Source organism: Barbus barbus (genome assembly GCF_936440315.1).
Source record: "Barbus barbus genome assembly, chromosome: 38".
NCBI classification, from domain to species: Eukaryota; Metazoa; Chordata; class Actinopteri; order Cypriniformes; family Cyprinidae; genus Barbus; species Barbus barbus.
Window position 1 is genome coordinate 3,441,291 of NC_136716.1, and position 241,591 is coordinate 3,682,881.

Genomic DNA, 241,591 nt, shown 5'->3' on the forward strand with positions numbered 1-241,591 from the left:
ACATATGCAGGAGACAGCTGTGCCCGCATTGCGATCGAATCCTGTACAAACCCTAAATGCATTGTCCCCTGGGCAAAAGATAAAACGTTTTCCTTGGCGTTGGGTCTCAACCCCAGAGACTTTAGATGAGCAAGTCCAACATCCCAATGTTGAAGCGCAAGCTCTTAAGACTGGGCTAAATCAGCCAGTCGCTGATGCAAATGCTGCATCCATTTATTTTGTTTATGTGTGGAAAAGGGCATACTATCACAACAAAATTAACAATTCGCCTAACTCTCGCATGCACTTTAAAAGTCCCATGGCATGAAAATTTCACTTTATGAGGTTTTTTAACATTAATATGAGTTCCCCTAGCCTGCATATGGTCCCCCAGTGGCTAGAAATGGCGATAGGTGTAAACCGAGCCCTGGGTATCCTGCTTCGCCTTTGAGAAAATGAAAGCTTAGATGGCCCAATCTGGAATCTTCCCCTTATGTCGTCATACGGGGAAAGGTTACCTCCCCATTCTCTGCTTTGCCCACCCATGAGAAAATGAGCTACAACCGTGAGAGGCGAGCGAGAGACATCATGGCTTGCAAAAGAGCGAAGCATTGTTTTTTGGCACTTCAGATCTGATCGACTCTATGAACTGTCACATACTGTAATACAACTGAATGCCCAAAAAAGCTGTTCACATTTACATATTTTCTGTTGTCATACATAAAACAAGTATAAATACTAAACACGATCCATTAATAATGCGTTAACCCTGAATCACTCTCACTATACTCCTTAAATCCTGATTTATAATCGCAACATCGTCTGATAAAATCAATATACATTTAACTTACACTAAAAGGCTACTATATGCAGTGGTTTGGGCTATATTACTGTTTTGCGTCTGAGTAATAAACTGCGTATATTAACAGACAAATTATGTTCATATTTAAAAGTCCAAACAGTCAGTAAGTGACAAGTGCTTGGAAACGTTGTTTTGTAAATGATTTATTGATGAGTCAAAACTGTAAACTGAAAGCGCAGCTTCTCTGCCGCTCGCTGCTCAGAAAAGATGCCGAGAGAGGCGACACTGCGCCGGGAAGAGTCAGATCTCTCGCTCACGGGGCAGTACTGGAGACATCTTACAACTGAATGATAGGTTTTTTTGTTTTTTTTTAAAGTCGCTAGGTTTATTAGTATGTACCCAATATGGGAAAAAGGCCACCAAAAGGGTCTGAAAGTTACTAAATATTGTTCTAAAGTCGCGCTCGTGTGTTTGAGACATGGGAGCTGATGGCAGCGGGCGGTGGATATTGTTGCGGCCCGCCCAGGTAAAGCCTATGTGTGGGAAAAACTGACTGTATCCAGACACAATATTTTAAACTAACCATTCGGAGACGTCCTGCTGTAACCTCTGAGTTGCAACTTCTTCATCCGGTGCTTCTCCATCAGGATCAGATTCTGGGTCAAACTGAAAAGCTTGAAGGACTGCGTATCTACGAGCCATTGCGATACATCCACTGTCAACATTAGCGCATGGTACCGTGGCCGCAAGCTGCAGGCCACACTCACACTCACCCTCCACCTTGCCCCGCCTCTCTCCTCCTCATTAGCATTTAAAGCTACAGACACAGAAACGGCACGTCCTAAAGAAAGCTCATTTTGGGCTGGCTCGTAGTGGCTGAAATTCTGCACCAAGGCTGAATTTCGGGAAAGAGACTTCAGATACAGTACTAGGGACCCCTTAGGCTTATATAAAAGCATCCAAAAAACAGCATGTCATGGGACCTTTAAAACATTTTCCTCCCTCCTTTGTCTTCCTCCTCCCCCTCCTTCATCAAATCTAACAGCTGACAATTTTGCCACATTCTTCATTAATAAAATTACAAACCTCACTGCACAATTCTCCACACCACAAACTGTCAAACACATCTTACCAGCAAACATACACTCGTTCACATCCTTCTTTCCACTCTCTGAGGCAGAAGTCTCTAAACTCATCCTTTCCAGTCATCCTACTACTTGTCCGCTTGATCCTATTCCATCTCATCTGCTTCAAGCCATTTCTCCTACAATTGTACCTGCAATTACTCACAATCCCTTCACACTGGAATTTTTCCCTTAGCATTTAAACAGGCTCATATAACCCCACTCTTAACACAACACAAGAAACCAGCTCTTAACACAACTCTTTTATCAGAATCAGAATCAGAATTAGCTTTATTGCCAGGTATGTTTGCACATACGAGGAATGTGTTTTATTGACAGTAGCTCCACAGTGCGACAGAATGACAGCAACACGACACGGATAGTAAAAATAAAAAAAATAAAAAATAAAATAATGTACAAATATACAAAAATGGACAATGTGCCAAATAGCACAAACACAATATACAAAATAAACAATTCAGTATGTACAGGTATATTAGGAGCAAATTTGAAATGTAATAAGTATGTGTGTGAAATAAAAATAAAAAGTATGATATTGTTGTGTGTTCCATATTTATTGTTAAGAGTTCAAGTGTTCATGAGATGGATTGCCTGAGGGAAGAAATGTCTGGTCCTATGTCCGGTTCCTATGTCTGGTCGTTCTGGTGCTCAGAGCTCTGTAGCGTCGACCAGACAGCAACAGTTCAAAGAGGGAGTGTGCTGGATGTCCAGAGTGATTTTACCAGACCTTTTGCTCACTCTGGATAAGTACAGTTCTTGAAGAGTGGGAAGGGTTGTACTAATGATTCGCTCAACATTCTGGACTACTCTCTGTAGTCTTCTGAGGTCAGATTTGGCAGCTGAGCTGAACCAGACAGTTATTGAAGTGCAGAGGATGGATACAATGATGGCAGAGTAGAACTGTTTCGGCAAGTCTTGTGGCAGGTTGAACTTCCTCAGCTGGCGAAAGAAGTACAACCTCTGCTGGGCCTTTTTCACAATAGAGTCAATGTGAATGTCCCACTTCAGGTCCTGAGAAATTGTGGTGCCCAGGAACCTGAATGTCTCCACTGCAGTCACAGTGCTGTTCATGATGGTGAGTGGGGGGAGAGCAGGGGAGTTTCTCCTGAAGTCCAAGATGATCTCCACAGTTTTGAGCATGTTGAGCTCCTCCTTGAATTACTGTTGTTCTATTGGTTGCCATCTGCTAGATTACAACCCACTAATAGAATGCATCAAATACCAGTAGACACCATTATAGTTTACATTAAAACCAATAAAATTCCCATTATAACCCTTAAATCCATGACGTTTTGGATTAGTCTTTGTCTTGCCCTCAATATACCGGTTTGCCATTGTCAGAACCTTGCCTGTTTTACGACCACACCTTTGACTAAAGCTTCACATATGGATCTGCACGTTTCACGTCTCGTTCTCCCCGTTACAGCAAGATTGTTTGCTTTTGCCGCTGAGCCGGAGCATTAGCTTTTTAAGTATTTAATAATTTTTTTTTTTTTTAAGTATTTTGTTAAAAAATTCTGCTGAGGTGAAATGATTATGTTCCTTTTCCACAAGCAGAGAGATAATCATACTGAGCATTTGCAGGGTAAGTGTCATCACTCTAGTTTGATTCTTGAAAACTATTGCTTTGTCTGTTATTACAGATTGTTTGATATGTACTGAGTATGCATTTTTAACCAAAATCACAACAGCGTCCATCTATGAAGGATGTAGACTGTAAAACACACACAACTGTTAGCCAGTCATAGCAGTGGGCATTTACTTACAAGTCTACAATGCGCCATGCCTGTTCAAACAGAGAGTGATGAGGGGTGTCAAAACAGGACAGAAAATAGACTACTTAAAAATAGATTATAGAAAAATAGAAAATAGATTACTTCTAAGTTATAATGTTTTTGGATGTAAAAATCTTGATAACATTATAAATGGACCTCAGAGAACAGTACAAAATAATAAAAAATAAGGCAATTCATGACCCTCTTTTAAAACAAACGCCTTTATTTAAAGTATTGTCCATACATTGTCCATGGTCATTGCCAGTTCCTTTTGTTTTTCACATCATGGCAACTGTGTTGAGGCAACTGCATTAAGGCTAACATCAGCTGCTTAGAAACAGGTGCTCCTTACAGTTCCCTGAGAGGACCATATCAAAGAGGCAAATGAACAGAAGAAGTCCAAGTATTGGAAGTTGGTGGAGGAGGGCAGGCTGGAAGGCATGCTGTGAACGCATAGATTCTGGGCCTTCAGATGGCTGTGGCTTAAGAGGATTGATCTATGGGCCAGGGCTTCTGTGACACAAGGGTCTGATCAAGCCTGGCTGGGTCACCTGGGTGAGGGTGTATGATGTTGAAAGACCCAAACACCCGATGACTGCAGGACCATCATTGAATATGTGTCCCACCACAAAGGTGTATATTCAACATATTAAATCTGATAAAAAGTAGGGGCAACGATAGATCCTTGAGGCACACCGCAAGTACAATTTGATAATCAAGAGGAACCAATGTTCACTACTACGTCTATCAGTCAATTAAGACTTCAACCATTTCTGGGCCTACCCCTGGTTGCCAGCAAATGGTCCATTGTCACGAAAACCTTTTTTAAATATCAGCTGATACATGTTGCACAAGATGGAAACAATGACTGCATTATTTTATTTTATTTTTATCTAGGGATGTTTTGCATAATTTTCTTTTCCTGGGGTGGAAATAAATAATGAGAGGACATCACTGGATACAATGTAGGATAGCTAATATTTTATTACCAGTAGTTGTAATTTTAAACACAAATTAATTATGATTAGGTGTGTTTCTTTTGTCAGTGCAAATGGTGGTAAATTTGCATGATATGAGAGTACATACAAAATTCTAAAATTTGGTTTACTTAAAGCTTTTTGTAGCCAAGTAAACTTAATCATTTCAAATTGATTAAAAAAAACCTGCAAAAGCTGGAAAAGATGGCCTGAAGGCTCAGAAGTAGGTTGTGAAATATTCACTCTAATGGCCTCAACCTTACTAACAATGTAATTAAGAAAGTTTTAACACAAAGTTGGAGACAACACTAATCATTTTTAAATGTAGTTTTACATTTTAAATATGTTCATTTTATGTTAACGCAGAAAAACAAGGTGCTTACACTGGGCCATGTGGCTAGGGGGCAATTGTAACACAGTGTTACAATTGCCCCCGATGTTGCAGCCATGATAAAACCTCATATGTTAGCTCGCCACACCTATATTAGCATAGGTTATTCATGTTAATTTTCTGTCAATAACCTAGAGATAAAATGTTTGTAGTTTAAATTTGCAGTCATCTACAATGCAGAAGAAATATACTGTACATTCAAAACATTCACTTTTATACCACAAAATCAGTATTTTGTTAAAAATTCTGCTGAGGTGAAATGATTGTGCTCCTTTTCCACAGGCAGATAAATATTCTTACTGAGCATTTGCAGAGTAAGTGTCATCACTCTAGTTTGATTCTTGAAAACTATTGCTTTGTCTGTTATTACAGATTGTTTGATATGTACTGAGTATGCATTTTTAACCGAAATCACAACAGCGTCCATCTATGAAGGATGTAGACTGTCAAACACACACAACTGTTAGCCAGTCATAGCAGTGGGCGTTTACTTACGAGTCTACAATCCGCCATGCCTATTCAAACAGAGAGTGATGAGGGGTGTCAAAACAGGACAGAAAATAGACTATTACTTCTAAGTTATAATGTGTTTGATGTAAAAATCTTGATAACATTATAAATGGACCTCAGAGAACAGTACAAAATAATAAAAAATTTGGCGTGACCCTTTTTTAAAATAAACGCCTTTATTTAAAGTATCGTACATACATTGTCCATGGTCATTGCCAGTTTTATTTTGGTCGTTCCCTTTGTTTTTCACATCATGACGACAGCGTTGAGGCAACTGCATTAAGGCTAACATCAGCTGCTTAGAAACAGGTGCTCCTTACAGTTCCCTGAGAGGACCATATCAAAGAGGCAAATGAACAGAAGAAGTCCAAGTATTGGAAGTTGGTGGAGGAGGGCAGGCTGGAAGGCATGCTGTGAACGCATAGATTCTGGGCCCTCCAGATGGCTGTGAGAGGATTGATCTATGGGCCAGGGCTTCTGTGACACAAGGGTCTGATCAAGCCTGGCTGGGTCACCTGGGTGAGGGTGTATGATGTTGAAAGACCCAAACACCCGATGACTGCAGGACCATCATTGAATATGTGTCCCACCACAAAGGTGTATATTCAACATATTAAATCTGATAAAAAGTAGGGGCAAAGATAGATCCTTGAGGCACACCGCAAGTACAATTTGATAATCAAGAGGAACCAATGTTCACTACTACTTCTATCAGTCAATTAAGACTTCAACCATTTCTGGGCCTACCCCTGGTTGCCAGCAAATGGTCCATTGTCACGAAAACCTTTTTTAAATATCAGCTGATACTTGTTGCACAAGATGGAAACAATGACTGCATTATTTTATTTTATTTTTATCTAGGGATGTTTTGCATAATTTTCTTTTCCTGGGGTGGAAATAAATAATGAGAGGACATCACTGGATACAATGTAGGATAGCTAATATTTTATTACTAGTAGTTGTAACTTTAAATACAAATTAATGATGATTAGGTGTGTTTCTTTTGTCAGTGCAAATGGTGGTAAATTTGTATGATATGAGAATGCATACAAAATTCAAAAATTTGGTTTACTTATAGCTTTTATAGCCAAGTAAACTTAATCATTTCAAATTGATTAAAAAAAACCTGCAAAAGCTGGAAAAGATGGCCTGAAGGCTCAGAAGTAGGTTGTGAAATATTCACTCTAATGGCCTCAACCTTACTAACAATGTAATTAAGAAAGTTTTAACACAAAGTTGGAGACAACACTAATCATTTTTAAATGTAGTTTTACATTTTAAATATGTTCATTTTATTTTAACACAGAAAAACAAGGTGCTTACACTGGGCCATGTGGCTAGGGGGCAATTGTAACACAGTGTTACAATTGCCCCCGATGTTGCAGCCATGATAAAACCTCATATGTTAGCTCGCCACACCTATATTAGCATAGGTTATTCATGTTAATTTTCTGTCAATAACCTAGAGATAAAATGTTTGTAGTTTAAATTTGCAGTCATCTACACTGCAGAAGAAATATACTGTACATTCAAAACATTCACTTTTATACCACAAAATCAGTATTTTGTTAAAAAATTCTGCTGAGGTGAAATGATTGTGCTCCTTTTCCACAGGCAGATAAATATTCTTACTGAGCATTTGCAGAGTAAGTGTCATCACTCTAGTTTGATTCTTGAAAACTATTGCTTTGTCTGTTATTACAGATTGTTTGATATGTACTGAGTATGCATTTTTAACCGAAATCACAACAGCGTCCATCTATGAAGGATGTAGACTGTCAAACACACACAACTGTTAGCCAGTCATAGCAGTGGGCATTTACTTACGAGTCTACAATCCGCCATGCCTATTCAAACAGAGAGTGATGAGGGGTGTCAAAACAGGACAGAAAATAGACTATTACTTCTAAGTTATAATGTTTTTGGATGTAAAAATCTTGATAACATTATAAGTGGACCTCAGAGAACAGTACAAAATAATAAAAAATAGGGCAATTCATGACCCTTTTTTTTAAATAAACGCTTTTATTTAAAGTATTGTACATACATTGTCCATGGTCATTGCCAGTTTTATTTTGGTCGTTCCCTTTGTTTTTCACATCATGACGAAGGCGTTGAGGCAACTGCATTAAGGCTAACATCAGCAGCTTAGAAACAGGTGCTCCTTACAGTTCCCTGAGAGGTCCATATCAAAGAGGCAAATGAACGGAAGAAGTCCAAGTATTGGAAGTTGGTGGATGAGGGCAGGCTGGAAGGCATGCTGTGAACGCATAGATTCTGGGCCTCCAGATGGCTGTGGCTTAAGAGGATTGATCTATGGGCCAGGGCTTCTGGGACACAAGGGTCTGATCAACCCTGGTTGGGTCACCTGGGTGAGGGTGTATGATGTTGAAAGACCCAAACACCCAATGACCGCAGGAATATCATTGAATATGTGTCCCACCGCAAAGGTGTATATTCAACATATTAAATCTGATACAAAGTAGGGGCAAAGATAGAGCCTTGAGGCACACCGCAAGTACAATTTGATAATCAAGAGGAACCCATGTTCACTACTACTGCTATCAGTCAATTAAGACTTCAACCATTTCTGGGCCTACCCCTGGTTGCCAGCAAATGGCCCGTTATCACAAAAACCTTTTTTAAATATCAGCTGATACATCTTGCACAAGATGGAAACAATGACTGCATTTTTTATTTATTTTTTTTATCTAGGAATGCTTTGCATAATTTTCTTTTCCTGGGGTGGAAATAAATAATGAGAGGACATCACTGGATACAATGTAGGATATCTAATATTGTATTACCAGTAGTTGTAATTTTAAACACAAATTAATGATGATTAGGTGTGTTTCTTTTGTCAGTGCAAATGGTAGTAAATTTGCATGATATGAGAGTACATACAAAATTCTAAAATTGTGGTTTACTTATAGCTTTTTGTAGCCAAGTAAACTTAATCATTTCAAATTGATAAAAAACTGCAAAAGCTGGAAAAGATGGTCTGAAGGCTCAGAAGTAGGTTGTGAAATATTCGCTTTAATGGCCTCAACCTTACTAACAATGTAATTAAGAAACTTTTAACACAAAGTTGGAGACAACACTAATCATTTTTAAATGTAGTTTTACATTTTAAATATGTTCATTTTCTTACAGAAATGTACCAATATCAACGCAGAAAAACAAGGTGCTTACACTGGGCCATGTGGCTAGGGGGCAATTGCAACACAGTGTTACAATTGCCCCCGATGTTGCAGCCATGATAAAACCTCATATGTTAGCTCGCCACACCTATATTAGCATAGGTTGTTCATGTTAATTTTCTGTCAATAACCTAGAGATAAAATGTTTGTAGTTTATCTACACTGTAGAAGAAATATACTGTACATTCAAAACATACACTTTTATACCACAAAATCAGTATTTTGTTAAAAAATTCTGCTGAGGTGAAATGATTGTGCTCCTTTTCCACAGGCAGAGAGATAATCTTACTGAGCATTTGCAGAGTAAGTGTCATCACTCTAGTTTGATTCTTGAAAACTATTGCTTTGTCTGTTATTACAGATTGTTTGATATGTACTAAGTATGCATTTTTTACCGAAATCACAACAGCGTCCATCTATGATGGATGTAGACTGTCAAACACACACAACTGTTAGCCAGTCATAGCAGTGGGCGTTTACTTACGAGTCTACAATCCGCCATGCCTATTCAAACAGAGAGTGATGAGGGGTGTCAAAACAGGACAGAAAATAGACTATTACTTCTAAGTTATAATGTGTTTGATTGTAAAAATCTTGATAACATTATAAATGGACCTCAGAGAACAGTACAAAATAATAAAAAATTTGGCGTGACCCTTTTTTAAAATAAACGCCTTTATTTACAGTATCGTACATACATTGTCCATGGTCATTGCCAGTTTTATTTTGGTCGTTCCCTTTGTTTTTCACATCATGACGACAGCGTTGAGGCAACTGCATTAAGGCTAACATCAGCTGCTTAGAAACAGGTGCTCCTTACAGTTCCCTGAGAGGACCATATCAAAGAGGCAAATGAACAGAAGAGGTCCAAGTATTGGAAGTTGGTGGAGGAGGGCAGGCTAGAAGGCATGCTGTGAACGCATAGATTCTGGGCCCTCCAGATGGCTGTGAGAGGATTGATCTATGGGCCAGGGCTTCTGTGACACAAGGGTCTGATCAAGCCTGGCTGGGTCACCTGGGTGAGGGTGTATGATGTTGAAAGACCCAAACACCCGATGACTGCAGGACCATCATTGAATATGTGTCCCACCACAAAGGTGTATATTCAACATATTAAATCTGATAAAAAGTAGGGGCAAAGATAGATCCTTGAGGCACACCGCAAGTACAATTTGATAATCAAGAGGAACCAATGTTCACTACTACTTCTATCAGTCAATTAAGACTTCAACCATTTCTGGGCCTACCCCTGGTTGCCAGCAAATGGTCCATTGTCACGAAAACCTTTTTTAAATATCAGCTGATACTTGTTGCACAAGATGGAAACAATGACTGCATTATTTTATTTTATTTTTATCTAGGGATGTTTTGCATAATTTTCTTTTCCTGGGGTGGAAATAAATAATGAGAGGACATCACTGGATACAATGTAGGATAGCTAATATTTTATTACTAGTAGTTGTAACTTTAAATACAAATTAATGATGATTAGGTGTGTTTCTTTTGTCAGTGCAAATGGTGGTAAATTTGTATGATATGAGAATGCATACAAAATTCAAAAATTTGGTTTACTTATAGCTTTTATAGCCAAGTAAACTTAATCATTTCAAATTGATTAAAAAAAACCTGCAAAAGCTGGAAAAGATGGCCTGAAGGCTCAGAAGTAGGTTGTGAAATATTCACTCTAATGGCCTCAACCTTACTAACAATGTAATTAAGAAAGTTTTAACACAAAGTTGGAGACAACACTAATCATTTTTAAATGTAGTTTTACATTTTAAATATGTTCATTTTATTTTAACACAGAAAAACAAGGTGCTTACACTGGGCCATGTGGCTAGGGGGCAATTGTAACACAGTGTTACAATTGCCCCCGATGTTGCAGCCATGATAAAACCTCATATGTTAGCTCGCCACACCTATATTAGCATAGGTTATTCATGTTAATTTTCTGTCAATAACCTAGAGATAAAATGTTTGTAGTTTAAATTTGCAGTCATCTACACTGCAGAAGAAATATACTGTACATTCAAAACATTCACTTTTATACCACAAAATCAGTATTTTGTTAAAAAATTCTGCTGAGGTGAAATGATTGTGCTCCTTTTCCACAGGCAGATAAATATTCTTACTGAGCATTTGCAGAGTAAGTGTCATCACTCTAGTTTGATTCTTGAAAACTATTGCTTTGTCTGTTATTACAGATTGTTTGATATGTACTGAGTATGCATTTTTAACCGAAATCACAACAGCGTCCATCTATGAAGGATGTAGACTGTCAAACACACACAACTGTTAGCCAGTCATAGCAGTGGGCATTTACTTACGAGTCTACAATCCGCCATGCCTATTCAAACAGAGAGTGATGAGGGGTGTCAAAACAGGACAGAAAATAGACTATTACTTCTAAGTTATAATGTTTTTGGATGTAAAAATCTTGATAACATTATAAGTGGACCTCAGAGAACAGTACAAAATAATAAAAAATAGGGCAATTCATGACCCTTTTTTTTAAATAAACGCTTTTATTTAAAGTATTGTACATACATTGTCCATGGTCATTGCCAGTTTTATTTTGGTCGTTCCCTTTGTTTTTCACATCATGACGAAGGCGTTGAGGCAACTGCATTAAGGCTAACATCAGCAGCTTAGAAACAGGTGCTCCTTACAGTTCCCTGAGAGGTCCATATCAAAGAGGCAAATGAACGGAAGAAGTCCAAGTATTGGAAGTTGGTGGATGAGGGCAGGCTGGAAGGCATGCTGTGAACGCATAGATTCTGGGCCTCCAGATGGCTGTGGCTTAAGAGGATTGATCTATGGGCCAGGGCTTCTGGGACACAAGGGTCTGATCAACCCTGGTTGGGTCACCTGGGTGAGGGTGTATGATGTTGAAAGACCCAAACACCCAATGACCGCAGGAATATCATTGAATATGTGTCCCACCGCAAAGGTGTATATTCAACATATTAAATCTGATACAAAGTAGGGGCAAAGATAGAGCCTTGAGGCACACCGCAAGTACAATTTGATAATCAAGAGGAACCCATGTTCACTACTACTGCTATCAGTCAATTAAGACTTCAACCATTTCTGGGCCTACCCCTGGTTGCCAGCAAATGGCCCGTTATCACAAAAACCTTTTTTAAATATCAGCTGATACATCTTGCACAAGATGGAAACAATGACTGCATTTTTTATTTATTTTTTTTATCTAGGAATGCTTTGCATAATTTTCTTTTCCTGGGGTGGAAATAAATAATGAGAGGACATCACTGGATACAATGTAGGATATCTAATATTGTATTACCAGTAGTTGTAATTTTAAACACAAATTAATGATGATTAGGTGTGTTTCTTTTGTCAGTGCAAATGGTAGTAAATTTGCATGATATGAGAGTACATACAAAATTCTAAAATTGTGGTTTACTTATAGCTTTTTGTAGCCAAGTAAACTTAATCATTTCAAATTGATAAAAAACTGCAAAAGCTGGAAAAGATGGTCTGAAGGCTCAGAAGTAGGTTGTGAAATATTCGCTTTAATGGCCTCAACCTTACTAACAATGTAATTAAGAAACTTTTAACACAAAGTTGGAGACAACACTAATCATTTTTAAATGTAGTTTTACATTTTAAATATGTTCATTTTCTTACAGAAATGTACCAATATCAACGCAGAAAAACAAGGTGCTTACACTGGGCCATGTGGCTAGGGGGCAATTGCAACACAGTGTTACAATTGCCCCCGATGTTGCAGCCATGATAAAACCTCATATGTTAGCTCGCCACACCTATATTAGCATAGGTTGTTCATGTTAATTTTCTGTCAATAACCTAGAGATAAAATGTTTGTAGTTTATCTACACTGTAGAAGAAATATACTGTACATTCAAAACATACACTTTTATACCACAAAATCAGTATTTTGTTAAAAAATTCTGCTGAGGTGAAATGATTGTGCTCCTTTTCCACAGGCAGAGAGATAATCTTACTGAGCATTTGCAGAGTAAGTGTCATCACTCTAGTTTGATTCTTGAAAACTATTGCTTTGTCTGTTATTACAGATTGTTTGATATGTACTAAGTATGCATTTTTTACCGAAATCACAACAGCGTCCATCTATGATGGATGTAGACTGTCAAACACACACAACTGTTAGCCAGTCATAGCAGTGGGCGTTTACTTACGAGTCTACAATCCGCCATGCCTATTCAAACAGAGAGTGATGAGGGGTGTCAAAACAGGACAGAAAATAGACTATTACTTCTAAGTTATAATGTGTTTGATTGTAAAAATCTTGATAACATTATAAATGGACCTCAGAGAACAGTACAAAATAATAAAAAATTTGGCGTGACCCTTTTTTAAAATAAACGCCTTTATTTACAGTATCGTACATACATTGTCCATGGTCATTGCCAGTTTTATTTTGGTCGTTCCCTTTGTTTTTCACATCATGACGACAGCGTTGAGGCAACTGCATTAAGGCTAACATCAGCTGCTTAGAAACAGGTGCTCCTTACAGTTCCCTGAGAGGACCATATCAAAGAGGCAAATGAACAGAAGAGGTCCAAGTATTGGAAGTTGGTGGAGGAGGGCAGGCTAGAAGGCATGCTGTGAACGCATAGATTCTGGGCCCTCCAGATGGCTGTGAGAGGATTGATCTATGGGCCAGGGCTTCTGTGACACAAGGGTCTGATCAACCCTGCCTGGGTCATCTGGGTGAGGGTGTATGATGTTGAAAGACCCAAACACCCGATGACCACAGGAACACCATTGAATATGTGTCCCACTGCAAAGGTGTATATTCAACATATTAAATCTGATACAAAGTAGGGGCAAAGATAGAGCCTTGAGGCACACCGCAAGTAAGATTTGTTGATCAAGAGGAACCAATGTTCACTACTACTTCTATCAGTCAATTAAGACTTCAACCATTTCTGGGCCTACCCCTGGTTGCCAGCAAATGGTCCATTGTCATAAAAACCTTTTTTAAATATCAGCTGATACATGCTGCACAAGATGGAAACAATGATTGCATTATTTATTTTTTTTATCTAGGGATGTTTTGCATAATTTTATTTAAATGTATTTCCCATTAAAAAGTTCCCCGGAAAATTCCCAGTGGTTTTATAAAAGCATTTATGGCATGAACTTTTGAAAATCTAGTGCCTATTTATTCCTCTGAAACCCACATTGTGGTTTTCTGTTGGACATTTGCAAATTTCAGATATGAAAGATATAGGCACCATTTTTAAGAATGCTATTGAATTTCAGTTAAATTCCTGAATTTTCTATGTACTTTTGCATCATGAAAATTCAACTCCATTTGCACTGACAGTAGAAACACACCTAATCATGATTAATGGGGATGTGTTTAATATAGTTACAACTATTGGTAACACTTTAGAGGGGACATATTCAGTATTAACTTTTTTCCTGAACAAACTCCTAATTTGCTGATTATTAATAATAGTTAATAGTAGTATAATATAGTAGTTCTTAAGTTTAGGGATGGGGTTGGACTAAGGGACCTAGAATATAGTGATTCAGAATAAGGCATTAATAAGTACTAATAAACAGCCAATATGCCAGTAAAATTTATTTTAATAAGCAACTAGTTAATAGGGAGAACTGGCCCTTAAAATAAAGTGTTACCCAACTACTAATAAGAATAAAATAATAAAATCAGATACCCTTCATCATATCCAGTGATGCTCTCTCATTATTTATTTCCACTACAGGAAAAAATAATAATAATAATAATGAAGTCATTGTTTCCATCTGCATACATGCATCAGCTGATGTTTCAAAAAGGACACAGATGTGAAGTTTGTTTAGCTATTGATCCAGTGCTAATTCTGAATAATAAATGTAATAATTTAAATGTATTTATTTAGCTAATTATTTTCTCTCTCCATTGTGACTTAAAATAGCAAATATTTCATTTAATATAAATACCGTAATGTCAAATATCATTCTTAAAGGTTTCAAGGGCCTTTGTGTCATTCTATATTTGACAACTGACTAAATTAATAAAGATTGAAATCTTTAACAATAAACACCTTTATTTACATTATTGTACATACATTGTCCATAGTGAGTGATAGAAAACTAGGCGAGGGTCGAATACAAAAACAGCTGATGGACAAAGGAAATATCAGGGGAATATCATAAAAGGAAATTATGAAGGGGAATTATCTGAAGTTCCAGGAAATAAAAGATGAGAAAGGATTACGGAACAAGTACTACCTTCATATGAAAATAACCTCATTACTGGTTGCACGATAACTTTCCTAAGACTAAGAATATATTGCAATATTACATGTATAAAAGAATAGAAAATATTGGTATCACTGGAAAAAATCAGATCCCATTATTTTTTGCATTAACTAACAATAAACAGTGCATTTGGTAAATTAATTATTAGTTCATGTTAGCTCAAATTCTTTAAATAACATTATACAACTTTGGAATTTAAAATCATGTATTAGCAAATGTTGAAATTAACATGAACTGAGATTAATAAAAGTATTTTTCATTGTTAGTTAATGGTAAATAATGTGGTTAACTAATGTTAACAAATGAAACCTTATTGTAAGTGTTACCAAAATACTTTTAAATAAGTATAATCAAGAGTTAAAAACACTGACCAACACTGCATTTATAGTATTTATTTAGTTAATTTATATTCAATAACATAACATGAATGTTGGCAAATATTGATCGACAGAGCAACACCCTTTTTGTTGTGTCACATTTTTAAATAAGGGTATAATTAATTACCTCAGAGCAGCCATAATATATATATATATATATATATATATACATATATAAATATTATGGGTAGCATGGTACATGTATTCGTACCGAACCGTCACGGTACGGACATCTCGTTTCGGTGCATGAGGCCTTACGACGAATACAGGCAATTCATCCCCAATCCAGCCGGGGCGCCTGCAGTAATGCAATGCTGTTTGATAACCGCCAGCAGAAGAACAACGAATGCCATGAGTTGCGCACTTGAAAACAAAGCCCACTAGACAGTGACCATGTGCTGATTCTGAATGTGTCTCTCACATAGACTGATAAAGGAGTATATTTTAAAGGCTTGCGCACTCAACTGTTTGTGAAATGGGGCTTTGTGCTTGTGTATCCTACCTCTCTCATTTGTCAGAAATCCAAATATTACATAATATTTCCATATTTGCGATGTAACGTATCTGAATGCTAAACTGTTATTTATTATGTAAATTATAGCATTTGTACTTCAGTCACGTTCCAAAGGTGACACAGAGGCGGGCGCGCTGATGTTTGGCTTGCTGTATTTTATTTTGATAAAGTACCAACTGCGCTGTCAAGTTAGCAATGCTGGAACAGATGTGTGTTTTTGTGTGTGTGTGTGTGTATGTGTGTGTGTGCGCGCCCTCCGGCGTGATCACTTCAACTATTTCCTTATACCAGCAGAATCAACTTTAAACACTTATTGTCTTATTAATAATCACTGTATAAAGGTATGCTTTTATTTGTGTACACTCACAATGAAAACAAAACAGATTTTATATATATATAACATGTAATAATATTAAGTATCTTCACATCTAGATGGATTTTTTTTTAATTTGCACTACTGTCTGTTCAAAATAAAAGAACCATAGTAGACCATAGTAGATTTCTTTTTTTTCCCTGTTGTACTGAAATTGTATCGAACCGTGACCCCCGAGCGGAGGTACGTACCGAACCGTGACATCTGTGTACCGTGCCACCCCTAATATATATATATATATATATAGTGGTGGGAGGAGCAAACGACAGACACAGTGGGTGTGGCTTTTATTAAACAAAATAATAAAATAACGTTTCCAATGGGGGATAAAAGTGTCCAAAAATAAACAGGGGGGTCTGGTGACCTCGTTGTGCTGCGGGGTTTGTGAAGGAGGGCAGTGTTCTGGAAGGAAGGGTCCAGGTAAGGGGCGGAGTCCGGCGGCCGCACGCACTCCCCTCTCAGGACCGGGGCGTGAGGGGTGGCGGCTTCTTCTAGCGGCTTCGTCCTTCTTCGGCCTGCGACACTTCCGGGGGATAGTACGGCCCGGCATCCTGGCCCATCAGCCGTCGTACTGGAGCGGAACTCGGCCCATTCTCGATGCTCCCTTCCTGGCCCCACGAGGACACCAGCGTGCATACACGGGGAAGAGACCGGTCTCCCGAGGAGAGGCGCGCTCTGCATTTAAACAGCGGCGGTGATGAGGCTCGATTCAGATCAGGTGCGCCTCATCACATGCCGCCTCCTCTGGAGGTGGTGTCATGGCATGGGCATGCATTGCTGCCTCTGGAACAGGCCCTCTCAACTTTACTGATGACTTAATGTATGATGACAGTAGCAGAATGAATTTGGAAGGGTACACAACCATCTTGCCTACCAATATTCAAGAAAATGCCACCAGATTCATTGGGAAGTGCTTCATATTGCATCAGGACAATGACCCAAAACACCCTGCCAGTTCAGTCAATGAATTTATAAGGGCAAAGAAATGGAAAGTCTTAGATTGCCGAAGTCAATCTCCAGATTTAAATCCGATTGAACATGAATTTCACCAGCTGGAGAGGAGAGTAAAGGCAGAAACTCCCCAAAACAAGCAACAATTGGAATTGGCTGCATTAAAGGCTGGGAAAAGAGTCTGGTGATGTTTATGGGTCACAGACTCACTGCTGTGATTGTGTGCAAGGGATCTGCAACTAAATAATAGCTTTTAATATTTTATATCTGCCTTATGTTCAACTGTCCCAATACGTATGCTCACATCAATGAGTGGGATGAACTCTAAAAGTGCTGTTCTTTTTATTTGGTAAAACATGTATGAGTTGAAACGGCTAATAATAAAAAGTGACATTCTGTAGTTTTGTCTCATATTCATCTTTTAATCATATTTGTAAATGTCTTGACTCCACAGCCAATAGAGCAATTTTGTCTTTACTGTTCCAATACTTTTGGAGGGCACTGTATATACAGTATATAAATACAGCTCTGTCAGGACCACTTTCGTCAAAATGATAGATACGTAGCATAAAGTTTGGTTTGGCGGTATGGTTCTGTTCTGGGCAAAAACTCCCTACCCATCCATGCAGCCTGTCATGAATGAGTAGGGAGAGCTCCAGTAATAATAACCCCCCAAGGGTTAACAGAACAGAACAATGTACTTAATGATATTTAAGTGTAAATTATTCAAGAAAGAAGTCTGATTCAGCAAGGAATATCAGAAAGCTAAGTCCTGACTGTGCGAAAGGAGGAGTTGGGGATGGAGGAGGGTAATTTGCTCCTGAGCAAGCGGAAAAAGCTGCTGATTAATACTGAATAGATCTTATATAGGAATGCCACGATAGGTGTCGTATTCCTATAGGTAGATGCGATCAGCTGAGAATCAGCTGATGCAAGCTTGACTCACGTGACCTGCCAGAACTAACGCTAACACTCAATTTCTGTCTGGACAAAAACTCCCTGCCCATCCATGCAGCAGGGAGAGCAGCAATAATAATACCCCCCCCCCCCCCCCCCCCCCAACACAAACGATAGGCCAGAACCACCCAAACCACAATTGATGGCATTCTGAAAGAAGCATATCCTTCTGAAATAGCAGAGACTCGGACGGCAGCCCCTTACAGGAGAAGGCAGCGAAGGGGTGCTCTTCTTTATAAGTAGCTAAGAAGAGCAGCAAGCCCCTTACCGGAGGAGAGTAGCAGCAAAGGGGTGCTCTTCTTTATAAGTAGCTAAGAAGAGCAGCAAGCGCCTTTAATGCAACCTGAAAAAGATGCAGGAAACCCGCTAAAATTGGCAGCCTAATCTGCAGCAAACACAGTGTACTGCAGCCATATGAGCGAGCAATGAACTGTAATAATTTTAGAATTATTATTTTGTATGATTAATTGATATTAATCAAAACATCAAACTTATACCTTATTAACGATACCTCATTAACGACTTGTCCAGCAAGCATTAAAACCAGTAATAAGCAATAACAATTCAGTTTATTCCCATGGCCACAGTAATACAGAATTGATTAGATAATTTTTAGCATAGGTAACACGATCACGAGTTTCAGACTTGAAAAATAAAAAGTAAAAAAAAGTACATACCTTAATTTTATATACTACATGGGTTAATGCATCGATTAACATCCTACCTTCTAAATAATCACACCAAGCATATGAAAGACATAAAATAACATACAACCTTAATGTAAATTCCTAGAGGTCTAGTTTCAAAGAAAGTGTACACATCGTTTAAGAAGAGGGTCATAATGCATACAGAATACAGAAAACCTCCTCTCGATCTACTGTGACTGTCATTTTACTTAGGGTTAGTGTTAGGAATGACGCTGTTCACAATTAAGAACCACAACATTAAACTACATGCCCATGAAAAGGTCACAGATGTAGTCTTTTATACAGGAAATATGTTTGCACAACAGAAATATGTATTGGTATAACAAATACCTAATACTGAAATACTCTCTTCTAAATATATTTAATGTTTTTAGTGTTGATTTTGACGGCCTACCCTAATAGTTAATACCACTCTATACTTTTTTCATTGTTTTTGTACAATTTTTTAGTTGAAGACCATCTTCAGAGTTTGGTCAATCATGCAGCAAATTAAAATGAGAACAAATGCAGTATAAGACAATTAAAGGAAAGTCAAGAGAGTGTTTAAACTGAGATTGTGGTGTACAGATTACTGTTCTGTCTACAAAGAGGCCACGCGACACCTCGATCTTACTATTTCGCTGTTACATGTACATCTATTTCATTTAGAGCGCATAAAGTTGCACATTACAAGTTGAAGATGGTGTGGAAACACAATTTTCTTTGTACGCATCTCTAAACGTGACTTTAATAAATAACTGTTGTTTTAAGCAAAAGCGATGATTCAGTCCGTTTTATTCAGTCGTTGTGTTTTAGGCTTTCACCTTTTTAGTTTTGTTCCAGGAAACAGGTACAGCTGTAACTGTCTGTTCTTTAAGTAAACATGTGGCCGGCAGTTTAACACGTCTTAATGCTCTTAATTTTTCACAATTGCAAATGTTTGTTTAGCTTAAATATTAGTTTTTTAGCCCGTTACAACAGCGTCAGGCATGATGCTTATATGTATTTTTAAATAATTACGACAAAGTTACAGGTTTCTTGGATGAATGCTTGACAGAGTGTTACTCAATCAGTCCTGTCTTTTAATAAAATATTCAATTGAATGTCACTAAGACAAATTCTGTAACAGCGTTCATAAAAGCACAAATCTTTATAGAGACAATAAGAACAATACGGTCTAACATCACAAACACAAATGCTTGTTCTAACTCTTTTGCACACCAGACTGATCCCTGGTAAGTACGCCTAAAACTGAGAGATATCTTGACTTTATCCGTGTGTTTACCGGCGCTAGTCCTCGTCATACTGTTGTGAGATATAAATCGCATTCTTTATGTTTGAATTTGTTTACCGCTCTTGTTGTATTTTCCCCATCTAACGGTAATTGTTAGGCCTTATGCTTTGCTTCCTAGTTTTTTGCTGTCATGTTAGCAGGCTCTTTGTACATATTTCTGCTAATTTGCTTGATTTAATAAAACATGGCTTCAACCCGTCGTCATCATTCAAGACATTTACGTTATATTATTAACACTATCCTAGGTTAGATATCAGATACGAGACCTATTTACGTTTACACTCGTATTCCGTCTGTTTTCTTTTTAGAAAATTGAAGTAAAAAATATTCAAAACTATCAGAGGTTTTCACAAACTTCTATTATTATAAATTATCTAATAATTTAAGAGATAATATCATGCGATAAAGCCCACGCCGTTGAAGGCGTTACTTTCCTCGGTTGTTTGACACACCTACATTCAGAATTCGGTATTTAAATAAGGTTTCTACGTCGTTACAACAGCCTCCGCCACTCCTGAAACAAGAGCTATGTCTGTAACACCGCCAAGAAGTTCTGTTGAAACGGACGAAGACGCGTTCCGTTTGACGAAGATTGTCCGTGAAGATTTTGTGAAAGTGTCTTATGATCGTGCGCGTAGACTTTGTGTTTGACACGTCATTGCAGACTGTGAAACTCTACGTTTTGGATTCTTACGAGGACTATACATCCGAATGCGCCTACCTGCTTTTGACCGACATAGACTGGACATACTTCTACAATCAAGTTTGGAGAGAATTTAATTTTGGCGATAAAATCAGGTACATTTTCCAGTGGGATGCTGTTACGCAGGGGATGAGGTATCGGGTGACAACGTGGACGGCCTACATGTGCATTACATCCTGTTGGAACAAAACGCATCATGACCAAAATGATCTCATGATGGGAAATAAACGTCGGGAGGAATCGGAAAAAAAACTTCTTGTCTCTAAGCAGCGACGAGTCAGACTCTGATGCAACTAACTCTGACTCTGAGTATGATCGTGACTTTCCTATTCCTGAAGACAACCCTTTCGGGTGCTGCAAAACGAATCTATATTTCGATCGGAGCGACGTGCCTCTGTTAAACAGCTTTTTTTCAACGATAGACGAGCTGTTCCAGTCAAGCAAAACCAAATGATCAGTCTGTGTTTTCCCGATCCGTGATATGTTACTCGAAACAATTTGCCAATGTCTTAACAAAAATCCTAATAAACGACCTCGTAATCGTTAACCAAAATATATTTCTGTGAGTACTATTTCGCTTTGACCAAAACACGACCCCTCAGGTCCACCGCCTCCGGCAACACCCCCCATCACAACAACCAGCCAACAGCCGACACGTGGAAACAAGACATCAACCATTTATTTTCACTCAAATGTACAAAAGACCCGTCACTACTTGCATACGGCTATGCTATATCGTCTGTGAACAAAGAGCGGCTGTTCCGGATAAACTCTAGATCTGCGAATACTGGGTTTGACAGCGCAGAACTATTACAACCTCTTGTCGATCAAAACATGGATCCGACAAACTCAATCTCAACCATCCAGTTTGTCTGAGCACTCTGCAATTTTTCAATTAATATCGCTTCGGAGGATCTTAAACCCACCGTGGATTAAAAACAGACAAAAGAAAGAATCGATTTCTGAAAAGGATGCAAAAGCCGATGGAGAGCGACGCTGCAGATGCTCAACCGGAGTGCGACTGCTCCGCGGGAAAAACGTGCCCTGTAAAAGGCGTCATAGACTCTACGTTCTCTGAGTGGTCTGAAGCATTCAACTCACAATGGTGTTTAACCCTGGGAGGGTTTTTGTTATATTTCATCTTAAACGTTTTTATTTTATTTTAGAAATCTTTAATTCACAGAATGGACATCATTGTTCACAGAAAAAATTTAAGATATTTTTATTGTCACCTAGCCTGACTATTGTAAAATGTTTATTTTTATATAGTATGTTACATATACTCTCATTTAATTTATTAACATCTTTAATGGAAGATAATTGTGTTTTATAAGTTTGAATAAACTTAAATGCTGAATATGTGTTTAAAATGTATGATGAATGAATTGCTTTAGTAGGATGTTTTATAATGTTAATAAGCTTAATAAATATATAAAATAAATGCTAAATACATTTCAAATGTATGATGAATGATTTGCTTTTGTAACACGCTGTCATATATAATTATATATTTATTACCACCTTCTGAGTCTGAGGGGTTTTGCGGTCCCTAGTAGAAATTGCGTCATGTCCCTGACATTGGTGTTTTTCAGAATCTTGTGCTACAATAATATGTGAGCAGCATGAATGTGTATGTATGTGTGTTTATGTGATTTATCAGTACACAAATTTAAATAATGATGTGGGTATTACTCTGATATAACAACGTAAATGTGTCTTATGATTAAATTTAATAAGAGTCCTCATAATTAAAATAGCTTGCAAACAATATTTTATGTAAGAATTTTGGTAGGTGTACAGTACAAAATACGACTATATATGGAACGCCCCCAGAAAACATAAAAACCAACGTGTGTGTGTGTCCACTCGCCGAACTCAGACTGACATTTTGCTCTTGTGAGTTAGAAGATCTCAAAGCAGGACTTAATTTCCCTACTTAGGTACATTTTGTAAGCATTTCATTCGAGATATGGACATCACTGCCCCCAGAAAAATGTATGTTATATATAATCACAGTTTTTTACCACCTTCTTTAAAATAAGATAATTATGTGTTTTATAAGTTCAATAAACTTAAATGTTGAATACTTGTTTAAAAATGTATGATCAATGTTTTGCTTTAGTAACGTTTGTTACTATGACATATATAATTATATATTTTGTTTATTACCATATTCTTTAAATGAAGAGAATAATGTGTTAAATGTTGAATACATGATTAAATGTACGATAAAAGATTTGCTTTACTTTAGTAACGTGTTTGTTACTACGTGTTTTATAAGATCAATAAACTTAATTGTTGAATACTTGTTTAAAATTAATGATGAATGATTTGCTTTAGTAACATAGTCGTTGTAACGGAGCAGACGAGACGTGAGACATGAGGATCCATTTGCAGACTTTATTAGAAACGGTGTAAAACACAGGCAGGGTCAAACATCAGTAGACAAACATGTTGAGGGCAAGACACTAGAGTATACCAAAAGCATGCGTGGGTCGTCGATCGGTGAACAATATCCAAAGGGGCTAGGCAGAGAGATACTGCACGGATAAACAGGATAACACGGATAAACAGGCTAGCCAAGACTAAGACTACGAAACTATGAAAGGCTCTGTAAGGCAGCTATCAGCAATGACAGTGATAAGTGCTAGACAAAACTCGGCGATCTGTGCAAGGAAGTCCATGGTTTAAGTAGGGTGTGTGATTGTTTGAGTGTGTGATTGGAATCAGCTGTGTGTGTCATCAGTGCAATGGATGATGGGTGTTTCACTCTTATTCTTCTCCAGAGCAAATAAATAAATAACTCTCAGACAACTACTTTGTATCCGTGACTCTGTATTTACTGAACAGCTTAACTCAGCCACATCGCTCAGTGTTACACTTAAAAGGGTCCGTGATACAACATGAGTCAAATAACAATCACATTGTTACATCCTTCCTTTTTTAATTTTTATATAACCTAGCATATTTGTCTTTATATATGAACACAGTGAAATGAACTTTTCAAAACATCTTTTCGTTTTCCCCTTCTCTCTCTCTCTCTTTTTTTTTATTTATTTTTTTTTTTTTTATAACATAGGCATCTGACTTAAAACACAGTCTATCAAAACATTGGCTCTTCTATCAAGAACACAGGGTGGGAAAAGAAAGAGAAAAAAAGCAGTCTATGTTTAACTAAGTTACATAGTCCTTCAAATACTGAGGTCTAACACTAATCAGACCTGCTCTGGTAGTGACAATTGGTTTTGTGTCCTAATTTGACTGAACACATTGCTCCCTTGGTTTGATGTTATTAGCTGGCGGTCCCGCCTTGGTGGCCTGTTCTTGACAATCAGTGTGTCTGAGGTGCCTTCTGTTCCTCCTTAGAACACCACCATTGTCCAGTTCAGCCTTGTATGAACGGTTATTGACAGATTCCAATACCATTGCTTTCTGACAAATCTTTTGTGACATTGCTGGTTGCACTCTCAGTTGGTCCCCTGGTTTCAAGATGTTCATGTCTTTTGCGTGTCTGTTGTAGTACATTTCCTGTCGTCTTTGATTAAGCCTCAGTCCTTGTCTCATGTCTACTACCTTTGGTTTCAACAGATTGCTGTGAGTTGGGAGGAGTGTGCGTGTCCTTCTACTTAACAGTCTCTGAGCTGGGCTTGAATTCAGACCCTGTGACGGAGTGTTTCTGTGATCTAAGATCACCAGGTATGGATCTCGACCTGAAATCTTGAATTTCTGCATGAGGCGTTTTGCTGTCTTGACAACAGACTCCGCTTTTCCCATTACTTTGTGGATGGACCGGAGATGATGTTTTATGCTGAAACTCCCAGAGTCTGCTGAACTGTTGGAATTATTTTGACGTATATTGTGGCCCATTATCTGAGAACACAATGTCTGGTATGCCTTGCCTGGCAAAATGGGCTTTAAGCTTGTTAATCACTGTGGAAGACTTTGTCTCTGGTAAATAATCGATCTCCCAGAAATTTGAAAAATAATCCACGGTGATCAGATAGTCACGATTGTTGAATACAAACAAATCTGTGCCCACCTTAGACCACAGTCGGTCCGGCAGTTCGTGGGGGCAGAGTGATTCTCTCTGTTGTTTCATCTCCAGTGCTCTACACTGGTCGCACTTCTCAATGAATCTCTTTATCTGGGCATTCATACCTGGCCAGTAGAGGCAGTCCCTTGCTCTTCTCAAACATCCTTCAACGCCAAGGTGTGCAGAGTGAACTCGGTGTATCATGTCACTTCTGAGTGCATCAGGTATCACAACTCTTTCGCCTTTGAAAACAATACCATCCTGCACAGTTAATTGATGCTGGAATGAGTAGTAGTGACCTATATCATTTGGCACATTCCTTTAGTTTTTTGGCCATCCTTCTCTTATTGTCTTTATCAGTGTCTGCAGAGTGTTATCTTTTTCTGTCTCTCCACTGATTGTCTTTAGTCCCTCCTCCAATATTGGGAGGTACTGAATCATGTTGACACTCTCTATCTCTTTCTCAACCGATCCTTCCTGTGCATTGTCCTCCAAATACACAGCATCTCCTTTCCTGGAACATACGCAATGTCAAAGTCATATTTTTGGAGTCTCATTAACATTCTTTGAAGTCTTTTGGGTGCATGCAGCAATGGTTTCCTCACAAAACTCTCAAGAGGCTTATGGTCTGACTATACGTACGATCACTTTACGTCCATAAGTGTATTGATGAAATTTCTCCATACCATACACTATGGCTAGGCACTCTTTTTCAATTTGGGCATAACCCTGTTCAGTCAGTGATAAAAAAACTGTTAAGGCATGCTATAAATCAATATGTTTTGAATCAATGCAGCAACACAACAATAATTCAGTTCTGTCTGTTTATTATGTCATTGAATATTCATACGCGCTTTGTAAACTAGTGAAATGTTTTACAATGTTATGGCATAATTTTTTATTTTGTACAGTAGGCTATATGACGTGTTTCATTTTAAATCCACTCATATGGCATAAATATGGTTTATAGCAAGTGTAAATAGTGATTAACAACCATTAATCTGAAAAGCAGATGCCGGGTGGGGTGCTATAAACTATTAAAGCTCATTTGGTTAGAGAGAATAATAAACCCGACCTCCTGCTGTCAATCACTGTGTCACAACCCCCACCACACCCACCATCTACGGCGCCATAGCGCCCCCTGCGCCCGCCAACCACAGCCCTGCAGGGTGCACTACTTCACGACAGGTGCTGCTGCTGAATATCTTAGAGTGAGAGAGAGAGCGTGTTTTCAGCAAAAAAAACGTCTAATTTATTTACCCTGTAAAGCCAGACATATGAAATACTAGTCAGAAAAGTCTATTTTTAAATGAAAAGTTTAAAACTTTAGATAAAAAATATTTGTAAATAATCTAAGCAACAATTTGCATATGTGTTTTGTATCATATTTAATACACCAAGTAATGGAACTCATACCTGAGCAAAAACTGTTGACAAATGGTGCAGATGTCAAATATTATATGGCCAAAAAGTAAGGTGAAATTCTGATAGCTTGTGTAAACCAATGAGATTGTAATAACAGAATATCAAACTAAACTAATTACATTTCATATAAATAAATCAGTTGTCACTCTATATCTTCCTATAATGTCTTAGTGAGATTATATTTAAATGCTTAGGTTTATTATCAAAACTATGTTTCAAAACATAATGCAATGCAATACAATTATAACTGAAAAATGAACAAGTAAATATTTTAAATATTTTACTAAACAGCACCATAGCCAAAATCATCCTGTAAGCGCGTGACATATTCTGTCCAGAAGATGTCGCCATTTGGACAGCAAATACTAAACACACTATTATAGATTGAATAGCCAGGTATCAGATCAATGTGCATGTACTATTTAAGTACTAAAATTTTTAAGAGTATCTTAGAATATTTAGGATAATCTTACAATAATTTAGTTACCCCTTAAGCGGTTTAAACAAAAATAATAAAAAGTAAGGTGTATTGTGTTTCTTGCGTGGCGGTTCCATTATCTTCAGAAATCGATATGAGAGAGAGAGGTATTATGTATAAATTATACACAAATTCACGTGTAGGGTACATCTCAAATCAAATTATATACTACAAAACAAAAAAGGAACATAAACAATTTATATATTTATTATAATTTTGCATTTTAATAAAATTATATATTTTTTATTATATTACTTTTATTAGTACTTTTGTTTTGTTCTGTATTTATTACTTTTATTTCATAATAAATTTTTGGGGGGTCACAAAGTTGACCTGATGTTGAAAATTATATATACACACATACAGTGCCCTCCAAAAGTATTGGAACAGTAAAGACAAAATTGCTCTGTCAAAGAAATTTACAAATATGAGATGAATATGAGACAAGACTACAGAATGTCACATTTTATTATTATTACCAGCTAAGAAGTTCAGCACTTTTGGAGTTTCATCCCTCTATTGTTACGGAGCTCCAAGGAGGAAGATGAGATCAGGCAAAGATAATCCAAAATAACAGTCTTTAATAACAATCCACTCAAAAACATGTAACATAGACAATAACTGGTTACTGAAATGGGGAAAACTCAGGACTTATAAATCCAGGGGCTAATGGAGTAATTAATGAAACAACAGGTGGTGACGATGAACTTAACAAGACAGGCAAAAACTAGGTCAAAAACAGAAACTAAACACAGACATGTGACATCTATCTGATGTGAGCATAAGTATAACAGTTGCCTCAGAGGTCTTTCTAAGTGATCAGCTTTGTCTTGTTGCAATGATTCTTCAGACATTAAAAGCAGGGAATGTGTCGTATCAGTTATATCCATTACTTCTGCATTCTGAATCTTACATTCGATGATGACACACACAAACCAGGATGAAGACGAGGGAGCTGACTTTGAGAGAAAAGCAAGCAATTTGGATGCTAAAAGAAAAGAGGAAGTCAATTAGAGCTCTAGCAAAAATAAAGGGCACGGAGAAACACCAGCAACCAACCACGACCTGATCGGCTGATAAAACAATAGTAGTTGATGACAGACAAATCATAAAAGCTGTGAAAGTGAACCCTAAAAGACATGTCTGTAAAATCGCCAACAAAGCTGGGGTGATGCTCTGACAATCTACTGTCCTCAGGAGACTTTGACACAGAATTACAGATGCTACACAGCAAGATGCAAACCTCTGACCAGCACCAAAAATAGAAAGGCAAGATTAGAGTTTGCAAAAAAGCACAAAGGTGAGCCAGAAGAGTTTTGGAACTGTGTTTATGGACCGATGAGACAAAGATGAACCTTTATCTAAGTGATGGGAAAGCAAAAATGTGGAGGAAAAAAGGGAACTGCAATGATCGCAAGCATACAGCCTCATCTGTAAAGCATGGTGGAGGTGGTGTCATGGCATGGGCATGCATGACTGTCTCTGGAACAGGCCCTCTTAACTTTACTGATGACTTAATGTATGATGACAGTAGCAGAATGAATTTGGAAGGGTACAAAACCATCTTGCCTACCAATATTCAAGAAAATGCCACCAGATTCATTGGGAAGTGCTTCATATTGCATCAGGACAATGACCCAAAACACCCTGCCAGTTCAGTCAAGGAATTTATAAGAGCAAAGAAATGGAAAGTCTTAGATTGCCCAAGTCAATCTCCAGATTTAAATCCAATTGAACATGAATTTCAGCAGCTGAAGAGGAGAGTAAAGGCAGAAACTCCCCAAAACAAGCAACAATTGGGATTGGCTGCATTAAAGGCTGGGGAAAGTATTTCAAAGGATGAGACCAAGAGTCTGGTGATGTCTATGGGTCACAGACTCACTGCTGTGATTGTGTGCAAGAGATCTGCAACTAAATAATAGCTTTTAATCTTTTATATCTGCCTTATGTTCAACTGTCCCAATACTTATGCTCACATCAATGAGTGGGATGAACTCTAAAAGTGCTGTTCTTTTTATTTGGTAAAACATGTATGTGTTGAATCACCCAATAATAAAAAGTGACATTCTGTAGTTTTGTCTCATATTCATTTTTTAATCATATTTGCAAATGTCTTGACTCCACAGCCAACAGAGCAATTTTGTCTTTACTGTTCCAATACCACCCCCCCCCCCCATTTATTAATTTATTTATATTAAATAAGTACTTTTTGATAATTCACAATGTATGTATAGTGCCACAGTCAATCAATAATTAAATAAAAAAAAATAATACAAATTAGCACAAGTCAAGGTGCAATACCAAACAGGACCACAGGGAGACGCCAAAGACCACTAAATCACCTGCCTTTAATATAGGGATCCATTCAGAATCGCTAAATCTGTAACCACCGCATAATCAGCATTCATTATAAAACACTCTGGCTTTTAAGCCAAATACAGCTGAAAATAATCATTTTACTGACATCTGGACGTAAGTCACTATACTCTCCGTAATCGCTGATGAAATTGGCCGCGTTTTCTCTGCATTAGCACCAGGGGCGTCATGTACTCATTATTTTTGAGGGGGGCACGAGTGTGGGAGGGGTCGTCATGTGACACACAGCAGCACTTATGTTTTGTTTTATGTTTTTCCCTTTTTATGAAACATTCCCAAACACATTAACTATATCTTGATTCTCACCCTATAGTGGGCGATGGTCAAAGTAACCCAATAATGTAGTCTATTAACTATGCATAACCTGTCTGTTTACTTAAGTAACAGATATGGGCGTCATGCCATAACATATTTTTAATACGACTGACTTTATATTTAATGTGAATTTAACATTGAAAGTTAATATGAATAAAACATTGTAAGTTAGATTCGGCTAATTATCATAACACTTTCATTGTACAGAAGAGCAAAGAACATGGTAACGTAATCATTAGCTAATGATTTGCATAGGTATCATTATGGTGTGACTTTACTTGTTGAGGCACATGACTAACTAACTAATTCAAAATCTATAACCACAATGACATATTACTTAACAATTAGTTAATAGTTCTGTGCCTCAACAAGTAAAGTCATAACATAATGATACCAGCATATCATTAGCTAATGATTAATTAAAGCAGACAACTGGAAGTTTAAAGGCTGAAGGCATGGCTTCAACTCAGTGTGGTAATTAACATTACGTTAATTCATTACCCAGATAGCAAAATTTGTCTGGCCCACCTCTGGGCCACAACCTTGCTTTACTTCTGGCCCAGTTCTGGCTTGGCCCCCGGCCCAAAACTGGCCCACACACTGAAAACCAGCTCAAACTATTTCCTCTGGCCCAGATCCGGCCCACACCCTGTAAAATGACTCTTATTTACTGACGTAGCCCAGATCTGGCCCACATACTGTAGACTAGCGTGACTTCTATTATTTTATGTGGCCCAGACACTTCAAGCCAGATCCGGCTGAGACTCGGCTTGGTCCCCGGGCCAAATGTGGCCCAGAAACTGCTAAATGTAATTCAGCAGTGAAACACAAATACAATTATTTAAAAACATTAAGAAGGCTTTAATTATAAAGTCACCAAATACTTTAATACAAATATATATTACAATTAACAAATGCACTACAGTATAAACATTAACACACGTTTTAAACCACAAAGTAACAAGTTATATTTACTGTATATTATGAAGACTTAATTTGCAAAAACAGATAACTCTGTTTTTAACCATTTTTAAAAATCATGATTTTTCATGGTGCATTCCAATTAATCTCAATCAAACTGCAGTCAGGTTATTTGGATTAGGTAAAAAAAAATAACTAATAAATACTAGCTAACTAATAAAAACATAACAAAAAACATGATTTTTAAAAAAAAAAAAATTAAAATGGAGTTATCTGTTTTTGCAAATAAACTCTTCATATATAAAACATTATGTGTCAGTTCAGTTCAGATCAAATGGTGTCAGTGCAGTCAAGTCAATAATATTGCTGAATATTAGGTGTCTTTAACTAAGCAAGACAAAAGCTAACAGTGACAAGGAACCCAAACCCAAACGAGACCAGGCTCAGTCAGGAAACCAGTTCTCCTCTGACCAAATGAATGAATATTGTGTGATTATTCCAGGCTGCATCACAAGTCAGATTGTGGATTGATATCATACAGAATATTTCATAAAAACATCTTCTGCTTGAAGAAACATCATGTCAGCAGGTGAAGCTGGTAAAAAGGGTCTGTCCAGAGGGTTTGTCTGCATGGTTCTCGTAGTCTTTGCTGAGGGTCTGTGCTGGGGCCATCAATGAGGTCTTCACAGGGATCTGTTATCTAGCTGACATGGTCTCCGGTGACATTCAGGGATCTCAGAGGCCTCAGAGGCAGCTTAAAAAAATAAAAGTGTCATTCACTCTTCCCTCTCTTCAGACGTCCCTCCAGTCCGGTCCTTCTCTTTAGGTTTGTGTAGAGAAGAGCAAAGTTTATGATGTAGGTTGAGACGCAGACCACGCAGAAATCACCCAAGACGAATGCCAGAATAAAACACAGATCCAGCCACTGACACCCAGGAGAACATGACAAGGAGAAACGCTGCTCTGCTGGACACCACCTGACCTGTTGATTAAAATGTATTTGCAGATGACATTGGTTTGATATTATTGGTGAAATAGCTTTTGGGGTCCCAGAACGAACCATTAGTGGCCACACAGCACTTACCTAAACCCAGCTGTAACATATAGAAAATTATTCCCAATACACTGTTTGGCTGGTTTCTTTGGAAGTAAAGATCTGGACGAGCCCAAATCCACGTCCCCATCTGAGAAAGAGCAAAGTTCCACCAATCCATCAGTTGATAATGAATATTTTTTGCATGCACATATTCACTATTTGCAGGTTGCATAAGACAAAACTTATTGGCAAAGACTATGGCACAACACTACGTTTTTTCATGCACTAGTCAATTTTGACATTTAGGTTTTGCTTTTCATAACACGGTTTTTCTCAGACTAATGGAACTAATGCAACATTCATGTTTAAGTGTTTATTTTATTGCACCTTATCTATCTTCAGCTATAGATTTGAATTACAAGAGACTTATTATCTTTAAAGACTGTTTTCCTAAAATGACTTTTCAGCCAGAAACCTCCTTCAGTAGCAAACTTGACAGTTTTATTCATCTATATTCTTAAGGTTTGTACAGAGGATTTTGATCATATATCATTTGCCTAATTTTATACTACATTTTATTCCTTTAAAAAAAAAAAAAAATCTGATTCACAAATTCTGAACCTGGATTTACGCAATATTCAGAATTCTGTTCTTGAAATGTACACTGAAAAAAAATTATACTAAATTTTTTAAGGTAAGTGGTTGCAAACTATTTATTTTAGCTACATTTAAAAAAAAAAAGTTGTTAAAAGTTAGTTAACTAAATGTATTTAAATGTAGCTAAAATAAATTGATTGCAACCACTTACCTTTAAAAACTTTAGTAAATTCAATGAATCGTTTTTGTTCCAGTGTATGCAAATAAGTGCATATTTAATAAGGTAATTATTTGCATATTTAAACAATTCAGAAAATATTTGTAATATAAAAAAGGCTTACTATTCGTAATGTAATCAATGAGCTGGGGAAGGAAGTTAGTTACATCAGTAGTTAGTTACATCATATCGGTTACATTTTTACCCTATTTATGGGGTGTTTTGCCTTAAAATACTGTGTATGTGGACCCCTCAGAGGACCCCCTCTGTCAAGCTCCTGAAGTTTGCAGACAACACTACAGTCATCGGTCTCATCAAGGACAGAGACCAGTCTGCTTACAGACTGTCTGGTGCAGTCTTAACAACCTGGAGCTTAACCCGCTCAAAACTGTGGAGATGATTGTGGACTTCAGGAGAAACCCCCCTGCTCTCCCCCCACTCACCATCATGAACAGCACTGTGACTGCAGTGGAGTCATTCAGATTCCACCACAATTTCTCAGGACCTGAAGTGGGACACTCACATTTACTCCATTGTTAAAAAGGCCCTGCAGAGTTGTACTTCCTTCTCCAGCTGAGGAAGTTCAACCTGCCACAGGAGCTGCTGAAATAGTTCTACTCTGCTATCACTGAGTCTGTCCTGTGTTCATCCATAACTGTCTGGTTTGGTTCAACTACCAAATCAGACATCAAGAGACTACAGCTGACAGTCAGGGCTGCTGAGAGGACTATTGGTGCCACTCTGCCCAGCCTCCAAGATCTTTACAGCTCCAGAGTGAGGAATTTATTTATTATTACATTGTTTATTTATACACAGAATCCAACATTTGTACACTTGTAAACTGCACACTTTGTAAATAACATATCTGCACACTTAACATATCTGTACATTTATTTAAACAATACTTTTTTTTTTCAACTGATTAACTCTTGGAGAGGTGTAAAATGAGCCTATTTCCAAAAAAGTGCAGTTTTGCCCTTGTTCATATGCTCATCTGTTTGCATCATCAGTAAGATCTGAGTTTGGTCTTTTAATAGGCTTGTTTGAGATGTGATTGGGTCAGCCCAATGTCAATTAAGAAAATAACCAATGGGCTGCTGATTAAATGTCTCATGGGCCGGTCTGTCTGGGGGGAAAAAATCCTAAGCCTCCTTTTTTTGACAAATGCATTAAACAGCGGCAAAGACCACAGCGCCCTAAACTATTTAGGCAGAAAAAAAGTCCGCCCCTGGCCTCAGGTAGGGAGCTGCTCTGGGGTCCAGTGGTGATGCAAGGGCTGGGGTCTGTTTGCACCTGATCTGCCTGTTTGTGCTTCTTTAAAAAGAACTCTGATATCTCTCCCTTTCTTTTCATAATTGACCCTGTTCAAAAATATGACAAATTGAAAACATGATTCCAATCATATTCATATTCTAATCATCATCCAATTACCAACATTTTTATCTTAACTCTTTCTCACCAGCATAAAAAAATAAAATAATAATTGTCAGCCATCATTAGCGTTTTTGGTAATTTTCACAATTTCATGGCACCCCAGAATATTTTGTTGTATGAATATCTGAACATATCAAAAGAAAGAACAGACCCTGTGCTTTTAAACAAAACAAAACAAAAACAAAATCTGTTTTATTCTAGCTTCGTGCATCCTGTTTTATCAACACTTTTGATATAAAAAGCAACATGAGAGAAAAGCTGAGAAAATCGCATTTTTATCAAAGACTATCTAGATCAGATCCAGAATGATGATCAAAACACAGTAGATCGAGTCCATCAACACCCTACACCCATAAAGCTTCACAATCCTATAGTGATCGCATTATGATATCGCTTGTTTCTGCTCTTCTTTGCCTGAGTTTTGATCTGGGGCCTACTCATTCAGGAGATGCGTAATAGCGCCCTATACCGTAAACTCCTCAATAGCAGGGAGAGAGTAATTAGGGCCCAAGCCAGTAAGGTGCAGGGCCCTATTGTTCCCCTAAGGATCTATTCTATTCTATTCTGTTCTATTCTATTCTATTCTATTCTATTCTATTCTATTCTATTCTATTCTATTCTATCAGTTTAAATAGTTTGTTTTGATATATGTTAGGCCTATATTATAGACTCAAAAACAAGGTCAATTATTTATCAGGTGTTTGACTTTGAGTCTCTTGCTCATCAAAGCTGTATTCATTTAAAAAATACAGAAAAAACAGTGATATAGTGAAATAGTATTGTAATTTCTAATATTGGTTTCCTATTTTAATATCTATACTTTAAAACAGCATTTATTCCTGTGATCAAAGCTGTATTTTCAGCATCATTCCTCCAGTCTTCAGTGTCCCATGATCCTTCAGAATCATTATAATATGCTGATTTATTATCAGTGTTGAAACTGTTGTGCTGCTTCATATTGTTTTTTAAACCTGTGTTACTTTTTCCTTTGATTCTTTGATTAATAAAAAGTTTAAAAGAACAGCATTTATTCAAAATAGAAATAGAAGTCTTTACTATCAATTTTATCCATTTAACACATCCTTGCTGAATTAAGTTTATTGAACTTTCTTTAAACTTTTTTAAAGTATCTTTAAAAAAGAAAGAAACAAAAATCTGACCCCATAATTTTGAATAGTTTATATTGTAAAACAAAATCTCTATTTTGACTAAACACTGTTCTTTTTAACTTTTTATTTTTTAAAAATATCACAGGTCCCAAAAAATACAGTATAAAAAAATAAAAATAAAAAAAGCAGTACAACTGTTTCCAACATTGATTAAAAATCAGCGTATTAGAATGATTTCTAAAGGATCACGTGACACTGAAAATACTGCTTTGCTTCACAGGAATTAATTACATTTTAAAGTATATTAAAATAGAAAACAATTATTTTAAATTGCAATATTTCACAATATTATTTTGTGAAATAATATTCAGTATTTTTTATCAAATAGATACAGCCTTGATGAGTATAAGAAACGTCTTTAAAAAACTTTATTGATCCAAACTTTTGAACTGCAGTGTATTGCCCAATAGAGAAAAGTTTTGCTCAGCAAGAAAAAAAAAATAGAGTGAACACTGCTCCCACGGGTCCTTAAATTTGACTAAACTGAAGAGTTTTTAAGGCCTTAGGTAGTTTTTAATACGTTAAATGGTATAAGAAATAATTTTTCAAATTGCCTTAAATAGATTTTTAACAATTCTGCAGATACCTTGTAAAAAGTAAAATAAAACTCTTTCCTTTATTCGTTGATATTTGTGTATTGAAAATATTTTTGATTGACATTTATGGTCTTTATTTTATTTGGGCTAGTTCAATTAATTTTCAGGCTGACAAAATGCCGAAGGGATAGCAGGGATTTTGAAATTTTGCGAGCCCTGATACGCCTTTCGTATGGGATTAAATAGCGAGCACTTTGAGTGTCTTGTTCATCATATTTATTTTCACATAACTATTGTCATTATTCTGCTTCCATAAAAGTAATAGGCCTAATAAATCCAGCACCAAATGTAGTCCTTTATTTATTTTCCTATTATTATAATTATTATTTTCTTATTGTTATTATTATTATTCCTATGTCGAGCATGTGCGCGTTTTACACTCGACGCCGCCCAAATAATGACCCTATTTTACACTTAAAATAAGCCCGCCCCTCGAGCAATGCTGTCGAATCTCATTGGTTAATCCTGTTGCGAGCAAACAGTTGATTGGTTGCTTTGCTGCCGTTCGAACACAATACGGAAGAACACAAGGAAGTAAAACGGTGCTTCGTGATAGCAAAGAATAGACATGCTTTGAAAGAACCGCTCAGTATTTCTACTGCTTCCATATATTAACAGGTAATTACGACCGCTTACATTACACAAAATTTGCTTTTATTGGTCTGGTCTAATATGAAAAGAGAGAAAGAGTGAAGATATTGTTGTCAAAGCACTCTCACGCCCCTGCGGCATGTAACGTTAAGCCCTGCTGGATGTAGTATGTTGTCCCATTACAAGCAATTACAGAGAAGTGATGTCTGCTTCTGTACTTTTATGGTTTCAGTTATAAGCTACTCACCACCCCTGCATAATTATATTTCTTAAAACGATATTTGTATTACTATTTCAAACAAACTGTATACGTGTGTGTGTGTGTGTGTGCGCGCGCGTATGTTACATGAAAATGGTGCTGTTTTTGAAATTCTGTAAATTATTGTCTTTTCTGTTACTGATTAATAGGAAAAAAAATTGTTAGACTGTCTGGCATGTCCAAGAGAAGTTTAGAGTCCATTATAATAAGCTGAACAGAAAGTAAAATGTATAATATTTAACCATTTTCTGAATATTTTGTTTCAGAATGTCAACCAATGAGAGAGACGAGACAAATGACACCCAAGCAGTGCCGGCCCGAAAAGCCTCCGAGGGCAACGCTGACAAGAACCATCACAGAGGCGTTACAGAAGCTCCCTCTCAGCCTAATGAGGACACAGCCATTGTAACAGATGCAAATACTGTGGCAGATAAGAACTTGGCTCTGCTTAAAGCCCACTCCCTGGATGTGAAGTTTGAAGTTGGGGAAGAATATGACATTATTGAGACCATTGGTACAGGTGCTTATGGTGTGGTCTCATCGGCCCGAAGACGAGACAATGGTGAGGGTGCCAAGATGCATTTCAATGACTTAAAATAATTAGACTAAATCTTTGATGTCAGAATTAATTATTATTATTATTACATAATTAATATATTATTATTATAGCATTAATATAATATTATAATATAATAATTATTATTATTATAAAAAATATATAATATTAAAATAAATAATTATTAATTGTAAATATCAAATTAAATGTATTTTAAAAATGTCTTCTTGTTCATTATTTTTAATGACTAGAACATCATTTGCTGTTTGTTTAATAATTTGCAATATGTATTTTGTATACTGATTTTATGTGCAATTAGTATATTTTTAAGATAATGTATTGTAATTGTGGCTATGAATTTAGCCTGTTAATTTAAGGGGATTAAAAAATTATTAAGAAAATGAACACAATCATGTTCCCTGACTTGCATGTAAATTTGTAAGGGGTTTTCTTACCATTGCAACACAGTATAAGTATATTCAGCGTAGAAAAAAATGCATATCATGTAATTATTTTGATTCAAAATGTAAATAATCAATTAATGTTCCTATTCACCTTATTTTTCCCGTAAAAATGAGCCAGGCCATTTGTACATTTTATGGGTCTTGCTTCTGGTCTCATTGGCTTCCAGCTATTTTTAGCTGTACAAAACTGCTCAAAATTGCACATTGCATATTATTTTAATGTATTATCTTAATTATGAACACACTGTTAATTTCATTTCTTTTAATTAAGTTTTTCTATTATTAAATGTATTTATGTATTAATAATTACATATTAGAAATATTATTAAATGTAAATTTTATGTATCCACTTTTTTATGTAACAGTGGACACTGCATTTTTTTTTAACTTGGCTTCTAGAGTCACTTCCAGTTATTTTAGCTGTAGAAAAATTGCTGTTATGTTGCTTGATTTTGCAAACTGGTATTAGTTTTCATATAATTTTAATTTATTATTGCAATCATAAATGCACTAGTTTGTAGCACAAATAGTTTTACTGTTTACACTTATTCTTCTAGTCATTTACCTATAGCAGCTATTCAATTGTAAAATAGCTTACTCTGTGTTGAAAAATAAGATGTATATCTAGGTGTTTATTAGGTGTATATCTGTTAATTATGAATTTATGAATCTGTTTGAATAGATATTTGATCTTTTGTCTAATATCTGAACTTATTTATGCGTTCAGGCCAGCAGGTGGCAATAAAGAAGATCCCTAATGCTTTTGAGGTTGTGACGAATGCCAAACGCACACTGCGAGAGCTGAAGATTCTCAAGCACTTCAAACACGACAACATCATCGCCATTAAAGACATTCTCCAGCCTGTGGTCCCTCACTCGGCTTTCAAATCTGTGTAAGCTTGAGTTCAAAGCAGCAAGCATATTCTCTCCTCATATTTAATGTGCTAAAAGTGACTTTCATTCTTTAGGTACGTGGTTCTTGACCTCATGGAGAGTGACCTGCATCAGATTATTCACTCCCACCAACCTCTGACCCCAGAACACACACGCTACTTCCTGTATCAGCTGTTAAGAGGCCTGAAATACATTCACTCGGCCAACGTCATTCACCGTGATCTCAAGCCGTCCAACCTGCTGGTGAATGAAAACTGCGAGCTGAAGATAGGAGACTTCGGCATGGCGCGCGGATTAAGTGTGGCCCACTCCGAAGAGTCACGTTCATTTATGACCGAATACGTGGCCACACGTTGGTACCGCGCTCCTGAGCTCATGTTGTCGCTTTACCACTACAGCTTGGCCATCGACCTCTGGTCTGTTGGCTGCATCTTTGGTGAGATGCTTGGCAGGAGGCAGATGTTTCCAGGGAAAAACTATGTGCATCAGCTTCAGCTGATTCTTTCGGTTTTGGGAACGCCACCCGAAAGCATCGTCAGCTCGATAGGTTCGGACCGGGTGCGTTCTTACGTGCGAAGCCTCCCTTCAAAAGCAGCAGAGCCGCTTGCAGCACTGTATCCGCAAGCTGAGCCCAGTGCATTGGACTTGTTGGGCGCAATGCTCCGATTTGACCCTCGTGAGCGGATCAGTGGATGTCAAGCCCTCGAACACCCTTACCTCGCGAAGTACCATGACGCAGACGACGAGCCAGTGTGCGTTCCTGCCTTTAATTTTGAGTTTGATCGGCAACCAATGGGCAAAGAACAAATCAAAGAAGCTATACTAGTGGAAATCCAGGACTTCCATAAGAAGAAGCAGGGCATCAGGAAGAAGATCCAGTTTAGGCCTCTCCATTCTAGTTCGGCTGGGGTGTCTGGTAGCACCCTTTGCGCGGCTCCACAGTCTCAAAACATGACAGAAACAGCACAAACTCGCACAAATTTAAACTTCAAACCTACAGACACTACACAAACTCAAACGAATGCAAACTCGTTTCAAGCTCCACATCACCTTACTCAGATTCTGCCACATTTGGCTCAGGTAAGCTGCCAGGATGTGGACATGCCCAGCGCGAACTCCGACGGCCAGCCTGAAACCATCGATCTGACCACTCCCACGGAACCGGTGATGAACTGCACAAAGGAGGAGCTTGTCTCGTCCAATCAAATGCTTCCATCCCACTCCGTCTCTCAGACTCCGCCCACTTCAAGTCTTCCTCAGTCGATCCCTTCACTCTCTCTCACACAGTCCCAGGCTCAGTCGCTTTCTCAAAATCTCACTCGTTCCCTGGGCAAAGGAGGGAAAGTGACAACCGGGGAAGGTACAAAAAAAGAGGGAGCAATTTCAGAAGACACAAAAGCAGCTCTCAAAGCTGCCTTGCTTAAATCAGCACTAAGGCAGAAGGCACGAGGTGAGAGAATTTGCAGTGTGGCCATAGATTGCTTAACATTGAGTGTTTTCTCAAATTTGCTCCCACAGAACCCGAGATTTGATGATCCCCATGTGAGGAACTATATAAAAACCAATTCCCAATGTTGACACATTTTCTACTGTTAAAATTTTTTTTTATCTTATAAATACACACTAACATTCATACGTATAGGGTCTGTAAGATTCACTTTTTTTTTTGAAAGTAATTAATTTTTTTATTCAGCAAGGATGTGTTATATTATTCAAATGTGACAGTAAAGACATTTACAATATTACCAAAAAAAAATATTTCAAATAAATGCTTTATTTGTAATAATATTTTACAATATTATGCTTTTTTTATTATTGTTTTTGATTAAATTAATGCAGTCTGGTGAGCAAAACGGACCTTCAAAAACAGTTAAAAATCTTACAGACCCCAGACATTTTAACATTAGTGTTTTTATTTTTTTAATATTACATATTTAGTTTTATATTTTGTTGACACTTCCACTTTTTTTCTACCCACTAATACTGTTATAAACCTGAATAGAAAATTAAGAACTTTTTGTTGTCTTATTTTTTTGTTGTTGTCTTTACTTTTTTTTTTCTTTGTTTATCCAGTACATTATTGTCGTGTCAATAATGTACTGATTCTCTCTTCCCCAGATGGAGGGTCTGCAGCTCTTGCTTTCGAATTACTCAGAGGATCTGCTGGAGGTTTATCATCATCCCTCTCCTCCTCCAACTCTGGACCAGAGCAGAAGAAGCCAATCACGGCCCAGGAGAGACAACGAGAGAGGGAAGAGAAGCGGAGGAAGAGACAGGAGCGTTCGATGGAGAAAAAGAGGAAGCTGAAAGAGAAGGAGAAAAAGGAGGGAAAACAAGGCGAATCTTTGGGTGGCGTGTTACTCAGCGACAACGACAAGAAGCTGTTGGAGCGCTGGGGACGAATGATGGATAAACGGGTGGACAAATCGCAGACCACGGAAACTAATAGTGCCAAGACCGGTGAGGGTAAAACGGTCCAAATCCAGCCAGCAAAAGGAAGCAATGTCATAAAGACAAACTCAGACAGGAGAGAATCAATGGCGCCAAAGCAACCCAGCGAAGTGCAGGCTTTCAAACTGCCACAAATACTACCACAAATGGGACAGTGTTTGGCAGCAGGAATGTTCCATCCAACTCCGACTCATGATGCACAGCCCGTCTCTTTAGGTCCCGCTCAGAATGGAGACGTTGGGTTGGTTGCTGTAGGAGGAGGTGGAAGTGTTGGTGTGGTAACCGCCCCATGTGCCTTTGCCAAAAACAACATATTAAAACCTCAGTTTCTGACTGTTGGAACAATGTTCACTGGTCTTGAGAACTGGACAGGAACAACTCCACACCAACCCCAGAAAACCCACCAACCGCCACCTGAACTGAATAACCCCGCTCACACGGGCTTTGCACACATGCAAACGCAGCCGAAGCCCGTCACGCATGCGCAGTCGCAGTCCAACACTCACATCCAGCTGCTGCCGCTGGAATCCTTTATGACCAAACCATCAGCTCTGAACCCCAGCATCGGCGTCTCGGACACCAGCACGTCTCTTTCCAATCCAGGCAATGGTCCTCAAGCCCTGGACAAACTTTGCGTTTTAGAAGAGCAACAAAATGGCTCTCATGCGCAGGGCCCTTCAAAACAGCCTCCAGGAGCTGCAGCTCAACCCTGCCTTGGTCTTACTGACACGGGACAGCCGGCAAACAGCATCCCTGACATCCACACAGTCACACAGCAGCTCTCAAAGTCACAGGTGAACGTTTTATTTATAATACATGATCATGGGCATCCTTCCAATATTGAGCATATGGCATTTTTTTTATTATTATGTATTTTTATTTTCTTCCAGGTGAAAGTTTGTTTGCTTAGAAAAGTGAAACCTTGAGGAAAAGATGGAACAATTAGGGAATTTTAAAATTAATATTTGCAGACTCGGGTTAACTGAAAATAAAACTAGATTTTTTTTTTTTTTTACTTGAAACAAAATATATACGCTAACTGAAAGAAAATAAAATCTAGAAAATATTTCGGCTAGTTACCAAGGCAACATTTCTCAGATTCCTTTAGTTTAATTTGAAAAACTAAAAAAACTCAAACTAATCAATAAGAATTAAAGGACAAAAAAAATCACAGTTACTGAAACTGTAACTAAAAATTAAAACAGAAAATATTAAAATACATTTTAAAAAGTCTTGGAAATTTCTGTAGTAAAGGTTTTTTTTTAACTCGTGCTGTGCTCCAAAATGTTGCATAAACTAGAAATAAAGTAAACATTGACTGCAAGCCAGAACTGAGGGTCCAATTATGTTTAAATAATTATAATGGAAATATTCATTTAAATCATATGACATAAAAATGGAAATCAACTCCAGTGACCTCTAAAATTAAAGTAAGCATGAACATTTTATTAGAGTTATTTTATAGTTTGTGTAGCACCAACGTTGGCTGGATGAGAAATGCATTTAATACTTTTTAAAATTATTTTTTTTAAATAATTATGATTAGTAGTATTGTTTTAATATTATTGTTATATATTATTTTTATGTAATAATATAACTCCCCGAGGTCATGCAAGGCATTACTTTTTCTGTTTTATTATTATGTATTCTTTTTAGTGATTGATTAATTTATTGTTAGATTAATTGAAAATAAACCTGTGGCCCCCTAGAGGTCATACCAGGCATAATTATTATCTTTCTGTTTTATATTCTGACACGCATTTGTTATGCATGGAGGCCTGTTTCTAAAGGGTTATTATGAAAATAAAGTAGTCTAAAGTCCAAATTGGGAGAAATAAAATGCAATTACCTTTTTTTTATTCATGATTCAAACAAGCTTCCATAAGTATGGGCTCTGTGAATTGCATTTGGAAAACATGTTTCTGTATTTTTATTAGATCAATTGCTTCATTCTTCTCTCAATCGTTTTTCCGGCCAGGTTGAAGACATTTTGCCGCCGGTTTTCTCAGTGACTCCTAAAGGCAGTGGAGCGGGATACGGCGTCGGCTTCGACCTCGATGACCTCCTCACTCAGTCTCTCACCGAACTCCAGCACTCCGACCTCAGGGAAAGGTCAGTTCAGATCCTGGTGACTGCAAAGTGCACGCTCTATTTTTAAACTGTACGTCACTGATGATTACAGTACTCGCCTGTAACGTATGTTTCAGTGGTCTCAATTCTCTCTTTCATTAGTCACAATGACTTGGCCCCCCTGTCTGCATCCCTGCTCTCTGATTGGCTCGAGGTACACCGCATGACCCCGGCTGACATGGAGTCACTTCAGCAGGAGCTCCAGCTGGGATCTCCCATGATCCTCTCCGACAGCTCAACGCTTCCTGATACCTGATCAGTCCACGCATTTCTCTATGCCCTTGTAGAACCGGTTGAGAGCCGTGAACAGGAACTTGATAGCTGTATTGTGCACCGGTGTACAGTAGAGAGAATATGTTTGAGGCTCCAAATTATTAAGGCCTTTACCTAGAATCTTACCCAGAAAAGTGCCTTTATCTTTAATGGGTTCGTATGCATTATTTATTTGTGCCAACATTAAAGTATGATGCTCTGTTCGGTTCTTAAGGGGTTTCCATTCTCAGAATTTCAGTGCCATTACCAAGCAATGCAGATCCAGGGAGAAAGAGTTCAGTTCAGCGGTGCTAGTGCCATTCATTCACCCTGGAATATCACTCCATTCAGATGAGTTTAGAGAATAATTCACTTGAAATAGTGACTTGTTAGCAGACCAGTGTTTAAAGCTATTTTCTAGTACACTACAGTAGGAGCCACCAGCAGGGCAGCAGTATTACAGTAGATGAAACACAGCAGAGCACAATGACATCATGACTGTAGAAAGTAGAAAAACATTTCATTCGATGTTGCATGAATGCCTTGTAGAAAATAGTGAAACTTGCTGCACCACATGCAGATTTGCTCCATTTTACACCAGCAACAAAGAGTATTGTCTTGAATAAAGATATCAAAGGGATTAGTGTGTTGTTTTTTAATAATGGTATTCTTTTGCATTGTTTTGTTTTTCTACAGTCAAACCAAAAATTATTCAGACACCAGATTTGAATTCCGAAACTGAATTTTTGATATATTGTTTAACTAGTTGGTGCAGGATACTATAGTTCATTTATGTAAGCGAGGATAGCAAAATAAACTGACATATTATACCCAAAAATTATTCATACAATGGACCACCAGTAAAACTTTGGGACCAAAAATGATTCAGACACTCTGACCTGAGCATGTTTTGCTTAAGTATTTTTCTTTAATTGCTAATGCGACCTTTTTACACCACAAACTGAACAAAATTAAGCATTATTTGGTAATTGGTTGACCTAAATTGGTATTATCTAATTGTGTGCTTAAATTTAACAGCTGACAGCTATTCAAACTAATGCATTACTTATCTGACATTATAATTGTGATAATGTGAGAAATGTTGAAGGTGTCTGAATACATTTTGGTTTGACTGTATATACAGTGTCAGGCAAAATCAGCATTTAAGACAGGACCTTTTAAAGCTCAAACCCAATCCGATGGGGATTCAGATGCATGTTCACTGTATGAGGCAGAAGTATATTATTTATGGATTTATATGCAATGCTAAAGGCCAAGTATGATCACCATTGCCATAAATGCACATTATTCTTATGAAAATAGTAGAGACCACTTAAACACCCTTGACAAATCATCATTTGAATGTAATCGGAAATAAATATGACTTCATAAATAGAAGGCACTTCATGGTAATATGCAAATTGAGCTTGAATAAGCCCCGCCTGCATGTATCTTTTTTCCATCAGGGAACAGTTAAATCATGCAGTATGATTAAAAACTGCAGAGTCTACAAATCTAATCAAAAGCTTCTCAAAGTATCTCTCTCACTCTATATATATATATATATATATATTTAAAAGTGATTACACTAATTACCTCTAGAACCTGAATCAGTATCTGTAAATGAAATGTTACTTTCCCTGGGGAAAAAATTAAAAATAAATACTGATGCTGAATGCACATTCACAATATTTAAATTTTTGGATTTGTATATAAAATTATGATTAAACAAACACAAATCTTCTATAGACTTGTATTAAAACAGCAGAAGCTTATCCGAGAACATGCCAGACAGTAATAGTTGCTAGGATTAGTAATGTTAATGTTTAAAGACAGGTCAACTCCCTAGTGTTTACCCCTACCATAAATAAACATGCAAAGTATATCAATAAAAAAAAAAAAAAAATCACAAGTTTATTTACAGCATTTTAAGAGAAACAGTCAGCAAAAGATACAAATATACAACTGACTCTAGAAAAGCATGAAATCTTTCACATCATAAACATCTAATTGCACAGGTGATCTTAAAACTTTTACATGTCCTGATACAAAGGTAAAAAAAACACATTTATAATTGCTGTGCAAAAGGCAGGATCAAATAAGGGTCCATGAATATTTTAGTATGCATCATGATTGTCAAATCTCACATTTAAGCTGCCCATGAGAACCATTTGAGTGCTGCGGTTTAAAAAATGGCATTATTTGCACAGTTTAATTACATGGTTTAATCATCTCAATGTTAATCAGTCCAGTTTCAAATAGTTAAAAGAATATATTAAAAAAGTGGTAAAAGACATACTTTTATTTCATTTCAAATCATTCAGTGTGTTTTTGGTACAAACCAAATTGGAAACTACACAATATAAAGTTGTTTAAAAACTGATTAAAAAGCTACTTATGGCATTAAAATCTCTTTTTATGTAGCACGGTGTTTTGGGGCGGGAGCTTTTTGGCTTGTGCGAGGATCAGGGTGTGTTTATCTCAGCAGCTGCACCAATACCAGTAGCACCAGAGTCCTGATGAGCACCATGACCCGGTCAGCCCAGAAGTGACTCGATGCGCTCTTGAGCTGGACTCCTCCAACGTGGTTCTGGATGAAGTTAGAGAAGCTGGATACTTTGCCATAGACTCCTGGTCGGTTAGGTTTAGCACAGCCGAGACCGAAGCTCACAATTCCAGCTTGCACCCAACTTCCGTCACTGATCTGACACACCAGAGGGCCGCCGGAGTCGCCCTGATAAGGGAACATGCAGAAATATATATGAGAACAGATGATTTAGAAAAAATAAGGTTCATTCATAGTTTTGTTTTTTTAAATCGTGTGTTTTCCTCAAGCAATGCTCTCCTCACCTGGCAGGAGTCTTTGCCTCCTTGTTGGAATCCAGCGCACATCATGTCATGGCGGATGTCAATGTTCTCTGTGGGGTTTATCAGAAACATATCCTGACAAGTATTTGAGTTAATGACTGGCACTTGGACTTCCTGCAACGCCCCAACGCCCTGCAGAGCAACTGAACAAGACATGAGAAACAACATGAGTGCTTTTGTGTCTTTGTACACACTGAGGGAACAAGAATGTATTTATACACTGCATGTAGCAATTGCCAATATTTCAAACAATATACATACACTACCAATCAAAAGTTTTCAATAATTAGGGTTTTTATTTTTTAAGAAATCACCAATACTGCATTATTTGATCTAAATTACAGTAAAAACAGTAATATTGTGAAATAGGCTATTATTACTATTTAAAATGACTATTTACTAATATGATATATTTTAAAGTGTAATTTATTCCTGGGAAGGAAATGTAGAATTTTCAGGATCATTAATTCAGTCTTCAGTGTCACATGATCCTACAGAAATCATTATAGATTGCTATTGGTGCTTAACTTAAATTAACTGTTTTGCTTCTTACAATTTTAAAATGTTGAAAATTGTTATTGTTTAAAAATAATAATAATAATAATAATAATAATAAAAAATTCTGGATTCTTTGATGAACAGAAAGTTCAAAAGAACAGCATTTCTTTGTAAAGGAAATCTTTTATAACAAATATCTTCACTGTCAGTTTTGATCAATTTAATGCATCCTTGCAGAATAAAGGTATTTGAATCCATTTGTTTTAAATCTTACTTGGCCCACACTTTTGGTTTCCATATATATATATAAACTGAAAACTTTTAGGAAAGGTGGAGTAAAAATAAAAAACTAAAATAATGTGGTTGCATAAGTGCACACACCCTCTTATAACTAAGGATGTGGCTGTGTTCAGAATTAAGCAATCACAGTCAAACTCATGTTAAATAGGAGTCAGTACACACCTGTCATCATTTAAATTGCCTCTGATTAAACCCAAATAAAGTTTAGCTGTTCTAGTAGGCTTTTCCTGACATTTTCTTAGTCTCATCTTACTGCAAAAGCCATGGTCCGCAGAGAGCTTCCAAAGCATCAGAAGGATCTCATTGTTAAAAGGGATCAATCAGGAGAATACAAAAGAATTTCCAAGGCATTAAATATACCATGGAACACAGTGAAGACAGTCATCAGCAAGTGAAGAAAATATGGAGCAACAGTGATATTACCAAGCACTGGATGTCCTTCCAAAATGTATGAAAAGATAAGAAGAAAACTGGTCAGGGAGGCTGCCAAGAGGCCAACATTAAAGGAGCTGCAGGAATTTCTGGCGAGTACTGGCTGTGTTATAAATATGACAACAATCTCCCATATTCTTCATGTGTCTGGTATATGGGGTAGGGTGGCAAGAAAAACATTCAAGCCCAGCTAGATTTAGCAAAAACACATTATAAGTCTCCCAAAAGCATGTGGTTGAACTTTTTGGTCATAATTCTAAAAGGTATGTTTGGCAAAAAAACAACACTTCACATCAACAAAGGAACACCATGCCCACAGTGAAGCATGGTGGTGGCAGCATCACGCTTTGGGGCTGTTTTTCTTCAGCTGGAACTGGGGACTTAGTCAAGGTGGAGGGAATTATGCACAGTTCCAAATACCAGTCAATATTGGTATGAAGATGAAGAGGAAATTCATCGTTCAGCACAACAACAACCCAAAACGTACATCCAAATCAACAAAAGACTGGTTTCACCAGAAGATGATAAAGTTTTGGAATGGCCCAGCCAGAGCCCAGACCTGAATCCCATTGAAAATCTGTGGGGTGATCTGAAGAGGGCTGTGCACAGGAGATGCCCTCGCAATCTGACAGATTTGGAGCGTTTTTGCAAAGAAGAGCGGGCAAATATTGTGAAGTCAAGATGTGCCATTCTGATATACTCGTACCCAAAAAGACCGAGTGGTGTAATAAAATCAAAAGGTGCTTCAACAAAGTATTAGTTTAAGGGTGTACACACTTATGCAACCACATTATTCTAGTTTTACTCCACCTTTCCTAAAAGATTTCAGTTTGTTTTTTAATTTAGTTGATCATTTACATTAAAGGTGGAAAAAGTTCTGAAATTATATATTTTGGTCATTTTTTTTTACATCACAGAAACCTGGCATTTTAACAGGGGTGTGTAGACTTTTTATATTCATTGTATTTGTGTGTGTATATGACATTTGACAATCATTTTCAACATTGATAAATGTTTCCCCCGAGTAGCAAATTAGCATATTAGAATGATTTCTGAAGGATCATGTGGCACTGGAGACTGGAGAAATTATGCTGAAAATTCAGCTTTGATCACAGGAATAAATTACATTTTCAAATATGAAACTCTTTTTTGGAAATGTAATTTCACATTACTGCTTTTTTGTAAATTTGAGCAAATAAATGCAGCCTTGGTGAGCATTAGAGACTAACAGTCTTTACAAACTGCATCCAAAACTTTTATCCGTCATAAAAAAAAATTCAGATCAGGTTCAATTTTCTGCTTTTCGCATCTGTAGCAAGCATTTTGACTCAAGCAAGGTTTGTGTGCGTGACAATGACAAATACGAAAAAACGCATACAAAAATGTCAGACTCAATGAAATTTTTGCAAAGACTTTATGCTCACCAGGGACTTAAAACATTTAAATGACTCCATACATTTGAATGTACTGAACTTAAATGACCTTAAGAAGACAAACATTTTCAGTGAAAATGTGCACCATAAATTTGCATTAAGATATTAAACAGCAGGAATGAACAATATATCGGAACCTCATCAGTTATCAGTGAATTGGATATTGAGTTATAGAGTTCTCTCTATGTTTACATTTAGACCCCATTTGAAATCATCTAACAAGTCTGTTTTCAAGCAATCAAATATAATTCAGCCACACCATTTCCCTCTTGTTTCACAATAAATAAAGTAGCAGTTCATTAACATCTTTAATTTTACATGTTTAGATATCTTTGCTGTCATCTAACACACTTAATCTCTATAATAACACTAATACATGTAATCTTTAGCAAATCTCATAATGAATATCCATTCACATTGTTCATGTTAAAATAATGTCTTGAGGCCTATTTCACTTGAAGCACTTACAACAGGGTTTTAGGATTTTTTTTTGTATTTATCAACTTATGCACACTACTACTACTGAATGTAATGTCACTGTAATTTCAAAGGTAAATATATTTAACATTACAACTTGCAAATGGATGAAATTTCAGACGCCTGTAGCGTGGGTTTCTCACTCACCTCCATCTCTGATGGCACCCCATCCAGTGATCATGCACTTCATGTCGCTGCTGAACTCCACATTGGCATATGGCAAGCAGATAGGCTGAATGCGGTCGGACCACCTGACAGCTGTGGCCAGCTCCACTAGAGCAATATCCTGACCCAGCTGAGGGTGTGTGTAACCCAGAGGAACCACCACACGGTTGATCCTATGGCTGGTCTCGTCCGAGTTCCAGCCGTTCAGCTGCTGCCGGCCAGCGTAAACCATGTAAGAGGAGATGTCACTAGGGCTGGACAAGGAAGAGAAATGTATATATATAAAGCCGAAAAATAAGCAAACAAGGATTATATGGGTGTTAAAAAAAAGGTGTGAAACTTACTTGGGAAAGCAATGTGCAGCAGACAGCACCCAGTTCTCTGAGATGATAGTTCCTCCACACACATGTCCTTTATCGTCAGTCTAAACGCACACATCAACATCAGGAGGATATCGAAAAGAAACCACATTTGACAGACAATTCAGAATGCATCCTAAACCTTGACAATAAAATAATTAAAGCTTTCACTGATATCCAGCTAAGATTTAAATGTTCTTTTTCATTTAAAAAAAAGGGAAAGGAGAAATCTAAAACAAATAGATGTATATATTGTGGGAAATCTGCAATAAGGAATTAAAAATGTGTAGTTCACCTTGCAAATTTAAAAAGGTGATAAATATATAGCTCATAAATAACTTGTACATAAAATACTTGAAACAGTTGAATGAATATAAAAGGTTAATTTTCTGTTATCTACAAACGTCTCAATAAATTGTCATTTTTTTAATAGCTCACCCAAAAATACGCTGAAAATGTATTGACCTTTAGGCCATTCGAGATGTAGATGAGTTTGTTTGTTCATCAGAACAGATTTGGAGAATTTTAGCATTACAACTCTTGCAGTGAATGGGTGCCGTCAGAATCAGAGTCCAATCACAACAATAGTCCACAAGTAACCCACATGATGCAACTTTTTTTTGTAAACCATTGCTTCTGGCCATAATTCATAATAATGCTTTCTCCAGTCAAAAGCCACCAATGTATTTGTTTAGAACTGTTCTAAACTTATTTTCAGCTTGTAAATGGCGCTTGATGTGTGTCTATTTCTCTCCTGATTCAGACGAGACAACTTTCACTAGAGAAAAAGTATTATGCATAGAGGACTTTAGAAAACATCTTCATAATGGATTTCTTACAAACACAGCTTTTCACTTCACAAGTCATTAATTGATGGACTAGAGTTGTATGGATTATTTGTAACAGTAATATAGATTTTAACAGTAATATAGTCACAGTAATATAGATTTTAATGCCATGTCAGCATCAGGCTATGTTCAAAAACTGATAAATACAATATATATAAAAAAGAAAAAGAAAAATACAACAACTAAGATTATACACAATGTTTTATATTTACATATGATAAAAATTGTAAAACCTTTCCTGGAAAAATCAAACTTAAGTCCTTAAGTATTGCTTGTGGATTATTGTGATGTTTTTTATCAGCGGCTTAGACTCTCATTCTGACGGCACCCATTCACTGCAGAGATCCATTGATGAGCAAGTGATAAAATGCTAAATTTCTCCAAATCTGATGAAGATACAAACTCACCTACATCTTGGATGGGCTGAAATTTTCAGTTTTGAGTGAACTACTCCTTTAAGCAACTGTTTTTTGTATCTTTTTGTATAGATTAAATGCAACACACTTATTTAAAAAGGGTAGGTAAAATAAGCTAAGGCTTCAGCCTACACCTTGTGTAAAATTATGAATAATTATTATAGAATTGTACATGAGACCTGAACAACAAATCTTGATGATGATGATTTTTCATTCAGGGCATACATTTGATCAGGTTATGCATTAAACTATGATCTCTGTGTTGTTCGACTGAGCTAAAGGAAAGTAATCTATGTAAGTAATTTCTGTGAACTCTGCCTCAGTTTTTCAAAACTTCAGTTTCACAATAGCTGCCATTCTTACCTGAATATCCACCTGCCAAGGCCAAGCGCCTTCTGACGCAGCGGTGCCTCCTACTATCCTGCTCACCAGCTGCGGCCGACCGCATTCTGAGCCAAACACATGGATTCTGGTGACTTGTTTGCTTTAATCTCATTAAACATTCACATTTTAAGAATATAAACGGATATAGTAATGTTTTAAGTGTTGACACAACCAGTGCAAATTAGGTCAATTTCTTACCTTGAGCCTCGCCCATACACAACCCTGAACACAACATAAAACAAACAAAACAATGAAGTTACAATCCTACATTAATTGTTCAAAAACTGTAATTATTATTTATTTATTTTTTAGAGAGAAAAAAAACTAAGTTATGCACCTACCAATCAGTATGACGAAGGCAGTCTGAATACATGAGGTGTATCGCATCCTATCAAAATAAGGTTATTTTTGTTCCTTCGGAAAACTTCAACTTTGTTTAGAATTAAGAGATGGACGCAAATCTTTAAAACGAATATGCTTCTAGAAATAAGCACTTCCTTGTTCGACGAAGTCAGGTGAAATAAACATTAGCTCCAGAGATCTTTTTTTTTTCCCAAACAACCTGCCTACCTTTCCAACAACGACCAATCAGGAGCGTTCGCCCCGCCCTCACTGAGCACAAACCCCGCCCACTCGTTCACATCTACCAGTTTTGGTTTCAGAGTTTTGTTTCGGGGAATTTATCCGAGAATGTGGCAGGGCGAGATGTTTGCAGTGGACTAATGACTGCAAAATATTCAAAATATAGGCTTTAAATCAATCATTTGTGTAATCTGTACAATTTAAGGCTTCAAGGTGTCTACTGTTCTGCGGCTTTGTTGAAAAATAGCTGATTTCCCATTAAAAAGCTGCTAAATTACTTCAGTTTTAAATTGTGTAGCATATGTCATCTAATACTACTGTGTGGGTTGTAGGGACTTTTGTAAACAGGTTTTAACACTCATGCATGCACATGACTGAGAAACAGGCATTACAGGTTCAGTGGCCTTATAATGCCGGGGATGTTATCAATAAAGAATAAGTGTGTTTATATTGTGATCATGAATTTGTGATTTTGTGGCAGTCACATGTTGAAGTGTTAAATCAGTTAGGATTTACACTACAATAACCAGTGTATCTTATCTTAAATCTAAAAAAAAAAAAAAAAGTTGAACTCAAAACTTCCTTTCTAGCTTTAAAACAGCTTTTACTGAAACCAAGCTGCCAAAATGACCCATTTTCTTCCTACATTAGCCTATAGAGATGAATAAATCAGTACAAGACTTCCTGCTGCACCTCTAGTCAACTCTAGCAATAGAACAACTGTATTCATAAGTGCTTCACAAGTATAATATGCAAAGTTATTACCTAGTGGGCTTTCACACTGACATCTTAAAGAAGAAAAGCAGAGTATTTTAACCAGAGGGCCAAAAACAGTGTAGAAAACATATCTAGTAAATATTATGACTGCTTTTGATTTTTTTTTTTTAAAACAACATTAGATGTGAACATCAGGAAATTTAAATTAAATATTTAAAAATATTTGACTGCATTCTAGGTTGACAAATCAGAATAAAGTATTCCTGAAATAAAATAATAATAATAATAAATGGCATTGAAATGTTGCAGTCAAATTAGCAGTTAACACAAAAAGTTGAATTGTTAAAGGCACGGTTCACTCGAGAATAAAAATTCTGTCATCCTTTACTCACCCTCATGTCTTTCCAAACTTGCATGCATTTCTTTCTGTTGAACACAAAAGAAGATATTCTGAAGAATGTGTATAACCATGACCATAGTATTTTTTTCTATACTATAGAATTATGTATAGAAATGTATAGTCATGGCTACCAATGGCTACAACTGTTTGGTTACCCAGATCTTTTTTTATGTTCAACAGAAGAAAGAAATTCATACAGGTTTGGAACAAACTGAGGGTTTCATTTCTGTTAACTATCCCTTTAAATCAGGTTACAGCGTGATCTGTCAATAACACTTGCTTTAAAGCAGATGGGTTATCTCGGGTTATCTATCGTGGATGTTTCTGTGGAAATTTGTAGAACACTGGACACAATTATAGCAAACTTTGTTTGGAATTCGAAAACTCACTTAATAAAAATAAAAAGCATTAGCTGATCGAGTTATGGGGGGTTTCGAGTTAGTGGATTTTTCCACTATTAATAATTACTTTAAACATTTTTAAAGGAATGTTTCCTTTAAGACATTTTAGAATGTGTCATCTAAAATGTGTCCTTTTCAATTACAGTATGATCAATTTATACAAGAATTCTCTTTTCCAGTCCACCAAGAGAATATGCCATTGTTTTTGGTGCAATTGTTGATTGTATTGTACCTTTAGTCAAGTCTGGCCCTAAACGTTCTTTAGACTCTCCTATTTTTGACAACATTAATTTATATGTTGACCAAATTCTTTTCAATTGCCTATACCATGTCAAACAAAGACATTCTTTCAGTTATTAATAGATCTCAGATTTCTTTACCTGCTTGTGTGAGTTTTTGAAATACCATATTTATATCTAATAAAGTTGTTGAAGTCTCTATTAAAATCCATATATCCATAATTGCTACCCGGTAAATTATAAACTTGCTCAATTTAATAATAGGATTTCCCCTAATTGCTCCTTTTGTCTTCTGTCTGAAGAAACAATCAATCATTAATTTTGCGATTGTGCTTACTGTAAAGTGTTCTGGGTTGACTTTTCCAATTTTGTTAATAAAATATCTACGTCCAAACTTCTGTATTACCCCCCCCCCTTTTTTTTTTTTTTTGGCTACTCCTTGAATCTAGACCCTTCTCACTTTAAATGTATTATTAATGTCTATCTATTGCCAAATTTTACATTTGCAAATTTTCAAAGAAAACTCCTTCTTTTTTGTTTTCAATAAATATTTTGATGTGTATGTAAACTCTTTAAGAAATTATTAATTCTATTGCATGTAAGACTCTTTCATGGTGAGATTCTTATAAACATAGTAGGCTATGCTTTGGATTAATGTGTGTAACCCTCATTGTCTTTGTTTTGTTTTTTATTCTGTCTTTGTATTAGTTATTTTGCTGCATATATATATATATATAGGTAGTTGTCAAATAAAAATTGGACTGTGTCCTATGGTGTGACAGCAAAAATGTAGAAAAAAAAAAAACTTAACATACAAATAACATGAGAAAAATGTATCTTAATTCTTAGAGTTACAAATAGCATGAGAGAGGATTATCTTCAATGTTAGAGTATTTTTTTTTTTTTTTTTGGTAGATTTTTTCGTCACACCATAGGACACATTAATACATCAACTACCCACATAAATAAAAAATCCCTTTAAATCGTTTAATTTCTATTGTTTGATTTGGGAACTGGCACAAGGGGGTGCTAACGCTTATTAATAATAGCTTGACAGATGCCGATGATAGGCCTAATAATCACTACATGACTCCGTGTTCACCTTCCTCTTCTGTTGAGATGCTGCTGTGGCTCTGTCTCGGTTGTGTTCCTCTCTCTCTGTCCTCGGGCTCCGTGTCTGTTTTTACAGCACGATTGAAGGTGACAGGGACAGAGAGGAGGGGCGGGAGAGAGGATGCAGCACGGTGTCGCCAGGGGCAGCACAACACGACGAAAAAACAATGGAGAAACCGCAGAACTGAACCACAGAGACCGGAAGAAAGTGTTGAAGGAAGTCACCGTTCCACTAAAGTAGCACGACCACCTGTCATAAGCAAACAAGACGGAAAGTTTATTTTTGATTACCTGAGGAAGAAAGCTATTCATTCTCCTCAGTAAAGTGTTGTAGTTCTTCTCTCCGACTGTCCCAGGATGAACTGCGCGAGTTATTTGATAAAGCTGCTCCGCTCGGCTTTGTTTTAAGGACTTGATTAATATTTTTCTTGGCATTGTTGCTATGGTGACCATCTCTTCTCCCTCCACAGCCCCCTCCCGTCCCACTTTTAACCCCCAGCGCTGAAAAAGAAGAGAGGTAGAGAGGGATTGAGAGAGTGGGGGGTTAGTTAAAAAATATGCATGTCCTAAAACTATGTAACACACACCCATAAGTAAATACACGCATGCACGAGTAGTGACACATGCACACATAGGCTAGTGAAAATGCACATCTTTACACAACCCAAAATTCTGGATAATATGTTATTATAATATGTATGATATAGTGCACATATATAATGACATTAACATACACAGGCAAAAGGTTGGACACACTTGGCTACGTTTCTTATGATTGAGAAAACATTCTGATATAAAGATTATGCTTTAATAAAGATGATGATGATGATATGCCCCATTATAAATATCAAATAAATAAATATGCTTTAATAATAATAGTTATTATTAAGATGCCTCCTCAGATATAATTAAATAAAGACATCAATGTGTCTTAATACTACTGTCTTAATACTACTACACTTTATTATTATTATTGTTGTTATAAGATGTGACTCTATTAGTAATACTAATAACAATTACTTGATATTGTACAACATATTTAATGTTATTTTACATATTTAATTTCCCTGTAACTGCTTGGTAAAGCAGTATATGTGCAGTTTATGAGAGAGACAGAGGTAGGGGATGTAAAGTCTTGTCAACTGGAAATAAAGTAATGTGGCATCCCCCTGTTACACACACACACACACACACACACACCACACACACACACACACACACACACACACACACACACACACACACACACACACACTGGTTTATTTATACCCTCATCCAACTCTCATTGCTCTCTCATTATTCTATCCTCAACATATAATTTATTGTGTTTATCACATTAAATATATATCAGTAATTCTGGGAAATCTTTGTGCTTAATTCAAATAAGCTATTATGTATTTCAAAACGTTCAATTATGATCTAATGTGTTCAATGAGAAAGGTCACATCAAATATAATTTAATCTTAATTGAACTGAATTAACCCATAAAATTCCCAGTTTTCCCAGATGAGGCATGTATTTTATTCTGTAGATAAACAAAAGGGATGTATAAAAAAGGGTTATTGACAGCATGCTTTATTTTCAATCACAATGAACATGGAGAGACAAAAATTGCTCAATTCGTTTTGCTTTTGTTTCATTTAATGAAACAAGTCTTTGAAATCTACAATTTTATCATTTCAATCAACATTTTCCTATTCAAAATGACTCTTCCCAGCATTTTCCAAAAGTTCGAAATTGTAACAATGGATATATTGCGTCTTGAGCAATGTCTATGCATCTATTTATCTATCTAGCTATAAACTCAAAACTGTAGATTATGGCATGCTGAAACAAACAGACTAAAATGAATGTGTTTTTAAATTGTGAGAAGAAATGCAAAAATTCCCACTTCAGGAATGTCCAACGATCTCTCATTTTCCTCCCAAATCCCACTTTTCTTTTAACATGTGCAGGTTAATTAATATTAAACTCTGCTCTTTTCTGCAATTCCCCTCTTCTTCTTTTTCATTACTCCATTATCTGTAGTGTTTTTTTTCTTTTTGCTGCTCTCACTGGTATTAAGTTCAAATTTGACACTGATGTTGACTCACTGTGTCACTCCTCTCCTCTCCTCTCCCCCCTCTCTCTCTCTCTCTCTCTCTCTCTCTCTCTCTCTCTCTCTCTGTCTCTCTCTCTCTCTCTCTCTCTGTCTCTCTCTCTCTCTCTCTCTCTCTCTCTCTGTCTCTGTCTCTCTCTCTCTCTCTCTCTCTCTCTCTCTCTCTCTCTCTCTCTCTCTCTCTTTAAGGGCAGAAGTGCCTGCAGATGCATTTCTATTTATCTGTCACTCCACACACACAGTTCATTGTTAACAAAACAAGTAGTCAGGAAACACTTAATAATATTTCAAAAAGATGGATAGCATTGCTGTGCTGCCGTGGATGTGCTGCTCGTAATGTAACAGCTGGTGAGTTGGATTTGTATTAGTTTTCTTTGCTCTTTCTTATAATTTTGTTAGAAACTGCTATATTGAGTCCACAAACGTTTGTAAAAGCAACACTCAAAATATTTGAGTAACAAAATAAAATTTTTAGACATGGTCTAGTCTGTCTTTTTCAAAAGTGTAAAATCTTGTAATAATAAAAAAAAAACACTAGAATGGCTTACAATAAACTTACAATAAAAATTCTTACAATATAAAAAAATATTGCAATATATTGTGAAAATTTGTAAGGGTTATCATATTATATGTAAGTTTACTGTGAAATACTGTAAAAAGTTTTTTTTGTTTTACTGAGTTACTGTTTATTTTTATGGTGAAAAACAGTAAAGGGGTGTTCATAGAAGTCCCTGCGTAACGTCACATATTGTTATATTTTATATAAATATTTTTTGTTGTCAGGAACATAATAGGGTGTGTAATGTTATTTAGTTGGTGTTTATTGCATTATTTGAATGTCTTTTGTGTCTGGTGCTCTTTGTGTGAATGACCATGCACTGTCTGTAGTATCGGCCATGTGTTATGGACAGGCCACTTACGATGCATCATATGGCTTTCTGATGTATTATGGTGATTATTAATAAATCTTTAGCAGGTTTTGGTACTTTTAATAGTTTGGTATATTAATATGACATCATTAACAAAATGCTTATAAGTTTTAAAATATACAGTACAGGCACCAATATGCTGTTCCCTAATACCTGAAATATCGTCACAGCATTTTTTTTTTACAGTGAATTTCTGGCAACCACAGCTGCTAGATATTACCGTAAATTTAAGGGCATTTTAGTTTTTTATCTCTTTCTGTATATCTTGGCTACAAAAATGCTATTGAACATTTCCTCTGTTATTGCCTATGGAACAACAAATACAGTTATACACATAATGAGCTTGTTTCATTAAGGTTAGTTTTCTAGAAAAACCTTCTATTAAAAGCCCATTACAGATTTTCTTAGCTAATTAAAACTAAATATAAATAATAATTTTACAGCAATTTATGCACAAAAAAACTATGTGAAATGTAAATGGAAATACAGTATATTAAAATATCAAACAACTGATCTGGCCAACAGAAATGATAATGTGGACAGGTAAAAGCGTTTTTTTTTTCTTCAAAGTCACTGACAAAGAACGTCATGTAATGTTGTACACTCTAAAAAAAATGGTGCTATATAGCACTAAAAGTGGTTATTTGGCTCGTAATCATAGGGGAACCACTTTTGGTGTATAGCACCAAATCTGGGTGCTTCAGTGGTTCTTCAGCGGTTCTCTGAGGGGCTATATAGCACCGCTACATATACAGAACCTGTTAAGCTCCTGTATGGTTCTTCAGCGGTTCTTTGGGGTGATTAAGGTGCTATATAGCACCACTGCCATATAAAGAACCTGTAATTTGTTCCTTTTAAATTTTATGTATAAAAACACATGAGGGTTAAAGGTCATACTGCATCTTATGGAATCTAATTTAAATGAGTTCTTGTGTCTCCTTCCATTCTGAGGCTGTAGTGGTCAGGTACATGATGTTTGAGAGGTTGACCATGCTGAACATCCAGAGCACCTCAAACTGGAGCGGAGCAAATGACTGGTACCATCACCAGAACGCAGTTCCCAGCCAGCACAGCACTGGTGAGACGCTTGACGCCGTATAGAAAACACAGATATATGTCTGACCTCTTCTGGCTCTATTTACAATAATAAGGCACTAAAATGTGTGTGCACTTTTTTTTTTTTTTTTTTTTTTTTTAGCTACAACCAGTATTTTAACATTTCTACCAGTCAACAGCTTTGACAAACTGGACTGAATTTCTGTTTCTAACATTTTGAAGAACAGGCTTATACTTAAAGGGACAGTTCACTCAAAAATGACAAATCTGTCATCATTTGCCCCCCCACGTGTCGTTCTAAGCCTGTATGAATTTCTTCTGTGGAACACAAAAGAAGATATTTTGAAGAATGTTGGTAACCAAACAGTTTCGGGCCCCATTGACTTCCAACAATATTTCTTAAAAATATGACTATTTTGGGTATATTTTTGTGTTTCACAGAAAGAAATGCATACAAGTTTGGAATGATTTTGCTGGGTGGACTATTCCTTTAAATGCTTGAAATTAATTTTGAAATTAAACCTGCTTATAAATTAATTCGCTTAAAATTGTAAGTTCATTTGTTTGTTTGTTTATTTCAGAATGGTGATTTTTAAGAAGCTACAATTTAAGACTTTTTTAATTTGTTTAGCAATTTTGGCTACTTACTACCACTTGTGTTTTGGTTTCGATGATTTATTATAATTGTAAAACAGTAAAATACTTCTATGAACTAATCCTGAAGAATTCATAATTCCCAGCTTCCACACATTCATTCTACAGATTTTGTATTTTTTGTTTTAGTTTCAGGTGGCTGCCTGGTGGAGACGGATGGGAGGATGGCAAGTGAAGGAGGGCATGTGGAAAGAGATGAAAGAGAAGAGTCTCAACTGAGGCTCCAGCTGAAGAGGAAACTTCAGCGCAACAGAACCAGCTTCACAACAGAGCAGATCGAGGCCTTGGAGAAGGGTATGAAAACTTCAAAAATATGAATTATTTTGCAACAAATAAAACCAAGCATTTAACTACTAAACTTCACTTAGAGTTTGAGAGAACACATTATCCAGATGTTTTCGCACGGGAGCGACTCGCAAACAAAATCGACCTTCCAGAGGCAAGGATACAAGTATGTAACTGTCCTTATCTTCATGTTGACTTCACAAAAGCAGCAAAATAAACATGATAGATAATTCCATATATATTGGACTTTGATTGACAGGTGTGGTTTTCCAATCGAAGAGCCAAATGGAGGCGAGAGGAGAAGCTTCGAAACCAGAGGAGGTCTGGAGGTGGGACTTCCTGTGCTCAAACACACGCTCCACTAAACACATCCTTTAACTCAGCTGTCTGTCATCATCCGCATGGCAACAGTGCAGGTGGGAATGGAGATTTACATAATTGAGAAATTTGAATACTGTACTGGCCACTTTTGCCCTTTCTTATGTTTTTTGTATGTGAATGAGTTCTTGTGAACTTAAAAACATTTTTAAACACTTTGTAAATTGTATGAATAACTGTAATCATTTATTTACCCCCAGCTAACTAACAGAATAAAACGCACTATAAAAACATAATAACATAATAAAAAACATGATTTTTGAACAAAACGGAGTTATCTGTTTTTGCAAGTAAACTCTTCAATTATTCTTAAGAATTCACATATACTCTTAATGGTTAAGCTGTAACTCATATGTTTTATTTATTTTTGTGTGTGTTTAGCATCCATGCTCAGTCAGAGTGACACAGCTCTCCCCAGTTACAACACTCTATCAGTCTACTCTGGGCTTCAGGTGAGACACTACTGCTCACTTTAGGAGATTCACATTTCTGTATAGCAAAACATTGCACTGCCAATTCATCAGGGCTATGTGCATCTGTACTATTATATATTATATTAGCGCCCTCTTGTGGTGACAATAAAACTGTCATCAGCAATCACCAGAAAATCTGCTTGTCTTAGAGTAGAATAGCCTACTAGCTGACTACTTACTGAATGTGTAGTAGTGTCTACACAGAGCAACATGATTGTGGCATTAAAATGGAATTATTTAATGATCAACGAGTCAAACAGTAGTATCACATGATAACACATGAAAAAAAATCATGTTTAATTCAATGTTATTTGTAATATGATTTGATATTAACAATTTCTGAATGAAAATGGTTTCAAAGTATATTCCACATCATTTTTAGAGCAGTGCAGCTTACATGCAATGCTTTTTGTAGTACATTTTGGCAAATATAGTAATGTTTCTAATACTGTGTAAAGTGATATAGTATAAAATGCATTCTGTGCACAATGGTATGTTGGTATATGATTCTGTTCTTCACTGCATTTCAATAAATTATTCTGTCTTTTTCACTCTTCTGGACTTTTCTTTGCAGTCGGCTCCTTCTCCATCTGCCTCCTCATACTCATGCATGCTGCCTCAGTCCCCGTCTGCATCTCGCTCGTTTGAGACGTCGTACTCCTCTCCACATCTACCACCTCCTCCTTCAGCTAACACCAGCACAGGTGAGTCTACCAGCTCTTCATTTACTGTCTGTATGACAGCTACAGCCCTGTGTTATTCATCTCAAGATCCTGACAGTTATTGTTTGAAACACTTTCAATAGCCCCTATCGATTTATTGATTTAGTTATTTGTTTGTTGGTTGTTTTAAAGAAATAATTTGCCAAAAAAAATATATTTGCTGAAAATGTACTTCCCTTCAGGCCATCCAAGATGTAGATGAGTTTGCTTCTTCATCTGAAGAGATTTGGAGAAATGTAGCATTACCATTCACCAATGGATCCTCTGCAGTGAATGGGTGCCGTCAGAATGAGAGTCCAAACAGCTGATTAAACCATCACAATAATCCACACCACTCCAGTCCATCAATTTGAAAAGTGAAAAGCTGCGTGTCTGAAAGAAACAAATAATAGTAATTGATGGACTGGGGATTATTGTGATGTTTTTATCAGTTGTTTGAACTCTGATTCTGACGGCACCCATTCACTGCAGAGCATATATTGGTGAGCAAGTGATGGAATGCTACATTTCTCCAAATCGGTTCCGATGAAGACACAAAATCACTAACATCTTGGTGAGTGTGAGTAAATCTTCAGCTAATTTTAATTTTAGTTCGAATTATTATTTTAATAGATAATATTGCATAATTTTTTCTGTCTTTTTCTGCTTTAGGCTTGATTTCTCCAGGCGTTTCTGTACCTGTCCAGGTTCCAGGAAATGATCAAATTATGGGGCAGTATTGGGCCAGACTGCAGTGAAAAGAAAAGGGGAGGTCGATTTTGTATTAGAATACTAAACATGTATGCTTACAAAAGGCCAAAAAAAAAAAAAAACTCGGAGGAAAATAATCATCTGATGGTTAAACCTAAATAACAAAATTCCTTAATTTGACATTCACATTTATTTTAGCCATATTTTTAGATCTGAAGACAGTGTGCTATATTTGCTTCCATTCGATTGCAGACAAACAGGAATGTATATGATTTATATGATGAAGCATTGTGCAGTGACATCCGTGCTGTTTTTTAGCAAATGTCTCTCCAGAATCATTGCCGTAAGTTCCTGGAAGCAACTTAGCACAATTGGGAATCATACTGTATTATGATGTTTTAATAACATAATTGAGGTTTCAACTTCTTTTATGATAATTCCTCAGTTCTCCACAGTAATTATTTATTTGTTGTGATCATTTTCATAATCAGATATGTGATATCACTTTTCATGACATGTTTATGACCTTACCCTTTCACAAACCTCAGTAAGCTTGTGACAATCAAGGCAAATGTCGAGTTCAATCAGAGCAGGGACTAAAAGCCAGTCATATTTGTACTTAAAGGGTTACTCCACCCCAAAATGAAAATTTTGTCATTGTTCACTTACCCCCATGTCGTTCCAAACCTGTAAAAGCTTAGTTAGTCTTCGGAACACAATTTAAAGGGGTCATCGGATGCAAAATTCACTTTTCAAGTTTGAACATAAATGTTTGTTGGAAGTGTGTGTACACATCCATCCTATAATGATAAAAATCCACCCAGTGTTTTTTTTTTTTTTAAATCCCTATTTTAAAAATCCCCTTTCTCAAATCAGGCTGTTCCAAGGGCCCTGTCAGAACAACATAGTTCTGTACAGACCTCTCCCACGAGAGTTGATTGACAAGGCCGTCTTACCTTAGACCCGCCCTGAGTGAGCTGAGAGCTGTCTGCCTCCGGTGCAGGGGAAGACAAGATGTCTCTGATTAAGCGATAGAAGTGTTTAGTTGTTGGATGTAATAATGAATATAGCAGTCATCATTTACTCCGGACAACTGAGCCGCTGAAGATGCAGAGGATTAACGTTACTTTCGTTTTGAAATGAATGCGCCGATCCTCAATCTACATAAATGCATCCATGTTCGCCCGAATCATTCGTGATCCAGCTTTATCTTCAGAAGAAGTGAGTATAAGGGTTTTTTATGAATCTTTGCAAATCGCCTTTCCTAATAATGTGCTAGTTAGCCAGTTTCGCGGCTGAAGTTTAGTATGCTCCATAGAAATAAATACCTAGATGCCTCATTATCGACTGTTTCTATGGGCCGCGATACGTAAGCCATTCGCCATTTTTGGAACGGTCTGCAAATCTTTAAGTGCATTGACTGAGTGCGTCTACAACAGCAAGTTATACGCTTGTATATCTTTGAATATTCAATGTTTATTCTGGTGAATGCGAGATGGCTGATGCGTCAACGTATCTGGAGCAGTCGAATAGGAATCTACACATATCTATGGTCTGCTCGTCACTCCACAGAAGAGAGGGGCGGAGTCAGCAGAGCTTACTAGGATTTAAAGAAACATGGATCAGCGTGCTGAAAATAGAGATGATTTTGACAGGGTAAAGGTGTTTTTTACACTACCATTGAGACATTTTAACCAAAGTATGTTATAGACTTTTCATTAAGACCCTAAAGAATCATATCAACTTGTGGAAAATGGGCATCCGATGACCCCTTTAAGATATTTTGGATGAAAATTGGGAGGCTTGTGACTGTTCCACTGACTACCATGCAAACAACACTGTCAAGGCCCAGAAAAGTATGAAAGACAAAATAGTCCATCTGTTGAATAAAGTCATTATTTTTGTTTTCTTTGCGTACAAGAAGTATTGTCGTCGCTTCATAACATTCAGATTGAACCACTGATGGACTATTTTGGCTGTCTTTCATACTTTTCTGGGCCTTGACAGTGGTATTTACTTGGCAGTCAATGGGACAGTCACAAGCCTCCCGGTTTTCATCCAAAATATCTTAAATTGTTTGTCCGAAGATGAACAAAGCGGGTTTGTAACGACATGGGGGTAAGGGATTAATGACTAAATCTGGGGTGGAGTAACCCTTTAATCAATGACCAGTAAACAGCTATTTGATTTAAAAAGCAGAAAGCAGTGACAATCACATCAATGAATACTACAGTATATGCAAAATTTATCGCCAAAAAATCTCCAGCATATCTCATCTGGCAAGCCAAAGTATTTATATTGAACATAGTGTCATACAGTATATATTTATGATATTTATGAGAAAAATAATTTTAGGAAACTATTTCTGTTCTTAAACTACAGTTTATGGATTATGTATGAATGCAAAGACTCTCTCTCTCTCTTTGTGTGTGTGTGTGTGTGAAGGAGAGAGATGTGGTCTGAAAGCACTAGTGAAATTGCTTCTTTTTTAATTCTTTTTAAATTAACAACACACTTTGTTGGTTCAAATTTCATCAGCACAACATGAAAAGTTTCGCTTTTTATTTAATGACAGCCACGCTTAAAAGAATAGTTCACCCAAAAATGAAAATTTGCTCCTCCTCAGGTCACTTAAGATGTAGATGAGTTTGTTTCTTTACTGGAATATATTTGGAGAATTTTACCAACATCACTTACTCACCAATGAATCCTCTGCAGAGAATGGGTGCCGTCAGAATGAGAGTCCAAACAGCTGATAAAACTTCACAATAATCCACAAGTAATCCACACCACTCGTCCAACAATTAATGAATTGTGTATTGAAAAGCTGTGTTTTAGCTTTAAACTGTTTCTTTTGGACAGAATTCGAGTCCATAATTGATGGATTGGAGTCGTGTGGATTACCTGTGGATTCCTGTAATGTTTTTATGCTAAATTTCTCCAAATCTGACGATTCCTTTAAACTGGTATTTTAAAGTATTTTTATATACTAAAATCCAAGGTCGTCAATGTCAATTTTGACCCTACTGTACTATATGTGGATGTTGTGCTCACTCAAGATAGTCAATGTATGCATTAAACCCTTTAATAAAATATATATCTTACAATCACGAACTGTATGTTGTAATTTGTCTTAAATACAGCATCGCCAATTGATCATAATCATTTTAATCCATTTAACCAAATAAGCATGTGAACATTTTTCACTGTACATAGACACATGTAAATGGTTTCACTTCCATAAGGGATATTCCGATTGCATATATATATATATATATATCCTGTTTTCTAGTTTTATATATATGAATCTACAACAAATCAACTTGATGAGTCATTATACTAGCTTTAAATAGTTTTAGTGAAGCAGGAATTAATCCAGACTGTCTAGCCATTAATATATCACTGTGTATCTCTCTTCCTCTTACTTTGTCTCTCTCTCTCAAGGCATTAGCGATACAGTGCCATGTACCACTAATAGTGCTTTCAGATACATTCTCTGGCAGTTGGGGGTTGGGGAAAGATGAGAGAGAAGTAGCACTGATGGTTTGCCGGCACTTTTAGACAGCAGCAGGAAATGGACATCCTGGAGCTCACAGATAATGACCATGCGTGTTTTATGTTGTCTGTCGTGTTAATATCTTTGTATAACTTTGTCATTAAAAGTAAAAGTGAAAACAAATGATGTCTGACAACACAAAGAGAAAGAGGAAGACTGATCTGTGAAGTCCAAATGAAGACTCTACTCACATATATTTGGGCAGTTTTAGAGTTAAAGTCCCCCAAAAGTGTACTTTTTTTTGTACTGTTGTGTGTGTGAGTGTGTGTGTGTGTACTTGTTTATGCTACATTGTTTATGCTACCAAATGTCCCCACAAGGATAGTAAAACCGGAAATTTTTGACATTGTGTGGACTGGCCTGCGATCCCCACGAGGGAAAAAATATAATATTAAAAATAGTAAATGATGTTTCTCTGAAACAATGCAAACAGGTTTTCTGTAAGGGGTAGGGTTAGGGTTAGGAGACAGAAAATATTGTTTGATCAGTATAAAAACAATAGAAGTCTATGGAAAGTCCCCACAATTTACAGAAACAAACGTGTGTGTGTGGGTGTAATATATATATATATATATATATATATATATATATATAGGCTTTGCGATAGCCTATTCACAAGCTGCATACACAAAATAAAAACTCCATCACTAACAAACATTCAGTCCTGTCATTGATCGCTAGCTCTTTTTGTTTTCTGTCTTAAGAATGTCATTACAATGTGAGAAACCGAGGCAGTGCACAAGTTAACTGTCCAAATAAATCAAACTATTTCTATCCACAGGTTAGTTAATGGTGACAAGTATGGAACTGCAACTTTTTAGTTCAAGTTTATTTTTATTATTCTGACTTTGTTTCTATAAACTCACAATTCTGTGAAAAAGTTGTGTAAAAAGTTGTGAAAAACACAGTCCAAGATTTAAACAAAAAATTGCAAGAAGTCTAAATTGTGATATTTAAAATCTCAAAATTGATATATGTACTCAGAAACAATGTGAAATAAAAAGTCACAAATGGTGCAAACAAGCTTCCATAAAGTGAGTCAGAGTATCATTCACTCAACTAAATTATTGATTTTGCTTTGAATTTGTTTGGAAAAATTTCTACGCCAATATTGTGTGCAAATTGTAAGTTGGTCAATATTAATTTATGGCTTATTGAACTGTTGTATAAAATCAATATCAAGGAGTGTTCACATTTCACAAAACAAGTCAGTTATCAACAGCTCACACAGAAGTCAATTTCAAACCAAGCAGCTTCTCTCGGCCTGCGCAGTGAATTTGAGTGACCAGCTTTAATATGAGCTAAATTTGTGTGGGGACCTTTTCCCCCTCACGCGAAACTCATGAACGTGGGGATTCCTAGTGAAATGACTGGATTACACTCACCAGCCTTCGCCAAGCAATGATAATGTGACCACACATCAATATCAGCACATTTTATGATAGCTGTCTTGGTGTGATATAGCTAATCAAAGTCCTGTTTTTCATCACTTACCACATGTTTATGTGTCTGACATACCTTGAGAAATATGTTGAAATTTGTCCTATGACAAGAAGAGTGTTACAAAACTGCATGACTTTGCATCATCATCAGATGTTTGAACTTCTGTTAAATACACCGGGGCCTTAAACTTCAAAGTAAAGACAGTCTCCTAACTTGTTTCTTAAAACACGCACACACACACACACACACATCTGTACATTTCCTGGTCCCCTGTGATCTTTTCTTCCTGCCACTACTTCCTGTCACACTATCCTATTTTAGGTATTATTATTTTAAAGTTTCATTTGAGTCAGTGATTTCTCAATTATAAAAAATAAAAAAAAAACATCTTAGTGATAATGTATTTTCCATATTGATTTTTAGTCAAGTCAAGAGTCAAGTCCGCTTTATTGTCAATTCTTCCACATGTACATACAGAGAATTGAAATTGCGTTACTCTCAGACCCTTGGTGCATACAGTTAATATTGAAGACACTGACAGTAGACGTTCAGATACGGATAAATACAGTTTAAACATATGTACATACAACTATACAGATATACAAATGAGGACATTTGTAGAAAAATAAAGAAAGAGATAAGGCACATGGCAGATAGAGTGCAAACCAGTTAAATAAAACAAAACTGTGCAGATATATGTGTATATGTATAGAGTGAATATATATAGTGCAAGAGGAGCTTATCAGTCTGAGGAAATATTGCAGATGAAAGAAAAAATACAGTTTTCGGTTTGAAAGAATCGCAGTGTTTGTTTTACAGAGGGTGACGACTCTTAGGAAATATAGCAATATGAGTGTTGTAACAGTTTGAAACATCCGTTTCTTTCAGTTATGGGTGTGACTGCACCTTTACCTCATTTGTGCTCTGTGGGTTTTGGTGTTTTTTTGACTGATTTATGTCGTGCAAAATTTGAGAATGGCAAATGTTTTACTTGTTTTGAATCAAAGCATAATTTAATAATTAATGTTAAGTATATTTAATTCAGTTAAAAGTAATGGTAAGTAATGGTTGCTTGATTAAGCTGGAAGTGAGAGATTCTAGAGATTTTTCAGAATACAGAGAGAGAGAGAGAGAGAGAGAGAGAGAGAGAGAGAGAGAGAGAGAGAGAGCTCCTCATCGATTGGTCTCGGCCCTGCCTAGTCCTTAGAGGGATAAACTGAAGTAGCAAGAGAGACGCATATAACGGTATGAGAAAATAAGTTACATTACCCTTAGAATAAAAGCAGATCCTTTTAATTATCTGCAGCTGTTTATTTATTTTTTTATTCCGTCCAGGCAGATGACTTTCTCAGGATATCTTTGGTTGGTTTACCTGACCTGCACTGTGCTTGTGTTTATCTCTCCGGTTCATTTGGCTCCGATGCCGGACCAGTACTCTCGGGGTGTGGTAAGATACTCTGCAATACTATAAGTTAAATATTTTAATAAATAGGAAACCAAACACTGTGCCATGTCATATGTGGGTTTGGTTTGTATTGTTTTTGATGTGCATATGTGAGCATACTTTCATGTGTGTAAAATCCCTGTGTGCCAGATTTAAGTTACATTAGTCAGTGGAATTTCCAAGAGGTTTTTTTTGAAGAGAAGAGGGACGCGCAGGGGTCAAAATGTGTTACATAACATAAATATGAACTTAAATTTTGGATTCAGATTGGTAAAAATCTATAGTCAAAAGCTATAGTCAACAATTCAATTCTCTTCATTAGTCAATTAACTGAGGCGTGGAATAAACAAAAGACCCATTAAATGACCTTAAAACAGTTTACACTTTATATAAAAAGGAGAAAATAAAATTCAACAAGTCTGTTAACCCTCTTAACGCTAAAAGTGTGTTTAGATCTTTTACACACCACATTAATCACACAATTTGTATATAAAAAAAGCAGTTTGACCCAATATTATTTGTAATAATATAATTCTTATTGGATAAATCGCTGCACCACATCTTGTAATGTATCTATGTAAACTACAGTTGAACAAATAAAGAATAGAGAAGCTTTTAGGGACCTTCCGGTGGCCATGAAGGAATTGAGAATATTTCTAGCGGCATCGAGAGATAAAGAGACCATTTCTAACGGTGTCAATGACTCACAGTTTACGGGCGACACTTTATGCCACGCTGAAACTCTTATAGAGCAAAAACACTCACTCAATGTGCGATTCGTGAGCGCGTCTCTAACTTTGCAGTAAATTACTGCAAGAAATCTCAGTTTGAAGCATCTCTCGTAGGAAATACACGTGTGGTCATGAATAATTTAACAGATATGTCTTCTCATAGGATAAGGACACGCATGCTCATGAATGATTATAAGACACTGACAATAGGCTATTATTCAATAGGCTGTGGTACTATTTCTTACTTCACAACCCGTGACGTCGACACGATGTAGATTTTTAAGTCAGGATGACGAAAATAAAGCAAAAACTAAAATAAAATAAATAACCATTTTTTTTGCTACAACTAAAAGCAGCTACAACTAGCGGGGCATTCGTGGCCTAATGGATAGAGAGATGGACTTGTAACCTGAAGGTCGTGGGTTCGAGTCTCAGGTCCGGCAGGGATTGTAGGTGGGGAAGCGAATAACCAACACCCTCTCCACCCTCAATACCACGACTGAGGTGAGACCCTTGAGCAAGGCACCGAACCCCCAACTGCTCCCTGGGCGCCGCAGCATTGGCTGCCCACTGCTCCGGGTGTGTGTTCACTACTGTGTGCACACTTGAATGGGTTAAATGCAGAGCACAAATTCCGAGTATGGGTCACCACTTCCCTTCCCCTTAAGACCGCCTCTCCAAAATAGTCTATGCATCAGACTGAGATACGAATGCTAGCAATTTGCCACTTTCTGCATAACTGTGTAAAATGCACCATCTACGAACTATCAAAAACTTGGCAAAATACATTTTGAAAGTTTCTAGTATCAAATAATATCACCTGAATTTGTTGGACATGCTGTTTTTTTTAAATAATTATAATATTATATAATATTACATATTATAAAATAAATGCATAATATGTAATATAAAAAATTACAATTTTTAGCATGTGATTTTTCTTAGGATTGGTTAAGCAGGTATGGATATCTGCCCCCTCCGGACCCCCGCACAGGAAAGCTGCAGACTAAAGAAGGCATTGAGAGAGCCATCAAAGAAATGCAGCGTTTCGCTGGCCTCAAAGACACAGGCAAAATTGGTAAATGCAACGCATGCAGGAAATGGTCTAACGGCATTGTTTCACAAGTCTATTTCTGTGTTTTTTTTTCTCCAGTTTTTTCCCCGTTTCTTTCTGCGGTGTATTTCCCTGTTGGTTTTTCCAAATCAAATGAAATCAAAACACTATGTTTTCAATTCTTAATAAATAAAAGGGACTTTTTCCTCAGTTGGTGGCTTGTCAATGGTTTGGTTAATATATATCTAGAGAAAGAATTATTCATAGTCTTTCCTCTCCACGTGGGTTTTTATTTCATGTGTAATGGGCTCAGTCTCTCTAAAGTCTATATATTGATCTGGGACCTTCTGTCCTGTGCTTCTCTAGACAGTGACACCCTGAAACTGATGAACACGCCACGGTGTTCACTGCCAGACATTATAGGGTCCGAGGACATGCTGAAAAAGCGGAGGAGGAAAAGAAGATATGCGACCACTGGGCTTCGCTGGAAAAAGTCTGACCTCACATGGAGGTCTGCATTGTTACACAAACATGGTCCCACGCTAGTATACAATAACCACAGCCTCTGACTTATCTTTGTTCCTCTTTGTCCTACTAGCATCCAGAATTACCCATCTCTCCATCCGTTCCTCAAACCCAATGATGTGGCGACTATAATGACCTATGCCTTCAAAGCCTGGAGCGATGTGACCAACCTCAAGTTTCACGCTACATCCTCGAGTGAGCAGGACAGAGCTGATATCAAGATCTCTTTCGCTCGCTCGCTCCATGATGACGGGTATCCGTTTGACGGGAAGGGAGGGACACTTGCTCATGCCTTCTTCCCAGGAGAGGCTGATGTTTCTGGGGATACACATTTTGATGACGAGGAGAACTGGACCTACTTAGGCAAGAGACTTCATTAACTATTCAGTCAGTGATTAATAGATGAATGACAGTGGTTACAGAATATTTATGAATTAATCACATTTTGCATTTAGAAATTTTTCTGTCTGATTATTCCACAGAAGAAAAATGCTTGTACAACACAGATTGTTTCAAAGCAGCTTCACATTAATAAACAGGAAACTAACAGTGTTTATGCTGTAAAGTTCACCGATTAGTAAACCAATTCAGTTATAGGCGTAAAGTAGTATCTTTATCCAGCTCAGTTTAGTTTAGATTTTGCTCTCTTCCAATAGTCAGTCAAATCGCTATATTTCTGAAAATTAATTGTCTTTTAAACCCCAGTATATTATAATAACTTTTTTCAATAAACTATAAAATAATTTTCTCTTAATTTTTAAGCGTTCCAACATGAAATTCTCCCCAAGTTTTAACTTTATGCATACAGTGACAGTTTTTCATAACAAATAAGTATTGCTGTCATTTCCATCTTGCCATTAATTTGAGAAAATTTGAGTTTGTATTTGGTTATGATGGAAAATGAGAAGTGAAACACATTTCATCCAGATACACATAATGTATAGTGAAGATCATAAATGTAATTTCTTTTAGGATTTTTTCTCTCAGATTTTCTTGATCTGAGAGCAGCTTTCTAATATGTTGTTACCAAACCAGTTAATATGTGAGAATTTATTTTTATTGCTATACAGAAAGAAATTTAATGTAGAAACAATACTCACTTTGAAATTGCTAGTTAATTTCACAATTAATTACAAAGAAACACATTGAATTAAATGGTAACACAGCTCTCATTCACTTTTAACCATGATTTTTCCCTCAATAAACTCCTAATTTGGGTGGTGATGGCGCAGTGGATAAGACACATGCCTTTGGTGTGAGAGACCCGGGTTCGAATCCACTGTGAGACACCAATGTGTCCCTGAGCAAGACACTTAACCCCTAGTTGCTCCAGAGGCGTGCGACCTCTGACATATATAGCAATTGTAAGTCGCTTTGGATAAAAGCGTCAGCTAAATAAATAAATGTAAATGTAATTTGCTGCTTATTAAGTGTTAATAAGGTAGTTGTTAAGTTTAGGTATGGGGTCGGTTTAAGGGATCTAAAATAAAGTCATGCAGAATAAGGCATTAATATATGCTTTATAAGTACTAATAAACAGCCAATAATTTAGTGAAAGCATGCTAATAAGCAAGTTAATTGTGAGTATAGGCCCTTAAAATAAAGTGTTAAACATTAAACATGAAACAGTCAAATAGTATTTTCTTGTAAAACATTTTCCAATGATCTATATTTGATTTACAACTTCAAAAAATCAGCTGTAAAGTGTATAAGTTTAGTATCAGTGTACTGCTGGCTAACCAAAAAACTCTCAAAATACTCATTATAGTGCGAGTTACTCATTGCATGGCATCTTTTCTTTTAGGACATTTGATTAATCGTTGACTGTTACATATATGAAATGTAGTTTGAAGTTGCTTATCTTGCTTTTAAGTAGCCAAAAGTGGCCTCAGTTGATGAATCACCCACTTACAAATGTTATTATGAATAAATGAAGACCTCCTCTTTTTATCCTTCCTATCTGTTTAGATGACAGTGGCACTGATTTGTTCGCGGTGGCTGTGCATGAATTTGGTCATGCCCTGGGTCTCTCTCATTCCTCCTCTAATCCGTCCATCATGCGGCCTTACTACCAGGGTCCTGTTGGAGATATCGCATCCTACATTCTTCCAGAAGATGATCGCTATGGCATTCAGTCAATCTACGGTAGGAGCATGTTCAGAAGCTTTAGTTACCTGATCTGGTATTTGTAATTTCTTAATGCCTTATTCTACATCCCTAATGCTACCCAATACCTAAACTTAACAACTTCCTAACTAACTATTAATAAGCAGCAAATTAGGAATTTATTGAGGGAAAAGTCGTAATTAATAGCGAATAAGCGTTCCCTATTCTAAAGTGTTACCGTAATTTCTAGTAGATCACCCAGGAATAAATATTGTGTTCACTATCATGAAAACCCGGAAGATCAATGAAAGATTTCAAGTCTTCTGAAATCATTTAATAGCTTTATGTAAAAAACAAAAACTCCCTTTTAATAAGAACATACAGCAAGAATGTAAAATTAAATTAAATGTAATTGTAACTCTTTTTTCATTTATTAGATTTATGTATTAAAAGCTATTGTTTCAGTTTATCACAATACACTGCTGACCACATCTAAATCTGTCAGTGTGGTTTTGGTTTGTGTCTTGACAGGAAGGAAGAGCAGCTTGTCAACACCATCCCCAAATCATCCTACATCACACCTACCCAAACCACCAAGCCCACCTCGACCCAAAGTACCATCACAGTAAGTCATGTTTACTAAGACACATACACTACCATACAACTGTTTGAGAAAAGTACACATTTATTCAACAAGACTGCATTTAACTGAACAAAATGGACAGTAAAGACCTTTACGTTCCAAAAGATATTTTTTAAAGCTGTTTGTTTGTTTTTGCAGCGCAAAAACAGTGCATTTGACTGGAGTAATGATGCTGAAAATTCAGCTTTGCATCACAGGAATTAATTACATTTGACAATATATTACAATAGAACACAGTTATTTTACATTGTAATAATATTCCACAATATTAGTAGTTTTGCTGTATTAAATAAACATAGCCTTGGTGAGCAGAAGAGACATAGAGATACACACTTCTCCAGTACTCAATAATATCAAATTAAAGGTGTTAACGAACTCTGTGACCTCTCTGTTTGTCTAGACCTGATCCGTCAGTCCAGAATCGCTGTGAAGGAGGTTTTGATGCTGTGGCAAACATCAGAGGAGATGTTTTCTTTTTTAAAGGTATCCAATGACTATTCTTACAAATGCAAAGGCAAATCCAGTTAAAAACCCTCTTAAAAGCCACTTGCTCAAGATTTAAGCCTGCTGTTTTTTTAAATAATTTGAAATAAAAGATGTCACCATACATTCTCCAGCTGATTATTCACAGGATTATTACAAGTTTTCAGAAATGTAATGATTACATATGCAAATGATGCATTATCTAAATATGCACTAATTTGTGCAAATTTCCAGAACAGAAAAGTTAAGATGGAAATAGATGTGCAATATAATAAACACGTTTGTATAACGGATGTTTTCTTTCCATTAATCTGAAAGAAGACAGATTGGGGGACCCAAAATTATGAGAAAAAATGGATTTACCTGTTGTGTCTTGCATTAAACTGATTTGTCACAAATGTAGAAGAACATTTAACTTTGCTTTTGATATTGTCTAGGTCCATATTTCTGGCGAATCCAGCGGTCTGGTTCTCTTGTGTCCTTCCACCCTGCTCTCATAAAAAACTTCTGGATTGGTCTTCCTCCCGGCACTACCAAGATAGATGCAGTTTATGAAAGAAAAACAGATAGCAGGATCATCTTCTTCATTGGTTAGTTTGTTTTGTGGTACAATGGAAAGACTAATTATTTTGAAAAAGCACATTTCTGTAAGTGAATACAAAACTTATTTCCACACAGGCTCACAGTACTGGGTATTTAAAGACACCAAGGTGGTTGCTGGCTACCCACGTCCGCTGTCAGACTGGGGGCTGATCTCTCAGGACGGAAGCGAGGTGAAGAGGGTGGACGCGGCCTTTATTTGGGCTCATAATGGAAAAACCTACATCTTCAGCGGTGGAGAGTTCTGGAGGTTCTCTGAAGGCCTGGAGTCTGGGAGGCGCCATCCAGACGCAGGTTATCCCAGAAACCCCTCCCTCTGGAAGGGCGCGCCCAGTAACCCCGATGACATCATCACCTGGGGAGACGGTAATGTAGAGAAAGTCTGTTTACCTCGAGTGCACTTTCAGCTAGTCTGCTACATTATCAGCTTACTGTTGCTGAGAAGCTTTGGCTTCAGTTGTTATTACTCATATCAATCTGTTCAGAATAGAGCATGTCAGTAATGATGTAGGCCAATCTAAAAGTTCGCATCACCACATGATTCATCACAAAAACCCAGTAGAATTTTTCCATTGGCTTCCGTGTAAGTAAGCTCCGTGACCAACAAAAGTTTATGATTCTTACACATTTTATTCATTAGGGTAATCTTCTGAAATGAACACAACTTTGAATTTTAAAGCCTAAATACAATAGAATTTAAAAAAGTAAAATGTAGAATATGAACAAACTATATCACAAATGTCACAATTTAAACTCTTTAAAAGACATTTTCCCTGAAAGTTTGAGTTAGAATAGTAGACTATAATCAGTTATATAATCAGCTATAATCAGCGTGGTTATTTGAGTTACTGTTGCCTTTCTATCATCTCTAACCAGTCTGCCCATTCTCTTCTGACCTCTGACATCAACAAGGCATTTTCGTCCACACACCTGCCGCTTACTGGATATTTTCTCTTTTCCGGTCCATTTTCTGTAAACCCTAGAGATGGTTCTGTGTGAAAATCCCAGTAGATCAGCAGTTTTTGAAAAACTCAGACCAGAACGTCTGGCACCAACAACCATTCCACGATCAAAGTCACTTAAATCCCCTTTCCTCCCCATTCTGATGCTCGGTTTGAACTTCAGCAAGTCGTCTTCACCACAGATGCCTAAATGCATTGAGTTGCTGCCATGCGATTGGCTGATTAGCAATTTGTGTGACCTAGCAATTGAACAGGTGTACCTAATAAAGTGGAGGGTGAGTGTATATATATATATATATACACAGTATATATATATATATATATATATATATATATATATATATAATACTTTGTATTGTAATTCAGGGTTAATATTCAGTAAGTATTATTCAATGTACATTTCAGACATCAAAATGAATTAAAACCTTTAAGCTAAGTTATAAATGAGCCTTTCAGCTGAATATCTTTTACTGGGATTCTTTTGGTTATGCAATTATTCAACTAAATTGTTCAAACATAATTATAAATCGAAAAGTTTATTTGTTATTTTACATTAATGACACTTATAAACATACAACGAAATGCTCCATGGCCAGCATAACAAACTACGCAGAATTAATATCAACCACAATTTTTTACGTTATTTTCTTCACTCATTCTTTGATCGGCTATGCAGAAGACACCAGAAAAGGAAATGTAAACATTCAATAGCATTAGTGTATCTTTAAAATATTTAATGCAGAATGACTCACATGTTGCATACAAATATTGGGTGAAATATATTTTGATCTAACTATTTCAATCATAATTTCTCCACCTTTTTGTATGCAATCTTAGATGCTTTTTATTCACGGCTTATTTCTTAACCTTTAAGGAGACGCCTATTTCTTCAAGGACAACTCATATTGGATTCTGAAGAGCGGAGGACTGGACCAAGACAACGTCAGTCACAAATCAACCGCAGTCGATTGGATGATGTGTCCAGAACCGACTCCAACCACACTTCCTGCCAATCCACGTCACAGAGGAGACTGTAACTGTGACCTGAACGGAGCCTTACAGATGAGTGCTTCATCCTGGTTACTGTTCATCATATTACTGCTTTACCCAGGCGTCCTTATATAGGGCCTCTTGCAATAAGAAAACTGCCTTATTTTTTACAGACTGTCTCAAAGCACTTAAAGTGATATCTAAAATCCAAATATTACTTAAGAGCTGCTTTTTGTTTCATGTTTTGGTCAATGCAAGTTTAATGTATAAATATATGAGATATTTTAGGATAAAGTTTGAGGTTGAAATGAAATAAATTTAATTATATGAATTAATTATTTATTGTTTTAGCTGTCAGGCTATTGCATTGTTCAGAATATTTAATTGTAATCCATTTGACTTTGTGCCTATATTTCATCTGTGGCTATGACAAGTAGGGTCCACATGGGGGCATAACCACACAGCAGGGCAGAGGTGTAATACTTCAGCACATTTTCAAGGGTCATCACATAAGTTCACGAGGCCTGGAAGTAATTTTGCTGGGGCATTTTGATGAAGATGTGGGTCCTACCTTGATGTTTTTCTTGTCTGGGTCTAAAATTTCTTAAATTCACAAATGCAATTCAAACAAGTGATGCAATCCTCATGACATCATAATAATGAAAAAGCCTCATTAAAAGAACAAAATTCATGAGATGAAAGCATTATTGTATTAATATTTCTTTGAAAAACAAAAACAAAACATATTTATTTGTAAACCTTTTTTCTGCAATTCAAAATCATGTGACGCAACCAACGTGCAGAAACACAGACAATGTGTTAAGGTCAATACAGTTCTTAAAATATCAGATAATTTGAGCATTTTTGGAGTCAGTGCAAGTGTGTATTTTAACCGATTTGTAAAAGATTTGTCTTTTTTGTCACGACCAATGTGCTTATCTGCAGCCTGGTCTCATGTTTAAACGAGCTGGCAGCAGAAATCACACAACAAAACGAGTAAACTATTTAATGATGCAACTGGAAACAATTGATATGACAACTAATAATAAAATAATGCCACGATTTCAATATTCATAAGGATTCATTTTTAGATGTCGTCAGTTTTGTACGTTTAAATGCTGAAATTACGTCAGTATTGTACTTTTAGTGCCTGTAAAAATGTAAATGTACGTCTTACAGAACCACATTTTACGTAAAATACATACGAATTATCATGAGATCACGTTGTTATCTGACAACACAGCTCATCTCAACATTTTTAGCAAACATTACATGATACGTGAGCCCTGTCCAGATTTAATCACTGCTAATGACACAAATTTTCCAAATGTTTGTACCTTATAAAAGGATTTCATCAACATTTCTCATTCCAGACTTAGAAGACCTCAGGACTCAGTGTTGTTTTTCACTGAAATACTGTGTGTGTATTTTTAAGTGTTTTTCTTTTTTATGTTTTTGGTTTTAGTTTTAGTTGACAATAATACGCCTGCTCAGACTTTGTTCTAATATTTCGGTGTCACATGTGAGTGACTGGCTTCTGTCACCGCATTAGGACTGGAATGTTCAGACTTCACCTACACACACCTTGAATGGACTTATAGCTTCAGGAACATTTTGTCATCTGGAAAGGCTAGTTATGGTGTCACCTTGAGGCAAAATTTAATTGGAAAGATCACATTATGCATCAATCATTTGTTTATGCGCACAAAACAATTTTAAAAGAAACCAGCTTGAAAACAATCCAGGATGTGTCCCATGGGCAGAGTTCAGAAGAAAGAACTGAGATGAGGAGATAAAAAAAGGCTGTTTAGCATTCTAGACATTGCACATCAGAAATACCAGCTGACTGAGAGGCACCTGTCTCTATCTCTCTCTGTGTGTGTGTGTGTGTGTGTGTGTGTGTGTGTGTGTGTGTGTCCTTTTTTTTTCAGTCCCGGTGGGGACTTAATCCTGAATGAACATCAACTCATGGGGACTCGTGTCACCGTGAGGACCTAAATTGAGGTCCTCATGGGGAAGCAAGCTTATAAATCATACATAATGTGTATTTTGAGAACATAAAAATGCAGAAAGTATTCTGTGAGGAGTACGTTTAAATACAGGTTTGGTGTAGGACGATAAAAACCATTACGCCTATGGAGAGTCCCCACATTGATAGTAAACCACACACGAGTGTGAACCACCTAAACTAAGAAAATGAATGTCACATCACGTCAGTAAAAGTATTTGAGCATTTGACCTAATTATAATATATGCATATTAATTAATATATGTATGCAGTTTAAACAGTAAGATTACACGTCTGTAAGATGAATTCCTAGGTTTCTTAGAATTTTTTATATAAAGGAGGACTACTCAAAATCAGCAAAGTCAGAAATCAGAACGAAGACAGGACAGTGGAAGGAGAGTTTTGATGCACTAGTTTCCCACCAAGGGCACTGAAACATACTGTATGTTCTCTTGAAGGGGATTTCATTCAAATTGTATCCTTTATGTCATACCAAAACTGTTTTTGTTCTCCTAAACACACAGTTTTTGACCATACAATGAAAGTCAGTGGGGTAAAAACAACATTGCCTTCATAGTATGTTAAAAAAAAAAGTTTTTAAGATTTAAAAAAAAAAAAAAAAAGCCTTCTTTTGTATTTCATGAAGAAAGTAAGTCATGCAGGTAGGAATGACATAGGGGTAAGTGATGACATCCCTTTAACAAACAAATAGTTACATAAATATTATAATTACTTATGTAATTCTAAGCATTTTGTATTTTTTTGTTATAGTTTTCATATGGTCTAGTGTTATTTTAGTACAACATTTTTGTTAATATTTTGAATTAGATTTTTAATTTTTTTTAAAGCTTTAGTAATTTTGCTGTGCATTTTTGAAATTTTTGTGTCTACATAGCTGTCAATCATTTTTATGAATTGAATTGAATTTAGTTTAGTTACTTTAGTTGTTCAGTTAAAAATTTTAAATAAGAAATGTTACCTTGGCAACTTATTTTATTTCAGTTAACGTTTAAATTTCAAGTAACAAAGTTGTTTATGGTTTAAATTAATTAATGAAAATAGGTCATTATAATAAACATAATTGTCTTTAAAAGGTTTGATGTTGTTGCTGTTATTAATATTATGCTCTTTTTTATTTTAAAATATTGTAACATGCATTTTTAATGTTACACAACAGTGCTGTAATAAGATCGTTTTTCATTTGAAGATAAGTGGAATTGTTTGTGCTAATATCATATTACAGAAATTGCACGTTCTCCATACAATGAAAGAACAATCTGCTTAATCATTTTGAACAATGAACATGATCCATTTAACAATAAAGAAAGTAGGACAAAATACCAAGTGTAATAGTAGTTTACGCCCACATTTATGTCACCTGAAAGCAGGTAATACAACAGTTTGTCCTTTTCTCCCCTTTGAAATGGAACCTGATCCAGTCTGTGTAGAAGCATTCAACAGTCAGCAGACTCTCTGGATTTCTCACTCCCTTGATTATATTTCATATAGGCCTACCTTTGAGATAAGGAAATGTGTCACACTACAATTTCATGTCGGAAATACTCACTTCAGTGTTTGATGAACTGATTATCTCATAGATATGGTGGCCGAGAGAGCTCAACTCGCTGCAAATAGAAAAAACACCTGCAAATTAAGAAAACATAAATGCTCAAAACACAACCAAATAAAGAAACGTACTTCAAATACTCACAACACAACCAAAAAAAGAAACGCGCTGCAAATAAAATTCTTTATTTGTTTGTGTTGTGAGCATTTGCAGCACCTGCTGTCAAACTGATGAAGATGTTTTCTTGATTTGTGTGTGTGTGTGTGTTTTTTTTATTTGCATGTGTTTTCTGAAGTTGCAGCGCGTTGAGCTCTCTCGGCCACCATACATAAATACTGGCAGCAAATCCCATCTTTGTTCTTAAATTAAGATGTTTATGGTTTATTTAAAAGGCTTGAATTTCAAATAAGGACACACACTTCACACAAATAAATCTGTGGAATCTTGTATACAAGCTGTGTTGTAATGTAGCAGCATTGTACTGCACCTGTAAAACCATTTCAAGACACAGATGGCAGTATCAACATTTGTGGACATGTTTTACTTTATATTGTTCTGCTTATAAAAACTGAATTGGGTTCTGTTCCAGTGGGGCTTTTAAGCTTGGAGAGTAACATTCTGCTGTCTGGCACGTGCCACATGAATACTTCACCCAAAAATGAAAATTTGCTGAAAATTTATTCAGACATCTTAGACAACCCAAGATGTAGCTTGTTTTTTCACTAAATTGGAGATTTGGAAAAATTTTGCATGAGTATTTTTAGCATTTAATAGTCTGCAGTGAATGGGTGCCGTCACAATGAGAGTCCAAACAGCTGATGAAAACATCTACAGCACTCCAGTCTATCAATTAACAACCTGGGCCTCAATTATAAAATATTACGCAGAAGAAACCGTTCTAAAATTGATCTTGCGATCATTTCTGAAATATGCGTATGTGTGATTCATAAAATGAACGTACGTACAGAAAACACACGTATGCGTCTCTTTCAGATGTGAAATCTAGGAACCACAAATGATCTTGAACTTGTGGGCAAATGAATGGTTTCAGCTCTCTGCCTTGTAAACGACTCCTAATTAATGTCATTAACATGTAAAGATCACCAGTCATCATCCAAATTCTTTCATTTACAAAAACGAGCTGCAAGAAAAAGCCTGCAGTACTCGAAAAAAAAAAGTGCATACATCTGCTCAGACCCTGACGTGATGCTAAGCACTTTTCCACAGCGCTGGCGTGGATTTAAGCGTACACACACACTCTAAGATCAAATCTGAGCATACACATGCTTTATAAATGAGGCCCCCTGTTATGTGAAAAGCTGTGTATAAGAGAAAAAAAACATTAAGATGTTTTTTTTTACTTCTAACTGTTGCTTATGACCAAAATATGTGTCAATAATCCATAACAACACTTCCTGCAGTGAAAAAGTCCATCTCCTGTTGTCCTCTCACATCAAAATCACCAACATGTTTGTGTTGAACTGCATTTGCTTGTAAACAGTGCTTGATCTGTGCATATTTCTCTCCTGATTCAGAAAAGATGTCGTTTTCACTGGAGAAAGCAATATAGACACAGGACTCTTGTTTTAGCTGGAAGCAACGGTTTGAAGTTAAAAAAAAGTTGTTTCTTACAAGTACACAGTTTTGGCTTTTGGCTTGGATTATTGTGATGTTTTTATTAGCTGTTTGGACACTCATTCTGACGGCACCCATTCACTGCAGAGGATCCAATGGTGAGCAAGTGATGTAATGCTTAATTCCTCAAAATCTGTTCCAATGAAGAAAAACTCATCTGCATCTTGGATGGCACGAGAGTGAGTACATTTTCTGCAAATATTCATTTTTGTCTGAACTATTCCTTGAGCAGTTTCCAATTTTAGATTATATTGAATTGGTTTGCTTTCATTTGGCCATACCAGATCAACCGAATTACTGAAAAGGTCAGACTCGTAAGAATGATTTGCTGATGAGTTGGACATCACTCTCATGATGCATCAAGAGCTTCATTTGATGTCAGTTAATAATAAATGAATGAATGAGGCATTTATATAGCGCTTTGTGTATTGTTGTACACCCAAAGCACTTTACAATCATATAGGGGGTCTCTCCTCAACCACCAGTGTGCAGCATCCACCTGGATAATGCGACGGCAGCCACAGCGCTCACCACACACCAGCTACAGGTGGAGAGGAGAGAGAGTCATAGAGCCAATCAAGTGGATGGGGATTATTGGGAGGTCTTGATTGATAAGGACCAGTGGAGGGAGTTTGGCCAGGACACCGGGGTTACACCCCTACTCTTTACTATGAGTGTCATGGGATTTTTAATGACCACAGAGAGTCGGGATCTTGTCTCATCCGAAAGATGGTGCTCTTTTTGACAGTATAGTGTCCCTGTCACTATACTGGGGCATTAGGAGCCACACAGACCACAGGGTGAGCACCCCCTGCTGGCCTACCTAACACCTCTACCAACAGCGACCTAGTTTTCACCAGAGGTCTTCCTTCCAGGTACTGACCAGGCTCAGCCCTGTTTAGCTTCCGTGGGCAACCGGTCTTGGGCTGCAGCGTGATATGGCTGTGGCATCCTTAATTTTTACCTTAATAATGACCATCCTGGTCATCCTGAATAATGACCTTAATTTTATTCTGTCACTCACAAAATGGATTCGGAAGACTTGGAATATAGTGAAGGAAGTTTTTGCATCTATTTTGAAGCTTAAAAGCTTCAATGTCTGTTGGCTTTAGTGAACGTAGGCTTTCAAGACCTGTTACAGAACAAAGTCATGAAATTAAGTTGCTTCCAGCATTTTTTTTTGGGCTGGTCAAGATCTTTTAACGCAACTGAACATCATGCTACGATACCCTGAACAAACGTGATCAGTTAACTCAGTTTTGTTGGTTGCTACATATTAATTCATGAGAACATCAGAATCAATATGAACCTCTTGGTAATGTGGACACACGATCTTATGTTGCGGGAACAAAATCATCTTAAGTGAATGATTCATTTTTTGTTTCAGTTGTGAGCAGTTTTTAATGAATCAGTGGAGTCTTTGATTTATTGACTTGCTAATTACTTTATTAGCATGAAAAGATAGTACAAAAAGTTAAGTCTAAAAAGATATCTGAAATGTAGAAAATAAAATTAATATTTAACAATGTAAAAATATTAACACAGAAATGATCAGTGAATGGATTTAAGAGACTATCTGGTGGTATGAATAAAAATGGCCAATATTATCATTTATATTCTTTTAATATAGCAGATATCAAATTAACAATCTCATGAAAATATCACTTGCTTTAATATTTATGTGGAAGCGGGAAGACGAACTGCATCTCCAAGCAACCTTTACATCACACAAAAGATGGTTAAATAAATTAGCATATAATCCCAATTGACCATCTACTAGTTGCACATTCAGGGTTTTGTTGACAGATATCGGTCGATATTTTGTGTAATACAATCAGGTTGCAATACTGTATTAATGCAAAAGCACTCAAAAGACATCACTGTGGACAGCCCTCATGTTAGTGTGGTAAAACCATATGCCTCTTGGAGCCAGCTTTTGTACTGAGATTTGACCCGCAATGATCGAGTGCGCATAGGGAACATCAGCTGGCAAAGAAAGTTCCCATCAAGCCGTCCCATTTGCAGCCAAAAAGAGGGAAATTTAATAGTGAGCTCTATTCAACACCCACACTTTTGTCATCCTAAATGTTTTTGTCCTACACAAAGTAAAACCCATTCAAATCGTAGTTTCAGAAATATTGCATCCATTATTTTCCAGTTTCTATGCATAGTCTTTATTACATTCATTTAACATGCTTCTGCAATAATTAAATTTGACAGTACAAAAGAGATTTTAAAACGGAAGACATTTGATACTTTTTACTAGACTTTAAGCACTAAAATTTCTCAGAGGATCACCGTGTCCTTAACCAGAAAATTAAACAATTAACCTTTATATAAAAAAATAAAAATTCCCCAAAACCATTAGACAAGGAAAAATCTAAAAAGGCCACTACACTTGCACAAAATAAACTTAAATATATTTTTAGTGGTCATGTTTCAGTTTAAATTTTTAATTAGCTTTTTGAATAAATTCCAAAACCCACTGCAGTTTAACGTTAAGCATGGGAAACCCTGGTTTAAGTGTAATGGTAACATGTTTAATTGTACGTTTAAGACAAGTTAGAACTCTTATGACTAACCTAGATTACATTAGCAACTATATAATCGACAACAATTTGTAGTCTGATAAGGGCAATGTTTATTGGTATCAGTGTAGAAGTGCAAGTTCTCATCTTTTACATATTTAAAATACAAATATGAGAGGAATCATTTGCCTCACCTGATGTGAAATGATCAACAAGGACAATTTTATACAATAAGTTGTTTTATTATTCTTAAACTTAACACGTACACAAAAAGTGACGGTTGAATACTTGTCAAAATGCTTCAGTAATCAAAACAAACAAGGACACAAACCTTGTGCAGTCATTAAAACCAACCCCACCTTTACAGTGACAAAGGCAAAATCCGAGTGAGAAAAACAAGTCACAAGCACTAGATACAGTTTCACTTTTTTCGAGAGAAAATGGATTATTTTCTAAAACCAAATAGCTGAATGATCGGTGACATGTCCTCCGCCCTCAGAATGTTGCCTACACTCATTCAAAAGAAACATTCCAGTTCATTACAAGCTGACAATGTCTCTTTACAAAAACCACAAGCAGCTCAAATGTCACTCAAAACTGTGCAAATCAAACAGCTAACACCTATAAAATGTACCCAGCACTACAACCAAATAAAGCCTTTAGTACACAACCTGGAAGGCAGTTTCGTATTAAACAGATGCATCGGAGAATGAGGAAACTAGCCGAAAAAAAACCTTAACATTAAACCAGTTTAAAACAGATAGAAATTGCATTGCTGATGCTTTTTTTTTAAATAGCATTAAAGGGAATATTTTGAGTCACAAAGCCATCTTAATCAGCATTTTGTGAACCAGTTTACAAACGGTAGGATGCAGTACAAGAGTACGACACTCAGAAGAGGATAACTAGGAGCCAGGGATGGGTTTGTTGCGGTTGATGTTGGCTTCATAAGACTAGTAGTTTTGGTACCTGATGTTGGCTTTATGAGGCCAGTAGTTTTGGAACCTGCTACCTGTGACATTACAATCCTGCCATTGATGGGCTGAATGCGCCTGAATGTGTTGGTCATTAGGGGAGAGTTGGTGGTCTGGTTGATGTAGACAGTCGTAGTGAAGAGGTCGATCTATTTGGAGAAATCAAAATAATCTGAACCAAAGAGACACTTTGATCCTTTCCTCCCAATGGATAGGGAAGAGGGAGAAAAAAAAAAAAAAAAAAAAAAAAAAACACTTGGAACTATTTACTTCAATTCTCCTTTTCAAGATCAAGTTGTTCAAATGGCTTACAATCAGCATAAGTCTTAATTGTGAATTTACAAAAAGCTGTAGTTCAAGCAATATTCGCTTTAAATGATATCGAAAACCTGGTTATTGTCGATGCATCAGATTTTAGGTTGTGCACTTAAAAATCAGTTTTAATCAATCTTAAGTTTTAGCCTATTAAAAAGTAATGCAATTTATGTGCAACCCCAAATACAGAAACTTGAATTTAGGCCTATACACAAATTTGGAGTCTAGACTTACCAAGTCTTGGCTGACTTTAATGGGGTCTTTAAAGATGGTCCAAATCACGCCTTCATCGCAGTTTGGTGTAGTCAAAGATCCAAGATAACGGTAATACTTAGTCCTGTCCACTCCAGGAAGCAGATCATCCATGGTGAGCTCGTCAGAGATGTACGTTTTATCACCTGAAATGATTAAAACATGAACTTGTACATTACCAGCATACAGATCCACTTCTTTCCTAATACTATAGGAAAGGGTCCAAACCTGCACTCGCAATTTTTGCAAGATAAGATGTTAAGGTCTTCCAGCTCTCTGGTTTCCCAGTGTCATTAGAGGCCTGTGGGCGATTACAATTAACGGTCAATTGAACAATTTCTCCAACCATCAGAGATGAAAAGGCGACATACCTCAATGAAGATACCAAGAACTGCGAATACTGAATCACTGACATTACTTTCAGCCTTATTCACGATATGCAGCTGAGACACACAAAACCCTTTTAGAAGACCAGTATAAAACAAGAGCTTTAAATTTGTTCTATTATTTTCAAACCTCCATCGGGTATCGTTTGCCATTCACACTATGTTCAGATCCAGGTGTGGTGCTGCCATTACCCCAGTTAAGATGAAACTCCATGCTGGCAAACAAACCTGGCAGATCACCTCCTTCCACATGCATTTTCTCGTGATCAAGTGTAACTTTAACTGAAGAGTGAAACAACACATTAAACCGATTCTGTTCCCAGTCAGTAATTTACACAAAAGCTGAAATAGAAACATTAAGCTACTCACTTGTCCTGCCAGTGTTTTTAATCTCAGTTAAGGTAGCAGTGTCACCGTAGCCAGTGAAGGTGAAAGCAGTCAGATTAGTATTAGCCTGCACATTGGCAGTTACAACGTCTATTGGAGACTGTTCAGTGCCATTACAGTATTTTTCTGCGATTATGGGCCAAACGACATCACCTGAGATGCAAAAAAAAAAAAGAACCCACCTGGTAATTACCATCAAATCATGTATAAGCTCTGATACATTATTTGTATTTTATTTCTTTAAATGGAAAGTTCAGAAATAAAAGGAAAAAAATACTTACTACATGAAGGGCTATGATAGCACCAAGCTAAGAAGCAGCACATGAAAAGGGAGAGTAACGTTTGAAATGTCACATAATACACAATGCAACATTAGTCATAGAAATTACAAAGCAATCAAACGATAAACAAACACTTACACACAGATGTTGGTGTACTGCACACCTCATGCAACAGACAAGCAGCAAGGCAGGTGATGAAAGCATTCATCTAAAAAAAAAAAAAAAAAAAAAAAAAAAGAAATAGCAGAAGTAATGCAAATACTCTGCCTAGTTATGTAATTATCTGGCATATCAATTAAAAAAGATTTAAAAATGCATAGCTCCTTCCAAGAACAAAGTAACGTTTAAATATAACTTTAAAAAGCAGATCAAAATCATTTTTGTGATTCACTTCTCAGGTTTTAGTGCAAAGACAAACTGCTATCTTACCATTTTGGACAACTAAATGTTTAAACTCTTCCAGTCCTTAACTACTACACTTAACTTTGTCTTTTTTTTTATTTTATTTTTTTATTGCAAGTCACACCTGGCTCCTGTACTAAATCTACAAAACCCGATTTAAAAACCACTGTGTATGAAGGCTTTATACTCAAAAGGTTTCAAAGTCCTGAAATGTGCAAAGACATGATTAATCAGGTATCAAAATAAGATCATTGAGACAGGTGGCACCTAAAGTTTGTTAAGTGATTAGGCCAATTTGGTTCAGGTGTTTGATGAAAATTTAGGTTGACAGCAATCAAACTCTATCCCCAAACAGGTAGTTTGATGGCCAGTTCATAACCCAAAATGACCCAGGTTTGTTCATATTTTCCCATCAGTGGGTTGTTAAACAACCCAAATTGGGTTACCTTCAACCAAGCGACTTTGATATGCGTGTATGACATGGCATTAGCAGTTGAGCGGAAATAATGTAAGATCATACAAAAGACAGGCGTTCTCACATCAGAATAGATTTATTAGTCAAAAACGGAACCCTGCAAAAAGTTAGCAATCCAAGTTGTTTGTACACTGATTTGCAGTGAAGAAAAAAAAAAAAAGAAAAATAAGGAGAAACAATTGCTTGCAGCAGCCATGTGTGCTGATGTTTCATTTCAGATCTGTGACACCTCCTAAACTTTACCTTGCTCTGTAACATGCTCTCTCATTGGCTGTAGGTCGTTGCCGAAAGCACATTTCACACTGTAGGACTGTGAGTGACAGACAGGTCAAGATATTGAGAATGCTAAATATCCCACAGGCATCAGCAATGCTTTGGGGCTTCTCTTTGATCACGTCTTTGATAATGCACACTACACAATTGTCACTCACGTGAACGAGCACAGATTTGCCTCAGATTTCGGGCATTTGTCTGCGATTTCCACAAAATTATCTGTGATTGAAAATCAAGTCTAAAATCATGAGTGTCGGACCAGCATTGCTCTCCCAGAAGTTGTTCCAAACCTGAATCATGTTTTCCTTCTGCTGAACACAAAACAAGATATTTTGAAGAATGAGGGTAATCAACTAGTTTCTACTCCCTATTGACTTCCACAGTATGAAAACACTATACTACTCTAATACTAAGACAATGAGGACCAGAAACTATCCCTTTAAGGTAGGATATTGTTGATTTATTTAGCACTATGGCAGTTTTGAAGCATGCTAGGACCAAAGACTGTGTTAGTAATGTCTGTTAAAAATGTCTGTAAGGACGTCAGTCAGCTGTGTTAAGCATTCTTTCAGCACCCAGCTGGGGATACCATCAGCCATGTGTGGGTTATGCCTCTGCAGAGTCCTTTTTACTTCAGCACTTAGTGGTCTGCTGTTGGGGTGATTTTCTTGGCTGGGGTGCTGTTAGATTTTCAAAATATGCAAATAATACAAAATAATAAAACTAAAATAATTAATAAAATTGCGTAGAGCTCTCATGGAGAGCCACTGCCCTACAGAGTTCAGCTCCAACCCCTATTAAACACACCATAACAAGCTAATCAAGGTCTTACCAGGCATAAGCTGTCCCAATTCAAAGACTGCGTCCTTTGAAGGGCGCATTTGAAGGCCAATTGCATCACGGTGGTATGTCGAAGACTGCCCCAATTCACGATGCACCCTCCGAAGGCCGCTTTCAAAGGCCGATTCCTTCACCGCGGTGCAACGAAGGCTACTGCAGTTCGAAAACGACTTCAAATGCGCCCTTCGTTTCACAGGCGAATGGAGAATACAACAGATGGTTCCTTTGCGGCCTACCCTATCCCAGAATTCATATAGCGCTGTACTGACGATGGGATATTTATTCAAAGAAAATAGCAGGTGATAGTTCTGTGGTGGCCGACGAATACACTTATAAGTTTAATTATTGTGTTTTACTTTGCTCAAATAGCTAGCAGAACAAATGTTAAAGGTCAGGGGTCTGAAAATTTGAACTTTAGCAATGTTACACAGATTCTGCACAGATTCATTCACCCTTTGTTACCCTAACTATAATAACTTCACCCTAACAATAGAGTTTAATGCTAGGTTGCATCCGAAGGACTCGGTCTGGTCTAGCCTATAGGGAGGACTGTTCTTGTTGCCTAGCAACTGTGACAGCAGCCATGTTTGTAAGTGAACTTTTTATATTCAGCTGCATAAAACTAAACAGGGTTGTGTAATTCAGTAATTAAAAGACAAAAACTAACAATTCAAGCTCCATAGTTATTTTCTTAACAAATAACATCTATGGAAGCTCTCTTCACGCACTGTTGCTATGCGACAGGAGTGGCAATCGGGAACACCTGGTGGCGCAATTAAGAAATCCTGTGAAGGCTAAAATCGAAGCATTCTTTGAAGTGCGCAGCCTTTGAATTGGGATGCAGCTATAATAGAAGCTTCCAGACAGGTGTGCTGAGGCACGTTGGAGCTAAATTCTGCAGGACAGTTGCCCTCCAGGACCGAGTTTGGACACACCTGGACACGTTCCTGGATCCTTCGGATGTATGTGACCTTGGCTCTTCTTACGCCAGCAGTGAGGTTGTTCCTGGCTTCCCTCAATGCTGTTTTGTCACCTAAACTTGTTTGGGGGTACTGTTCTTTTTCTGAAGGCTGCAACATTGTCTACACCACGGGTCTCCAACCCTGGTCCTGGATAGTTCCCGGCACTCCAAACCCACTCAAACACACCAAAACCAGTCTGACAGAAGGTAACTCTCCAGGAGTAGGATTGGAAACCTCTGTTCTAGATCTAAATGGCCCTAAGATGTGGCAGCAATTTTGAACATATCTGATCATTGTGATCAAAAACGTCCTCCCTCTAGCCTCCTTCTGATAACTCTCATTTCTGAAGTGGTGGTATAAAAGCAATAACATAACAGCAGAGTTATCAGAACTGTTGAGGTGGGGGAAGGCTCTGTGAGCATCCCATTTTTATATACACAAATATACTACACCTTTTTTGCCACAGTGTAGAGCAGACCAAAATAAATATAACAAAATCTTTCTCTTGCCAGACAAGCAAAGTTGGCAACTAGAGTCCACTCTCTGGTCTCAACCACGGAAGTCGTTACTTTCACCATCTTGCTATAGGAGCACTTGTTGGGTATTGGGCCCTAGCTCTCTCTGCTAATGACCTGGACAGCTGACTAGAGGAAACAGCCGACTGGATAAAATGGGCTGCATGGGTTGCCTGTCTCACTCTTGTCTATGAGTGTGTGAAATAGTGCTAGTTTATTGCTAAATTCACTTTCCCTTAAACATAAATTCTGCTAATTCAGTGCGTACGGCTCTACACACCCCTGTTCAAAGTTTGTGAACAGGGGTGCTGTTTGAGATATAAAAAATAATCCAAAATAATACGTTGTCTATTTACACTTAACTTAATGCTAAAACCAACGAAATCATAAAATTGTTTTTTTTTTAAGGAAAAATAATTAAAAAAAATAGTTTAAATAACTTTGTTAACATTGTCACATAGTCGGCTTAATACAGCAGCCAGTATTTTTGAATAAGTGTCAACTTCTTGATTTGTCCATTTGTCCCACTCTTCTTTGCAAAGGAGTTCCAGATTGATCATATAGGTGATCTCCTATGTTCAGCCCTCTTCATTCTGCTAGTTTTTTTTTCCAATTGGATTTGGATCTGGGATGTAACTGGGGGGCAGGTTTTGTGCTAAAAATGATCACATTTATTGCAATATCCATGATCTTGACTACTGTCCCAGATAATCAGAAGTTACATGCTTCATTGTGGTGTTTGAGTGATGAGTAGTTGTTTTGTGCCAAACAAATGGTCCAAAATGTCAGTTTGGTTTTGACCATAACATGATTTTGGTTTATCTTTTATTTTTTTTTTGGTAATGGCTTCTCACTAGCCATCCTACCCCATAGCCCAGAAATGTAAAGGATTCATATATTGCTATCTCATGCAGCTTCTCTATTATTACTGTAAGTTTCTATTGACAGGTGCCTTGTTTTATTGTAATGTCATTGTTGTGCCCACACCACAGTGTTTTTCCTTGGACTGTCTACTCTTGTTGATGACAAAGTAATTTTAATTAGTTTTAATTAGTTAATCAGCATTACTTAAATTATGGGTTCAAGAAGAGTTTGAATGTACTTTGTTAATTCCAAATATCATGCCTTATTATAGAATGACATTTGAAAAAAAAATTACATTTCAGCACTGCCATTTTAACAGGGCTGTGTAGATTTATTTTTTTTAAACGCCCCTAATCCTCCTTCAAGAACTAAAGCTGTTCATGAGAGTCAGAGGTTATTGTTTGACTTTCAGGAAGGGTTCAAGATGTGTAAACCCTTCCAAAAACACTTCAAATATGGGAGGAAAATATGTGCTGGAGCAAGTATTTGCAGTGGTTATGGCAGCTTGTGTACAGTGTCTTTTCCGCCATCTGTATTTTGGTTGTACTGCCGTTCCCTGTTTTTGTTTATTGGAGCGCATCAGAACCTCAACAATGACAGAAAACTGGTTGTAGGTTTTTCCAAAAAGGTTAAATATTTTCTTCCTCAAACAATAGGTCCTTGGGTTTCCACCACATAATGTTTCAAATGTCTAATCAGGGTATTTAGTGTAAATAAACTCTTACTCTTTGGGATATTTTCCACACAAACCTGTCCCATGATTTTACAACCCAAAATGCATTGTTCAAAGAAAGTGAATGGTTATGTATTTGGTTTCAAACACACAGGGGCAGGTTGGGGTATTTAAAAGTAAATGACGTTTACCTGAAAGTGTAACAATTCAAACTGTTTTTTTATATATAAGGGGTAGGTTTAGGGTTAGAAAATATTGTTTGGTCAGTATAAAAATAATAGAAGTCTATGAAAACATTTCACAGAAACGTACGTGCATGCATATAGAAGATGCAATATCAATTTTCACTTTAAAATTTCAAGTATTTATCATTTATAAACAAACATGATTTTTAACAAATATTTATACTAAAGTATAATGTATTCAAGTTTCTCAAGTACAAAGAAGTGTTCTTGGATACAAAACACCTCTAGAAGCGGTTTATAAATACCAGTTTTACTGGAAGCATGAAAAGCTCAGTCATTTAAAACTTGTTTTGCTACACTGAAAGTAGACCTTGAGCACAAAATTAATGCTGCAAATTTCACACACACACAAAAAAAAGAAATAAAAAGCCCCAGAACTTGAAAACTGGAAGTTAAAGTTCAAAAGCACAAACCCTCGAGCATTCAAACGCTATTTCACAGCATGAAGAGATATTAACTTGAGATGAATAAAACACTTGCTACTTTGACTAAGAATATGGTAGGCCTTTTTTTATTTTGTGTAACATTTAAAATAATGGCCAAAACATCAAATGTTTATGGATTAGTTGAATCAAGTATGAACCAAAGCACAAGTGTTTTGACCAAACAAATAGTTACACTTTGGTGAAAAGACAAAGTAACACTACCACAAAGAAAACCAAACCCCTTGTGCATATACTTTAAATATTAACACTAAACCAAAGTGACACTCCAGAGCTGTGAATCTAAAAGCTGTGTTTTGTTTTGAAGTGCAAATCTTATAACGGTCTTAAAGATGCCAAATGTGGAGTAAAATTTAGACTTTCCAAAAAAAAACAAAAAACCTGCATAAACATGGGTTTCAAAAACACCCCACCAACAAAATTAGTTTATACATACTCATGAAACGGTAACTACAGAGCTTAAGGTCTATACCAGGGTTCCTCAAATCTTTCCCCTGGAGGTCCAATCTGCAGAGTTTAGCTCCATCCCTTATCAAACTCACCTACCTGTGATTTTCTAATGATCTTGAAGACTCTGATTAGCAGCTCGGGTGTGTTTGATTAGGGTTAGAGCTAAAATCTGCAGGAATGGTCCAGATTTGAGGATCCCTGGTCTATACAGTAGTAACTTATAGTTTGAATGCAATTAAGATTAATGCATACATGAACTAGCAGGATAACATTAAAAATACACTTTTCATTAAAGATCTGCATGGCAAATATCTGGAACAAGTATAATTGTTAAAGCTACTTCTCACAATCTGTTATATATACTCACAATTTTTTTTAAAAAAACTAACTCATTTCATAACATCATCAGTCCTCCCACTCGAATTCTACAGTATGCAGTTTCTAAATCAAAGTTGGTGTAAGGGTCAGGGTTTGACAATCAGAAGAGAGGTCTAGAGCATCCACATTTCATGCTGTTTGGGAAACAGGACCAGTAGCTCTGGAACCAGCCACCTGTGACGTCACGATCTTGCTATTGACCGGATGAACACCCCTTAACGTGTCCACCATTAGGCGAGAGCTGGTTATCTTGTTGACGTAAACACTTGTACTGAACAGGTCAATCTAATAGAAATTAAAAAAGGGTTTGAAACTATTAAACTAAAGATACTGGAATTCCTACTTTAAAAACTAAAAGTAAAGAAATGTACTTCAGCAGTTACAGACTCTGCAAAATCAGCCTTTTGACTCAACTTACCAAATCCCAAATGACTTTGATAGGGTCTTAAAGATGGCCCAATCACACCTTCATTGCAGTTTGGTGAGGTCAAAGAACCTAGATAACAGTAATATTTGGTCTGGTCCACTCCAGGAAGCAGATCATCCATAGAGATATATTCAGCGATGCTTTATCACCTGAGAAGCAGAAAGGGCATTAGCAAAGAAGTCGGTTTTATTGTACTTATACAGCTCTTCTCACAGAAGCAATTAAGAGACTTAAATACTGGTTAGTTTTGTTCAAAGCAAGCTCATGCAATTCTTAAAGTAATAATGAAGATCAGGTTGTTTGGGTACATGCCTGAAGAACGCAAATAAGGGATTTAGTGGTCAGTTTTGTCAGAGTAAGTAATTCTCTGAAAGCATCAGTGAAGATAACACTATTTGAATAGTCTGTAGGAGTCTGGTGAGTGTTTAACATTTTCTAAATGTAATAAGTCATTTAAGCAACAATATTGAAATACAGGGTAGGCTTACAATTTTGTTGCATCTCTGCTTTCAGGCAGAATTGGCAATTGAAATAATTGCTTTAGTGGATTAGATTTGACATCTTTCCCACCTGCAAGTAACTTAAACCAGGAACTGCTAGAAAGTTATGACTCGATTTAACCACTTTAGTCTTTCAGGAGGAAAAAAAAAAAGACAGCAGGGCAAAATTCCTAAAGATAAATGTTATGCAGTTATACAAAATGTGGCAAGTACTGCCACTTTTGGTGCCGGAAACTTGCCTGCATTGGCGATTTCTGACAGGTAAGATGTTAAGGTCTTACAGCTCTCTAATTTAACAGTGACATGGCCTGAGACTTAAAATAAATTAATCTTATGACTAATAAAATTCAGTCTCAATTTATTGGCAAAACATTTGAAAAATAAGAGGTCCTTTATTGGAATCAGTGGCTCCATGACTTTAACATCCATGGAAACTTTCCACTGCATAAAAGGCTTTTTAGAAATGGAAAGTGTTCTAATAAAAGCATTGTTATTCACTAAAAGATTATTTTTTGGCACTCCAAATACCCTTTTAAAACCTTTACTTAAAAAGTGTTGCAAACATACCTCAATAGCAGCCAATATAGTTGAACCATTGTGTACGACCTCATTCACTACACAGACAGGACAAGTCAGTAACAATAAAGCACTACATTTGTACTAGTCTGTGCAAATATCATACCTCCATAGGGTATTGTTTTCCATCCACAGTGTGTTCAGATCCAAGCATTACCCCAGTGAAGATGAAACCGTGTACTGGCAAACAAGCCTGGCAAATCACCTCCTTCCACATGCATTTTCTTGTGATCTAGTGCAACTTTAACTGAAGATTAAAGTCAAACTATGCTAGAAAACACTATTAGAAGAGATAACTCCATGAAGAAGATGCAGCTGCAAAAAGCTAACAAAACCAGACATGAAACATGCAGAGTCTTGTCTTGTGTAAACGCACATATGATAACACAAAGAGCTACATTAACTCACTTGTCGTGCCAGTGTTTTTAAATCTGAGTCAATGTTGTGTTGTTATCATAGTGAAGGTGAAAGAGGTCAGATTAGTATTAGCCTGGGCATTGGTGGTTATGATGTCTATTGGAGACTGTTGAGTGCCATTAGTGTCTTTTTCTGCAATTATGGGCCAAACAACATCACCCGAGATGCAGAAAGCACTTAAAAGCAAAGCTCACTAACTTTGTGATATTTGAGACTTGTTTTTTCAGGGCCATGAAAGGAATTATGAAGTAGAAAAGAAAGATTTACTACACGATGGCATGTGATAACACCAAGCTGCGAAAAGCCTAAAATACAGCAAGATTGACACACTAAGGTAACAACTCAATGACATTAGTTTGGGGAAGTCAAACGATCATATTTTACCCACATATATCAGTGCGCCGTGCACAGGCAACAGAAAAGCTACAAAGCAGGAAGCAAGCATTCATCTTGGAGGGGGAAAAGAAAATGCATGGGTGTGTTAAACACTCAAAAATCTCCTATTCGACTATAATTTATAGTAATAGTCTTCTCTTCTGATTAGTAGCCAAAGCCAAGCCAAAATACAGTTTGACCTGTAAAACCCTCTAAACAATTACTCCAAAAGCTTTACACTAAAAAGCTTTAAAAGAACAAACAAGCTTAAGGTGACCACCGAAAACAAATAGTAACAGGAGTTACCCTTTAAGCTAATTAGGGCCAGTTTGGATTAGGTGAAGCAGGTGTAGCAGGTCTCCACCCCCAGAAGACACGCGGAAACACTAGTTCCAAAAGCAATTTATGTCAATTGCATGAATTTTTGATGATTCGTATACTATATTAAGTGGCTAAAACTGTTTTCAACATTGATAATAATGTTTTTGAGCAGCAAATCCACATATTGGAATGATTTCTGAAGGATCATGTGACACTGAAGACTGGAGTAATGATGTTGAAAACAGGAATTACATTTTAAAATATATTCAAATAGAAAACATATTTCACAATATTACTGTGTTTGCTGTAATTGTATTTAAATGTCGCCACATTTATATATGGTTAAGCATAAACAGAACTCAACATTTTGTTATTAAACAACAAACATTTATTATTTCAGTTTTAATAGCTGTCATCCCTTAAATACTACAGAATCACCTACTGTTGAGTAAAATTGCAGATAACAGAAGGTTCATATAAAATATATGGAGTCTTTACGATTTCAGCTGTTTTAAACTAAGAGTTTGAATATATATAATAATTGATATCCTAAGAACTCATGTTATGCTCACAGATGATAAAATGTGCGTCAAAAATACATTTGGTACAAATAGAAATACAACTGGTAAATACAGGAAAAGCTTCACGTCATTAACTCCTACCTTATGTAAGAAGATTCACTAATGACAAAATCAACATAGAAACCACCATGATCAAGTGCCATCAACAAAGTGCACATAATTCACAAGAGCAATAAATGAAATCAGCTCATAAAATGTGTGTGCAAAGCATTTTTACAGCCAATACAAACCGGACAAGAGAAGTACTGTGATAACAGATAAAGTGGATGATGAAGGTGCTGCAGATGCCACTGTGACCTGTGATGTCACGACTCTGCCATTCGGGGGCTGAACTCCTCTGAAGCTGTTGGTGTTTAGAACTGAAGCCCTTGTGTCGTTGAAAAGGACAGTTGTGGTGAAGCGTTTGATCTGTTTGGAGGAATAAAGTAAATAGAGTGACTTTTTAAAACTCAGAATATGTAGAAGTTGTCATCCAGTAACAGATGATTGGAATTTGTATGAATTACTGTACCACAGGGTTGCCGTTATTTACAAAGTCGTGGCTGACTTTGACGGGCTCTTTAAACACAGTCCAAATTTAATCACAGCTTCATTGCAGCTGGGTGTAGTCAGAGAGCCTTGGTAGCGGTAATATTTAGTCCTGTCCACACCTTCAATCAGACTGTTCAGTGTGATTTGATTCATGATGTCCGAGGTTTGACTACCTAAATATACAAAATATACAGAGGGTGTAATGAAACTACTTGGCTGTCTTAAGTTTTGTGCCAATTTGTTGTTAAGTCATACTGGTGAAGAGAGATTAACCAAACATACCAGCGTTTAAAGGTTCACCCCAAAATGAAAAACTCATTGTTCCATCTTTGCTTTTGCTCACACAGTGAAAGCCAGTGTAGTCCAGTGTTGTTTTGAACCCCACTGACTTTTACTGTATGGACAAAAACAGTTGAAACATTCTTCAAAATGTCTTTGGAATGACGCAAGGGTGAATAAATGATCACAAGAAGTAGATTTTTTTACGGTGAACTATCCCTCACAAAACTGTCAATTTAAGATTCTTAAACTATTTATTTACCTGAATTGCGTACACTGTAAAAAAATAATCGTAAAAAAACGGTCAAATGACTGGCAGCTACGGCTGCCAAACAAAAACCGTAAAATTAAGGTAAAATATCTTAATTCAAACAAGGAAAAACCTGTAAAATAACAGTGTTTCTCTGTAGAACTTTTAGTGCTGTCACTTTATTGAAGGTGTTTGATCATTATAATCTAGGAAAAATCCATAAAATAACAGTTTTACGCTGTAAAAAAATAATCGTAAAAAAACGGTCAAATGACTGGCAGCTACGGCTGCCAAAACAAAAACCGTAAAATTAAGGTAAAATATCTTAATTCAAACAAGGAAAAACCTGTAAAATAACAGGGTTTTTTTCTAAAACTTTTAATGAAAAGATCTGTAAAATGATAGTTTTTGCACTTTATTGGAATTAAGATATTTTTCATTTATTTTACGGTTTTTGTTTGGCAGCCGTAGCTGCCAGTCATTTGACCGTTTTTTTTACGATTATTTTTTTTACAGTGTATTTTTGTCAAACAGGATGTTAGGATATCCCAGCTTTTTGTTTTGTTTGCTTCATTGTTTCCCTGTTGGTTAAAAAAAAAAACAGAATACATGCCCATGTGCACACAACCAAGCCATTTATGTTTGTGTTTTCCTCCGGATATAATAAATGTCATGCTCACCTCAATGAAGAAACCAAGAACAGCCAATGCTGTGCTGTCTTTGGCAGCAAGAGCAGCTGACACATTCCCGTTGTATTTTGAATGGACACTTACAATGTGCAGCTATGAGACGATATAAGAACCCACACAATGAATGATCACATAAACCCTTAAAAATAAAGGTTCTTCCATTGCATCACAGTGAAAACCCCCTTTTTAAAAGAGTTTATTCATACTCAGGCTGCTTTGAGGGGAAACATTTGAAACAATGCAGTCCATTTTCAAAATTGAATCATACCTCCATTGGGTATTGTTTGCCATCCACGGTGTGTTCAGAGCCAGGCGAGGAGCTGCCGTTACCCCAGTGGAGATGGAATTGTTTGGTGTTGTATACACCCGGAAGAGCACCTCCTTGCACTTTAATTTTCTCATCATCCAGGTTGACCACCACTGTGAAGACAATCGACATATTACGCTAAACTTACACTGCAAAGCAGTCAAAGAAGCACTTTCTCAGCCTCTTTGCATCGACTGTTTATTGCTGCTCAGAAGTAGCATTTGCTCTGCAATTACAACGGTATACTTTAATAGAGGAGGTGGGTTAGCAGGCTTAATTTAGTCTGGCTTTTATGCAATATTGCATCTTCACATTGAATTTTTAGCAGGCACAGAGCAGCCCTAACTCGGCTGTTTAAACATGCCTTGAGATACAATGTCCACGATATACTGAGCATCAAAGATGATTGATCTGCGCTCTACTGTTGCCAGTCTAAGGCCACATCCACACGGAGCCAGAGCTTTCCCTATCCAAAAAATGTTTTCATCGTTCTTCCATAAACACGGCGTCATCTCAAGAAATATCAAAGTACACATGAAACCACTTGTGAAACCACACGAGTTTCCATTGTGTAGTCAGCGAGTCTCATGGAACACAAAGAGGCATCAAATAACTTTTATCCTGCTGTTGTCGAACAGTAGATCGCCTACATCTATTTGCTGGCTCGCACTTTTGTACTTCTCTGTGCAACCTTTTTAATGTGATGCTTCTCATGTTACAGTTTCCTAAGAATGTTTTGTTAGTATCCTCATTTTGAAGTGACTGAATAATAAGGTGACCATATGTGCCATTTTGGAGAGAAAATATCCCAGAATGTAATCAACGTTATTTGCGTTCAGCATGTGTGTGCTTTCTGCTGATCATAACAACGCTGATTACGATGATAACGTACTCTCCAAAATGGCGGAAGACGGCAACTCAGGGAGAAGAATTGTTGAATAAATTATGTTATTATTGTTTTCTTTGTGCACAAAAAGTATTCTCGTAGCTTCGTAAAATTACAGTTGAACCCCTGATGTCACATGGACTATTTTACCGATGTCCTTACTACGTTCCTGTGCCTCAATCGTGATATCATCCTTACGGTCTGGAGGATGAGAGTGCTCTCAGATTTCATCAAAAATATCTTAATTTGTGTTCCTGAAGATGAACAAAGGTCTTTACGGGTTTGGAACGGCATGAGGGTGAGTACTTAATGGCAGAATTTTCATTTTTGGGTGAATTAACCCTTTAATGTCATACAGAGATCGATTCTGTAAAATGTGTATTGAAATAAATGCAAGTAATATCAAGAAATTAAGGTTCCCAGTGTGCAGTGACCCTTACCGGAGTCGCCAGAGTTTACGATTGACATGAAGGTGGAGTTGTCATCAAAACCAGTGAAGTTAAAGGAGGTCAGGTTAGGATTTCCCTGAACACTTGCAGTCACGATATTAATGGGAGATTGCTTGGATCCATTGCAATATTGTGGAGCAATCTTGGGCCATGTGGTAAAATCTATTACAAATCAGGAGTCAAAAAAAAAAGTATTAATAAAAATCACTATAGAACAAGTATATTGAAATCTAAAACTGTATAATAACAGTTATAGTCTTATGTCTATGTGGAATATTTTAGGATGCCAAAAAAAAAAAAAAGGATAAATCACACTTACTGCATGCTGACTTGTGATAGCACCATTCTGTTTAGGGTGAAATTACAACATTAATTAAAGCTGCAAGCAGCGATGACGGGCCCAAGCCATCAGCGCAACCGCCACCCCTCGTGGCATCAGGAAAACGGTGCCCAGCGAGCACACACATTACAGTAACTCTCTAGCAGTTTGGTTTTAAGGGATACGGCAATTAAAGGGTTAATCCAAACCATCAACTTGGTGAAACACACACACAGAGAACAACATATAAAACATAACATATACATTTTAATTGACATAACTTGCTGTAGTTTTCTAAATGTTTGACCAATTAAAACAATTTAGTTGAATGGACTATAAAACTAGCTCCCTAAAGGTTGAGCCAACTAAAAAATAACAATTCAGATAACACTTTTAAGTCAGAAATTGACTGAACATAAAATTTCTGTGGAACTAGTTACTAAATAATAATTAAAATTTTTTACAGTGAACAGCAAATCGTCATAGTAGAATGATTTCTGAAGAATCGTGTGACACTGAAGACTGGAGTGATGCTAAATATTCAGTTCGGCATAACAGGAATAAATTACATTTCAAAATATATTTGAATAAACAATAGTCAGTTACTATAAATTGTAATAATATTTCACAATATTACTGTTTTTACTGTATTTTTTAAATGTAGCCTTGATTACTTATGTGTGTGTGTGTGTACATATATACACTCATATATGGGTCCAATGACGTATACACACACAAACATCTTGATTGGTCTTTGGACCCTCATATGGTACATAAACAGAAATCAATTGGAGACATTTTGTTATTAACAGCAAAAATGTATTATGTCAGTTTTAATAGATTTGAGCATAAATCATCATGTTTTAACATTTAAAACATAAATCATCTTAAATACTACTGAATCATCAAATGTGGAATAATTACAGATCACAAGCTTCAAATAAAGCATCAGCAGTCTGTATGATTTTAAGCATTTTAGCCAAGACTTTGGGATAAAAAATAATGTTAATAATTGATATCCTAAGGACTTATATTATACTCAAAGATAGCAAATTGTGCGTTTAAAAATACTCTTGGTAGGACTAGATATACAATTGGTAGAAAAAGGAACAGCTACGTGTCATCAACTCCTAACTTGCATCTTTTTTCCATGTAACAAGACTCACAAGTGATAAAATCAATATATACAGAAATCATCAATCACAATCAAGTGCAATCAATTAAAGCACACATCATTTGCAATTGCAATAAATTAAATCAGCTCATATGTGCACAAAGCATATTTCTACAGCCAACACAAACTGGACAAGAGAAGAACTGTGATAAAAGATAAAGTGGATGTGGCGGCTGATGAAGTTGTTGTAGTTGTTGATGTTGAAGCTGTGACAGTTGTTGCTATTTGTCCCATCTGTGACATCACAACTCTGCCATTCAAGGGCTGAACTCCTCTGAAGTTGTTGGTGTTCAGAACTGAAGCGTTTGCGTCTTTAAAAAAGACAGTTGTGCTGAAGCGTTTGATCTGTTTGGAGGAATAATGTAAACAATTTTAACTCAGAATATGTAGTTGTCATCCAGTGCACTGAAAAAAAAAATATACTTTTTTTTTGTTTTTAAGGTATGTGGTTGCAAACAATTTTTTTTAGCTACATTTAAAAAATAAATAAAAAAAAAAGTTGAAAGTTAGTCGACTAAATTTGTTTCTAAATGTAGCTAAAATAAATTGATTGCAACCACTTACCTTAAAAAAAAATTTTAGTAAATCCAATGAATCATGTTTTCAGTGTAACAGATGATTGGGGTTTTTATGAATGTACCAAATAGTTGCCTTTACTTACAAAATCATGGTTGACTTTGACAGGCTCTTTAAACACAGTCCAGATCACAGCTTCATTACAGCTGGGTGTAGTCAGAGAGCCTTGGTAGCGGTAATATTTAGTCAGGTCCACACCTTCAATCAGACTGTTCAGTGTGATTTGATTCATGATGTCCGAGGTTTGATCACCTAAATATATAAAAAAGTCAAAAAGGTGCAATGAAACTACTTGGCTGTTCTCAGTTTTGCGCTGATTTGTTGTTAAATCATATTGGTGCAGACTAGAGAGATTAACCAAATATGCCAATATTAAAAGGTTCACTCAAATTAAAAACTCCATATAAATGAAAGTCAGTGTGGACCAGTGTTGTTTTGGACCCCACTGACTTCCACTGTATGGACAAAATTAAGAAACGACAAAAAGTTGATTTTGGGGTGAACTATCCATTTAAGCAATTGCTCACAAAACTGCTGACTCAAGACGCTTACAAGCTATTTGTTTACCTGAATTGGAGATGTTTTTCAAATAGGATGTTAAAATATCCCAGCTTTTTGTTTTGTTAGCATCACTGGTTCCCTGTTGGTTAAATAAAAAAATAAAGCATAATGCATGTGCACACAACCAAGCCATTTATGTTTGTGTTTTCCTCCGGATATAATAAATGTCATGCTCACCTCAATGAAGAAACCAAGAACAGCCAATGCTGTGCTGTCTTTGGCAGCAAGAGCAGCTGACACATTCCCGTTGTATTTTGAATGGACACTTACAATGTGCAGCTATGAGACAACATAAGAACCCACACAATGAATGATCACATAAACCCTTAAAAATAGGTTTGGCAGTGGCTATTTGCACTAAGTGTAAATTAAAACAAGTACTACACACGTATTACCATCTGCGCCACTAGAGCAGTTTCATCAGTTTTAAAAGTTTATTTTAAAAACTATTCAGGTTCTTCATTGAATCAAAAATAGTTATTCTATTGCATCACTGTGAAAACCCCCTTTTGGAGCCTTTTTTAAAGCGTTTACTCATACTCAGGCTGCTTTGAGGGGAAACATTTGAATTAATGCAGTGCATTTTCAGAGAAAATTCAATCAATCATACCTCCATTGGGTATTGTTTGCCATCCACGGTGTGTTCGGAGCCAGGCGAGGAGCTGCCGTTACCCCAGTGGAGATGGAATTGTTTGGAGTTGTATACACCTGGAAGAGCACCTCCTTGCACTTTAATTATCTCATCATCCAGGTTGACCACCACTGTGAAGACAATTGGATATATTACACCAAATTTACACTGCAAAGTTTGCACAGAAGCGCTTTCTCTGTCTCTTTACATCGACTGTTTAATGCTGCTCAGAAGTAGCATTAATACTGGGTGCAGAGTTGGGTTAGAGCAGGCTTAAATTTAATCTGGCTCTTATGCAACACTGCATCTTTACGTTGCCTTGTATCTACATGTGCAATGACAATAAATTGAATCCAATCCAATCCAATCTTTACATTGAATTTTAAGCAGGCACAGAGCAGCCCTAACTCAGCTAGGTCCGGGATTGAACATCACCGATGATTGATCTGCACTCTACACCTGTACCTCTACTTACTTTTGGCAGACTAAGGCCCGGTTTCACAGACAGGGCTTAGACTAAACCAGGATTAGGCCATAGTCCAATTAGGACATTTAAGTCATTTTTATAAACATGCCTTAGAAAAAAACATTACTGGTGTACATTTTGAGACAAAACAAAGGCACTGATATATTTTAAGATCAGTCAGTGCAAGTTTATTTCAGTTGAAACAGCTCAGACTTACATTTTAGTCTAGGCTTAAACCTTGTCTGTGAAACTGGGGGTAAATTACCAAAATGTAGTAGTCAGTGAGTCTCATGGAACACAAAGAGGCATCAAATAACTTTTATCTTGCAGTTTTATACTACTCTGTGCAACCTTTTTAATGTGATGCTTCTCATGTTACCGCCTAAGGATTGGTTTTGTTTGTTGGTATTCCTTATTTGGAAGTCACTGAATAAGTGATTGCGGAATAATTTTAGCAGGATGAAAGATGAACAAATCCTAGGAATGTCCAGGTTATTCTGAAAAATGTGCACATTGTAATATCAGCAAATTAAGGTTCTCAGTGTGCAGTGACCCTTACCGGAGTCGCCAGAGTTTACGATTGACATGAAGGTGGAGTTGTCATCAAAACCAGTGAAGTTAAAGGAGGTCAGGTTAGGATTTCCCTGAACACTTGCAGTCACGATATTAATGGGAGATTGCTTGGATCCATTGCAATATTGTGGAGCAATCTTGGACCAGGTGGTAAAATCTATTACAAATCAGGAGTCCAAAATCATTTAAGAACAAGCATATCAATATTTAACATTTATAATAAATTTATATTAAGTTTTATGTCAATTTGGAATATTTTAGGATGCAAAAAATAAAGAATAAATCAAACTTACTGCATGCTGGCTTGTGATAGCACCATTCTGTTTAGGGTGAAATTACAACATTAATAAATATAACCAATGCAACTTCCTATCAAAGCTTTTCAAGAGCCTTTAGTGCCTACTTTAAGAGAGTCATACAAAATAAAATTATATATTCAGTTAACGAAGCTGAACTTCAGTTACACTCACCCACTGACGCGTCCGCACTGTAGACGGTGGGACACAGAAGAGCAGCGAGGCAAGGTACCAGCAACACAATCATCTGCATCAAAAGAAACACATTAAAAACTGAAACAATGCTGTTAACAGAATTCAATTGGATTGTAATTTTAAATGAGAAATAAAATCAATTAGATAATGTAGACTAACTCTGGTCTTACCTCTCTGACTTGATTCACCTGTCCGTATGCAGTAATATGATGAGTTGGCTTCATTCCCGCCTTTAGTACTCTTCACAGCTCACCTGTAGTGGGTGGGTCACTTTCATCTGTTCATCTGCTGACGGAAAAACTGCATTCCTATCTAAAGCTCACATGTCACATTGCTAGGCGTCGGTTATCTTCGGAGATGTCTTACGAATTCCTATTAGTCACTTTAAATTAATCTTATCTTATAGTTTTTACATCTCAGCATCACCGGTCATGCTTTCCAACGCTCTCGTGATGAAGGGTGAAAACGAAGTTCACTACCACGCGCTTTCGCTTACCAGCCTTTAAAATGAGTCAAAGTACTTTCTTTGTTAGCTGTCGACTTTGAAATGTTTAAAAAAATAATAATTCAAATAAACGGTTATAAATAGCACCAGTGTCTGTTAATTTGGTTATGTAAAAAGCAAGGTAAACTGTTCTGGAGTTTCTTAAAAACAACATTAAACCCAAGAACCAGCCATTTAGTGATTAATTAGACAGAATTCTAAATTTAACTCGTTATGAAAATCGTATCATCGTTTGATTATGTCATTCCAAACATAACCATTCTACCGTAGCATGCAAAGGCCGAATAATATAAACAGAAACCATTAGCCTGTATTGTTACTGTCAATCATCCTTGTTCTTCTGTTGAGGTTATTGTAAAGGGCATTTACAATATCACGCATGTTCAGATGAATGACATCAGTTGATTTATAAGCTATCCCACTTGATTTTTATTTCTCTTTTTTTTTGGACCATCAAAGAAGTGAATATTCAACCCGATTGCAATTAGAAAACATCATTATTTTGATGTGATGATATGTATATATATAGTATGAAAACACAAATTCATACGAATTCGCTACCATTCTGTAAAAAAAATAAAAATAAAAAAAATAATAAAGTTGCTATGTTCTATAAGATTCTATATTCATCTATGATGACCACTTATGGCTTTTGTATGAGATACATCAGATATAAAAATAGAATAGTATAGCTATTACATAAGAAAGAATTCCTTTAACAGTAAGTTGCTGCTTTTAAGGATAGGCACAAGCATGTGTCCCACCTCAGCTAAATTAGATGCACGTTAATATGCTTTAGTTTCATGGAACATCCCAGTATTAGCCTGAATAGAATTTAATCTTCTGGAATTAATCATGAAACCAGAAATACCATAATCTCAGGCTCACCCATGTCATCATGCGTCTGCTTGCACATGCATTAAGGCACTATCTGATTCTAAGACAGACTATTGACAGCCATTAAAAAGTAGCTGTGTATTCTAATTTTTTTTTCTCCAGTCAACAAACCACAAAGGCATAAATAAATTCCAGTGAACATTTTATTAATGCTTGGGTCGTTTTAAAAGGTTCCTTAAAATAAAAATAGAATAAACTCTTCAACCAAATTCGAATGCATTTCTGTAATTTTGCCCGTTTTAGTCATAAAGTCACAGAACAGAAAATGACAGGATGAAGAGGAGATAAAAGTTTCTTTCCATATGTATTATATAATACATGATTTCAGCTGCATACCTCTCTGAATCTATCAGTTTGATCTCTTTCAGTCTTTTGACTTATTATCAGATTTGTCTGACGACTGAAAACTATTTAAAGATTTCCATCTTAAGCTGTCTGCAGGGGTGTAGAATTAGGCTGGCGTGTCCCTACCAATATCCAGCCACTAGCAAACTGTCCCAAGCAATAATTTTGATCAAATAATTAAATATATGTCATTTCAGACGCATCTTAAACGTCAAATCATTGATATTACCTAACAAGTTAAATACTCTCAAGGACGCGCATTTAATACATGCGTGGAATATTGGCCTACACACCGGACGAGAAGCACACCTCACAGGTATTATTGTACCCAATTCAAGACAGCAGTCCAAAACAGTTCATATAAAAGCCCACATTCAGGAATGAACAAAGTTGCATCGATGAGTTTGACGTGGTGTTTGTTTGATCTATGCCTATTATTAGCTCCCTCTATAAAGCATACGGACAGAAAGACAAACGTTGTGCGGAAAGATACACATCTTTCAGCCTAGGATAAAGTCATGAACATCAACAATAATTTGGGACAAATATAATGTGATTTTGTTGTTTTGGTAAACTATGTAAGTGGCAGCAGTAAGTAAGTGTGGTGCAGCAGGATTTGGAACAGCATCCCGAGTCGCCGCGGACAGTCTTTAACTTTAATGTTGTTCAACTGAAGGTACAAATCAAACTGTTAGCTGAAATATCCAGCACAAAATAAAAAACACTGATATAAGAGCATGAGTTTGGGTTTATGTCCCCACCAATGTCGAAAGCAAACCTACGCCCTTGCTGCTGCATCGCCTCCTCTTCCCTGACTTTGACCTGAAATTAGATGCATTTTATTGTTACCATAAGGATTGTCTTGATAGCATGATTCCATGAGCTCTGCTGGAAGATGCTGTGACTCCCACCATTTGATTCTAAAAGCATCACTGACAACCATTGAAATGTATGTGTATTCTGACTATTTATTTATTTCAAGCTACAAATAAATTCCATAATGCTATACAGATATTTTAAATGTGAATTGGACTTATATTTTCCTTGTCTGTTGCCTTTCACATCTCAGCTCAAAATAGGGTTTGTGGTGTTTGTCAGAGTCACCGCAGTCTCCACCAATGACATGCACCAGATCCCAATCCCCTGATTTCTGATCACCGCCGCCTGTCAGCACTAAACAGCAGCACTATATCCCTGCACTTCTCCCGTTCACTCTCCGTCTGGTCTCAAACTTTCTATGTTAACTAACCTGACCCACTTACCTTTTGTCTACCTACCAGTTGCTCCTATCCCTGTTCTCCACCATCTCCATGCTCCACTGTTACAGCCGGATCCTCTGGAAAAGGACATTCACACTCAAATAAGCCCCTAGAGACATTCCCATTCCCCGCCTACTTACCTGGACATTCTGCTCATTTCATTCCCATCTTCTACTATTCAATAAACATGTTGATTGTATTGCACTTACCTCTGTGTCCTGTGTCTATCTGCTGACAGTTTGGTTTGGATTTTTATTTTTCCCTATGTCCATGTGCAAAGATGGCAAATTTGAAATGGCATAAAAAGGGATCTTTAGCCCAATGAGTAATTGCTTCAAGATTTACTGTATATGCACAATAAATGACCTCCTCACAATCACATCAAACTCAAGGGAGACCAAATAGATGCTTCCCTTAAACAATAGGCTACTTGCAGTGAGTAGTGACAGCATTTTACACGCTATGTGATATAAATACTTTTTTACTCAATTTAATGTGATTTTTGAATAGAATTCATTTTATTCTTTTATTATAATAAAAGTATATTTTGTTCCTATAGGTGCATTTCAATCTTCAGGTATTCCTAGGACAAAAATGATTGGTTTGTGTGGAATATACGCACCGACTGCTATCCGCTCTTTTTTTTTTATTTTGTGACCGATTATGACTGATACTGAAGTTTGGGTTTATATTTTGTATGAAATGCAACTGCTTTCATGAAGGTGCACTGTTTTCTTCAATTAAATCCTTCACTTTGGTCCTCACAGTCGTCCTTCAGAAGATATTTTAAGACATTTTCCTTTATATAATTTATCTTTTTTTTTTTTAAAGAGTTAATTATCTGTATTCTTCCGTGATTTCAAGTGTCTAAGAAAATGTTTAAAAATCATTCTCAGTCTTACTCAAGAACATTGTAAATAGGAAAGTGATTTATATTATAGGCCTAATAAAACCATAATTTGTGTATTAATTCACATGCATTAGCCTGTTTTATATACACACTGGTGTTTAAAAGTTAAACAATTAAGGCTTTTTATTTATTTGAAAGAAGATTGAATTTATTTGACCAAAAATAAAGTAAAACAATAATATTATAAAATATTATTACACTTAAAATAGTGGTTTTCTGGATTACTCCAGTCTTCAGTGTCCCTTCAGAAATCATTCTAATGCTGCTTAATTATTATCAGTTAATATTTGTGATCAATTATTAATAATGGTTTTATTATTGATATAATGGTTCTCAGTTAAAGAACAGCATTTATTTGAAATATAGGTACTTCGTAATAAGTGTAAATATACTGTTACTTAAATCAAAGTCTCTTTTTGTATTCTATAATCTTTGATTTAATGCAACATTGAAGAAATTTTACTTCAAATTTGGGCATCTGGCTGTAAATTAAGTAAATTTACAGACATTAATTTGTTGATTGAGGTAATAGCAACGTGTCCCTGGAAGAACAGGAATGAAAAACCCTGTTCTTTAACAAAGTTACCTAACAAAACAAGACACACCTGGAAACAATGCGCATGCACGCTTCAAAATACCAAACAAATGGTTATAAAACGAAAGCACTGCATAGGCAAAACTAAAACCAAATAAAAAAATAATTCCTCCCAGTCTCGCATGATGCACCAGCTCTCTCATGTCACACGATTCTGTGCATATTTGTAGGGCTGTGGCTTTTAATGAGCTGTGCCGACATTATAAGGGTTGCTTGTGTAGAATCCCCTGAGCAAGGTTCGTCATGGGGTCATGTTACATTTATAGGTTTCACGTTATATTGATGGTCCCTATAATGCATTCTGTTGACTAGATCTACAAACTCTCACTAGTGTGTTGGTAAAGTATTAATATAGTGGTAGGGTTAGGGTTAGATTAAGATGACATGTACTTGCAAAGTTACTTATAGTTACTAGAATGTCTTGGGAGACTGACAATAAAGAGTTAGCAGATAGTCTTCTAAAACTCTAATGAGAGAGTTGACCTTGATGTGCAACGTTTCTAATTGTCAACTGAATGTTCAAAATGGACCCTCAAAATAAAGGGTTACCCATTTATATTTTATTAAAGCAAGAAGTTTGAAGAATGGAAGATATTTAAATAATACTGATTATATTAATGACATTTACACCAAATTTGCATGAGCTGTCATTTATTTTTAAACATTTGTAGTTAATCATTAAGTCTCTGTTACTCTGTTGTCAAAAAGCTTAGTTTTTTAATTATTTATTCATTTCAGCTGCTCTAGCTATTTTCATCACAGCCACAGCGCTTTAAATCAACAAACGGTTTTGTAAGATGAAGTTATGTAAGATGGCATCAAACTCAGCTTTGCATGGACTTTTTTTTTATTTTTCTCTTTGTTTCCTCTCTCATTCTTTTCATTTCGTGTGCAAATGGGCATACAAAAGGAATAAGGTCATGTGGTTTCATGGTCATTGTTTTGCACAGCGGATCGCAGGTTTTGAGTGACACATAAATACGTTTGTGGGTTTGTAACCTGTCATTAAACCGTTGCTTATTCAACTGGTCTCGATTAAACATGCAGCGTCCTCCTATATTGGCACCCTTGGTAAATAACCAGCGTGTGAAAAACATGTCTGTCAAGAAAATTAACTGAAAAAAAAATTGCTCACCTTCAGGACACCCAAGATGTTGATGAGTTATCGCTTTAGATTAATTTATTCATTGGAACAGATTTAGAATTCCATCACTTGTTCAACAGTGGATCCTCTGCAGTGAATGGGTGCCGTCAGAATGAAAATCCAAACAGCTGATAAAAAACACCCACAAGCTGCATGTTTGTAATAAATAAAATCACCATTAATACATTAAAGATCATGTTTCTTTCCGCTAAAATTCAAGTCCTCTATCAAGTCCTCTATCCATTGAGAACATTTATTATAAGCGCTGTCTGGGCAGGGCAAGAAACATCATCAAGGATGCCTCTCACCCTAACCATGGACTTTTCACCCTCCTTCCATCCGGCAGGCGTTACAGGTGCCTACGCTCTCGCACCAGTAGGCTCAGGAAGAGCTTCTTCCCCGAGGCTGTGACACTTCTGAACGCCACACCACCAATCTAACCTGCACCTGCTTATTACTGCACTGGTCACAGTACTTTAAACACATGCATTTGCACTACTCATATTTTGCACAGACTGCACATCGTTCAAGTCATTACACTATAAACTGTTTAAAGTTGTTACTGTACAAGCACAGTAAACTATTTCTATAAAATATTGCACTACTGCTATTTTGCATAGAATACATTGTTCTATCAATACTTTGCACACTCATCCAGCTGTATTTATTTATTACCACTGTTCTCACGTTCCTGCTGTTCATAATGTGTATATATAATCTGTAATCTATATAATCTACATTGCTCTGTTCATAATGTACATACAATCCCTACATTGCATTCCTATTTTATATTCTGTATATACTCTGCTCAATACTGTATATAGCAATTCCACTGTATATTCTGTAAATCATATCTTCACTTACTCTGCACTTATATGTATATAAAACACTATATTCTTGCACTTCTGGTTAGATGCTAACTGCATTTCATTAGCTCTGTACTTGTACTCTGCATAAATGACAATAAAGTTGAATCTAATCTAATCTAATCTAATCTATATTATTGCTTTCTCCAGTGAAAAGTCATCTCATCTGAATCAGGAGAGAAATAAGCAGATCAAGCACGTTACAAGCAAAGAATTTAAAACGGTTGTAACCAGATTGCTGGATTTTGATGTGAGAGGACAACTTAACTGGAAGGAATTTTTAATACATATTGCAAATTAAGCAAATTTAAATTTTTAGGTTACCTGTTCCTTTAAATGTATGCATGAACAGGTTTTTTAAAAAAAAGATATGCAAAACAAATAAATAAAAATAAACAAATTGTATGTTCTCTAAAATGCAGTAAGTGTTCAGTTAGTCTCTCAGTCTGGCTGAGCTGGTGGTTGTTTGATTAGTTGGTCAACTATCTGAAAATCCCTCTAAAACATGCAAAACGCACCAGCATAGCTGACTTAGTCAGACCATCTAACCAACCTTTAAGAATTGTAGACATGTTGAATGCAATATCCATATAATTACAGTACACAGTCCATCCTGTTCCTACATTTAATCTTTATGTCCTCAAATATAACAATGTATCCAAATTTACCTATATTTTTTATTATTAAATTGCCTAAAATTCCATTGCTTTTTCCTACTGCAAGGAGTAAAATAAGAGCTTTGGCAATTAAACTAAGCACAGAATTTTCAGATTAGGACCCCTGGATGGTCTGTGGCTGCAGGATGTGGTCAGCTGCTCCTGCGGGACCTGAGGTAAATATGGAAAAAAAGACATTTATAGCCGTTCAATTCCTCTTATTTATGGCTCACACTATGCTATATACATTTCAAATGAACAATCACCTGTGGTGGGAGCAGCGGAAGAATAGACCATGCGATTGTTCAGAGGCTCCTGCGGCCGGAACACGTTGTCAAAATAAATTTTTGTTGGGAATCTGAGCAGCTACAGAGGGAAGAAAAAAAAAAAAAAAAAGCCACAATGAGATGAGCTGAACTGGAAACCATATGGCTTCATTCATAATACCGATAGCACTGATTTAGCAGAGGCACGTGTGTACATGGTCACATACTCGGGTCACAAGGCCGCTGCACCTGCTGCCAAAGGAATTTGGTTAAAATGTGTAGCATGCAGTAAAAGATGAGTGTGATAAAAGATGACAGTAAAGATACAAGAGGAGACAGAGGCTGAAAAAAAGGGAGGGATATAGAGACGGAGGCTAGACAACATGACAGTAAGATAGAACAAATGATATACACGTCACATGAGCAGAATGTGCATACGGGCTTGTCAAACAAACCAGAGTTATGCATGTAAATAGGAGATTATGAAACAAACATTTCCTACGTAGGGTTGGAACAGCGATGCATTTACTGCAAGTCTTGACAGTTTTTTGTGTGTTATTTTAATTCACAAGTATATTTATAATACCTTGGAACGGAAATGACAAAACCGGTTTTTTTTGTTTGAGTGTGATGGCAAATTTGACACCTTTCTCTCTTCTGACCACTGTAATAATCACATTTACGTTTTATTCTCATACATAAATAATATTTGTTGTAGTTCCTGTTCACCGCTCCCCAATGACTTCTGCGTCTGAGAACCCTGGAGATGTGAAAAGGGTCCATGGCAACTAAAACAAAATAATGTTTTTAAAAAAAAAAAATAAATAATAGATTTTTCCTTTTCCAAAGGAAGTTGTGGAATTATTTGGAATGGGAAATGAATTTGCCTGTACCAGATCTCTGCGGATCCTAATTGGGTCCTTGAAGATGGTCCAAACCACAGCTTCGTCACAGGGAGGGGTGGTCAGAGAGCCATTGTAGCGGTAGTACTTGCTGAGATCAACCCCCTTTAAGAGCTGATGCAAAGAAAAGGGCTCCATGATTCTGACTTCGTCTCCTTGCAGTAAAATCAAAATGAGACAAAATATGCATAATCTCAACAATACAGTGACAAAGGTGCAGTCTCAGTGATATTTCAGAGACATTTTGTCTATTATATTACTTTACAAGTTATTTAGACTGATGTGTGGCTAAAATGATTATTTTACCCTTTCTTGGTATTTTTTGTAGATAGTTGGTGAAGCTTTTCCAGACTTGTGATGTATTTTCCTTGCCCTCCTGAAGGAAAAGATTTGAGTGGAATTTATCATTTAACTCATTTGCAATTTCTTTTCAGATTTTTTACTAACAGTTAAGTTAGGTATCTACCACTAGAAAATCACATTAGAATTTATATAAGACCTGTTTTTCAAAATGAACAGACAGAGGGAGAGGATGAGCACGAGCTACATTTAGTTGTGTCACTGTACTGCCAATATCCATTTTACCACAATCATAAGCAATACAGGTAGTTAATGAATATCAAAGCCATAATATTACTATACTTGAAATAAAATAAACAGGCTACCTGAATTAAAATCAATATATAAATTTAGCTAGTCGCCAAAGCTTTAATAACCAAAACAAATTTAAACTAGTAAAAAAAAAAAAAAAAAAACCTATAGTACAATCTCTGTTTTATAGCCTACTAAAATGACACTAGTCATCAGCAAACTAAAGAGGCCCATTAAGATCCTTAGGGTCAGTCTGTTTCTCACACAGTGTTTGTATGATTTCAGGAAAGAAAAAACAAGACACACCATATGCAGAAAACTTTGAATACTCATGTTAATACTGCCTTCTAGTGCATGTACATTGCAAATGCAACTCACAATGAAAAAGCCCATTACAGCAAAGCCGTCTTGAACTTTTGCTGCGGTGCTGTCATTAAGATCATTTCTCCGGCTTACAATGTGCATCTACATAGGAAAATACGACACGTGAGTCTAAATACAAGCGACATTTAACTCGATAGTTCCCACTGTCTTTATCTCTCGCAGGCCTCATCTCTCACCTCCAGAGGCGATCTGTGTCCGTTCAGAGAGTGCTCGGATCCCGGATGATGCATCAGGTCCTTTCCACCCCAGTGGAAGTGAAACTGCAGGACAGTGTATTTGTGCTTCAGACCTCCTCCTCAAACTCCCACTGCTCCTGCCTTCAGCTCACATTCAACTGCAGGAAAACATGGAGGACCCAAGTGTGTTGATGTGCATACAGTAGGCTACATAGGCTATACTCCTGATTCCTCACCTGTGTGTCCGTTATTCTTCAGCATCTTCATGGTGTGTGGAAGACGGAAGTTAACCAGCTCAAACAATGCCAGCTCTTGGTTATTAATGACTTTCTGGGTATCGATGTTGATTGGAGACTGTTTACGACCATTACATTTGGGATAGCGTTTACCCCAATGTGGGAGAGAGTTTTCTAAAATAGTAATATTCGTTAATAATAATAATAATAGTAATAAGTACTAAATCAGGAGAAGATAATTTGTGTAAACTACACATTTCAGATTAACTATATAGACATTAATAAATAAAATGTAATAAAATGACTAAACCTTTAACTAAATAAAAAATAAATGTGTGTGTAAACTAATCCAAAATATTAATAAAAAAAAAAAATTGTATCTCAGTGATACTAATATAACAATGGCAAAATAACAGTCAGGGTCACTTTTCTTGTATGGAAAACAAATCTGATTAAAAGTTTAAAATTCTTTGTGTTCTGCTGAAAATATAAAATAGCAGCGCAACATAAGGTTTTACCTGGGGGGGGGGTATTATTTATATATATATATATATATATATATATATATATAAAATAAATAAGTGAATAACTTTATATATTAGACAAAAAAAATATCCAGAAAATGTATTTCAAAAAAGTTATAGATTGATTTGCATTTTAATGAGTCAAATAAGTATTTGACCCCTTCAAAAAACATGACTTAGTACTTGGTGGCAAAACCCTTGTTGGTAATCACAGAGGTCTGACGTTTCTAGTAGTTGGCCACCAGGGGCCTGTTCCATAAAACAAGTTTACCAAATAAACCAGGCTTATTTCAGTAATTCTGACTTATTTTCACTTGATTTGGTTTCTGAAAGCAAAATTACCATAGCTCAAGCTCAGTCACTGTGGTAACTTATGCTGGCAAACTAACCTGGTCCGGAGCAGGCTAACTGTCCGGCTAAGCTGAGCTGAGCTCCTCTAACTCTGACCAATAGGAACGCATCATATTACCACTGACTCTCTCACATACAGTCAGTTTAATTTATTATCGGTCCAAAAATAAAAGTATACAGAAAATACACCTTAAATAATCAAATAAATAAAAAATAGGCTACAACCAACTGTATTTAATGTATTGTGCATTAGTACATTTTAACTGATAAGAGGAACACACATTTAACTCATTTGAGCTAGTGATTAACAGTTGCTGCTATCATAAAAATACACTTATATGTAGGAAATTAAAATTCTATGTGTCACATTTAATGTCCAACAACAAATATTTTAGCAGAATGTATATTTTATTCAGAATTCTTGCGCTAGTATTCTATTCTGCTCTGTCTGTGTAGCGTGCATGCGCGCCGCAGCGCTCGTTCTCTCGCATAAGCCTCGCCCACTCCTGACAGCTAAATGGATATATTTGCATGGCGTTCTGACATTTACAGATGTAAAAAATATACCTGTGACGTATCAGTTATGCACTGAGGAAAACACAATGTGTCAAATGCGTTAAACAGCACAAATATTCGCTGTTTGCTATGGTGGATCGATTTGATCCATGATCGACATTAAGGGCTGCTTCAGAATAAGCGTGTATGTCACATTATCCTGACTCACTGAACCTGGATAGCATTAGATTGCGTGAACTTGAATTGTCGTTTATGAAACCGCTTTAGTCCCGATTGATTTGTTAGGTTATTTCAAGTCAGGTTTTGGACTTTAATCCCCGCTTTTCTTAGCGTCTTTTATGGAACAGGCCCCAGGTTTGCACACATCTCAGGAGGGATTTTGTCCAACTCCTTTGCAGATCCTCTCCAAGTCATTAAGGTTTCAAGGCTGACGTTTTACAACTCGAACCTTCAGCTCCCTCCACAGATTTGCTATGGCATTAAGGTTTGGAAACTGGTTAGGCCACTCCACGACCTTAATGTGCTTCTTCTTGAGCCACTCCTTTGTTGCCTTGGATGTGTGTTTTGGGTCATTGTCGTGCTGGAATACCCATCCACGACCCAATGCCCTGGCCCTGATGCTACATGGCTCCGTCCATCGTCCCTTTGATGTGGTGCAGTTGTCCTGTCCCCTTAGCAGAAAAACACCCCCAAAGCATAATGTTTCCACCTCCATGTTTGACGGTGGGGATGGTGTTCTTGGGGTCATAGGCAGCATTCCTCCAAACATGGCGAGTTGAGTTGATGCCAAGGAGCTCGATTTTGATCTCATCTGACCACAACGCTTTCACCCAGTTCTCCTCCGAATCATTGGCAGACTTCAGATGGGCCTGTGCATGTGCTTTCTTGAGCAGGGGGACCTTGTGGGTGCTGCAGGATTTCAGTCCTTCACAGCGTAGTGCGTTACCAGTGGTTTTCTTGGTGACTATGGTCCCAGTTGCCTTGATCCTCCCATGTAGTTCTGGGCTGATTCCTCACCACTCTCATGATCATTGAAACCCCACGAGGTGAGATCTTGCATGGAGCCCCAGTCCGAGGGAGATTGACAGTTATTTTGTGTTTCTTCCATTCGCATATAAATCGCACCAACTGATGTCACCTTCTCACCAAGCTGCTTGGCGATAGTCTTGTAGCTCATTCCATCCTTGTGTAGGTCTACAATCTTGTCCCTGACATCATTGGACAGCTTTTAGGTCTTGGCCATGGTGGAGAGATTGGAATTTGATTGATTGCTTCTGTGGACAGGCTGTCTTTTATACAGGTAACAAACTGAGATTAGGAGTACTCCCTTTAAGAGAGTGCTCCTAATCTCAACTCCTTACCTTTATAGACACCTGGGAGCCAGAAATCTTGCTAATTGATAGGGGGTCAAATACTTAATTGACTCATTAAAATGCAAATCAATTTACAACTTTTTTTAAATGCATTTTTCAGATTCTTTTTGTTATTGTCTCTCGCCATATATATATATATATATATATATATATATATACACACACACACACACACATATATACACACACATACACTTTTTTTTTTTTATATTTAGAAACATATTTGATTTAGGGGCAATGAAAATGTAATGTTGCTCACCACAGCCAAAGTAACACCAATCTAAAGTAAATATGAAAGAAAAAGAAAACGAGGTCAGTTCTATAAACTGCTTTAGACTCTTCACGCGGAGTTGAGTTGAAAATGAGAGACTGTTAAAATAACTGTTAGTTCAACTAGTGTGTAGATTTTGCCTGACGCTTATATAATCCTATGTTCTTGGATGTGTTGTTCTTGGAATAAAAATATGCATGGAGATATAGTTCTATTTAGTGACAACCTAAATAAAGCCGTTTCAACCAACACAAGAAGAAAGTGACAAAATACTCACCTTTTGCAATACTGAAGTCAGACAATAAAACAGCAACCACACATTTCATGAGAAGCATCTGCTTATTAGAAATAAGCAGTTTTATTAAGCATATCTCCATATTAAATCAGAAGAACTGTCTGAGTCACATTACATTTAATTCTTAAAACATTTTAGCTACTGAAAAGTGTTCAAAACATTATTTTTAGTGTGCCAACTTACCATTTCACAAGCTACAATTTTGAACAGACCACACAGTACAGCAGGGGTTTGATTAGAGTTGGAGATAAACTTTGCAGGACAGTCGATCGCCAGGAACAGAGTTGGGCACCCCTGCAGTACAGCAACAGGTGAGGCTACTCAGGCTGTCATTGCCTCTCAATGTTTTGTATGTACTCACTAGACCACATAGTGAAAAAAATTATTTCCTGTAAAGGAAATGGGTTTAGATTTGCGCATTCTCACATACATTCATATGAATGAAAGGGGGAAAGGGGGAAGTGGTGTGTGGCCAAGTATGGTGACCCATACTCGGAATTTGTGCTCTGCATTTAACCCATCCAAATGTACACACAGTAGTGAACATACACCCGGAGCAGTGGGCAGCCAATGCTGCGGCGCCCGGGGAGCAGTTGGGGGTTCGGTGCCTTGCTCAAGGGTCTCACCTCAGTCGTGGTATTGAGGGTGGAGAGAGTGTTGGTTATTCACTTCCCCACCTACAATCCCTGCCGGACCTGAGACTCGAACCCACGACCTTCAGGTTACAAATCCAACTCTCTATCCATTAGGCCACGACTGCCCCCAGGAATATATATCATTTTACATTTAATTCAGTGTTACTTGCCTTTTCATTGTAATTGTTTGTGCAATTTATTAGCAATTTATGAGTGAAACTTTTTGCAAACCAATTTTTTTCTACACATGCTCTGTCATAACAGCAAACTTATTTCAATATTTCAATAGTCTTCATACCATTTCATGACTTTTAGAGGAGGCAAGAAAGCAGTAGAAGTTTGCACACTCTAACCAAGTTTTCACACCTTAAGGAGGTGGTTTCCGTGGTATGAGCAGAGCATGTCAAAGTGCAGTTGTTTAGTTTCATTAATCTGTATGAATAGTGTGCTGAATAGACACAATTGCAGTGGAAGCTAAGAACAAACTGTGTAAAGATAAAGAATATTTATTAATCTAATATGCATATGTTGAAGTTATATCTTTACTTTCCTCCATTCACAATCAATAGATCTCCAGTCGTTCTACCAGGATTTGACAACAGTGCCTGTTTCAAGTGTACCGAATAAACACTACTTTCTTTGTTTGTTTGTTTTGTGTCTCATCAGGATGTGCAGGTCTGTCATTTCTTGCATTTGTTCAATTACCCAACATGAATTATGTCCTAAATTAAAGTGATAGTTCACCCAAAAATTAAAATTCTGTCATCATTTACCCTCAAGTTGTTCCAAACCTGTATGAGACTATGGGTAGCCAAACAGTTGCTGGTTCCCATAGTATTGACTTCCATAGTATGGAAAAAAAAAAAACTATGGAAGTCAGTGGAGACCAGAAACTGGTTAGCTATATTCTTCAAAATATCTTTGGGTTCGTCCGAAATCGCATACGTCCCTACTATATGTGTTCAGCAGAAGAAATAAATACAAACATGTCTGGAACAACTTGAAGGTGAGTAAAATCATATTGTGTATAGTGTATATGTTTATTGACACACTCATAAATTATACTTATTTAAATTGACACGATTAATCTGAAACCAGAATTACATTATGATTTTAGGTGTGCAGACAGAATTGACACATTCATGTTGACCTGAACTTTTGTTATTACTGTTTTATCCAATGTAAGTTACCCCATACATTCAAAAGCCTGGGGTCAATAAGATTTTATATTTTTGAAAGAAGAGTCTTATGTTCACCAAGACTGCATTTATTTGATCAAAAATACAGTCAAAACCAGTAATATTGTGAAATATTATATGAGTAGGCCTACTACTTCATTTAATCCAGCTTGTAAAGTCACCTTTAAAGTGCAATTAAATGGTAAGCATTAGGTTTCAGGCAGTTCCTCGGTTATATTTAAGATGGGTTGTCCACTCATCGCTGGCCTCAGAGTGAAAATCCTCAGATCTTGGTAGTCAAATAGACAGGCCTGCAGGTGAATGATTTGAACACTAGTCTGTAGTTCCTCTGTTCATCAAGAGATGGCATTGTAAAGAATGCTGAAGGTATTCAGAGCAACGTGTTTACTGTCCTGTAGGTGAAGTGGAGGCAAAACAACACACAAATAAGGCTCAACATAAACTATGCTTATAACAGGTATGAATACATTCATAATGGGATTATTCTACAAATAACAGGTATGAATACATGCATAATGTGATTATTCTGCAAGTATTGTTTTGAACAGATGTTGCATCCTTACTGGTAGAGAGAACCACTCAGTACATCCAGAATTCCACCTAAAAACAAACAAAAAAATATTATCCAAAATAGACTGAAAGTAATTACATAACATTTAAATTGCTAACAGATAATAGTGTTTGGTTCAGCGTAAGCCAAGTGAACTTTGATACTCTAGAACTAATGAAGAGTGTGCATCCTAATAGCAGCATCATACCTGGCTGGCAGACTGTTTCACAGATCACAGGACAAACGTAACAGTAGGAACAATCCTGTGGAGGAAGACGATAAGAGGGTAGGTAATGCATAACATGTTCATAGATATTTATTTTGATAAAATTCTCGATTTTTAGTTAACTTAGGTATATAGTGTTGAGATGTCCACATACTTTTGGCCTTTATTAATATGAATTTTGATATATTAAGAAAGAAAACCTACTTCACAGTGATTGCAGTGTGCTGACGCGTCCCCTTCCTCACAGGGACATTTGACACAGATACCACAGTGCTGAGAGGAAAGAGAGAGGTGGACAGAGATATAGTAGTAAGCAACACCTCTGCTCTTTACTGGATCTCACCAAATATATACTTTAAGTTCATCTATTATACTAAAGTTCAGTGAGTTTGGCATGCGCTAAAAAACGGTGGAATTACCTAAAAGTTAAAAAAATATTTGAAATACCTCATGCACTGATTATTGTCGTGATGATGTCATCATGTTTACAAATTGATTGATTTCCAGTGACATTAACTATAACCAATTACTTAAATCAATCAAAATACTACAGACTATTAAAAATTATTTTATCAACATCAACAAAAGTCGTCTTTTCACTGCAAAGCTGCATCTGACATGGCATGTTTATTTAATGCTGTTTAAAGGTGGCATGCATGTATTTACACAGCAGTCGCATAATGTTGCATAACGTAAATGGCCTACATAAAGTATGTAAATTATAGAATTAAAGGAATTCATTACAGAGCAGAACTGCAATATGACTACAGATTCAGGCTGTCTACACAAAATTAATATCTTGTTTAGCATACATACTGAACAAATTAATTTTCAATGGATTTCTTCATTGCTACTTCCTAATATAAATAGCTTTAGTAAATGACAATTGCCCCCTTATTTTATTTAGTTTCTTTCCAGAATAAGACTTTCTAACATGTCTACATAATCATGGTGGATTTTCAATCTCTGTCACAACCATTGCAAGAAGAGCATTTGTGGTTAAAAAGTATGCATATATATACACTTTTTTTTTTTTAAGAAAACAAAAGGTTTTGCAAGATAAGACACTTATTCGGCTGGGATCGTGTAGAGCCCTTTTAAGCTTCATTGAAACCGTAATTTGGACCTTCGACGCATTACTCCCTGTTGAAGTCCACTGTATAGAGAAAAACCATAATTTCTTTTTGATTGAAGAAAGAAAGACATGAACATCTTGGATGACATGTGGGTGAGTACATTATCAGGAAATTTTTATTCTGGAAGTGAACTAATCCTTTAAATTTGGGGGCATTTTTGCCCCAGGCCCAATTAAAAACATTCTTAAAAGAGACTGGGGCATGTGTAAGTCAGTAATGTAAGTGCAGTGTGGTAGAAGCATGGTTACCTCACAGACTGAGCAAATGGCACAGAAAGAGCCTGAGCTATACTTTACATCCTTCAGGGAGACCAACTCTTCTGCTTCTTCATTTACCTCATTGACAGTTTCTACAGAGAGAGAAAGATTAGGTTTAACAAAGATCTTAATATTACTGTCAAAAACAGTAGCCCCCAAAAAGCATGCAATTGTATGCTGATTTGCAGTGAACAATTAACAAAAAATAAATTAAAAAGAAGAATATGAAAGAGAGAACGGTTGCTTTTTGATGTTCTGTTGGAGGACTATTATGACTCCTCCCTATGAACTTTCAGTTGCCCTATATCGTGCTCTCTCATTTGCTGTAGGTCATCGTCGATGTCATTTCCAGTCAAAAGAAACTTTACACAGCAGGATTGTAAGTCGCCGACAAATATCTCATGGGCATCAATGACGCATCAGCGCTTCTCTCGGATCGCATCGCGTGATAACACACAATTCGATTGTCACTCACATGAACGAGTACTGATTTGCCTCAGATTTCTGGCATTTGACAGCAATTTCCACAAAATTGTTGACGATTGAAAATTGGGGCTAAAATCATGCAGTGTACCCAGCATTCGGCCTTGTTGCAGCTGGTTAAGCTGCAACATAAAGCAATCAGTGGACAAGTACTTAACTGACCCTTCACAGGGAGTTTGATTGACAGGCGATCTGACCAATCATAATACCAAATCAGCTATTTTTGTCCAACAAACAGGAGAGTAGATTAACGTTGGTGGACTTGAACTTGAAAAATAGTGTATTGACATCTTTTGATTGAAACAAGATACCTTCTGATGTTCATTTATATTTATTTTGAGCTAGAACTAGTATAGGTACTTGTATGAGATGATGCCGCTTGAACTGAGGTGTTACAGTGATCTATCACAAAATATTAAAGAGCCACAAAATGGTATAAATAGTTTGAATTTCCTAAAAAATGTCAAAATTTAAAAGCTGAGTCTTTGCCCAGATAGCAAAACTCCTGAGGCCCAGATAAAGCCCACACCGGACACTTTCATCTGGCCCACATACCATGTGGAATGATGGCACTTGGGCAGTCCGCTCCTGTTTTCCAAATTTGGGCCACAAGCAAGCCATAGGAACGCTGCATGTCAGTGAAAATAAATAAATTAAACCAGAACTGGCCCAATCTGGGTCACATTTATTTTAATTCTGACTCAGATACAACACCTTGCTCCAGCCCACATAAACACGTGGAATAATGGCATTTGGGCAGTCTGGTCCTGTTTGCCAGATTTGGGCCTCGGGTAAGCCTTAGCATTGCTGCATGTAAGCCAAACAAATAAACCAAAACTGGCCCTAATGTGGGCCGCAGTTAATTTTTATTCTAACCCTGGTCTTCCCCACATTCCTCATGTGGCCAACATGCTGCATGGAATGGTAGCATTTTGGCAGTGGTCCACAAGCAGGCCACTGCACAGCCACATTTTAGCTCATAATGAACCAAATAAACCATAAATATACATTATTTAGGCCACACTAAGCCTTAAGTGAGTTATGCATCATCTTTAAAGGACTTATGCATTATTTCTCTGCATAGAAATAACCTATATTATGTTTGTAACCCACACATTAGATTATCATGTTTTAATCAAATATTATGTATGTCTTTTTAATCATTATTGAATAGCTGAAGGATTCATATTCGTGTTTGGTATGTATGAGTTTGTCAATTCTAGCTTGCAACGTTTCTTCCAATTGATTCTGTGTTAAATGTATCATAATCTGGTTATAGAAATCACATCCAAAATTATACTTTGCAAGAGTGTGTAAAATTCGGACCATGTGACTGATAACATGCTGATTTATGATGGAAGGAACAACCCTAGCTAAGATAATAGCCTATCGAATTGGTCAAGACACCAGAGGGGATGTGTCCAGAAGCCGAGTTTAAAAACTCAGGACACCATCAAACTCTCTCTTGGTCCTCTTCGCTCTTCTCTCTCCTCTTCTCTTTTGCCACTGCGTTTTGACGCTGCTCTTTAAGCGTGCTCTGGCCCACGTGCCAGCTGCTACCACAATGAGAATAAAAACCTCCTAGTCTCGTTACATCCTTTTATTCTTATTCTTTTACTTTAGTTTCATTTCTTTCTGTGAAGTTTCGTGTTCTCAGTTTAAGTTTTGCCGCCACGCCTCGTCTCCGAGTTCAACTCGAGTCTGTGACCGCCTCAAAACTTCTACCAGCCACAACTCTGCATCCTCAGCCAACCCCAACCATTAGCTTCCCAAGACGTCACTTCAATGACTACTGAACTCTCAGCCAATCAGCAACTTCGGGGAACCCCCTTTCCTGCAAGGACGACACAAAAAGGATTCCCTTAGCAACAAGCAAGTAACCTCCAGGTTCTAACTGAATCGGTGCAGTTAATATAAATTTTAGCCTCATTGAGAAACTCAAAGCAAGGGTTAAATAAGTGATTGATGGTTGTTCAGGTCTATGCAATAGCACATATTGCTGCAATCTTGGAACTTCACATTTTCATTCTCTTAAACTCATCCTTTCCTCACTCTTAGATGACCCCACAACACTTAACCCTACAACAGATGAAAGCTACGGACTAGTCCTGTCAACTTTTTCAACTTTTTGCAAGTTCTTAAAATATTTGTTCAGTCAGCTCTAAGGTTTCCTGGGGAGAAAGTCACATCAGCTAATCATTGGGGTGCAGGGTTCGGTGCTTGGTCCTTTCTTTTTCTTAATGTATACTTTCTGTTCTATTCCGTTTCTGCTCTTGACTTACCATTTTTGGACTCTGCAGGTAGACACATTAACTAATTCATCTACTATTAAACACTCTAATTGCTTATGAAACTTCATATAAAATGTATGCTGAAAATTTGTGTTAATACAACAAAACAAGACAACTTGAATTTTTATTTTTACATTAACTCAGTCTCCCACCATTTAGCATTAAAATGAATCACAAGGACTTGCCACCCTCGGTCACATGACCATAAACAATACAATTACTTCTTCAAAGTGTTCCTTCTCTAAAGGACTTGTGGAAGGGCCCATTGTGAAGCCATTTAATTGTTCACTTTCATTTGGGAAGCCTCTACAAATGGTGTCCCTTTCTAGGGGTGCAAAAATGGAATTTGTTTACTCATCTGACAGCAGTTAGCTAGTTGACATTTGCCACTGAGATAGATACGGTTGCTTTGTTCCAGGTCAAATGGCAGCTTAAACTCAAATATACTTTAGAGCTTGTGAACTTTACCTTAATAACAGACCATAGGTTTCAGTGGTGGCCATATAGTCGAATAATACCATGTAACGCATACAACGTGTGTTAGGTTCATGTCAACAACATTCAGCCAGAAAGGACTTGAAGTGGTTGGAATATTTCAGCTGCTGTAGCTGTTCTGATTTAGTGAGCTATTTTAGGGCCAATGTGTGACTTCATAGACTCACTGAGGCATTCACAGGACTTTGCGCAGCCAACAATTGCTCTGTTCCAAAACCTAGTGAGATGCCAACGTAGACAGCATTTTAACACTGTAAACCTACTGTATCATATTTGATACGCAAATTTCTAAGACCTCTAAATTATCAACATAATCAAAACTTGTAAGCTGAAAAACCTGTTATACACAATCTACTGCATGCCTTTTCTTGTCTGATATATAGTTTATACTACTTTAGCAAATAAAAGGCTTTTTAGTATAATTGTAAAACTGTCCACCTTCAGGTTTTGGAATGTGTCATTTAATGATTTTTATAAAGTACATTATCAGTATTAATGATTGACGAATTGCAGTAGTATTAAATATGTTAAATTAAACATTACTCAGGAATTTTAATAAGGCTTGTATTACCATTTTTATTATTTTTACAATCATTCTTAAGAAAACTTCACAATGTGTCAGTAAAATTTACTTGAGAATTTCTACTAGAAGTTTCTGAGTTAAAATAGTTTCCTAGCTTTTTTTCATGTAAATATACTCTAAAAAAAACATCTGTTTTCATTGTAAGTAAAAACATTTAACATTGATTGTGAAGGCTATTTAATGATTAATTCAGTAGTTACCTTCAACAGTATCTTCAACTATGGTCTCTTCATCTTCACCTTCATCTCCAGCCTCCTCATTATCTTCATCAGCAGTTACTTTTTCCTCATCTTCCTCTTCCTCTTCCTCACTTGGTGCTCCCTCATCCTCTGCTGCTGTTTCTTCTTCCTCTTTTGTCTGTTGTGCTGAATCCTTTTCTACTGCTAATCCTTCCTCTACTTCGACCTCCTCTTCCTCTGTCTCCTCCTCTTCCTCTGCTACTTCTACTTCTTCCTCTGTGTATTCCTCTTCTTCCTCTGCTGCTTCCTCTTCATCTTCAACTCCTTCTGCCTCATCATCTTCCTCTGCTACTTCCTTTTCATCTGCATCCTCCTCTTCATCCTCAGCTTCTGCTTCTTCGACCTCAGCAGCTTCTGCCTCCTTAGTTATCTCCTCTTTTGGGGTCACCTCTTCCTCAGAAGTTTCCTCTCCATCTTCAGCTCCCTCTCCTTCCCAATCTCCTCCCACATTTGTATCTTCTTCAGATACATCTCCACCCTCCTCCTCATCAGCCACCTCCTCTTTCTCACCTCCAGTATGGTCCAGACCCCTCATCACCTCGGCTTCCTCACTTTGCAGCCTTTCTTCAGCCTGCACAGAATCCCTGAACGGTCCAGTGCAAAGCAGAGCTACGATAAGCCCCAACAGCCAGCTACGTGAAGCTACCATCTTGCAGTTGCTCCTTCACACAAGTACACGAAAACAGTTTATAAAAAATGTGTCGTATCCACCCAAGAGGAGCAGTTTCTTCTGGGGTTCAAAGATCCAAGATCTCTGGATCTTCTGGATCTGGATCTTTGGGACAAGTACTTGGAAATGCAGTCACTGGATCCACTGGAGGGAAATAGACAGATAGTTGAGTGACCGAGAGTGGGATGGTCTCTGTTGTACAGTCACATGTACACTCGCACCATTCAGAGAATGGTGTAGAACAGAGGAACATACTGGGATGATTGACAGGGCCACATGCACAAGACACATTTCTAATGACCTTTATTATTACTTCTTTGTCTATGTGAGAGAAGATGAGATAAACAGAAGTGCTCACTAGTAATGGAAGATTATAGGAAGGCACAAATCAACTTTAGGACCAATATTGCACAAACATTGACCCACCCGAGTGAAGCCCCTTTGACCCTCCTTAGGCCTGGTTGGGTCTGGTGGGTGGGAAGCTATATAAAGAGGCTCTCAATAGTAGCAGTACACTGCATGATCTGACCTTCAATAGATCACTCAGCTGCTGAAACTCCATCCCTCACTAGCTTGCTCTTGCTTTTCCTATATCGGGTCCTTTTCTAAAGGTCACCTCTATACATCTTATTCAGTGCATACCCTTTTATCTGCTGCTGTCTGCACCTGCTACAATTTACGTCACTGGACTGTGAAAATGAAATGGATTTGTATTCACTTTCTGGAAGAGTTTAATATCTAAACACTCTCCACAGGTTCTGCTAGAAGTTTTTTTTTTTTTTTAAAGACAGAATTCTTTCCTGACTCATACTGGAAAACTAGGGCATTTTGTTGTCCATAAAGCGATACGAACAATTACAGTATATACCTTCTTTGGGGAATATTTCATCTTAAGCATTGCAAGCCATGCTTGTTTTCTCTCACCAGTCTTTGCAATGGAATGTAATACATACTGGACAAAAACATACATTTTTGGGTTTGCTGGTGCTCAAAACAAGTCATTTTCAGAAATTCCTTTATTGCTGTTGTTGTGGCAGCCAACAACAGCGCTTGACCCTGAGCTTATTTTTCAGTAGTATTCCAAAAAGTTTTTAATTAATTTGCTTTACCAGGATTGACAGGTTCCTGTGGAGACTGGAAAAGGACAACAGTTCATTGGAAGTTCAAATCCGCCAATGGAGCTGCTTATTGGTTGCTCAGGGAAAAGTATACTTGAAAACCCTATGAAATCAAGATCGGACCTCAGTGACCCATGAACCACTGTCTATATGGTTTATAATGTAGATATTAGTAATTACACTTCTCTGTATCTTGATGTTTTTAAGCATTGTGTGTATACATATACATATAGTCATAAAGGGAAAAGTATACTTGAAAACCCTATGAAATCAAGATCGGACCTCAGTGACCCATGAACCACTGTCTATATGGTTTATAATGTAGATATTAGTAATTACACTTCTCTGTATCTTGATGTTTTTAAGTATTGTGTGTATACATATACATATAGTCATAAAGGGATAGACATGGTCAGCAACAATACTCAGGTAGGCTGTGGCGTTTAAACGATGCTCAATTGGTACTAAGGGGCCCCAAGTGTGCCAAGAAAATATCCCCCACACCATTACACCACCACCAGCAGCCTGAACTGTTGAGACAAGGCTTGAGAGCTACACTTAGTCTTTACTCGACTCAATTAAAACCAAAAAACAATTAGTTATTGTTGTTCGGGCTCCAGACAAGTATATTATACCTGCCACATTTTATATTAATTTCATCCCGGATAGCAACAGACAAACAAAACCATCCTCTACATACAAACAAGATGAAGACAAAACAAATGCAAACTACAGGAAGAGTTATGTAACTTTCTTTGTTTTAATGAGGTAACGTTATTATATTCTAGACAAGTTTTTTAATTTACAAGCACTACAATTCCACTTAAAAAAGAAAAAGCAAAATAAACCAAAACAAAACGACACCTTTCAAATATGCAGAAATGAGTGCAATGTGTATGTGTGACTGTAATGAGTGGGAACACTGACCAAGCTGGCAGCACGGGTGGCTAAAAGTGACTCGGAAACATCAGCGGCGGCAGCCTGTCTTGGCTCCTTCCTTTTTTATAGCTCCAAATTACCGATTTTTGGAGTATGGAGTATTTTAGGAGTTCAATCACAGAATTTACAAAGAGGCATTGACTGGCCAAGAGAAATGCCCGTTAGCAACAGGCTAAACGGGTAGCACCACCTCCTCTCGACGATCCGCACACTCCAAAAAAAAAAAAAAAAATTCACCCGCAAGGACTGCCTCCAAAAAGGTACGCAACTGCTCAGACAATCTTCCCTCCAGTCTCTGAACTTCGCACTGTATTCACATTGATTTCTCCTCTTAATTAGTGCTCCTTCCAATCCAAAAACATTTCATTTGGAAGGCGGTGATAGAAAAAATTAAAATAAACAAAGGGGCAGTACAGAAAATATCTGTTATTACTCTATATACTGTTATTACTCAAAATACTAGTTCTTTCGGCTCCCCTAAACCAGCTGGCTCGGCAAGGTCACTGCTGGTGTAAACAACCCCGGAAGAGCACTGCAGAGAGAGTGACGCTCTCTTGCGTTCCTCCCCCCTTCCAGACACCTGATGTTGTTGACTCTGTCGGGGTCCTGACCAATGCTGTTTCCGTGGCAACTTGCCGTGTCGCTATCACAATCTGTGGACTGAGGCAACTTGATTTGTATTCCAGCGTGACGACTCACCAGGCCAACGAACACACGAACTCCACTCATATACCGATATGCATTCACCTCCCACCCCCATCCAACGCCTTCGCACCGCCAATCTGATAAGCGGGTCTGTGACCGGCGCCTTGGGCTGCAGGACCAGATGGCTGCTTGCCAGAGCTGGATCAACTCCCCCCCCCCCGTTGCTAGTCATGTGTCTATGTTATGATTATGTGCTTCTGTTGCTGAGGTGTTTTTTTCCTGTTCTCACACTGTACTCCCACAGGAGCATAGTCTGGGGGTTATATTTTTTTTCTCCTCTCCCTTCCTCATGTTTATGCTGTATTATCTTCCAAAATTCCCTGTCTTCCTGTCCTGTCTACCCCCTTGTCATATTGTATGTATGGACAGGTTGATGGCTAATTTTGCTGGTACTTGTGACTAGTGACAATAAAGGGCTACTACTACTAATGCCACACTGTCGTATACGCGGATCCAGAGCATCCAAACATGCTCAATGGGTGACATGTCTGGTGAGTATGCTGGCCATGCAAAGAACTGGGATGTTTTCAGCTTCCAGGAATTGTGTACAGATCCTTGGAACACGGGGCGGTGCATTATCATGCTGCAACATGAGGTGATGGTCGTGGATGAATGGCACAACAATGGGCCTCAGGATCTCATCACGATATCTCTGTGTATTCAAAATGCCATCAATAAAATGCACCTGTGTTTGTTGTCCATAACATACGCCTGCCCATACCATAAGCCACCACCACCATGGGCCACTCGATCCACAACGTTGACATCAGCAAATCGCTCACCCACACAACGCTATACACGCTGTCTGCCATCTGCCCTGTACAGTGAAAACCGGGATTCATCCGTGAAGAGAACACCTCTCCAAAGTGCCAGATGCCATCGAATGTGAGCATTTGCCCACTCAAGTTGGTTACGATGACGAACTGCAGTCAGGTCGAGAGCCCGATGAGGACGACAAGCATGCAGATGAGCTTCCCTGAGACTGTTTCTGACAGTTTGTGCAGAAATTCTTTGGTTATGCAAATCGATTGTTGCAGCAGCTGTCCGGGTGGCTGGTCTCAGACGATCTTGGAGGTGAAGATGCTGGATGTGGAGGTCCTGGGCTGGTGTGGTTACTGAAGGATTTCCTGCCATAACCGATACGCGATCTCCTGATCAATCCCCAGCCGGGAGCAGTAAAAAAAAATGGTCAGATAAGATAGAAGTTGATTTTAATGAACTTTTAGCACAGGGACTTCAACGTCTCCAGGATAAGAAGGTCAAGAGACAGAAGGAGGAGGAACGAACATCCCTACAGTATAAATCCCTGGTATCTCGTTCTCTGAAACCACAATAATGGGGAAGACTGCTGACAATGGTCCAGAAGACAATCATTGACACCCTCCACAAAAAGGGTAAGCCCCAGAAGATCATTACCGAAAGGGGTGGCTGTCCACAGATTGCAGTATCAAAGCATATTAAATGCAAACTAACTGGAAGGAGGAAATTGGATAGGAAAGGTGCAGAATTGCAAGCTTCAAAGCAGATTCAAACACTTGTGAGAGCTTCACAAGGAGTGGACTGAAGCTGGAGTCAAGAGTCACCACGCTCATACGTCTTCAGGAAAAGGGCTACCAAGCCACTTCTGAAACGGTTAACAACATCAGAAGCATGTTAGCTGGGCTAAGGAGAAAAAGAATTGGACTGTTGCTCAGTGGTCCAAAGTCCTCTTTTCAGATAAAAGTAAATTTTGCATTTCATTTGGAAATCAAGGTCTGGAGGAAGACTGGAGAGGCACAGAATCCAAGCTGCTTGAAGCCCAGTGTGAAGTTTCCAAAGTCAGTCATGATTTTATCAAGTCCAAAGTCAATGCAGCCATCTACCAGGAGATTTTGGAAATATTCTAATATTTTGAGATACTGGATTTTTGGATTTTAATCCTCAAAATTAAAACAAAACAAAAAAATGTTTTAAAATGTTTTACTTTACATGTAATGAATCTAGAATATGAAAGTAACTTTTTGAAAAGAAATAAAAAACTTTTCACGATATTCACATTTTTTGAGATGCACATGTATATTGAAGAAATTGAGAAACTCTATATAAAAGAGTGATAGTTAATTGTCTCTTATTGGCCCGATTAGCCAAACCCACAAAACTAGCCCCACTAATAAAAGAACACATATACAGACACTTCATATGTGATGGAGTTAGGATGATTATTATAGGGTTAATAGAATACATTTTCAAGAAAAAACATTCCCATTACATTTACAGCATTTTGACCATCCGGTGTATCGCCTGCGTGTGCCTTTGGAGTGTTTTAAAATAGTGAGCAATCGGTTCAACTGATTTGGAGTTGAAAATCTCAGTTTCTACCATAGCTGTCACATAACTATAACCTATAGCAACTTTTTTTTTTTTTTTAAGTGACAAACTGTCCGGCCCAAACTTCCTGTTTCAATGGATAATACATTAACACAGGACTTAGTGGGGTCTACAAGTCCAGAGAGTCCATTGGGATAGATTTAGTTTTGGAAGGGTGGGGGTTGGGGAAATGAGAACATGCTGAAGGATCTTTGTTGCCCCTGAAATCCGAGAGGCTAACTTGGACAAGCAATCTATTTATCGCCTCTCTGTCTGATGATTCTGTTCTGCTGAGGTTGCCAAAACATTACAATCCTATAAATAGTTACATCAGATGTTATGGTTTCAAAATGTATATTAAAAGTCTAATACAAAAATAATAATAATACAATATCACAAATAAGATAATGAAGAACAATAAAAATGGCATCACAAAATTAAACATAAATATCCAAAAACAGAATAAAGACCCAAACAAAATCAGAGAACATTGTTACAGAATTACAGTACATCTTATGAAAAATCTTACTATTTTTGTAAATGTAAACAATGATTTCAGCATTCCAGTTCCATATTTGAGTGCAAAAGGCATTTATATATAAAAAAGATGATTTGTTTGGTTTGTCAAATAATAAAGTTACTGTAGATATTAAAACATCCCTATTGAACATTAGGCTAATTTCATGTACTGTAACGTGTGTCAAGATATGTTCCAAGACTAATGTGAATTGTTCATAGGTTTTGTTCCTACTGCTGCTTTTAAAGGAATAGTTCACCCCAAAAATCATAATTTACTCACCCTCAAGTTGTTCCAAACAAACAGTTGCTGGTCCTCATGGACTTCCATAGCAATTTTTTTTTCCCATACTATGGAAGTCAATGTGCACCACCAACTGCTTGGTTACTAACTTTATTCAAAATATATTATGTTCAACAGAAGAAATAAATTCATACAGGTTTGGAACAGCTTGAGCATGAGTAAATGACAGAATTTTCATTTGTTTAGTCAACTATCCTTTTAAGCCTCAATTTAAAAACATTTCTTTATTCTTCTAAACAATGTTATAGCTCTATAAAATCAGATTCTATGAAGACAGTTTCCCTGACCTTATAATAAACCCCAACAATAAAAGTAATGAATGTAACATGACATACTTGGCCTTTCAGTGTACAGTAAGTTCAAGGACATTCTGTGCCCTGTTCCCTTCCCACAATCACATGCACAATGAGGACAGGTCATTTGGGAGCACTAAACTTGTAAGAGCAGGATGAACCGTGAAAAGGCCAGGATGACCAGAACAAAACGTTTTTTTGACAAGTCATCGCCCCTTCTTTCACTGATTCTCTGCAGCTTCTTGCTTCATGTGTCCGTGAGAGTGAGCGACAGAAGACGAACACAGGAAAGAAGGCTCTTTTTCATTTCTCAATGGAAGCTGAAATGCCTAAGGCTGATGACAAAAAGATAAACCATGAATCAGTTTAGGCTGGAAATGAAAATATCTTCTAATTGTCAGGCAACAGCAAATACATCCATTAAAGCGGTGGTCCTGGTTTGTTTGGACACACAATCTCAGACATAAAAAAAAAGTAAACATTTTTTTCTATCCTAACTATACATAATTATACAGTCAGATGAGTTTTACACACTGCACAATTTCCAGATAGAAGTTTACAGCATTAAACTGATATCACCTGATATTGTCATCTAAACAAGTAACAAGTCTGCCTGGTTTGTTCTGACCAACTGAGGAAAAAAGCATTACAATAAATCTACCAATGGTGATTAAATCTAACGATCAGTTAGCTCATATCACATCAAACCATGCAAATTACTATTACTGTAATACTTTCTCAAATTATTAATGTTAACAACATCAGCATTGCGTGACTGGGTATAGTGTGTAGAGTTCAGTCTCTAATTGTCATACCATTTGAAGTCATTAAAATTATTCTTCCTGCAAACTGGTTCTCATTAAAATACAAATCTTGTGTGATCCCAGGCTATCTGTAATAAGATGCACTTTTACAACTGGAATATAATTTAATTTCGGTCACATGCGTTTCATAAACACATAATCCTTTCTGGATTACAATCCGCCATCAAAATTATACATTTAATTATTCCAGCTGCTGTGCGAAAAGGCTATAACGTTAAACGATCCGCCACCTGCAGCATCCTCGCACGTGATATAGCCTACTAGCCGGGACAACTACTTTATGTTTACAATCGTGACATAATGACGCTGCGGCATGCTTCAATTTTCTACGAATCCCTACCAGTAAATTAGAAAACATTATTATAAGCTAAACGTTGTGGATCGGGCTAAAGTAAGGAAATAGTTTTGAACACTGGTTTGATATGTACTTGCGCAAACATTGATTTTGGATCATTTTTAACAAAAAAATAAATAAAAATAAAAAAGTTACAGACTGCAGCTTTAAGTTTGTTTAAAATAAAATATTAAATCACATATCCTTTTTTACAATACAATTGTAATCGACAGAAATATAACTTGTAATTCTTTTTTTTTCCAATTAGAGTTTAAACTAATTATAATAATTTTTTTATAAACAAAAAATAAATAAAAAACACTTGACCCTTTAAGACTAGCACTCGATTTGCTTTCTAACTGCTTTTCTTAAAAAAGGCCTTTAACACTACCTTTCTATTCGATCTACTTTTTCTTTTTTTATATAATTAACAACAACAAAAAAACCTTGCTACATGTACTGTGATGGGCTAATAGACTTGTCATAGCACTTGTTGATTTTGATTGCTTCCATTGTCGTCATTTGTAAGTTGCTTTGGATAAATGTTTTAAGTACATTTGTCAACATTTTATTTCTTTATTTTTAAGTTTGGTAACCCGTTTTTATTCTTATTATTTTTACATGCTTTCCTTCACTTATTTGTCACCCATCAGTTGAAAAGTCACTGTGTTAAAATATATAGAAGTATTGTGACACAAGTAAGTGTACCTTTGCGAGTCGGGTGTGCTTTAGTGCTCTTCACTGTACTGCTTTGAGACAGAGCTTCCATAATCCACTGAAGAGATGATGTACAGAACTCCATCTGCATTCAGATGAGCACTCATCAGTGAACAACATCTCAATATAGTGTAATGCAGATATCACATAATGTGCCCTTACATCTGATTCTAGTGCTTGCAGTCTGCGGTCAACATCTCTGATCTCACCAACCTGTTTGATGAGACCGTCCACTCTGAAACACACATCACATCAACATTCTGCTTTAATCTGAGGAACAAGATTTTGATCACATTTTGATTTGAATCTGTTCAAATACGATGAATAGTTTTTAGCTAGTAAAAAGCTTATAATTGCAAAAACGTCCACCTTCAGGCCTTCTTTTTACTTTGAAATCTTTTTTTTTTATTTTTAGAAAGGAAACAGACATTTATTTTGTTATGAGCAAACTTTATTCTCCATACCTTTTTTAAAAAAAGAAAAATCTAATTAAAATTGATCAAATATGACACATCAGGTTAATCTCTTGATCATTGTATTTGAAACTGCAGAGTTTTGATCATAAAACTAAGCATTTAAATACCATCTTACTGGGAGATGTTGATATTAATAGAATTTTATGTTAGTCTGCTGAACCGTTATAAAGAGCTCAATGATTACATTTCAAGCTATCAGAATTTCATCTTATTTTTGGCCATATAAATATTAGCATCTGAACAAAATTTTTTCTTTTTTTTTTTCTTTCATAAAATTGTGGTGTTTTCTCCTCAACTATGAGCATCATACTCTATATTATACTATACGAGGCATAAAAGCCTAATAATTGATCAAATATGATATATATACAGTGGTGCTTGAAAGTTTTGAATTTTCTACATTTATCAAATATAACCCAAAACATCATCAGATTTTCATTGACATAGACTCCAGTCAAACAAATGAGACAAAATATGTACTGTCTGTGGCAAAAAATCTGTGAGTGGCAAAAATGATGTGAATTTTTGCTTTCAATATCTGGTCTGACCCCCTTTTTGCAGCAGTTAGGTAAAGTTTCTCGTAACTGCTGATCAGTCCTGCATAACCGCTTGTAGGAGTTTTAGCCCATTGCTCAGTACAAAACTGTTTCAACTCCGTGATGTCGGTTTCTTCCTATGAACTGCTTACTTCAGGTCCTTCCACAACATTTTAATTTGATTAACAACTCTTCTTCTGAGGTCCTCAGAGATCTCCTTCTTTCAGGCCATGATTCACTTCCATAAACATGATCAGACTTTGATAGATCCCTGTTCTTTAAATAAAACGGGCACGTAGTGACACCTGGTAGTCATCCCATTGATTAAAAACACTTCTAAACAGATGGACTCTAATTTCACCTTGAAATTAACTGCTAATTCTAGAGATTCACATTTTTTTGTCACTCACATATGTAATATTGGATCATTTTCCAGAACAAATAAATGACAAAGAACATTGTTTTATCTCATTTGTTTGAATGGATTGTATTTGTCAACTTTCAGGAGTTGTGTGAAAATCTTGTGATCTTTTGGGTCATATTTATGCAGAATTTCTATATTTCATCATTTTAAAGGGTTCACAAACTTTCCAGCACCACCGTATATACAGGGGTGCACCGTGCACATAAGTGTTGCACAGGTGCACATGCGGGATCAAAATAAAAAATGCGCTTATTTCAGAAGGAAAATTTGATTTGTAATGAAAGTTTGACTCACTTAGCAGTCATGCGTTTTAGCCTCTCAGAGTCTGTCCCTCTTTGTTTTTTGCTCTCGACAACCAGAAAGTTCTCCTTCTGAAAAGTCTCCCATTTCACCAGCTTGTTAGCCTCTCTACCCGTCAAATGCACCGCTATTATAAAAGGGAAATACACACAATTTTTTACTTTACATCACATTTCATCTTCAACAAATCAGCTTGTTGAACTGTAATCGTTTACTATCTTTACCAAATCGATGGATTTTGGTGGATGCCACTTTGCGTAAGTTTCTTTTGATTAAGAGGTTGATGTGGGATAGGATGATGAAGGGTGGAGCGAGAGTTGGACGTGAATGATACTCCACTATCAGATTATACCGCTGAAACTTCCAGTATGTGTCGCTGTGCTCCTGAACCTTAGAGAAGGTGTAGCTACAGAAACAGACACAAAGAGAAGAAAAATGCATGGATGGATGCATCATTTGATGAATATATACAGCAGATGGATGAATAGACAAGCAAATACCTGAATGTGGCGATGAGCAGGTTGACTAGTAGGATGTTGGTGACTAGTAGGAATATGACCAGCAAAATGACCACAAGCCAGTTGTGGCTGGTGTCTCTACATGGCTCTTTCCCTTCATCAATCAGTGTTATATTATCTGTGCAATCTCTATCCCAATACTTCCCAGCTTAACACACACAGAGACAAAATATAGTTAGTGCACGATAACAAAGTTGTAAAATATTATTAGTTTAAGTTAAATGACTTGTTCACCCAAAAATTTTAATTCTCTCAAAATGCACTCACCTCAGGCCATCCAAGATGTAGATGAGTTTATTTCATCTTTAGAACAGATTTGGAGAAATGTAGCATTCCATCACTTGCTCACCAATGGATCCTCTGCAGTGAATGGGTGCCGTCAGAATGAGAGTTCAAACATCAGATAAAAACATCACAATAATCCATAAGTAACCCACTCCAGTCCACCATTTAACATATTGTGACGTGAAAAGCTGTGTTAATTATAAATGAATCCATCATTAAGATGTTTTAACTTCAAACCGTTGCTCCTGGTCAAAATAATCTAGAATATTGCTTTCTCCAGTAAAAAAGTTCTCATCCAAATCAGGAAAAGAAATATGCACAGAAGCATAATTTACAAGTGTAAACAGTCTAACAAACAAACATGTCGGTGATTTTGATGTGAGAGGACATAAAGAGGACTTGAATCACTGGAGAAAGCGTTATTATGGACTATGGTTTAAAGGTAGAACACCCTAATGATAGATTTGTTTATTTTAAATATGCTGCTTTTCACTTCACAAGACATTAATCGATTAACTGTTTGGTCTCTCATTCTGACGGCACCCATTCACGACAGAGGATCCATTGGTGAGCAATTGATGGAATTCTAAATTTCTCCAAATCTATTCTGATAAAAAACAATCTAAAAACTCAATCATCTTTGAAGGCCTGAAAGTAGGAGAATTTTTAGCAAATTTTCTTTTTTCTGTTTAACTATTTCTTTAAGTGTAAATCAGAAGTGAACATACTGTCTATTTCTTCTACAGGAATCTGTCCAAATATATGCAAATATGGTCTGTACAAGACTCGTCGAAATGCTCGTCTAGGGCTTGGGTCATATTGGTATAGTAGAGCTTGATTGGCCACTCCATACGCACTCAGCCACACCGCCAGGAAGAATAAGAAGAAGAACGCATCCTTTATCTGAGGTTCATTCATATGAAATAGAAAGAGGAGTGAGATGTCAAATATTGTGTTTGTGAAATATTGATGAAATCCTAAAATGTTGTGAATTTCATGGACTGCTGGTGTAACTGCTACTTGAACTTGTCGGTTTAGCAAATCCTTTTTTTGATTGATCTTTGGAAATATTCTAATATTTTGAGATACTGGATTTTTGACTTTCATGAGTTGTGAGCTCTAATCTTCAAAATTAAAACAAAAACTTTTGAAATGTTTTACTTTACCTGTAATGAATCTAAAATATATGAAAGTTTCACTTTTTGAAATAAGTTACAAGAAAAAATTAACTTTTTACTGATAATCTAATTTTTTAGATGCATACACACACACACAGTCATGGCCAAAAATATTGGCACCCTTGGTAAATATGATCAAAGGCGGCTGTGAAAATTAATCTGCATTGTTAATCCTTTTGATCTTTTATTTAAAAAATTGACAAAAATCTAACCTTTCATTGGATAATAAGAATTTCAAATGGGGGGAAATATCATTATGAAATAAATATTAAAAAATTATACTCTCCTACAGGTATAGAGCTTAAAAGTTAAGCTCTATACCTGTAGATGGCATCCAGCAAAAATCATTATGCATGCAATACCATAAAACTAAGACCTTTCCGTGCAAACGTCCTGGATAATATAGATTCATCTCATGCTTTTCAAAGCAATTAAAGACTTGTAATCCACTCATATCCCATTGTGCGTCAACATAAAACGTAAAATTACTATATATAGTAATTACAGGTATAGATCTTAATTTGCACTCAACCTAGAACTTTGATCACCCCTCTGATTGTCTCACCATTTTGCCAAGTATGATGATTTTTGGACCCAGCTGTCTGTGAATGGCGAAAATGTGAATGAGTCGCAGCGTGAAGACCATGTAGTCCAAACATAGTATACCACGTCCCATGCTGAATGACCAATTGAACATCCTGAGACAGACACAAAGGTACACAAACAGATGATTAAACAAAAATATAGTAGAATGCACAGCACTAAGGTATGATGAATATTTTGTAAATGCTAACTACCAAGCTGTGATACCTCAGCCTGTAACTAGAACCAGTTCTTATTTTATTTTTTTAAAGAAGTCTCTAACGCTCAACAAGGCTACATTTTTTTTGATGAAAAATACAGTAAAAACAGTAATATTTTATATATTACCTTATTTAACCAGGAACAATCTCTTTTACATTGGTGTCCTGGCCAAGATAGGCAGCCAAGGTTACATATAGGCTACTATTACAACATACAACAATAAAACCAACATACCGACATATAACCAATAAAAAAAAAAATTAAACCATTAAATCGCTCACTAGATTACGTAGTAAAAAGACAAAGTCCTTTAAATGAAACAACAGAGATAAAATGGCAAATAACCCAATTTGGCTTTATATATCAACAGATACCAATGCATTTTTCTCCGATTACTCAAAGAAAGCCATGCAACTCTTTTGCATAGTTCCCAATGATGAGCTGAAAATTTACAATCAGTTATAAATCTCAGAGCACCATGGCCATGGTACAAAGCATCCAAGGAGACGAGAAGGTAAGAGGGGGCATGCTGATGGACTACATCCCCATAAACGAGAAGGTAGGTAGGTTAAATTATTGCACGTATTAAGTGGCAGCATACAAGTACAATTATTGCACATCATAAGGGAACCGGTAGGAGGATAGTGGACACTAGTTTCTTCCTCATATTGAATGAAAAACACGACTTTCTAAAGTAAATTTCTCTTAAATTTTTTCCTCAAATACTTATTATACTTATAATACTTATTAATATCGATAATAACACCCAAGTATTTGTACTCTGACACTTAAGTAATATGGCTCCCCTGAGAAGTCAGAAGAACAATAGAGGTTTCTGAAGAAGTTTCAGAATTTGAAAATAACATTCATTTTATTTTTTCAACATTTAAAATCAGCTTCAAAGCACAGAACCTATTTTGGATAATATCAAAAGCAGACTGTAAAGAAGCCACAGATTGTTGCTTAGAGGGGGGCTGAGCAATAAACAATAGTATCATCTGCATAAAAATGGAACCTTGCGTTATCAATATTAAAATCAAGGTAGTTTATATATATATATATATATATATACTGAATAATAACGGCCCCAACACAGATCCCTGTGGTAAACCCTTACTCTCCAAAGGATCCAACTGAACACCTTCCATTTGTACACATTGGGTTCTACGCTTTAAATAAGCAATGCACCATAAAATAGCATTTTCTGATAGTCTAAGACTATTTAATAATATCTCATGGTCTACAGTATCAAAGGCCTTTGATAAGTCAATAAAAAGACAAGCACAATGTTGTTTATTATCTAAGGATCCACAGCGTTATTTACTGTGCCCTTTGCGGAACCCAGATTGGTTAATAGACAAAATATTAATGACAGTTTAAATACTGTCAACTGTTTACTAACTAGGTTTTCCAAAAGTTTCAAGAGAATACAGAGCTTAGATATAGGTCTATAGTTATCCATTAAAGAAGGACGACCCCATTTTGACAGGGGAACAACAAATGTTGATTTCCAAATCTTAGGGTCTCTTATTGTATTAGCTAATAATGAAAGATTGAATAGATACATCAGCGGAGGAGAAATAAAACCAGCCGCTAGTTTAAAAAACAACGGGGGTAATATGATAAGGACCTGGTGATTTATTCACATCTAATTCTGTTGAAGCAGAACAAACATCAGAGAGAGAAATGTGTTGAAAAGCGAACTCTCTTGTCCATCAATTACGATCAGCTTTAACGAATTCTAAATCTGAATTTGTATCATTATTTGTTAGAAATAAAGACCCTGATTCAATACAATGAAGTATTTGCTTTGTCTACAATTTTGATAGAATCTGTCATTATACAATGTTACCAGTTAAAGACTTAGGGCCAGATTTACTAAACAGGACAAATTAGCATTAGAGTGCAAATCCATAAAAGTGCATATGGGAGGGGAAAATTCTGTGTGTTCTCCTTAATATTTTGAAATAATATTAGAATTTAAAGTATCTTTTTTTATTTGAATATATTTTAAAATGTTGTACAATTTTAACTGAATATATTGTCAATGTCACACGATTCTTCAGAAATCATTCGAATGTGCTGATTCGCTGCTCAAGAAACATTTCGGATTATTATCAATGTTGAAAACCGTTCCTAAATATTGTTGTGGAAACGTACAGGGCTGTCAAGCATTACCTGCAGCACGATCCAGTGATGAAGAGGGAGATGGCAAGAACATCAAACTTATTCCACACATCTTGAGCATACAGCATCAACCTCTGACCAAATGTCTTCTTGCCCACAATGAATGTCTGGGAGTGAAAGAAAGACACCAAAAAGTGGAATAAATGGATGGATTAATCATCATACTTGACTGAAAAATAATTTATTTGTATCACTTGATTTATTGCACAAGGAAAGACCAGGATGTGATTTGAGAAATGCAGCACCTACCTCTCGAATCTCCTCGCACACGATCGTGAATACCCAGAAATACAGCACATACTCAGAAATGGCAGGGCCTTTGGGTGGAGGTGGTTTGAAGTCAACCAATAGCACGTAGGCGTACAGAAACAGGAAGAGGAAGTACATCACAACATTGCCGATGAATGAAGTAACAGGGGCGTACCAGAACTGCTTCCAGCGGGAAAGCCAAATGAGACGCTTCTTAGGTTGGGAACTCATAACAGTACCTGCTTACCGAAAGGAATAAACAGGGCAAGACAATAACGAGGAAAAATTATGGTCAACTTGATCAAGGTAAAGTACCAAAAAAAGATCATTAGTGAAATTCATTCATTGTGGGGTGGGGGGGTTGAAATCAACAGTCAAACCTTTTGTTGGTCGTCTGATGTTATTTGAGTCCTCCTGGTCGCCTTCACTGCTAAGTATCATAAAAAGATAATAGATAAATACATATTTGTCTACAGAGATCTTATATTTATGCATGATGCATCAAATAAAACCTAATTTACTGGTGTTTGATGTCAGCGAAGGAGAAGACAGTATCTCCGTAATTACAGTCTGTTGCTGAAGGTGACGATACCATCACTGATTTATCCTCTTCTGCTTTCCTGTGAGGAAGATTGCTTAATCATTCTCACTATGCAGTACATTTTCAACTTGTTGCATATTGTATGAAATGTTGAACTCACAATCACATCTGATGCATTAACTTTTACTGGTAATTGAAGACATTTTCATTGGTAAATTTAAGCCTTACTGTATTGCTAGACCCGGATGAAATAATTGTACTTATTATTATTATTATTATTATTAATACACACACACACACAGACCAAAATTATAAGCGCAACACTTTTGTGTTTGCCCCCATTTTTCATGAGCTGAACTCAAAGATCTAAGACTTGTGTGTACACAAAAGGCCTATTTCTCTCAAATATTGCTCACAAATCTGTCTAAATCTGTGTTAGTGAGCACTTCTCCTTTGCCTTGATAATCCATCCACCTCACAGGTGTGGCATATCAAGATGCTGATTCGACAGCATCTTCGAGATGACATCATTGGTTCATCTCGAAGACGAGTTCGTTCAGAATCAGCTACATATAGCAGGTGACTCGATTTCCTTCTCATATATTCCCGTAGCGTCACAGTGCATTTCCCTGTTGAAGCCCAGCGTCCGTTGACTTCAATGGGGCTGCTTTGAACAGTTTTTTTCAGTGCTTCGAAACTAGACGGTCATTGGATAAATGCTGCGATTATGTCCCGCCCCCGGACGCTCAGCGTCTCTGGAGGTGAGTGGAGGAGTGGGCGGGGCTGGACTCCGGGCTTCTGCGTGATGATTGGAGGGTCTGTCGAAAGACTGCATCTCCTTTTGATTGACAGCGATTGTGTCCTATAAGAAGTCGCTGATGCTGAAGCTATTCAAGCTCAGTCCCATAGCGGATTGACAAACTGCTGCAACCTATTTCTTGGTATTTGCTTGGTGAAGTTGCTGGCCAATTTTCATCATAACAGGAGAAAGCTGTGATTACTTGGTGTTCCTTAACCCACCGGTGCGGGCTGTCTCGTTTTTCTTTATGAAGCGAAACAAACTAAAAATACTCTAGATAAGAGCAAGGTATCATTTGAAACTGCACATAAATAATATACACTATGAAAATGCCAGGTGCAAAAGCTTGGAGACAGCATATATAGAAATTAAAACTTATTTAGCACACAAGTGATGATAAAGACATGTATCATGTTACAAACGATGCTGTTCTTCTGAACTTTCTATTCATCAAAAAAATAAAAAATTCTTCTTAGCTCTTTTCAACATAATAATAAATGTTTTTTTAGCAGCAAATCACAATATTAGAATGATTTATGAAGGATCATGTGACTGGAGTAATGATGCTAAAAAGTCAGCTTTGATTGTTCCTAATAAAATGTTTAACTACACTCACAAGTGAATCTCAAGTTATTTTGTGTGATAGCTAAATATATACTTAATAAACTACAAACAAAAATAATATTTAAATTTATTTTGTCCTCATATTCTTTCTTGTAACGGAGTATTCACTTTCTATTTCCTTAAACTCTAAAGAGAGAACTCTTTAATTAAAAAAAAAAAACAGGTCGAAAAAGAAAGGTAGTGAAGCATAGTGATAATGTGAGGAAAGATGTTAGGAAACTGTGAGGAAATTTCCATCGCTGATGTACTTACTTGAAATCGATTAATTTGGTGTAGACGAGAGGAGGAATGATCATTGCCAGCACAAGTTTCCACAGCTTAGTTCCTCTGTCTATGTCACCCCACCAGATCTGAGACAGCAGGGACTAAAATAAAAGAGAGTGTTAAAGAAAAACACTCATCTTATTTCAAAAGAAACAGTGACTGCATGCCGACAGACCTGTACTCCATCATGGCTGAAGAAATAACGGGCGTCAGCAGCTAAGGCCATCTTCAGACAGGTGGCATCACCCCACAGATAAGACTTGCGGATCAGCAGCTTATTGGAATAACTTGCTTTGGTTTGGTAGCATGTGCTAAACACATCTGTCAAAACAATTACAATGGAAAGAAGCTTAAACTTTCTTTTAGCACTGGTTTTATAAGAAATCAAAAGCAAAGACTTTCACACATCCTACCATGAGCCATACACTCAAACTTTGTGGCCAACTCCTTCATGGACAGCTTAACTTCTGTCTCAATCTCCAGTTTAGACAGCTCCCTCAATAGTTTACATCCTCCCAGAGCAGTCAGGACCGACTCACCGCACTGAGAGAGAGAGGAGCGGCACAGGTGAGCTGTAAGAACATTTCCATCCGAAAACAAATGATCTAATATATCACAATCAACTGAAAATAATAAAGGTTTCAAAAGGGCTGCTGCAATAGAAGAACCTTTTTTTTTTTTTATGTGAAAAACATTTAAAAAAATCTAAAGACCCGTTTGCACAGTGGAAAGGTTCCACGTATGTTCGAGGTTCTTCATGAAACCGAAGACAACAATAAAGAGTCTTTAAGTGAGTATATGAAGGGATATTACAATCCATAACTTTTTATAAATGGCTGAAACTCTCTCTATCGATACACATATATATTCTTTACTATTTCGTATAAGTTGAAAATAAAACACTAAAAACTAAAATCGATCATTTTAATTTTAAACGCTAAAAGTAAATTTATGCATCATCTTAGCATCGTCAAATTTATGTATAATGCTTTTCATAATACACATTGTTTCAAAGCAGCTTTACAGAAAATCATATGATGTTAATGTTTATAATATCTTAAAGGGATAGTTCACCCAAAAATGAAAATTCTGTCATTAATTACTCACCCTCGTGTCGTTTTAAACACGCAAGACCTTCGTTCATCTTTGGAACACAAATTAAGATATTTTTGATGTAATCTGAGAGCTCTCTGACCCTCCCATAGACAGCAAGGATCCTTACATGATCAAGGTCCAGAAACATAGCAAGGAGATCGGTAAAATAGTCCATGTGACATCAGGGGTTCAACTGTAATTTTACGAAGTTATGAGAATACGTTTTGTGCGCAAAAGAAAAAAAAAAGTAACGACTTTATTCAACAATTCGTCTCCTCCGCCTCACCCTGGCGCCATAAACAGCGTATGCTGTTCTGTGTCAGCTGCGTCACGCGGATATGTTTTCTACATCGTTTGCGCTTTGATCTGAACGTAAACAACGTATCCGTGTGACGCAGCTCACACAGAACAGCATACGCTGTTTACATTTAGTGGATACTCTCCAAAATGGCGCCAGGGTGATGCGGAGGAGACAAATTGTTGAATAAAGTCTGTTCTGATCTCTGTTTGTTTTGTTATTGGCGTCCCCTAGTGGCGATTTGTTTTATTCAAGTAAAAAACATGTACTGTTCAGCCATTTTATTATATAGCGTTTGAGAGAGCACACGAATGACATTCATCTCCAACCAAGCTTCATTTTGCTCTTGAAAAGGCATTGTCTGTAAGTTTTCTTAATAACAGTAATGTTATAAATGTTAGTTAATTCAGGTCAAGGCATATGGTTATATATATATATATATATATACAATCGTAATGTTGTTAAATATGTAGAAGTTTACGCATTTGTACTGTTGTTTTTGCAGTTTTACACCGCTTCCATTAAATATGCCTGAAGACAACTCTGTTTTTTGAGTACTTTTTGGAGGAGTGTTTAGCTTACTGCATAGCTACTGTATGTACCTGTACACATAGCGAGGGCAGATGTGTTTCTTTTGCACACAAAATGTATTCTCATAGCTTCGTAAAATTACGGTTGAACCCCTGATGTCACATGGATTATTTTACAGATGTCCTTGCTACGCTTCTGGATCTCGAGCGTGATAATTACATTGCTGTCTATGGGTGGCTCATGGGATACATCAAAAATATCTTAATTTGCATTCCGAAGATGAACGGAGGACTTACGGGTTTGGAACGACATGAGGGCGAGTAATTAAAGACTGAATTTTCATTTTTGGGTGAACTAACCCTTTAATGCTTTATAGTTATATTTATTAGATTAGAGCTGGGTGATTATATAGTTACTTGATATTTAATGCATGAATTCAGATTAAGGTGTTACTTTATAGAACATTGCATTTTAAAAAATCAAGCTGTTACATAGCATATATGGACTTTACGTGAATAAACTGCATGTATGCAGATTACATTGGATATATTCAACTTTATATATAGAGCTATACAGTTTACATTTAGTGACGATATAGACTAATCACACAGCCGCAATGTATGGAAAATTTAGATTTATTTGTGTCTTATAATTATTAAATTATTTTTATTTATTTGAAGATTAACTTTAAGTGTTCAAATGTAATCTAAATATAAAAACAGGGGAAATGAGTATGATTAATTAAATATCCAATATCAACCAATAATGATGCAATAAAAAAAACCTCAAATCTGTCCATAACCGATATATTGCGCATCCCTAACAATATGACAATAACTACAGCAACTCATCAGAAGCATAATACCATTTCCCAGCAGAAGATCGCCATTTCAGCCCTGTTCTGCAGCACCGCCCAGAGGAAGAGACAAAACCATGGGTGCTGACATATGCTTTGTTGATAATAGCTCTGGTCCTTCAGGACCTTGCATGCTTTCTGAAGGGTGGTATCCAAAGACAACAACATTTCATTTTTAGGTACTGAGCGGACAATGCAATAATGCAATTATACAGAACTAAAGTAGGTCTGGTACCTTCAAAGCTTTTCTTTTGGTAGATGCCATGTCCACATTGATTACAGACCTGTAGAAGGGCTGGCACACCTCTCCCAAAAGATCCTCCAGCAGCAGACTCACCTACAGTAGGATGAGAAATCAGTGACTTTTTCAACAGCACATATTCATTCACTGTTTTCACTCACACGACTGGTGCACAAAAATTTATCTTTAATCAGGCCCTTATTGAATTAACATTTTACTTCAATTAAAATTAATTAGAGCTAAACATCTAAAAAGAAAGAAGTTCTTGCTTAGAATCCAGAGTTTAGCAGACTAGTATTAGTAGGATGGTGGTCACAAGAAGTAAAACCATGGTCCTCATTACCATGCTTTTATGGTTTTAAAATAAATAAGTAGGCTAATAATAAACTATAAAAAATTTGTAGTTAAACCAAACATGAAGAACAAAACACCTTCTATAAAATTAAAATATTCCCCAGTATATGACAGTAACATTTATAATGTATTTTTTTCATTTGTATTATTGTAAACATATCTTCAAGTTAAATTATTATGGTGCTGAATTGACGAGCCATTTTCCAATATACCTCATTGTCATGGCTGTTTTCAGCCAGCATCACTACAGAACCTTTAATGTTCTCATATCACACGGCTGTATAAGAATTCTGCATCACATCTGAATGGATCAAGCGACTTGCGCTGTTTATCTCTTATAAATTGTGGCCGAAGCGCACTGTGGGAGACTGATCCCGCTCTTGCTTTGGCACGTGGCTGGCGGCGGATGCATCGGGGAGCACTACTTTGAGGTTTCGCATGCGCTGTCATTTAAAAACAGCGCCTAATATTGGGGAGGTCTCCCTCGTTTCGGCGATCGGCCCACTACTCGAATAGAATGTGTTCCCGATGGCCAGTAGGCGATCACGGGTCCCCCAGACCTCTGGGCCCTATGCACTCTGTCACCCTTTTCCCCCCACTAGCGACGCCCCTGGGTCTAATTAAAATTCAGGACACACCTTATTGATGACATTTTATACAGGCAAGCAGATAAGCCCAGAATATGTATATTACAGATCGTTGGCTCTGTGACAGATTATGTTCCTATATTCTTCCAGTTGGAGGGGACCTCTTGTCGAAGAACATCTGCAAGGCACTATGAACCATCTGACTAGTAAGTAAAACCTCAAACATTCAAAAGTTTATCAGATATTAAAAAAAGTCCTGTATGTCTACAAGGCCATCCTGTTTAACACTGCATTGAGGACACTGCAACCTACAGAGGGGTACAACATAATTCAAAACGAGACACAGATGATAAAAAAGTGCTTTGAAATGAAAATGAATAATGGTAAGAGAGAACTGAGTACCATGACTGTGCCTCACTTCAAAGTGAAACAGTCTGTAATGGTCATCTGCCATACCAGATGGACGGTGAAGGTGGGAATTAGAAGTAAGTGTAGTAAAGCGTTTGTTCAAGTAGACTTTGTTGCTTGTGGAAACCTCACACAAGCCTGAAAGGTGCTTAAAACTTAAAATCTTAATTGCACTCTTGAAAACTGTTCACCAAAGACTAAATTTCAGTCCGGCAGAATTTTCTGCACAATTCACCACCAAGATCAAAATGAGCATTGTGAATGTAAAAGCTTCACATTACATTTATAACAATCATTGCTAATATTTGAATTGTATTTCAGGGCTGTTCATGAAGACCGATAAATCAAGAGATGTTGTGACAACCTGGACAGAATTCAGCTCCAGATCCACCTTCCACACCATACTTCTCACTCACAAGGATTGCTTTCTAATAGCAAATTATTAGTTCTCTTCAGGGTTAGGTGCATGCAGATGTTACTTGATTTTAGATAGAATGAAAACTATATATATACACTTCCCCCAAAGCACCTAAAAGCTATTTCACACTTGCTATACTCCAACAGAGTGAACACACTGACCAAACAAAACAAAATCAGCATTTTTGTTTTAAAGAAAATAGTTTTTGTGGCAGTGTGGAATGACCATAATGCTGTATGTTAGGTGTGAGATTCATTAAACTTGGTTTGCTATAATACATCTATTCAGAAGTGCATCAGTGTGAATCATAATTCCCCCCACATTTGCTGTATATCCATAAAGTGATATATTTGTCATAGTATTCTTTCATTGGTTAACAAGCTCATTAAGACAGTCTCTTGCTCCCACCTACTGGCATAACAATGTAACCTGCAATGTTTTTTGTTGTTTTTTTTTTAAAAGAAAGAAAAAAAAAATTGTTGCATGATTTCCAATTAATTATTGGAAGTGGGTTGGCTAAGCTGATTAGCTGATGTATTACAATGCTTGATTCAGGTTCAATAGAGGAGCATGTGATTAGTTGAGAAATTGTGCATAGTTAATGATGGCTCTTAAATATTGAAATACAGTGTGTTGAATGTCTACTAATACTTGCATAATGTTTTGACCCTGGATGCTTACAGAAGGATAATCTTTCATTTATGTGCCAGAAACATCATAAGCATTTATAATTTTGTAGGTTCATGCTTAACTGGTGTTGATAAATGTACTCTTTATATTAATAAGTCAATTTATATCGTCACTGTTTTTAAGTTACACTGTCTGGAGAGTTTTCCAGTACCCAAATTTAGTTTGTATTCTATTTATTATGAAGGGGCAAATTATAATCTCGATAATGAAAACATTCACATGTGTGGAGATTTTATTTATTTGCATAAAGTTTGAGTAAAAGGGAACATATTCTATGAAACATGTTTAAGTTAATTTAATATTTTAATGTTTTAAAATATTTTGGCATTTATAGAAATCTAATATATTTACATGTACAGAAATGTAATATGTTAACAAATATTAGAAATTAATATATGGACATATATTGCAAATTAATATATTTGCATAGTCTGATATCTAAATGTATTTACATATAAAAGGAAATAAATATATGTAAATATTTCCGATAAAAATATATTTACATATATTTAATATATGTGAGAAATATCCAAAAGTGGCCAAAATCAAATATTTAAATATATTTTTAGTATATATATTTCTAAATATATTTACATATATTGTATATATTTTCTCCTATTTGAATTTAAGATATTTAAATATATCAAAATATTTTTTTTTTAAATATATTTCAATCTATGCGACTTCTGTATGGGCCAACCTGACAAATAAGGGTCTTCTCTACCAAAGCGATCTGTCCCGGCAAGAACCGCCTGGTTGTTCACAAGAGGAATGTGCAAATTCTACATATTAGGCGCCCTACACACTGCAAAACAGTCCAAACCAACTATGTGGGATGATTTTAAAGAGAAGACCCTTATTATATTATTTGTCAGCTGGGGTCATGTGGATTACTTTGAAGCTGGACCATCAAAAATGATCTACATTGAGCCCCTTTCACTTGCAGAAAAGTCCTGGAATTTTTTCTTCTAAAACCTCGATTTCTCTTCAGCTGAAAAAAAGTCATCTACATCTTAGATGGCCTGGGAGTGTAAATAATCAGGAAATTGCCTGCAGGTGGGTGTTACTATTTCCCTATTTAGATATTTGTCCATTTCCAGATCTTACCTCATAAAGGCTGACTTTGCACTTGACATCATTGGACTCTTTTCTGCGCTCTTCCAGGAGATGCTGCAGCAGCATGCCAGCCTGGGAGGTTTTAGAGATGGAGTCGTAAAGACCCTCCAGTCTGCCGTAAGTCAGGTAGTTCAAAATGTTCAGACCGTTGTCAATGAAGAGACGCACAAACTGGGGTTTATCGTTCATCAGGGCATCAGTCATGGATTCTTGTAGATCTTCGTACTGTTAAAGCCAAAATATAACAACTTTAATCATTCACATTACATAACACATAACAGATTTGTAGTTCTTGTACATTTTTAATATGAATACAAGGAATGGTTTTGTTATTGGTCATAAAATCCTGTCTGAAATTTGGAGAAATATGGGATGAGTTGGTGAGTCAGTTAAAGTATATTTAATAGTACCATAGCCTCTCAAAAGATACACTACCATTCAAGTTTAGGGTTGTACGATTTTTTGAAAGAAGTCTCTTCTGCTCACCAAGGCTGTATTTATTTTTTTAATCAGAAATACAGCAAAAACAGTAATACTGTAAAATAGTACTACAATTTAAAATAACGGATTTCTATTTGAATATAATTTAAAGTAAATTAGGAATGCAAAGTCGGCAACACCAAAGCTCATTTGTCTGATGAAGAAACGTCACACGCTATGTGATAGTTTTTTTTAATAATAAACATATGATATGATCGTTTCCTGAATCTCTCCGATAAGATTTGCATTGCAAATGCATCATTTCTCCAGTCTTCAGTGTCACACGATCCTTCAGAAATCATTCTAATATGCTGATTTGATGCTCAAGAAACATTATAAATTGTTGAAAACTACTGCTAATTAATACTGTTGTGCTGCTTAATATTTTTGTGGAAATGGTGATGTTTTCACGATTCTTTGATAAATGGAAAGTTCAAAAGAACAGCATTTAATTTAAATCAAAATGTTTTACAACAAATGTCTTTACTTGATTACTTTTGATCAAGTTAATGCATCCTTGCTGAATAAAATTATTCATTTCTTTCTTATTGACCCCAACTTTTGAACAGTAGCGTACATAATGTAAAAAAATTAAAAAAAATAAAGAGTAAAGTAAATGAAATCCTTCATTTATGTGAATGACATTCAGTTTTGCCACTTACATTTATGAATTTGGCAGACACTTTTATCCAAAGCCACTCTTCATTCAATGTGCACATTTAATCAGTTCATCCTGGGAATCAAACCCAAAACCTTGGCCATTTTAGTGCCATGCTGTGCTGTTTGAACTACAGTAACACTCAACAACTCACCCTAGTTCAGAAGCTAATTAATATTTCTCACAATTCTCTACTGTACCTTCCAGTCGATGTTTCCACTGAAGAGTTCACTCTTGGCAATGTCCACTCTGTTCCAGGTTACAGCCAGCTTCAACTCATCAACATAGGGATTAGTAGACCCCGAAACCCGCTGTTTACTCGCTAAGACATACACAGCAAAATGATGCAGATTAAAAGATATGAAATGTAGAAACACCAAAGTACACTGTAGACAGAAGAGGTTAGAAGTTAAAGTGACAAATACTGCAACCAGTTTAAATGTACCTTGAACAAGCACTTTAAGCATCACAGTGTCAAAATCATCCGCTCCTTCTGCGTGATAAATGGAGATGAGATCTTTGTTCTGGTAGATGCTTAAAACCTTTCAGGAACCAGCCAAGCAGCAAAAAATAAAAATCAGTGCTTAAATAAAGTGCCTGTGACATGTCAATTTAACCAGAGGTCCAACTACAAATTAAGACTATGGTGAATTAAACCCATAAATTAATGAGAAAGACAAAATATTAAATATCATGGCTTAAAATGTACTGAGTAATCCACTATTTTGTAGATAGGGGTCAATTTTCAAAATTTTCACCTGACATTTGGAGCCAAATTACAGGGGATGACTTTAGAAAGATGACAGCATGCTTATTTTATTTGTATACAGAGATTGGCTCTGAAAATTAAAACCAATTTGTCGTTCATCGTCATTTATGTTTGATTAAGTACAGAGTGAGACATTCACCTTATCAACAAGCTTGTCCATGTCTTTCTCTGAAGGAAAGTGTTTCTTTACTTTCGTGGTTATTCGCTCTCTAAGCTCCACGTTGGGAGACCCTTCTTCCTCCTTCTCTGCTCCTCCAAACGCAGACATCGGAGCAGACTGCACGTTCTCCACAATGTCGCTCACAAGATTAGCAAGCCCACCCGAACTAGCCAGGACCAACCAGGGCATTGAATTCTTCAGAGAGATGTCTAATGCCTGAGATGAAACATGGTAAGAGAAAAATTAAAGGGATTGTTTGCTCAAAAATGAAAAATGGCTGTCCATTTACTCACCCTCAGTCCAAAATATAGGTGAGTTTTTTTTTCTTCTTCTTCAATAGAACAGTAAAGAACATTCTTAGCTTAAACTATGGTCCTTTGTGATTCATAAAAGGCAAGTTAGAGGCTACCGGTATTTGAGTGTCAAAAAAGCATATCCAAAAGTGACTTTTGATTGAGTACCTTGTAGATCTGTGCTGTTTCAGATGATTTAGTCTGATTTGATTAACTGGTTCATCCAGGTCATTAAAAAGAACCAGTTCAAAAGAATGATTTGTTCATGAACCAGACATCACTCCTGACTATTTGCCTAAGGCTATGGATTCTAGGCAATAATGCTTTAAATGATGTTCAGTTTCTAGCACAGACCAATCGTTTCACTTTAAAAGACCTCAATAAATCAGGAGCCACTAGGATTTATTGTGTCTTTTTTTTTTTTTTTTACTCAAGTGCTGGTAGCCACTGACTTGCATTATATGAATCACCAAGGGCCGTGGTTTCAGCTCAATCTTCTTTACTGTTCTACTGAAGAAAAATCCACCTACATCTTGGATTGCCTAGAGGTAGTAAATTAATAGCAAATTTTAATTTTTGGGGTGAATTATCCCTTTCAAATGTGGGACAGAGGATGCATACATACATACACACACTCACTGGCCTTTTCATTAGGTACACCTGTTCAATTGCTTGGTAAAAAATTGCTAATCAGCCAATCACTTGGCAGCAACTCAATGCATTTAGGCATCTAGATGTGGTGAAGACGAGTTCAAACCGAGCATCAGAATGGGGAAGAAAGGGGATTTAAGTGACTTTGAACATGGAATGGTTGTTGGTGCCAAACGGGCTGGTCTGAGTATTTCAAAAACTGCTGATCTACTGGGATTTTCACGCACAACCATCTCTAGGGTTTACAGAGAATGGTCTGAAAAAGAGAAAATATCCAGTGAGCGGCAGTTGTGTGGATGAAAATGTCTTGTTGATGTCAGAGGTCAGAGGAGAATGGACAGACTGGGTAGAGATGACTGAAAGGCAACAGTAACTCAAATAAACACTCGTTACAACCAAGGTATGCAGAATACATCTCTGAACGCACAACACGTCGAACCCTGAAGCAGATGGGCTACAGCAGCAGAAGACCACACCGGGTGCCGCTCCTGTCAGCTAAGAACAGGAAACAGAGGCTACAATTCTCACCAAAATTGGACAATAGAAGATTGGAAAAACGTTGCCTGGTCTGATGAGTCTCGATTTCTGCTGCGACGTTCAGATGGTAGGGTCAGAATTTAGTGTAAAGAACATGAAAGCATGGATCCTTCCTGCCTTGTCTGAACGGTTCAGGCTGGTGGTGGTGGTGTAATGGTGTGGGGGATATTTTCTTGGCACACTTTAGGCCCCTTAGTACCAACTGAGCATTGTTTAAATGCCACAGCCTACCTGAGTATTGTTGCTGACCATGTCCATCCCTTTATCATGACTACAGTGTACCCATCTTCTGATGGCTACTTCCAGCAGGATAATGCACCATGTCACAAAGCTCAAATCATCTCAGACTGGTTTCTTGAACATGACAATGAGTTCACTTTACTCAAATGGCCTCCACAGTCACCAGATCTCAATCCAATAGAGCACCTTTGGGATGTGGTGGAACGGGAGATTCGTATCATGGATGTGCAGCCGAGAAATCTGTAGCAACTGCGTGATGCTATCATGTCGATATGGACCAAAATCTCTGAGGAATGTTTCCAACACCTTGTTGAATCTATGCCACAAAGAATTAAGGCAGTTCTGAAGGCAAAAGGGGGTCCAACCCGGTACTAGCAAGGTGTACCTAATAAAGTGGCCAGTGAGTATATGAGTATATATATAAAACTGTAATCTGCTCACCTCCACCATGGAAACTTCTCCAGATATCAGCATATTCAGAACAGGAATGTCAATGCTTACACTGCCTGCTGAGATGAGATAAGCAACCGCAGTCAGTATGAAATCCTTGTTGTTTTCATTAAAGGGATCTTACCATATAATACATAAAACACTATGTTTATACATATTAAACAATTAATAAATTAATTTTTATTGACTATGGTTAATAATTCATTAGATAAGCTTTGGTGCCTTTATACTAAAAGCTTTGTCTTCTCTTGCAATAGCTCCAAATGACCTTTAGGTGGCCAAAACCTCTCCCTTGTTAAACCAAGGTTTTGCTGGTTAACCCGTTACAAGTGAAATAACTGCAATGAAACCAAGTAATGTAAAGTCAACTCTACAGCAGTAATATTCTATTAAACAAGTGTATCATGAAGATTTCTAAATCCTTCCTAAGAAGTGCAGAAGTGCAAAGTTTATTTTGTACCTGGGCGCTGACGTGAAATGTAGTCCTCCAGGCGGCCTCTGAAACCGACCTCCCCACCTTTACGTCCTTCAGTCCCATCATCCACTAGAAGGAAAGCCTTGTAGTTATTATCCAGAGAGCAGGTGCCACGCGGAGCATTTTGGACAAAGTACTTTGCGGGGAAACATCCCTAAGAGAAAGAGAGAGACACTTTTTCTGAGAGACTGTGAACCATGTGCAAAATGCAGTGTGCAATGCTAGTTTATCTACAAATTGGGGTATGATTTTTGCTCTATTTTAATTATTATTTTGGAATTGCATACTAACAAACTCCTTTTACTATTTCTGAAGTGCATGGCATATCTGCTCTAAAAAGTATGGAATACTATGGAAGCTTGTTTTAACCACACTTCTGACTTTTCCATTCACAATTATAAGTTTATATTTCACAATTCAGACTTTTTCTGAGAAAAAAAAAAGAATTGTGAGATATAACTATAGAATATCAGCAAGTCTGAATTGTGAAATAAAAAGGTGCAAATACCTTTAATTTTTTATTCCATATATTTACAAAACAAATGGAAGTAGAAATGGAGGTGATTTAAAAAATAGAATTGTGAGAATTACAGAATTACAAGTTTATGTTATGAAAATAATTACGGGTGCACAATTTTTTCAGCCTGGTTCAGCACCTGGAGATTTGGTTTGGTCCTCGCACTGCACATAGATCTCATTATGAAATAAAGGTTCTCAAATACATGTCGACCACAATTACTAACACCCTTTTATTCAATACTTTCTGAAACCTCCATTTGCCAAAATAACAGCTCTGAGTTTTCTCCTATAATGCCTGATGAGTTTGAAGATCCTGTTAGAAGATCCAAACATGGCCCATGATAAGATTTCTAGCAGAGTCAGTCAGGTTTTGATTTTTTTTATCTGTTGTTTTTTGATAGAATCCATGATGCCATGTATTTAAACAAGATGTCCAGGACCTCTGTCAGTGAAATAAGCCCAAAACATTAAAGATACAGCAGTATATTTCATTGTACACATGGGGTAGTTTTTCTCCCTGTGTTCACCAAACCCATCTTGAGTGTTTGCAACTAAAAAGCTCTAAAAAGCAGCTAAAAAGCTGACCGCAGAACCCCATCCTGTCTGGCAAACTAGTATGGAGTTGTTTTACAATTTGTGAAACAATTATCTTTTGCTACACATCACAACTATATTCTTTGGTTTTACTCATTGTGATGGATAATTAAGGGAATTAGGGCTTTGTTTTACCTCATATTTATATTTATGTGAAACAAGAAGCCATGGCTGGATAATTTCATGTTCATAATCACACTGGTGTGCTCAAAATTATAAATATGAATGAGAACATGTTTTAGAGATATGTTACTCATATTTTCTAGGGGTGTCAATAATTGTGTCCAATGTGTATTTGAGAAAAAAAGTTTATAAATGAGATTTCTCCCATTTTCATTTGTTTTAGTTTACTGAAAGGATATGTATATATATGTATGTATGTATATATATATATATATATATATATATATATATATATATATATATATATATATATATATATATATATATATATATATATATATATATATATGGTCATATCAAATAACCTCTTCATTTATTCAAAAAGAACATCACAAAATATTTTTCAGTTAATAAAATTTAACTTATAAAAATATGTACTTGTAGATATTTTATACAACAAATTTGGTTCTCAACTTTGACAAGTTCAAATAGTGATGGTCTAGAAGAACGTTTACCTTCAATATGTTCATTTGTATCAAGGGTACAATATTTAGTGTTGAGCATGCTAGTGCTGCACCATAAGCTGTGTTACCTCAGGGTCGACGAGCTGCTGGTGATTATGTACCATTCCCCAAGGAGCAATGCCTATAGGAACCACTTTATTGAAAGTGACAGAAGACACTGCGTTGGCATGATCTCTCACCGCCTCTCCTACACACTTGCCGATGCCTTCCCTCAGCCCTGAGGTTATGATCCACGCTCCTAAACATCCAAAATCCAAAATTTACTTTTTTAATTGCCAAATAAGTTCAGCCAAAGAGAAAGGACATCACACCCCTCCTGATCTCACTCCACTGGATCCCAGTTGTGGTCAATGAAATTTAAAGACCCCTGTAGTGAAAAGCAATGTTCTTTACATGTCTATTTGGTGTTTCTAATATGAGAAACACCAAATAGACATGTCAGATGACATGTCAGTTCATCGCAATCTCACAAATCACTATTAAAACACAATGAATTTATGCATAATGAATCTTTGTTTACAATTCGTGTGTTATAATGAGAGGATTCGTAAGCACACAAATCTTCACTGCACTCCTGACTGACCACTGCGTTCCAGAAATCAACATTGCTCAATGCTGCAAACATGTGTTATAGCCTAAATAGAAACTCTGTCAATGCTTTTGCCTGTTAATCGCTTTTATTTTATATTAGTTCTTGTTGCTTTTGTGCAATAGATGAATAATTTATTTGTTTTAGGTATTTTATGGTTAGATATTCCTATTTTGCGGGAGTCCCATGAATCATTATATTCTCCCGCATCCTGCACACACACACACACACACGACTGTCTACCCGCCCGCACCAGCACTCGCTCATCTTGTCCCGCACACACACTCTGTGGCGTTGGGTCTCGTGGGAGTCGACAGGGCTTGTGCTACATGCTTTTTACAATCTAGATGATAAAACACAGCATTCTGTCCGCAGTGATGTAACGTGGCAGTAACGTATAGAGACCTCGGCTTGTAACTATACGCTGATTATTATTTTGAGTTGAATTACTCCGTTACTAAAAAAAGTAATCAAATTACAGTAACACGTTACTAAGTAATGTGTTACTGCCCAAAACTGGTTGTGAAAGAAGCATAAATAAATGTGAAAATGAATGAAGAATGAATTAATAATTTTAAGAAGAGACTACGACACCTGTACTTTGTGCCGCTTTAACCAGCCCCTGCCTCAAGACATCTCGAACCCAGCTCTTGACCTTTGACCTTCCTTCACCGCCAACCACTGACACCACCAGGTTTGGCTGCTTCAGTTTCCAGTGCTGTCTCATGATATTAAAAACCGCAGAAGGATCTGTGGTGCTGGAGAGACGCAAGAACTGCAATAAAAATGAGGATTGAGATTAAAACAGGAATCAAAGAGTAAATACAACTAAGTTTTGTACCGTAAAATTTCTTCAACTACAGACAATGTTTTAGGGGTTGATTTTTTTATTGTTATATAGCAGCCAAATGAAAAAAGTGCACTTTTTACCATGACAATTTTTTTTTGCTGCTTTTTATGGTCAAGATTTAGATGAACTAGTTCATTAGTAAAAAAAAAAAAAAAAAAGATTAATAATAATAAATCTAAAAAAAAACATTAAGAATTATAAAGCGAAGGGGAGTAAAATCAAAATGAAAGAAGTAAAGGTGAAAGCAACTGTAAATTACGAAAACAAACATATGGTATACACAACATATGGTTTCTTCAATTATTGGCAAATTTTCTGTCAAATTAAAACTGAACACTGTTTACAATCACAATTATTTTTGCTGCTTATCAAATGCTTCTAATGTGAAGATTTTTATTTTTTTTTGCCCTCGTCACAGGCCCCAAAATAAAAAAAAAAAAATATTAATTATCATTTGATTATTGAACATGAATTAATCTAAACAACAAGTGAAAATATAACCATTTTGTAATTATAAAGGATTTAGTCTGTCTCAGTTTCAGCTTGTTCTGTTTCTTTGTGTCATTCCAGACAGGCTGGATGATGATGATGAGATCAGATCTCTGTGTGGAGAACTGGCTGTTGACTCCTTTTGCAAACAAATCTCACTGGATTATTACAATTAATGGCTAAATTAATGTTTGGAATTGTAAACTGATATTTCCTACTGACACACTACAGCAAAAGACAGAAATAACTGAATTAAAACCATTTTTTAGCAGGTAAAAATACTAGTGTTCTAATAATTTTGGACACCACTGTATGCGTTTATGTATGTAGCATGTATGTATGTACAGTCGTGGTCAGAATTATTGGCACCCTTGGTAAATATGATCAAAGCTCTGGAAAATAAACCTGCATTATTAATCCTTTTGATCTTTTATTTAAAAAAAAAAAAAGAAATAAAAAAAAATCTAACCTTTCATTGAACTAAAACAACTGAAAATGGGGGAAAATTTCATTATAAAATGTTTTTTCTCAAATACACACTGGACACAATAATTGGTACCCCTAGAAATTCTTATGAGTAAAATATCTCTGAAGTATATTCCCATTCATATTCACAATTCTGAGCACTCCAGGGTGATTATGAACATGAAATTATCCAGCCATGACTTCCTGTTTCACAGAAATATAAATAGGAGGGAAAACAAAGCCCAGATTCCCTTAATCATCATCACAATGAGAAAAACCAAAGAATATTTTTCTGATGTGCAGCAAAAGATAATGGAGCTTCACAAATTAGTGAAATGGCTTTAAAAAAAAGAGCTAGAGCAGTGAAAATTCCCATTTCCACCATCAGGGCAATAATTAAGAATTTCCAATCAACATAAAATGTTACGAAACTGCCTGGAAGTGAACATGTGTCTATATTGTCCTAATGCACGGTGAGGAGGAGAGTTTGAGTGGCTAAAGACTCTCCAAGGACCACAGCTGGAGAATTGTAGAAAATAGTTGAGTCTCGGGATCAGAAAACCTTTAAAAAAAAATTGTCAAACAGCCCCTACATCACCACATGTTGTTAGGGAGGATTTCCAGAAAAATTCTCCTAGCTCATGGGTTTGGTGAACTCGGGGATGAAAAGTACCCCATGTGTTCAATGAAATAAACTGTTGTATTTTTGATGTTGTGGGTCTATATTTCTGCTGGAGGTCCTGGACATCTTGTTTAGACACATGGCATCATGGATTCTTTCAAATACCAACAATTAAAAAAAAATCACTAAGTGACTGACTCTGTTAGAAATCTTATAATGGGCCATGTTTGGATCTTCCAAATGAACAATAATCCAAACACAAACCTCAAAAACAACACAAAAATGGGTCACTGAGCACAAAACCAAGCTTCTGCTGGCCATTCCAGTCCTCTGACCTGAACCCTGAAAATGAGTGGGGTGAACTGAAGAGAAGCACCACCGTCATGGAGCTGAGAATCTAAAGGATCTGGAGATATTCTGGAGATCTGGAGATGAAGGAATGGTCTCTGATCTCTTGTCAGGTGTTCTCTAACCTCATCAGGCATTATAGGAGAACATTTAGAGCTGTAAAACTGGAAAATCGAGGTTTAAAAAAAGTATGGAATAAAAGGGTGCCGTTAATTGTGGCCAATGTGTATTTGAGAAAAGCATTTATTTCATAATATTTGCCCCCATTTTAAATTATTATTATGCAATGAAAGGTTAGATTTTTGTGAATTTTTTTAATAAAATATCAAAGGGATTAACAATGCAGATTAATTTTCACAGCCTGCTTTGATGGGGTGGCGCCAATAATTCTGACCACGACTGTATGTATGCATGTATATGTATATGTATACGTATATATATATATTTTTTTTTTTATTTTTTTTATTTTTTTCCTGTACTCGTTCACCAAAGTGTAATTCTTTATTATCCATGTGATCAATATCACTAATATCTAAGTTTTTTGTTTTATATAAAGCTCATACATCCATCCAGGCTTACTGCTGCCACAGTACCTTTAATTTAAACAGGTGCATGAGGAACTCACATAGCTGTGTCTCTTGCCGGCCCCAGCAAACTCCAGCTCTCCATAGGCATCTGTGGGCTGCTCGGAGGAGTGCTGTGTGCTGTCCCAGTGACTGACGATGGCCGTGCTGAAGTAATCACCCAGGGCCACTGAACGGTGGGAGTCCCGTGTGGCCCCACACTGACACCGACCGCCATTGCTACAAACAACAGATGGAGGATTTGTGCTCTGACTGTCCTACAGTGGAGATACTGAATACTCAATGAACAGTCAACCATCTTACCTGAAAGAGTCCTCCACAAATGTCGTGCACACTCTCTTCTTAAAGAAATTTGGAATCCAGCTCTAAAATCAACACATACTTTTAAATAATGCACTAGAAAGCATACTGTACTTTTCAGTAGTATTAAGCTAATTATGATCTACTGAGCCCAACTTTAAAATTTGTAGCACTTCATCTTACCTGTACGACTTTACAGTAGTATCCCATTCATTAACATTAGTAAATGCAATAGCTAACATGAAGTGATAATGAGCAATATACTTTTTTTAAAGTAGGGTAAACATACCTAAAGCTCACGATTAAGCACACTTCCATTTTTGAGCTCAGATTATAAAAAGAAAAATTTATTTATTATCCTCTATGTTTATGAGCGTGGACTGTGCTGCTTTGTGTACAGTTGCTAACAATTTTTATTTCCAATAAGCCTTTCTTGCTGCTTATGGTCAGGTCAATGCAAATATCGACCCATATTTTTAAGCAGCAAACACATAGTGTTGTAAATAAGAAAGAAGTTAATGTGCCTTCTAAAAATCTAAACAATTAAGACAGTAATAATTAATATAATAATTTATTTGCTTGATTTATCCCTTTTCATAAAAATGGTCTAAAGGCTGAAATACTGTTGTATAAGATTTTTGTATCCGAACTGTAAATCATGTAATTTTATGGCTTAATACTGTGTGTTACCATAGACATTGTCCAACCCCACTCATACTGTGTTCATTTTACTTGTGCAGCTCTTAAAATGGGTCATAAATTGCCTTAATTTTTATTTTTATTTTAATTCTGCAGATACCCTGTAAATAGTGAAATAAAATCCTTCCTTCATATTTGTTGATATTTGTGTATTGAAAATATTTTTTGATTGACATTTAGACTCCTATCTGATTTTCTATATTTAAAAAAATAATAATAATTATTATATATACATATATATACATTTTTTTTTTTTTTTTGGGCTAGTTAAATTAATTTTCAGGCTACCAAAATCTGAAGAGTACCTGCCCGAAGGGATAGCAGGGATTTTGAAATTTTGCGAGCCCTGAAGCCCCTTTACGAGCCAAAGAACCACAGTTGGTGCTGTTTAGCACCATTTTTGTTGAAGAAATACAATGCAATATGGCACTTCTTACAGTTCTACATAGCACTATTTGAGAAAGCACCAAAAATGGTTCCCCTATGACAGTGCTTCTCAAAGTCCGGACTCCGGTCCGGATCCGGACCCGGAGGGAATTCAATCCGGACCCGCTTCTATTTCATATTTCAAGAACACTAATTATATTTCCTACTTTGATAAACGCACATTAAACTTGTAAATCATTTGTTTATTTATTCTTATTTTTCTATGTCTTTTTGGAGAAGGTCTGAAATTGCAGGCGAGATATTGAAACTTTTCCTTCATGACATTTGTTGTCATCATGACATCCAGTGAGCGTATGACGTTTCACATAATCGGGCGACATTTCACCGCTAATATTTTTATTTTTTTGTTTTGTTATCACTTATATTATGGCAATTTGTCGTATAGCAGTGCCCAGTGTATACATTTATTTGTGGCGGCTTGTCACAATATCAAAACTGACCGCTACAAATAGATTTTCCAAAAGGCTTATACTTCGTTGAATAAACTGAGCACTGCGCGTTTCAAAAATAAAATGCGGGTGTTTTTATATGAATGTATCTTTTAAAAGAACCGTCCATTTTCTTCAGAAAAGCTTTGATGCCAATTTTCATTTGGTCTTTCCTGTAATGGCTGATAAGGTAGCGCTTATTTGATTACAGTCGTTACCGGGGAAACAGCTATACATCACGCTCCAACAGCGCCTCCTGCTGGCAGAGAATCAACTTGCATTTGCTAGTCTGCGGGAAACACTGGTGTCTGTCAGCAAACATAAACAAAAAAGCATGCTTCAGAACTGTTTTGAGAAGGTGCTTAAGTTTTGAGCCATGTATTATTACTATGAATTAGGCTACTACTATTACTATCTTGTGCCCAGCAATAACCATTTACGCAAACTCTCTTTTGATATAAAAGGGAAAAAAAGAGAAAATCGGCCCAAAAATCAGCATCATATATCGGCCATAGGCTGCCCTGATTTCTAAATATCGGCATTGGCCAGAGAAAAAACATTATAGGTCGACTTCTACTGCTGACACTTAAATTAATTGTTTTGCCACTTTTGCACTTGTTATTAAAGTATTTTGAATGCAAAGGGAACCTTTTTTTTTTTTTAAATGAGTGTTTATTTGTTATATGTTATGTATGTTTATTAAAAACACGTTTTGCAATAACCAATTGTTCCGGACCTTTGACACTGATGAAAATTCAGATTTGGACCTTTGAATGTAGACTTTGAGAACCCCTCCCCTATGATTACGAGCCAAGAACCACTTTTAGTGCTATATATAGCACCATTTTTTTTAGAGTGTTGGCAGCCTAGCAGCGATTTATTTGTATTATTTTTCATTGTGAGTTCATGCAAACTAATAATGCAGTTAACTAATGTTAACAAATAAAAAAATATATATATTGTAATGTGTTATCTTATTTATTTGATTTCATCAGTCACAAAACTAGGTTAAACTGCTCACTATATCCCGACTCCACTTGTCATTTCTTCATTAGGTCCCCACCCACCCCTTTCATCAAGAAAGCAAGCTAGACCAGTTTACCATTTCAAAAACCTCATCACTTATTTAGACTATAAGAACTGTGTGTTTAATATCCCTGCAGCGTTTGTCCGGAACACTGAAACACAAAAGCACAAACTTTTTTCATGCACGGTACAAATAACTAATATTCTTCAAAGGAATATTGGGTAATTATTTTTGGAGAAACGGGATAAGAACTTTAAACTGTTCAAAGTACATCTTCTGAGAATTCATTTTTTAATGAATGCAACTTCGAATGAAGTGAAGCATCTGTTAAAAGACAGCTTATTATAAGTTAAAATTAGATACTATGTGCGCTTGTTTATGTGGTTTATGAGGACACAAATGTGTATAATGACATGGGTATTCCAACATGAAGGTGATTTATGGAAACTTTTGCTGTCCCCGTAATTCAAAAGGCATACAAATCATACAGAATGAGTTTTTTTTTTTGAAAATCTAAAAATGCACAAAGTTTCCTGCGAGGGGTAGGTTTCGTTGTAGAGCAACAGAAAATACCATTATGCCTATGGAGAGTCCATGTAAACCATAAAAACCAACGTGTGTGTGTGTGAGAGAGTGTGTACTGTAAAATTATACCTACTAAAACTGAATACATTGATTAGAATTTAATTACTGAAATAGAACATGGAATTTAAAATCAAATAAAAATGAATGTAAATGTATGTTTTTACCATGTTTATGTCATAAACAACAGATGGAAATTAAAAATCTATAATTTTTAAACATTAAAACAAAGATCACCACAAAAGCAGAACATATTTTCATAAAACACTCACAGTACATTTAAATAATAGCCTACAGCAAATGCAACTGTAACGTGTGCATTGTAGGCAAAAATGTGGCCAATAATAATACTACCTGAGAAGCACATGCCAAACACACATGCACAGTCTTGTAATTACCCATGGTATGCTGTTTTACATTAACTCCCTCCCTGCAGTCCTGCTCATTGCCAACAATAAAGCGAAACAATACCGAATTGCAAGCAGTCTGTCTTTGCATTATTAATAACATAATAAATGAGCATCAAACGGACGGAGCATGCTTGTAACAACACAAAATCAAGGCTTCGGTTGTAGAAACAGCTTTGGGAAGCAGTTTTCTGACAGACCTACCAGATCTTGTTTCGGCATCACGGCCACTGCACCTGCCTCAACTTCCTTTTCATTCATCTTGCTCTGTTTATAGATTTATGAAGTCGCTGTTTGTCGTGAGTTTCACTTCAGCGCGTAACATCCAGGACACCCGCAAACGAGGAAGTCCGGGATCGCTCGAGACTCGTGGTGTACCTGAGAAATCAGGTGTAACCAGCGCAGGGTGTGGTTACAGAGTAGAGGGCTGAAGGAGGCACGTGATTGGAGGAAAAAAGACGAGAAGACTAGAGGTGCGTAGACTTCATGCAGCGCTGCACAGACCGATCGGCGAGAGCAGCAGAGTCGGGGGCGGAATTGAAAGCGTGCAGTCTGATCGACTCTTTCTGCTCCAGGTAGTGATGCTCTCGCGGTGTTTGGATACTCATATCACAGATGACATATACCTAAACATACCCATCTCCACCCCCTGATCCCTAAACCCACCCATCTCCACCCCTAAACCTATCAATCTCCACCCCCTACAACCATTGTTATGCACAGTTAACCCCCCCCCCCCCCCCCCCCCTTTCAGGGGCTCTAATGTAATTGGACAAATAAATATAATGATAAATAAAAAATAAAAAAAATATTTTGTTGAGAATCTTTTGCAGGCAATGACTGCCTTATGTCTGGAGCTCATCATGAACATCACCAGAGACTGGGTTTCCTCCTTTGTGATGCTTTGCCTTTACTGCAGCTGACTTCAGTTGTTGTGTGTTTGTGGGTCTTTCTGCCTTTAGTTTTGTCTTCAGCAAGTGAAATGCATGCTCAATTGGGTTGAGATCAGGAGATTGACGTGACCATTGCAGAATAGCCTATTCCACTGTTTTACCTTCAAAAACTCCTGGGTCACTTTTGCAGTATGTTTTGGTTCATTGTCCATTTGTACTATGAAGCTCCGCCCAATCAACTTTGCTGCATTTTACTGAATCTAGAGAGAACACTATACATTTCAGAAATCTCCTGGCTGCTTCTGTCTTCTGTCACGTCCTCACTAAAGTAACCCAGTGCCACTGGAAGCCATGCTCATGCCATCACACTACTCTGCCGTGTTTCACAGATGTTGTGAGCTTTGGATCATGAGCTGTTCCAAGCCTTCTCCATACTTTTTTCTTCTTGTCATTCTGGTAAAGGTTGATATTAGTTTCAGCCGTCCAAAGAATGTTTTTCCAGAAGTGGTCTGGCTTTTTTAGATGTTTTTGTAGCAAAGTCTAATCTGGCCTTGTTTGCACCTTGTGGTGAACCCTCTGTATTTGCTCTGATGAAGTCTTCTCTTGATTGAAGACTTTGACAGTGACATGTCTGCCTCCTGGAGAGTATTCTTCTCTTGGCTGGATGTTGTGAAAGAGCTTTTCTTTCCCATGGAGAGGATCCTCCGATCATCATCCACCAGTGTTGTTCTCCGTGGACGTCCAGGCCTTTTTATGTTGCTGAGCTCACTAGTGCATTATTTTTTCTCAGAATGCAGCAAACTGTTGATTTGGCTACTCTGAATGTTCCTGCTATCTCTCTGATGTATTTATTTTGTTTTTGAATCCTAACAATTGTCTGTTTCACTTGCATGGGGTGATACTTTGCCTGTAGGTTCGAAATAATGAAGGAATAGCCCACATCTGTCCATGAAATGGCTTTTGAGTCAATTGTCCAATTGCTTATGGTCCCTTGAAAAAGGGGAGAGGTACATATGAAAGAGCTGTCATTCCTTCACTTTTTCTCCAATTGTGATGTGAATACACTTAAATTAAAGCTCAGGGTGGTTTCCTTTAGGGTAAAGTTTTACCCTAAAATGTCCCCCTCGTCACGTTTTGTAAATTGTATTTGTTAATTTAATAACAATTTTATTTATTTATTTTTTTATTATTTTTAATGTATATTAAAATACAAGGATGCATTTAAAAAACAATTATTTATATTAATATATATATATATACAGTATAATTGAATATTTATGGAGATATTCACTAAAAAGTTTTTTTTTATGCTTTTGACACTTTAAAGTACAAAATAATTGGCATATTTTCCTTTATTGTATCCTCTATCTTCACAAGAACCAGGTAAATATGTATATTGTTGGGCAACACAAACTGTAGACTTTTGTCACCTTTATGTACATTTTGTTTTTTTTATATATAGAATACATATAACCTTTATACAATAAGAGCAGCCTTAACAAAGTCTATCAAAGACATGCAATATCTTAGTTAATTAGTTAATACAATATCCAAATTAGTTAACTTATTTGAACTCTTTTATATATATATAATAGCAACATTCTGAGCAGTACCAGTCAACTACATTCTGTTCTCTGATGAATGAGCAGAAGCTCATCTGTGATGTGTTTTCTTAGCGTCCATATCCTGTTGGGTCATTTGCATTTTTGGATTCATCTTTTCCGTTGCTCTGACCCATTCGGTATAACTTGCTCGCCAGGTTGTGTACCTGACATGTCCCAAGCTGACAACCTCTTTGAGCTGCTCGCCTTCTGCAGAGAGACGAGATAAATGTGAATTCATGCATGTAATTCATATTTGATATGAACTTAAACACAACACAAAAGTAAATATGTTTATATTGTTATATGATAACACCTTTGAACAGTAGTATATATTCTTTCATGTTTAGCTCTCACTTACTCTCTGGATTTTTGAAGGATGGTTTGTAGAAGCAGAGAAGAGGCTGCCTTTAGATCTGGTTTTCTGGTGGTTTTGGTCTCGGCTGATGGAGTCTCTCTGCCAGTGTCAATCAAGGTCACGGCTCTTGACCTCTGTATGCTCTTCACTACTGAGAGGCTTTCTGTCTGTGTCCTGTTTAAAAATATATGTGACAGTGAAAAAACTGTGTGAATAATTGTGTGTGTGTGTGTGTGTGTGTGCGTGTGTGTGTGTGTGTGTGTGTGTGCGTGTGTGTGTGTGTGTGTGTGTGTGTGTGTGTGTTGATAGCAAACACACCTCCGTGTCTGTCTCACTGGTGTGGTTGTGCTCATTGGTATAGTCAGCAACAGCAAAACAGCCACTTCCATAATGGTATGACCTATAGAGATGTAAATTACACACAATTTATTATAAATATAAATGTATTATATATATAAACATTTAGGTCTTAGGTCAGTATATAAGTCTATATATATATATATATAAGCTTGTGTGTGTGTGTGTGTGTGTCATTTCAGTATCATGATATAGTTTTGTTAATATTTTGAATTCCATTTTATATTTTTATTTTAATATAGTTAAAGTTTTAGTAATTTTGTTGTGTGTTTTTGTCATTTTTATTTGCTTTTTAAAAAATATGTATATAGCTTTTTTTTAAAGTGTTAATTTTTTATTCAGTTTTAAGACATAGTTCACCCAAAAAATTATAATTTCCCCTCATGTTATTCCAGACCTGTTTGAGTTTCCTTTTTCTTTTGAGCACAAAATTAAATATTTTGAAGAATGTTTGTCACCACAAACAGTTGGCGGCAGCCATTGGCTTCCTTGGTAAGGAAAAAATACCATGGAAGTCAATGGCTACCATCAACTGTTTTGTTACCCTCATTCTTCACAATATTTAATTTTGTGTTCAACCGAAAAAAATAAATAAATGCATGAGAAATGATGCCTTGGCAACTATCTGAAATTAGATAAGTTTAAGTGTTTTTATATATTTTATTTTACTTCAGTTATTTTATTTGTTTACTTTAATTCAAGCATTTTTTTGTGGTTTTTAGTTAACAATAATAGCCTTAATAAAATATAAACAGTAATATTACACATTACAAAAATGTGCCTTACCTTGCATGGAAGAGAGACACTTGAGAAATCTTTTTGTCCTGACCATCAATCCTTAGAAGCAATATCACACTGATGAGAAGAGCAAAATATGATCCACTAAGACTTTCCTTTGAGAAAAGCATGTAAGCTGTAAACTCTGGTTGTGCCGCCTCTGTATTTATATGACCGAGGGAAGGGGCGGGGTTAAGTCAGAAGGTGTGTCCTCAAAGCCAATTTACAATTATTTACAATCTATATAGTTGTAGTTATACCTTCCTTCTTAATAGACAACTCTGCATCTCTGTTTCAGGTACAGGTACATTTGCTGCAGCTGATTGTATGTATTTTATGTGTTTCTTTCTCTAACACTGCTGCACTGAGTACCTCCTTCTTCTTATGACTCACCTCCTTATGTCTCAAGCGACTGTTTGTTCCTGAAAGGTTTTTTGTTCACCTGCCGGAAAGCCATCTCTTAAAATAGCCCCTCCTCACACACAAGCTTTCCTTTATCGCTCCACTTTTCCTGCCGTTTTGACTTGAGTCACACTTTTTTCCATCTCTTTCGTCTTTTTTTTTTTTTTTTCTCCATGCCCTTGGCACTTCAGATCCCCTCCAGTTCTGTTCATTCCCATCGGTATATGAGGTCTCTCTCTCAACGTGGTCTCCAAATAAAATCTTTTCAGACAGTCAGGAACTTCCAGGAATTTTGAGGTGTCATTTGAATTCAGCTATATAAAGGAGAGCCCTTTTCCCCTATTCTCATCCTCTTTTCTTGACTACCTAGTTTTCCCCCTTGTCCTTGTTCACTGTTTCCCTATAGACTCTATTGTGCACTTTTCCTGCTTTGGACATCTGGAGTTGTTTTCCCAGTCTGAGGAGCTGCTGGGATCCTCAAGCTCTTCAACCAAGTGCCACCTGCAAACATTTATGTACGCCATATACAAACATGTATCATATAGCGATGGCTTGTTAGATAAAGGACAGAAACACATAATTCACCTGACTCGGTTTACATTATTATTCTAGTTTGTATACGCTTTGCTGCTGTTTTCTTGTGACCGTGACATTGATATGCAGCAGGTCATGGAAATTGTAGCGTGCATCTTAAGTGGTACATTTCTGGAGGCCTAATGTGCTTTGGCCTTCTTATTAATAGACCATTTCTGCAGCTGACAAAATAAAAGTAGTGATTTATGGTTTAAACAAACTCAAAGACTGATTGATATTAAATATAGGTCTTCACACCATTAAAAATAAAGGTTCCAAAAATATGTTTTTGCAGTGATACCACAGAAGAAATAGTTTGGGTTCTTCAAAGAACCTTTCAGCAAACAGTTCTTTTTTTCTCTCTCTTATTTTCTAAGTGCGAAGAGCAATTTAATACTATAACATATAACATTTTATGGAATGGAAAGATTCTGTGGATGTTAAAGATTTTTCACGGAACAGTAAAGAATCTTGCATTTCTTGCATTTTCCTATTTAATTAGTATTCTACATAAATAAATAGATTATTTCTACATAAATGTTATTATAATCGTTAAAGAACTTTTTATACATGTTATATATATTTTATACTACTAGCAAGACATTTACATTTCACACTCATTGGAGTAACATTTTGGGTAGCATCAATAAGTGTTGTTATAGTTAATTAAAGGTAAAACGATGAATATAATTTATTATATTTATTTGTATAATTATTAAAATTCATATTATTTGGCAATTGAAAATAAAACACTAATAAAAATGAGAAAGACATATAACATAATTACTAAAACTTAAACTAAAATTAAAAATAAACAAACACAGACACAAATACACTGAAACCAAAAACAACAGTATTTAATGGTCATTTTCATGGGAACTATAGACGTAGACATCATAGAAGTCACTTACCGTTTTATGTGTTGTGAAGTTACTGGCTTTAAAATCTCCTAAAAATAGAATTAGAAAAACATACGCTACATAAGATTTTTTTTTGTTGTTGTTGTTCCTGGTAACAATTGACAGATGTTTGTGACTTTTAATCTGATTCACCTCTTGACTCACTGAGCACGACACAATCACTTCTTGTCAAGAGGATGTAAATGGCAGGTGTGGATGCAGGATTTGAGTAACACTTGATTAAGGGCAGAAGAGGTGCTGTTGTTTGAGCACGTATTGCTGTGTACGCCAGTTTGTTGCGATAAAGGTGACAAGGGTTTATTCTCATGCGAATTGCTGTGTGTATCATTTCAAACATATCCCTATCTTTTACAAACACATCCTGTTGTTGATTTCCAACCAGTGCCACTGGGTGTATTGTGTGTAATTTAGTTTTTTATTTTGGCCACTAGGTACTGATGTGCATCCTGACAGGAAACACATTGCTCAGTTACATGACAGATCCACAAGCACTGTTTTACTGCACTTACTATGTTAAATGTTCATTCACACAACACACACACACACACACACACGCATGTAAATGTCATAACCTTTTACTATATGGCCCATATGAGCTAAATGTAGAAATACATGCCTCTAACATGTACCATATGGATAAAATAAACTTTAATAACCCAGTATTATATTATTAACATTTGTAAATCAGAATTGCAAACTTGGCCTTCTGGGAAGATATAGAGTAGTTTATTTTCCATTATAATGTACTGTGGACTGAAACTGTACTTCATCAAGATAATTAATGTTCAACAATTATCTCTTTCGTTATAGAATAACTGATATTTTAAGTCAACGTGATTCAATTTGAACTATGGCTTAGGAAAAGCTGAAACTATGGTTAAAATGTTTTTGTGTGTTTAAAAGGGAGCCCATAAGACAACATTGAATAAAGATTATACCTTTTAAAACCGGTTTCTTTCTTCCAGCTTTAATGCGGTGAATTGTTTATTAAATAGTAAATTAACATTTATTTTAAATCAACTAAATTCAATTTTAACCATGGCTTAGGACAAGCTAAAACTATTTAAAACTAAAACCGGTCAACTAACTGAAATCAATTGAAGGTCACGATTTTCTATCGAACTGTCACCTTGTGGTTATTGTATGTCTCTGCACATGGACTGGATCTGCTGTAAGGTTATTTATAGTGCGAGTGAACAGAGATGAAGTGAAAAGACATTAAAGGATTAGAGCATAACTAATGCACTGCAGGATTAAAGACAAACGGGAGTCGAGACCGAGCTGGAGGTAAACAGAGACAGAAAATAACTGAGAGAGAGCTAGATAAAAGGCCTGCAGCTAAAGACAGCGACTGATTCAAATCCTATAGAAATCAAAGATTACGGTTCCAGAGCACTGCATCCTGCATGGCACACTCAGGTGAAGACACGCTCACAGGTAAGAGGATGAACTAATGCAAATATTAAGGACACAAATGTTTTGGTTGGAGTGGAAGAACATCTGGAATTTAATTATTTTACGTTTTTAATGTGGAAATTCCATATTCATGAGGATTCGATTTTGCCATTTCAATTATTAATATAAACATTTATTAATAAATTTATATAAATATGTAAAAGTCTGTAAATATATATATATATATATGTAATTGCAATATTATATGTATAATATTACTTTTATGTAAATGACAAATTATTAATTGATTACATGTTTTACATTTATTATTAATTCTGAATCACATTTTCTAAATGAAATATTACATTTTATATAGTAAATGATATACAGTATATTTTATTTATAATTTATGTAAATTACGAATGATTACATCTATTACATTAAATGAATCATTACATTTGTTTATTATACATTTTTAATAAAAAAAATGAATTGACAATGTTATTATAATAGAATATTTTCGTTTGTTTTTGTACATTTTTTGCTTTAATAATAATTGAATCATTTTTTACATGAAATATTTCTTTGATTTGGAAAACTGTTCATTTTCGCAGATTTTTAATGCTGTCAGATTTCTGTGCCCCACCTTACGTGTTTTTGACATGATTTATAGTTTATGTATGTGCGTGCGTTTGTGTTTTTGTGCAGCGATGAATATAGAGAGGATTATCGAGTGTATCAGAGAGGACGATCAGAAGGGACTGAGGGCAGAACTACAGCAATTTAATCGAGAGGTACTTACAATTAACCAAAGTCCAGTGGATCCAAAACCAATGTATTACCAAACAATCTACTTTGCTGTGTACCCAAAACTCACATTATGTAACTGCTCTTCTCTAATTCAGCTTTTTCACTCTCTTCTAGTATGCACAGTGTTTCTTCTATGATTCGGAGGAGAGGGAGAGAAGAAAAGTAAGAGATATTTGAGTGCAGTTACACATACACATTCAGAAATGAGGTCTTCTCTAACTGTGCTCATATTAAGATTTCTGTATATGAATGCCATAGAAACCGTGCCGTTTTCCTCTGGGCAGGAAATATTCCTGCATGTTGTTTGCTGATACTGCAGTCGACTTGATCCTCGGCCTGCAGCTCATTAATATTTAGACCATAATCTCCCTACTAAATCCAAACCAGATAGCAAGTCAGTGTTGATGTGTGTACCTTAATCACATTGAATTAACATTACAAAGTGATGCTGGTTTAGTATAATTTTTGAGTTATGCTATGATGCTGATTTTACCAAAATGATGGTTTGGATGAAATCTCAACATTATATCTCTATCCGGGATATATCTCTCTCTTCCTGGTCGGTTAGCTCTGTTACTGATTGTTAAAACACAAAACTCACACTTATACACACATTTGACAGAATACATATTTTCTTTGGGTTGGTTGAATAACTTTCTTATTTTTCTGTTGTTTGGCTGCTTGTTCAATCTGAAAAGAGGCTGGAGCTGGAAGAGGTATTGTTTTCTTTTCTTTTTAAAGATACACTCTTGAATTTTCTAAGGCTACTTACATCCTGAAAAGGATTCGACAGTTTTTAACCCTCTGGTGGTCTTTAGCCATTTTAAACGGAACAATCTTACCTTCTGAATTATTTTATTGTTTATTTTAGTTTATTTTACATTTACATTTAGTCATTTAGCGGATGCTCTTTATCCAAAGAGAATCACAATCAAAGCAATCAAACCCAATAATATGCAAATGATGTTTAGTTTATTTAATTTTATCAGAATGATACAAACTTAAAAAAAAAAAGTCGTGACGTATTGTCAAGTATGGTGACCCATACTCGAAATTGGTGCTCTGCGTTTAACCCATCCAAGTGCACACACACAGCAGTGAGTAGTGAACAAATGCGCGCACACACACACACACACACACCGTGAACACACACCCGGAGCAGTGGGCAGCCATGCTGCGGCCCGGGGAGCAGTTGGGGGTTCGGTGTCTTGCTCAAGGGCACCTCAGTCGTGGTATTGAGGGTGGAGAGAGCGCTGGACATTCACTCCCCCCACCTACAATCCCTGCCGGCCCGAGACTCGAACCCACAACCTTTGGATTACAAGTCCGACTCTCTAACCATTAGGCCACGACTTCCCCACTTTGTGACTATTGTGGCACTTGCTATATAAAAGACTATATGGTCTTTAAACAATAGTCACACTTGTTATCTTCGTGGTCAAATATAATCGCCATATGAATTAAAAAGGAAATACAAAAATGTGGAGCCGTATATGTGGGGGGGGGGGGGGGGTACAATCTACAAATCATGCTGAAATGGATCATGTCTAAATATATATCCAAATGCTAATCTATTCAAAGTAAGTAATTATGTCTCAAAATGCGCTTACAGGAAACTAGGGATCACAGTGCGTATATTTATATACTATATTCTATTATATATTATAAAATTATAAATAAGTATATTAAAGGCTATAAAGGCATCTAGTGTTGCATCATGGTATTACATATGATTTTCTATATTACTCCAACCAGATGGCAGGAATCTGCCTAGGATTTTCTGTTGTTAATAAATTGATAAATATATTAATATGAATAATATGCAATATTTATCTAATATTTGTATTATTTTATATAGACATAATTACTTTTTCCAGCCAAACTCATGTAAAAAATCATATACATCCATTTAATGTTTTTCCTAAAATCTTTGTTTGCTGTTTTGATTTTTCTGATTTTTATTTTACTTACATTTTAATAAAATGTAAGTATTTTAAGAATTTACACATGTATTTATTATTAAACATTTTGGTAATGAATGCAGAAAACCTGAATTTGATTTCATTTAAAATTTTAATTTAAGTCATCTTTTAAAATGTAATTTGAACAATTCCATTCATTTTTTAGCAAACAAATGCCTTTGATTTATTTTTAGTTTTACGCCGTATAATTTGAAATATATTTATGTAATTTCATATATAGTCATAAATACATACTTTAGAGATGAATATTGTCTAGTACTATGAAATAGCCTCAAAATACAAATCATTAAAGAATAAATATCATTGAAGCAAAATATATTCTAATCATTCAATTAAAACATAATGTTATGCTTATTGTCCTCAGTCTGTTTTGACCGTCTTTAAGAGACAGCTCACCCAAAAATGAAAATTGTGTCATGATTTACTCCCCTTCATGTGGTTTCAAACCTGTATGAGTTTCTATCTTATGTTGAACACAACAGAAGACAGTTTGGAGGATGCTGGTAATCAAACAGTTGATGTGTCCTCATTCATTTCCACAGTATTTCTTTCGTTTGGTTCTTCGAAATTCTTCAAAATAGCTTCTTTTGTGTTCAACATAAGAAAGCAACTCATACAGGTTTGAAACGAGAGGAGGGTGAGTAAATCATGACACAATTTTCATTTTTGGGTGAACTATTCCGCAAGAACACCAGAGGGCTAAAGGTGTACAATTTCTGCATTGCTAGCGACACCCATAACTTGCGGTATGTTCCCGTAATACTTTGTGTTGTTGTTTTTGTTCTCTGCAGTTCCGAAAGAATAAAGTGCGGGATTATGTGTCCGACTCAGATTCAGACTATGATGAATCCAGCAGCCCAGAAGTCATTTTGAGACAGGTAACCTTGACTCTTCTAAAGAAATACACACCTAAACCTCATTTTAAAACCAGTTTCCGCCTTTGTTTCATTCCCCCAGGCTCTGGTTACGGTTTTGATCAGGTTCCTCCAGACTGAACCGCAAGGGCGTGTGCTGAAAGCATGCCTGAGATCCTTACGGATTCTCTCGAGGGACAAAAAGGTTTTGGGCCCTCTGATCACTGACAGAGCGCTTCTCACTCTAGCACACCTGGGCGGCATCAGCCACGCACCTGTTCCCAAAGAAGACACCGATGGTGACTCTGACTCCTATAATGACATCATCGAGGCTATTTCTGAGAGCAAATTGGGTCGAGCGGATGAGGATGATCACGGCGGCGAGGAAGATGACGGTTCTGAGGCTGTAAGCAGTGAGGTGAATGACCCTGTGGTCTGGGGCCAGAGAGATTGGTGTGGCGGTCGCAAGGCCAGCACGTTTTCAAACATGAGCCTCGGACCTTCCCGCAGGAGGAGCAGCGTCTTCAAAGCCCTCACGCCTGGTAAAAGAGACAGCAGAGGAAGCCTGGGAGGAGGAGAGGAAGAGGAGGAAAAAGAAGAAAAGGTCGATGATGAAGTCAACAGGAAGGAAGTCATGAAAATCTTCTGTAACATTGTTTACAATAGTGCTTGGGCACAAGAGAGAGCCAGCGAACTCAGGTTCGAGCCATTTCAACTTACAGTTTCAAATTCTAACGTCCTTCCTCGTGAGTTCTGTGAAGAATGCAAATTAAATTTGTGGTTCCCTCACTATACAAAGCTCCCTTTGAAATGCCCGTGGAGGAGGAAGAGGGTTTTTGCTGTCAAAGTGTGCAGTTACGACATCTACCAGCAGGGGTTTAACTTGTGATTAAAAATTGTATTTACTTTATTTATTCTGTGTATTGCATTTCAATTTTTCCAGATTCTGTTTTAATGGTTTAATTAGATTTTAATAATCAAAAAGGAATTGAATTCAGTTAACAGAATCAGTTGAATCATAATCAACTGAATTCATAAAATGTTAGCAATTTTCTAATTTATTATTATTATGTTTACAGTGATAGTGCCCTATGACATTTTATTTATTTATTTTCAGAAATTCCGTGTCATCTGTTTTAATTTTTCTGTATTTTAGGATTTAATACAAATTTATTATCAAAAATGTTGGTAATTAAACATATTAATATATATATATATCACCCTTTTGCTGTTTAAGATTCACATGCACTTATTGTACAGCCCTAATTTTGATTTAAACATCTCAAGTTTTCCAAATTCTGTGACATGCCGTGATAAATTCCTTTTTTTTTTTATGACCGGATTCCATCTGCGTTTTCATGTTAACCAGTGAAAGCTTGACCATTGAGTTACAAGTCATTTCTGAAATCGCTAAGTAAAGTTAGTTTTGAACAAAAAGGCATATGAGCTAATGCAATGAAATCCATACATTTTATGTGTTACTGAAGTGTTTTGGGGGACACAGTATTCAATTAAACGAAATATATTTGCATATCACAAGCTGTTTTCTCTTCTTTCCAACTGTTTGCTGTTTTTCAGTCTCCTCTGTGGTCTGACAGAAAAGCTAAATAAGGAGTTTCAGTCTGCATCTTCTCCTTGTGGTCAGTTTTACGCACTCCGGTTGATGTTTTTACTGACGGCGTTGAGACCCGAACTCAGAGCACAGCTGAAACAAGTATCTACATTTTCTTCTTCTATAAGTACATTTTCAGCAAATCTGCTATTATATCATGTAAACTAAGATTTGAGATGTTGACGTTTTCTACTCATCAAAGTATTCTGAAAAACAAATGTATCACAGTTTCCGCTAAAATATTGAGCAGCACGGCTGTTTTAACATTTATAATGCAGCCTCGGTGAGCAGAAGATACTTTTTATTTTCAAAGACGTTAAAATATCCCAAGCCCAAACTGTTTTAATGTACATGCATTGATCTCTTCTTAATTTGCAGGAGGGAGGAGTGCCGCTGTTGACCACAGTGCTGGAGAAGAGTTTATCAGTACAGTGGCTGGAAGAGTATGAGGTCGTGCTGGATCCTACAGCACCTCCTATAAGTGTGGAGGACTCACAGCAGGCTCAGGAGGCCCTCAAGATCCTTTTTAATATCACACACAGCACACACACTCAGGAACCTGAAGAGGTGTGTGTATGCAGACATTATCACACTCACCTCCCTTACAGACAACTACTATGACAGATGGTGATGCTATAGTACGGTAATTAAAACCCCACACAGTGTGCTGAATGAACTGATAGAAGATCAATGCTCTCTTGTGTCTGTCAGGGAGATGCGTCTCTCTATCGTCACCTGGCTGCAGTTTTGTGTCACTGTCTGATAGTGTCCTGTGAGGAGGAGGAAGCTGCAGATGAATTAAAGGGGTTAGTGTTGATAAATATTGTTGATTGTTAAAAATGTAACAAAAGCCCAGTCAACGGCATCTGTAGCATTCATTTTCCACTACTTCAAAATGTTGATACTTTCGACTTTCAAATATAATTCAAATATCCGAACACTTTACTGGCATGATTCACAAGATCAAGACAAAAAATACACAGAAAGAAGTAGTGCACATATTAATTTGGCTGACAGATGTGTAATAGTCTTCCCTTGCGTCTGATCTGTTTGTTGCAGTAAAAAATAAAAAAGAGGAATTAGATGTGACTTTTTCAAAGTATCTCTCTCTCTCATATCTCTAAACTGATCACATTATGTAGTTCTCTTTAGCCAGTGTCACTGTGAGCAGTGAAGCCATGTTTGTCTGTGTCTGCTTTTCTCCATCATCTCCAGTCATATGAGCGATTCATGTAAATGCTTTCTACATTTTAGTTGGATTTATAAAGTGACACAGGGAATGATTTCATCACAGGCTTGTCCTGATCTCTCTCCTGTGCTCTCAGGCATGCGGCGAATATGCTGTCTGCTCTCCCGTTGAGCTGTCTAGACGTTCTGGTTTCTGTGCCTCTGGCTCCAGACTCACACCAGATGAATGGAGCCAACATGGACTGTGTGCACAACCTGCTCGTGTACATGGAGAGAAAACTGGAGCAGGTGAAGAGAGAGTGAAGGGAAAGGATCATATTTTCCTTGATATGTTGAGATTGAATCATTCATTAATATATAAATCAGTGTAATTTCCAGACTTTTACTTTCAGCTCCTAACTATCCTGAACTGTGCTGTATGTGAAAGGCAGTGGACAAGACAATTAAAAGTCTAATTTACGCCTTAAAGAGACTTAAAAAAAATCAGTCAATATTAATTACTAACAAAAGTTTGAGGTTGGTAAATTTCTTATGCTCACAGACGCTGCATTTATCTAAAAAAAAAAAAAAATGCATAAAATCAGAAATGTTGTGAAATATTATTAGTATTTAAAAGAACAAATTTGTGTTATAATATATTTTAAATTGTAATGTATTTCTGTGATCAAAGCTGTATTTTCAGCATCATTACCCCAGTCTTCAGTGCCACATGATCCTTCAGGAATCATTATAATATGCTGATTTGCTGCTCAATAAACATTTCTGATTATTATCAAAAACATTGGAAACATGCTTAATATTTCTATGGAAACTATTATACTTTTTTAGGATACTTAATGAATAGAAAGTTCAAAAGAACATAATTTAACAGCAAAAATCTTTTGTAACATTATAAATCTCTTTACTGTTACTTTTGATTAATTTGATGCAGTCTTGCTGAATAAAAATCTTGTAATTTCTTAATTTAAAAAAAAATATATATATATCTTATTTACTGACCCCAAACATTTGAATGGTAGAATTGTAGTCATTTTTAATGCAGTTTTATTTATTTTGTTAAAATTTGAACAATTTGGAGCATTTCATTCTAAAGGGTTAGAAAGGATGAAAAAAATATATTTTTATATCGTTTTTTTTTTTCGACAATAAAACCTGGTCTTTAATAGTGAACCTCAGAGAGAAACATTTTTACAAATCATGTTATGCTTGTTATTTGTGACTTTTTTTTTTAACACCGTGATGTTTCACATGCAGGGTGAAAAGGTCAAAGAGAGACTGACCCCTGTGCTGAATTTACTGAGCGAATGCTCTAGAGCTCACAGAGACACAAGACTCTACCTCAGACAACAGGCATGACTGCTATTTTACATTATTATCAGGAAACACACTGTCTAAAAATACTTTTTCATCAAATTGTATCTTTTTTTTTATTATTGAGTGCAGATCCTGCCTCCATTAAGAGATGCCAGCTCTAAACCTGAGAAGGGAAACACCCTGAGGAATCGTCTGGTCAGACTGATGACCCACCTGGACACTGAGCTCAAACACTGCGCTGCTGACCTGCTCTTCGTGCTGTGCAAAGAGAACGGTGATGCACAGAAACACATATTAACCACAAATACCTCTCAATATTCTGACAAAAATACAGAATTTCACCCCCAAAAACACATAATCTTAAAAAAAAATTTTTTTTTGCTGTGATGCCATCTGAGTTTACATCACACAATTCAGTTTTTTAGTTTTTGCCATGGAATGAAATATAAAAAAGGTAACTGCAACCTTTTATCTCACAATTATGACTTTTCTTCTTAGAATTGATCATTTGTATCTTGCAGCTGTGAAATAAAGTCACAATTACCTTTTAATTTTTTTTCTTTTTTTTCTTTTCATTTTCCATATTAAAGAATAATTTTTTCTTAGCAATAAGATTTAATATTATTGTATTATGTGACCCTGGACCACAAAACCAGTCATAAGCAGCACGGATATAATTGTAGAAATAGTCAAAAATACATTGTATGGGTCAAAATTATTGATTTTTCTTTTATTTTATGCTACAAATCATTAGGACATTAAGTAAAGATCATGTTCCATGAAGATATTTTGTAAATTTCTTACCTTAAATATATGAAAAATGAATTATGCATGGCTAAGAACTTAATTTGAACACTTTAAAGGTGATTTTCTCAGTATTTTTTTTTTTTTTTTTTTTTGCAACCTCAGATTCCAGATTTTCAAATAGTTGTATATCTCGGCCAAATATTGTCATATTGTAACAAACCATATATCAACGGAGAGCTTATTTATTCAGCTTTCATATAAATCGATACATTTACCCTTATGACTAGGTTTGTGGTCCAGGGTCACATATTTAATATTTTATTAGCATTAAGATTAAGCAATTTTATTATTATTATGTTTTATTTATTTTAATTTGAATAACCTGAATAACAAACTATAAAGAACCTTTTGTTCAATGGATGTTAAAGGTTCTTTATAGAACCATAGGTGCTAATAAAGACCCTTTATTTTTAAGAGTCTATGTGTTTTTTCCCTTGGCTACTCCAGTTAGGCGTTTCGTGAAGTACACTGGATATGGAAATGCCGCTGGGCTCCTGGCCACTAGAGGCTTGCTAGGAGGTCAAAGGTCAAAGGCCACATCATCAGGCACACAGTACTCTAGCAATTCGGACTCGGACACCGAGGAGTACCGTCAGATTAAAGACCGAGTGAATCCAGTGACGGGACAGGTGGAGGAGGAGCAGCCCGATCCGATGGAGGGAATGACAGAGGAGGAGAAAGAGGAGGAGGCTCACCGGCTCATCAGTCTTTTTAACAAACTCTCAAAGTAAGGAACTTCAACCACTGAAAACGCCAGTAAATACATACTGCTTTAATACTCTCATATCTTTTCTTAAACAGGGATAATATGATTCAGCCAATGGGATTGAACGAAGAAGGTCAGCTGGTGCCGCTGTCGGAGCTCAGGGACCTTTCAATGGAGGAGAAGAAATCTGAGGAAGAACATGACGACCTGGAGAACGTGGAGTAGAAACTGACTAGATCAAAAAAAATATATAATAATTTAATAATATATCTAGTTTTAACAGTTTATCGCATAACCTCACCTGAACATACCCTTAAATATTACCTGAATATATCTAATTAATTAAGACACTTTAATTAATTAACGCACAACCGGTCTCAAAAGTTTGGATCAATGAAAATTTTAAAATAAATGAATAATTTTATTTAGCATGGACACAAAAAATTTATCAAAAGTGACAGTGAAGATTTGTGATGTTACAGAAGATAAAACATTCAAATGTATTAGTTTTCACAGAAATAACTGATCTCAACATTGATAATAAACAGAAATATTTCTCAAGCAGCAAATCAGCATATTAGAATGATTTCTGAAGGAACAGTCTGGAGTAATAATGCTGAAAATCAGCTTTGATCACAGCAATAAATTTACATTTTAAAATATTAAAAATAACATTAAAATAGAGAATTGTTACAGTATTTCTTATCAAAGACAAGCGGTATTGGTGGGCATAATAGACGTTTATTAACATTAAAAAATCTTACCAAACTTTTGAAAGGTAGCGTATATATATATATAAATAATAAAGATTACATCATAATTATTCAATTAGTCAATGCATTTATGTGTTGTGAAAGACTCTATGTTCTTTAAATGTTCATTTCTTTTCTGTGAATGTAGAATCAGTGGTAAAAGTTAGATGTATCCACTAGTAATCTCACCCTCTCCACATAGCTGAATATTAAATATTAAACTTGCGTGTGAACCGGTTTGACTGATTTATTGCATAGAAGTAGCTCAAATGAGTCACTCACAAATCTGATATTTTAGCTTGCAAGCAGGTTTTATTCTTCAAAATCAATATCTTTCCAATTAAATGTTTGGAACGGATCATAACAACAACAATGTATATTGTAGAATAGAAATTTTCTTGACTTTTCCATGACACTGAAGAACAGGCCTGGAAAACACATAAAAAATCCCTGAAATGTCCAGGTTTTTCATAACCACAATACTAAGTGCAAACCTCTTCATTCATATCAGCTGAAAAGAAAGCTGAAGAAACACAGCATGTCAGTGGAACAACAGTTCAGATTACTGTCAAAGATACAATAACAATCAAATTTAGGCCAAGAAAAGACTGAAGAGCATACTGTAACTAGACATCATCGTCATCATTCACAATATTGTGTAAGAGAACTGTGGTAGTGTAAAACAGACATTAGACTTGGATTTTAGCAGTTTTTTCATTCTTGTTCTTTCATCATAGCAAACAAAACAACATATATTTTAAAAATGACTGCACTTGTAAACTTATCTTTGTATTTTTATCTGTAGGATCATTGCAATTCCTTTGTACCGTCACTGAAATTCTGCTCTCCAGTATTAGTCCACACACCTTCAATAAATGCAATTAACAATGGAGTCACCTCTAAGTAAACTGTTTAAGAAACTGCTTCAATTTAGGAGCCCAGTAAGTGTGCAGTCAAGTCTTTCTAACACAACTCCATCATTTGCTCCAGAGAGAGCTGGAGCTCCACTGACTGCAGTGAAGACGCCCCGTTTGCAACAGCCATCGTCTTCAAATCCTCCAGTGAAGTCAGAATAACCTAAACAAACAATAGAACGAGAACATGAATGGGAAAGATGAAGAGAAAACATGATACATTTTTTATTTTATTTATTCAAATTATAACATACATTTGATATGCAAAAATATGAAATTTGGTGCAGATGTTGATATTTACAGTGGCATGCAAAAGTTTGGGAACCCCTTGCAGAATCTGTGAAAATGTGAATAATTTTAACAAAATAAGAGAGATCATACAAAATTCATGTTATTTTTTATTTAGTACTGTCCTGAGTAAGATATTTTCCATAAAAGATGTTTACATTTAGTCCACAAGACAAAAAAATAGCTGAAATTATTAAAATAACCACATTCAAAAGTTTGCGAACCCTTGGTTCTTAATACGGTGTGTGGTTACCTGGATGATCTACGACTGTTGTTTTGTTTTGTGAGTCCCTTGTTTGTTCTGAACAGTTCAACTGAGCACTGTTCTTCAGAAAAATCCTCCAGGTTCTGCAGAATCTTCAGTTTTCCAGCATCTTTTGCATATTTGAACCCTTTCCAGCAGTAACTGTATGATTTTGAGATCCACCTTTTCACGCTGAGGACGATTGAGGGACTCAAACACAACAATTAAAAAAGGTTCAAACATTCACTGATGCTCCTGAAGGAAACACGATGCATTAAGAGATCAAGGTAAATTGTACTTCATTTGTCTTCCAGGAAACATGCAAGTAGCTTCTGTTGCTTCCGAAGGCCAGTACTAAATGGAAAAATATATATATTTCTACAAAATAAGAAATATTTGGACATCTTCATTCTGTTCAAAAGTTTTCACCCCCGGCTCTTAATGCATCGTGTTTCCTTCTGGAGCATCAGTGAATGTTTGAACCTTCTTTAATTGTTGTGTTTGAGTCCCTCAATCATCCTCAGTGTGAAAAGGTGGATCTCAAAATCATACAGTTACTGCTGGAAAGGGTTCAAATATGCAAAAGATGCTGGAAAACTGAAGATTCTGCAGAACCTGGAGGATTTTTCTGAAGAACAGTGCTCAGTTTAATTGTTCAGAACAAACAAGGGACTCATGAATAACCATCACAAAACAAAACAGTCGTAGATCATCCAGGTAACCACACACAGTATTAAGAACCAAGGGTTCCCAAACTTTTGAATGTGGTTATTTTAATAATTTCAGCTATTTTTTTGTCTTGTGGACTATATGTAAACATATTTTATTGAAAATATCTTACTCAGGACAGTACTAAATAAAAAATAACATGCATTTTGTATGATCTCTCTTATTTTGTTAAAATTATTCACATTTTCACAGATTCTGCAAGGGGTTCCCAAACTTTTGCATGCCACTGTATATGGTCAAAAAATAAGATGAAATTGTGATGTAAATCAGTGAGACTTTTATCACAGCATGAATGCATATAAATCACTCTATATGTCCTAATAGTATGTATTAAGGTCATTGCACACTGAGTCTGAAATTTTCGCACGTTAAAAATGTAATAAATACAACCTCATGTTGTGTCAATCACGTTTTCATACTGCCTCCGACACTTTCGTCCGTCATTAAAAAAATCGGATCAGGATGCGTTTTTGCATCCGTAGCAAGCATTTTGATAGGAAAGGATGACAAATACGAAAGAAAAAAAATTTTCGGACTCAGTGTGCAAGGATTTTATTTAATGCAACATTTTTAGAATTATACTATAGGCATTTTACTCGCTATAAATGTGTGATCTATCAATCAGATGACAGAAAGCATGTACTAGATTACATGTTTTGATCATGTCGATAATTTAGGAGCCTTAGAAATAGGCATATAATAAAGTAGGGCTTGTGGTTTCAACAAATATATATTTTAAATATTAAAACAATAAATAAAAAACTGAATTTGCTCAGTCCTAACCTCTATCATGATGAGTTTCTTCTCCCATGGCTTCATTTTGGGGTCAGGCCACTTCTCTCCCAGAAAGAAGTAAAGAGTGCAGGAAGGAGATTCTCGGCTTGTCTGCATAAACTCCATCAAACCTAAAGGAATGACATCCAGCACATCTTCCAAGTGACCAGTCTAACATACAAGAATCATCCATAGCTGAACAAATACACCATTTAATTTGAATTTAACAAACAAACATAAAACTAAATGTAATCATGCTACATGACCCATGTGTAAATTCTGTAAAAAGGCATTTTTATACCATTTTTGTACTCATGTTCATATACGGAAATAGACTTCTATCATGTAATAATATGATTTTCAAAAATTTAATCAATAATCTTCATTAAAATGGCTGGGAGAAATCTGCCATTTAACACATTATAACTAACCTGATATATAATCTCTGAAGAAGTAGATGGCTTCAGATGTGTTTTTGGAGAGCTCTCTGGGTGTCTGGCTGTTTTCGTGTTTGCATAGACCCCAGTAGATCCTGCTCAATCCCCAACGGTGACCCCAAACCACGCCATCCAATCTCCTGACCTCCAGACCCCCCAGATTGTTCAGAATTTCGTTTGTATGCTTGGCCTGGATCTGATCCAGAATACCTTCTGGAATAGGTAGTTGGACCACTGGTAGATCAGCACTGTCCATCAAGTTGGACTCGTCCCTGTGGGAGTTAACAGTATACCGTTAGGCTTTCATCTGTATGAAACATAACCAGTGGTGCTAATTTGAAGATCAATGAATCAAGTACAAAAATACCAACATGTTTCCCTGATACATCAGTCTGAAACCAGTGGCATTCTCCACCAACTGTTCCTTCACCTTCTTCCCTTTGTAATAAACCTTAATCTGAAAAAATGTCTCTGTGAGGAATAGAAATAAAGCTGTGTGAGTAATCAAACCCCAGTAATTGATGTGAATATGTGATGATCTTAGGATCCACCTACCCAGTTTTGGCATAGGAATGCTATCCTGATGACCCACACCTTCACCGTCCGGTTGATACACAGCCGTCGCCCCTTCAGGCGGCGAAATCTGCCCCAGACCACCAACACCAACTTCAGGTGAAGAAAAGGGCACATGAGTGTCCATTATCTGATAATCTAATGGACTGGTTTCTGGGAAGAGTCCTTGATCTTCGAGCCCCAGATATAACTGATCTGGATTCCAAACTTCATGAACTGGAACAAAAATGAAAAGGCTGTACACATACACAGTAAACCGCCCTTTAAATCATTATATATGTGTCTTATGCTCACCAGTGCTGCACTTATTACAAAATTAATACAATTTTTGCAGTTTTAATATATAAGTCTAATTTATATCACACATTTAGGATGATTTCTGAAGGATCATGTAACACTGAAGACTGGGATAATGATGCTGAAAATTCAGCTTTTGATCACAGCAATAAATTATATTTTAAAAAATATATTCATATAGAAAACAGTTATTTTATATAGTAATAATATTTGGCAAAATTACCATTTTACTGTATTTTTTTATCAAATAAATAAAGAAATGCAGAATTGATGAGCATATAAAAAATCATAATTATTCCATTTGACAGTATGTATATTTATTTTAATATACAATATAATAATTTTATAATAAAAATATATAATAAACTTGTGTCCATCCAGGATGGATGGATATATAATAAAACTATAGTGTCATATTTGTTTATTTAAAAGTACTTTATTGGCACGATTGTAAAAAACCTTCTATAATACTACAGTATAAAATACTATATGAAACATTATCCAACCATATAGAGACTAAAATAAAGGTAATCAAATCAATTCATCTACACCATATAATGCTTTGTACTACAACCTGCTATAATGAAAATACAATATATTTTTGAGTATTTTGAATCTACCTCGTGAGGGACTTTCCTTAAGGTTTAGTCCTGTGAAATCTTGCTCCAAACCTTGGGGTGGATGTGCTAAGAAATATAAAAATAAAACACACTGTCATCACAATGTAAGGCCTCACAAATGTATATAACAAATGCATGGCTGGGTATAAAATGCTGTCTTACTAGAGAACACGTCGCTATCCTCCACATACAGATCTGGTGAGAACTAAAAATGGAAAACAAATTTCCCAAGTCTGTGTGTATGTCTTATCTGATGCAAGAGGCTTGAGGGTGCTTTAAAGAAAAAAACAGACAAATGTGATGAAACAGATACTCACATCAGTCTCTTGAGAGCCCTCGGACCCTGAAGCTGGAGAGGAGAGAAAACAAATATCAGATTTAACAGTTCAATCAATCTTCTTAATGGCAGCGAGCACAAATGTAATGCTTCCTACCTGCAGAATGAGGTTCAGATGGAAACTGATAGATTTTATGTGGATCAGCGGCATCGTTCTTGTTGTCAGATATCATCTTGAAGCCTTTTGCACGAAGAGCGCTACGGAAGTTTCTCTTCCAAACAGAGGGATCTCCATTTACCCTGCCATCTCCAGCGGCGCTCGTCTGAGCCCATGCCTGACGGGACAAAATACACATTACGGCAGAAACAGCACTGTGGTTATAACCCTGTCTGCTCTGATGGTAATACCGTGGGTCTGTAATTTATACTTTTGTAGTGAATGATGTATTTATCCAAGATACTCCAAACAAATTCTACAATGCATTACTTCCATTAAATGTAATATGTGGTGTTGCTTGATTATAATAAATATAAATGTATAAATGCTGATTTTAATGGTAGTGTAGTAATTCTTTGGTAGAATATAAGGTACTAATAATATACTAAATATGCCACTGAATTACCACAGTATTATTATTAACCTTGGGGTACTTGAAATAATATAACATTACTTCTTTTTTCTCATGTAAAATACCACCCTTGTTAAAAAAAAAAAGAGTATATTTAAGTGTATTCTTGTTTTCGGACATTTACCTGCTCGTTATTTGCAATTAAATGAAAATATACCAGTTTAAATGCACATTAAATGCATTTTTGACCCATTTAGGACTTGAATACATGAATACATCTTTATGAGTCATTTCATAATTCTATTGTTTTATTATTAAAATGTATGGCCGAATGCACTGACAAGTATATCAGTACAAATATATGTTAATGTAACTTCTATTGAAACATGCCTTCTGTTTAAATATATTTGTAACACTGCTTCAAATGTGTAATTGATTTATATAATGTTGCAATTTAGTACATTTAAAAATATTACCTTTCAATGTACAGTAGTAACACACTACAGTTAAAATGACGTACAGTACTTGTGTTTTAGTGTGTTAGTCAATACATAAACGTAAGTGTACTTTTAGCACGTATAGCACAACAAAACACTTTAAAGTGAAACTTTTAATTTGACATTATTGCAAAGTGCACTATATCATAAATATTATATTACCTGTACGTACATTTACATATTTTGCAAATAGTATTGCAAGTGCACATTTAATATAATCAAACACCACAAATATGGTACAGTAATCACTGTCCTGACATAGGGTCTTCTACATAGATTAATGTATTAATGATGAATTTTGACCTTGAATATGAGGACATCGTCACTGCTGGAGTCCTGTCTTAAAGCATGCTTCCAGGGAATGCTAAACTGTCTTTGTTCTTTATTGGTCCAACACACTCCAGGATAACTTCCACTTTGGATTTGTTCACACAGCCAGGGCACAAAGAGAGGTTTTGGTTGAGCCATGATGCAATCAAACCATCAATATACCTGCATAAAAACAAACAACAACCAAAACCATGCTCAAACATCCTTATAGTCATACACAAACTCCCACAACTGCAGCAAAAACACTCATGAACTTACAATTACTAGATACAATAAGCACTTTATCTTAGGAAGACATTGTCATCTAATAAACCGTGATATAATAACACAAACCTCGTCTCTTACCGTTCTTTAATCGAGTAAAGTCAAGCGCCTCTTGTGTTCTTCAGTGAACTCTTCAGATGTGTTTCTTTAATACTTCAGCAGTTTGTGTTATGATCAGATGTTGAACATTACTCGGGAAATCCATGTCAGTTTCGATTTCCCATTTAGACGTCATTGCACACGTCACTCCACGTGTCTTACCGTAGATGAGCACTAGATGGCGGAGACATCCACTCAAAACATACAAGTATTAAATAACATAAGTGTACGTATATCTATAATACGGTAGATATCTGTCTGTAAACTGATGCTTATGTACCCTCTCTCCCTTTTCTTGTTGATGCATGTGAAATGTTCTTTGTTATTCAGTGGGATATGGCATTGTACTTGCTTTTGTTGACAATAAAGCATACAAAAATTAAATTAAATAACATAATAGGGTTGAACAACGTAAAACTCATTATATATTTTTTAAAAAGCATATTGTTGTATTAATGACTTTAATGTTCCTAATCAGTACACTTGTCAGATTCATATATATATATATATATATATATATATATATATATATATATATATATATATATATATATATATATGTGTGTGTGTATATATATATATTAGAGGGAATTTGGTGCAGAGCTGTACTTCCCTTCATCATCTAATAATCCTGCCATATATATATATATATGTGTGTGTGTGTGTGTGTGTATGTATATATGTGTGTGTATGTGTATATATATGTATATATGTGTGTGTATGTATATATATATATATTTGTGTGTATATGTATGTGTATGTGCATATATATGTGTGTGTATATGTATATATGTGTGTGTGTGTATATATGTATATGTATATATGTGTGTGTATGTGTATATGTATATATGTGTGTGTATATGTATATATGTGTGTGTATGTGTATATGTATATGTATATATGTGTGTGTATATGTATATATGTGTGTATATATATATATGTGTGTGTGTGTGTGTGTTTATATATATATATATATATATATATATGTGTGTGTGTTTATATATATTTATAGAAGTGCTTAATAATGCACAAAACCTGGACACACCTATTCATATTTCCTACTATGAATAGTTGCCACATTATAGAATAATCATCAAAACTGCTGTCCTTCTCCATCTGTTAAAAACTTTAGTTCCAATTGATAATTGTCTACACAACTTAAGAATGTAAAGGTCATTAGGGTGATGAAAAATATAATAGAAAATAATTCAGTGGCAAAGTACTTTTTGACTTTGCATATTTGCTAATTTATGTAAATTGTAGGTCAGAGTTGTACTTTCTGGTTATACTTTTGGAAAACATTCCAAACCATTTCTATTTATTATCAGAAAAAGCTAGACATTTTTTACTTCTTTTTTTTTTTTTAAGTTCATGGCTGGAAATACCCTGCTGCAAAGGTAAGGTAACGTTAAAGAGAAGATATAGAGAGCATATGGTGTAGAACAACTGAAATAATAAACAAGAGGAAAAAGAGGAACTGCAATGAAGTCATGGCCAAAGTTCAAGAAAAAGAACAAAGCTTTGCATTTAGTCATCAAGGGAAGAACGCTCTGTGGAAGCCATAAACGGTTACAAAAGATCTGACTTGACTGTGATTAGAACACCTGTCACAGTTATTTTCCAGTGAACGCAGACTTCTCACGTGACCCTGAGGAGAAAAGCAGCATCTCATTTGACGCAATGTAGTTGTTGATGGTTTTATTTGTTTGTCAAATACAGGGATAGTCCATGTACAGAAGAATCGGGAGATTTTTGTCAAGAGCTGTACAATATTTACACAAAGGCTTTACTTTTGAAAGAAGCACAGTATTAGATTGTTCCAAAATAATACTCAGAATACAGACAAAAGACAAACAAATAAAAACAAATTTCCATTTTAAATAGTACTAATACATAATCCCTCCCTAATGGGAACCAGATGCTTCGCTCTCGCGTTCAATTCCATTTATTTTCTCTGTAGATGCACTGCAATAATACCGTCTGCGTAGCTTGAATAATTTGTTCTACTCTTGTCTTTCCCTTTTCTTCTGTAACAGATAAAAACATTTTCCATGGTATCTATGAGCAAAAAGGAAGACAGCTCAGAATGTGGCAATAAGATCCATTGATAACATCTGAAGGAACATTATTTGAACCGTTTTATATGAAGCATCACTGGTTTGTATTGTATGTGCGAACTCCTGTTAAAAATGTCTTTATAAATAATAAAAATGTATTACTTGTTTCACGCGTGTAGACTAAAGCATTGAATGTCATCACGCCGTTGCACGCGCCATCTTCCCGTGACTGCTTTCCCATCCACGCTCGTTTATAAAACAGAACCGTCACTCTTTCTCTCTCTCGTTTCAGAAAAAAAGCTGGAATAAAACTGCTATTGTCTTAAAAAATTATTTGTGTAAAATTCAGTAACAGACTTCCTCCTAGTGTCGACGCGATCTCCTCCTGTCAGTAATTCCCGCGATTCCAAAGTATAAAGTCTCCACACAGTATATTCCTTCAACCGTAGCTCTGTGTACCATCTCCTTCGGATTCAGTGAAAATTCAGTAAAGTCGGATCTCAGTTTGGTCTCCATTTGCCTGAACGTTCAGGAGGGATCCTGCATTTTGACAAGCGTTTGTAAAGAGTTAATAAAGTAACTGTCCGGCGGCCCAGTCCTCTCCTGTCGCCGTTTAAAAGAAGGATTTCTGTAAAACCGAGGAGGAGGAGCTTGGCAACAATACATCCAGCTTCTTTGTAGATCGAGGCCTCCTTGATTCCTCAACGTTTCTCCTGTCTTAAGCTTTTGTGCAGAGGGTCATCAGCTCTAAGAAGGAGTTGAAGAGCGTCTCCAGCCAGCTCTGATTGGCCATGCACTGCTGAACAACTTCCTCTTGTCCTGGATCTTCTGAAGCCTGCTCTATAGTGTTCGTCTGAAAGAAAAGACGGAGAATTTCGTTGAAGATTTGCATGGTGTTTGTTTGCTGCAGCTGCTTCTGGGAAATGCAGTTCAACGCTTACCTCTTTCTTACAGTGTAAGAAGGTATGATATTTATAATGATGCAGCGAATGGTAGAGACTGTAGAATCGACATGTTTCTGTTGACAACTTGAGGTCCTGGAGGAGACAGAAAGGAGACATGTTAGTAATTGTTTTATCCTTTCTACATTGTCAATTATTAGGGCTGTCAATGGATTCAAAATATTTTTTATATTTATTTAATTATATGATATGCTGCTCGTGTTCAATCTTTCTCTAAAAGTAAGCTAAATAAACAACAACAACAACAAGTCGCTGGGATCTATTTATAGCAATAGCCAAAAGTACATTGTTTGGGTCAAAATTATTGATTTTTTTTCCCATGTTCCATGAAGATATTTTGTAAATTAAATTTAAATTAAATTAAATTTGTTTAGTAATATGCATTGCTAAGAACTTCATTTTTACAACTTTAAAGGAGATTTTCTCAATATTTAGATTTTTTTGCACCCTCAGATTCCAGATAGTTGTATCTCGGTCAAATTTTGTCCCATTCTAACAAACCATATATCAATGGAAAGCTTATTAAAATTGACCCTTATGACTGGTTTTGTGGTCCAGGGTCACAAATGTCTCTTTTTCTCACAAAAAAAAAAATTAAAAAATACAGACAAATAGTAAACATCAACAATAATAATGTGAAATATTATTACTTTGTAAAATAACTGTTCTATATTTCAACATATTTTAAAATGTAATTTATACCTGTGATAAAAAGCTGAATTTTCAGCATCGTTACACATAATCCTTGAGAAATCATTCTAATATGCTAATTTGCTGCATTTCTGATTAATATTAATGTTGAAAACAGTTGTGCTGCTTCACATTTTTGTGGAAACGGTGACATTTTTTCTGGAATTGTCACTTTTGATTACTTAAAAAAAAGAATGCTTTTATTCATCTAGGCTGCATTTAAGTAATAATAAATTAAATTAAACAATAAATTGACAGCCCTATTCATTATATTTAAAAATGAAGGAGTGGGGATATGTTAAGCTGCCATAATCAAATCAGATTCAGAGGTCTGCAGTTTTGTTGACCTGTGGTTTGGGAACACTCTTTTTGATGCGGTTCAGCGTTTTGCGGTTGTAGCATTCACCACCCAGTCTGACCCTCACCATCCCCGAGTCCAGGGGCTCCGCCGTTATCTGAGGGAAAGTATGAAGAGCTTCCTGTGGAGCAGAAACACAAGGAAATTCAAGGAAATGGCTGTGACAGGGTTCAAAGAAGGTCTTTAAATTTAGCTTTTAGAATATTAATGTCACGGTGCACACACGAGGGAGGACACAGGAACACGCAGACGAGGATGTAACTTCAAATCATAGTCTTTACTGATAACATCAAGGCAGGGCAAGACAAGGCAAGACTGACACAGACAGGAACACTGGGGAGTAACGAGTAGACCAGACGAAATCTAACTCAACAGACAGGACTATAAATACACAGGTAAATCATAGATAACGAGACGAACACGGCTGGACAAGAATAAACTAATGATTACATATAAAAAGGACAGGAAACAAACCAAATATGGTAACATTAGGCGGGAACACATGACACACACGACAGAGGACTGACATAACTCCCCCCTCCCGAAAGGCTCGTCCTGAGCCTTAACAGTTCCATCGGGGATGGGGGGTGGGCGCTCTGGAGGCACCTCAGGACAGACACGGACCGGAACACAGCACGGGGACCTCCAGAGCGGAACAGACAGAGCGGAGGCCATGGCGGAGCTGGGAGCTCAGGAGGCCATGGCAGGTGGTCTTCGGGAGCTTGGCCTCGGACCCCTCGGCCCGGCCCCCACAGCCGGATCCCTTCACCCCCCCCCCCCCCCCCCCCAAAATAATTTCCCTGGGGAAGTTAGGGGGTATCAGGAGCCCTCCGGGGCTAGACACACAGAACAGTACATGACAGGACAGGAACAGGACTGGGACAGGACAACCCACATGGGCTAGAAGAACATGAACAGGACTGGACAGGACAACCCACAGGAACAGGAAGCCCGCCTGGGCTAGCTCGGAAGCTGAGGCTTCTCCTGGGTATGACAAGGAGTCAGGGGCCCTCACAGGGTCCCTCAGCAACCGCCTCCACTTCCACGACAAGGGGGCAGGCGGCTGGAAGTGGCCACTACAAGAAGAGCCGCCTGCCCCAGACGAGTCTCCGTGGACAAGACCGACCGATATGACATGATTAAAACTGTTCCTGTGGACACAACACAAAACCGGCACTCATGGCCGGAACTAGGAAACGGCGGCGGCCGGCGGGCATGAGTCAGCGGCGATCCGGCGGTCTTGACTCAGCGGCGATCCGGCGGGCATGAGTCAGCGGCGATCCGGCGGGCTTGACTTGGGGGGGGCCGCCGACGGTGGGTTGGCTCTCCCCACGGACGGCGGCATGATCTCCCGCGAATGGCGGCGTGACTTGGGGGAGCCACGGACGGCGGCATGACATGAGGGAGCCGCCGACGGTGGGTTGGCTTTCCCCACGGATGGTGGCGTCGATCTCCCGCGAACGGCGGGATGGAGTGAGCGGCAGGCTTGGGATAGCCGCGGGCAGCGGCGGATATCTCCCGCGATCGGCGGGCTGGAGGGCTCGCGGCCAGCGGAGTGGTGACTTCCTTGCCACGGGACAAACAGACAGGAACAAAATAAAAGACTTTCAAAACGAAAAAACAAAACGGTGTGAAGGGGCGCCGCTTACTGTTAGGTCTGGTCTTCTGTCACGGTGCACACACGAGGGAGGACACAGGAACACGCAGACGAGGATGTAACTTCAAATCATAGTCTTTACTGATAACATCAAGGCAGGGCAAGGCAAGACTGACACAGACAGGAACACCAGGGAGTAACGAGTAGTACGAAACTCAACAGACAGGACTGTACACAGGTAAATCATAGATAATGAGACGAACACGGCTGGACAAGAATAAACTAATGATTACATATAACAAGGACAGGAAACAAACCAAATATGGAAACATGAGACAGACGACAGAGGACTGACAATTAAAGTCTTCATTTAAATTTAAAAGGAATTTGTGAATTCACATGAGAAAATGTGCATGCTGTGAAAGTATAAAAAGTCTGATATTCATGAAATTCAGAATTACAGTAACACAACATGAGTGATTCAAATCTAATCATAGTATGTCACAGATTGTCTCGCATCATTTAGTATTTTATGCTGTAGATGCTTCAGGGCTCATGTCCTGAATGTGAGTCATGTGAGTTTAATGCTTTACTGTGCAGTTCTGAAACCACATTCAAAATCAGTCCGTTTCTGAAATGAGATAAAATGCATTAATGAATATCTGCAGTGTTTTTAATTATCCAGCAGCTAAGAATGCGTTGTGAAGTTGCATTGTGAATATAGAGTAGCAAAACACTATACATAATGCAACTGGTGTCTAAAACAAGATGGAAGAAGAAATCACCACAGTCATTTCTGAAATTTAGGTAAATCAGCATACTGAATAATCATTAAAAGGCTATTATTTCAGGAAAAGAGGTTTTTAATGGCATATGCAAGTAGACATTTAACTTAGTTTATATTCTGTCCATAGTCTGAATTCCTTTCATACTATATATTCTGTTTATAATCTGTGAAGGATGAAGAAAACGTGAGAAACAAGTCAACTAAGAAAAAAAGATTATATGGAAAAAAAAAGATGCTGGAAAAGAGAAAAAGTGCTTGAAAGTCCTTGATTTTCAAAACGTGGTCCCTGTTGCTAAGGGACATGAAAGAGAAACTGAGAAATTGAATTAAAAAAAAAAAATCAAGCAAGCACAAATAATAATGTGAAGTACCTGGTGCTGAGAGTTCATATTGACTCTTTTCAAAAGCTTCCTCTTCTGCTCACTCAGAAGACTGTCGATCTTGCGCATTGGAGGAAGATAGAGCTCGTCTGAAATAGCCAGTAATGCAAGAAGATGGGTGAATTTCATTTCATGTTCTGATGATGACAGAGCACTAAGGTCATTTTGGGAGGTAATCACATTCGCTTACCTTCTGTGTCCTCTAGAGCCTGAATCATGTCCGGGTCGAGTGCCGTACTGACCAGCATCTCCACGTAGCTCCGGTACATCTCACGCATCGCTCGTGTGTTCAGGCCCGCTTTCACGGAGACTGCCGGACAGACACGCATCACATCAAGACACCATCTTAACTCTACACTGCCTACTATTTTGTCACATGGCTGGATTGTTTTGTTTTTTCTGTGTAAAAAGTCATTTTGCATTCGAACTGCACAAAAACAAGTCACATTTCACCTGAAAATCCAGAGACTTTACAAAAAGAAAATCTAGCATATATTTAAGACAAAAAAGGGAAAATTTTACATTTTTCAGGCAATATTTTCATGACAATTATGCCTTCAACAATTCCTCCAACATAGTTTTGATTACAGTAATGCACATTAGAATAACTTTGTTTTCAGTACAGTAACAAAGTTGAGGAAATGTATGTCACACGGAAAAAATGTGGTACGAATTATTAAAATATATATATTTTTTAGGGGCTTTCAATTTTATGTATGGTAATTAGTCTGTTATAATTTTGTATGTTGTAATGTAAATGAGCTATGAGTCAAAAGTTGAACTGAGCTTTTCTTTTCTATGCGAAACTATTTCCTTTTTTTTCTTTTAATTTCGGAGTAAAATATAATGAATATTGTTGAGAGATTCGTCTTCCTTTTTTTTTCCTTTACTTTTTGTTACAAATGTCTTAATGATAAAAATACAGATTTAAGATGATTTCTGTCAATTTGTCACAAATGTATGCCATAAACGTTCAAAGTATACTCACTTTCATGCTCACTTGCTGAGGAGTCCGAGTCTGAGGACGAGGGTACCTCATTCAGCCACATCCTGCGTTTCTTGGGCGGAGGTTCAGCCTTCACCTTTGGCGGCTGAAGTTTGGCAGAGCGTTCAGTCTTCTTCTCCTGTCCACCGCCCCTCTTCTCCTCCTTCACCTTCCCTCGTTCTGTCACCGCTGCCCGTTTCTCAGGCTTCTGAGGTGGCGGAGGAGGAGGAGGTGAAGCTTTCTTCTCTTTTTCTTTCTCTTTCTTTTCTTCCTTCTCCTTGGTTTTAAGCACTTTTTCTTTGTCCCGCTGTTCCTTTAGCCGAATGTTGTTCTTCTCTCGGCTTTCCCGCGGCTCCTTAATCTTCTCAGTCCTCTCTAAGGGAGTCTGGTTGTTGGTGGGTGGCGCTAACTTCGGGAGTGGTTGAGACTGTCTCCTAAAAAGTAAAAAAACAACACCTTTATCAAGCATGCCAGCAGCACAAAACATGCAAACTTCCCTACCCTAGATCAATAAACATTAAGGGCCATCAAAAGTAACCATTAAGGGACATTACAGTAACCATATACCAACATATGAGAGCATGCTCAAGCTCTTTAAGTTTGGGTGGATTCTGATTGGCTGTCAATGTTTTTATCATTCATCAGCTGGAAAAAAAAAAATCTGTTATAGATCATTAGACATTTCATTGGTGCCTTGGTAGTCTGAATCAATTTTTTAGGAGATGCCTTCACACTCAAATGCTGTCTTCGAAATCATTGTCTCATTGACTTGACAAGACAGCAAGATAAAGGGGTCGTAATACCTCAGGTTGACAGTAGGTCTGTGCCAGGGCTTACAGGAACAGACCCTCACGTAGTCTTTTTTGTTTATGTTTTCCAGAAACTTCACATACAACCGCTGGTAGCGCTTTTTAGCATCCCCGAAGAAACCCAGATACTAAGAGGAAGCAGAGAAATTGAGGAGAAGGGGACAAAAGAGGGCATAACATTAGAAACTTACAATGACACAAAATTCACCTCATACAAATGCAAAAACAAAACGAAGCACAGAATCACCCATCAAGAGACAGTTCACCCAAAAATGAAAATTTGGTCATTAATTACTCGCTCTCATGTCGTTCCAAACCCATAAGACCTTTGATCATCTTCGGAACACAAATTGAGATATTTTTTATGAAATTCGTGAGCTTTCTGACCCTCCCATAGACATCAAGTGAACTACCACGGTCAAGGCACAGAAACGTAGCAAGCACATCGTTAAAATAGCCCATGTGACATCAGTGGTTCAACAGTAATTTTATGAAGCTACAATAAACCGGAAGAGAAGAAAAAGTTGCTATTTTTGTTTTCCTTGCGCACAAAAAGTATTCTCGAAGCTTCATATAATTACGGTGGAACCACTGATGTCACATGGATAATTTTCACCCAATAAGGTCTCAGGTGTGAATGGGGAGCAGGTGTGTTAAATCTGGTGTTATCGCTCTCACTCTCTCATACTGGTCACTGGAAGTTCAACATGGCACCTCATTGCAAAGAACTCTCTAAAGAGATCTGAAAAAAATAATTGTTGCTCTACATAAAGATGGCGTAGGCAATAAGAAGATTGCCAAGACCCTGAAACTGAGCTGCAGCACGATGGCCAAGACCATACAGCGGTTTAACAGGACAGGTTCCACTCAGATCAGGCCTCACCATGGTCGACCAAAGAAGTTGAATGCACGTGCTCAGCGTCATATCCAGAGGTTGTGTTTGGGAAATAGACGTGAGTGATGCCAGCATTGCTGCAGAGATTGAAGGGGTGGGGGGTCAGGCCATACGCCGCACATTGCATCAAATTGGTCTGCATGGCTGTCGTCCCAGAAGGAAGCCTCTTCTAAAGATGATGCACAAGAAAGCCTGCAAACAGTTTGCTGAAGACAAGCAGACTAAGGACATGGATTACTGGAACCATGTCCTGTGGTCTGATGAGACCAAGATAAACTTATTTGGTTCAGATGGTGTCAAGCGTGTGTGGCGGCAACCAGGTGAGGAGTGCAAAGACAAGTGTGTCTTGCCTACAGTCAAGCATGGTGGTGGGAGTGTCATGGTCTGGGGCTGCATGAGTGCTGCCAGCACTGGGGATACTGAAGCAGAGACTGGGCCGCATGGCAGTATTCCAACATGATAACGACCCCAAACACACCTCCAAGGCGACCACTGCCTTGCTAAAGAAGCTGAGGGTAAAGGTGAAGGACTGGCCAAGCATGTCTCCAGACCTAAACCCTATTGAGCATCTGTGGGGCATCCTCAAACGGAAGGTGGAGGAGCGCAAGGTCTCTAACATCCACCAGCTCTGCAATGTCGTCATGGAGGAGTGGAAGAGGATTCCAGTGGCAACCTGTGAAGCTCTGGTGAACTCCATGCCCAAGAGGGTTAAGACAGCTGGAACAGTTCTACTCCGCCATCATTGAATCCATCCTCTGCACTTCAAAAACTGTCTGGTTCAGCTCAGCTACCAAATCTGACCTCAGAAGACTACGGAAGGTAGTCCGGACTGCTGAGCAAATCATTGGTACAACCTTCCCCACTCTTCAAGAACTGTACTCATCCAGAGTGAGCAAAAGGGCTGGCAAAATCACTCTGGACCCCTCACATCCAGCACGCTCCATCTTTGAACTGTTACCGTCTGGTCGATGCTACAGAGCTCTGAGCACCAGAACAACCAGACACAGGAGCAGTTTCTTCCCTCAGGCAATCCATCTCATGAACACTTGACAATAAAACGTGGAACACACAACTCTATTATACATAATTTATTCACCACACTTATTTTTTATTTATTTAAAAAAATATATAATTTCAAATTTGCACATATCAGACCTGTACACACATAATTGTCTATATTATATATTGCATTTTCCTGTATTGTACATTACCTATTTGGATATTTGGATATTCTTTTATTATCTGTGTCCTGTCCTGTTGCTGTCTTTCTGTTGCACTGTGGAGCTTCTGTCACTATAACAAATTCCTTGTATGTGTAAACATACTTGGCCAATAAAGCTCATTCTGATTCTGATTCTGATATTTACACACATACATACATAGTATATCAGTCTGGCGAGTAAACTAAAAAATTTACTAGCCAATGGCAATTTAATTGCAAAGGTGTCTGTATAGGGTTGGTAGAAATAAATAAAAAGTAGAAATAGCTGAAACATTGTGTGCAGATTTTTACAAATGATGTGATTGGTCATGACTCACATTACTAGTGGCACAAAACTGTCTCTGTCCATCCTTAATCTCAGGGGAAAACTTCTGCAGCAGAGCTTTCTGTACACGCCAAATGGGAGGGGGCTCTCGTCCTGTCTGCAGGGCCAACTAGGTAGAGACACACCAAATTAAACCAACATAACACATCACAAACAATACACATATGTATAATACACATGCTGGCAAAGATCAAAAAGAAACAGAATGCACTGATGTACCTTCAGACTCCTGATGTCCTCAATCCGCACCACAAACTCATCCCTCTCTCTGAAAATGCCCTCGCCTCCACTCTCACTCTCATCCTCATCAGTCTCGCCAACAATGGCAGCACCGCTCTGTTTCTGTGCCAAGTGCAACGGTAAAATCTGAGGCGCAGGGGGCTCTTCAGGAGAAGCGGGCTCTGCAATAGATTCCTGTACCGGAGGTGTACTGGGAGAAGGTGGGCTAGAGGAGAGAGGAGGCTCTGCAGGAGGAGGAGGTAGAGGAGAGATGACAGGCACAGAAGAAGCCTCAGGACTGGGTGGAGGCGAGGAATGCTGTAGTGGTGATTTCTGAGAGGGGGAAGGATTGTCCTCCTGTTGAGGGAGAGGAGAGGGAAGGGGGAGGGGTGGAAGCGGTGATGGCGAAGAGGTGGAGGAGGGAGCAGGGGATGATGGGGAAACTGGTGGGAGAGACGGGGGAGCTTGGGCTTCAATAGCTTCTTTGGGCGAGTCTGCATGAGAGAAGAGTACTCTTAAATTTTCAGCTTCCCACAGTATGAACAAAAGAACAGCAAACAAGTATTCTATTGTGTTTTAATAATGCCCTATTTTAAAGGGATAGTTCACCCAAAAATGAACATTCTGTCAATAATTACTCACTCTCATGTTGTTCCAAACCCGTAAGACCCTCATTCATCTTCAGAAAACAAATTAAGATTTTTTGATGAAATCCAGGAGCTTTCTGACCCTCCATAGGCAAGAAAACTACCACAAGGCCCAGAAATATCGTTTTAACATCATTAAAAGAGTCCACGTGACATCAGTGGTTCAACCTTAATTTTATGAAGCTACGAGAATTCTTTTTGTTTTGCGAAGAAAACAAAAATAACAACTCTCCGCCACCATTCACGAGAGTACCACAATGCATACGTGAATATCTGGCTGGAAGAGAAGAAATTGTTTAATAAAGTTGTTATTTTTGTTTTCTTTGCACACAAAAAGTATTCTCGTAGCTTCATGAAATTACAGTTATTTTAACAATGTCTTTACTATGTTTCTGGACCTTGAACGTGGTAGTTCCCTTGCTGTCTCTGCTGGGTTAGAGAAAGCTGTCGGATTCCATCAAAAACATCTTAATTTGTGTTCCGAAGATGAACAAAGGTCTAACGGCTTTCGCACAACATGAGGGGGAGTAATTAATGACAGAGTTTTCATTTTTGGGTAAACTATCCCTTTAACAAAGCACAGGTGTTTGCGAAAGCTGCTTAATTCATCCTACTTTCCAAAAATGACCCTCACCTCCAAATTTGGGGACACTCAGCAGCTCCATATCTGGGACTTTCTCCTTTTCTTCATTGTCTTGCTCCACAACCTCGTCTACATCTTTCGCTTTTTCTTCCATTTCTTCTTCCTGCTCTTCTCTTTGCAATCTTGCGGGCTCAACAGAGTGGGTGGGGGCATGCGAGGGTGGGTGTGTATGCAGTGGTGATTGAGGGCTGAGGGCTGGTGGCTGCTGTGTTGGTGTCAGTGGTTCCAGAGGAGGTGGAGGAGGGGGTGGCGGAAGTGAAGGAGGCTGCATTGAGGAGGTGAGCTGAGGAGTGTCATACAGAGCAGAGATTGCAGAGGAGATGCTCTTTTGCAGGTCCTGGTTCTTTCCGACGGAGTCCTCCTCATCGGAAGAGAAGGAGGGCAATGTCTCAAGGTTCCTTTTCAGCTCTTCATCCAAGCGCTTGCATGGGCTCGGACAGCCTCCCAAAGACAGTCCTCCATCGCTTTCACCATCTCCATAACCAGATACGGCTGCAGCAGCTGGGGGAGGTGGCGGTTGAGGGGATAATGGGCGAATGCCTCCACTTTTCCCAGGAGACACATCTTCATTTCCAGCGCTGTCAGCTGAGCCCGTCGACATTCCTGATGGCCTTTTTCCAGATTTAAGAAAATCTAGAAATGAGGCAACAAAGCCAGTCTTCTCAGAGTCTTTCTCTTCCAACTAAAAATAAAGGACAGAATTAATCGTTAGATAAAAAAACGTAAAAATAAGCTCACAAACACAACTTTACACTGCATTCTCATACCTCATGGGATTTAGACTTCTTGTCTTGAGGTCTGTTCATGTCAGGCACTCCGGGAGTCCCAGGGCTCAATCCCAAAGAGGGTGCTGAACCAAGGGATCCATCTGAGAGAGCCGGATCAGTGCCTGACAAGGAGTCTGTCCGCAACAAGGCATCAGAAGATGACATGGTTCCAATAGGAAGTTTAATCTAATAAAGGGAAACAAGACATTATAGAAAATAACCTGGAATGTTATCGAAGCAGTTGTCCCATCATTCAATAGCTACTAGTAGGGCCCTATGAAACCCATTTTATTTTTTCACAAATTCCATTTAATTTTTTTCCACATTCCATTTTTTCCGTTTTAATCTTTGTGGTTTTCGTTTTTTCCATTTAAATTTTTCCAGACTCTGTTTTAATGGTTCAATTTAATATTATTAATTAAAAAGCATGTCTAATTAATTGAAATCATGAAATTTGCCAAATATACCAGAAATTTATTGAAAGTTTAACAAAAATTACTTTTAAGGCCCTATGCAATACTTTTTTTATTATTATTTTATTTCTTTTTTCAGAAATACTGTTGTGCAATTATGTTTTTCTAGTAATTTTTTCTGGTAAATATTCCTTAGAAATTAATGTCTCAACAATAGTTATATTATTAGTAGTAGTGCTATCATTACATTAAGTAATAGTTTTATTATTAGTAGCAGTACTATCATTACATTAAGCAATATATTTCAGTCAGTTTCTTCAAGTTAAACCAAACTTTTATTTTGACGGGTTGCTGTGAAGACCTTTACGTTTCTGTCGTATATGATATGACGGTAGATTTTCGCCAATGAAACTGTCAAATGCTCATAAAGTGACTCTCATAGCAGTTTTAGAAATTATGTTTATGTGCTCATATATTGAGACGACAGAGGCTGAAAAAAACCACAAGCGTTATGTAGTGCACCATTCATTCAAACAGAGACACGCAGAACATGCAGGATTCATATTTAAAAAGTATTTTTGCAGATTATTATTCACTGACCCTAGTCCATATCCCAATTTGATTTAAGCATACAGGCCGACTTTTGATTTAATTGTCCAAAATTTGGCAAATTCCATGACATTCCGCGTTATCCAGTAAATTTTAAATTTTAAATTTGAACAGCTTACCTTGATGGGTTTGATTGGCTCTTGATGCTGTGGCTGCTGCTGTGATTGGTGATGCATTTGCTCCTGCATGTGTTGCTGATACATCTGATTTTGGTCTTTATTGGCCATCTCCATGTCCATCATAGATTCATCCCGTCTACCTCTGCCTCTTCCTCTTCCTCTGCCTCTGCCTCTTTCAGGAACATATCCTGTTCCATACTCTCCCATCATACCCCTAGAGTGGTGAGGTTCCGGCAATGGGCGTATACGTGGTCGTCCACGTGGCCTTGGAGGGCCTTCTCGTTTAGGCTTTGAGGGCTTCCTGCCTCTTTTCTTCGGTCCATCTTGTGGCATCAACTGCGGAGGGGGACCAAGAGATGGGTATCCAAAATCTAGATCACCCATTAAAGGGCTTAAAGTTCCCCCTCCCACACCGCTTGATTTGCGACAACTGGACACGAGGTCTGGTATCAAATCAGGAAGTCGGCTTCGGCTGTTGAGGCGAATGTCAGCTGGGATGTCGGCCTTATCCTCATCATCTTCAAATTCATACTCCTGTGCATAGCTCTTCTTGGGCAAGGAGTTTGGATCAGGTCTTTCCTTCAGCAGATGGAAGGAACTCGACTTCAGGAGCTTCTTTGGGCGAGAAGAACAGAAGATGGGAGAGGTAAGACCCCCAGATCCAGACCCAGATCCCCCAGTACCTCCCATTTTGGCACCAGATGCCTCCCCCACTGTTCCAGTTGTCCCCATTCCAAGGCTGGCTGGTTGAGATTGGATCAGTCCAAGCTGCTCTGTGTTGACTGTAGATGGGAGCTCATGAGTCTTCAAGGAGTCAAGATCCAAATGCATGGTTCCATTGTCAGGTTCTGAAAGATCATGGCAATACTGCCCATACCCCTGGTCACTGTGATGGCCAAGCATATCATAACTTGGACCTGTATTGTCTCCTCCTCCAGGCGTTGTTTTAATACCTTCCATTCCTTCCTGCACTGCTTGGCCAGGTGCAACCCCATCTTGACCCTGCCCAGCTCCTCCTGAGCAAGTGGATTTGTACTCCTCAGGGCAGAACATTTCCTCCATTCCAGGAAAGAATGAGCGGTCCTCATCTGGGAGAAGAGCATCAGGAAAGCAGATGGATGTTAAAGGAACAAACCTCTGGCTATGTTGGCTTTGATTTTGGTTTTGATTAGATTTCACTGCTGAATTCCTGGTGTCAAATTGAGCCTCTCCTTGATGCTGCTCAAGTTGAGGTTGCGGAATCTGGGCGGTATGAGAGGGGTGAGACTGCTCCTGTTGCTGAGAAGCTGCTGAGGAGGACTGTGGAGGAAGGTGATGATGGCTCTGCTGATTAGGATGGGAGGGGTGAGGGTGTTGATGGTGGGAGTTAGGATGTTGAGGACCTTGTGATGATTGTTGCTGTTGGTGGTGATGGTGGGATAGGTGGTGTCCATGGGAAGTTGTCGATAAACTCATGTCTGACTCAGGAAGATATGAGTGTAACTCCGAGGCATGGTGCTGCGTTGGGTGGTGAGATGAAAGTCTTTGTTGCTCCTGCGATTGACGCCTTTCTACACTTCCTGCTGTTCCTGTTCCAGAATTTCCCCTGCTTCCTTCGCCTCCTGTCCTTTCATCCACCATTGCTCCCTCTTGGCTAGATGTCCGAGAGAGGGAATGCTCCAGCATGTCTAGTGAAGACACCGTGTTGGACTTAGGGCGGCTCTGGTCTTGCTGCTGGGTACTATGACCATAGTGACCAGCTGCTTCCATAGCCTGGGACTGAAGCTGGAGTTGGAGCTGGGATGTCTGGGGCTGGGAATGGGTCTCTGCTGACACAACTCCCCCAGTGGCTTCCATAAGGGCCTGCTGGCTTACAGAGTGCTGTTGTTGCTGAGGGTCTATCTTGCTGCGGGTGTGGGACAACACAGACTGCAACAAATGAGAGGGTTGGTGAGACTGGTCAGTCGGAGAGTCCATAAGCGACTGTGACTGGGAGTGACGTTGTTGTTGCTGCTGTGGTTGTTGTTGATGTGGATGTGACTGATGATGTTGAGTTTGTTGTTGATGTGCCTGTTGATGCTGATGGTGATGTTGCTGCAGATCAGGTGTCTTACGTATGTAAGTCATATCGCCTGAATCTTGAGGCTTCTTCTGAAGATCCATGTGCGGGTGAGAGTGCAGGTGTGGGTGGGTGGGTGTATGTGGAGTGTGTTGATGGTGGGAGGTTGAGTGTTGAGGAATGGAGTGTTGGGAATACGGGTCACCTCGCCCATAATGCACCACTGATCCCAGAGAATCGTGATGATGATGAGGATGGGAATGTGTTTGATCCGAACTCCCTCGTCCTCCATCACTTACAGTTCTGTTGCTCTTCTGCTGTGGTTGTTGTTGATGTGGTTGTTTATGCTGCTGTTGATGTTGTTGTTGTTGGTGCTGTTGCTGTTTCTTTAGGGACATCTCCAACTGACTGTCCAGTCCAGCTCCACTCCCTGTGCCAGAGACAGCAGCATTAGAGGTGGCACTATGTGTTCGAATTACACTCTGAAGGTGGTACCTCTCTTCCGAGCTTTTGCTCATCTCATAAGCAAGCCCCTTATTTCCATCCTGAGCTGGAAGGACTGGAGGCTGCTGGGTGGGCTGCGAGGAATGATGGCTTTGTGGCGCATGGTGATGGGATGCTTGAGGAGCAGGACTCTGGGCTTGAAGAAGGTGTTGGATGAGGAAATCATCATCTACATCATCATCCTGTTGTGACCTAGACTCTGTTACACCAAGCATGCTGTTATCAGACTTTGTTTTTGGAGGAGCAGAGGGGTGGTAGGGTTGTGATCTAGGTCCTCTTGTGTCAGGGTACCCTTGTGGAGAAGGCAGAAATGAAGGCGAGAGAACAGAAGACAGATATTTGTTGGATCCTGTTCCAACAGGCGACTGAGCAGGTCGTGAAGGCGCAGGAGAATGCAGACCAGGGCGGATGATTCCAGAATTGCTAGAAGGAGATGGGCTTGAATCAGGGATGTGGTAAGATCCACCACCTCCTCCACCTCCCACGCTACCGCTGCCTCCAGTTCCTGCACTGCCTCCACTACTACTACCACCAGTTGTTCCACCACTTGCTCCTGACCTAAGAAGGGCAGGTGAGTGTCCTGATGCACCATAACCCATTGAGGGACTTCCAGCACCACCTAAGGATGGTGGCAGAGACCCATAACCTGAATCAGTCCCATATACTGATTCCGCTGAAAACGATTGACTTCCCAAATTCCCATACCCTTTAGCCACTCCAGAGGTCCTAGCTGAAGGAAGATCATGAGACTGTGGAGAACTGAATCCCCCATATGACTGGGAAAGGTGTGATGGGGGAGGTTGACTTGGAGAAAAAGACTGGGGTTGTGGCTGAGGAGGGGTCTGGCCCGTTAGACCACTCGATGACTTGACTGGAGCCACTGGGGATCCATAACCCGAGAGGCACGACTTGGGAAGGGTTTGCTGGGTGGAGTTAGAGGAGTTCTGAGGGGGCTGGGAATGTGACTGGGGTGGAGGGGGAACAGTCTGGGTTGGTGGCTGTTGTCGAGAGGATGCAGAGGCAGAAGTGGAGGTTGGAATAGAATTAGACTGACGAGCACTAGCAGATGCAGAGGAGGAGGAAGAGGATGAAGATGAGGATGAAGCAGAAGAGGCAGAGGGTGGTGTGTGGGGGGTTCTGGAAGAGGATACAGATCCAGAAGAGGAGTAACCACTACTGGAGCTGCTCTTAGTTCCCTTTCCAGCCCCACCTGAGGATGAAGATGATGAGGACCCATAAGAAGGTTGGATTATTGGTCTGTACGGTTCAGTCCTGGGGGAGGGTTTATGGTCTGAGGAAGGACTGTGTTCACCTAGGGGACTGCAAGAGAGGCCAGCATGGCGAGTATGAGTGGCCTGCTGATATCCTGACACCCCACAGCTAAGGTAGTGCTGAAGCGGGTGAGGGGTGGATGAGGGGGCTTGCGCTGGAGAGGGACGTTGGTAGTGTTTAATTACACTGTCTTGTCTCGGTACTGTCCGCTCTTGGGATGTTGGCTGAGGTGGAGCAGGGGTAGAGGAAAACACAGAGGCACTGTACAACTGGGAGGACTGGTCTTGAAGCTGGGAGGACAGCAAGTTGAATTGATGAGATGGCAAATGGCGGGCAGAAACTGAGGCTGCAGAGGAGGCTTGAGCAGATGTCACCCCACCCCCAGTTGGATCATGACTTCCACGGTAAGCCGCAGCTGCACCCTGTGATGACAACAGGCGGTCAAAGCCAAGACTTGACTGAGAAGGCGTCTTGATGTGAAGTAAAGGATCATGGGGTGACAGGAGGCCATTGGAGGTGGGACTGAAAGTGGGCGTGTCCTGTAGGGACAATGAGGGGGTCACACCAGGAAAGGACCGCCCTGAAAATGGTGCTGGGTGCTGATAGGCAGACAAAGCAGATGAGGATGGGAAGGATCCAGATCCAGGAAGGGCACCAGAGATGAAAAGCTCTGCAGGGGCAGGAGTGTGCATGGCTAAAATTTGGAGAAAAAAAAAAAACACAAAGAAAAGACAAAAACTAAGGCTAAGAAAACACATACTAAAATAATAAATTTTAAAAAACTTAACGATTACAAAAGACAATACTGGATTTCGACATCTGTGCACAATGAGTTATTACAAGAGCCAATTAATGTTTTTTAATATGTGGCTAACAAGTTGTTGCTATGGCAACAGTGTTGTCAGTGCTGGCTGAATGCACTTACAGTTCACCAGCATTTCCTCCATACATTCAACATATCTGATGCAAACAGTGACAGTGCATTCTTCATCTGATCCTTATCAAATGTGTTATTTCATTTTGTGCAAACTTCATATGACTCAGTAAACTAAGATTACCGGTCTGCCATGATGGAGTGCGAAACTGAGATAGGAGAGATGAGGCAGAGGGAGGTGGCTGTGGACCCCGGGACTCTAGTGCAGATATAAGATTCATAACCGAAGGATCTGGGCCTGATGGACTTGCATGGTGCAGCCCAGCATCAAAAAGTCCAGACAGGCCTAAGAAACCACACATATGGAAAAACAAGCATGTAATGAGCACATTTGCTAAACACGGCATTAATTCTATACAAAAGATATATCCTCTTAATAAGGGACATCAAATGTATTGGTGCATCGGTGAAAAGTCAATACTACAACAAAAATATAAATGTATCAATACCAGTCTCTCTACTAACTCTGTAATACAAAATATATCGCTTTCAAATGCTCACGTCTTGTGTGCATGCTCTAATTCACATGCACTTCTTGGTCAAAAACACTTGTCTTGGCAGAGCATTGATGTAAACAATCGATTTGGTCTTAAGTGAATGTAAACAGACCTGCTTCTCAGTCAAAACTCTTACAGCAGTTATTCATACATAATAATATATTATATTTTCTAGTCATGCAGTGCAGACTACTTAGTAGTTTTTATATTGCATGTGATAACTTTTTGATTTCGTATTCGTCATCCTTTCCTATCAAAATGCTTGCTACGGATGCGGAAACGCAGAAAACGGAACCTGTTCTGAATTTTTTATGACGGACGAACGTTTCGGAGGCAGTGTGTAAACGTGATTGACACAATGTGAGGTCGTATTTATTTTTCAACGTGCAAAAAATTGCGGATGAAAATTCCGGACTCAGTGTCTTAAGACATAAGCTCTATAATAATTGGGCACATTGTGCTTCAAAACCTCAGGAATGCAGTGCATCTTCTTATGCAAGGGTGTCCACATCACAACCATCACAAATAAATAAAAAATTTCTGGGCTTGCTGTGATCAACAATATTCTGTGATCACTTTATCTGATCATAAATCAATTGCTATATCAATAAATGATCAGCATACATCATAAATAAAAATGAGATATTCCACAAGTTCTGTGGCTCTATACACGTCAACATGATACAAAGAAACCAAACCAGATGTTTGAACAAAGTCAAAGTAATGTCACTCACCCAGGCTCCTTCCAGCTGCACCCCAAGCCCCACCCTGGCCGGATCCACCAGGATGGTGATTGGTAGCATACCCCTGCAGGGGATGGGGAGTGGCGTAGGCTTGGCGATGAAGAAGTTCAGACTCTGGATGTGATGATCTAGTGCTGCCGTACACCAAGCTGACAAAACCAGAGATCAACAGTGACTGAGCATTAATTATCAATGATGCTTGAAGCAAGTGTTAAAGTTATTAAACAGTTTGCGTATGGTCATTTTAGTACAGTAACTAATGCATAACCAAGTTCGTTAATGAGAAATATTTAAGTAGCAATTTTGGATAGGGTATTATACTGGTATAATTAACTTGTAATTCAATTCTATAAGGTTTCGTAATTTCTAATTAGTACAAAATTCATAATTTTGAATGAATAATCAAAATTAATCATCTGTAATAAATAAATGTGGATCTATGTATCAGTAAAATCACGAATTACCTCTGTGACCTGATGATCTGTCAAATACAAATTATATAATAAATCACACCATAAAAAGTGCATTATGAGAAAAAGTGGCTTTTATTAATGTTTATTTGTTGTTGCTTATTGACTTTAAGAACTCAAAAAGAACAGTCATCCAGCTTTTATAATGTGCTGTTATGTTTTTTTTTTTTAATACATAGATTTGTAATGTCTGACATAATTACTTGTATTGGTGCACTCTAATATTTGCATATCTGGAGCTGTATTAGAGCTGAAACATCCTAACTCATCCTTATCTTACCTATCAGCCATGACGATTTTACTCAGGATCTCATTCAGAGCACTTCTCAGATATTAAGATAATAAACTTCCTTATACAATAAAGTATAAAACACTATAATAAACACGAACAGCATTTTTGAGATATTGAACTATTGAACATTACTATTATATTTAGATTCAGTGGGCTGTACAACAGAAACATTTTTAATTTAGATATCATTAATTAAGATCTGCTCGGATATAAAGATTGAAAGACTTTAAAATAATGGCTTTTTATTATTATCTTGCCACTGTTATATATGTGTACTGTATGTAAAACAATCATGTCAGCAAAGTACTTTGAAATTGATCATATTAAAATTATGCCTATTTAATAAAAGTCAAACATAATGTTTTATTTATGCAATGATTTGTTGACTAGAATTCGCGTTTTAATGTGTGACGGTGAGCATAGCATTGGAGGCTAACTTGTTAGCAAAGCAGCGCAGGTCGCTCCCATCTTCAGAAGAACAAGCTTCACGGATGTCTTAACGGAAACGATGGGCGTTTTTTTGTTTTTGATTTTCCACTGGCCTGAAGTAAAACCTAAAATAGGTTTTAGAGCAATTTTTTTAGTTTAAATCAATACTAGGCCCACATGCGACATTAGCATGATGAGGTTAGCTAACGTCAGCTGAATGGAAGGTTTAACTGTACCAGAGGCCGCTTAGCATTGTTTCCACGATTAACGAGGAATGTGTTTCAACAAAATGCTATAAACGTGCATTTCCAACGCGTTTAATTCTGGCATGGTGTGTTCGTTTAAACGGTTGCAAATAGATAAAGCGGTTCGCGTTGTTTTTAGCGACCTTTTCTCGGTATGCTTGACCCGAGCGGATGCTAAATGCATCTACGAGGGGATCTGTACTAAAATCGTGCAGACTTCACCCCGCCCCCCACCTTTTTTCTTCCCTCTCCTCCCCAAACCGCACATTAGTCCATCAATCACACTTGAAATGTCCAAAGCTGCAATCCCTCGCTTATTTGCATAACAATAGCTACACTAATACCTTCTGACATCCTACGCAAATCCATCGTCAGATGCAAATGCACGGTGTGTTTTGCCCCAAACAGCGGACATCATTCTGTGTTTTCAGCATGGCTGCATGCTTACCTTGCTTTGGCTGATCTCTCGTAGCTCCATCCGGCTCCTGCGCCCAAATCACCGAAGCCAGCTCCAGGGTAATTTCTGTCCATCGCTTCGCAATCACGCGCGGCTGGCCGGTGCGAGCGAACGGTTTCGGTGCAAAACTCTCTTCTGCAGCAAGATCGCGGCCCCGTTGTCAGTTTTTAATCATTCTTCCTGGTGAGAGACGACTAAGTCCATAAGAGTGAAAGATAGCAAAAGGGAGAGGGAAATGGAGGGGAGGAGATGAGTGCGTGATAGAGGGGGTGTTCACCGACCACCTCCAAAGAAATAACTCACCTCCTTTTCAGCCTTTTCTCATTTAAAACCAGATCAAGTAATGCCATGCTCCTGGCGGGCGGCGAAGAATTGGGTTTGACCTGGTTACCGAGAAATTACCGATGGACGCATATGACCGTATACGTCCTTTCCCTTGTTTCTCCTCCCCTTTCTCCACTTACTTTACTTGTATGAAATATGCATCGAGCGAGCAAGGGGCTGTTAAACGACTGCTATATTACGCATGCAACGATATTGCGAGCGAATCTGAAGAAAGGCGACATTTAAATGCCACGCGCAGGGTTGTTGTGAGCTAGCAGCGCGCGCTAGCTCTGTGTCGACGCATCAAAATAAGATGCTGCTGCTGCTGCTGTGTTTTCGGTAAATCCCGCTCACTTGTGTTCGACTCAACGATTTGTAAAACCGACGCTGCGCGCAGATGCCGCACGGTTCGCTTGAACGTCGAGCTCGAGGCCTCCCTTTTTCATAATATTAGTCATTTTCCCTCGAAGACGCCATTTTTGAAGGCGGCTGTTTCTCTCGCTTCTCCCTCCCCTCTGTCGTCTGGTCCACCTCACCTCCTCGAACAGAAGCTATTCCCGGAACACATCGCTCCCTCTTAGTCAACCAAAATGGTCAGAGACCAGAGAAGGGGGATGCACGATGTCTGGCCTTCAAGTGAAAAGAGCGTCATTGTGGGCTTCGTGTTGTTGCTGTGGTAAAGCCCCCCCACACCTTTGACAATGACCATGAACGGTGACAAATCCTTTAGTATTTACATATGCGACCCTGGACCACAAAACCAGTCATAAGGGTCCATTTAAAAAAAAAAAGAGAGATTTATGCATCATCTGAAAGCTGAATAAATAAGCTTTCCATTGATGTTTGGCTGATTTGAAAATCTGGAATCTGAGGGTGCATGCAAAAAAAATCAAAATATTGAGAAAATCACATTTAAAGTTGTCCAAATGGAGTTCTTAGCAATGCATATTACTAATCAAAAATTACATTTCGACATATTTACAAAATATATGCAAAAACTGTAGTTGGTAACATAATCCATTATGCAATCAGACTACTTTTAGATTACTAACTTGTTTTTCCACATTGATTTAAAATAGGATAATCTTGTACCATATTGATGTAAAAATACAAAGAGTAAGAAAATATATTCCATGAAGTGCATTACGTCAAGCTTTCCCAAACTGGGTTTGTGATGGAACTGCAGGGGGTTATGAGTTTAATGAAAAGCTGAAAAATTTAATATTTTATTTGTTTACCTGCATGTCATGTGACCAATAACCAATGTCACAGAACCAATAAACTACTTCATTATTAAAATATTTATTTTAAATCTCAGGTGTACTTTAAGTAAATATATTAGGTGAAAACCAAGAAACTGGTGAATTTGTGCATTTTAATGTCAAATGCTGTGTACTAATGACTGATCTCTGTGTGCAGGTTCAGAAAACCAGAAGACTTTCTGACTGTAAATAAGCGGTGGGAAAATTAAAAAGATGAAAAACAGGAATTAGCGAGTTCATTAAATTATGAGTAAATTATTGATATTGTGTAAATAATATGTAATCCATAAAAGAGTGACTGTAGTCTGATTACAAGTATTTTAAAATGTAATTGAATCTAATTACTAGTACTTAGGCCGGTTTCACGGATGGGGTTTAGCTTAAGCCAGGACTAGGCCTTAGTTAAATTAAGATATTTAAACAGCTTTTATAAAAATGACTTTAAAAAAAACTTTCAAGTGTGCATCTTGAGACAGAACAATGGCAGTGACATATTTTAAGATATGTAAGAACAAGATATTTTCAGTTTAGTATGAAATTAATTGTATCTTTATATTTGTGGAGCGTGTTTTACAAGAAAATATTATTTCAGACTTTCTACTTTGGATAATGTTTAATTAAACGTGCTACTTGCTGTAATTATGAAATTTACTAGCAATTTCTGAGTAAAAAAAAAAATGCACCAACTTTTTTTAGTCTTCATTTACTTAAGTTTTAGAAGAAAGTAGGCCTAATATTTCAGTCTTTCTAATTGAAAAAAACAAAAAAGAATTTCTGTTTGACTACCTAATGCTGATGTCCCAATGTAGCTTTAAACTTTAATCATGTACAAATACCTAAAACTAATCACTCATGCACTAAGCACATAGCTATGAACAAATGGCCTTTCTATCTGTATTTTGTATGTTCATTTACACATATGTGACCCTGGACCACAAAACCAGTCTTAAGTTGCTGGGGTATATTTGTAGCAATAGCCAAAAATACATTGTATGGGTCAAAATTATAGATTTTTATTTTATTCCAAAAATCATTAGGATATTAAGTAAAGATCATGTTTCATGAAGATATTTGTAAATTTAATAATGTAAATATATCAAAACGTAATTTTTTATTAGTAATATGCATTGTTAAGAACTTCATTTGGACAACTTTAAAGGCGATTTTCTCAATATTTAGATTTTTTTCGCTCCCTCAGATTCCAGTTTTTCAAATAGTTGTATCTCGGCCAAATATTATCCGATCCTAACAAACCATACATCAATGGAAAGCTTATGTATTCAGCTTTCATATGATGTATACATCTCAATTTCGAAAAATTGACCCTTTTGACTGGTTTTGTGGTCCAGGGTCACATATCTTATTATTAGCACATTATTATAAATGTACATTTTGGAACTGGATAAACTCCAGATGTTTCAGTGTAGATTTAAGCTCAAAACCACGTGAGCTGGATAGCAAGACTTTGGGGAATCTGTGTCAGCATCATTTTTGGGCATCATGTGCACAAAAATACTGTACACGCTTATGATAAGCAACACTGCTGTCTAGGTAGGCAGCTCGTTAGGTTTTAGTGTCGTGGGAACAGGACTTTATGTTAGCATTAAATGCTTCCTGCTTTGCTGGATTTGTGTTAGAAAGTGCCCATTAATTAATAGATTGTTAGGAATATATAGCATAATCTTTAACTGTGTATTCTAGATGAGGATATTTTTGTGTCCTATAAAAAACACAAGTGTTATTGCCAGAAGTAGGCTACTTAGCCTATGTAAGAGTTAGGCTGTCGGGGTGGTTATGATTTGTATTTGGGTCAGAATTGACTCATTAGCTTCTGATTATTTGGAAACTACACACAAGTTTACCTGACGACTTTTTGCTTATGGCAAGATAAATATGAACTAGTTGAATGTAAATATGCGAGGATGTCACTCTCACTCTGACCGCTGGGAGGCGCTCTGTATCGCTATAATGACGGCAGGCAGATCACTGACATCCAGCGGCGACAGAAGAATACAGCAGCAGCAGCAGCTCGATCAAAGGCCAATCAATAGGTGAAAAATAAAGCCCCCTAATACCCTCCTGGACATTTAATTTGAGTTTTTCTAATTAAGATGCATATGAAACGCGTACCAGAGTAAATGGCCCACAGGAAAAAGTTCCATTTGGGCTTTGAATAATCTAATAAAAAAAATAGATTTGCATTTTTTGAAGGAAATGCCAGCGATTGTAAATCAGAGCCGCTTCAGCACACAAAAACAACAGCGATGCTTTGCAGCGTTGAGGTAGTTATGAATAAGTAGGCTATATTCAAGGTAGACTAATCATAATTCAGTATGCAAACAATGTAAAAAAAAAGAAAGTATCCAAAAAGTGTAATGATGTCTGTCGGTGTTAGCCAATGGCAGATCTATAAAATAAAAAATAAAAATTGTAGAGGTAAAAAAGGATATTTTTTATTTATTTATATTGATCCCTCAACCTACTTTAAAGAACATAGTTGTAAAATCATAAAATTAATTTCAGTTGTGTATTTTGTTTTGTACTGACACTCCTACTTTTCAGTCATAATATTGTCAGTTAATTGCAAAAAAATATATATATATATATGTAAAACAATATTTTTTTTTTTTTATCTAACTTCTGGTGAGGCCTAAATACATATAGAAAGACTAATTTAATTACAACCATAAGATACATTTGACCTAACTTTAGGGTTGGAATTATTTGAATGAATGAATGTATCATAAAACACATGCAGATGAGTAACAACACAAAGCTGTGGCTTTGTAAACCTTGTTGGTTATTTTTAATCCATCCTGAATCCATTTCTGTCTTCCCTCTCTCCCACACACACACACACACACACACACATACACAATAGCATAATGCATTCCAACTGTACATCCATACACACAGATGTTTACTTTCAAATCAGATATACAAAGAACAATGTGGTCTGACATGCAGAGCACTCATCCATATAACCATACGACTCTCTGTGCATCGTGAACACACACTGTGCACAAACGTCCAGATGCACGACCACGATCCATTCACTCTCAGCGAATGAGATGTCAGCATATATTCACTGATATAGTTCAAATTCTGTTGAGGGGTGGGAAACACATTGCACCCATACATACATACATAACCACACATAGAAAAGCAAATAAAACCTGGCCAGTTTTAACATGAAAAATCAATATTGCATTGGCAATGCTGTTCCTAGGTCATTTCGTCCTGTTGTTATTCCTAAAAATACATATACTGATGTTAACCAACTGATAGCCAGCTAAGACAATATAAGTTATGATATGTCCAAATAGTTGAGCCTTACCTGATGCAAAAACATAATATGCTATTCTTTTTTTTGCAGCATAGACAGTGCTTTCCTTAGATTTGGACTGGTCAGTTTTTAATGATCACGGTTTGCTTCCCCAAAACTGGATACCTTGCTTAGACTATATAAATATGATAAGATATGATGATACATCTGTCACATGATATAATCAGCCTTTTAGTGCCCACCGATTTCCATACACTAAATAAATAAAAAATGGGAAAGAGCTGACACGCAGACAACTAAAAATTCACAAAGACACACACAACTGGATCACATTTACAGGATTCATGACAACCGTTGAGCAGAGAAGCCATTTATACAGAGAGAGTGTCTCTCTTTCAGATATATTACGCTGGATCAGTTGCATAACCGCTGCAGGGAAGCCCAGTGACAAAGCAGTGCTGTACAAAGAGATCAATTTCATATTTTATACTGTATCATAATTAGAGATAAATTGATGTGAATGTACATATTTTGTGATGGTGCGAGCAAGGTCCGTGGCCTATACAATGGCTTATTTTGCTTTAAATACCATTCAGTTTTTAATTTCGTCTTTAGGTCGCAAGGTACAGCACATTTTCCTCATCAGATAATGTCCAGAGGAAGTCTTTCTTTCGCTCTCATTGCGGTAATACTGTGTGTACAAGCAAGGGAGAGCTCTTTTCTGCAATACTCTTTAAGGTGAAGTGTGTGATTTTTTTTGGGGGGGGGGGTTGAAATACTTTGTTCTATTCCAGCTTTATTCTTAAAAAATTAAGGGGGGGTTTGCTGCGATGCCATAGAATAACTACTTTTGGCTTTAAGAGCCTTTCAGTAAACTGTTCTTAAAATAACCTTTTTTTTTCTTAGTGTGACATTTTAATAATTTATGGAATGGAATGATTCCATGGATGTTAAAAGTTCTTCATGAAACATAAATAAAAAAAAAATAGTTTTAAGAGTGCATGTAGGGAAAATTTGAATTAAGAGCAACTTTGGGTCAACCAATGGTGTGAGTTTAGGGTGTGGCCCCATCTGTTTGACTGGCAGGTGAGGGGGAGGGTTCAGGAAATCTTGTAATTATTTTTGCATTTCCGTTCAGTGAGGCTAGTGATAGAAAAAAAAAAATTCAATTTTTTTTTCATTTTTAAAACCAACAAAGCAGGCATGTTTGCTTGTCTAAAAGAAAAGTGAACTTTGCCACAGATTACGTTGCAAATTTCCCCCAAAATATGTATTTTTAATACCTCAGACATTCAATTCTTTCTTAAACATATGTACACCTAATGGCCATTTTTGAATCCCCAGGAGTAATATACAAATAAATAGTTTTCAGTAAACCAAAATTGACAAAGAAAATAGTCAACGACATTCACTTGGTTGGCTTCAACCAAAAGTCTTGCAGCAACACCGTTCCCTTTGGCATCTAAGAGGGAAACTCTACATGTGAACTCTTGTTGGAGACAACAGTCACGGGAATCCTCCGTTAGTCAGACGCTCTCGTACGTTTGAGCTGCCAAAAGGGTGAATCGAGGCCAGATTTAGATGAGGATGTAAACGCACGCTGAAATGTTTTACAATCACGATCAGGCATTAGGGGCTGAAGCTTGCCGTTATTTAGCATGCAGCATTTCTATGGAGAGTGAAAATGAACTTGTCTGTAGATAATGACACAGGGCTGGTGAGCAACGGTAGTTATTTACGGTCATAAAATCATCATGAGTCTGTCCGCTCAAGGAGGTAATCATGTTTTAAAAGATTCAGCATGTGCAGCTTTGTTAAACTGAATCTTTTGTAGCTTATTGATTTTTATTGCATATGACTGAGCAGACTCTTGGTGCTGATAGCTTTTGGATCTGGATCTCTACATCTTTTCTCGAAGGATAAAAATTCAGACTAAATTGGTCTAACGTCTCTGTTGCTATAATTACTCGATTGCTGAAACGGATACCAGGCCTGTAAGGAACAGATGGTGTGCTACCCCCAACCGAAACCTTTCCTTTCACGAATGTCATTATAAACTCAAGTTTTGCACATTACATCCAAATCACATGAGAGAAAATACAGCATAAATCAAAGCATTGTCCAGGATGATAAATCAAAGACGTTTCAGAAGAATGTTTGGAGGATCCCAGGAGTTTATCTGCCTGTTCTTGCTTTGTTGCAACCCATGTTCTTGCACAATGTGTATCAGTATTTGGTTTCATTAGACTTTCAAAAAGCTCCTTTAAAAACACATTTTACCATCATGCTGTTCTGAGGTGAGAAGGGGAGAAGGAACGTTTGAGTAGTTTAGTCTCGTATCATGGCTCATATCTTGACAGACTGCTGATTTTCACAACATTTCTCACTCAGGGTTGTGATTGTGTTCCACTGGAGGAAAGTAGGTGGGTTCTTTCTCTTCCCGACCCCCTGCGCTGGAGTAAAACCCCGCCCTCTCCACGCTCCACCCACTCGCAGCGGTCGGCTCCACCCTCTGAGCGCCGGGAGTTCTGTCTGGTTGGTGTTCTAGGAGGGCGACCGTTCTTCTCATCTAGCGTTGGACAAAAAAAGGCTATGGAAGAGTGGAAGCATGCTGGAATAATTCATGATGTGTCCGTTCTTACCTGAAAGAGTTTGCGCCATGGGCTGATTGTGAGCACTGAGCAACTGGGCTTGAATCGTTTCAACAACTCGTCTAAACCTGCGACTTGGACCTAAAAAAATCAAATTCACACACACATACTCATATAACTCTGAAATGAGGTATGTGATGAATGGAAATCATTTCCATGTTAAAGGCTTATGGAATAATATTGTATCTGACACTTGCTATTTATTATTTATCGTACTTTTTATTACAATCAAAGTCTTATGAATATTTAAATTTAAAAACTGAAATACTGCTCACTGAAAACACATGTTGTTTGGTCAAATAACTTTTGTTGTAGTTCCATTTAAATTTGAAAGGAAATGATTTCCATTATAAAGTCTAATGTATATAATCATACTTTATATGAAATCAAAGTTTCATGAAAATTGTTAAAAACATTTTCTAGAAAAATGCATTAAAATAGAAAATGTACAGTGCCTTGCGAAAGTATTCATACCCCATATTTTTTTTCATGTTTTGTTATGTTGCTGCCATATGTTAAACAGCTTTAAATTTACTTTTTTTCCACATCAATCTACACTCCATACACCATATTGACAAAGCAAAAACAGAACTGTCACATCGTCATTAATGTATTAAAAATAAAAAACTGAAATAAGTACATTGCATAAGTATTCATACCTTTAACTAAATATTTAGTTGAAGCACCTTTACAGTCTCAAGTGTTTTTTTTGTTTGATCATGTGACAAGCTTTTCTCATCAGCATTTGTCATTCTTCATTGCACATTTTCAGGTTTCTCCATAAATATTTGACTGGGTTTAATCCCAGGCTCTGGCTGGGCCACTCAAGGACATTCACAGAGTTGCCTTGAAGCCAATCTTGCTGTGTGTTTAGGTTCATTGTCCTGTTGGAAGGTGAACCTTCTGCCCAATCTGAGGTTCTGAATGCTCTGGACTGGGTTTTCATTAAGACTATCTCTATATTTTGGTGCATTGAGCTTTCCTTCTACTCTGTTGAGTCCCTCAGTGCCTGCTGCTGAAAAACAGCCCCACAGTATGAGGCTGCTACCAGCACACTTAACTTTTGGGATGGTACTCTGCAGGTGATGAGCAGAGCTGGTTCCCTTCAAACATGATGCTTAGAATTGAGGCTCATCAGACGAGAGAATCTTGTTTCTCACACTCTGAGGGTCCTTTAGGTGCTTTTCTGCAAATTCCAAGTGTGATTTATTTTGTCTTCACTGAGGAGAGGATTGAGTTTGGCCACACCGCCATAAAGCCCAGATCGGTGGAGTGTTGCAGTGATGTTTGTCCTTCTGTAAGTTCCTCCTATCTGCATATACCGGTATGATCATGGAGCTCAACTAGAGTGACCATCAGGTCCTTGGTCACCACACTAACCAAAGCCCTTCTCCATCAATTGCTCAGTTTGGCCAGGAGGCCAGCTCTAGGAAGTCCTGGTTGTTTCAAACTTCTTCCATTATGGGTAACAGAGACTACATGCATTTGTGACCCTTCAATGAAGCAGAATTTTTGACCCTTCAATGAAGCAGGACACAGACCTGTTTCTGAGCTCTACAGACAGTTCTTTTGACCTCAGGGCTTGGATTTTGCTCTGATATGCATTATCAGCTATTAGACCTTTTATTAAGACGTGTGCCTTTGCAAATCATACCCATTCAATTGAATTTGCCACAGGCAGGTTAACTTCACTCAAAGTGTAGTAACATCTACAAGCAATATGAATGCTCCTGAACTACATTTACATTTATGCATTTAGCGGACGACTTACAGTGCATTCAGGCTATACATTTTTTATCAGTATGTGTGTTCCCTGCGAATTGAACCCATGACCTTTTGCACTGTTAACGCAATGCTCCACCACTGAGCCACAGGAACACAGGAATTTAAATTGCCCCAGAAAAGGGTTGAATATTTATGCAATGTAATTAAGTTTTTATTTTTAATAAATTTGCAAAGATGTTAAAAACCTGTTTTTTTTTGCATTACCATTATGGTGTATGGAGTGTAGATCAATGTGGAAAAAAAATAATTGAAAGCAGTTTAACATAAGGCAGCAAAATTACAAAACGTGAAAAAAATGAAGGGGTATGAATACTTTCGCAAGGCACTGTAAGGTTAAAAGTAACAAATGTAAATATTCAGTTACATTTAATTGAAATGGAAACAATTTTCATGTTAAAAATCAATGGAACACTATTTTATCAGTGGCTATAACAGTTATATAACAATTTCTATAGTCATACTTTTTATTAAAATCAAGGTGTCATTAACATTTTTTAATATTTTTAGAAAATATTTAAAGTTCTGCAAAAAAAAAAAAAAGCACTAAAATAGACCAAGTTTAAAAGTAGCACGTGTTGTTTATGCAAATTTAAATGTGCTATTCCATTTAATGGAAATAATTTAACGCTAATGCAACCACTGTATCTTACACTTTCTATAATATTTATAATAGTGTTTATAATGCTACTTTTTATTAAATTTAAAGAACATTTTTAAATATTTTAATAATATTGCATATTGCTTCCAAATTCTGCTACATTATGCATAATAATAATAATGCATTAAAAATGAAATGCTGGCCAATGTAAATTTGAGTGAACGATATTTCATGTTATATTTTGTTTCTATACCATAACGCTCTGATACACTTTAATGGAAGTGAACAATCAAACCATTACCAAACTCATTTACAGCAGATAGAAATTCTTCTCACCTGATATGAGGCTAAAAGTTACACTGTAGATCCCATAATCCTTCTGTCCGTCCCTGTCTCTCTCCCGCTCTCTTTCCCCCTCGGAGAAGGAGATGTCTACCTGGAATTTGACGGGTTTCTGGAAGACAGATGGACCTCCAGAAGTCTTATACTCGGCTCGGAAACTCGTCTGAGAGATTACGCTGTGACTGAGAGAGGGAAGCTGAAGACAAACGCAAGAGAGAAAGAACTGTTCCTTACTGCTGTATACATTATCAATGTGTCGTCATCTTCACTTATTATGGGTGAATTTGGACTTGTTTTTGTCACAGTTTATGGTGGCAGTATTTGAGTTGCAGAATACAGTTGTGTTATTTCTTTAGCTACATAGCACAAGAGTGGGACAGCAACATATTTGAGTTATTTTTGCAAAATGATCAAATAATGCATTTTTATATCTTATTTTTATATGCATAATATTTCATAGATATTTAAAGAGCTAAACTGTTTTCAACTTGACAATGTCTTCAAATTGTGAGATGTGATGCAACAATAAACTGCATGAATACATCCTGTATAACGTTCCCAAAATGGTTTGCTGTGGACTGTAGGTTATTTTTAATGTTATTTTTAGTCACAGTAATGTAAAGTCTTACAATATCTTCACATACACAATATTGCTATACTCAAAATTACAAATATGCTGAAAATATATTGATATATTCAAAAGATCCCTCTCTCTCACTTTATATAATAAATTAATTTAGCAAGGATGCATTAAATTTATCAAAACTGACATATTCACAATGTTGCAAAAGATTTCCAATAAATGCTGTTCTTTTGAACTTTTCCATGTATCCATGTAGTTTATTAAAATGCTTAATCATGCACAGATCAGCTGATAGACTCACAGAGAGGAAGGCATGGACGATATCTGCTTTAATGGAACTAAGAGGTTTGTCTCTGATGACCACAAATATCTGCTCTTCTTTCTCCAGACTGATGAAATTCCCAAACCAGGACCTTTTAGCCAGCCTGTCGGACCACAAACACAGACAGACACTTGGATAATCTGTAAAACTCATCACAGTGATGCAGCACACTGAAGAATTCAAAGCTGGAGATCATTATCGTTAATATTTTTCCCTGAATAGCACATGCAAGTCGCCATGACGTCTATGAGCACTGTCATCTGGCACATTTCATTTTTGGGATCTGCAGGATATCACTTAAACATTCCTTGTTGGATGTTCGACACTGAAGAGCTGTTTGCAACATATATTAAGAATGTATGTGAATTGAATTGAGATGTTTCTTTTTCATATGCAAATTGGGTTTAACTGAAAGGCACAGTAGCAAAAATGGTCAGAGATGAAAGGATAAATTATTATTATTTATGCAGAAAACACTTTTCCTAACATTATACTGTAAGTAGACCTCAGCAAATAAATTTTACATTTACATTTATTCATTTTAGCTGACGCTTTTATCCAAAGCGACTTACAATTGCTATATATGTCAGAGGTCGCACGCCTCTGGAGCAACTAGGGGTTAAGTGTCTTGCTCAGGGACACATTGGTGTCTCACAGTGGATTCGAACCCGGGTCTCTCACACCAAAGGCATGTGTCTTATCCACTGCGCCATCACCACCCCACCCCACACCACCCCAAATTAATGAAATGTACAACATACAGTGAGGCCTTTAAAATAGAATGCAATGCTTTCCAAATGACTTTTCCATATTATTTGTCAGACCTCTTGGCAATATACATGTGCTTATTGTGTTGGCAAGTGTTTCTTACTCTGGGCTTGATTCTGGTGTTAAACTGGACATGTCCTCTGAGGTTGGCACTGTTTGGAAGGTAAGAGAAAGAATGAAGCATAAATCGAATACAACCTAACATTGATTAAATTAAATTATTTGACAATTATTTTATATTTCAGAGGTTTTCATACTGAGATCCAGAGATCCCCGAAGGGCTGCAAGCAGTGTTATTATAGTATCGTATATTATTATTTATTTAAAAAAAAAAAGGCTATTTTGAAATATATTTAATTTTTTATTATTTTTTATTTTTACTTAATGTTTTTGTATTTTTTTGGTGTTTTTGTAATATTTTTTTATTAAATATGTCTATATATTTATTAATTTTTATTTATTAGTTTTAGTTATTTACTTCAACTTCAACTAGAAATGTTATATTGACAACTAACTGAAATAAAATCTAAAACTATTATATAAAACATTATATAAAATCTATTTTTTTTTAAATATTTATTTCAGTTTACATTTATTATATTTCAAGCAACTATTTTTTTTTATGGTTTTGTTTTAGTTTATGTTAATGATAATAACCCTGGCTGCAAAGTGACCTGCAGAAAAGGTCATAGAAAATGAAATGCATTTGTAATCAATCAATCAACAAATAAATAGACTTTAATTATTATGTTTCATTCTGATTTTCAGGGCAATAAATTATTTCATTCTATTGACAGCCACAGTTTGATGTTTTTCTTCAAGTGAGCACATCTAAAAGCACCCTAATAATAGAATTAGTAATGATTCAATATCAGCTTAATAAAAGGGAAAAATATATAATATAATATAACATTCTTATTTATCATCAAAAATGGTTCTTTAGGTCTCCGTGGCATCAGAGCATCAACTCCTTCTCTATTTGATGAAATACTTAAAAAGGAAAGACATCGGCGCCCACCCTGCATCTTGCGGCGGTGGAACCGCGGCGACCCCAACAGGTTGTTCTTCAGTGAGTTGAGGCGTGTCCTCCAGTGGGCGGAGCTACTGGCCGTCATGCCGCCGCCTCCCCCTGGACTAGAGGGTGGGGTCAAGGAGAGTGAGCCCACGCCCACATTTCCTCCCTCGGCTCGGGAGGAAGAAGAGGAAGAGAAGGAGGAGGGTGGGGTAGCAGTGGGGGGGTGGGGGTGATGCACGGGGGTGCCCAGCGGGGTGGGCAGGGGAGAGCCCTGAGGGGTGACCTGAGACATGGGATACAAGCTTTTAGTCACCGACTTCAGCACCGCAGATGGAGAAGGAAAGAAGAGGAAACGGGGAATGGACGACAGGAGGGGGGAAGGGGAGGGAGAGCGGGAGGAGGAGGAGGGTAAGGGGAGGGACTTCATGGACTGGAGTTGGGGGCGTTCGGGTGTGGTTTTAGATGGAAGCGTCTGTGTTTTGGGTTCATGCGATCGGTTGGGACGAGCGACGGTGCTGCCGCTTTCCGCTTTGGTGGCGGCAACTACCTCCGGCTCGCTGAAGGTAAAGACAGGGCTCTGATGGGATAAGGAGGAGCAGGAGGAGAAGTGGGGTGGAAGAGTGAAGGCCGTGGCAGATGGAGAGAGAAACAGGAGTGAAAATGAGCAATGGCAGGTGATACGGCTTTAGTGCACAGAGATGGTGTACAAGGATGTGTGTGTGTTCATGTGTGTCTCTAGTATACTTCAGTATTTGACGCAAAATGACGCAAATTTTTCACAAGAACAGAACCATGTGTACTGCATGCGCACCACCCGATTTTTGTAACCATGCATACTTTGTACGCATAGGTTACACATGCGCATTGAATTTGTTTTGCATTAATCAGTTGTTCCACAAGGTGGCAACATTGTCCTGGGCTGTTGTACACATACACATTACACATGCAAAGCTACTGCATTTACTTTAAACTGAGCCACTCCGAGATGCTGAAAACACCTGATCATGAGCTGCTTGTGTGAAAATGAACTCTTAAACACGCAGCACAACCGATTATACACTTATTTAAAATACACACTATGGTGCGTGTTACCTCACTATTCAAGTGAGTACTCAATATTCAAGTATTCTGTATCAATAAAAAAAATCTGTATTTTTGACAACACTTCTGCTGAGTGACTCATTTTTTGGGTGAACTTTCTCTTTAGTAGATAAAAAAGGTTGACAGACAGGTACTTACCCTGGGACTACTTAGAGGACTAGATGAGAGACCCGTTGATGCTCCGCTTACAGATCGAGATCTATACAGGAGTGTGGCAGTCAAGAGTCAGTAGTGCTAAATTCCAAAGTTCCATATATGCATGAAAATGAGAATGCGACTGCATGCGTACCTTTGGCTGTGCGTGGAGGTGTCCAGCGCTCTGCGCGGGGGTGTGGGAGAGCCCTGCTCCGTCACACTCAGCACCTCCAGACTCTTCCTCTCTGGCCGGCAGCGGCCGTGACGCGTCAACATGGGCGAGTCGACACGCTTCCGTGGAGGGTCTATATAGAAATACAAAACACAGAGTTTACAGAGCGGTGTGCCTGTAGCTCAAAACAGTAGAGTATAGCTCTAGCAACAGCAAGGTCATGGGTTCAATTACCAAATAATTATTAAATTATTATTGCATAAATTCTGTACATTCTTAAAAATAAAGGTTTGCAGCGAATGCAATAGAAGAACCCTTATCGGTTTCCCAAAGAACCTTTCAGTAAATAGTTTTTAAAAGATCCATTTTTTCGGATAAAAGTGTCTGCTAATTCTTCCTCTGCTAATTTGTATAAACTGTGCTTTATTTAACTGTGTTGGGGAAGTCGTGGCCTAATGGTTAGAGAGTCGGACTTGTAATCCAAAGGTTGTGGGTTCGAGTCTCGGGCCGGCAGGGATTGTAGGTGGGGGGATTGAATCTCCAGCGCTCTCTCCACCTCAATACCACGACTGAGGTGCCCTTGAGAAAGGCACCGAACCCCCAACTGCTCCCCGGGCGCCGCAGCATAAATGGCTGCCCACTGCTCCGGGTGTGTGTTCACGGTGTGTGTGCATGTTGGATGGGTTAAATGCAGAGCACGAATTACGAGTATGGGTCACCATACTTGGCAGTATGTCACTTCACTTCATGAACACTCCAGGGAAAAAGACACATACCAGTGTCATTTCTGGGAGGAAGATCCTCATCCTCATAGCTAGGATAGCGCTCTTTACGGTCTAACAGGAGATAATAGATCATCTTCTCCTGGTTATCTCTGAGGAAAAATGCAAGAGATAAAAGAGAGAAAACAATGTTAACCCTATCAAGCCTATTTGATATCTACATTTCTAAGGCCTCAAAATGATCAATATGAGCAAAACCTTGCTGAAAAACCTGTACACAATTTGCTACATGCCTTCTGTCATCTGACTGATAAATTATACTTTTTAAAGCAAGTAAAAGGGGCTTTAGTATAATTGTAAAAAGGCAATGCAGTGAAATCTTTAAATTGATATAAAATAAAAGGAAGAATTATAGTGTTAGTAATATTTCAAGATGAACGCATGGCCTGAAGCAACTTAAGTGTACTTTATTATCTATACTACATTTAAAAAATCATGTTAAAAAGGAAGTATCAAATATGATCATCAGGCTTTTGAGAAACATTCATTTGTTCATCTCTCAATCATATTGATTTGCATTATATGTTTTGTCCCCAACAATAAAAATATTGTTCATCAAACTACGCATTTAAATATCATCGACTAAGCTTCTGCACTGAATTGCATATTTGCTCAGTTTGGGTTTAGTTTATTTTTTCCCTCCTTAAGTATGAGATCCATATTTATTCATACTATACGAGTCATTAAAAGCCTAATGTATCAAATATGATGCTCTTTTTTGTTTGTTTTTATATAAGGTTCAATACACTGTTCCATTTAAAAAAACAATCTGATTTTATATCGTAGCAACATCAGGCTTGACAGGGTTAACGATTAACTAGATTTTTATGTTTTCTGAATGAAAAATGCACATGATGCAAAGACTGCTGATGTTACACTCACTCTTCACACTGCAGGTCTTGGGTCAGTTTAACCCGATCCCTGAAACAGCCCAGAGAATACATGCTGTCCAGCACATCTGGGTCCAGCTCTGTCAGAGACAAGATCCGTCCCATGCACACTCGCCTCGGGGGCGGCTGCTCCGGACACGGCTCATTGCGTCCAGCTCTTCATCACACACAAACAAACACACATATGAATCTCAGCTGCTTGCACAAATCATCTACAATTTTGGCTGTTATTAAAGACGCAAGATGAAATAATTTCATATCCTTTCAATACAAACAGAGATTTAGTCATGAAATTCCTCCATAAACACACATAATACACTGAATCTCTGTAGATTGACTGCAGTGACAGAGAGAATATAAATAATCAGCAACATAAATAATCAATACTTACTGATACCAAGCATGTTTCTCGATGGCCTCTAGCTGCAGAAGGACAACAGATGGTGTATTTAAATGAGTCTGTTCACAGGCAGATGGCGATACAAAACTATAAGCTGAAGCTTTTTGAAAATCTGAATCAACTGCTGCACAAAATGATTCACTATTATAAAGGTTTTCAAAACAGCTGATCAAAATGGTGTAAATGCAATAAGAACTCTAAGTGCAAATAGCTATAGATTCTATTTACACTATGTTGAAATAACAAGATTTTTTGCTATTTATACTACTTATTTAAAATAGTGGCAATTATCTGCACCTCAGTATTGTAGTACATTATAAAACAGTATGCAATAATAACGAATTGAGTGTTAATTATAGTTTTAATTCAAATTATTAAATGAATGCCACCTTATTGGGACAATAAAGCCCTCCCTACATCTACCCTAACCCTACCCGATACTTTTATTTTCAACTTTTTTATTATTTCCTTCATTTGTATTGAAAATAAATGCCTTTCTAATGTGATATGAGGTTTGAAAAGGGGGGAAAAAGTTCGACAAAAGACTCGAACTCGGGTTGATCGCGTCAAAAAGAACACGCCTTACCATCTACGCCACTGCAACTGATGCTACACTTTCATCTTTTTTTTTTTTGATTAACCCAATCACACGTTAGTGGGTGGAGTTAGTGTAAATAGCCTTTGCCAACAAGGCGGGCTATTTGCACTTAATGTAAATAGACACTCCGATCATTAGATGCCCTTTAATGACATGATGAAACCAAGCTTAGTTTGGTGGAATTACTTGACTTGGCCAGTTTAATACACGCTTCAGACCATTGATTCAAAATAAATGATTGCTGTTCTTTTGAACTTTCTATTCAAAATCATCATGGTTTACACAAAAATATTAAGCAGCAACCGTTTTCAACAGTGATAATCAGAAATGTTTAATGAGTAGCAAATCAGCATATTAGAATGATTTCTGAAGAATCATGTGACACTGTGATGCTGGAAAATCAGCTTTGCATCAAAGGAATACATTTTAAAACATATTTAAATTGCAACCACAATTCAGACTCAAAATATCTCAAAATTGCAAGATATAAACTCAGAATTTTGAGATAGGTTCACATAATTGTGAGATATGCATGCAAAATTGTGAGATATAAACTCGCAATTCTGAGAAGAAAAATTCGAATTGTGGAATAAAAAGCTCACAACTACGAGAAAACATATTTGTGAGATAAAATGTCACTTTTTTTTTTTTTTTTTGGCAGAAACAAAGAAACAACGGAATGATAAGATTTAAATGCAGAATTCAGAGAAAAAAGTCAGAATTCTGGGATGTAAACTCAAAATTGCGAGATGAAATCTTGAAATCGCGAGAAAAAATCTCAGAATTCTGAGTTTATATCTAGCAATAATTCTGAGGAAATATAAACAAAAAATTTAATTATGAAACATAAATTACAAGGGAGGAAAAGTCTGAAGTGTGAGATAAAAAGTCACAATTATCTTTTACATTTTTTTACTCCATGGTAGAAACTGGCTTCCTCAAAAAACAGTTTGTTTAAATTGTAATAATATTTCACAATATTGCATTTTTTTCTGTACTTTTTATTAACTATATGCAGCCTCGGTGGACATATGAGACTTTACTCAAAAACATAAAAAAAATGTACCAATCCTAAACTTTTGTAGTGCAGATACTTTCAAAAGTAATAAACATAGACCTAAATCCATAAAACAGCTAAGTTAATTAAACTTTGACATGTTTATAGCTCACTAACCACCACAGTAATGAGGGCCTGAAGGCAAGAAGCCACAGTACATATGTACAAATTATCTATCCAGGATCATTCATTTGCAATATTTTTGCCAAGCGTTTGCTTCTGCATTTCTGTACTTGTGTAGTATGTTTCTCACCACATCCAAGCAAACCTTAATCACAGTACTCCCTCACCGTGAGTCTTTTTTCAGGGTTGACCTCGATCATGCCCCGCAGCAGAGCCTGGCAGTCGGGTGGGATGAAATGGGGCATGTGGAACACTCCACTCTTCACCTTCTCCAGCAGCTGCCGCAGGTTATCGTGGTCGAAGGGCAGCGCACCCTGAGGAGAAGCGGACAGAAAGTCCCAGATACAAAGACGCAGATGGTAGTGACATGCAAGGAGTGTCTCAGTTATTTGCTTAACAGCCTATGTGCTAAAAACGAGTAATAAGTGATAAGTGGGGGAAAGTAAAATGCTCTCTGACAAGCTGAGAGAAACAGAGGGAGCTGAAGCGATTTCCTCACCACTAGCAGAGCGAAGAGAATGACTCCACAGCTCCATACATCAGCCCGTCGGCCGTCATATTTCTCACCCTGCAGTAGAAACCAAAGGTTGTAGTAAGGTCAGTGGTTCACCTTCAGACAGAATGATGCTCTAAAAGATACAGGTTACTTTATAGATCTATACACCTACCCTGATAACCTCTGGACATGCATAATGAGGAGATCTGCAGATAGTTTGGGAAAACAGAATATGGATGGGTGTGAAAAAGTATAGTTTGTTTAAAATAACATAGCTGTTTCATTTACAAACAAATCTGTGGCATTTATTTAAATTTGGGTCAAATTTAGGCGAAAATGCAAAAGCACACCCCTGAGCTTAAGAGGTTAAATGAAACTGAAAATATAATTATACAATAAGGAAGCTGTAGTAAGTTGTGAATAATTATGTTAGTTGCTAGTTCAGAAGGTTACAGATGTTTTATAGCACCTCTTATATGTCAAAAGGTCAAGGGAATTTTTTTTGTTTTTGTTTCTCAGTTCATGACCCCTTTGGCTTCTCAAACCAAAATGTATTTATATATTACTGAACAAATTCACTTATTAACTTCCATTTGAAAAACAATGTCTAGTGGCTACGTATGACATTTTGCTATCTAATTCAATGCCATTCATACATTCTTAAGTGTGCTTTAGTGTTCAAAACCTGTATATTTACTTTAACATAACTGAAAACTGCATTGATCAGTCAGCATACAGTATCAGAATTATCCATTTCATATTGCAACGCATGTAGCTTTAAGTGCAATAAAGCAAACAAAAAGCATTATAATACTCACACGCATACACAATACTCACCCACAGCTTGTCTCTAGCAGATTGTCTCCCACCTGTAGTGAGGCCATGCCAAAGTCTGCAATCCTGATATTGTTCCTCTCATCCAGCAGGAGGTTTTCTGGCTTCAGGTCTCTATGACTACAAGAGCACAGAGGACAACCGGCTCTGAACATGTCGTTCACCAACAACCCTCCACAGAAAACATACTTTGGAAGATATATAGAGTCTATTTCATTTATTCTTGTCTTTGACAATGACATACACCTGTATCATCCTAATTTAGAGACTAGACTTATTCAAAATGCCTAATCATGTTGAAAACAAACCATTATCAATAACTGTGTCAGTAGGGTTAATAATCACTGCCCATTAAAAAATTTGATTTGATTGTTAATTTTTCCAGTCCCAAATTATATAATGCAGTGGGTTTTTTTTTTTAGGGTTTTTTTTAGTATTGTTTACATTCTGTTATTGCTAATGGTAAGATTTCAAATGATATGTTATTCTTTATTTTCAGTTTCCAATTTAATTTGAGCTATTTTTTTATTCATTTTATTGCATGTTTTTGTCATATTTATTACAATTTATATTTATTCTTTAAAATATTTTATTTATTAGTTTTAATTTAGTTAAAAATAAGATTACTTTTTAAAAATGACTTTTCAATTGAAGTTACAAAGATATTATTTATGGTTTTTAGTTTTAGTCAACAATAATAACCCATGATGTTCAAACATATACAGTATATTTAATTGGTGAAATACTCAAGGCGCAACATAGTTTGTAACAAAGGAAATAAAAAAAATCAAGGTTTTGGATCAAAATCATGTAGATATTAAAAGTTTGGGGAAAAGGCCATATGCAAATTTGTGTCACCATATTCAAAATCAACTGAACACCCATTCAAAATAACCACCAGCGAATGCTTTATTCTTCTGTTTTATGTTTGATTTTAGTGCACTATAACTTCAGTATAAGCTACATTTGTGAGTGTAAGTATATTTTACAAATAAATCTAATTTGTGAGGCAGTCAGCATGGAACCACTTTGCACATATTTTGATTACAATCACCTTACTGAAAATCATAAAGCTTCTCAAAAAATGTGCTCATTTATTGTCATGATCTAAATCAGCTTGCATTAAGAGTAAAAATAAAAAGAAATGTCCTTTCTCATTCTTACTGACTACTTACTTACTACTCTCATTTCTATTTAGAATTGTGTCTGTGTGTGAGTATTTGTGTCTTACCATATGGAGTGACTATGACAGAAGTCCAGAGCAGATATGATTTGTCTGAAGAACTTTCGTGCCTCTTTAGGCGTCAATCTGCCCTTCTTCACCAAATAGTCAAACAGCTCTCCTCCTGAAACATGCTCCAGTACCAAATATCTGCATGATTGGAGCCAGAGAAAGAGTGCAAAAAATGCTTCAAGATAGGAACAAATGACAAGCAGGAAGAACAATGCTGAGTGAAGCCTGCAAGAAAGCATGTAAAAGTGTGGTAACTCACAGGTATTTGCTATTCTCATAAACATCATGGAGTTTCAACACGTGTGGATGTTCAATCAGTTTTAAAATAGCAATTTCTCTCTCCACCTGATTGAATGAGAAAAAGGAAAAGATCATATTTACCACTCTTTATTTATTATCTACTTATTATCTTTATAAATAGCAAATTCTGATATGAATAAAGGAGTTTTACATTAGCAAGAGCATACCAAAATGTCCAGTGTTCCCATGGTAATACTAAAATGTCATGTAAATACCATAGTACATGAATATGTCAGGTTATTATACTTAACTAAAATCATTAAAACACATTATTGTTACTTAAAAATAAAATAAACGTTACCGAAAAAAACGAATAAAAATAGCAAAAACATGACTAAAACATAAACTAAAATGAAAATGGATAATACAAAAAAATGTAATCAAAATATTAATATAGAATCTCATTGATAGTGGATTATGGTAATAATCATGCCATCACTGTCATAGAGACACATAATACATTTATTATAATTTAACTTAAATATTAAAAGCCTGTTTGTAATTATTATTAGTGACTGTGCGAGACTTTACAAAAACTACAGCATTAAAAAAATTATTATTCTTTCTTTACCTTCATCAACACAGATTCGGAGAGTTTTTCTCTGTTGACTATTTTGATGGCTACTTTTTGGCCAGTGATGCAGTGAATCCCGAGCTTCACCAGACCTACATTGACATCGCAGACATGCACAAGACAGTTCAGCACAGACAAATGCTTTGAAAGGAGCGGAAATTACAGACAATCTAATAAACAACGTCTCCTTACCTGTCTGGCCTTTCCCGAGAGTCTTCTCCAGTCGATAGGGCCCCACATACTGAGCTGCCTGGGTCAATGACAGCTCCTTAGACATAGTGGCGGCCTGGCTCCTGTTAAACTTGCTACTGCATGCAATATTATCACAGCGCACCGTCTCTGAGTTGAGTTTTTCTAAAATAGTCTCCTAAGGGTCTGCAACAACCCGGAAATATATCCATGCTGAGCTCAGGGTTCCCTAAAATCTGTCTTTATTATTCGGAACTCATGTAGATGAGAGGAAAGATGCCGATGGCAATGCAAAGAAACAGTCAGGTCCACAGAAGCAGACTAATTCATAGCTCCGCTAATCAAAGCCACCCTTCTCAATCGATCAGGCTTTTCGTTCCCAGTCATTACAGAAAGCCAGGTCCTATTAGTAAGCTCCTGTTTCTAGATGTATCTACCAGCTGGCCATCACCTCATGACAAAAACACCATTTAGAAACTCCTCCTGACTAGTGTTTGTAAAATATAAGTGAACACAAGCCTTCAGCACACTTGTGCTAGGCCTAAATCCCAGGTAAAGGAGCCAGAATCTCACCATTTGCTGTTAAACAACCAGGTGCATCTATTCCCGTTTCACACTGAGCAAGACAAGCCAAAAGAGCGGTGCGATCGCGTAAGGAGATCCAGGTCGCATCACTGTCGCGGATCTGGCAGCTCTGCTTCATCTCTGCTGCTGATGCTGAGCTACGGACCGCAGCATCCTCATCCTTCTCGTCTGCGCCGTGTGTCCTCGCTCGCCGGTCACTTTTGGGGAAGGGGTTTTGTGTTTTTGATGGTGACTGATACGCCGCGCGCTAATATTTTGCGTGTCTTGACGGTTTCTTTGCGTTGTAAAGCGTTATTTTCTCCGCTCTGGTTCCTCGCATCAGCATCCGGGTCCCACACCCTCCTCCTCCTCTTCATCATCAACCCTCCCTCCACTGCACCTCGCGCCACAGATCTGTCCCTCGCGATACAGTCATGCTATCGGATCGCAGAATGATACTTAATATATATATTGGCACTGAATGATACGCATATTCAATAAATACATAGCCCACTCCAATAAATCCATAAATCAAGCAATCCAAAAAATAATAATAAAAAAAAAAATGAATTGATTAATTTTTGGAAATGTATATTTTCTATAAGCCTTCACATATTTTCGTCAACATTAAAAAATTAACACAAAATAAATCAAATCAAAATTTTAGGTTCAACACAGTTTTAATACTTGACAAGTGCTTGAGTTCAGCAACGTCACACAGGCGCAGATTAGTTTTTATGACTTTCTATTATTTTATTTTGATTTATTATTTGTTATTTTTCATTTTTATTTGTATTTTTTTATTGTTTATTGTTGTTGATTAATGTCATTGTGATAATATTTTCTGTCACAACCGTGATACATCAACCTCAATATAAAAACGGAAAATATTTAATAATAATAATAACAATAATTATACAATATTATTATACATCAAATTATATCACAGTGATAATAATAATAATAATAATTATTATTATTATTATATAAAAATATTCAATCAAACAACATAAACATTTTAAGTTCAACAAAGTTTTAATATGAGTACTTGAGTTCAAGGTCACACAGGCTCAGATTACTTTTTATTATTTTATTTTTTATTTTATTATTTTTTATAATTTTTTGTTTATTGTTGTTGATTAATGTAATTGTGCTTATATTTTCTGTCACAACCATTATGCATCAACCTCAACATAAAACTGAAAATATTTCATTATTATTATTATTATTATTACATAAAAATATAAAATCAAACAATATCAAAATTTTAATACTTGACGAGTTCAACAGAGTTTTAATGTGAGTACTTGAGTTCAATAAGGTCACACAGGCTCAGATGAGTTTTTATTTTTATTATTTTATGCTAATAATAATAATCATTTTATTTTATGCTACTACTACTAATTATAATTATTGTGTGTAATTGTGCTTATATTTTGTCACAACCATATGTCAATACAATCAATACAAAGGGCAAATAATTTTTGATGAGGTTTTTTTTTTTTACATCATTGTGCTTGTTTTGTCTCAACTATGATATGTGAACCCTTTCACACAAATGGCTTTTTTCTAACCTTTTATAGGTCCTAGCTAGCAGTACTATAAAACTAACATGACGAAAGCATGATGGAAAGTATGAAAGAGGTTTTGTCAACATCATCAGAATTTCTCCAACAGAGGGTGCTGACAGTCACAGGTGCTGTGTTTACAGGCCTACTTTCAGGAAACCACATGAGCAGCGGTGCCAGTGTGCTTGGCATCAGTTATGAAGTATGCAGACCACTGCAGGTCAATCAATCACTGCATGCAATTCATTATTACAAAGCTATTTAGTCTCAGTTATGTAGGCTGCCTCTTAACTGTCATGGTTTTTGATGTTAAAATCTGTCAGACTGTGTAGTAATGGAAAAACAAAGAAACAATTATAGTAATTTATTCAAAATCAAATGAAATGCACTGTTTTTTTACAGTGTGAAATCTGGAACATAAATAATTTTTCAGTGTTGTTCTTTCCTCCACAGTTACAGATATCATGGACAACATGAGGGACACCAACAAGACTTCCCAGGATCAAAATAAAAACACTTCCACTGCTTTCCAGCACTTGCACCCCTTTCACTGTCCAGAATGGTTTAGTCCAGTGCAATGTGAGGCAATGCAAGGACACTGGAGGACCCAGAAAGGATGGACCTAAGTTAAAAATAGCAGAAGAAAATCAGACAAAATCAAAATCAACAAATCAATGCATTCATCCAGACAGAAGCGAAATGTACACATGATCACTTCACAATACTGCTATAAGGAAACACTTCATAAACTGTGCTGCAGTTACATTTCAAAGAGAAGAAAAGCCACAATTAAAAAACATAATGAAATTAGGAATATATTGGGTATGACAGTATTTGATACTCACATGTAAATGCATGTCGCCTCACGAGGCTGCCGTGGCCCCCTTCACACAGGCCTCAAACGCTTCCAGCAGCTCCTTACAGCCCTCTGCACCCTTCCCCTGAACACTGGACACATATACAGTGTGTTTAGTGCTAGCAGTGAAATAGTGTGCAGCTATGAGAATATGATTCTGCTGTGCAATGTGCCTGTGCATTGATTTTTTGGATGACTGATCTCATGTCAGGATCAAAGGGGACACATTCCTTGGAGTCAAAGGGTGTTGTTACATCATCACATGAAAGAGTCTTCAGAGTTATGCTTTTTTTCTTTCTTGTATTTAAGATATGGCTAGCTGAAAGTATTTACTTTGGGAAGTCTTGCAGTGTGACATATTATAAGCAAACTAAAGCTATTTTGTTGTACAAATATTTATTTTTAATATAAAAATATTATAGTTTTAGGACATCATTAAAGGAACATTTCACGCAGAAATGAAAACGTATTGAAAATGTACTCACCCGTGGCTCAGGCCATCCAAAATGTAGATGAGTTTGTTTCTTCATGTGAACAGATTTGGAGAAATTTAGTTTAACATCACTTGCTCACCAATGGATCAATGCAGTGAATGGGTGCCGTCAGAATGAGAGAATGTCAGTTTAACCATCACTTCTGGCCAAAATATGAGTTCATAATCCATAATAACACTTCTTCCAGTTAAAAGTCCATCCCCTGTTGTCTTTTCACATCAAAATCCACCCACATATAGAACTGTTTTTGACTGTTTTCGCTTGTAAACAGTGCTCGATCTGTGCATATTTCTCTCCTGATTCAAACAAGACGACTTTTACACTGGAGAAAGCAATCTTATTGCTATAGAACTTGTATTTCAGACTGGAGTGGTGTGGATTACTTGTGAATTATTGTCATTATGTTTGGACTCTCATTCTGACGGCACCGATTCAGGATTCATTGGTGTACAAGTGATGTAATGCTAAATCTGTTCTGATAAAGAAACAAACTCATCTACATCTTGGATGGCCTTAGGGTGAGGACATTTTCAACCATTTTTATTTTTGGGTGAAATATCCTTGAAAAAACAATTCTTGAAAAAACTGCACGTTGAAGTTATGCAGATTTTCTTCACAGATCGCTAGTTTGAATCTATGAAGGTAAAATAATGCCATAAAGATTTGCATGCGCAGGGTAAGTGTACATAAGACTGTAAGCGTCCTTTGGATGAGACGTTAAACCGAGGTCCTGACCTGGTCATTAAAAATCCCAGGATGTCCTTCGAAAAAGAGTATGGGTGTAACCCCGGCATCCTGGCCAAATTTCCCCATTGGCCTCTGACCATCATGGCCTCCTAATCATCCCCATACACTGATTGGCTTCATCACTCTGTCTCCTCTCCACCAATAAGCTGGTGTGTTGTGGGCGTTCTGGCGCAATATGGCTGCCATCGCATCATCCAGGTGGATGCTGCACACTGGTGGTGGAAGAGGAGATACCACCCTTACTAAAGCGCTTTGAGTACCCAGAAAAGCGCTATATAAATGTAACAAATTATTATTATTATTATTTATTATTATAAGCGTAAATTAAATTTGCACGCGCAAGAGAAGCGTGAGGGGGAGGGCGGGTCCACCTTCTTTTTGTAGCCAATAAAATGAGGCTCTCGCTGGCTCTCCATTTACTCTTATCTGATTGGTTCAAATAAATACATCATAAGCCAAGACATTTATCTTCATTTAGTTCGGGAACATTCTCGATACTTTTAACGTACACATACAGTAAAAATCTGGGTGTTATATTAGACAGCAACTTGTCCTTTGAAAATCATATTTCCCATGTTACAAAAACAGCATTCTTCCATCTTAGAAACATTGCCAAGCTTCGAAACATGCTACCTGTTTCTGATGCAGAAAAGCTAGTTCATGCATTCATGACCTCTAGACTGGACTATTGTAATGCACTGCTAGCTGGTTGTCCTGCATCTTCAATAAACAAGCTACAGATAGTCCAAAATGTATCGGCTAGAGTTCTTACCAGGTCAAGAAAATATGATCATATTACCCCAATTTGACAGTCTCTGCACTGGCTACCTATTCAGTTCCGTATCATTTACAAAATATTATTACTTGCCTATAAGGCCCTAAATGGTTTAGCTCCTGCGTACCTAACTTGTCTTCTACCACGCTACAGTCCAACCCGCTCCCTAAGGTCGCAAAACTCTGGACTTTTGGTAGTACCTAGGATAGCAAAGTCCACTAAAGGAGGTAGAGCTTTTTCACATTTGGCTCCCAAACTCTGGAATAGCCTTCCTGATAACGTTCAGGGTTCAGACACACTCTCTCGATTTAAATCTAGATTAAAGACACATCTCTTTAGCCAAGCACTCACATAATGCATTTTATAATCTTGTACTGCAGTTATATCTGATCAAATGTACATTATTATTATTCTTTAGCTTGGGTTGAACAAATCATTTTTTCTTAGATGGAACTGCAGCTATGCTAATTATGTCTCTATTTGTTTCTCTGTTTCTGCCACGGGATTAACATCCCGAAGCTTCAGTCTGGATCAAACCCTTAAATGATCTGAGATGACCGAACACCTGAGGAAAGATAATGCCAACCCCTCAGAGGACCTCAGAGGATGCCAACGCTCAGACAACATACATAATTACCACATTTTGCCATAAGTTAAATATATTAAGGTTCTGCAATATATAAATATATTGTGGAAACTTAATTTCCTGTAGAGCTGCTTTGCAGCGATTTGTATCGTAAAAAGCGCTATACAAATAAACTTGAACTTGAAACTTGAACATTTGACAGTCTAAATTGTTTTTACACATACAGATTGGTTCTACACGGTCAATCCGTTTTGCAGTTCTTTAAACTGTTGTTTTCGCTTGCAAATCACTGTTCACAGGCTTGCAGTGCTTTTGACCGTATTTTGGCAAAAAAAAAAAAACGTGGCAAAAATGGAAGTCATAAGAATGCCGATTTACACCTTTACAAAGCTTCTCTTGCGCATGCAGTCTATGTACACTTTCACAAATCTTACCCTGCGCATGCAAATCTTTATGGCATTATTTTACCTTCATAGAAGTCTCTCACTGGGCTCAAATCTAATAAAAAAGATAATATATAATTCTAAAACACTAACCCCTGGTCTCACAGCAAGCCTAGTCCTAGACTAAAATGCAAATCTGAGCTGTTTCAACTGAAAGAAATTTGCACTGACTGATCTTAAAACATGTCAGTGCCTTTCTTTTCTCTTAAGATGCACACCAGTAATGTTTTTTTTCTAAGGCATGTTTATAAAAAATACTTAAATGTCCTAATTGAACTATGGGCTTATCCTGGTTTAGGTTAAGCCCTGTCTATGAAACCGGGCCTAGGTGCTTTCAAAGTCTAGACCAGATCTGCACGTGACGGCAACTATTACCTTCATAAATAACGGAGACATTGCAATACAGGCGATGTAACGTGAGCTGTGAGCAAACCTCCACTCCCTCACCATTCCATGCGTGAGGCTGTTTGAAACCAGGCTATATTTACATCACACATATACATTACTAAAGTTCATGCTAAATTTGGCATATTGCTCTGAATGTTGCATACAAATATGAGACATGTTCAAAATTATATTTTGACTTGTATGCATTCATGCATATTCATACTGCAAAAAGCATTTGTTTCAGTTTATTTTGTAATCTCAGATGTACTCTGAATTATTATTTAATGAATACATAATGCAATACTCTGTTTCTGACAAATGCTATGTTTTGTGTGCAAGCAACCAACCTAGAAGTCATGCACCGCAAATGATAACCTCAATGCATGCTCTCGAGTAAATCAGTTGAGAGATAGTCATAAAGTAGATAGCGCTTCTCTTGTGAATGGACCAACTTGTGCAACTCACCGTAAAGTTCACATTATTGTGTCATTGTGTGAGTGCATTGACCTCTGACCTTTTGACCTAGAAAGAGAGCGCTGTGCTTTGTTAACAATTGAAGATAGAAGTTAATCATTTGTGCGTGAAAGCATCCAATGCAGGAAAATGATGGAAACTATTGTAATCCGTATCTCTAAAGCTCTGTTGAAATCAAATGCAAGCACAAGGGGAACGTGTGTTACAGCAACATGCTTTAACTTAGTAACACGATGGCTAACGTGGGTAATTTTTCACCTGCATCATCACTTTCAAAACCTGCTACCCCCCAGCACCATGTGCTCAATAGTCTTTCAAAAATTTTCATTCACAAACCACTACAGATAACCTATAAACAGGGAGGTCTTATGATATTGGTGAATGAATGAACAAGAACAAATGCTGAGCTATAAAGCATGTAACATTTATTTATTTATTTTAAAAGCACCAGACGTTTAAAGTATTCAAAATTCAGTGTTGCATTAATGCATATCCTTACTCACCATTTGTCCAGTTCATCTTTGGGAGCCTTGCACTGAGCAGGAACTTCTTCAGGCATTTTTCTATGTTTGTGTGACACAATGTCAGAGAGCTGAGAGAAGACTTTAAGGAAGTACAGGGTGAACAACTAATATAGGTTTACTTCCCAGGCTGTGCGGGAAGGAGGAGGAAGAGAGGGAGGAGAAACAGGCTACAGAAAGTGTCAGAGAGGGCAGGAATCATACAGTGAAGGTGACTTTGGCAAAATTAGAACAGAATCGAATGTTCCTTCTTGAAAAGTACACACATTGCATATATTTTCATGTCGTTTCATGATTTGGTAACAATAATACAAGATATCTGCAATGTTTCTGTTTCAGAATAACGTAAATCAAGATCCAGCATTTCTGCTGTAAATATTTATTCATGAACAAGGGGTAGGTTTTAAACTAATGGTTATCAATTCCTATTTTAAAGAGTCTCTCTGTGTGTGTAAAACATGTTTTTCATATTCCATATAATTTTCATATCCCCTCTAGTATTACATTTATTGTAAACAGGATGGTGAATATATGACAACATTTTTATTTACTATCCCTTTATTTTTTTATATAAAGACTCCAACCAAACACTAGATGGCGCAGTTTTACAAGGGCCAGTAGGAACACGAAAAAACTACAAAATAAAGGAAAATGATCAACATCTATCTATAGAGACAATTTTAACTTTTATACTAGCTTTTATTATTATTATTTTGCATTTATAATTCTTGAAAACCAAGATAGACAGATAGATAGATATAAATTATGTTTTTCTTTAAAAAAAATATTTTAACATTAATGAGTTTTAAAATGAGCGACAAAGTATAATAAACTAGAAATAAGAAAAAAAGAAACTACGGTGCTCAATGACAACAGGCAGAGCCTACACGATTTCTGTTGCGAGTTATTTATAGAAGATTTGACATTAACCGAGAATAATGAGCATAATTGAAGTTGTAATTATTTATAGGAA

The 241,591-nt window shown here is 37.1% G+C and overlaps 13 protein-coding genes across 15 annotated transcripts; 4 read left to right on the plus strand and 9 right to left on the minus strand.

The window, feature by feature from the left end:
- Window positions 1–36,023: 36,023 nt before the first annotated feature.
- Window positions 36,024–43,749, plus strand: mapk7 (mitogen-activated protein kinase 7). The gene is made up of 7 exons (XM_079398141.1): window positions 36,024–36,128; window positions 36,627–36,922; window positions 38,108–38,273; window positions 38,349–39,724; window positions 40,393–41,519; window positions 42,704–42,837; window positions 42,958–43,749. The coding sequence occupies exons 2-7, from the start codon at window positions 36,628–36,630 to the stop codon at window positions 43,109–43,111; spliced, it is 3,252 nt and encodes a 1,083-aa protein (XP_079254267.1). The 5' UTR covers window positions 36,024–36,128; window position 36,627; the 3' UTR covers window positions 43,112–43,749.
- A 1,240-nt stretch (window positions 43,750–44,989) lies between these two features.
- On the minus strand, window positions 44,990–51,873 carry LOC306857880 (serine protease 33-like). The gene is made up of 7 exons (XM_079398142.1): window positions 51,629–51,873; window positions 51,486–51,509; window positions 51,267–51,352; window positions 49,625–49,704; window positions 49,263–49,534; window positions 45,958–46,118; window positions 44,990–45,841 (listed from the first exon to the last, which is right to left on the minus strand). Exons 1-7 carry the CDS (start codon window positions 51,672–51,674, stop codon window positions 45,584–45,586), a joined length of 927 nt encoding a protein of 308 aa, XP_079254268.1. The 5' UTR covers window positions 51,675–51,873; the 3' UTR covers window positions 44,990–45,583.
- A 5,168-nt stretch (window positions 51,874–57,041) lies between these two features.
- On the plus strand, window positions 57,042–62,131 carry LOC306857668 (paired box protein Pax-6-like). The gene is made up of 8 exons (XM_079397707.1): window positions 57,042–57,185; window positions 58,718–58,844; window positions 59,606–59,770; window positions 59,845–59,927; window positions 60,021–60,177; window positions 60,521–60,591; window positions 61,187–61,316; window positions 61,986–62,131. The coding sequence occupies exons 2-8, from the start codon at window positions 58,736–58,738 to the stop codon at window positions 62,069–62,071; spliced, it is 801 nt and encodes a 266-aa protein (XP_079253833.1). The 5' UTR covers window positions 57,042–57,185; window positions 58,718–58,735; the 3' UTR covers window positions 62,072–62,131.
- Window positions 62,132–67,901: 5,770 nt separating this feature from the next.
- Window positions 67,902–79,175, plus strand: mmp25b (matrix metallopeptidase 25b). Its single transcript, XM_079397263.1, has 11 exons — window positions 67,902–68,268; window positions 68,359–68,470; window positions 70,144–70,276; window positions 70,619–70,763; window positions 70,851–71,140; window positions 72,746–72,922; window positions 73,415–73,508; window positions 73,927–74,009; window positions 74,447–74,599; window positions 74,688–74,975; window positions 76,446–79,175. The coding sequence occupies exons 2-11, from the start codon at window positions 68,363–68,365 to the stop codon at window positions 76,694–76,696; spliced, it is 1,722 nt and encodes a 573-aa protein (XP_079253389.1). The 5' UTR covers window positions 67,902–68,268; window positions 68,359–68,362; the 3' UTR covers window positions 76,697–79,175.
- Window positions 79,176–83,441: 4,266 nt separating this feature from the next.
- On the minus strand, window positions 83,442–105,048 carry LOC306858105 (uncharacterized protein; the record flags this gene model as incomplete). Its single annotated transcript, XM_079398502.1, has 23 exons — window positions 104,964–105,048; window positions 104,773–104,845; window positions 104,596–104,622; window positions 104,289–104,459; window positions 103,243–103,394; window positions 102,810–102,911; window positions 102,639–102,711; window positions 102,157–102,323; window positions 101,624–101,840; window positions 99,994–100,164; window positions 99,704–99,754; window positions 98,629–98,780; window positions 98,352–98,453; window positions 96,858–97,019; window positions 88,015–88,081; window positions 86,895–86,921; window positions 86,596–86,766; window positions 86,357–86,508; window positions 86,212–86,283; window positions 86,069–86,141; window positions 85,823–85,986; window positions 85,269–85,422; window positions 83,442–83,488 (listed from the first exon to the last, which is right to left on the minus strand). The coding sequence occupies exons 1-23, from the start codon at window positions 105,015–105,017 to the stop codon at window positions 83,442–83,444; spliced, it is 2,601 nt and encodes an 866-aa protein (XP_079254628.1). The 5' UTR covers window positions 105,018–105,048.
- A 6,878-nt stretch (window positions 105,049–111,926) lies between these two features.
- LOC306857617 (carbonic anhydrase 4) lies at window positions 111,927–118,164 on the minus strand. Its single transcript, XM_079397643.1, has 10 exons — window positions 118,039–118,164; window positions 117,838–117,895; window positions 117,549–117,569; window positions 114,526–114,699; window positions 114,290–114,447; window positions 114,108–114,194; window positions 113,445–113,514; window positions 113,130–113,293; window positions 112,237–112,336; window positions 111,927–112,141 (listed from the first exon to the last, which is right to left on the minus strand). The coding sequence occupies exons 5-10, from the start codon at window positions 114,341–114,343 to the stop codon at window positions 112,086–112,088; spliced, it is 531 nt and encodes a 176-aa protein (XP_079253769.1). The 5' UTR covers window positions 114,344–114,447; window positions 114,526–114,699; window positions 117,549–117,569; window positions 117,838–117,895; window positions 118,039–118,164; the 3' UTR covers window positions 111,927–112,085.
- Window positions 118,165–119,516: 1,352 nt separating this feature from the next.
- On the minus strand, window positions 119,517–126,801 carry LOC306858054 (uncharacterized protein). Its single transcript, XM_079398420.1, has 6 exons — window positions 125,911–126,801; window positions 121,850–121,950; window positions 120,670–120,738; window positions 120,448–120,502; window positions 120,253–120,289; window positions 119,517–120,081 (listed from the first exon to the last, which is right to left on the minus strand). The coding sequence occupies exons 1-6, from the start codon at window positions 126,596–126,598 to the stop codon at window positions 120,060–120,062; spliced, it is 972 nt and encodes a 323-aa protein (XP_079254546.1). The 5' UTR covers window positions 126,599–126,801; the 3' UTR covers window positions 119,517–120,059.
- A 4,531-nt stretch (window positions 126,802–131,332) lies between these two features.
- On the minus strand, window positions 131,333–165,198 carry LOC306857886 (transient receptor potential cation channel subfamily M member 4-like). Its single transcript, XM_079398153.1, has 28 exons — window positions 165,009–165,198; window positions 161,218–161,279; window positions 160,956–161,133; window positions 158,151–158,331; window positions 157,036–157,205; window positions 155,193–155,361; window positions 154,724–154,791; window positions 152,541–152,777; window positions 152,078–152,174; window positions 151,833–151,954; window positions 150,486–150,719; window positions 146,916–147,017; window positions 146,690–146,818; window positions 144,314–144,443; window positions 144,076–144,221; window positions 143,889–144,001; window positions 142,194–142,292; window positions 142,053–142,102; window positions 141,673–141,911; window positions 141,415–141,530; window positions 138,998–139,130; window positions 137,983–138,157; window positions 136,952–137,117; window positions 136,676–136,857; window positions 136,446–136,578; window positions 134,878–134,950; window positions 134,707–134,800; window positions 131,333–133,175 (listed from the first exon to the last, which is right to left on the minus strand). Exons 1-28 carry the CDS (start codon window positions 165,063–165,065, stop codon window positions 133,144–133,146), a joined length of 3,687 nt encoding a protein of 1,228 aa, XP_079254279.1. The 5' UTR covers window positions 165,066–165,198; the 3' UTR covers window positions 131,333–133,143.
- Window positions 165,199–167,036: 1,838 nt separating this feature from the next.
- On the minus strand, window positions 167,037–168,930 carry LOC306857556 (uncharacterized protein). Its single transcript, XM_079397543.1, has 4 exons — window positions 168,800–168,930; window positions 167,975–168,056; window positions 167,660–167,830; window positions 167,037–167,508 (listed from the first exon to the last, which is right to left on the minus strand). The coding sequence occupies exons 1-4, from the start codon at window positions 168,843–168,845 to the stop codon at window positions 167,370–167,372; spliced, it is 438 nt and encodes a 145-aa protein (XP_079253669.1). The 5' UTR covers window positions 168,846–168,930; the 3' UTR covers window positions 167,037–167,369.
- Window positions 168,931–171,951: 3,021 nt separating this feature from the next.
- On the plus strand, window positions 171,952–181,919 carry LOC306857602 (chaperone Ric-8A-like). The gene is made up of 14 exons (XM_079397621.1): window positions 171,952–172,122; window positions 172,789–172,874; window positions 173,005–173,052; window positions 173,589–173,606; window positions 175,664–175,750; window positions 175,830–176,425; window positions 177,305–177,440; window positions 177,717–177,905; window positions 178,050–178,144; window positions 178,664–178,814; window positions 179,781–179,876; window positions 179,970–180,114; window positions 181,095–181,374; window positions 181,449–181,919. Exons 1-14 carry the CDS (start codon window positions 172,092–172,094, stop codon window positions 181,576–181,578), a joined length of 2,088 nt encoding a protein of 695 aa, XP_079253747.1. The 5' UTR covers window positions 171,952–172,091; the 3' UTR covers window positions 181,579–181,919.
- Window positions 181,920–182,339: 420 nt separating this feature from the next.
- irf3 (interferon regulatory factor 3) lies at window positions 182,340–189,160 on the minus strand. 2 transcript variants are annotated; one of them, XM_079397258.1, is made up of 11 exons: window positions 189,000–189,160; window positions 188,628–188,816; window positions 187,416–187,593; window positions 187,299–187,330; window positions 187,144–187,186; window positions 186,982–187,047; window positions 186,047–186,280; window positions 185,863–185,962; window positions 185,486–185,763; window positions 185,064–185,185; window positions 182,340–183,182 (listed from the first exon to the last, which is right to left on the minus strand). In XM_079397258.1, the coding sequence occupies exons 2-11, from the start codon at window positions 188,790–188,792 to the stop codon at window positions 183,069–183,071; spliced, it is 1,332 nt and encodes a 443-aa protein (XP_079253384.1). In that variant the 5' UTR covers window positions 188,793–188,816; window positions 189,000–189,160; the 3' UTR covers window positions 182,340–183,068. The 2 variants fall into 2 exon arrangements, with proteins under 2 accessions (XP_079253384.1, XP_079253385.1); XM_079397259.1 differs by having other exon boundaries at window positions 188,988–189,132.
- A 1,540-nt stretch (window positions 189,161–190,700) lies between these two features.
- On the minus strand, window positions 190,701–212,226 carry LOC306857949 (proline-rich protein 12-like). Its single transcript, XM_079398246.1, has 16 exons — window positions 211,686–212,226; window positions 211,374–211,562; window positions 209,481–209,638; window positions 208,374–208,535; window positions 203,502–208,009; window positions 202,361–202,546; window positions 201,585–202,275; window positions 200,304–200,797; window positions 200,077–200,193; window positions 197,637–197,770; window positions 196,837–197,267; window positions 196,039–196,158; window positions 195,840–195,937; window positions 193,074–193,205; window positions 192,016–192,111; window positions 190,701–191,927 (listed from the first exon to the last, which is right to left on the minus strand). Exons 2-16 carry the CDS (start codon window positions 211,454–211,456, stop codon window positions 191,793–191,795), a joined length of 7,545 nt encoding a protein of 2,514 aa, XP_079254372.1. The 5' UTR covers window positions 211,457–211,562; window positions 211,686–212,226; the 3' UTR covers window positions 190,701–191,792.
- A 6,415-nt stretch (window positions 212,227–218,641) lies between these two features.
- Window positions 218,642–233,291, minus strand: LOC306858110 (serine/threonine-protein kinase BRSK1-like; the record flags this gene model as incomplete). Of its 2 annotated transcripts, none has more annotated exons than XM_079398507.1 (19): window positions 218,642–218,823; window positions 218,897–218,986; window positions 221,625–221,826; window positions 222,515–222,638; window positions 223,407–223,455; window positions 224,322–224,601; window positions 225,558–225,618; window positions 225,709–225,859; window positions 226,503–226,600; window positions 227,391–227,555; window positions 227,790–227,821; window positions 229,744–229,890; window positions 230,076–230,144; window positions 230,245–230,278; window positions 230,910–231,026; window positions 232,138–232,278; window positions 232,400–232,485; window positions 233,012–233,106; window positions 233,207–233,291. In XM_079398507.1, 19 exons carry the CDS (start codon window positions 233,289–233,291, stop codon window positions 218,642–218,644), a joined length of 2,208 nt encoding a protein of 735 aa, XP_079254633.1. The 2 variants fall into 2 exon arrangements, with proteins under 2 accessions (XP_079254633.1, XP_079254632.1); XM_079398506.1 differs by having other exon boundaries at window positions 218,642–218,844.
- Window positions 233,292–241,591: the final 8,300 nt, after the last annotated feature.

Excerpts from the sequence above, each read along its gene's own strand:
- LOC306857880 (XM_079398142.1), bottom strand. The coding sequence starts at position 51,674 with ATGCGATACACCTCATGTATTCAGACTGCCTTCGTCATACTGATTG. Across the intron at positions 46,119-49,262 it reads GGGTGCCATCAGAGATGGAG|TTGCTCTGCAGGGCGTTGGG; the intron begins GTGAGTGAGAAA and ends TGTCTTGTTCAG. Across the intron at positions 45,842-45,957 it reads GAGGCAAAGACTCCTGCCAG|GGCGACTCCGGCGGCCCTCT; the intron begins GTGAGGAGAGCA and ends TTCCCTTATCAG.
- mapk7 (XM_079398141.1), top strand. The coding sequence starts at position 36,628 with ATGTCAACCAATGAGAGAGACGAGACAAATGACACCCAAGCAGTGCCG. Across the intron at positions 39,725-40,392 it reads ACTAAGGCAGAAGGCACGAG|ATGGAGGGTCTGCAGCTCTT; the intron begins GTGAGAGAATTT and ends TCTCTTCCCCAG. Across the intron at positions 41,520-42,703 it reads AGCAGCTCTCAAAGTCACAG|GTTGAAGACATTTTGCCGCC; the intron begins GTGAACGTTTTA and ends TTTTCCGGCCAG.
- mmp25b (XM_079397263.1), top strand. The coding sequence starts at position 68,363 with ATGACTTTCTCAGGATATCTTTGGTTGGTTTACCTGACCTGCACTGTG. Across the intron at positions 70,764-70,850 it reads AAGTCTGACCTCACATGGAG|CATCCAGAATTACCCATCTC; the intron begins GTCTGCATTGTT and ends TTGTCCTACTAG. Across the intron at positions 73,509-73,926 it reads CGACCCAAAGTACCATCACA|ACCTGATCCGTCAGTCCAGA; the intron begins GTAAGTCATGTT and ends CTGTTTGTCTAG.
- irf3 (XM_079397258.1), bottom strand. The coding sequence starts at position 188,792 with ATGGCTCAACCAAAACCTCTCTTTGTGCCCTGGCTGTGTGAACAAATC. Across the intron at positions 186,281-186,981 it reads TAAGGAAAGTCCCTCACGAG|TTCATGAAGTTTGGAATCCA; the intron begins GTAGATTCAAAA and ends TTTTTGTTCCAG. Across the intron at positions 183,183-185,063 it reads AGAAACTCATCATGATAGAG|GTTATTCTGACTTCACTGGA; the intron begins GTTAGGACTGAG and ends TTGTTTGTTTAG.
- LOC306857556 (XM_079397543.1), bottom strand. The coding sequence starts at position 168,845 with ATGGTCAGGACAAAAAGATTTCTCAAGTGTCTCTCTTCCATGCAAG. Across the intron at positions 167,831-167,974 it reads CCAGTGAGACAGACACGGAG|GACACAGACAGAAAGCCTCT; the intron begins GTGTGTTTGCTA and ends ATTTTTAAACAG. Across the intron at positions 167,509-167,659 it reads ATCCTTCAAAAATCCAGAGA|AAGGCGAGCAGCTCAAAGAG; the intron begins GTAAGTGAGAGC and ends GTCTCTCTGCAG.
- LOC306857617 (XM_079397643.1), bottom strand. The coding sequence starts at position 114,343 with ATGCATCATCCGGGATCCGAGCACTCTCTGAACGGACACAGATCGCCT. Across the intron at positions 114,195-114,289 it reads GACACAGATCGCCTCTGGAG|ATGCACATTGTAAGCCGGAG; the intron begins GTGAGAGATGAG and ends TTTCCTATGTAG. Across the intron at positions 112,337-113,129 it reads TTAGGATCCGCAGAGATCTG|CTGCTCAGATTCCCAACAAA; the intron begins GTACAGGCAAAT and ends TTCCCTCTGTAG.
- LOC306858054 (XM_079398420.1), bottom strand. The coding sequence starts at position 126,598 with ATGGTAGCTTCACGTAGCTGGCTGTTGGGGCTTATCGTAGCTCTGCTT. Across the intron at positions 121,951-125,910 it reads AGTTGAAGATACTGTTGAAG|AAACTGTCAATGAGGTAAAT; the intron begins GTAACTACTGAA and ends CTCTCTCTGTAG. Across the intron at positions 120,739-121,849 it reads CCATTTGCTCAGTCTGTGAG|CACTGTGGTATCTGTGTCAA; the intron begins GTAACCATGCTT and ends CTTTCCTCTCAG.
- LOC306857949 (XM_079398246.1), bottom strand. The coding sequence starts at position 211,456 with ATGGACAGAAATTACCCTGGAGCTGGCTTCGGTGATTTGGGCGCAGGA. Across the intron at positions 208,536-209,480 it reads TGCAGCTGGAAGGAGCCTGG|GCCTGTCTGGACTTTTTGAT; the intron begins GTGAGTGACATT and ends GTGGTTTCTTAG. Across the intron at positions 196,159-196,836 it reads CTCAGCAAGTGAGCATGAAA|TCTCCGTGAAAGCGGGCCTG; the intron begins GTGAGTATACTT and ends TCTGTCCGGCAG.
- LOC306857602 (XM_079397621.1), top strand. The coding sequence starts at position 172,092 with ATGGCACACTCAGGTGAAGACACGCTCACAG. Across the intron at positions 178,145-178,663 it reads GCTGCAGATGAATTAAAGGG|GCATGCGGCGAATATGCTGT; the intron begins GTTAGTGTTGAT and ends CTGTGCTCTCAG. Across the intron at positions 180,115-181,094 it reads CGTGCTGTGCAAAGAGAACG|TTAGGCGTTTCGTGAAGTAC; the intron begins GTGATGCACAGA and ends TGGCTACTCCAG.
- LOC306857886 (XM_079398153.1), bottom strand. The coding sequence starts at position 165,065 with ATGAATGAAAAGGAAGTTGAGGCAGGTGCAGTGGCCGTGATGCCGAAA. Across the intron at positions 150,720-151,832 it reads GTGGAAACATCGACTGGAAG|TACGAAGATCTACAAGAATC; the intron begins GTACAGTAGAGA and ends TGGCTTTAACAG. Across the intron at positions 136,858-136,951 it reads CTGCTCATCGCCACATTCAG|CTACACCTTCTCTAAGGTTC; the intron begins GTATTTGCTTGT and ends CTGTTTCTGTAG.
- LOC306857668 (XM_079397707.1), top strand. The coding sequence starts at position 58,736 with ATGATGTTTGAGAGGTTGACCATGCTGAACATCCAGAGCACCTCAAAC. Across the intron at positions 60,178-60,520 it reads TCCGCATGGCAACAGTGCAG|CATCCATGCTCAGTCAGAGT; the intron begins GTGGGAATGGAG and ends GTGTGTGTTTAG. Across the intron at positions 60,592-61,186 it reads CAGTCTACTCTGGGCTTCAG|TCGGCTCCTTCTCCATCTGC; the intron begins GTGAGACACTAC and ends TTTTCTTTGCAG.